Source organism: Gavia stellata, chromosome 27 (assembly GCF_030936135.1).
Source record: "Gavia stellata isolate bGavSte3 chromosome 27, bGavSte3.hap2, whole genome shotgun sequence".
NCBI lineage: Eukaryota > Metazoa > Chordata > Aves > Gaviiformes > Gaviidae > Gavia > Gavia stellata.
The window spans coordinates 8,340,086-8,601,035 of NC_082620.1; the positions used below are offsets into that span (position 1 = coordinate 8,340,086).

Genomic DNA, 260,950 nt, shown 5'->3' on the forward strand with positions numbered 1-260,950 from the left:
CTTGTGGGGTTGGTTTTTCGAACCGTTGTAGATAGATGCACTCTTACAGAAACGGTCAGGGAGCTTTGATCGAGTCCTTTTTGCCTGCATTGGCCACAATTTTTATACTCTCGCCAAGCTGCCCAGTGAAGGACCATTTGGAAATCCTGGTACTAAGTAGAAAACGAATGTCAAAACCCTGCTTTAAGGCCTTATTTGTTTTATCAAATACGTATGGGAAATCTTCAAGCAACTTCACCATTCTAAAGTCATGTATGTGAAGAAAAATACCACTTGACCTGCCAGAGATCTTTAACATTTTCCAAGTTATCATATATTTGGCTATCTAGGAAGCAGAAAGATGGAGAAGGAAAACATAGGGAAGCTTTAAAATAAACAAACAAATAGAAGACCTCGGTGTTATGCTGGAATGAATGTAAAGTGACCAGGTTGACTTTGCAGACCGGGGCACAGCAGCAATCCTGCAGCTTTTTTGTGTGTGTGTGTGTGCTGTAGGAAAGGCTGTTTTGCATGCTGCATTTCTTCTGTTCTCCGCAAAGATGCTCTGACAGAGACCATCTTGGGGAACCCAAGGAGAAATATTTCTACTACTTAAAAATGCATTGCTTTTTACAACAAGGTGTAGATACTATCTTCGGAGAAGTGAAGGCTTTGTATACTTTTGGGCTATGTTTCCCTTAATGAACTTTTTTCCCTGCCTGAATTTAATTTTAATGTAAACATGGTTGCTGCATCTAGGAAAATGATCTCAAAAGAAGAACCACAAGAAAGCAGAATGCCATTTTTGTGATTTTAATCCACTTTATGTGGATACAATTTTATGGGTAGCAAAGTTTAGAAACATGTTTAAATCGCTGAACAGTAACAAAAACTTCCTGCATTAGGGATTATTAATTGTCTGTAATTCAGGATGGAGATGCTGTCTTTCAGACTAAACACTAGGCAAAGTCTTGATTGGTTTTGACTGTTAAAGATCCCATTAGGCAGTAGTATATTGGGTAACGGTGTATTGTCCAAGTTTCATGTTTTTCTTCGAGGTGAAGTGTTTTTCCCTTATGCTCTCAACTGTGTGCAGTGCTTCTGCGTGGTGGTAAATGAGAAATTTGATTCCAAACATGACCAGTTTAGAGATGTCAAAAAAAAAAATATTGGAACACCTGGTTTTTAATTGACACATTGCATTAGAGACCGTGGGGATTGTATAAATGCAGAAGAGCGAACAACATCTTGCTGCAGCTTCTGCTTTCAAAGTGTATTTTATTGGTGTACTTGAACACTGGGTTTGGCATATATCTCACAGGAAAATCTACCCTATTTGTCAACGAGAGAGACAGAATAAATTAAAACGTGATTAAGCAATCCCAAATCTGGGTTAAGCGTTACTGTGTTTAAAAACAAATTCTTTGTGGTACGTAAGAAACAAAGAGCCTGTCTTTTGAAAAGGCTATAAATTTAAACTTAGTAACTTACGTAAAAGTCCACTGGTACTTACATAAAACAATACGGTATTAAATAAAATACACATTGTTTTGGCCTTGTCTAGGACACTGTAGATCCATTCATATTTTTAATAACATATCTGTGAGCTTATAGACAGATATCTGGCGCTAGGAAATTAGGCCAAGAACCATGTGTATTCAATTGTAAAAAGTTTTCTGATGGGGCTGGACAATATGTGTTGAATAAATCTTAATTGCTGTGTGGGAGTTTATCAGTATTATTTAACTTCCAACAAGAAAGGGAATTTTTTTAATAAGGCTAAAATGTTGGTTGTTCCATGAAGTTATGCTGAAATATCTTGAAGTGATTTGGCAGTGTTGAACTGAAATGTTTTGGAGCATGTTATTAAAAAAAAATAGATCTGAACTTATACCTTTCTTCCAATGAAATAAAATTTCAAAGCTGTATCATTTTTTATGTGATTGCTGTGAGGAGTTTTGAAAGAATAATATTTCTCCAAGCACTTCTGTATGGGTTCCTTGTTCTGTAGGTACTGATGCAGGAGGGAGAAGCCCTAGCTGCACAGCAAAATTTCACTGGTTCATCTACATATGAACATTTAAGTCATATAAGTGAAGCTTTGGATCCCATTTCCAAACTCTGTTTCATAGAGGTTGGCTGCCTCACCTGGTACGAAGGCTCATTGCTTTAGTTACCTCGTACTGCTATAACTCAGTATTCTGTATTGCTACAGTTTGTTGCTTCTGTTGGTGTCCTGTGAGGTCCAGGAAGGTCCCTGATCAGGGCTCACGGCATTGGTTTACGGCTTATTTCCAGAAGAGGAGCCTGGAAGTGTAACGTCACTCGGGAAAAGGCTTCAGTTTTCTTAAAGCTAATGCTGTTATGGTAGATCTCCCTAAAAGAACCAGTCTAGCAAAAGAATGGTGAAGCTGTCAAGACTCAGGTTTCTTTTCTCTGTTGTCTTGTGGTTTTTTGGTTTTAATTGTAATTTTAATCATGCCTTTTACTTGAGGGAGCCCTGTTCTCTTTACTTAGGATTGTGGGCCTCTGGCAGCCAAAGTCTGCTTATCCAATGTATTTGAGCCCATTAGCTATCTGCACCACGGTTTTTTTCTTTTCTTTTTTTTTGCTTTCTCTTTTCTTTCGTATATTTTTGTTAGCCTGGACTTTTTATCTGAAGAGAACAATTTTTTTTTTTTTTTTTTTTTTTTTTTTTTTTTTTTTTTTTTTTTTTTTAAGAAAAAAGGCATCCATACTGTCTTTTAACTTACATGAAGCCGTTGCAATGCATATCTCTGAGAGAATTGTTTTCAGTGTGGAACTGGAGCTTCCACAATGCCACATCTAAATTCTTGTATGCTTCATTATGTGTTTTTTCCATTTACATTATATTCTTATATACTCTTCTGCAATTATCCTTGAAAAGTGTTTTTTAAATTACATGAATGAGATTGAAAGTTGTCAGCTGGGCAGAAGATATGAATTTTCAAATTTATAGTAAATGAATAAAGGGCTGAATATACCTCTTTCAGAGATGGCTGAATTTGCTTCAAATAGAAAATAACATTAGCCAGAGCTTCTCCTTCCTGTCTTGCTCTCAATCGCTGCAGTCTCCTCTGCCATAGCAGATTGACCAGTCCTGACATGCATCTCTTTAACGTGGTACTGTGACTGTTAAAATCCAGGAGTTGAAGAGTTAAGGCACAAATAAAATCTCAAGTTCAGACTGTCAGCTTAGATAGTGCTTAGCAAGGGTCGAGGAAAAAAAGCCAGTTGTGATTTAGAAGAAAAACAGTGAGATTTGACCAATTCCATGGAATACCTTTCGTAGCCCCAGGGCAAGTGGAAGTGGTATATTAACCAAGGAATAGAGCAGAGGAGGAAAAAGGCCAAATCACATTTCTTTGAAACAAAGAGGCTTTTTACCAGGAACAAGCCTTGATAAAAATTACAGTGGCATCGCAAGTCATTTCACCCGCTCTGCCTCAGGCTATATTAAAGCAGTGAGGAAATAGGGGATGCAGCAGCCCTGAAATACAAATACAGTAGTCCCGGGAGCGTTTTTAGTATAAATAATCCTTTTTAGAATAATGTAGTGGCTTTAAATAGGGCCAGGTGGTGGGTGCAACACCCAAGATTGCTTTGGAAAAGAGTGGAGGGAAGTAGGATAGCATACCTCTGTCTGGGTGTGGGTATGTGCCCTGCAAACGCCCCATCTTCCTCATGCTTCCACCTCTTCCCATATTCTGACTTAAAACAGAATCAAATGAAATCAGCTTAAAAGTAATGTTAATGGATCTGTCAAGCTAAGCCATAAGAATACTGTGGTGTGATTGTGAATTGGATGGGTCTAAAACTGCCACAGAGTTCCCTGGCGTCGGGTGTATTTCCATTGGAGATCATGAGATTTGTACGAAAGTATCCGCTGTTGCTTGACATTTATTCACAGCTCCTTGGGCGAGTCCCGTAACGCATCCGCAAAATGCTCAGGAAACCTGTTTAACAGTATTTGTTCACAAAGTGTTAGGGAAGGATTATATGTAGTGTTATGTCCCACCGTCATTTGTTGAACTTGCTGTTATTCCTGTCCCACATTTTGCAGAAAATGTCTAGGAGCACTTTCTCAGTCAGAAGTGACTTGTAAATAGAGTTCAGTGGAAAAAAGCACTAGGACTAAACATACGCTTAGTTCTTTGTCAGGTACTTTTGTTTTTCTTATAGAGGGGAAAGTCTGTCTTTAAAGAGCACTTGAGTGATCAGGAAGAAATGCCCCGAACAGTAGTCTCTGCAGAGGTGCTCCCAATGCAAACATTTGTCGAAACTAGGATATGAAACGTTTTGAGGAGAAGTAGAGATGTCTGCAGAGAACGGGATTTAAAAAAACAGTTGTGTTTCTTACTGTCATCTCTTGCCCCATTAAAATTCCATTTTTTCGTATTAGTTAAACATTTCTGTAATCCATCAGAACAGTGGTAGCTGGAGGAAAGGTGCTTGGCCCAGGGAAAGAGTTCAATTTTGTTCCCGTAATATCAGTAACTTGACTCCTCAGCCTGATGGTGGGAAATATTTGGTAGACCTCTTAGTCGTTGCTGAATTTTCCTTACTTGCATGTTCAAGATCGACAGGTTAAATGTGAGCTGGAAGTTGGCTGAATGGATTTAGTTAGAGGTGCGTCTCAGCCACGAAGGTCAGATGTGAATTTGAAGTTCAGTTGCCGTCGTAGTGCTTGATTGTTGTAACATTTTTCCCTCCGTAAATCTGCATCATCAATTTACGGGCATTTACAGTTAAGAAAAACCGGTTGGTAATTCCTGCTTTTAACGGTTGTGAAAAGAGGACTGTCAGTATGATCACAAGGCTCTCTGTATTCCCAGAAGATGCCCAGGACATGGAGAAGACACAATTACTTGTGACTCCCGTTGTGGTTTCAAGGCCACCGTTAGGCTTGGTGGGCTCGGGGCAAGTTACGGATGTGTGGGAGCACTGAAATAAAACTCAAAGCCAGTCAGGGGCTGCCTGTAAAACCCTACAGCATTCCGTGCGCTTCAGAAGCGAATCCGTAGAAAGCAGGAAAGCCATTTCCAGTTGATTTTTGAACAGAAGCCTCAGCTCCCAGCCCCTGTCTGATCCGAGAAGCTTCTCTCTGTGGTTAACGCCTCCCTAGGAGGGAACTCTTCACAGTCTGAGCAGAGATCCCGCGCTGCAGAGCCCTGTCTATTCTTAATCGTAGGCTTGGGACAGTGACATGGGACTGTGGCCAAACCACGCTTTCTAACGAAGGAAAGTTGAGGGTTGTGAGGAGAAACTCGGGAGCAGCAGCCAAAGCCAGGGTACTTTCCAGTAACAGGTAAAGAGGAAGCCTGTGCCCCCCAGACCCAGGAATTAGCTGGCTGGAACGTATGCATTCGGAGTCAGGAGCAGTCAGATCTACTGCTAACCCCAGGCAAGCAGGCGGCACGTCAGGGAGGAACGCGCCAGCCCCAGGTCCTGCCCTCGGAGTCAGGCCCTGCCCGCACGGCACGGGGCAGCCCAGAGGCATTCGCACCGGTGGCGGTGCAGCGCTGTGTCCTCGTCTCTCCTCCCTTCTGGCGATCATAAGGTTTGCTGTCATCTGTGCACAGAGCGCCTGTTCTTTCAGACTGCTGGGTAATGCGGTTGTATAAAATCTCCAGAGATAAAAGCTTCAGCTTAATGTTTGACAACCCTTGGTGTATCCTCTTTGGGGAGGAACAGCCTCTTCTGTGTAAAGAGGAGTTTTCGCACAGATCTTCCCTTGACTTTCAGGTCTGGAAAAGACATGATTCTTGGGTCAAATGGAAGTTTGAGGCTGCTGCAAAAACATGTCCTTGAATTTTGTGAATAAAAACGCCGTCAGTCGTACGCAGCCCTAGGAGGACTTGGCTCAGGGACCAAGTGGAGTTTATGTTCTAAGAGGTCTTGAGGTGGAACGGTTTGATTTGGTTTAACCAACACAGACATGGCGGGGTGGATAATTTGGGAACCTCTTTAGCACTAGGACTGTGCATTCTACTTCTGCTCAAAATTAAGAAGTATGTGAGATAAAGACTTTCAAAGACTGAATTTTAAAAAATTGACTGGGCTAATCCATTAGAAAAAATGCGACAAGTTTTACAGAGGTTTTTTGCTTTAAAATAGAAGTGGTGGGTGGTAGAAAATAGCCTGAATACGAGGCAGGCTTTGAAATACAAAGCTAGAAATCTGGTAAATTTGTGCATATCTGAATTTAAAAAAAATCTCTTACGAGTGTTGAGGAAAATATGGTTTGCAGAGTACAGCGTTACTCAGGATGGTAAAAATAGTATGAAGCAATTTTTCACTGTTTTTGCAGAGCTCTGCTGTTTATTATGCGATATAAAATTGGTGAGCTTCACTGGAATTTTTTTGGCCGGGGATGGAAAATCCAACTTATATTGTGGCGTTAGAATGTGTGCCTCTGTGCCTCTGAAAATAGAGCTCTGCTTTTGACACCCACCTCACGGCTCAGTCCTCCGTCCTGCATTGATTCACTGATTCCCTTTTATTCTGCAGAGTCTGTTGACACTGTCCCTTTCCTTGCTCTGCCCTCCCTCCTCTCCTCCATGCCTGGGGTATGTTTGTCTGGCTCACGTTAGGAAATATAAATTGTTATCGATTAATATTAATATTTAGCATGTTTGTGAAAATGTCTTTTCCCACTGCTATTAATCTGCTATGTTAATAATGCCAGGACTCCTGTTCTGGACCCTGGGGAACCCACAGTGAGTTGAATGACAATGAGACGGTGACAACAGCCGAAAAGCTTTCACTTGGCAAAGATGTGAATTCCAATTGCAAGGTCTCCTTTTGGAGACTTACAAATGCTTTATTCTTGTTCTACGGTTTGACGTCCAGGACTGAGAGAAATATCCAGCATCATTTGTTAGTTTTTGGAGAGCTCGGCTAACTGCATTTATTTATTTATTCCAAATAGGTAACATTTCACTTAGCGGAGAATTTATCTTGCAGTCATTTTTAAAGTTCCACTTTACTGCATTTCCAGCAAAGAAATTTCTGTAGAATTGGAGCATTTCTGTAGTTTTATAGATTTTTAGAGGGGAGGTATTTTGTAGCAAAAATAAGCAAACCACTGAAAAGCAACTATGATTGTTCTTCACAAAGTGGAGCGTTTTCTTTAGGTTTTCATCTCTTCCTTTGCAGATTTTCTTTCTGTTGTATTATTTCTACAGGTTCTTCACAAATGTTTATTACGACTGTATGTGTAAGACACTGTACATTTCTTGTGATGCTTCATTGGAGCTATTATGTTGTAAATAGTTTAGAGACAGAAATCCCAAAGGCTAATATTTTTTCCAGTGGCTTTAATAATAAGATAGTAGAGCTTTTTTTCCCTAAAAGAACCTACTTTATCTACTGCTTCCAAATATGCACTGAATTAATTTTTTAACATAGCACAATTTGTAGAAATGTCGTATTGAATTCAAATATAAAACAAAATACTGAACACAGACAGATCAGGTGAAGTGCAGTTATGGACAACAACGTTCTCTGAAGAGTTTGATTCTGAAAGGATCTTCTGTGGAAATATTTTTGATGCCTGGCTGAACTAGACTTTTACTGGAAATATAATACTGGCATTTAGTGGAGAGTAATTTGGACACTTTCCCTGCTGGTTTTACTAGAGGAAAATGCGTATTAAGGAACACATTGAAATACTGTTTCAAGCTTTATTCTTCATTTCTGCCAGCAGAAATCCCTTAATAAAAGAAAACACTTAATTTTTTACTTAAAACCAAAGGCACTTTAAATCCTTAATACCTGTCTTCTTACAGCCAAGTTCTGAAGCAACTGTTTTTTTTAGAATGTTTCTCGAAAAATACATCTGATTAACTCTTCTGCTCTGTACTCGGTCATTATCTGTTCTTACAGCTCACTTCTGATGTAAGGTGTTTGCGGTTTCTTTTTAGTAAAAGGACTTGAATCTGCTTTGAGTGGCATAATGACAATCAGGACAAAACAGACCATAAATGTGAAACCTGAAAAATAAATATACAAATTAATCATGGAAAAGGTGTTATGTTTGCAAATGTTTAGTTTTTGTCATAGTCCTCTTCCTTTCCGTTCTCCTGTCTCCTTCTCCTGCCTCATCCCTCACTGTCTCTGTCTCTGAATAACTCTGCAGTTCTTAGTATTCTCCAGGACTAAATGCTTTTTTAATGTATTCTACAGCAGTTCTGCACTAGGCAGAGGTTCAGGGAAGTTTCATGTATTATGTCCTTAAACACCAATTGCAAAGACGGGGTGATTTGCGTGATAGACTGGGACACTCAAATACCGCAGGAACTGTGAAAGTTTCCCGTTGTGAGAGAAGCGCGCACAGCTTGCTCTTTTCTGAAATTTTACACAGGAGATGTGATAAAACTTGCGTCTCCTTTGGGCTTAATTTCAATGACGTGTGTAAATAAAAATGTCGGTGAGTAGTCCTGCAAAAGCGGGTGTTGCGGGATGGCATCGTTTGGATGGGCTTGGCAGAACAGGTGTTAATCGCCACAACGCGATGCCACTGAGCTACGGGGAGCTTGGCAATCAGATTTCTGAAGAGCTGGGTCTGTCAGGACTCTGTTACCTGACCACTGATTTCCAGGATCCCTTTTACAAAATCAGCATCTTCCTGCTTCTTGAGCATTCCCGAAATACTATGCTTCGTAGTGTGTAAGTAAAATATAATTACAGTTTTAAGCGAAAATACAGACCAACAAGCTAAGAGAGCTGGAGTTTGGGTGTATGCTAGATCTGGGTGGGAAGGGTTTATTACGGTTTATTATTAGGGTTTATCAGCTGAGATCTGACTGTGTGTTCAAATTGATGTGAGGTTAGCAGAATCTGAATCAGAATTTTATATGCACACCTACTCAGTGGAATTTAGCTGGTGGGTTTGTCAGTTGGAGCACAGCCAGTAACTTGTGACTTAGCCTATCGCAACTGTGTGACCGCTACGTCTTGAGCAGGGAATATGCAATACCAGATCTTCACCTAGAACCATTTTGATTGTCCCCAGTTCCTTTTAATTGTAGCATTTTGGAGATTTTCAGATAATGAAGTCAGGGAGCCTGTGAAAACCTATGGATATGTTCTAAAGAAGAAACAGGTTTACTTCACTGAGAAATATTTCTAATGTACTTTATGTATTAGTGTCATCTGTTATTCAAGGCCCAGGATTGGGGGGGGTGGAATCAGAGATAATCGAAGGGAAGAAAAATGTTATTTCAAGCTGGATATTTCTAGATATGTTCAGCATCTATGGAGGAAAAAACAGTCAAAATCACAGCAACTTATAGCAGAAGTGCCCATTAAACGAAAAAATTAAATAGTGGATTGTATTAGCAGTTTAATTTCTCAAAGGCAGGAACGGATCGTGTGGCACTCCTTTGGCACAGTGGCATGTTGGCAAAACCACTTCTCATTTGTGACCGCTTCCCTCCCTCTACATTTATTTCCCAAGTCTATTTTTCAACTGTAAAACTTGTGAAGATGAAGGGGTTTCATGAATGAATGAAAGAGAAAAAAGCCACTTCTAAATGTGCGTTTAAAGCAGAATTTACTTTTCCTCCTGCGGCAGCTAGAGCTGTATGGAGACCTTTCAGAGCGCTGCTCCGTGGTCTGAGCGCTGTGCAGGCCACTGGCCCACGTGCGCACAGGAGGTCGCTCCTTGGCGGTTTCGGGTTTGGTTGCTGGGTGTGTTGCTTTCTGCCCAGCATCCACTACCAATGCTGTAGCTCCTTACCAGTACAGCTTAGGTGGAGGAGAAGGATTCTTGCAATGAATGGAAGGAAGAAATTGTGTGACAGGCTCAAGAATCTTAAGTAACTTACTCTTTATTGTCCTTTCTTTACAGCCATTAAAATTAAATGAATATTGCCTGTGGATGGAGGAAGAGCCATTTTTGTATGGCCATGAAGCATTTAATGCTTCAGTCCGTCCTTAATGAAAGAGGAATAATTCTCATCACCACAGTTTTGGCACTGATTTGTGTCCTCTCTGGCAGAAGGAAACGCAGGTATTTTAGACTAGCTTCCAGAGATGGTCTTGCACGGAATTTTAGATCTTTGGCTTATGTATGCAAACTCTTTGAAGTGTTGCTAATACCAGCCGCTCTTTTCTTTAGTCTGAAGACTCCCTGTGTGTTGAGGAAAATGTGCCTTTGTAGGTGAACCGTCTTGCCAATAGTTGGGAGTTGGTTACCTTCACTGGGAAACCATTGCTGGATGAACTGAATAATGGAGTCTTACTGAGGATTGTGTTGGACACCTTGACTTTTTTATTTTGATGCTGCAAAAGCGTGCAAAGCATGCTGCAGAAGACCTGTGTCCTAAAGAACGTGAGCCTGTGTGAGACGGGATGCCGGTTCCTGGCACTGCAGAGTGCTTGAAATTTGTGGGAATCACAAATGTAACAAGGGCCAGACAGATTCAGTCCAAGTAGGGACTAGGTTTCTGATTTTCTATTGTATTTCAGCTGTGGCCATCAGGTGGCAATCTGATCACTAAGATCATTCCCTGTTCTGAAGTCACTGTTTGGGTGGGTGCTGTTTGGTGCTTTCGAGTGTCCTTTGTGATTTATAGATGTGTCTTCTAAGTTTTGGTCTGCGCCTGGCTGTCAGCTTTCTGCCCTGTTCAGGATGAAGTGAGAGCAGGGAGCGAGGTTCATGCAGAATTCTGAATGGAGTAAGGCAGGGTATAGGATATGTACTTGTTATAATTTACCTGAAGTAAATTATAGATGGGCAGCACAATATTCAGAGGTAATGAACCCTGTCAGTTGTTGGCAGTAGTTAAGCACATACTTGCTTCATGTAAGTATTTACACTCTTGGCTGAATTAGGCTGTATTGTTGATGATTCGTTCCAGCTCTGCTGGCCTACAAATTGGTCATAAAAATGACTATTTTTGCTGATGAAACATACTGAGTGTACAGCAAATGGAGACAGAATCCTGTCACCCCGGAGTTAATAATGTAGGCGGTCTTGTTTTCTGGAGGTGTGAAATATTCTCTGCCTTCTTTCTAACATAGCACTGTAGCTGGAATATTTTTGTTGGATTGTTTTGTTTTCTTACCCGGGGAATGTTTCTAAAGGAAAATCCATACAGTGCAGGAACCTCGGTACGTTCCGTGGAGTTGTAGAGGTGGTGGCGACGTCCCTTTTTGGGTTGGAAAAGATGGTTGAGGTCACCCACTGCCTTTCCTCTAGAGTCAGAACCCCAGGGAAGTCCTGGCCTAGTGGGTGTTTTTCTGATGATACCTTTTATATTTTAATAGCCCCAAACCAAACAGTTCTAGACAATACTATGGTTTTGATACCTGTATGCGTTTCTAAACTTACAGCTAGGAATGAGTTGCGAAGTTTGAGTAATTAAGTAAAAACACCTTTCAACAATCAGTTAATCCCTAAGGAAAAGGAGTGTGTCATTCTGTCACTGTGTTGTTTCAGTCATAGGTATGAAGTCATGATTCTGCGTGCATATTTGTATTTTCTACTCAAATTTTTTTCTTGGGCCTGAGATTCCAGGTTAGCTTCTGAGGCAAAGTAGAAGGTCAGTGGATGCCTGTAATTCTTCACCTTGTTGTTTAGAAAATGTAAATACCTGTTTTTGTACGCATACGTTGTATTAATACAGACCAATTTGCAAGAGCATCCTCTGACCTGGCAGCATTGTGGACTTCAACCTGTTGTTGTTTTATGCACAAGTAAAAATGAGCTGTTTTCTGTGAACATCCCGTTCTGGAGCTGTCTGCCAAATTAGAGCTTGGAAAGTCACCCGGTGTCAGCCAGCAGCACAATGCCATGGAGTATGACCAAAGTGTTATGGGCTCAGTCCTGTGTTCTCTTTCCTCTTGATATTCCCATTGCTCTCAATGGGAGTTCTGAGGACAGAAGAATTGTAGGATCGGGCCCAGTTTTATATTTATTTCAAGGTCAGTGAAATTCAAGGCAGATTATGCTTACTGATCAGACACTGGTTGCCCGATATCAACTCATTGTTGGTGTGTTCTCTGAGTGTCCCTAGCAAAGGAGTCGGAGATGTTCTTTGCAATGTCTGTGAATGTAGAAGATGCTTAGCCATTGCAGATAAGTAGATATTTCCTTGGCAGAATTTTATATAATAATATTAATAAATGTATTAAAAAACAAATACAAAACCTACAAAAAACCCCACCCAAAATCTAAAGCATTGTTTCTTCTACCACCATTTCCTTTAACATCAGACTTTCTTTTTCTTTCATTACAGCTGCTAAATAGATTATTCATGAGGTCTCTACCAATACTAAAGCATCACTCTCATTGTTGCAAGAACCTCATTGGTGTCACACAGATTTTAAGCCTATGCCCATATCTGATTATCTGTGGAAACAGCCTTTCAATGGCTCTTTTTATTGAGTAATTTTGCTAGTGAGCTTTGAAGGACTAATTTTAGTTTCATGACAATAACAATAAGGTCAAGTTGTATTTCTGTGCTGCTTTTCACATAACCAGACATTCCAGAGCATTGAAATACTTGCCGTTAGAAGAGGGGCAGATGTAGGACAGCATGGTTGTCATCAGTGAATGGCCACATCCCACATACAGCTCTCGAGTAGCAGCCAGCTAATTTGTGATGAAACTCAGTAGAACTGAAGATTGTTCCTAAACAGCAAGATGTTATCTGCTTTTTTTTTTTAACCAGTTGTGTTACGTCTAGGGTAATGGTGGGAGGAGCACTGAGGTCAGTAAACGGTACAATATGCAGTGAGGGCAATCTAGAAGATTCTGCAGTGCAGTGATTATAGGCCTATCAGCAATGCAATAACCAGAAATTAAGGAGGCTTAATCGAATCTGAAGAAGCAGTGCAGGCAGATGGACTTGTCGCAGATGCTTCAACTCTAATCAACACTAAACCCCAGCTGCTGAATTTGCCTAAAATCCCTGGAATAAACATGACCTGTGGAGAAGATCTGCTAGCACATCTGTGTGTTTTAGTCAAATCTGCCTAGTATCTCTGGAAGCTCTTCCACAGCAGGGCTTACCACTTTAGAACTAGACTCAGACGGCACGCTGCCTGGAGTTTTGCCCAGGTGATGTGCTGGCCAAGGCAGGTACAGCTGATGGGAAGGGGAGACACGGAGCCGTGCTGTGCGAACGCCCGCTGCCTCCTGCGGATCCGGGGCAGATGCAGACTGGGTGCCCGGTTCTGTCCGAACAGCTCTGCTTGGCGGTGCGCAGGAGGAACGACAGGTACAGGAACGGCTCTGACTTTCTCTGACAGCCCTGCCTGTTCATAAATACTATGTAAAAGCTATCGATCCAAATATTTGATTGTGGTGACAAACCCAACGTGCATACACATACCTATTTGGTGATTCTGCTCACACAGATGCCATATGTTATGTCTTGTATGAGAACTATTGTGACCTGAAAATGTTCTGTTTCATTGTCATTCCATGCCTGTTGCCAGTCCCTGATAACTGATTTTAGCAACTGAAAAGGCAGAAGGAAAAGATTACCTGTGTTTCTTGATTTCTCTTGAAATATGAGGTCAGTCAGATGTGGATTCAACCTCAGAGTAAATTAAAATTTAACCAGAACTGGCCTGATTGTCCCACAGAAGAAATTGAATTAACAGTGTTCAGTAGCGAGGTGTCTTTATACTTGTATCATTTGAAAATTTTCACAGGTCGTGCTCCAATAAACCTAGTTTTGCTTTTCAACTCAGTTGGAATTCCTGTTTCTTAAGTGCAAAAGAGGCTAATCATAGAGTAGAAAATAATTTGACTTGCTAATACTAGGAGAGAAAACATTTACAGCAACCACAAGTATTTTCAGGATTATGGAGTATATCATACTTATGAAAGCTTGTTTCTGGCGACATGTTTGAGTAAGGAGGGTTGCACTTTTTAGCAGAGGAAACATTTGTAAGCTGTAGCAGGCAGTTCTCTGTATTTCTCAAAAGCTGGAGCAAAAAAATGTTGGCAAAGGAATCAAAATCTTCTTCTTTAGTAAAGTCTGCCACCAGGATTCTTAGGCATGAACTCAGGAAAATCTTTATTAGGCATAAAAAAAAAATAGAGGAGGAGATGTGTCTTTCACACAGAAGGTGTATTCTGAGGATATAGAAGAGATGTAGTATGTATACCTTAAGTCGAGCCTTGCTTTTTCAGCCATTCTTCCCTGATGGTTTCTATTTGGCAGCAAGAACTGTCTTCCATGCTGCAGTGAAAACTGTAATTTTTGTTGGGTGCTGTTTCCCCCCCGATTACATCAGAGGTCAGTCATTAATATGCACTGTGGGAGTCCCTCTCATTTCTGCGTGGTCCACAATGAGGCGGTTGTTGGACTTGTTATCATAGTGGAAACTACTGTGCAATGAAAGCACGGTCATGCTGCCTCATGTTTAATTGAGAGATGGCAAATCTGTTCCCAAAATACTTCAACTACTTGTATTGTATGACAAATGTGTTTTTCTTTTTCCCTTCATCTGTTTCCCTCCCCCCCTTTTTTCCTTTTTCGATGAAAAAAAGCTCCGTTTTCGTTACATATGAATGTTGTAGCTTAGCAATTGACTCCTCTCGGAAAAATCGCCAAACATTATTACTCTTTGACTCTACCGCTTTCACTCTTAAGCTTCCTATCTCTTATGTATTCCAGGCTCCCTGGGACTTGGTGGGGGTCGGTTTTTTTTTTTTCTCCTTTAGCATGTTCAGAACTGGTTGTGTAACTTGCTTCTCAAGCTTATATCCTGTTCATACCGACGTCCGGCATCATCATTGGTGCGTTCTTGTAGGACCTGGTCAGCAGGGATGCCTTTACGCCTCTAGAGGGTGAGACAGGCCACATCCAGAGAACAGCCCTTCAATGCTCTATACTTCCGTGAATAACTGTACTCTGTATCTATAAGGCCTGGTTCTCAGCTTATTTGCCCTGAATCTTTCTTTTCTTGCCATAGCTCTGTTGACTCTTCGTAGTAAGAGTTCATGTTATGAAATGCTGGGGCCTACTGGAAGATGCTCCCAGATCATCACCACTTGTCTGATGGGAGTGCTTGAGAATTACTTTGGGTATTGCTCATTTTTTTGATCAGGAGTAGTTCTTCAGTCTATACGTAGTTTTCTGATGGATGAAAATTATTTAACATTAAATCAATAAACTAGGCCATCTCTATACCAGTTTTATTCCTATCAGGTAGAATTTCCAGAATCAGAACTGGAAAGCTCAGCTGTTTTTTTGTCACTGCTGGTCACCTCCTCAAAGCTTGCCTTTTTCCAAGTCGATTTATTCATCCATCTCGGTTGCTTGCCACTTGTTTTGCACCGTTCCCTTGATTAAATCTGATTCTGCACTTCAGTACGCCTCTTTTAGAGGTTCTGCTCTGAGACTTCCCGGTTAGAATAATATTTTGGTGCATATGTAAGCACTGTTTGCAATTCCTTGAGATGCTTTCCCTTTCAACAGAAAGGGTATCTTTTGTTTAGTGTTGAAAAAGCAGGGTACTAACCAACATCCCTTTTTGCTCTGTGAACTACAGAACTGGAAGGAAATAATAATCCACGTGGGGCTTCAATTAATGGCTGAAATTGTGTGCTATAAAGCTGATGCACTAGCTGATGGGAATACTTGCGTTTATGTTAATTCAGGATTAATTTGTGATTAATAACTATGGATTTATTATGGTGTAGCTACAACTAACTTGAAGTGTAATTTCATGTGAACTGTTTTTGCTTTATACAATGAATCATAATTTTCTTACTGACTGGTATTTTGGAATATAACATTTTCCCCAACTTTCTGTTAAAACTACAGTTTTCTTGCCAGCTTAAACCCCCTGTATTTGGAAGTAACATCAATTCTGCTTCAATTTGATATGAGGCATGTGAATATCAGTTCATCACATTCAATTCAAATAGGGTATTCTAATATGCTAATGAGCACTCCAATTAATGTGGTAAAAACTTTGACGATACACAGTATTTACTTTTTTGATTCCTAGTAGCTTTCAGGGAAGATTTCTGAAATTTACTTCCTCCTTAATCTCAAACCATTAGAGTGAAAATGCTCTTTTTTAGTTAGAGGGAAATTTCATTAATGGGCTTTGTGCCCTGGGAAGTTGGAACTAAATATACATGTATATCATGTTTTGGGTATAGGAAATATGAGATATAAGAGCCCAGTTCTGGTAACTCTATGTTTAAATGGTTTATGATGCCTGAATAACTGGTCATTTAAGTACAGCCTATGATGTTAAAAGTATTATACTTTGTGTGATAAAGATCGTAAAATCTGTAAAAGGCCCTGTTGAGCACTAACAATCTGCAGAGGTAAACACATCCCAAAGATTAATCTGTTGTCTTCAGTGGAGGTCCTTTGGAAAATTTCTCTGGATTTAGCACTCACTTGGATGATCCTGGAATCCTCTAGGCAGTTCTAATACAGATAGTTCAAAAAAGTTGTTGAAAAACCACAGATGGTGTAGTCAGGAGTCTTTAAAGGGTTGAAAACACACATTTCAGTGAAAGATATTCTATCCTATGTAGCTCATTCAAGAGGTTAAGAGGTGACATCCTCAAAAATTGAAAAGGGAGAGATGTTGAATGCAGAAGGTAAAAAGGAGGCAGACGGCTTGCCAGGGAGAGAGGAGACAAAGGGGCTTGTAATTCCCCATTAGCACTTGCTGTCGAACTGAGTGCTTTGGGGGGGGGTGTTGTACAAGCCCTTTTCCCTTCACAGTAAGCACTACTGGGCAAAGCGTAGTGGTGCAGTGTGCCGGTGGAGCAGTGTACTGGGGCTTCTTGGCCGTTGCTGGAAAATCTTAAAGTAGGGTTTTTTTCAGCCTAAAATATAAGCTATGTACCACCTTTTGATCGTGAAGATGGAAATAATTCAGAGAAGCCCTGTGGTCTGAGTAATGCAGGAGGTCATATGGAATTAACACAAATCCTCTTTTCTGTCCTTAAAATCTATCAATGACATATCTATTTGCAGATCTGTTGGTTTGTTCACGATACACCTCTGCATCGCTGCGTAGGAGCTCTCTAGTGCAGCAGACCAGCTTGGCTCAGGAAATCAGTCGTCAAGGTTTTCTAGTCAGAATGCAGATGCTGCAGTGGATAAGAGAAACTAGTGACGTGGGGTTTGTTTTTGTTTAAGACAGCAGCTTGCATGTTTTTTTCTGTTCACCTCTGAATTGCTTCTTTTGGCTGCCCAAAGAATGCTTCGCCTGTACATCAAACCTTAAAAAACCAAAGAATTTAAAGATTTCATAAATGTAAACAAGGTACTATTGTGTAGCATGTTTTTGTTGTCTCAAAAGGAACTCAAGGTCTTGGCTTTCCAGCACACTAGGAGTGACTGGAACCACTTCTGTCATAACTGAGGTCTGGTTAGCAGTGACTGTAGGCCTGCATTTGGATTGCAAACTGTGGCGATGCTCCTACAAATTACCCTGCTCTGGGTTTGTCCACTGACTGGGGAAAAAGAAATCGCCTCCATTCATAGTTATTATAGGTGTTGTGAGGTTAGAGGTTCTGGTGAAGGTACGTTTTTCAGACAGGAACTGTGATGGCAGTCTTGCGGACAAAAGTCTCTTTCCTTTCTGTCCTACCTTTGGAGGAGGAGGAGGAGGATGCTTTCCTCATGAAGGTGATCGGTTAAGACCTGGGGTTCATTTTCCAGCTCTGTTAGCAACCTGTTTATTCTTTCTATGGCTATGTGTCTCACCTGTAAGACTCTATAAGCCATTTCCCCTTCTATGTCTTTGTAAATTCTGTGAAGAAGGAGCTCTCTTCTAAGCAGGGCTGGTTAATCAGGCTGAATAGGAGCTTTCAGCACTAGTATCACAGTAATAATAATAATAATAATAATGATAATAATAATAATAACTGCATTTCATAAGAATAAGCGTATTCCAAACACAAGTACGTCAGAATGTGGTTTGACTGTGGGAATTTCACTGTATACAAGTCCAAGGGAAAGTTGGTCAAAACCCAGAGTTTTCTGTCTTTGGGGAACTTTGTAAAAAGTAATAAGAAATTTTTAAAAAAATCACTAATTTTGTAATCAAAAGACTTAAATTTCAAATTTTTATATGGTCAGGAAAGCAAAGGAGGAAAGGGGACAATTAATTTTGAAATGATTGGTGTGTTTGGTTCTGAAAATAGAAAAACAAAACGTATTCTTGGGTTCTGAGATCTGACATCCGCTCAGCTATGATCCCCCGCGTTTCCTGGCCCTGTGACAGAGGGGGAAGAGTTGGAGTGGAGCTCCAGCTGTGTTGTCCAGGCTCCTGATGTGGAAATGTGGCCAAGTCTCTGTTAGAACTACAGGTCCGGGGGACTTGTAGAATCCCGTCTGTATAGCAGGGAAGAGCTGGAGGAAGCCCTAAGAGTCCTTATGGCAAGGCTACCTTGGAAGATCAGCCTCTTTGATTGATTCATAAATGAATTTGGAGGAAATGTGGCGGTTTCTTAGCAGAACTGCACCCAGCAAGCAGAATTCTGCCGTGAAATCACTGAAATGCGTGTCTGAATTGAAGCATTTTGGATTCAGCAGACTATCATTTTCCGGTTAAAAGTATTTTTCTGAAAACTTCTTAGTCAACTCCTGTGCTCACAGACTTTTTTCTTATTTAGTTTTCTTTCAGTGCATTCTGGTAAACATGTCTCAGATTATTTGGTTTTGGCAAGTGATGGAAGAGGAAGGGATGTTTGAAGAATATTTTTAGCTTGTACAAGCCAATATCAAACCAGAAAATGGATGCATGTTGTTACAGGTTTAATAACGGAATTGACTTGTAGTTCTCTGAAGTGTGATAATTTGTTGCTGGAAAATGAAGCTTAAAAATCCTTGCGGGATTTAAGGGTATTTACTTTGTGTGTGTGTGTTTTCCCCAAACACACGCTCCCTTCCTATCCTCCGGACTAATTTGCTTCCCAGTCTTTTGTAGGCACTGAGCTGAACAGTGCTGTAATTACACTGAAGATGCTAAACATGAAAGATTTGACATGGTATTTCTAACTGGATGCAGTTATCAATTCTGGCTAGTAATGTCAACTCCTCCTACTTAAAATTTTGCCTTTATTCTATATACATCCCATTCAAATCTTCTTATGCGTGTGGTGTTTTTTTTCTTTTCCTACTACCTTAAACAACTGAAGAAGTTGAGGCATGGGAAAAAAGCTGCACACAAATCATTATTTTAAAAAAGGAAGAAAGAAATAGTGACTCGCCTCCGAAATTCTTACATCCTGAATAGTATGGAATTAAATAAGCATTTTAAGCCTGTGTTTTTAAGTGCTTGGGTTTCTTTTTAAAGAATAAAGTTATAATACTACTTGGGTTAATCTGTTTCTGTCTCGTTTATGAGATGTTGCATGGAATAGAATAAAGTTGTACAGCTTTTCCCTACCTTTCTCTTTGACTGTTGTAGCAGTATTGCAATCCAGATCCCCGTCCTGTGGAGTTCAGTGAAACAATATCTGCACTGTGGTTGAGAGTGTAGCTTAAAATGCTCACTGTTGAAGCATGTAGGACGCATTAGTCTTAAAGTAGTATTACAAACTAGTAATGCTTTTGTTACACCTGAAAAGGTACATTGCTGAGATGTAGCTGGAAGGTCACGTCAGCCACGGCTTCTGTTGTGTGACTCATTGAACCCAAGAAACCCAAACAGTTCTTGGCAAACTTAAGTTGCGTTTTACCTTAATTTCTCTTTTATTTCCTCTACAAAATATACTGAGACAGGTAAAACAATAAATGGTTACAGGGAACCTCAGACACCTCTTCTGTGCTTTCTTCCCTCTTGCCGTTACTGAAAGACAACCGCTACAGTAACCCTGATCCAGTACAACGTGACAGGCCTGCAGTTAGCTTCCATCTCATCCTTCGACAGCACTGAATATTGTGCAGCCAGGTTGAATATTCTTACCTCAGTTCTACCTGAGTTCTGTAGGTGAGGGTTATCTTTGTTCTGCTGCTACTTCTATCTGTAAAGCATGTGAACTAGGCTTTATGAAACTTTGTCCCAAGAAGAGATTAACTAATGTTCACGTGAGTATTTCAGTGTGTTTTGTTCTGCTGTTTCCCCTTTTAGGTGACAGCGAGATTGTAAATAATATGTACGAGACCGACCCTGATCTCCTTGCTGGCGAAAGTGCAGAGGAGGAAACAGAGGACAGTATTATGTCCCCCATTCCTGTCGGACCTCCATCACCCTTTCCCACCAGTGAGGACTTCACTCCCAAGGAGGGCTCACCTTATGAAGCTCCCGTCTACATTCCTGATGACATTCCAATCCCACCAGATTTTGAACTCAGAGAATCTTCGATTCCAGGGGCAGGGCTAGGGATTTGGGCCAAAAAGAAGATTGAAGTTGGGGAAAGATTTGGACCCTATATGACAGTACAGAGGAGCACATTAAAGGAAACAAACTTTGGATGGGAGGTAAGCGTGTTGAATGTGATAATCACATTCATTTGTCTTCTGTGCAAACTGTTCATACAGCTAGACTGAGTCCTGACTGGCCTGGGGACAGAAGTAGTGACTTTGCTAATGCCGTATTTCCCTGCGTTATTTTGCATCCCCGATTACATGCGGTATTTAAAAAGCAGCAGAAGTCCTTTTTAAGATAGCTTATTGGGTTACAAATACTGCTCTAGCACCATTTTAGAAGGTTGTTTTTAAATGATGTTGGGTCACTTCTTAAAGTGCTTGTCATTTTCAAATTGTGTTCAGAACTTGTCACAATGGAAGAAATATGATTAGTCGCATCATGTTTTGTAGTTGGGTGTGTTACCTTTGACTTCCAGTCCATGTTAGCTGTGCAGGCGTTATTAACTGGTCATAGAAAAATAGCATGTACCCATTAACACCCTAGATGTTCTTGAGTTCTTGTTCAGCAGCAAATATAAAGAAATGTGAAAGTCATTTTTCCCTAAGAGCTAAACAAAAACCAATCTTCAGTAGGAAAAACACCACTATCCCAGAACTCCTATCTTTCTCCCTGCCTTTCTGGGATTGTCCCAGAAATCATCTTAGTCTCTTCTGGTCCTATGTTCTTGATTTGAAAATATCCATACCGCTAAGATTATCATAAATTATAGTAGATTCTGTGAACCGTGAAACGTAGCCTAGGATTTATGCTCTGTGTCCACAGTCCTATCCCAGTGCATCCAGTGTCCATTATAAAATACATAATTGCTTCTCTAGTGTAGCCCTAATGTCCACCCCAACACTACAATACCCTGCTGTGCGTCGATCGGATCTGCTGTCTTTTGTCTTGAGGAAGAGGCTGCATCTGGGGCAGCTGGTTCAGAGAGCTTTGGCTGGCTAGGACTCACATGCCATTTGATAGGCTAGCCCTGTCCCTCAAAATACGTGGAAGCTGAGTTTTACCTGCCTTTTCTCTGGGTGAAGCAGTAACTTGGCCTGTTTTCTCCATCAGCCACTAACTGACGTGAAGCCATGGTTTAAAAGCTGTTGGACTGCAGAGGTGGGAAGCAACTAAGGGATAAAACATTAAGACTTGCCAAGTGGGCAAGCCAACAGTGCAACCACAGAAGCCCTGTTTTCTTAGAAAACGAGGTCAAAAAGGCCAAACTTAAGTGTTAACATTTTAAATTTGATATTTACACTCTTGATTGTGAAGTCTGAAAAATCAGTGAACAGTTAGATTCTGTATGTCCAGATGGTTTTGTTTAATTTTTAATGTGTGGGAAGTGCAGGAAAAAGCAAAAAACACTTGCTATAAAACCAAAAATCAGTCATGTTTTGTCGTTCTGCAGTAGGAAATGTCTGAAGAGCTAAAATCAGAATGAGTCGAGAGTTTTGTTTTCTCTCTTTCGTAATGCAGGGAAAGAATGGAAATTCGTCTGAGAGTTTTGATTCCCTTTCCCCCCCGCAGATGGCATTCCTCAGAAGTTCATCTTTGAGTTAGCTGCTTTCCTTGTGAATATCATTACAGAATAGTTGATTAGTACTGCTGTATTAGCTTCAAAACATGGGGTATTTTGGGGGGGACACCCCCCCCCCCCCGTTAATATACTGGAAATACTTGTCTGTTTCAGGGAGGCTGTAGGTATGAGGCAGCTTCAGATTACCTAATGTACCAGTCACGTTAAGGTCTCTCTGAAATGAAGCACAGTTTTCCTCTAGGAATATGCAATATTGGTTATTTGAAGGCTGCAGTGTGGAAGTGGCTCCTGCTGAATTCTCTTTTTCTGAACCTAGTATTTATAGGTGGCATTTGGTTTTGGGGTTTTTTTTCCCAAGACAATGATTTTTTTGGAACAAAGTGCTATCCTCCTTGGCTGCTAGAAGTCAGACTAAATTTGAGTAATGCAAATCTTTTTTTTCTATGACCTTGGCAAAACTTTGTCCTTGTGTTTTCCATTTCTGATGAAAGTTTGTATTTACATTCACGTTTTTAAGAAACATTCCCTATATCCATTCTGCACTGAATGCCGGGCCTGATAGAAGCCATATCTGTTAACTTTGGTCTACGTTGACTTTGCGATACTATTTATTTTTGTAGTAATTGAACAAACTTTCTTTCTCGGTGGTATGTCTCACATTTCAACGGCCTCTTTTGTTCTCTGATTTGGCAGGTATGTTTCATACCTGAAAGGAAGGACTCTCTGTCCTCCATCAGATGTCCTCGAACACTATTAGACCCACCCTGCCACTATCTCTTTTGACCTTGCTCGTCCTTGCAGATACCTCTTGAAGTTTTCCACTTCCCACTATGCTTAAAGAAATTTCAGAAATCTGGTTTTAGTCACTCAGTACCTTCATCATTTCACTTGAGAACAACATCCGCAAATACCTTCATGTGCTAAACAGGAATTCGTGGAATAAATACTATTTCTGCCTGTGTGTTGTTTTCTGAGCTGTTTTCTTTGAGTGTGAAGTTGGAAGAGCCTTGAAGAGATGTTCTAGGCAGCTTTACATGATGTCGCTTGTGCTAGAAAATTGTAACGTGGGGTAGGTTTCCACCCTTTGTTAATAAAACTGAGTGGGCAGAAAATTGGCAGCAAGAGAGGACAAGAAAAGGGGAGAAGTTTTTTTGTCACCCTGTAACTTGTTGACTAGACTTTTGCCTCTGTATATTGTTTCTTACAATAGTGATGAATCTAACAAATCTAGTTTTTGTAGTGCACCATGAGAAGTGTTCCTTCTGCAGTTTGACATTATTTTTTGACAATACTTCTGTAACTTGTAGCTTTGACTTGCAGTGACTTGAAAGTCAAATGCTGTTGTAAGACTTCTTACGCATAACTCCTTAGTGCTTGCTAATTGAGATACTACTATTCTGCTTGAATTGCCTCTTCTATTCAGTTAGTATTTTTACTTCAGGAAAGATATCTGTTCTTCACACCCAACCTTCTTCTTTCTTCTCATTTCTCAGTTCATTTCCTATAGTTTGTACTCTTGATAATGCCACTTCTGTGGACACCCCCTCTCCCCCAAATCTTGAAAACCTGGTCTTTTTTTGTTTGTTTTTAGTAGTCATCGGTTCCTTAATTTTAATAGTCTTTCTGCCTTTTGCACAAAAAGTTCTTACCCCTCATCACAGGAAATTTGTTGTCAGACTTTGACTGAACTAAGAGTGCCACTAGAAGTGGTATTGTCTAAGAATGCTTTACATCACATTTAGAAGTGGGCAGTCGTTAGCAACATCTCTGTTTTGCTAGAAACTGTTGTTTATGTTGTTGCATAGGATGCATCTTTGTGCTTAAAAATGCGTATCTGGCTTCTGAACATGGTCAGTATGCAAGTTTCTTAGTATGTTTGGACCTGTGCCCATCTGTAATGGGCCCCAGTCTGCTGTAGACAGCATAAAGGATGAAGCAGTGCTGGAGGACGTTGAAGTAGACTCTTTATGTGTAGGTGTGTAGGATGGCATGTGGATTTTTTTAGTTAAAGCTTAAGCATGCTACTTCAGCATATCCAAATACAATACAAATTTAAAAATGCTTCAGTTTGTACTTCACAATTAAGATCTGTTTCTTCTGATTTCTGTAATTAAAATCCATTTGGGGGGGCCTGGAAAATGTGCAATTAAGGACTTTGATTTGAAAATGAATCTCTCTCCTCTATCCAAGGTTTTAACACTGCAGAAATAGCTTTCTCTTTTCAAACTTCAGTAGGAACATGTTTGTGAAAATTAAAATGAAACAAAACAGTTAACTGTGTTTCTTCGAAGTCCTCAAGAAACACAGGCTCCTGTTTGGAGGTAGGGGCCAGCTCTTTTTTCATCTAAGCTGTTTGAGCCAGACCTGGCTCTGATGTAAAGCATCTAGCTCCGGGAGGTAAAGGAAGAATGCTATTTGCTGAAACTTCCAGCTTTACTCATTATTTCCCCTAGTAGCCTAAACCATCATGGGGAATACAGAATGCCGTGTCTTACTTGCCATATCTTGGAAAAAAGATACGTAATTTTTTTTTATTACAGATGTTTTTCCTTTTAACCAGACAGGAGGGACTGGGTTAAGACTGGGTGAATACATGTCCTTCTTTATCTGCAGCACGTCTTTACTATCTTGTTTCTTTATATTTTTTTCCTCCAACATTTGCTTTGTGGCATATGTTTTAAAAAATACTATTTAAATTAAACCACACCTATTATTCAAGGGCTTTTTTAACATGTGATGGCAGTGAGTGATTCATGCTCATTTCATAAAAATAAATGAGATGTGTCGGTCTTCCGGCCCCCACCCCCTCATAGAGATGATTCAGTAAGTGCTTGTATAGGATGGTGTGCCGTGTGTTTTCCCTCTGTGCCTCATTCCCTGACACTACTGTGCTGATCATGTTTATCTACCTTTTTTTCCTTGAAAGACACCACCCAAACTAAAAGCCTTGTGATTATTTAGTGTGACGTGATTGCATTTCTGCTCTGCTCTCCTGATCCTATTACTTCCTTGCCTGCTGACACAGAACATACCATTCAGAGTACCCCAAATAAATCACCGCGTGTTTTCACTTTATTGCCTCTGGGACCTAAAAAAAAAAATTAAAAAATCGCTTAATGATTTTGATCACTTTGTTGAGTAAATAATGATATTTATCATAGCACTGTTTATTTTGCTAATTGAGAGAAGAATGGGAATCACATCCTGGAGGGAAATTTAGCAACTGAATTCTGGGGAATTTGGAAGCAATCAGATACGCTTTTAGCTCAGTTTGCTTCACAGGGTGAATACCGTTAATAAAATACAGTTATTAGTTCCTTTGTTTTAATTTCTATTTTAAGAGAGGTTGTTTACTGAAATACAAGAGACTTCTCTTACGCTGTGTAAGAGGCAGGCTGCTTCTTTATATACGAAAAATAAGTGCTTTCATTCAATACTTTAGGGTGAAGATAGAAGCTGTCCCATGAAAGACAAATAACTGTGGAAAAAATAAGAGCCGGCAGCTAAGGATGCAGGAGGCATTCTTGCCTTCACATCTGTGCCAGTGGAAAACTCGGCTGTTTTTTGAACATGCTTTATAGTGTCAGTGATTCATAGCAGTTCAACCTCCCTGCTCCCACAAAATAGAATATTTAAATTTTGGTGTGGGGGTCTTTTTTGTTTATCTTGTTTGTTTGTTTTTTAGAAATACTCGTAAGGGCCAAGGAAAATCTACTTCACATGACTGGCCTTGATTGCTGAGAGGAGAATTATATTGTATTTCCTTGAGTCTCAACAATATTAAAATAGGAAGGAGACTCTAAGCATTCTTTCAACTGTGATGGTTTTGTCATGCTTCCCAGTTAAAAGAACATACAGCCCAAATTCCCTCATTTCACTTTAAAAGCTGATACAGTTTGTTAAAGAAGCATGTTCTCGTCTGTCCTGTTTCTTAACAAAAGATGCTAAAAGAAGTATGAGTCCTTTAAGTGAGCAAAGAAATCCCAAAACCTGTTTGCGCTCATCTCTTGCTAACGTTCTTTCAACTTTTAGACTGAAAGGATGTGATGACATTTCCTTGTAGTTTTTCTTTGTGTGTCTTCTGATTCATTCATTTTCTCTGGCCTCTGCCTTTCCCTTTGGCTTGAGAATAATGTTACTGTAGCAGCTTCTATCACTCAGGAAAAAAGAGCTTATGAATTGCCGTTTTCAAAACCGCATCCAGTGTTCTTTGCAGGGAATGAGCAGTCTTGGAAATTGCTGAGGAATGATGTGCGTGGCCATTCCCTAGATGGAGCGTGTTACCTATGCAGAAAACCTTTCCCATGCAAGGTTACTTCACGATTTTGCAAGGTTTCGTTTGTCTAGAATAATTCTGAAAAAGGAAGAATATATGGGTTCATAAGGTAAACAGCAAGTAAGGGCACTCTGGGACATCCCAGATATGCCCTTAGCCACTGGTAGTTGCTAACAGGCATCCGTAGTCAGAATGTATATAGACATGCATTATCAAACTGCAGATAAACTTTTGTTTGAGACTGAAACCTGGCACTTAAGTGAAAAATTTTAATCTCAAGGAGGAAAAAGAACTTACTGAGCTCTAAATACTGTGTGATTTGGGGCCAATAAAGTTGCTCAACTTTGTACGTGCTAGATACTGTCCCCTTTCCAGAGAACAACTGTGGTGAGAACATCAACACTTTAATTTTCTTCACAGTATATGGCCTTTGTTCTGGTGTTAGGAGACCATCATGAGGAAGGGGAAGAGTCAGTTTCCAGGTCCTGTCAATTGTTAGACCGTTTCCTACGCCTGGCATTAAAAACATGCCAGTAGGCACATGCTACTGGCTTTTGATTCAGAAAAAGAAGTGACAAAAAGCAGGGAGGGGTGTAAGGGAACTGCTTATTCAGTCAAAGGCAAAATCCCATTCTCTACAACTAAATCGGTTGGGGGGGAGTTAATTTATTAATTCCAACCCTGGATAAAAATGAAAAATGCACCTTATGACATCCAAGTGAAATGACTGAAATTTGTATCATTTTTTGGTGTTTCACCAAATGCTTCAATGTCAGGGTTAAAAGAGTAAGTCTTTTTTAGGCCCAAGAATGCCAAGATATCTTGCTCTATCTTAGGCACTTCTCTAAAACATGGGTATATAAGGAATTAAGAAAAAAAAGAAGAGACAGGGGAAGGGAATGACTAAGAATACCTCCTGATATTTCTCCTTTATTTCCATAAGGGGTAATAACTCATGAGCAATCCGGCAGAGGGCACTTTCTTTAAATAGAACATTCTGATTCACAAGCAGAAAAAGGAAATAAATATTTTCTTTTCGTCTTTGAGAGACATCCATGAATACCAGCTTCTGAAACAGTATTTTATCATCCACACTTAAAAAAAAAAAAAAAAAAAAAAAAAAAGGAGGAAAAGAAAATCCCACGAAAAGCTCAGTGGTGACCACAGGGTTTGAAAAATAGCTCTTTTCGTTGTCAAAAGCCTTGCAGAATACAGGGCACCACTTCTTCCTTTGGAATGTTAGCCTACATAGAAATCCAACCTTTATTTCGTCCGTTCCCAGGAAAGCCTGGCTGATGGAGCATTGGAACACAGTAGGCTTTTGTAAAGGAAATTGATCAATAAGCTAGAGTTAAACCATAAATATACATGGGACTTTAAAGGAGGCATCACTCTGTGGACTGTTTCAGTTGCAATCTCAGAAGGTGGAAGCAATGTGAAATCACTTGCTTTGCAGTTCTTAGGCTACTTCTACATGGTAATCACGGCTGTGTTTGCTGTTTGAGAAGACAGTCCTTGCGCTACTTACTAGCAGGTAATGTACGTGTGATAGTATGGCATCAGGGACTCCAGGATAGGCTAGCAATACAGGAACGTACCCATGTTCTCTAGTGAACTTGGGAACTGTCTGCCGAGGTCTGAGCTCTGCACCTTTCCTACTTGCAGGTAGGCTACCCACACCTCACTCATACTGGCCCCTGCTGTGTGAGGGACCCCGACCGGTTGAATGTTTTAGGCCTTCACCCAGTTATTTTCTGGGGTCCATTTTCTGTGTAGCTTTTCCCTAGCCCCGGAGATCCAGTAACCTTGTGCTAAGACATTAGAGAAAGTTATGGCTCAACTTTGAGTCAAGGCTTAAATACTTAGAGCTGTGTTTAGACTCAGAAGGTTTGTGACATGAGCAAATCTTTCAGTGAACCTCATTTGAGTTCCTGGTTAATCATGAAGCCTGAAGGTTTTAAATTAAATTTCTTTACCTCAATCTGTACAATGCAAGATGTAACAACAGTGAATTTCCAGAGTAAAATGTTATGTTGATCACTTTTAGAGAAAGGGGAAATCACATTCTCTGCATAATTTGGCACTGTCCTCCTCTTCCCATAGCAAATACGGAGCAGCACGGCAGATTTGGAGAACTGCTAAATGTAGCAACTCTTACTTTGTGGGATTTAGCACTTCACACGTTTTGGCACTTCGGTTGCTTCTTATTTGGCTCTGGAAAGGCAAGGGAGTTATGTTGTTGTATAGAGAGGTGAAAATGAAAAGTTGGGTCTACTGCTCTTTCTGAAGTAGTGGGACGTAGGTGGGTCTTTGTTTTTCACTTGTTAACATCTCATTTAATTATTCATCCTTGCCTCTTCCTGTGTATTTCATCACAGCAAAGTACTGGGACCTGTACAAAATGAGGCGGTCCTTGTACTGAAAGTTTACAACTTTGAAAAACATGGGCTGTTTATCCAAGGAAGGTGTGAAGTTAAGTTTGAGTCACATTTAGAAACATTAACGGAAGAAGCCTGTCTGCAGGAGGAGGTCTAGTGGTCAGACGAGGTGGCAAATTGGCCAGTCAGAGTGGAAGGAGCATTTCCATAGGTAGAGGGATGTCTTTGGAAATTTTATTACTAATCATGTGCTTTGTTTCTCAAGTTGTGACTAAGGCCAGCTGCTTTGCGAAGCGTCCCTGTAAAATATCCACCTTGACTCATTTGTGCATCTCTCTTCATTTCCTGGCTCTCTCTGTCCTCTCTGAAAGCAAACAGATAACAAGATCATCTGAGGCACAGGCCTAAGTGGAAGCTGGTTAGCGTAATCGGGTTCCAGACTGGTAACGGTATGCTGTGACCATTCAATGTGTTTGCATTGATCAGAGACATGCACATTCAAGTGGGATGTGTAAATAAAGGAGAGGCATCTCCCTCACAAGGAAAGTCAATCTGTGTACACATCGGGAAGCACAGACTAGAGAGTGGTTCGTCAGAACTTGCCATCACTTACTCTCTTTGCCCCAGAAATGCACAAAATGTGCTTAAAAAAATGAGCTTTTCACTGAAGAGTATTCTCACCCAGATGTCCTGCTCGTGCACGCTCTTCAGTGGGGCTTATTTAGGCAGCTCTTGGCAACATGTTGCTGGTGAAGTGACTCTCCAGTGTGTCCTGGAAGCAATGTAATGGCTAGCAAATGGTGCAGTAGTTCAGAAGCCCTGATCTTTAAGAATCACCTTTGTGTTTAATGTATTTCATAACCTTTCTGGTGTAGAAACTGCAGCATTCAGCCCGTCGTGCCTGCGTTTGTACTGAGGCGGTTTGTTCGGCACACAGAAGTGGGTATTTTCTTCCTTTTGATCTGATTAGCGAGCAGTATGTTTCTTCACTTTCAGATAATGCCCGGGCAAGTCATTGCTTTAATTGTACATCTTATTGTGTCATCCCTGTTCAATCATGTTCAAAAATACCTACATTTCACCCTTGTCCCCCACCTCCCTTTTCCCATTTAGATCTCACTGAAGTCCATTCTACCTTATCAGCACAGTAATTTCATGAGCAGAGCTAGGATTTCTGCCGTTTAGGCCCCAGCCATTGTCTGTCGCAGCTGCAGTCAAGATAAACCCTCACCCAGAACAAAGTTGGAATGACCTTTTACAAGCAGAATCTGCCTTGTTTCCCTCCAGACTAATTTATCAGCCTTCATTTCAGCCTAGTCTCTCAGCAGAGGCCTGAAAGAACATTACAGAGAGCATGAATGAACAGGGGGATTAAGATGCTTGGCTAGTCCCTCTTTTTCATCAGACACCTTCTGGATTTACTGAGATGTAAGCTGTAAATGACCGTAAGTGGTGAACTGCCTTAAACTTGGAGTAAGGGAAAGGGAAGGGGCGGGGGGGAAATCGCCAAAGCCAAATGTTCGGAAAAGAGGAGTGATGTGGGGAACTGGATAAACCTCCTGTCTTGAAGTCAGAAAGTGGTTGGTCTGAGCAGTAACCGAGTTCCCCCGGCTCTGCTGGCGGTTGGCCGGAGGGCTCCGTGCGGGTGGCTGCTCTGTCCCCGAGAGGGGCAGGGAGGGGGTACAGGCTGTGCAGAAGACTGCCTCACAGCGAGACGGGCTCCAGCTTTCTCAGAACTGTTAACCAGGGGTTCTTGCAAATTTAGATCCCTTTCATTGATTTAAAGCAAATTTTAAAAACTGTTATTACATATGTATGTACTAAAAGTATTTTTGTGCAGCAGACCAGCAAAAATTTTATTGGGAGCATGATTTTAATGCTGCAAGAGCTGAAATTTTTTAAAAATGAATTTGACAAGTGTCAAAGAGCCCGATATGAAATAAAAGATCCACTTTTAGCTGACAACAGCCATAGTCCAAAGGACTTGCTGTGAGGAGGGGAATAAATAAATATGTGTCTCTTGAAGGAGGGGAGAGTTGTCAACTGTAGTTTGGGTGAACATCCCGTCTGCATAACATACGCAGCTGTTGTTGGCTTTAGTGGAATTGGATGATTCCACCCCTAATACCATAAGACATCAGATATCTTTTTAGTGCTTACACCTTTTAGCTTTCTTCATCTTTTGTGTAATGAAAGAAAGGGTTGTTTAACAACTTTGAAACATTACTGTTAAATCACAAGCTACTCAGTTGAGGGGGGGTGGAAATCCTTGTCTGTAAAACTTGAATCATTGTGGTGGATTACTTTAATTGAGTTGACTTGAAAGCTTTTGCAAGGGAAGAATTAAATACAGCTCCAGTGACTTAGCCTTTGATATTGGTAGTGGTGGTTATTACTAGTGCTGTATTATTGCATGTGAACCTTCCACCGTCAGTCGAGGAACACGGCTGAAGCACAGAGGCAGGCTGGGAACCTCCTGACGGCACTTCCTTCTGACCTGCCCGGGCAGTAACGCTGACGTGCGTGTGGCGTGGGACTGCTGGGTCAGCCAACTAGCAGAAATGGCTACAGATAAAAAATAAACGCAGGCAGATTTTACACCTTTGGTAGACTCTTTGAAGTTTTGGTGTATTTGAACATTTTGGAATATTTTGACTTTTGGTAAAAAAGAAGGAAGAGGCAAAGGATGGAATCGCAGGTGTGGGGGGAGTGTGGAAGCAGTCAAGTGAGCAGCAGGGCAAAAACATACTGGAGGAGCAGCTTGTGAAATTCATATTGCGGTGTCAAGCGATGGCGAGCATCAGCCACAAGATGTTTAGAAACTGGATGCAGATGAAAGACCCATTTTTTGAAACTATTTTAAGGTTATGAGGAGTTTAGCCTATTCACTGGACAAGCCTGGCATTTTGGCTACGAGACTTTCGTATCTTCCTGTGACCGCACATACCAATAAACCCTACTGCGATAATTGATACTTTCCTTTCTGAGCAATAAAAGCCCTCGAAATGCAGTGGCTCGTGATTATAACGGAAACAACTAGACTTTTCTAAACCTTTGGAAGACTTCTGATTTAATTTAGGTATTTGGGTGAAAGTTCAGGCTGTGATGTCTTCGTGTCTTCTGTGTTGCTAACCCATATTTGTGCCTTTGCAGTCTTTTCGCTGGTAATATGGAAGGCGTAGGATTTTTAGAGTTGATGCGATCTTCTTTGCTCTCAGCAGTGGTTGTGTTTAATCTCTTATTGGGAGAGCTTAATAATGCAAAAGTACTGCACTGTTACGAAGCTTGCACCTTGTATATTTACTTGCATTCAAAGAAAAGGTGTGTGCATCTCATCTCTTAAATACTAACTAAACTATTGCTCTAAGTACTGATTTACAGACACTTCCACTCTCAGAAGTTTAAGTATCTTTTGCTGTTCACAAGTGCTTATATCATCTCCAAAATGAATTTCAGCAGTGTGGAAGGCAGAAAAAAAGGGCTGCCTTTCTGGCTAGTTGTTGAGGCAAAATGCAGATACTTACTTTAAACAGGATAGATTATTTTTGGCTCTTGTCCAGTTTCCTGGGAAATGGACAGAAAGAAGCTTAATTTCTTATAGTCCACTGCAGCTGTGCTTAGGTTTTAATAAGCACACAAGCTTGATTAAAAAAGAAAAAAGCCAGGAAGTTCAGATTCTTGTTGAGTTGTCTATGTTCTTTGGAGCAGAAATTGGGTTTTACTGCTAAGTGGACTAGCAGTACTTGACAGACATAAGTTAAGCATCAAGGATGGCGCTGACCGAAGTGTCAGTAACCCTGCAAAACTTAGTGAATGGGCAAAAACGGTCACAGGTTAACTTCCATTTAGATAAATGTAAGGTCACGTCATTTAGTGTATCCAGGGAAGAATAATCTAAGCTGTGTCTGTGCAATGCCGAACTGAAAACTGGCAGACAGAACGCAGGGAAGAGAGCTTGCAGTCTCTGCTGACAGATCTCTCAAATCATTGGCTCAGTGTGCAGTGGCAGCCAAAAAAAGTCAGCAGTACACTGGGCTTACCAGGAAGGGTGTTGAGAAGAAGACAGAGGACATCATTATGCTGCTATATAGACCTTGGTGTGCCTCTGTCTTGCAGCTCTGGCGTGAGGGGAGGTAGAGAAGAGCTGGGGAGGGAACAGGGGAGGGCAACTAAAATTTCCAAGAGGACTGAGCAACGGTTCTAGGAGGAAGAACTAGAAAATCTGGATTTGCTGACTTTGGAGAGGAGAAGGTGTAGAGTAGAGTAGATACTGTTGAAGGTTACAGAATCCTGAAAGCAGTGGATAAAGGGAATTTGGAATTGCTATCTAAGAAATAATGTAGTAGGAGTATTTGATGAAACTAGTAGAAAAAGTGTTTAAATTAAATACAAGCAAGTACTACTTTATGTATGAAAAGTGAATTCTGGAACATGCTACCTGTGGAGATAGGTAGATCAGAAGGTTCAGAGAGGACTGCGACGGTGTGAATCCAGTCCATAAATAGATACATCAGCAGGCGTAGGCAGGGATATTCTCTCTAATATCTCTTTTACAATGGCTCTGGATACTGAAGGGCTATGAGGCGAATGCAGTGGAAATTGGCCAGGCCCATGTGTGCTCCCTAAATACTGTCTCCAGCTTTCATTGTCATCACTGATGTTGACGTAAGGTCAGGCAAAGACCAACCCTAAAAGCGTCCTTGAGGGTGTCCTCTGGGAGAAAGGGGCATTAAGGGAAAAAAAAAAAAAAAACCACAACCCAGGGAGAAATTAAATGTTTTTGGGTGATAACAAATGACATAAAGGGGGGAGCTGTGGGGTCAAGGGACTAAACCAGGGAACACACCAAATAGCGTCCCCAGATTAGAGGGGGGGACGCTGCCCTGCCAAGGCTTCTGGGCTGGGCAGACTGTTGGTCTACTCAGGGCATTTCTTATGACCTTACAAAGATGTAAGTCTTCCATTCCATTCCCTGCTCACTGGCAGTGCTGCCCGTGGGTTAGTGGTGTACTTCTATTGCAAATCTAATTTTTAACTCTTTATTATTTTTGTGGATTTTAGATCCAAGCCAACATTCACGGTGTAAATTCTCATCTTGCCTGCAGTTTATTACAAGATTTTGTAGTAATCTGCTGGAAATTTCAGATTTAGAAATTTGAGCCAAAGTGACTTCTTTTCCTGTCTTTTCCTGTTTTTCAAAGTTGCTTCATTTTGTAAAGGGCTTGTGTGCGTGTGGTATATATCAGTAAATGCATGTGTAAATTTATTGCTTACTATAAACTGTAATTGGCAAGAGTAGGAATATAGTAAATTCAGAATGTGAATGATAAAATACTGATACTGTATCCTTTAATTTATTACCTGTATTATCCACACTCTACGTTTTCCACTCTGTTCTCTCTCCTTCATGAGTTGTGTTTTCACTAGACTGGCATTTTCCTACTCTGATGAATTAACTGTCAATTGAAGTTAGTGAGATAAATCAAAACAAATGGACACACTGCTCCATATTGACTTTCTCACTGCTTGATTCTGAAAACCACTTTCTGAGCACTGTGCTGCTATTATTCTCACTTGGTTCTAAGCAAATGTACAAGAAAGAAGGAATTGGGGGAGGTAGGTGTTTAATAGCCATCAATTACATGTTCACTATCTTCGTTTTATCTAGGATCTTGTCAACAATGAGATCTGTGCGATTTACCTAGAAAGAAGACACTTGGCATTGTGTCAGAAAAGGAAATGTTAAATGGCTCCCAGGAAGCATACACTGAGGTTTAGGTCTTTTAAAATGTGGTCTTAATCTATACTAGAAAAGAGGTTTTGGAATAACCGCAACAGTTTGAGTAAAAAGGAGGACACTTCTTTATCGGCACAGGCCATGTGCAGGCACTCACCGTAACAGAGGAGAGACAAGTCTCTAGTCTGAATCAAGTGAGGTTTATTGACATTTGCTGTGGGAATTTTCTGTATATAATTACATCGTCGTTGGATAGGGGACTTCAAGATGTTGAAGCCTTGGCTTTTATCCCAAAGTAGCAGAACTGTTTCTAGCCTGGTTTATTCTATTTGTGCAAGTAGATGAGTGATGACCAGGCACCCAATAACTAGGATCATCTGTGTCCCTGATTAGATAAATCAGTATGCTAAAGTAATCGGTAGAATAGGACTGAAATACGGACATGTTTAAGACTCTTATCTCTTGCAGACATGGTAAAACTTTCACAGTGAAGAACACGTGGTTGCATGGGTACAGGCATCCCTTTTAATGTCATCAAAGTTTTAATTGTATGATAGGAAAGTGATTGATTGTTTTTAAATAATGAGAACAGAAAATCCATCTCCGTGTCTTAAGCAGTGCTACTGCAGGGCTGCGTGGATCAAATACCAGCCATACCTCTGGCTGACCTCAGTTACTCTGCATGGTTTCAGTAATAAGAACAAGCATATGCCTGTCATATAGCAAGTGTTGAAATTCTTTTGTTATTTGTTTACTTGTATCTCAAACATCTGCGCCTTAATACTTGGCTTTGAAATGCATTCTAGATCAACCAGATTATTTTGTCATAGCTATTGCCTGATGATTGTGTGGTATGTCTTCCTGTGTTACCAGCACTACATTTAGCAAATAAATTTAACACCTTCTCACCTGGAAGAGATCTTATAAACTTTAATTCAAGAAGTAAAAGGTTAAAAAAATGTATGTGCAGAGGAATGGATGGTGGAAAGGGGTAAAGCCTCTCAGCAGTAGGTTAATTGGAGAGTGGAATACCAGTATAGATGGGAGCACATAGTTTCCTTGGACAATGTGCTAAAGAACAGGGAGCTGGGAAGGACCAGCTGGGATTGTTAGTGAATTAGCTGAAGTCAGAAACTGCTGAATGGAGCAAAGAAGTAAAGGGGAAATGAAGGTTAGGGTATAATTCAGTCTAAATTAGGTGGGCCATTCACAATGCATAAAAGGGCTCTGAGCTTCCTTTCTTGGGGAAAATGGGGAGGAAAGCTCACTTTTATTTGGATGCGTGTTGAGTGGTTGATTTTAAGAATGTGCATACCTAGAGCCTACTTTTTGGAAGTGCATTATCCCACATGAGTTTGGAGGAAGCATTGAAAATGCCATGAGCCTGAAAGACAACAGATTTAGTAAGAAAGACACAACTGTTATGCTGCAAAAGCACGTAATTCTAATCCCTTATGAACTGAAACAAATTCTCTTCATTTATTCTGTCTTTGCTTGCTTGTTGTTAGTGATGAAAACTCTGTATCTGATCACCTCGGAATCCTGGGTGCTTGAAATCCACTCCGGCTTTGGCCCATCTCTACTTGTTATTTTTGAAGAGATTTATTATAGCATTTGTGTACTTTTATTAATTTCTAAGTTTTGTTTCTAAATGGTTATAGCATTGAAAGTGATGTGGCAGACAGCAAATGGTCTTGGAGACTGTATTTGTTCTACCTTAAATTACAAAACAATGGGGAAGCCCCTCTCTTGCGTGAAGGTAATATACTAATAGTTAATTTCAAATGGTACCTCCACCAAGCATAAGGCATTGAACATGCAAGGGGAACCGTTAGGTGGTTTGGAAAAGCTCTGTAAGATGTCATCAACTTAGGCAAAACTACAAACAAAGGCAATAAACATTTATTTATTTGCTGTTAGGAAATGCCAAGTCTGAAAGCCTCCGTGATATTTATTGATATAAATCTGTAGAGGTTAACTTGTGGCCTCACCACAGCCAGAAAAGTCTGTGATGAGCAGGAGCAGCCAGACTCAAACAGTTGGCTGGCAGTGCCGTTGCTACCTTCACAGCCATTCGCAATCAATGTACCCATTTCAGCGTCCGTTTTCTTCACGGAAATCCTGAAGGAAGGAATGGATTTGCAGCATCCTTGGAGATCAACAAATGTTGACTATTTCATATAAAGTGGATGAAAACATTTCAAAGCTGAGGGTTTCTCAGAGCAGCCTGCTAGAAGAACCTTCTTCTCCCTGTCGGAGCTGACCCATGCCTCTGTGGACCAGAAGTGTATAATAATCAGGTACACTCAATCACTTGAGTCACCTCTGATGGCTTCAGTTAATTCATCTATTGAACAGTACTTCTGGAGTAGGGGTGAATACAAACAGCATGCTAAAAAGTTTCTGCAGGGTGCACACTTAGTACAGGATCATAGAGGTAAATGCAAAGGAGGTTTGTGGTTACAGATGTCTTTTCTTTTTCATGTTAAAAAAGATATCTTCCAATGATACTCGTCTGTGGTGCATTGCTTTCTAATTTGATGGGAAGAGTTTTTCTGCATCCCTTCTGGTCTTGTGGCATTAGGTTTCTATGTAGACCTTCAAACTCATTTGCCCTCAATTTGCTTGGAATCCCCCAGAAGTACATCATCCATTTGATGACAAAAATTTACCATTTTTCAACTTCGTAGATATTTGTCTGTGAGTGCAAAGTGATGGTAACTTCTGTTTAAGTAATGTGGTCTTTGTGGCTGTGCAGAGCATACCAGAGTCACAGACCCTTTAGCTCCACAGACAGATAATAGCAAGTTTCTGTTCTAGAAACCTGGGTGATGCTAGACGCTCTGTGTATTATGAACCTACCTGCAGAGACGTTGTGCTGGATCATTAAGAAGATAAAGCCTGTCTGACTGTTGGCTTTGTGGTTTTATCAGACATAAAATGCTTAATAAGGAATATGTTACTTGGCTGATTTTATCAGCATGCAGTTCCAGAAGTGCTGTGGCTGGAGGTGGAACTTTTTCCCCTCTTGCCGTACTTGATGCAGCCCGGACTCGTTTCTGTGTTCACTCTAAAGGCTTATGTCAAGCCCAGTCAATTTAAATGAGATTCAGAACTGGAACAGCAATAAGTGTTCAATCAAAGTATTTGATAAATCACTTAAACAATCTTGCAGATTGCAAATTCTGTAAATGCAAGTTCTGTACTTATTCAAAACTAGTGAATGTGACAAGACTAAGAGACAGCAAAGTCAAAACAGCAGGAAGAAAAACTCAGATTCTTTGATGAGATTAAAATACCAGCAATTTAAGTGGCAAGCAGGTAGGACTATGCTGCTCGTGTAGCTTTCTAACCAATACTTGAGCATTTACAAGGAGAATATACAGATGGGATAAAGAAGAGAAGGCTGATTTGATGATTGCAGCATAATTTTACCTTTACTTTGGGGTATGTGTGTTTTCCTTAATATCTTGAATGGCATAATTTAGATGGTCAGGAAAGTTTTCTCTCTTATTAAATGGAATGACAAGTGACTGTAAAAATAGGAGAAGGGAAATCTCAACAAACCCCAGATTGCTTTGAATGCTAAACAATTTTTCTTTGGTTAGTCAGATTGTAGCATGAGCTTCCTTGGGGGGAATTTATTCTGATAAGTGTCTCCACATAAAAGGTGAAAATAAAGTGTTGAAACACTTGACTTTAAACTTGACTTTAAACTGGTTTGTTACCCATTGCAGCCATGAATATGTCCAACTAGTATTTAATGATTTTTTTTTGCTACAATTTTTATTATCTTGAAGAAATTAAAGCAATTTTTTTTAATAGCTTTCAAATGAAATCTGGCATTTTCTCCTTTGACCTTTTTCCTTCTTATTAATGAAAGAAGTTTACCAAATTACGATGGGAGAGGAATACACTTATCGTCAGTATCAACACAAAGGCAAGAAGCAAGATTTGAAATAACAGTTTTCATGGTTACCAGAAGGAAGGTGAAAAATTGCATCATTTTAGACTGTAGCTAGTGTTGATGTTCAGCATTTTAGTCTAAAAAAGCGCTGTTGGTTCTGTGTGTGACTAGTTCAGTGTTCTCTCATCATCTCTGTCCTTACTCGTAATGCTAGGGGCATTTTTATTAGGATCCTGGTGCCAAACTTTTGTTTACAGTGTGTCTTGCTTGCTTGCTTCCACCATTAACGTATTTCTAATCCTCAGAAACCAGGAGTTTGGTCACTTTTTGTTAAGATTACAGTAGGAGCCAGTTGACCTGAAATTTGTGCTGGTCTCCTCCCAGGCATTTATTTCCAAGGACATTAGCAAGTGACTGATCTCTTTGTCTCCTTTTCCCCACCTGTTTTACCGCAGATGTGAAATGTCTTAATTGGTGCTTAAAACATGCATTCTGAAAACATATACGTCTATTTTCAGACAGCATGAGGCCTGATTCATGAAAGTTTTTAAGGACTTTGAGATTCTCGAATGAAAACTACTGTAGTAATCACAGTGTATTACAAATTACACGGCATAACATTTTGTCCAACTGTGCAGTTGGACAGATTTGCATTATGCTGGACTTAAATACATACATACACACACATATATATGTATATACATACGCACATACTTAAACCCCCAAACAAAAAATGCTAAGTGGTTCCTAGAGGTCTTTTGCATCACTTCTGTGATAGGCTTGGTGTGACCTCCTGGTCTCTGAGAATGTTTCAGGCAATACTCTCTTAGTTAAGCTAGTTTTCCAAAAGCTACCCAAATACAAATGATTTTAATAACTTAGTAAAGATTTGCATTCTAGACCAGTAGCTACTGAAATGCCCTGTTCTATTAAAAAAATAATAATTTTGAAACTGCACTAAAATCTGCTTCACACATGTGGATATACTTGTTAAAAAAAATTTCCCCCTTAACTTGAAACCAATTTTTTGCTCTTTTAAAAAAAAAGTAATTTTTAAGACTTGCTAGCAGTCATTATTCTTTCTCCCATAAAATATGTATGTTTAGTACATTGAGCACATATTAGTTAATGGAAATCGGCAGCTCTAAGGATTTGTATAAAACTATACAGTATGTACAAGGTTGAATTATTTTTAAAACTTGATTTGCTTGCATGATGCCAGTGCCTTTATTTTCTGGTATGTCTACGTCTCTGGCTAGCAGATTTGGAGAGGTTAAGCTCTGTGTGTGCGTGCAAGCGTGTGTGTGCGTGCGTCTGTTGTTTCTTTCTTCTTGAAATGCTTCACCACAGTAGGCAAAATGGATGAAACATAGAAAAAGAGAGACAATAAATAGTTTCCTAACCTGGCTTGGATAATAGAGAAAGTTCGTTAGATTTATTAATCCTCATTTTCCTTTGGACTGTCAGGCTTAGAGTGACAGTAAAAAAGCTTGTGACGACTTCGGCTAATTTGCACTCCATTCACTTTCTCATGAAAACCCATCAGGATGACTGAAGAACTGCTCTGCAATTGACCTTATTCAATGGCAGAGTGATATACTGGGAAACAGGCCAGTTTTTACAATGCCGAAAAGAGCAAATTGGACGGAATCTTTGTTCCTCTCTTTTTTTCTCTTTCCTTTTTATGCCAGTCTTGCTCTAGTTAAGCTCTCTCATTTGTTCCAGCAGTAGCTCTAGGGCTCAGGTCACCCTCTGTGGCTGCCATTGCAGGTGATCACTGGACTGCTTGTCTTGGATGCAGAGAGGAGAGAGAGAAAGGGAAACGCTGGAAGACTCTGCCGCAGTGAAAGAGTCTGAGACGTTGTGCTCAGCCAGATGTTCAGGGACAGGAGGCTGTTTTTGTCTTTGCACGCAGAAATCACTGGTGCTCAACAGGTTGTGTACGGCCAGGAGGCCACTGACGGCCACATGTAGTACTTTTGTGTTACTCTCTGGGTGCGGCATTAAAGCTGGTGGCTGGCTGGTGGTGGTCACGGCAGATGAGAGACAGGGAGGAGATTCGGTACTCATCTGTGAAACTTTTCCGCGTTCCTTTTGTATACACGCCGGCAAAACCAGGATCTTGCGCTCTCCCCCACGCGAAGGGAAAATGGGACGCAATTCGAGTGGCCGGCGGGCTGGTAGTGAGAGCTCTCGCACAGGGTGTAGGGACAACTGTCCCCTTAAATGAACATTTAATGCTTTATGCAAAAGAGAACAGCCATGAATGAGAGTCTGAGTCAGATTAGCACATGAACAGTCGGTAGTCTGGCAGATATCGAATTTATCTGGGGCGGTGGAGAAAGGCAAAACAATTTGAATTTGAGTCTGAGAACTGGGCTGTTGCTGTTTTGGGGTGGATTCTCTCTCTCTGACTGAAATTACTCAAACTGCAGCTTTCTTTCCACGTTTCATCAAGAGTGGTTTCTGAAATCATTTCTGACTACTGCTATTGATGTTTTTAATAGTAGTAATTCCAAGACGTACCATAGGTCCTGTCTGTCTTTACTGCTGTACAATATGTGCTGTATTTCACTCCTAAAGCAGCAGGTTTTCACGTGATGGCTACAGTGTTCTTGATACATCACTTTGTTTGATGAAGCCCTTTCGCGGAAGCTAACTGAACGTCACGCAGATCAGTGTAAAGCTTTCAGATGGCTTTTGAGCACTTTGGTGACTGTTTCAGTTCTGTCTGAGGCAGCAGGCTGGATCTTTCTTTGCAGAGGGCAGGATCCAACAAGACAGGCGTAAGAGTTACTAGTTTGAATGAATGCTATTCAGTTGCACCTTGAAACAGCAGAATAAGCAAACACTTAATCTATCTTCCACATACTAGAAAGAGACGTGTGACAGCTGTCTGCTTTATCTTACGCTGTGTTGATGCACTCATCTTGTTTATCTTAATCATCCAAAGCCTCACCACATGCAGTTCCCGGATCAGTGGTGTGCAGCTCAGCACACTGGCAACCTGGGAGCAGGAAAGACCCGCAGTCAGTCCTGGAGCGGGGTGGGGAAGAGTCATGTCTGTCGACCCTTCTGCCGCAGGCTCCTTGGCCGGCCTCTGTGGGGACGGTGCTTCTGAGCAGCAGCAAGTTCTTTTGCAGAGAAATGACTGTGGGCCAACTGGAATGCCACCTCGGGGCTTACGCGTCTTCGCCGTCTATCTGTAATCCTAGGCCAGATGGCGTGCCCAGCATTTATTATTTGCCGCCTTATAATTTGTATCGGGTTATTTAACGCGGTAAGGAATTCCTTGATCTTACTTAGGATATTATTTCCAATTCATCTACAATTGCGATTCCACAAAACGGATTCCCAGCCCGTTCCTCTAGGCAATACTATGCCTCGTGTGGGGTACCGCCCCCCCCCCAGTCTGAAGTGCTAAATAGAGGTGTAAAATTTGTTCTCCAACTGGTACACTCATTTGTCATACCTAAGGAAAACAGTTGTTTTGCATTCTTGTATTTTGAGACTAAATGAGAACACTTCCATGTGGTCAAACCGGTCTTTTCACATCTCCCTCCCTCTAGAAATGTTACACATAACTTACAGAACTATTACATCCAATACATTTTAGATGTAACATTTTTGTTACTTAGACTTAAGCTTTTTGTTAGTAGTGGAGAACATATATGATAAGAACAAGTATACTGCCACCTCCGTGAAAAAACAGATAAGAATGCTATTAAGTTTGAAGCAGCAAATCTCAAATTCTGTTTAATCATATTTAAGTGCTTTTGTCTGCTACAGTATCAAAATAAATCTGAAAATTTCTGTATGAAAAAAAATTTACAGGATCTTAAGGGATTGCAGTCATTTTTCATTGTTTGTTCTGCTTTTTGAATTTTTCTATTATACAATTAATTTTTTTCCAATTTAGTACAACTAAAGGAAACCTGGTGACTGTATGCTTCAGGCTTCATTAAACCTGAACCACCCAGCAAGACTCAAGAAACATGTTGTTCTTCTCCCACAACTTCACTGACTGATTAAGCACGTTGTAGGCCTATGCTTCTGAAGGGGGAAGGTGGGTTTCTAAAAAAAAAAAAAAAAAAAAAAAAAAAAAAATTAAAAAAAAGCCACATCACATCCCCCAAATATTCAGCCAACCAAAAACATCTCTGGCTTTTCAGTGTATGAACGTTACTCTTTTCTGAGCAGCATCAGTACTTCTGATTTATTCACATGAGAAAATAAGACATCCTACTGAAATAATAGGATTTGGAAAACTCTTCTCTCTCCAAAGTGGTACCAACCTAACCCTCCCCTAACGTCCAGAAAGCCAGAAAGTTCTGAACATTCTTTTTAAGGACAGTCGTACGTGTTATAGACTTCTGCAGAAGAGGTTACAAACCTCAGTGTATTTAGGTTTTGAAAGTAAACCAAGAGGGTGGAGGCTGAGGTATGTGTGAAAGAATAGAGGAAGCAACAAAGCTCTTCCTACAGATTTTTTTTGGGGGCAAATGTTCACACGAAGGAAAGGGTTATGTTGACACAACGAGTCTTGACGTGCAGAATAAACCTAGAGAGGTGTGATACTCTCTGAAACGCCCCGCTGCCACTCTTAGGTCTTCCTCGTGGTACTGGAAGCCTCTCCAGCTATGTGGGATCTCTCACGGTGCACGGCCCTGAGTGGTGTGACTTCCGCCGCTCGCTGATTCCACATGCTGCGCGGAGTCACTGGCATCGTTCTGGTCTTCTCTCTGTCATCTCCTTGCCCTCCTCCTTCTGGTGCCCTCAGGTCCTCCAATTTCCCCTTCTCTCTCTATCAAATTCTGCCCATGTCCGCACCCTCATTAATCAATGTCAAGTCACAGAGTGTACAACAAGGGCTGTATTCTTCAACTGCCCCCTCAGCCCTCATACATCCCATTGTTCCAAAAAACTGATTCAGATGGCAAGAAAACAGCCGATGCAGCACATAAAAGAGATGAGACAGAAATGAAAAGAATCAAGGAGGGGAAAAAAAAGAGGAGGCATTTTTTTCCCCTGAAACACTCGAATAAATACTCGGCAATGATAATTTAAATTATTCATACATTTATGAAAACATCCATTGAAAAGTGAAGTGTATGATGCTCTTTGTCTACTTTACTTGTCTCTTGTTTGTGATTAACCTTTACTGTAACTTGGGCTGGCAGTGCCACGATCACAAAGACCAGACTTTTCCTTCCATGGGAAAAAATGTTTCATCGTATCCAAATGAAAAATTAAGTGGAGGTATTTAGTGCTGATGTGGCAATTTGTTGCAAAGCATTAAAGATGCAGTATTATCCATGTCTGTAGTCCAAACACTGCCTATTAAAAAAAAAAAGTAAAAAATAGACAAAGCCAGCTTTTAACAGCGTGTTCCCTTACAGCGTGGTTTGACATATATTCTACTTCCAGTACCATGACGTCCTTCAGGAGCCAGAGAGTTTGACACCACGCAGCGCACAGGATTTGCTGTGCTCAAATAAGGAGAATCTCTATCTATATGAACACGTACAAACACAGTCTCAAAAAATGGAAATGAAGAAAAAAGCAACTTGATTATTTTAATTCCAGCGCCTAAGATGTGCAAACTATGTAAGACTTATTCGTAGAGTAGTGTTAATAATTTCATCAGAAAATGCGAGGCATTTGAGACCTGACAGTCTGTGAAAGTCCAGATGACTATTTCTTCTGCCTTTTAGGTAGACTTTTTTGCTCAAACATTGTGGTCACTGCCATACTTTAGAAAACCTCAGTTTGTGGCAAGATGAGTACTAGAATATTAAATGCCAATAGTGATAAACAATGTAATATCAGGAATAACGATAATAACTTGAGAGGTTTTGGGAAACTCTGATCTGTGGGGATTGTGTTCTTTTGCTGTATCTCTGCAATTCTTACTTCTTTGCAGAGACTGAGAGAAATAGTCAAAGCAAAGCTTCTCTTATGACATTTGTGCCTTGCTTGTAATTCATCAAATTTCTATCCAACTTCCAAACCAGAGAGCTCTGGATAATGTCACGTAATTTATAGATAATCATCCAAACATTTTTATTCTCAAGTGAACGTATTTAGTCCTGCAAATACGCATTTATGCCTTTCCATAACTAGTTGATTACGTGGGAGGGGGAGCCATTGTCTAGCAGTCAAAGCCAAGGGATCTTAAGCAAAGATCTAGTTACTCTTCTGTTGACTCTGCAGTTGACTCTGTGTGTGACCTTGGACATGTCACTTATACTCTGAATGCTTCACTTCCTTCTGTAAATGGATATAACAGTTTTGAGTACATGCAGAAAAGTGTGTCTGGAACTTAGTAAAGCATTTGGAGATCTCCCTCATAATAGGTGCTATTGGGTCTTGGCAATTGAAACTAATAGCACTCCTCAGTAGTGGGTTTTTGTTAAGCATTATTATTGTGGCACTCATCTCGGGAATTTTGCAGATTTTCTTTCATGCCTTTTTCAGCCACTTTCCACTGCTGCATTTTGTCTTCTAGTTTTTCAGTTTTTCTACCTAACAGTTTCTGTACAAAACGACTCTAGAAGTTTTTCTTTGCATCTATCTTGTCTAGGATTTACTGGGTTTGTGTTTTAATACTGTCTCTGGATTTGTCTTTTGCTGAGGTGAAGCATGTGCCCTTGTTTCAACAGAAAACATTTTTAGTAAATCCACTGACGGATAAATCTACTAAAAGAGGCTGTCAGCCATAGGATACAGTATTTATATAGAAAGTGTGGTGGAAAACTGTATATTAAAAGAGGAAAGGAGCTGGAGCAAAAGTCCTAAATCAAACTCCTGGCAATATGCTGTCTTGGTGTGTATTTCTCGCTAGGCTGTGATTCCTTTTTCTTGGAAAGTATCCAGAACTTCCTGGCTCAGCGATCCGGGATACTTTTCAATATACTGGATATATGGAGCAGTGGGCAAACTTCAAACGGTTCTGGGATTTTTTGGGGTATGGAGAGACATCCAAAATATTGGTTCCTTTTTGCAACCGATTTGCATAAATCCTCCTTCACTGCTTCCAAGCCTTTCTGCAGTTTCTGGGCAAGAAACAGGCATCAGATCCCTCCCTCCCATTCACACAGCAAACCAAATTGTCTTTGGGGTCCGTCAGCCAGGTGCAGAGCCCGCTGGTCCTACAGCAGAAAGCTTTGCACCTCACTCTACTCACTCCTTCGTTAGTGGGTGGGCAAAGATACGGCCATGCGCAAACGGCCTCGGTTGTACTGGCTGGTAATAGGAGCTGCGGGAAGGATAATCTCCTGCGCATTCACACCCGCAAAAGCACCCCCAAGCTTCTCAGTTTTAAGTTTTGGCTGAAGATGGCTTAACTGGGTCTGGTTACTCCACGCACAAAGCTGCCCTGTGACTTGATTGTCAGTGCCTGTGATTTATAGGTAACTGTTGCACCTCTTTTTTCTGCTAGGCCTTTCTAGGTGGCGGAATTAAAAATATTTTCTTCGGTTCCTCGCATTAGGGTGGGTTAGAGATAACTCCCCTATAACGCGTTCCCTCCCTGGCTGTTTCAGGGCCCGTCGCAGTCCCGCCAGCGCGGTCGGCCCTGGCTCCGGCTCCCCCGGCAGCCCCCAGCACGCTTTGCCCATAGAAGGTCTGGAGATGCCTTGTTGTGCAGCGCTCCCTCCTCCCGCCCGGCCACCAATACTGGGGTCTGGGAAGGTAGCCAAATGCCACTGAGGACACTGGAGCAATAAATCATCCTCCTTCCAACATCTGCAGGCCCCAAAGGCTAGCCCCTTGCCGATGATGATCTCGCCTCCCACCCCCTGCTTTTTATCCTGTCCCTCTCTGACAAAACACCTATTGTCACAGCCTGAGTGAAGAAGAGTCCTTTTTCCTTCACAAAGGCCCTCTGAAGCCAAGTTGTGAGCTGCCAGAGAAGATGCCTATGTCGCGGCGGGGAGTCTATATCTCACTCTTTTTCTCTGTAGTTCATACTTTTTCTCTCTCACGGGGGTCACCCAAAGCCTTTCACTCTGGCTTCATATTCACATAAAGACATCAAGAAAAAGAAAAACCACACCAGAAAGAATTATTAGGCATGGCTGTCAAATGCTTTATGGGGGGGGTGCAGGGGGAAGGAACAGTAACTCTTTATGTGCTGGCATTGTTATGAGAGCTAATGTACTACTGCTTGAGTGCAGTTTGCAGGAAGACATTACATGCCTTAAGAATTACAGAGACACATTCAAATAAATATTGTATTTCAGCAAAAGGGCATTTTGTTTCCAGTTCTAGTTTTTTTAGCAGGTTTCTCTAGATTATAGGAGGCTCTTTCCCAATCCCATTTTCTTGAGGAACTTTTTTTATATGAAGACGTCTTTATTGACTGCCATTTACATGCCATTTCTTAACTGCAGAGTGATTTTTAGGATCCAATAGATTAAACTGTCCCCAGTCCACTTCTGCATGCGAAAGGAGTTTAAAAATCCAGACACTATCACCACCAAACCTGTCCAAAGTATTAATATTTCCTCATTGAATGGGCAAAGCTGAACAAATGGAAGAGGAGAGCCTCCTTGCCCCTCTTCCTTAGCAGCAGAGAGACGTGAGCGGTAGTTATGCTTTGTGTTTGTTCAGTGTGCAACTACTGCCCTAACATGTGGATTCAGAATTATGAAATTGCCCGTTTGTGGCAGGTTAGCGCTGCAAAGCATTGCTGAATCTGCTACCCATCTCTCTCCACCATGCTCATAGGGGACTTTGGAGAGCTGTGAGCTGAAGGCTTCGCAAACAAATCGCCTGCCCAAGGTTCATCCAGATGCCACGTAGCCATGTATGTTTTTAACCCTTTGAAGCTGTGTTCCTTTTCTTTGCTTACTGAGAAGTGGGCAAGCTGTGCTAGGCACTGCTTTAAGAAGACCCCGCTGCCTTGGAGAGGAAGATAAATTAAAAACTTCATTTAATCCTTTGGAAGGCTGAGACTGTAAAGTTAACAGTCGAGTAACCTATTAAAATTTACAGTGCAAGGCATCAAAACAGAAGAAAAGTGCACATGTATAAAGTTTAAAGCATCCTTATAAAAAGCCGGAAACCTAACACTGCATTCCTACAAATTATTCCCTTAGCAAACATTTTTATTTCCAATTAGTAAAAGAAAAATTGCTAATTTGCTGCAGTTGGACAGGCCTGACGTCTCAATCTGCAAAGTGTCAGTGCTGTGAAAGGAAATGTTTCACACTGTGCTGGAGAGAGAGAGCAGCTCTAAAGAGGGTCAGGGCATTGGGCCCAGAAACCAGATTGACTGGCCATAGTGCTAAATTACTCACACAAGACATACATTGTCTGCAGTGCCAGCTACAGAGTACTCACTTTCTCATTCTTTCCCTTTTTTAGTTGGTGCTTGGGGGGGAGGCGAGGGGATGGCAGGGTCCAGCAGAAGGGGGGCACGGGAGAGGAAAGGGAGGAGGGCTGTGTTCAGCAGCAGCGAAGTGTAGGGTCTCCTCCTCTGCTTCTGTCTGAGAGAGACCCCAGGCAGCTGTAGTGAGGGGGAGTACCGCTCTGATCCGTCTATAGCCGATGGATAAACCCCGGCACCCCTTTGCTGCAGCACAGACATTCGAGGGACCGAGGCTAATATTGTGCTGGAGATAAAGGCCCAGGCTGTTGGTGAACAGCCCCTCCACAGCCTTAACAAAACAAAGTGTCACCCTGCAGCAGTAGCGGTTGTTTTTAAAGATGGTGGTAGTAGTACTCCTGCGTATTGCTTGTGCAAGAGGAACAGATTTGTATGGTACGTCTTACCACGTGAAGAGCGTAATCCTTGAGAACTGCTGGAGGATGCCAACAAGACGACAAAGGGGCGGGAGAGAGAAGGGAGTGGGGAGAGAACAGTGCAAGTCTGCAGGGGTATGGAAGGCAAATAAGAGACCTGTCTGTGGAGTTTTTCAGCACTGTTGTGGTTCTCTGTTTAAAATACCGATGTTGTATTTATTTCATTTTTCTCATCAAGAGCCCTTGAATTGAAACACTATTTTGAGTGTATTGTAATACCTTAACCAGGATGTAGGTCTGGATTTGATGAAACTCTTTAGTGATCTGAGTCGTCTGCACTGACCTTTGAGAGATTCAGAAGACGCCAGCTTTGATTTCTATGGCTTCACTGTGATATTTTCCTGTTATACAGCTGCATTGAGCAAAGCTGAGACTAACAGGTTGACATGGCTCATTTTTAAGTTGCACAGGCTGGTGTTTGAATTTAAATAATAATTATAATTGTTTTATTAATTATGTAACAACAAAAAAACCCCCAAGACAAGGATCAAGTTCACAAATAATTACTGCTTTCTAAATGGTAATCTTCTTATCTGCCTGTGAAAAACTTTCTTAGACTTTTGGTTCCTGTTTCCCCCTTGCTGCTCTCACCCCACCTTTTTTGCTCTAATTCTGTATATTGTGAGGACTAATTAGCTGAGGATGGAACAGTGATGTGGAAGGTGTGAAGTGCTTGAGTGTAAGACGTGTATTTGATTCATCATGATGGGCAGTGCTTTGCAGCACTTGGATGTATAACAGGGATGAACTTTGTACGCTTCTTAATAAGCCGCTTGAAAGTAACATTTTGTTTTGCTAAGATGCTGGTGCCTCTTGTAGAGCAACTGCAGCGTGCTAGGCAGACGTCTTAATTTCTCTTTCTTTTCTACAAGGAATCAACATGAGGCAAGCACCGATTTATTTGTGCTAAAAATCTTACATGTGGCCACAGAATTCCAGTTAATTTGGTGGAGGAGACTGATTTCCAGAGGTAGCTTTTAGCTTTGCCTGGAAGGAAGTTTTTGCACCTTGACATAACAATCTCCACAGCCCCTTTCCCAACTAGACAGGTTCTGGGTTTCTTTCTACTGATAATCCCATCAGGACCTTTGTTTTCTGATAAAGCTAGATTCCGCTGGAGAAACCTAAACACATTAGAGGCTCCATTACATCCTCTGCATACTTCTTAAAACCTGCCCTGTGCTTCCTGTGCGTTAAACAGAGCAGATGCCTACTCAGTTCCTCTGTGGCATAGTCCAGTCCAGCCATCACCGTTATTCCTGATAGCTGTGTACAGCTGCCACGATAAGACAGTAACATTTTCAATGTGTCCCTATTTAAAAAAAAAAAAGGACCTTGCCTTTAGTCAGATAACTCTGAAGTACAAATGCGATGGCTCCTTTTTGTCAGGAATGAAGATGCTATTCTTAAGAGTCAGTTTACAGCTGCTCCATTCGTGTGAATCTCAGCAGGCGGTTATTTATGATCTGACATGAAGACAGTACTACTTACTTGGTATGAAGAAAAGGAGAGAGAAAAAGCAGTTTATTTTGGGTTCCAGGTTTGAATGTTGCAGAATGGAAGGCCAAATCTGTGTTTCCTTTTTGAGGCAGGCCTTTCACAATGCTTACTGCCAGAACAGGGAGCTCCAGCACTTTTTGCATGAAACCAAGCCCATCAGTGAATCCAAGAATTAGTTTCCTCTGCAGAGGCACTTTCTAGCATCTAGTACAGGAAGGAAAGGAAAGGAGAGAGTGATTCAAACTTCTGGGAGGATTTAGGAAGTTTTTATTGGGGCTGGGTGGAAAGATCTGTGAGCCACAGTCTGTACTTCAATGAGTAAGTAACCGCAGTTGCCTCCATTTCAGTTTTCATTTTCTTTGCCTTTTCTGGGGCAGAACTTTGCCCCATACAATTTGAAAAATAATTTTAAGAAGAAACTTGTGTGGGAAGCAGCAATAAATGCTCAGAAAGTTCTCTTTTTTTTTTTTTAATCATTGTCCTGCTACCCAAAGAATGCAGAGTGAGTAGTGGTGGACTGAGTTCCTCAGGCTGCTTGGCTGGCTTGCCGCGACCTCGTGTGTGCGTTGCTTCAGTGAGGAAAGCATTTGTGGACAATCAGTGCTGAAGGGAGTGGTACTCATGGTTCAAAAATTTTTCAGGATGAAGGAATTTGGTTGTTTCTCAAGTCAAATGAAATAAAAACCACCAAGTCCCCTTGAGTCACTTGGTCATGTTTTGTTTCTTTGTCAGCCAGTGAAAAGAGAGTGCTCAAAGCACGAGCCAAGAGTGATACGGGGTGTGCTTTCTCACTGCGTGCGCAGACATGGACATACGCCCCATGCCAGAAGCCAGGCACGCCGGCAGAATGAGCCTGAACACGGTGTTCCTCCTGCGCCCTGGTGCACGCGCTTTTTTCTCTGTTCTGTAGGACTGGAAGCAGTCCAGGCACTTTACATATGCAAACACCTTCACCTCCGAGCTGCTGCTCCCATCACAACGGGCGCATTCTGGCAATCAGTCCACGTACGTGGAGCAAGGCAGTAACCCTCACCACAGAGGGTTACTTTGAATTTGTTTCCATGCATCTGGGAGCTTGTGATGTGTGTTAAGGAGGGAAGTCGGTGCCTTCCATCATATGGGGTTTCCTGCCTTTTTTTTTTGTCGTCGTCTTTTTCTTTCTTCCAGGCCTTTAGTGTCATCCTTCAAGCCAAAAAAATGCATTCATGTTCTCTACAAACTGTTGCTATAATTACAACTGTGCACGGCCGCACAGAGATCCTTTGGAAACCTCCTGTCACATTTTCTAACCTCTGCTGCAGGGTAGTGGCTGGCCACCTAGACTTCGCAGTACCTGTATTTATCTTTTTGTGAAAATAGCCTTGATGTTCAGAAACAGCTAAGCAAATTGGCCTTGATCTGTAGATTTAAAGAGGATTTGTCCTATTTCCCTGTTCTTGCGGTCTTTCTCATACTCTCTTTTCTCAGCGAGCTTCACAGCTCAATAAACCAGCACTTGGCTACCCCTGATGCATGGCTGGTAGCCGTGGGGACCCACAGGTCCAGCGCTGGAAAACATGTTCCAGCAGCAGGAAAGTCCAAGTGACTTTTCTGAAGCCTCACCTTTGGCAGCCAGGGCAGGTGCTGCTGCCGTACCAGTGCGGAGTACTTTCCTTTCCTGCTCTTACAGGTCAACCAGGGGTGGGTCTAATCCTCTGAAGGGGGACATTTAACAAAATCCCAGGGGGATGCAGGGATCGTGCCACTTGTTCTTCTGAGTTGATGCCCCAGAACGATGTTCTGATGAACCCAAGCTATTAGAGAGCTGACTTTTCAAATAGGGGTATGTCAGAAACTCGTAACTGGTATTCAGCCTGGTTTGATGACCAGATTTCAGCCTGGATTATTACATTCTGCATTCTCAAGTGCAGCCAATGCTATCAAATGGAAATGCTACTTTAATATTTGCCTTTACCTCTTCTGCAGGTTTGCTTTGGGTTGTTAGGTACTTGCTGCGGTTCCTCTCTGAAGTTGGTCACGTTTCAGTTAGTGTTTTATAGATTCCTAATACATGCAGAAACTATAAAGCACTTTGGGCTTTGCCAGGATGGAGGCAGAACACAGCAAATGTAAAATAGTTAATTCTGACCTGAACTGTAGGGATTTTGTTTTTCTTTTTCCTTCCCTGATTGTTTTGTACTCAGATAGCTCTGTTAGTTATAGCGGAGGGGACAGTTACACTACTGAGAGATAAGCCAGGCTTCAAAGTCTGAATTGATGTGTGTATAATTCTGAGCTTACTGGGGTCAAAGGTGTTTGCATCTGAGGAGGAGTGACAGCCTTATTGTTAAGGTTAGGTCTAAGGAGCTTGAAACTCAATTTCTAAATGCCAGAGACTGTGTGATTTGGGCACACCACCTCGTTTCTTGTCTTGGTCTTGTCTGTAAAATTGGGATAGTAATCCTTCTCTTTTTCTGTTCTCACTGTTTATCGGTTGCGTTTACTTATTTCTCAAGGGCTTTTAGGCAGACTCATCTTTGCATTTTATGTATCAGCTAGCACAGTTGGGCTTCAGTCTTTTGTCCTGGGTGCTCCTGGTAGTAAATGGTGGGAATCTTGGTCAGGCATAGTGTTGCACCAGGAAGTTCAGTCACAAGGATGTCTGATATGGTGCTTCCCCATTACTTTCAAATACCAGGTGTGGCGAACCATGGAGGAAAATTTGTCCCTGTCACAAACTTAAAGTCAATGGCTTATCAGCACTGAATTTTTTTCCCCCTGAAACTGGTGAGGTTTGTTACTGAGATTCTCTAAGTTTACCTGCTTGAAGATAAGTTTTACGTATTTTTCTTCATAGCTAGCAAGAATAGCACATTAAGAGAATTATGATTTTTCTCATGCTGATTTTCTGCATTTCACAAAATGTGCATAGCTTGCTGAGTAGACTATACGTGGTTTTAAGCCAAATTTGCTTTTTGAAACAGACTAAAACAAACTGTACTGTGCTTTGGAGAAGCAACAGCAGTGGAAGCTGGTACTAGGTTGTCCAGCTGCATAAGGTATTTCTTCAAGTAAATTATCAGATAAAGGTCAACTTGTGTCACCTTAACCATGACGCAGCTAACAAAAACGTTGTTTGTGAAGCAGCTGCTGATTATCATTGGTGAGCAAATGTCTTTGAATTTTACAGCTCCCGTTATCTGAAACTAATAAAAACACAATGCCAGTGACAAGTCGAAGGTCATCTCATCTCTCTGTTGAGGTGTGTAGTACTCAACAAAGCTCAAGATTACACACAATTTTTGTCTAATATAGTCTGTAAATAAAAGTTTTTGAATGAGGGATGTAAGCGAAAGATGTATTTTGTCCTTCCATTAATACTTAAACGAAAGTTTTCATTTTCTGTTTTCACATATTGCTTTCTAACCGCCGTGCTCCAGAAGATAACAGAAAACAGGTAGTGTATTTCAGACTCAGTCAGGTGCCATTTCAGTTAACCAAGCACTGGGTTGGTTGTGAGCCACTTTTGAAAAATCAGATTTAATAGAAAATCTATTGAAACAATCAAAATGCACACCTTTCAGGGAAGCCATTGTGCCAAGCGCAACGTAAAGAGACAGCAATAAATCACCATGCTATGCACCTCAAATAGATAATCAATTTAATTGAAAGCATCAATAATCATAGTTTGACATTTATTACCCTGTGGATGTTTTATCTTTTAGGCTAGGGGACAGCGGGGCAATGATGAATACTAGTTCTGCCATGGAACACAATTATATGGTGCAGGGAAAAGGGTTTTATATTCTGCAAAAAAAGCAGTCAAATTCATAATTGAACCAGATTGCACGAAATCTGTGATAAATAAATGCATATAACTCAAATGCATAGAACTTAAATTCTAGTGTTATGGCTCATGAGACAATGCTGCTTTGTGTATTCTTTTTAATTGACTTAGGACAGCAGTACTACAGGGCCAAATCTCCCTCTACAGAATATCATCCTTTTTCATACATGCACAAGAGAAAACCAAAAGTAAGGCTCTATTGTTCCTTCTTTGCTGTATTTTATAGTTTGTGCTCACCTGGTCATTTCATTGTGCATCCTCGAAGGTGAAAAATAGCATAAAAGTTGCATCGGTTGTATAGACAGAAGGCTCTGAGAGCAAAAGAGGGATCAAACTGTTCTCTCGTGCTTATTTTCCAAGAAAGGAGGAATGTTCCTTTTCACCTGAAGAATTGTTTCCAGGTGGAGTGCCTGCAGAACACCATCCAGTGTACCGTCTGAATAAGAGTGGGGTAGATCTCTGTGTTGAGCTCCTTGGGAAGCCCCCCGCCTGCCAGGGCTGCGTTGCGTTCAGCTGTTCCTGACACATCCCGGAAGGCTTTCAAGAATGTGAAAACCCCAAACTTTTAAAACTTTGACTTGCGGAATAAGTAACTCCAAAAAACTAAATTGTTTATATTAGTTTGAATCATGCGCTGCTTATACGTCAGTCGAAGCAGGTATTTTACCTTTTTTTTGGTTTTGAGGACTCTTGCTTAAATAGCTTTTACTTTCAGAAGAGTGACTCAAACTCAGTACTTTCACCAACTAGTCCAGCCTGGATACGTTGTTGTCAAGTTCTCCTTTCACTTTTTATTATTCGAACCAAAGCACGGTTTAGAAACCGTGTAGACTGGCAGATAATGCTCCTGTCATTACACTCCTGGCAAAAGTGAGAGCACAGAAGTAAGTCTTTTGAAGGTGAGGGATTAATCAAGTTGAGCTCCTGTCCCAGCTAAATGTCAGCCAGATTATTGCTTTTGGATATAATTTTAATGTTCTTCTAACCAACAGGCTGAATGCCTGAATTAGGGAAGGAGGATACACAATTGTAAATTACAAATTTACAGTCAAATGGACAGCCTTGGCTGTAGCAAAATAGGTAATTGTATAATGTCATATTTTTTTTTCTTGCTTCTCTGCTTTATTCCATTGCTTATCCTAATACCAGATATCATTATTTTATTGTTTCAAACAAAAAAAAGTTAAAAGCATATCTTAAATACAGTGGTGATATTTAGGAAGCCTGGAACGGAAGGATGTGGTGAGGAAGTGTCTTTTGAGAAATCGAAGACACCACAAACTCATCCCAAGCCTCAAAGTCCTTTACGGAGCTGTCTAAATGTTTGCACAATCTGCAGGAGGAAGCTGAATATTCAAAGCAGTAAAACAGCCTTCAACAATAAACGTATGAACGTTCAATTGAGAATGATCATGTTTTGTGTAAAAGCCGCAATACTCGTTTTAGAGCTGTTGATCTCTTTGTGCTGGGAGGAAGAGCAGCCGGGGCCATCCGGCTTGCCAGGTTTTGGTCCATTTCCAACTTGGTCCGAACAGGTGCCATGGGCGAACGGGGAGAAATCACTGCAGCCTTTCGCTAATGAGTTCCCCCTTCCCTTCCTGAAGTCCAAACAGGACCAACTGACCCTGGTCACCCAGCAGTACAGGCTGACAAGCTCTGGGGAGTTTTGTTGCTTTTGCAGTGCTTGCTTTACACTTTCCCAGTCCCGAGAGGTTTAGGGTGTTGAGGAAGACAAGAGCAAGTTTATGAGAATGTTAAGCTGCTGTTATGTTATTCCCACAAAGCAGCAGTTTCCCTGATGGCACATTCAGATTATTTGGTGAGTAAGATAGGATCTCTTAACTATACTCAAATCAGTGATTATTTACTTTGGGCTGGCAGTTAAAAAAATGCTTTACTTCATTAAACCCTCTTCAACGACTTAAATACATTTTGTTTCCAGCATCTGGATACATTATGGACATTTCTTTGTCTATGATCTATTGGTGGTAGTTTTTAAGACGTAAACAGAAATGCTATTTGGCAAGGTCGTGTATGGAGCCACCTTTTAACCTCAATGTTCCTTTTGGCACAAGATTAAAAAACTCCTTGTAATCAATACCCAGAGCTGGATCTCCCAGGATTTTCTTCAGAACTTTACTTGGAGTGTTTAACAACAATGAGGGCTGTGTGTGCTTTTCAAAACTTTTAATGAAAAAAAAGTAGGGTTTTTTTTTTTCCCCCGGTACTGTTCTGGAAGAAGCTCCAAATGTAGAATCCATTTTAAGTCTGAGAGCAAACAACTGGAGTTGGTAAGGATAACATATGGAATTTAAAAAAAAAAATCTCTTAGCCGTTTTGCCTTACTTCAGAGGCAGTCTTCTGCAGAGATTTCAGAATTTTCTGAGTAAAGGCTCTGACAGCTAGGACCATGGCTTGAAGCTTGTGGTCAAAGTGGGGGGAAGTGTTTTGTCAGGTGTCTTTTTGAAGTGGCTGGCTGTGAGGTCTTTTACTGAGAAGATGTCTAATCAAGAAACCACAAGCCGACAGATAATGGTCAAGTTCTCCAACCTCAAGAAATGAAGTGCTCGCTGTATTTATAAGCTCATTTCTCTAGTTATTCATTGGCTCTTTTAATCAGTGTTCTGTCTAGATTAGGGCTTGCCGCTCTCTTGGGGAATAAAAGCCCGTTTCTGTCTTGGAGGCCAGAAGCAGTCCTGGTGGAGAGTGTAGGCACTTCTGGCGTTCTTAAAGAATGAGCAGACCTCGTTTGCTCCAGCACGCAGACGCCTGTACCGGACAGATGGATCCCAGTTGTGTGCCAGGTGACCACTGTATACCAGTGCAGCAGGATCTCCTGGTTTAGTTGCAGAAACAGATCTTAACTTTCCGGATCCTATCACTTGCCATCACCCCAAATCCAGAATTCATGTAGGAAGTGATAGTTGGGTACTTAAGGGAGAGGTCACATTTTAAAACCCTCTACGTTTCCTGGAGGCTCAGCACATAGTAGGCTTTCTCTAGCAATGCAGCCTGTTGTAACTGGTGGTGTTACCAGTAATCGGTCATCACACTTGATTCTCTGTTGCGTTGGCACTGTGCTCTTGCTGTTTAGGGTATGTTGCCCTCAAACCTTGGGCAGCTCATCTGGAAAAGCTGATAAAAAGAATGCAGCAAAGAAAATTAAAGAATTGTAGCCTCACGCTCAGTAGGAGCTTTTTGATATTCAGAGGTGCATCAAAGCACTGTAGAAAACAGAATGTATAGTGGCTTTTGTGGTTTGTGTGACTTTGAAGTGGTGGTGTGTTGTATTGCTGTCCACCTCAGTTTTCTCATATCCCATCGCTTTATTATTGTATGTACTCTTAAAGTAAAACAGCCCCCCACAATGCCCAAAACTCTCTGCTGTGAGTTCAGCAGCTGTGTGGAAAAGCAGATACAATGTGAGAACGTGTAAAGAACGCATTCTTTCAAGTCACATTGAAAAGAGAACTGTTACATAAACAGATGGGAGATGCCATTGCCCCGGAAAACTGTCTTGAGTGGTGCCCCAAATTATGGTTTGGCAGAAGGAGGTTCAAGGGCAGAGCAGAAGAATGAGTTATGCTGTGGAAAGACCCTCTGGAAAAGACTAAGCGTGGAACTGTTCAGTTTGGAGAAAAGAAAAATGTATGTTGGGGAACATAGACAATGAAGATGCCTGGTTGCCATTTACTGTAAGACCAGAGCACAAAGCATTCGGCACAGTTTGGCGCTGAATCTCTTCTCACTCGCTGTGGCACTTGCACCGACAGTCAGTTGCCGGTTCTAGTCCTCAGCCCTCCTTTCTTCACTTGGATTCTCTGGGAGAGGCAAAGGTAGGTGCCAAGCTATACCTGGTGCTGTATCTGAAACAAAGGGAAGGGAAAGAAAAAGGTCCTCAGTGATTTTCCTGTGGGATTCAGTGTGGGAACAGAAGGTTAAGCAAAAGTTTCTGTATCTTACTCGTAATGCCACGCCTCAGGATGGCTTGTCCAGGGCCAGAATTTGTCTCCTGTACGGTGTGTGGTACAGAGGGGTATTGAGCTACATCTAGCATCAGTTGAGGAAGATTTTCAGCTGTGGTTAGTCTTTCTCTGATGCTGTATTAGAAGAAGAAAGCCGGAGATTTGAGCTTCCGAGATGGATGTCTCCCCCCTTGCGCGGAGAGTGCAGAGGCTTGTCTGGCCAGAGTGCACTGCCTGGAACTCGGCGGAAGAGGTGCTCCTGGCATCCGTAGTGTAAGGGATCCTAATGAGCTCAAATCTTCACATTCCTTCATCTCTGAAGTTCTGGAGAGGCTCAGTGCATCCTTCCACCTCTAACCAGGAGGTTTTAGTCTTCTCTCCCAGGAATTACTTAAAAAGCCTTAGAGAGGCTTTTGAGGGATTTACTCTTAAGGTTCCATCCTTTCTAGAAGCTTACTTAGGACAAATGCCAAATATCTACATAGATAAAAGTTCTCTCTCTCACTCTTGAATTCTTTTTACTACTTTTGTTTTAGGAAGTTTTGGAAATGGGACCAAAGCAGCAAACAGCCTTGTAGCCGTAAAGTATTATGTCTCAGTAACCGCTTTGTATACTTGAGAAAATGAAAACTGCATGCTTCCTGCTAAGCTCATGGTACACAGCATAGCATATGATATGCTGTCATAGATTTATTTTGAGAAGTGATTCATATTTATTATTTACACAGATGCTCTAAAGATTAAAGATTACCTTAGGTTTAATTTTTTTTTTTTAGCTTGCAGTTTTAATTCTCTGATTTGTCAATTCCTGAAATGTAGCTGGTTTACAAACAGATGTAAAGTGAAGCTGCATACACTCAAGATGGCATTCCCTCCGCAGAAGTGCTGGAGCTATACCCAGCCCTATTATATCATGCCCTTGAACACTCTAAACACAAATTCCTACCTGCGGAAGACATCAGCAGCCCAAGAGAAAAACAGAAACTTATTTTCGTTTGGACTCCCTGAATTCCTGTCTCAAGAAAATGCGTTGAAATTGCCACCCACTCTCTGTCTGGCTGATTAAATAAAATATTGACCTTTTCCAAACACAATATTATCATTCCAAGCATAATATTATCCAGTTCTGTCTGAGATTGTTTCTACAGCTCTTAAAAGGGAACTCACCTGGCACCCCCTATCAATTCAGATAAAACAACACTGTATGCTTTTTAAATAAGAAACTGATTGTGCCAATGTCTGAAGTTACTCCACAGAATAATTCCGTATTAACTTTTCTTTACAGAAAGTATCATTTGCTTAATACTGCTTCCGAAGAAAGGAAGACAAAGTGCCCTTTTCTGTCCCTCTGTTGTTCTCTTTTCTTGCACAGAACATTACTACAGGGAATTCCTCTCCAAGTTAGCTTACCAGCTCAGAATAAGTACTTATTCCCTATTTGAGTGGCAGTGCGTCTTGAGGATGAGTGGCAAAAGAATGGCATATACAACAGCAGAAACTGTTCCTTGTGGTTAACACAGGTCATACCACGAAAGAAACACGCTAGTACAGAAAATTCCCCTCCTGTATAGAGCTCGTGCAGGGCTCTTCAGAGCTTCAGTTGATCAAAGGCTTACTTTGGTACATTAAATGAGAGTTAAGTGATGTAAACTTCCTTGAAGCTCTCTGTGGCAGGCACCTGTGGCGGCTACGCTAGTCACCATCTTCTTGTTTTCTTCTCAGAAAAGATCGTCCCTGCAAAGGAGCACTGAACATCCGCATCTTCCACTAAGATAAATAGGACTCCCAACATCTCATAATCGGCCTTATGTTTCTCTTCAGTTCTTCTCAGGCTTTAATGGGCCATTTTTCTTACTGCGTCACACTGACTGACTATGACCTTGTCATGTTAAAGTGACAGTTAGCTTATCCTGCTGATGGGTATCAAATTGACATACCCCATCCTTTCTGTCTGAGTGCCAGGCAGGGATACATTCCCAGACAGCCTACACTCCCCCTGGACGGTACCAGCTATTAGGAAGGCTGCTGTTTTCACTCGTTCCTTTCACAGTGTAGGCAGGAAAACTAAGCTGCTAAATGAGACAGTGCATTTCCCACTTTAGACTTTTGAAATTGGTGGGAACGTTGCGTATTGGCTTTATTTTCCTTCAAGTGTGATTAATGATCAAAAATCTGCACGTCACAGTTTAGCTATTCAGCCTTGGTGCACTACTATGGTTACGTTGAAGGCCATTATTTTGATGGAACTGAGGATAAGCTCTAGATATAGATGCAGTTTACTGAGCTGGATTTTTGGCGAATTCTGTATGCAGCGAATTGCAAGTTGGCTTTTGTGTTTGTGCTTGTGATTTGACATGCTCCCATGTGGGGAACTAGAATGCTTTCAGTGAGCTCAGTAAAGTTGTGTGTTATTTGGGCAGAGGAACGACTTGGCCTTTGAACCAAGACAGGCAAGCATGCCTATGAAAAAATCTATTTATTATATACTCTTTAAATGTGGTAAAACAATTCATAATTCTCATCAGTGTCTCTTTAGGCTGTGAGGAAGAGCGTGAAAGGTCATTTTTCTCTGTTCTTTCTCAAATTCTTAATTGTATAATCATTACATTTAAATAAGGATGGAGGCTATGTCATTCAGCATGGGCGATGGCAGAAGCAAAGCCAGCTGGCCCTGCTCTGTATCTTGAGACCTGAAGAAGAAAATCTGTTACCTTGGTGGATCTGACCCTAGTCCTTCTCTCTGGCAACGGTACTTGTGGAGAGATTGAAGTGCGGAGACTTTCCTGTTTCCTACAGTATTGGTGCCAATCAGTTTCAGCATCAATGGCAAGACTTGGTCTATGATGAAGGGGATTCTGTAAGAAAAAAGACACAGTGTTGATGTTGCCATATAGGTTTGAAGGTGGTTAACCTCTGTCACTGAAGGGAGAGGGATAGGGAGTTTCTGAAAGTCTTGCCGACGGAATTGGAAATGAATGCCACCCCAGTGATACTAAAGATGACGCAAGTCAGTCGATTAGCTGTATATGAACCTCACCCAAAGGGAAGCATAAATGACTGGTGTTTGAATAACGAATTGTTCTAGGGAATAGATGGTATATTTGTTGAATCCATTTCAATACGCTTCTTCCCTTTGAGGGTATTTTCTAAGATATCCTAGTCATAACGGGTATGATTAGATACTAAGATTTGAGTGCATTGCCTCATATAGATTTATATGTCACTGTGTGTCCTGGATAGAAAGGCTGCAATTTAATATGAAGTATGAGCTCTTCAGCTGAAGCCCAGAGGTCCCCATACGTCAGATCAAGTGCATGTCAGCATTGCCATTACCAGAAGATGTATGATCTCTCTTTATTTACTTATGATTATTACTGATCATCTTAACAAACAGGTTATCAATATATGAAGTACAGAGGAAGTTCATTTATATTATTCTGTCAATATCAAGGTCATTTTTATAACTAAAAAGGGTCGAGAGCAAAAGATAGATGGATCATATATGACTAAAGCTAACCATCCAATTCATTTACATTGCTGCGAACAGCAGAGCTTTATCTGGTAACCAAAACATGACACTTCACTCTTCAAGATGGTTTTTTGCTCAGATCATAAATAGCTCTAGATACATTAAGTGATTGTGTTATGTAGTTCTGCGGCAGACAGAATTTAGAGTTGATGACCCTAAGCTTCCGTTCCACTACTATCTTCTCTAGGGTTAGAGTGAAGATGTAACTCATTTGCAGTTCAGAAGCACGTTGTGTCAGAGAATCTCATATTTTATTTAGCATAAAAGTCTGGTAGACATGTTCCCAGGTTTGAAGGTGAACAAACTGAGTCAATACAGGTACAATTCAATACTTAGAACTTCTGTTTTAATCCTTAGACTGTACACACTGCTCAGCGCTAGGCATAGAGAGAAGGGTCCCTTTTGTCTTTTCAGAATTCAGTTTTATAATGGAATTTCTCTTCAGGGAAAAGGGAGTTCTAGATAATCTTTGTAAGGGTGTTTTAAAAAGAAAATTGTAATTAATTTAAACGTCTTTTTTCTCATGTGTACTGTTACATATTTCTTTTCTGGGAGGTGTTTCAAGAAGTGAGCAAAATACTAGACAAAAGACTTACAGGCTTACATTATTAATTGGGACTTACTCTTCTTTCAAGAATCGCTGTATGTTGCAAAAGGGGGATGCAGTGGGTGTGCACTTACTATGTAAACGTTTCATCTCTGCTCCAGGGTCCTTAAAGAGCTCATTCGCTGTAGTTGGTAAAACCTATTTTTTTCGACTAGTAATAGTATATAGGTGGTTGCTAAAGGTGATGTTGGATTGCTGAAAAGGAGAAAAAGAATAGAGGGAGGTTAGATGTGGTGCCATATGAAAGGGAAATGCATCTCTAACGTGGATCCAAGGAACGCATGTAATGAATGAAACACGTTTTCTTTTAGCAAAACTGCCAAACTATCAAGTGCATTTCTCATGCTCATTAACACTGGACTTTAAGAACCTGATAAGAATGCAATATAAAATCAAAGAGCCCCTAAAGACTGTGAGATTATGTTTAATACTCTCCTATCACCAGTCCCTGAGTGCTTGGCAAGAGAAACAGTGACATTTACTAATCAGTACCCTCTCTTATTTGTCTTGGCTGAAAGTCTCAAGTCCTCAGCTTATTGAAGTTATTACAAATGCTCTCCATTAGATTCTGTTTAACTTCCTGCTATTTGCAGTTGAACTTGATCACAATGTCACGGAGGAGTTAGTTCTTAAAAAAGTGATACAGAAGTTGCGATTCCATGTATGTAAATTGCATGTTTATTTTCTTTCTTGCAGTCTTTGCTCTTAAACACGTTCTTAATGTCTGGCGTTCATCCTTCTTACCATTAACTACCCCTGACATTTTCCTGCACCTTTCTGGATGCATAGAAGTTTGTTTCGCATGATAAGAAGGTGCTATTTCTTACTAAAAGATGACTTAGGATGTTCCTTTCTTTTGACCACCCTTTAGAATAACTTGTAGTGATTCACCTCTGTAAACTGCATTTCGTTCCCCTGGAAGGTGGCAAACGGGATAAATTCCTCTGTAAAGCCATACAGGACATAAGTGCTAAGGTGTTCCTGTGGCAGATTACCAGAAATTCGGGGCCACGGATCCCTCCTGATTTTGAACATTTTTCATGCAGCACTGTACCACCTTTTTGTTCAGACTTTCAACTGAAAAATAAATGGTTATAAAATGGTCTGTGGAGTGCACACCACGGCTTTGCAGGCTGTTACTGGTGCACAACCCACAGTTTGGCTGCTCTACAGTGTTCCCAATTGTGCTGGGGTTGCCCTTAGCAGTGAATGGTTGGTTTATTCTTTATACTCTTTTCAGCCCTTGGCTTGTTTCTTGCCAGTCAGAGTAGTGCTCTTCATCCTCCTTCACTCACCAGCCAGGAAAGGAAATTCTTCCTCTCAGACAAGAGCTTTCCTCCCTTTCCTCTTAATTCCAGGCACATTCATTTCAAATTCCCAAGGCAGGATATTGAAAATTTCCTTAAGTTAATAGGGCTTCACAAATTTACTTACTGTAGAAAACGTAAAATTTTGGTAACTTGTAGGCCAGAAAGTGCTATAAAATCCCTGTATTTTAAAAATACAGCTAGTAGAAAAAATCCTTAAGTGCTGAAATGGTTTTCTGTGGGTTCCTTCTGCCTCTGGCTTTACTATGAAAGAACATCATCTCTGTTACTTAGCTATTGTAGGGCTGTTAGCCGATGTGTTTTAAAGGACTGATCCAGCTCCTGAATGCAACGTTGAGCAACGTGCTTACAGCCATCACCAGGGTGAGCCCATGCCATGCTGTCTGCAGCTTTCAAAAGCTTGTCTTGCTCATCCTTCTTGCTCCGAGCTGCAGAGGAGGTTGAAGGGTTCGAAAAGACTTATTCTTTAGCAGTTTATGCAGTGATGGGACAGCTGCCTGGTGGAAAACCCAATGACAGTAACGAAGCACAGTGTAAACCTGGCAACCCCAGATTAGGTTTCTGTGTGTTTTATGTGTGTTTTCTTTAATACCGTGCTCATACGGTTCTTCTGTCCTCATGAACCCACATTCCTTTGAGGTCTGTTACCAACAGAGTTAATCTTGTATGCACGAATAGCATTATAGTGCTTTTTAATCAACTTGTTCGGCCTACACCAGCAGATATAATTTCTGACCTTTTCCATAGCTCCACCTTGGGGGGGGTCTTGGGATGATTGTGTTTTAAAGCCATTCCTGGGCAAGGCTTCCCTAGCTGAGTGATGTTGTATTTATAAAGACAAAAGCATCATGTATCAAAAATAGGCATTAATCATGACAGTGTTTAAGGGACTTCAGGAAGCTCAGATGACGAGTGATTCTCTGTGCTGGAAGGTAAAAACAGATACTCAAGCTACAGGTGAAAATGTTTACACAGAAGGCATCTGGATTAAAATTAATATTAAGCCAGCTTATTCCCTGCCGATACTCAAATAACAACACGAACCGGATTAACACCCTTAGTGCGTTTTGCACGAGCTGTTGTAGCTCATGAAGCACTGTTTGGCAATCTGTATAACATTCATGCAGAGAAGAGAACTGATAGTTCCATTTGTATTTCAGGACTTGATAGCCTTGGTGAGAATAGATCAGGTTATTAATTATTCCAGTTTATTCAATTGGGCAACTCCAAGGTCTGTTAGCGAGGGCAAAAGGTTGAGAATTTTGCCACTGATTTACTATGTAACTTCAGGCAACTCAGTCTTTGGACCTCAATTTATAGGCTTTTCAAGGAGGTATTTTTCTTCTGCAGAGAGTTCAGAGCTTACTAAATTTGCTGTTTAATTTTTTAGATTTATGTAATGATTGTTTGCAAATTAGTTCAATGGATTTTGTATTGGTTCTGTGTGCCGTTTTGAAGTTCTATGCTACCCAGCATGATGTTCGTATTTGGGTACTGATGCATCTAGAGTATGTGATAGAAGGAGTTGCTGCAAAGCAGCAGTGAGTTTTTGATAACCTGGCTACGTACTGTAGCAGACTTTTATCTGGAATGCCAAACTTCATGGAGGAACTAGAAGAGCAACAGCTGTTGGTGAGAGTGTTACATTTTGCACAAATCAGCTTTTTGGTTTCACTTCAAAATTGGCAAATTGTTAATAAATAAACCAACCCTTTCCTGCTTGTGCGTTTGCTGTTTGCAATCTACGGAGCTGTTAATGGCAGAGTTGATTAGCTCTTTACTGCTGCAGCAACAGCATTTGTCAATATAATGAGTAATGGCTTTTCATGTCTCAGGCAAATAGCAACAATGAAAAATACTTCACATGCTTTTTTTCTTTTTGTAAAATTGTCCTTGGGCACCAGGGAGTGAGAATGTTATTGTGATATTTGCTGAAGCCAGACAGAGACAGGCATAAAGTTGTAAAGAATCTCTGTACGCGTTGGAGCCAAGTGAGCCAACACGTACTAGCAGCCAGCGGAAAAAAAGATTCATTTTCTCGTACCAAAACCCCCACAGCCCACGTCGAACCTGTGCTGGACCCGCTGCAAGGGGAGCGTCCTGAACACCGTCAGTGCTCCTGCGGAGACCGAGGTGCTGCAGCACAGCGCACGGCCTCCGGAGGTGGGGACGGCTGCGGTACTTGAGAGGAGTTGCGATGCTCCGTGCTGGAGGGCTGTACCCCAGAAGGTGCTTTGTGCTCCTGGCCTCCCTCCAGAAAAACGCTTCTCTGTGTGAGCATTTCTGTTACTGATACTACTCGCTTAAATACCCGGCTGGGTCAGGGCCAGCACTCTGAGGACTTTGCAGGATAAAACCTTTAAAGGAGTAATTAATGGAAATGGTGAAGAACAAGATTTGTAGCTTAATAACAGTGTTCTCTTCTGAGCCGAGTTGGAATAGAGGTGCAGAAAGTAGGTGAAGCGTGTGGATACTTGAGCCGCTGTCCGTGTGTTGGACAGGAGAGGTAGCTCCATGGAAATACGCAGTTATGTTTTACCCGGTGCGCATCGCAGCTGGTCAAACGGTTTTCCCTGCTTAGAGACCATGTCCTGGAGGTGGCAGATACCGATCAGGATTAGGATGCACAGTATCAGGTTGGGATGATTGCTGGGCTGGTATGAATGTTTCTCAGTAGCACAACTGAGACGTTTTTAAAGCCCGTAACAAGCTGGCTGGAAGAGAATGTTTGCTCTGCATGTCATATTGTGCACATCTGCACCGGGTGACCGTGCAGACAGTGCAGTTATCGCATCTCAGTCAGGCAGGGTAACTTACCTATGAACAACAGCGCCTTAGGCACAGTAGGGGCATAGCCCCTGGTTTCATCTGAAGTATCAACGTGAACTTGCGCGCAAGTAAGAATCGGAGTCCCTCAGCTAATTTAAGGCAAAACAAGTGTTTTCAAGATAGTTTTTTTTCTGATCTGGATGCATGGTGTTCCCTGAAGAAGAGGCAGGTCTGAGACACTGCGGGTGGCACGACCTGGGTTCCAGAGTTGGAAGTGGTGTCCCTGCAGTGCAGACCTGGGCTGACCGGGGATGGAGGGTGCAAGGGGCTCTGCAGGGTGGGCATAGAGCAGGATAGCTTGGGAAGTGCGGGCTTCAAGGGTGGATACCTGGGCACTGATTGAAACATTGACGTGCTTGCTTAGCTTTAAGTTTTGCTGACTTCAGCGGTGATGTACTGAGGTCTTACTAAAGAATCAGATGATAATGAAGAACAAGTTATTGAAAAAAGTGCTGTTATCTGCATACCAACTTCTCTGGAATTATTGGGCATTCTCTTCTGTTTCCAACTTGGAGCAGACGTGGAAATACTTCTTAAAAATCAAGATTCACAGTGGTACAACAGGGGCAGATTCTAGTCTGTCATCTTCTTTGCCGTTAGAGTTTGCTGAATGCATCACGCCATGCCTATTTAAGTTTTTTGGTTTTTTTGTTTTGTTTTTTTTTTTAAATGACGGTTTATCTGAGCTCACGGAATGAATGGATAACGTTACTATTTATATAAGCTCATTGTGATCTGTCTGGGTAATGTAATCAAATTAGGGTTAACTGCAGCTGGAGAATGCCAGCTTGTAAACTGTTTTTCAAAAAGAATCACATGGTGTTACTTGACATGTTTAGTATACATTCAGGAGGCTTTGCAAAAATTGTAGCACATCCCTAACTAATGTAACTAAGTCGGGGTTCTGTTGCCACCAGTTCCCCGAAGCCAGGAAATGAAACGCAGTGAAATTCAGCAACGGTCGGAGGAGATACACCTCCAACCAGATTCCTAAAACACAAGTTTTTCTGACGTGGCTGCTGCTGACATGTTGTCTTTCTTTTGGCTAAAATCAACATATCAGTTGATAGAAAAAGCATATGGTGTAAATTTTGAGTACATTCAAGAACATCTGTGTTAACTGCAAAAGTGCAGGCCACTGTACACGTCAAGCACTATATTTAGTCTTACGGCATTCGCATAAGATGAAGTCCAGCCTGAGCTAAAATTACCCAATGAGTAGATTTTCAAAGTATCTTTTGTTATTCTTTATTAATAAACATCACATCTGGTACTTACTTTCCCTCTTTCTCCCCTTCTCATTTAATTAGGAGGTACTATTTACATCACAGCATTGCAGTCATCAAGGTCTCCTGTTGCTGCAGAGAGCGCTCTCGCAGGGCAGCCGTTGCCCCTCAGAGCTTACAGTACGCCAGCATACCTGGTCTGCCTGTTGAATTTCCATCGTCTGGGAAGGTGTTGTCAGACAGTTTGCATTCCAAACTGGGAATGCAGCAGAAGAATTTTGAAATTCCCTCCGCGGCCCGGGAAGGTTTCTGAAGGCTCTGTCGGAGCCCTGGCAGGGGTTCGGCAGCAGGAGGGTTTGGGTTCTGTCCTCTGCCCCTGCGCGCACACACCACACCCCGCCAAATACCAAACCGACTTCAACGTCAAACAGTCAGCCTGTTCTAGCGACATGGGCAAATAGGAAATAGGCACAGTCAGGTTACGGGCCGTGTCCAAGCTACTGCGGGAAGCCTGTGGCAGAACTTAGTCCCATACTGTTGCGTTTTGGACATAATCATCTTGCTTTTTTAAGGTCTGGTGTAAAGGAGGCATGGAAAATACCATCTAAAAAGAGTTCCTAATCTCCCAGTACTGCTAAAATACCTTTTCCCACATGTGAATGTTCTGATAGTTTGAGTGTGGAGGTGGTTCCATCGAAATCAAAATTCTTCAGGAAATCAGGGTTTGTTTCCCCAGAAGTTCTGTAATAGAAGGAAACTGAAAAAATATTTCACCTTGTCAAAAATCAACCATTTTGAAATATTCTGAATGAACAGTTAGAAAAACAGCCCCTGATGCTTTTCTGTAGAAGTACCACTTCTGAATATGTATGAAATACTTTTTACAGAAATTCTGTTCTCTAAGAATTTTGAAATTCGGGATCTGCTATGAATTGAAGGGGAAAAAAAAATAAATATGATTTGAGAACAGAACTTGCCCCTCGTGCGCAGATCTATCCAAACCAACAAAAAGAAGCTTGTGTTGGCATTTAGATTCAGACTCAGGAATTCCTGACTCTTAAGGCTGTTTATACAGGACTATACCACAGCCCAATTTGCACTTCATTTTGATTTTTTTTTCCCCTCTACGTTTATGGTCATGTTGAACGGGTGGATTATGCACTCTGAATGCACATACTTAACCAATTGTATTTAAAGATTTTTTGCATATAATAATTATAGTTAAGTGTCTTCATTTGAAAGCACCAGTGTTCCATGAAGGCTTTTAAGTAATTTAGCATAGGCATATTTATATTACAGCTCTGAAGTTTCATGGCCTAATTCTCAAAAGGCTTCTGGGGGTCGCTAGTTCCCAGTGCGAGTAACGGGAGCGCTCTGCGCTCGGGAACAGCCAGCAGTTCCCCAGCAGCTTGGTGACACGTGCTTCTACCTGTGCATGATAGCGAGTTAACTTCCAGTACTTCAGGGTGAGATTTCAGCATGTGTATGTGCACACACAAGTGCAGGAACACACAGATTTTTATTGCTCTGGTATTCACCTCTTGGTCCTATTTGCTTTCAGCTACTTTCTAAACCGCAATTTCAGTATCTATTAGAGCTGTTGTAAAATACAGAATGGTTTAGGATTCTTACTATTTAAAACATGACACGTTGTTATTACAGCTGAGCTCGGAGATATTTGCCAACGTTTCTGAAATTTGTAAATTGGTTGGTCTCACCTGGGCATGGTCAAAGGGGTCCAAGAACTTTGTGCCAAATCCTCAGCTGCTGAAATGCAACAGAGCCTCCTTGGCCCTTCCTTATTTCTTTTTTAATTTTTCTTTTTTGTTTTTAAGTAAGGGCCCTTTGCAATGTACAACCATTCTCATTTTATCTTGGCTTTCCTTGCATTTTGATCTCTGTTCCTTAGAGCTTTTTTCCGCTCTTCTTTTGTTAGCCAAAATACATTGCCTGGGTCTGGAAGTCCTGGGTACCTTGACCCCACCCTAGCACTTGAGTATCTGTTTAACCTTAGACATCCGAGATCCTCACTGAGGGCGGTGAAACTACTTACTTCCTTGGAGTCCGGCTGCTCGGTCAAGTCCTTGTAGAGCATGTTTATCCTGACGGGGCTATCCAGTGTGATATAAAGTTTAGGTACTTGACCTCCCTGAAAGCCTGCTGACCTAGATCTAATCTGAGGTAGAACACAGCCGCGTTTTAATGACTTGTATCACCACAGCGGTTCTTGCCTGAGCACCTGCCTCAGGTGGGGAGAGCATTCGTGTTTGTGAGGTGGAAGATGCCTCCAGCGTCACACGGGGAGGCTGACCCTGTCCCCGTTCGTGAGCTGGCCTGCCGGCAGCGCGAGCCGGGCACTGGCAGCTGGCTTTGGTCGCCTGCTCCGGAGGGACTCGCTCTCGGAGAGCCCCCAGGTCTCCAGCCTTGTAGTGCCCATATTCCACATCACCTGCCATGTGGGAAAGAAACACATGTTCTCGTCAGCTGCATCTAAAGAAATTATTTATAGAAACTGCAGAAAACGTTACAATGTGTGGGAGAATATAATAGTAGTTCTGGTGTAAGCCTTCCATCTAACTTCCAAAATGTCTGTGTGGCTCTGTTGCAGTTGAGAGTTTTGGCTTTTAATAATAATAACAACAATAATAACAATAATAATCTTTATCATTTTTTAACATTCTTAGTTGCAACTCAACTTAATTTTTTTTCTATTTTGTTTTTCCTTAGCAAATACTGACTGATCCCGAGGTGACCTCCCAAGAGGGCACTATAAAAAAGGTAGGACATGGATCAATCTTATGCAAGTTATTTTACTGTCTGGCTTCGAAATACACCTAGACACTTCTTTCTCTTCTTACTTTTGAACAAAGGTGTGTATCACAATAGCGTCGTAAAAATCTTCCAATGTTTGCTGTTGCTTTCTTGGATTAAGTATTGTGGTTCTGTTGGCATAATTTTCTGTCTTTCTGTGATTCCAGTATTTATGAAAAAGAAAATAGTAGTTTGAAGTGTTCCTTGATTCAGCTACAGTATAAACAGCTACCAGTCCAAATCGAAAAACCTCATTTACCTTTTTTCCAGTAAAAGAAAATGTTGGTCCTTTGTTAAAAGTGCTAAATTTTTAGAGGTCATTTCACCATGTAAATGTGGCTTACGTGAAGTCCAAGGGAGAAGGAATAGATATACGAAAGGATAAAATTTAACTCATATGATGTATTACCGGTGCTTTTCATCACATTGCGATACTTAAACTATAATACTGACCAGAGAAAAATGTGTTCCAAATACAGCCCAGCTGTACAAATTTCTTCATAGTAGCTGTGAGGCAGCCTCAACACTACATATTTCAGTAGCCAGTCTACTATTTTGGTTGGGGTTATTCTCAGCAACACTAAAATGACATTCTTTCCATGGCTATCTTTTGGTTAACGGCTTTACTAAAGTAAAGTGTTACAAGTCATACTTGATTATATCCTCTCTGGATGCCTAGTGGTTGTGTGTCCCTGTTGAAATAATGAGCTAGCTGTAATTCTTTTCATATGCAATTGTCTTATAATGGGTATTCACAGTCCTATTCATAAAATGGGAGTTTTTGAAAGTGGAAAATATTTTAAATTGGAACTTGCAACAACTGCCATTTTTATTCATGCCTTTCGGTGAGCTTCAATACCGTTTCTTAATGCTGAAAACTAAAAGGAAACACTTGTTTCACTCTGCCAAACAAAGTGAAATATAATACTTGTCAGGCTCCAGAGTTAGTTTGGGAAAAGATACTCAGACACATGTCCGGTATGGACCATTCTATTCTTACCATGTCGAGAAAAATAAGCTTTTATTTTAGAAAGCCAGGCTACCAATATGAAACGTCCTTTGACCATCCAATGACCTTGCAAAGGACCTATCGCAATACTGCTGAACTTTTTACCTTGTTCATCTCCATAACTCATTTGGTGTTTGTCTCTGCCTCTGTGGGATCCTTTTGTCTGAACAGACATGGTGACAAGGTGGCAGGTTCTTATTATCACAACGCACTTATCACAAGGATGGAGTAAATTCTCCATGGCTTAGGACTGCTCAGCTATTTCTTTCTCAGTCTTTAATTACAACATCACAAATAAATTCTACATCCTTACCTCGCAGAACCTGCGTTACCCTAAAGAGAGCAGGCTTTGTATGAAACAATGGTAGAAGGAAATGTGAGACTGGCAGCTTTATATGTTCAATACACGGGTTCGTATTTAAACTTCATTACTTTTATTTCAAAGGAGAATGTTGCAAAAACTACATGTCTTTGAAAAATGCTGTGTCCTTAAATATTTTCCTGTACAGCAGGTATAAAACTGGACAATTATGATACTTGACAAGGGGGGAAGGACTGGCCTTCCACTTCTGTCTTTTAAATGCATTGTAGAGAAGCACTAGTGGGAGTTTATGAGGTGATAAATTTATTGAAGGATGGGCAGTAGGGTTTTACAGCTAGGGTAAAAAAGGTCAAAGCAGTAAGGTAAAGAGTTCAAGTCTAAACTTTATGGCTTGTGAAAATACTACTGCTAGACAGCTTTTCAGTCAGGAGAAAATGAAAAATAAAGAATGAAAAATCATTCTGCACAATTTTTGTAGCATCTGAAAATTGTTTGTAAGTAGTACTCCAGCGTCTTGCTCCAGTGGTACAAAACCTTGGGAGAAGATTTCCTTTTCCAACCCCTCTAAATCATTCAGTTGTCATATCCCTGAAGACACAATAGTTGAGATCTGACTTCTATTTATTCCTATTCCTTCAGAGATAAGTTGGTGGTGGGAAGGTGACTGGAGACAAATGTAACTGTAGTGGGTGGGCTGATTTAAACCAGGAGAAAAGGACGTCAGAGCCGGACAGAGGGACCATGATTTTCAGTGGCTCATTTGACTCACTGCTGTATCACAGGTTCAGAATTGGGTAGTAACAAGGACTAGAAAGAAAAAAAAACACTGGAATGCAGAGAAAAATCTGTAAAAACAGTAAAAAAAAATAGGGCAGGGAAGGGAAGCGTGATAGCAGTGAGAGGTGTAGGAAGATTCACAGGAAGCAATTGCTGCTTAAAAATTGACCCCAGTGTTATTTCTGCTGTTAAGCTGCCAGAAAAAAAAATGCTTTCTTACGTAACTTTGGATAAACTGAAAGGCAGTGAAAAGTCTTGGACTTGATGATCTTACAGGTCTTTTCCAACCTTTGTGACTCTGTGAAGTCTGAAGATGTAGCATAGCAGACACTATTATATTGTATAATAAAGCAGGCGCTTTTTTGGCTTGGAGCAAAATAAGAAGTATTTTCCCACTATGTCCAGTATTTTTCAGTTTGTATTACTGTTATTTCTGCTGGGACCACTAACACCAGAAAGCTGATTTGTTTGTTAGTGGCTGTCTCACAAGAATTAAGATTTCTAGCAATATTATTAAAGGACCTGTATCTAGGATCATTTTTTCCATATCTGGAAACGTGCTGTGCCATAGACTAAAACGTGGTGTACTCCTAACAAGTTTTCCTCTTATCTGTTTTCCTTGCTGGTATTTAGTTTAACTTGCACAAATATACATCAGCTTCTCATCCTGTTCGTTTAAATTTAAATAATTGATTGTGAAAGTAATGCTGAAATAGGAGATTCCCTTTTTTTTGGTGAACTGAATGCATACATTCAGAGATGTGCACAAATGTGTAAGTTATACCTGTGGGTATATTGTCCTGTATTCCCAAACGTCTTTTTTTCCAAGCCATCTTCCTGCAGTCTGTTTATTTTGCTTAGAGAGCAGCTCACATGTTTTCTTGCTCTGAGTTTTGTAAGCTTCTCCGCTGCATTTAATACATTGAAAAAATGGCTCGTTATCATTATCTTCATTGTCATTTTGATTGAACTTTGAGAGGGAGATGAAAGATTTAGACTTCCTCCGGCAGGAAACAAGGCCGGTGTCCATTACGAGACACCTTTTTTTCCAAGGAGCTATGCTAGGTGTATTTATCTCTCCTCGAAAAGTCACTTTGGATGATGGTTTGAGAATCCTGCTGAAGGAGGCTCTGCGCGTAGAGCCAGCCTCCTCTGGACGGGCTGTTTTTCTGACTGTGGTGACAAGAGACCTCAGGGACTTCTCTCTTCAGTAGACTCTCTATTTAGTTTCTGTTTACTTAGAGGGAATAGCCTGAGGGGCTACTGGAGAGAAAACATCTGTGGGAGATAATCTATAGAGTTATCTATCTATCACTCTTGTCGACCCTGTCTCCCTTGAGAGCAAGCTGAGAGACTTGTAATAAAAAGGCATCGCTGAAGAGGCTTTAGGGACAAATAAAGAGACATGTTAAGGGCCAGCTGAAAAAGGATAGAAGACATTATTAAAGCTCAATAGCCGTCTTATCAAAATCCAATAGGATAGGCATTTGGCAAAAGGCTTTAAATTTATTCTTTGACTTTCTCGAGAGCTTGAATTTATCCATTAACAAGAATGTACTGCACAGGGAGCGGGAGATGCTATCAGCTTCAAAAGAGTTGGATTCAATCTGGTATTGTACAAAACACACCAACAAAAACTGAAGACAAAACCAATTTTTTCCCTTACTTCGTCTGTCTTCATACCTACATTGCAAAATACTAGAAGCTGGTAATACAATGCTGATGCCACTATAAACTAAAATTTATGCAGCACAGTAATTTATTCTCTACTCCCAAATCACATAGATTTTTTTAAAAATAAACTGTGTGAGATCAGGAATCTTGATCTCTTAGAAAGCATCAAGTAGTAAACAAGAAACCTAGGTAGATGGAAAGCTTTTATTCCTGAAACAAAAGTAAAAACCAACTAATGTTTTGTTACTGCAGATGCAAAGTGGGATAGGGCCATAAATCTCTCAAGGTTTATTATTATATACAAAATGCTACAGGTCACAGGAACCATCTGATACTTCAGAAACACATTGTTCACACAAGATGATTGATTGATAATTATGATAATTTGCAAAATGATTATTTGGGTATTATAACCATAGTTTGTCCCACTGGATTGCTGTGAAGACATTTTCTATATCATGGGCCGTCAGAAATGGCCTCTGGCAACACGGGATATGGCAAGGTCTGGTCGGTCTCTCCCCGTGGGATCTGTAGGACTGATGAATGATGACCCAGAGGAGTAAGAAATCAGACTTCAATAAGCAGTCAGGAAGGTAGTTAGAGAAGAGCAAGGGAACTGTTAACTGTCTTTTGTGGAGCAATTACTAGCTGGGCCATACACCCTCAGGCCTCAGCACAGTCTGTCATAATATTACACATGCAGAGAGGGATTGGCTTAGAGATTTTAACTTGAGCTGTTTAAAGTTACTGGATTTGCAGCACTTTGCACAAAACCCATTTGCGTCTCTGCGTTTAATACGTATTATGAATATATTCATTATCTATGTCTAATAAAAGGTGTTCTGAAACGGTTAGTAAAGACTTAAAAATCCAAATTTCAGGGATATTTCTCCATCTTTCAGTTCTGTATATTGAAGAATCAAATCCCCAGTTTTAGTGGTTTTAAAACAGTCTTCATACTTAGGGAGAATTTACACTATTAACCAGACTGCATTATTTTAAAAATACCGCCTGCTTTTGTGTGCTTAAATTAAGCTTAAAAAAGGAGAGCACGTCCTTATAAAATGTACCAGACTCTGGAGAGCTCTTGGGCAGCACTGCACAGTGACCAGAACTGGAGGTTAATGATGCTTCACAAAACCCTGCGAGATTGTGTAACAATACCACAGTTAAAGTCCAGTTTAAACGTGCTCATTGCCTTACAGTTACAATTTCAGAAAGAGCTTTAATTTGCTTGTTTTACAGGTTGTATCTTTATGAAATAAAGGTATGTTTAGCTGCCACAAACAGAGGCAGCTTTGAGTTGATTTTTGTAATCTTTTCTTGAATAGACTTGCGTCATTCCAATAAGCCCTGGACAAAAGAGTGGACAGTTGTCTGAGAGTCTTTTTTATAACATTTCTCTCTTTCCATTGTTAGAGAGCTGCTAATAAAAGAACCAGGAGTCCATTAATTCAGTGAATGAACATATAGTAAAGTCAGTTCCCTCTTGAGAACAATAATGTTGCGGTCAGCTTAGGTTTCCATGGAAACTAAGTACTTCTAAGAAGTTTGCATCCTTGATTTTGCTGAAATGAAGCATGTAAAGTAAAAAAAAAGGTGTAGGGCTGGCACAGAAAAGTCGGTGAAGAAAGTGATGGTTAAATTATTTTGCAGGAATAACATTGTACGTTTAATTTCTGTGATACAGATGTTTGGGCTTGATTGTATAGCATGTGTGTGTGTATGACAAATGATTCCATAAAGAGGTCTCGGGGGGTTCTGAACCCATAAATCAGGCCAAGTTAAGAAGACTAGCAGTGGTTAAGTTTGCTCTTTCCATATCTCCAGTACGTTTGAGTCAACTGTAACCACATGCGTCACAACAAGGTGTCAACAGCGTGCCTCGGCACAGGTCTCGATTTCCAGTAGTTTCAGTAGGATGGGTGATGAGGGTGGTTAATGGCCATTTACCGTGTTCTCTGTTGGCAAGTTAGTGCAAAGTACGGATACGATGTGAATGCCTCATGCAATTTTAAATAAGACCTTTTTGTAGATTAAGTTGGTTCTTGGGGACGAATGGCTGGAAAGCTGCCTGGCAGAAAAGGACCTGGGGGTGTTGATTGACAGCCGACTGAGTATGAGCCAGCAATGTGCCCAGGTGGCCAAGAAGACCAACGCCATCCTGGCCTGTATCAGAAGCAGTGTGGGCAGCAGGAGTAGGGAGGTGATCGTGCCCCTGTACTCGGCGCTGGTGAGGCCGCACCTCGAATCCTGTGTTCAGTTTTGGGCCCCTCACTACAAGAAGGACATTGAGGTGCTGGAGAGTGTCCAGAGAAGGGCGACAAAGCTGGTGAGGGGTCTGGAGCACAAGTCTTATGAGGAGCGGCTGAGGGACCTGGGGTTGTTCCATCTGGAGAAGAGGAGGCTGAGGGGAGACCTCATCACTCTCTACAACTGCCTGAAAGGGGGTTGTGGGGAGGGGGGTGTTGGTCCCTTCTCCCAAGTGACAAGTGACAGGACAAGAGGAAATGGCCTCAAGTTGCGCCAGGGGAGGTTCAGGCTGGGTATTAGGAAAAATGTCTTTCCTGAGAGAGCGGTGAAGCACTGGAAGAGGCTGCCCAGGGAGGTGGTGGAGTCACCATCTCTGGAGGTGTTCAAAAAACATGTGGCCGTGGCACTGCGTGACATGGTTTAGTGGGCATGGTGGGGTTGGGGTGGTGGTTGGACTTGATGGATCTTACAGGTCTTTTCCAACCTTGGTGATTCTGTGATTCTCCTCCCTTCCGCTCTAGGCAAGTTCATAGTTAAATCACTACAGCCACTGGTGTGAACCAAAGAGCAATGACATTTATTTGTTCTTTTAGCACTAATTTATAACCTGCTGTCTTATTTTCTTGAATAAGTGAATTGCTGTAGCTGAGGGGAAAGTGTCCGAAATGTATTGCTGAGCTATTTATACACATTGTTCCAAATGACATGCATCTCTGTTGAACAGTATCTCTTAAGATAAAAGTGTCCGTTTAACTTCAGGCATAGACAGCTATGAGAGGTCACCTTGTCTTTGTATAATGCATCTCGAACGTAAACACACAGACTTTATGGTGGCCTCAAGTTATTAACAAAACCAGCTACACTTTTTTGGAAGTGAGAGGCAGGAGGCTGTTCCCTTGACAAAACAAACCAACCCACTCACGTCGGTTTGAATCGGTCATCTGCTGCATCTCTGAGTAGGAAGTGTGAGTAGCAGAGTCAAGTCCAAATTGCTGTCGTCTTTAACCCCTGTGCCCGACTAGTGGTCTGCTTGAGGGGGAAAAAAGCCAAACACACTCCACTAGTAATTTATAATAAGTGTCAGAGTCCTATTTCAGCATCAGTGCAACCTCATCTCATTAGGCAGAAATGGTAATTCATTAGCTAGCTGGTCAACTAATTCATTCCATTCCTGTTTTTGTAAGTGGTTCAAAATATCTTACATTCTGTTGATGAGTATTCGTAGAGTAGCACGGTCAACCATCTTGCAGCCTCACCTTATTCACCTTTCTGGGCCGTGCCGTGCGGTTGGCTAACTCACCTGGAGAGCTGCGTTTTCCGAAGCCCTGAGCTTGGCCGGCAAGCTCAGGCAGTTCTGCAGAACAATGCGAGTAGAGGAGACTTAAGACATTTCGCCTGAGTAATTGGTTATGCTAAAGATGTATGCAAATTCAAGGTTTATAAACTCTTTTGTAGCTAAGAGCTTCCTAAATAGTGTGAAACCCACACGTCCTGGTGAGTGAGCTCTCTTTACTTTGTGTTTGTGAAAACATTCACAAGCACACATTAACAGTTTTAACAGTTTTCTCACAGTGCTGCTTCTCTCTCAGTGTATGTATAATTAATTTCAGTGATTCCTTGTTGAAAAAACACAGGTAATATCATAGGTGAAATTAAAAATACTCTATGTATGTGTTTATTCATTTGAATCAAGATACATTTTTAATTGTTTGCACACCTTTGAGCACATACTCTTTTTTCTGCAACGAAATGAACTGCAAGCTGAAAGGCTGGCATTTACGTACCGCCTGTAAGACGATTACTAGTGAAATAATATTCCGGATGATTAGGAGGTCTTACAGCCTCTACTCAGTTTAAAAATGCCAGAATGCCCCAGAGATCCCCATGAATCTGCTGCCAGCCGGCCCCTGTCAGAGCTGAAGGCAGCACTGTCTGGAGCCCAAAATCAACTGCAGGAAGGTCATGTGAAAGAAAATCCTCAGTCATCAGGAAGCCCTTGGCCTCGTGGCCTCTCTGACATTTTCTGACAAACCTTAAATCACCAGAGTAGACAAAACATCACAAATTTTGGAATGATAGCCTCTGGGATTTCAAAACTGTATGTTAACTTCCAAGGTAACCCCCACCTCGGTCCGCTCAGCAGTTCCTCCTCGGATGCAGAGGGTGAGCGTGCCAGGAGGTATTCCTGGAATTAGGTCTGGATTCAGAACCACACGCGGGACGGACTGGGAGCGGGAGAAGGCTGTAACCGATACTGCAGGGAAGGAGGGAGCTGCAGGCACGCGTGCGTGTGTGTGTTGCCACCAGTTATTTACACAGGACGGGGAATATACATCAGTGTTGTGAGAACAGTTTGCACTGAGTAGGACAGGTTTCTGTTCCAGAGTGAAATTTGGAATCGGGATTTATTGTATACATTACATACATTATAGAAGCCAGATGGTTCTATTAATATAATCTGTGATCCTGAGGTGTGTGCAGTATTCGGTTAATCACGTTGTGCAGCTATTAAAGAGAATATATATCAGGTAGGAGGCCTATTAGAGCTCACTAGCTAAAAAGAAAAACCTGGACAGTAATTGGGAAGGAAAGGAAAGGGGGGGTGAATAGAGGGAGAGTGACTTGAAGTTGGCTCCTAGCACCTATGGTGCTGCTTTAAAAAGAAAAGCCAAAAAGAAGGAAACTGGATGCCAGTGACCTAGAATTAAATATATATATCATAGCAAAACCAAAAAATGCTTTTGTTCTTTCTTTTTTTTTTTTGGTATTTTGCTCTAGAAATATATCAAGCGTTTACAAAGCAGTAAAGATATGACTCTTGTCCCATGCACGTTCCAGGAGTGCAGTATATTTTGATGATGCCAGTTAGATGGGGTTTTAGATTAGATGAGGTTTTTATGAGATTATAAAGTATGTGTTCGGAAGAAAAGCCCAAATTTATTTTTCATAGGGCAGTTTTGAGAGAAAAATAATTACCAGAAGTCAACTTTTCAGTGATGTTCAGTAGTAGCTTCTAGCTTTACCTATGGAAATTTCAGCATGCAATAGCAGCACTGCATAAGCAAATGAAGTTCATTCCCTTTGCTCTTTGTCGTAGATAAGTAGTTGCAGGAGTGAGTGCTGTATGCTGAAACCTGCAAGATAAAACCAGACTTATTTGAGGGTAATGAGAAAATTTTGGCTCCATGTCTTAATGATTGTTCTCAATTTTTTTTTTACTCAGTATGGATGTTGCTTTTCACAACATTATGAGTTTTCAAAACTTTATTTCATTTTGAGTTGGGCCAAAAATACTTCACTTAAACCTAACTGAGTTATACTTTCAGATTATTTCCTTTAACTTCTGATATATTTTAATGCCTGTGAATACTTTGATTTAATCAAATTGTAACTTTTCAACAAAGTCATTTTGGGTTGGGAAATGTACAATCAATTCTACTCTCAGCTTTAATTTATATCTACAATAGCAGTGAGCATTTGTGTGGTATTTAAACTGACGAGGACTTGCCAAGTTCAGGGTCCAAAATCCCCTGCATGCTCATTCAGAGACACAAGAGCGTGCAGGGCTGATTTCGTCCTTCCCAAGGAGGAGATAAAGCAGCAGTTGAGGAGATTGCAATATGTCCAAGATTCTGCGCTGGCATCATTCATTTTCAGACCTACCAGTTCGGTCAGTGTTAGTCCTGGCTTGCTGGCGTAGTAATCAGTTCTGCCCTGGGCTGGGAGCTGCAGCTGACAACCTAGATTGCGTAGCATCCGGGAAAATAGGACGTAGCCTCTACTTGCACAGATCGACTTCTGATTTTACGTTCAGCAGGTTCAGTGTAAGACTCAAGGGACTCACGGCTTTGGTCCTGCTAAAATTGGCAGATCTGAGTATTCTTTCATGTGTGTGAGTATTTCTCAGAGTAATAGTGAGAAGAGGTACAAAGTCTGAAAGGAACTAATGCTATTTATAATTACCTCAAAGTTGTTCAAGATGACCTATGAGTTATTTATTTGATTGCAACCTGGAAGTCAGATACGTATTCTATTTTTCTTCTCCCCACTAGCTGATCAGCAGTTTCTAAATTAGCAGCTCATAACAGCATTTGCAACCGGTGAGAAAGGAGCGCGCCTGACGCGAGACCCTGCGCGGAGGCCGAGAGCTTGCAGCTGGTGATGACCGCGCAGGTCCTCGAGAACCTCGTGCAGTCCCGCAGGGCTTTTCTCCCAGGCGGACAAGGGCTGCGCCGTCGTCGGCAGTGCTTTGCAGCCTCGCACACTGTCCTTTTGATTGTCAGCACTGCTCCGCCGCTTATAATTCTCTGTCTTGTTGCCTTTGCTTTTACCTTTATTGGATTAGCAGCAACTTCTTTCTGACAGACACACAACCCATAAGATAATGGAAAAAATAGCGTGAAATGTGAACTTCATCCTTCCATCTTCAGTTATGACTTGAGTGACTTTCACTGAATTTCCAGCTTTAGTTTGATGTTAAGTGTTGAGAATCCCCTGATTAAATTCCTGAGCTGAGAAGAATGAACGTTCTCTCTCTCTTAACGCTGCAGAGGGGTTTTTTGCAATGGTTGATGTCCAGTTGGGCAGCTGTAGCGATTTGAATTCTGGTTGCTTTTCTTTGAAATTTACAGTTCTGCATCTACTATTTGACCAGCTGTTAATGCACACAGAAAGGAGGCACATAAAATAAATAAATAAATATAGTAGTAGTAGAAGTGGAGGAACCTAAATTAAGTGCTTAAATCCTCACTTGGCTACCCAAGTGATTGACTTTTTTCCCTTCTTTTTTTTTTTCCCCTCCTTATTTTAAAATGTAATACAGAGGTATAGAAAAGAAGTATAAAAAGCTGTGGAATAGATTATAAACTAGTTTATAAACTTTAGAGTAAGTTTTCCTCATGCATCTATTTAGGCTTCAAGTGTCCTAAAAGTAACTGAAATTAAGAAATCTTCTGTCATATCGAGGCATCCTATCTCCTAATCTTCATGAGTTAGCTGATTACGTTAGGGGTTTGTTGCAATGAATGCTGGCCTCAGAGAAGAGAGACTTTAGCTTGCTACTGAGCATTTTTCCAGATCATTAATAATTTCTGTAGAGATAGTTATGCATATCTGCTGTCAGAACATTTTAGATGCTGGTTGGTGCAGTAATTCCTTCTGTTCCAGAAGAATAAATCACAAGTCCTAAAGGAATTGTTTCTCTTAATTTCCCTGGAATTTCAGTCTTAAGCTTCAGCTTGCGTCACCCAGAAGACGACTAGTTCTTCCTTATATGCAGTCTGGTGGAAACTCTGGAAGTTTACATAAATGCTATTGCATCAAGGTAGTTTTTATGATAGTGCTAAAGAGGTATAATTCTTCTTTCCTTAAGAATTAAATTTAAAAATGAATCAAGAGGAATTTTCATTTTTCATATTTCCTCCTGCAGTTACATATATTTATATATAAAACCAGAAAAGTATCAACTTCCCTTGTTCATTCACTTCCCTTAATATCTGATTAAGTTTTTTCTCTTTCTGTAGTTATGCCCAGAAATAGCGTGGGGCTACCTACTGAGTTATACTGGTAAATTCAAGCAGTCTCTTACTCAGCTACCGCTTTCTTGAAATGGAGATTAATAATTTTCTTTGTCATGGGGATCTTAAAAAAGGTGGATCCTGAAAAACTTGTGGAAAGAGTTCAGATATGATGGGACCCAGGTTGCCAGGTAGATCTATACACTAAGAAAAACACTGTCAGTCTTCTGAGACGCTCGGCTCTGCTTCAGTCTGTCTCGAGTTATAATGGTCATTGTTCTGACATAATTCCTTTTCTGTTAGCTCATATGCTTAATATGGGTGGTTGTTTCTTTTTCACCTTAATTCCTGCTAGGAACAGAGGTCTGGAACAATCCTGTCGGGTTCTTTTGTCCAATTTCCTACAGTTGCATGCAGTAAGGGTGTACAGTCTTTCACAAGCAGATCGTGCCCCCCCTTAAGTAAGATAATTTCTTTCAGGCTTTTTGTCTTCTGATGGCTAGAACATGTCTTCTAAGTTCCAACGTAAATTTATTCCTGGCAGTTTATATTTTCTGGTCCTTTTGCCAATAAAAACTTCTAATTTGAATGGTATCCCATCTCCCATTCCAGTTCTGATGTTCACCATATGCTTATTCGTTCTTTGCTTTGATAGGCTTACTGCAGACAGCATCGTATCTCCTGCTCAGCAAAGCTGAGTTCATCTGTACCACCCTTGGTAAAACCTGGGCAAGCCTGGTGTACGGAAACGTCAGGCTTTAAGTTCATGCTCATTTTTCCAAGGCATTGCTATATAGATGTCTAATGTCTACAGTAGCCTCATCCAGTAAAAACCCATCCTCATCCTGAAGCTGGGATGACTTTAGGCAAAGGACTTCACTTCTTTGTGCCGAGATTGCTGTTCACACATTTGTGTGATGAATTTTGGTTTTTAAAGTTATTTAAATCCAAGAAAAGAAGTCATAATATCAAGAAGTAGACATTTTTATTATTATTATCCAGATAACAAGATTTTCTCAGAGTAATGAAGTCAGAAAAACAAGGTTTATTATTTAATGCTGGTATATGTCTATGTTATTTCTGAACCTAGACCAAGGCTTTAGCCATTTGCTATATGTATGTTTGTGTTCTTCTGACTTAAAAGTGTTACAGAGGCGGAGGCTAGTAAAATGACCATGACCGTGAAAGCAGATTATTCTGAGATGATTTTAAATGGCCCTTTTTGCAGTATGATAGGAAGGTTGGCAAACAAGTCCCTGATGTGAATGTCAGAGTTTGCAGTCTGTTTGGTTTGGAAACTTGCTCAGAAGTTGGGATGCATCTCTGAAATTCATCAGAACCCCTTTGGTCTGAAAAACATTGATGAAAACCTTGCACATGACTTTTTTTTAAATTAATTTCTTCTAATTCCTCACACTAACTGGGCTGGAAATACCCAAGAAATAGATTTCCTTGTTGTATTTTCTCTGTTCTGTTTGCAATGCCAGCCAAAGCCTTAAAGTGTTAGAAGGTTACGTACATAAATAATGAGAAAAGAAGCTAATGGATTTTTTCTTTTTCTCTAAAAGTTCCCAAATGCTTTAGAGCTGGACAAGGCTTTGAGTGTGTGTTTTCCTTCTTGCAGAGGTTTAGTAGAATTAAAGAGCAAGGACTTTTTCTTTTAGTACATCTAAATGGATTATTCCGTAACAAAGGGGAACCGCAAACGTAGCTGTGGTTGGCATAACGAGCAGATTTTAGAAGAGGACTAGATAGTAAGTGAAGGGTAAATATTATGAATAACACACTCACGTGCCAGCGATTTATTCCAAAAAGGGAGGGATAACCAAAAAAATGCCTGATTGCACCCCTTGTGGATTTGGCCCCCGCCTCAAACTGCCTTCAGGTGGATGCAGTCCTGCACAGATCTATTTAAATGACTGGAAACAATCACTTTTACTGTGATAGCATTATGCCAGAGGAAAACCCCTCACAATTTTAGGCTTTGAAGAGGGAGAATATGTTTTCCAGATATGTGGTTGAATTAATATTTAGTGTCAATTGGAAAACATGCTGGACTCTCTTTGAGTAGGGAAAAAAATTCTGTTGGTCTCATTCGTCGTATCATCCTGTTTCTCTGCTTGTTCTGTTAGTCCTGTGCCTTTTGAACTCTTTTTCTATGATGCTTAAATGATGTCAAAGACTGAATTATAATAGCTGTGTGTTTGGTTACGATCTTTCCCACTGGTGAATAACCATACCCCTCTCTCTGTATTTACACAGCCATGATTTACCTTTGTGAGTAACCCTCCTTCCCCCAGTTTGTCTTCACTCACATAAAACAGTTCACCTGCATTTACTGTGCTTACACAGTGCTCCCCCTTTTCATGCTAACACAGCACATCAAATATTTGTTTGATTTTTCTTTAAATATCTACCTAAATTAATAACCATTTCCTTTTTAAAAAAAGGAGAAAAAACCTGCTGAGCATCTTAATTCACAGGTCACAACTGCAAAGCTAATACGGTGGCAGAGGGAAACCCTCTTTAAAAGAAATAGAAATACTTTAAATAAATTCATTCTGATCGTGCTTCCACTGGAAAATTTCTTTAAGAGAAGCAGATGTCATTCTGTAAAATAAACAGCTGAAGCTAAAATTCATATTCCACATTAACCTAAAGGGTGATGATCTATATCACACATCCATCAGAATAAGATGAGAAGCCGCCAGCCTTGTAGCAAGAAAGATTTGGGTTAGGTGTTAAGAAAAATGAAATACCAGAATAGTTTAGTACCTGAGTAGACTCTCCAGGGAGGAGATAAAATACCTGCCACTGAAGGCTCTTAAGAGGTTTAGACAAATACCTGCCAGGCTGGACTAGATCTACACAATCCTGCATTAGAGTAAGGGATAGCCTGGATGACTTCCTGAGATCCTTTCTAGCCTCACCGTTTTTTATGGTGCTTATAAGTTTATCTTGTTAATCAGTGTGAAAGCAAGCCGCGGAGCGAGTGAGGCAGGGAGGCTGAACCTGTCCTTTCATTCTCGAGGCAGGGTGCACGTGCAGGCTGAAGCATACTGAAAAATGTGAGATGGGGGCAGCGAATGCTTTTTCTTCTTATTTTAGACTTTCTTGCTTTTCTTTAATGGTGCCTGGTAAGTGTTGTGCTCTTTGGTTTCAGTATTCCTTATCAGCCAAACCTTTTTCTCCATTTTAAAGTGGATTTGGTGCTCAGGAGAGCTGGCAGGTTAAGAGAAAGTTGATCTGAAGGGCTTAAAGTTACCTCCTGAACTTCTATGTAGTTGAGTTTCCTAGTATGGAAACTAGTTGATCCAGATTCTAAAACTTGTATTTATACACATCTGAATAAGAGAAAACCAGAGAAAAAGGAAAGAAAGAAGAAAAAAACAAAACAAAAAAGCTCCAGTATTTGCAACTGTAAGCCAGAGTTCTGAATTAAAATAATAAGGAAAAACAAGGGTGATGGACTATGGAATAACTGATGCAATAAAGGCTAGCAAATTAATGCTGAAATGCATTATGCTTTTTATAAAGACGATTTAAGGTGTCAAAATGTTTTCCTGTTTCAACATGGAAGTTATTTGTCCTTGTGGCTGACATTGCTTCGTTTCTATGTATCGTTGCAATGGGTGGAAACATCCTTTAACTGCCAGACAGCACTTACCGATAAGCCAGCCAATTAATAATGTTGATTTGAAAAGCCCAAGAATAGGTGAGAAAGCAAAGTCCTTTGGTAAGTCATATTTGCACAGTATTAAGAGTCCCCTTTTACCTGATCTAGTAAACATGGTATTAGGAACTCTGGGCTATTGAAAAGTTGAGAGACTATAATGATACGTGTAACTGATAATTGCCACTCCTAACTATTCAGCACCCACTTATCATGCCTTTTGTACATACATACCTTTGAAATAGACAGCTTATGGCATATGTATTTCTCTCTCCTAAATACTGGTGGGGTGATTTTTTTTTCTGATACATTGACCTGTTTTATCAAAGAAGTAAATGTAGACGAGGAATCAGCATTTCCTTCAAAGCTGGTGGCCCTCAAGTTGTAGACTTTACGTTAGGTCTGGATATGCAAACAACAACCCTCTGTTTGCTCAGCTGATGCCATAGTCGTCTCTTACTGCATTGTTGTATGCACTCAAAAGACAAGACGAGTACGGTTTCTGATGAAAACAAAAACTGATCTAAATCTATAAGCAAATGCAAAAGCAACTCACTGAGGTAATTGTAACTAATTCCACACAGCCGCCGAGTGTTACTTTTGGTCTTTGACCCCAATCTCCTGAGTCTCAAGCAGTAGAAATACTGAAGATGTAAGATAGTGACACGCAGAGCTAGTCTTAATCATGAGGGAGGCTTGAGTAGAGCAGAAGTTGTCGACTGGCAACAGAATGTGCTCCATCATCTGTATCTTTGTATGTTCCTGTACTCTTAAAAAGGCATAGAAATGGAATTAATTAGAAGTAGATGAAGCTGTTTGATTAAAGGGCTTATTTGTTGCCTAGACGTATGTATGGGTATAGAAATGCAATTAGTTTGAGAGTGCCATTAGCAGTGTCAGAGACCAGAAGTAATAGAGCTTAACCCTCACAAGAGCTGCACTGTAGAGCTGTGTATAGTTTTGATCCCTTAGTGCAGGACGTGCGTTGTACCAGAACAACCGTTTCTACCTCTTAACTCTTTCCGTGGGGTAGTTTCCAGCAAGAGTCTGCCTGTTCTGGGAAAGTACACACAGTGCCAGCTCTTTCCTTCCTGCAATAGACAGGGTTGAAAACAAGAAGTACGTCAAAGGCTTTCCTTAAAATACGCAAAATACATAAATTCGTCAGCTTTCAAAAATCCCTTACAAGTGCGGCTCTGAGGATCGCACAGGGAAAGGACCTACTGAAGTGTCTGTTCAGGTATCATTGCCCTGGAGCTCTTCGGTGTGAGTGTGAGAGTCTGATTATAATACATACGGGATGAAAAAGAAGTCTTTCAAAAGCGAGGGTATTTGGGCGCTGTACAGTGCTGCTGCCTTCAGCAGTTTCACTTTATCAGTTGCTGCCTAAGTTCACATAGATGGTATTAGAACTTATCTGCATTTCTGGTCAGAGAGTGGACTTTGAATGCTCCTGTGATCTGTTCTAATGAGTGTCGTGTAGTCTTTGTGGTACTACTCTGCTGTCTTCCTAGAGCTGCAGAGAATGAAGAGGGGAACATTGACTGAATGTAACCACTGCCAGCGTTTCACTTGTCCTGGTTGAGTGACTTTTGAGGTTTCAGTATTTCTGCCCAGGACATTGCGTGTTGCTGCTCTTTAATGAAAACACTATTGACTAAAGTGCTGTAGCGTAAGTACATAACCACGCGGTTTCACCACGGCCAACTTACTAATAGGTTGTGACGGTCCACAGTCGTGAAATACTTGAACGCTTTCTGGAGAGAAATACCTATGTATGTGGTACCCATCATGTGAGCAAATGTTCACCAGCATCAGTCAAGGGTGGAACAAACCCACCCTTAATCATCATAAATGTATATTATATATCTGTTCTTTCCCTTGAGAAAGTGCCTTACTTTAGATGAAAAGGAATGCACTTCATATTTCAGCTGATAATGAGAAGTTAATAAAATTGGGATTTTGTGCAATGCAGGACCTCTGACATCTTAATCTTTATTAAAGAGACTTAAACTACCAGGAACTGCTGGTGCTGACTGGCACAGCCAGACTCGAGAAACACCAGGAGAGACTGGTCAAATGAACTGTTAAACAACTCTTCCTAATCCATCAGGAAGAAACAATAAGTGCTGGAAACATCTATTTACCATGCATCAATCACGCTTACCTAAGCAATTTCTAAGTAATTATACTTCTGTTATATAGCTCCTGAGATGACTAGTCTGAATGAGACATTTGCTTTATTAAAACAAAAAAATTGACTTTAGTTGACATATCAAACGTTGTTTCACATTCTGACAAAGGAGTAATTTTTCTGGACATAACCTCTACTAATTGTTGTGTTAAAATCCTATCTGGAATTCAAATAGCTACTTTTCCCTTTTAAAAGCTTGACAAAGGGAGGGTTTTAAAATTTTTAAGTGGTGGAGATTTTGTCTGTTGAATTTTGCTAAGTCAGTAAAAAAAGTATTTGGACCAGCTTGCCGAGATATGACCTATGGGTTGGCAATATTATGGGGGTGGGGAAATAATAATTGATCTTTGCTGCAGTAAAAGTTTATTACCTTTTTCCTTCTTTCTTTTTTTCTTTCTTTTTTTTTTCCCCTGCTTGTTTTTATCCAAAGGCATCCATGTAGCTGCAGGGAGAGATGTGCTTCTGTAGGAGACTCTGATGGTCTCCAGAACAGAACAAGTTGTATACATCTAGCTGTCCTTGTTCCTGAAGGTTTAAAAGTTTTGCTTATATTTTTCCTGACCAGTGTAACATTCTAGATTAATAGATAAATTAATGAAGAGCAATTTGTGTCTTCATTTTATATAGCTATACAAATGCAATATCTTGTGTCTTGTTGACCTTTGATGTTTGAACATTGTGGAGTTATAAAAACATAGATATGTGTTTTACAAACCCATCGTTGTGTGGGGCTTTGAAATGTCGTTTTCTAATCCACTCAGAGAAAGGGGAGGGATAGAGTCTTTGTCAGTATCCAAGCAATTAGGATAATTAAAAAAGAAAGCTTATTGGGTAAACATGCTCTTAGATTGTGACCTCTTAATTAATGGACTACAGGGAGAAATTACAGCAGTGGCAAGATAATTAACACATGCATTTAAAAAGAACTGCTAGACAAGGGTATTATAGGATAGTAAGACACAGATTTGAATCACCGAAGGACTATGGAGGTGAACAAACACAGTTGAACAAGACAAGATTTGCATGTATGAGCGCCCCAGGACACAAGAGGGAACAGATTAGGTTAACTTTGTTATCACACGAGGGCGGCTCTTTTAGTAGTCCATTCCCTTCGGTGAAGTATTTTAAATGTCCATGCTCATTTTTGTACAGTCTCCACGGAGAAGAATCCTGCCACAGAACGTGTTGCCATTTCTAATAATTCTGAACATTGCTAGTAGAGTGTTGGAAATCTTGCTCTCCTTGATGTGAATGTTGACAGCCACCCATCAGCAGCAGGGATGCCGTACCTCATGGAATGATAAGGGCTGGGGAGTGTCACACGACGTACTTGAGCAAGGCTGTTTTGTGGCATCTTGCACACATCCCTCTGGTTTTGTTGCTCTTACTAATTCTAACAATTCCAGTAAATGTTTTGGAAACTGTATCAGTCATTAAAAAAAAAAAAAAGTTTAGGAACCAGATTGTTAGAATGTTCTGTATTTCCAGGAGACAAAGAGGAAATCTTTTGTCACCTCAAGCTTTCGATGCTTTAAGAGATCTTCAACTTTGTAACTTCACAGACACATGGATATTTTTTTCTCCCTTCATCTCCATGTTGAGGCATCTATCTAAATTGAAACTTCTGATACATTTCTGAAGAAAATAGAGTAGATTTTTAAAAAATCCTTCTATGTTTTTTCACATGCAGCTGTGTAGGTGCATACCATTTATTTGTATATGGCCCGAGAATGGTGCCGTAGGAGCCAGGCTGCCACAGAGCTCCTCGGTGCCGTCCCTGGGGCACACGGGAGGAGGGACTCTGCTCACATCCAGAGTGTGGGAATTTCACAGGTTTTTGGTACACCCAAATACCCCACAGCTGGTCACTGAAAAGAAGCCAATTATGATAGTCTGGGCTGTAGTAAGCACTTAGGAAAGTGTGGAAGATTGTGAGGATAAAAGTCAGCATATTGCTAGTGAACCTGATAAAAGAGTATTGTGAAGAAGCAGTCTGCTAGGAAGGGGATTTTGGGAGACCTTCCTTAAAATTATAGCCTTGTACTGGAGGGAAATTTGATACATTTCCCTGCCCTAGGTAAAATCAGTCCATTACTGGGTTCTGCTAAATCATCACTGCTGAAAGTAACGCGAAGCCATGTTTTTCAAATGTCCCAAGCTGAACGTGGTCCCACCTTATCAATATAGGTAGTGGATCTGGTTGACCCTTATCTCTGCCGCAGTTACCCAAAGTAGGGCCTCTGCGGTGGTCGGTCTGAGGTCTCTAGTGGAGAGGGAATTTGGCTGTGCAAGATACCCACTAATTTGCATCCCCCAGAGAAGCCATGAGTGTAAGGAACAGAGCATGAGTTGATCCATAGCTGTCATCCCGTGTGATTTCTGGGATACCTCAGTCATCGGCAGTTAAAGCTGACCGCTCGGAAAGACAGATGAGCAATAAGCAATCTGGTTTCCTTCCGCAGCTTCGGGTAGTTCGAGGAGGTCCGTATTTGCCTGCTTGCACAGTGATTGCAACCAAAGCTCAGGGATTTGCAAACTTCTTGTGAAAAAGCGAAGTGTGATTTGTAGAGTTTGGGTCATGTGCGTGCTGTTGGGTCCCAGCAGCTAATTACAAAGTAAGTCATCACCCCCAGTGTGGAACTAGCTCAGCCCAAATACGCTGAAATACCCAAGCCAGGCATTGTCGGATTGATTTGCCAATTTCTGCCACTAAAACGGTCTCATTCTTCGGAATTACAAAGCGGGGCCGTGCAGGCTATCGAGTGGGATTTCTCAGGCCTATGTCTTTATGCATGAGCAAGTAATTTGCACCCAAAATGGTGGGAACAGCTTAGATATGTGATAGTTATCAGTAATGGTTATCAATAATTCAATAATTGTAGTTTTTAGGAAACGCTCTTATCACCAAATGTGCCCAGCTAGTGAGGAGCTGAGCAAGAGGAGCATACATCTTTCTCACCTGTGATTATTTTTTCCTCCCTTTGGACTTACGTCCGTTTTTTCACAAAGAAGGGCACAATTACATGTACAGATCAAGCTGCCTGTGGTCATCCAAACTACCTCTCGCCTATGCTTTCTGTCTCTACAGCGTGTTTCTGGAGTGGCTGTCAGGATGTTTGCATCTAAACAGTATAGGGAAGAAAAGCGCCACCCCATCAGAGCTAAGGTCTATCTGGTGGAGCATCGTGTGTTTCACGGTGGCTGGTAGCCAATGTCTCAGGAGGAGTATAAAACCTTAACAAATATGTGATGACAGCACACAGAATTGTCTATGAATCAAGCTAAAGCTTGCCCAAACTGCAGCCAGCCTGCAAACAAGGGCTGAACTTTGGGTGGGGTATAGAGGTGGTTCATCTGTGTAGAATGTCTCTCATACACTATGTATACATGACAAAGCAGTTGTCTGCACTCTCTAATCATTAAATCTCCTAAACTCTAATTTATAAAAAGAACAAACTGCAGAAAAGTCTAAAACTAAAATGACTTGTGTTAGGAGATCAAACCTCACGTTATAAATGTACACACAAGCCAAAGCCGAATGATTGTGTACAGTTTAAGAACATGTGATTTGCATAAGTCCCCACTCCTCACAGTATCACGGGGAACAAAGAGATGCTCTGCCAAGCCAACATTTCACATATCCAACTGTGCACTTATCCCAAATCCCACCCACTTCTTGGTAAGTCTCAGTATTGCCTCTTTTGTCTGTATATAAATGTCCCTGTTCAGTACAGTGTTCATCCTACCTGGATCATTAAAGATGCATGTAGACAAAAAAATAATAAAAAAAGCTTTATGAATGTTTGATTAGTGACTTGGGCCCCAAATTTTTAACTAATTGAGTACATTAAATAGTATGTCTCTGAAAGACTAATACAAGACACTTTTCAAAGCTTCTTTAATAAAAATTCTATTTGGGATTTGACCATAATGGCTATCCTTGCTTGCCAAAACATGACTTCTTAGCAGGTGACTTTCATCAAGTACATCTGAAATAGTACCTAAATGAATTAGCAATAAAATGGACTTAGGCCTAGCAGTAGGAGCCTCCATTAATCTTGGGTTAATCACTAAAGAGATGCCATTCACTTTTCTTAAGAAGTCACATTTTTCTCCCCTTGCTGGCGACCAGATTTCATAAAGTAACATATTTCTAATGAAAGGGCTCTGCTTGAATTAAAACCCTGAAGGTTTATGCAGATTTTAGTTTTGATTACTGCTGGCATGGGCTCTTAGCAGACTCCGGAAGGTAGGTCCGCAGTGAAAGAGTCCCAGCATGCAGTTCATAATATTCTTTGAAATAAAATAGTGCACTTGTACTTAGTGGCTTTAATCAGCTCTGACTTTTGATAGTCAAACAATAGCTAATTACAGTAACACCTGCCTTCTAAGTCATGTCATGTAGGTTATTGCCAACAAGAGACCTTGTATCTTAGCTGCATGATTATTATAGAGTCTAAAACCTATCTGTTAAAAAAAGGGGGGGGAGAAGAGCTGAGTTTGGTAGCCATTATACGTATTTTGATTGTCTGATGCATTTCTGGCTTTTCTGTTTGCAGTTTTCTGTGTGTGAAAGGCAAAGAGTTGGTGTTTATGGCCAGATTAGAGATCTGAGTTTTAAGGAAAAGGACACATTTTTGCAGCGCTCACTTCTCTGTGAAGTAACCATAGATAATGCTGAATGTATACATTTCTAAACGTATTTGAATGTCTCTCAATTTTCAATGTAACACAAAATTTAAAATGTGTTGTGAGTTGTTCATATCGTCTAATCTCTGGCGTATAGCCGTAGAGTAGAATTTTATTTCATTAAATGCAGTGGTACAGTGAGGGGGACAAAGGCCCATTTATTTCAACCTTCATCAAATTTGGAAGGATTTCATAAAATAAAATACCTGGCTAAGAACCTGATTTTGAAATAACAGACAATGTTTCTGAAAACAAGAAACACACCTTTTTTCCCTATTATTTGCCTTTACTGTGAAGAATACTGTCAGATGGATTTCACTGTACGAGCTAGCTGCTGCGGAAGCTGTAAATTATTGTCCCATTGAAGACTCTCTTCTCGTTAATTTTGCTAGCAAATAAGGCTTCATTCTCACAAACTCAGTCGAGTGAATAATATCAGATGTTCGCCAGAGGCTCAACAGCCACTGTAACAACACTCCAACTTCTGTCTTCCCTGGCACCTGAGCACCTGTCTTAATACAGATTTTGCCATTTTATTTAGTGGTTTATGTAGAACTTTGATGTAAAGCTGTACATTGGCCACTTGTCACATTTTGGACAACTGAACGGCAGTCTCGCTGGGTGCACTGGCTGCCACATGCGACAGAAAATGAGTCGTGAAACAATGCATTACCTGCATGGTGAACCATCATGTCTGAGTACTGAAGATGTGCATAGGTGGCTTAGATTTCTCTTTGCATTCAGACTGTATGTTTAAAAAAAACATTCCTTCTGGATTATACAAGGAGTTTGCAAGGGAATGCATTCAGGGTTACCTTAATGAACAGGGAATATGAGTGCATGTTAAAAGGAATTGTTGTTAACTCTGCTTCCCAAAGCTACTTTCAAGTTCAGCGTTTAATGGGCTGGGTTTTTCGCCTGTAAGTTATTCTTTCTCGCTCTGTCATTTGTCATGTTAACCTCAAACTGTGTGGTAAGAAATCTTCTTTATATCAGTTACCATGTTTGCCATATCTGATCAGTTTGATTGATCATTGCCTCAGCCACAGGTTGGTAATAAGCTGTTTTGAGAGAGACACACATTTCCCATAGGACAAAATTGGCATGACAGCATTATAAACTGGCCATTTATCAACCTTCTCCCTGGTGGTCACTGTCTGAACGCTGTTAGGCAGGCAGGCAAGCCAGGCTTCTGCGGCACTGCGGGGGGGATAGAGTCGGAGCCAGCGGGCACTGTGGTGCGGCTAATACAAGAGACAGTAATAAATGACACTGTATTTGAATCAAAATTGTTGGTGCAAATGTCACGCTTAAAGACTACCAACTTTCTTGTCTAAAAGCTGCTCCTTCAGATGCATGTCAGCCTGGGCTGTTTCCTCAGCTGAATGGTCCTGCTCCAAATGGGAGCAGGTCAGAACTATCAGCACGAGGAAAGAACTGCTTCACAGGAAATTGAGATGCTTTCCCTGTACCACGAGGTGATGATGCTCTCCATGCTCTCCAGAACACAGACTAGAACAAACTCATCTTAGTCAAAGCTTTGCATGCCTCAGGATTTAGAGACTGGGTTTGTGTGTGTGTGTGTGTGGAGGAAAAAAAAAAAAAAAAAAGACATACCACCTTAAAACTGTTACGCAGATATTCTTCACTTACATTTTTGTTTACTTAAAATCCAGGGATGGAAGGAGGTGGTGCAGGGCCTCCAATGCACTATAGGACGGTCACGTATCTCCTCCTTGCACTGTTGCTTAGAAAGTAGCAGCAGATCCCACCCTCAGGAAGAGCAGCAGGCCTCCGTTTCATAGCTGGGCATTGGGAGAGCTGGGATTTTTGCACTCATACATCTTACACCTTTACACTTCTGCTGTGCTAGCTGTCGGTCCCAAGGATCTTGAGGGTTGTAATAACTCTTGGAGCTGTTACTGCAGGTACTGTGAAGACTCAGTAACCAGCCTTGATTAACTTCAGGCAGAGGCTTGAAAAAACAATGGCAACAGCTGAAATGACGACTTTTTCCATTCTTTTTTTTAGTAAGTTTCAAAGTATCTTTTTACCAATCCATGATTTGGGCAGTTCTTTCTTAAATGAAGAACTATTAGGAAAATCACCCATCCTACTCTCAGCAAGAAGCTTAGAAAGGGAGTGGGAAAAAGAACAAGAATTCAATTCCATGATTTCAAGGCACGGGTCCTGAGCTGCAAGCCTGTATTGCCTGTATTTTAATTAGGCCTTGATTAAATTTGATGCAGAAGTTGAAGAATCCCTTTAGTTAGAACTTCAGAACGAAACCTGACCGGAGAAACCCACAGGCCTCTTTAGTGGCTGCTCCTCCACCTGCCCTGTTAAGTCTAAAAGCCCCATCCTGTTTCCCTGCTCCATTCCTTAGCTGAAGGGGTTACATTACGTATGTCCTACAGACGCCACATTTCCCAGATGAGCCATGGGACTACGCCGTAGTAGTGCATCCTATATTTACTTCTGTGCACAAAGGAAAAAGAATGAGTAGAAGCTCTTCCCCTGTGGTGCAACTGTAGAAGTTCAGTGGCTGGGTCCCGCAATTCCTGCCCAGTTCTCGTTTGTTCCTTGTTAAATGGAAATGGAGCTAGAATAAGCTAGAAATAAAGTATATCAAAGTAGCACCCTCAGTATAAATCTTTGGAAAAAAGTTTTTCTAGTATCCACTCAGTACAGTCTGTTAAGCACGCTTGACTTAACGAGATTGCAGCAGGCCTTGCTGCAATCTTGAATAATATTTTTTTAATTGCAGAAAATTTGGATATATTAAGATATTGCAGATTCCTAATTCATTGCCTTACTCTGCAATACACAGACCAAATGATGTTCCTAATTAACTAGAAATTCTTGTATCTTGAAAGAGAATGTCTGCATTGCAGGAATAAAAACAGTGGGAAGCTGACTTGGCACTAAAATGCGTATTTTATGAGATCTTTCTTGATCTAGAAAGGTGTTTAATCACATGCTTAATTTGACTCCAGTGTGGAATGCTTACATGCTTAGAGGTAACACAGATGTAAGTTCTCTGCTGGTTCAGAACCTGAGTTTTCATCGTGTTGTACGCCACGCTTGCTTTAGTGGTGCTTGTATCCCAGAACCCTCCAGTGCCTGGGGTTTCCGAGTGCTTTAAGAAAGTCTTTCCATGTATCTTGCTTTTCTTTGGCTTGACAGTATGCGTGATGCATATTAGAGGAAGAAATCCATCTTCTGAGCAGAACTGAGTAAGGCATTACAAAACTTTTCTTCTTCTAACCTGTTCTGTGTGTTGTGGTTTTTTTCCCACAGAATTTTGGTAAAGTGACTTTTATTTTACAGCTTGAGTGTGAAGTTATTCCCAGACTGCACAAACTGCAATTTTTAATCTCAACGATAGATTTAGTGACCACTGAAGTGTAAAATAAACTACTGTGGCCTAATCAATCAAATCTGCATAGTTCAGAGAAAGTACCTGTATGAGGCTTTTATATCAGAATGTCTGTAATGGTAATAGATGTTTATTAGCAACCATAAAGCTGTTTGAATTTAATATCTCTCTAAATAACACCAACAGCATTAAAACAAATCTCTAAAGCAAGTGCAACTGCACCATAAACAGCCCACAATGTAAGGTTTAAAAGCCATTATAAGAATCCTGCGAGATTCATGGTTTGTTCTGTGGCTTTGGACACTCGACTGTGAGTGAAAAACCCTGCAGTTATTTTAAAGAGCCCCTAGAATAAAGCATTGCCCAGATGTTAATGAATTGATAGAGTTTGTATTTTAGCACAAAATGTATACAGCTATCTTGTTAAATGGAGCAGACAGCAGAGGCTTCCGACAAGGCAGCATTCACAATTCAGCTACATCTGAAATGTCTTCAAAAATCAGGTTGTAAATCGTACCACATCAGCTTTTAACCAAGAACCTGCTCCTGTAAAGTGCAGAGGACTCTGAGGTTGTTCTGAAACACCAAAGAGGCTGCAAGCACTGCAGACTGGTTACATTACTAATCCTTCCTAGTTAGAAGTGAACAAGAAGTACCTCATGACCGGTTTTTTAGGTTTTCTTGGCTCTTTTATATCTGTAGAAAACATATATGGTTATAAGAAAATAGCATAAAAGTAAAACCGTCAATAAACCATTAAGCCCATGTTAATGCACTTTTGAGGATTTAAAAAATATTCAGGTTTTTGAGAATTAAAAGTTAGGTCAGTTTTTCTTCTTTTTAATCAAGAGTTCTTCTTTGGTCCCTTGTTTTACTGGAAGTTTAAAAACATCCTTGGAGATGGCTATAAGCTGGAAAATTCTCAGACAAACCTCTTTTAAATACTGGTCTGCTTCTGCTTGCTTTTTGGGTTTGGCCTTGTATAGCAAAATCTACAGCAGGGTGCTAGATCTCTGTGTCATTACCTTAGCTCCTGAGGCAGAAGGTGATGGAGTACAAGTTCTTGTTTATGTTCGTGCCTTCGCAACAGATCAATATTCTAAATTTCATCTGGGCCCATTTTTAAAAACTTACCAAAATGCAACTTTTTTTTTCCTGAAAATACAGCTTTGACTGAGTGAGGCTACTTGTGGACTAGGCTCTGAAGTGTTTCAAAAACAAATAAGCTACCCCGGGAATTTTGTGCGTGGCTCCTTTGTTAAAGGTTCAAGGGTAGCAGGGAAGCTTTCCGCAGAGATGCATGGACAGTGGCTGGCTGAACCGGGTCGATGGTGATCTTAGTTAGGTGCGTAAAGCTCTTCTGCTTGAACGGTGAAGACAGCTGCTGATCTCTCGTACGGTTATAGGATATGGAAGCGAATAAAATGTTGTTTTGTGATACTGACGCAGTCTGAGGTCGGGGCCCCCAAGAAGCAGTTGTTTTTTTGGGTAAATGTGGTCAGATCAAAGTGTTCGAAAAGAACAAGACATTCAGATGACAGGAGGTCATGGACACATTGGAGAATAAGGGGTGATACTGTTCAGCCCACAGCTGTGGTTAGCTGCCGGCGGCTCTGAAGGTAGCTCCCGCCGGCGGGTAATGAGCCCTGCCTGCGAGCGAGGGGAGCCGCGCCGGCCCTCACAGCGAGCGGGAAACATTGAGGCGCTCTGTGCTTTCAGCACAGGCCATGCTGAGCCAGCATGCAGGCTGCCCAGCTCCATCCTCTTCTGGAGGATGCCTGCTCCCAGGATGGCGTTCGTGGGGTGAGCTGTCCAAAAGAAGCGAGGCCCAAGGCGGGATTTTTCCCAGCACAGAGGAGGAGAAAAGCAAAGCAAAGCAGCAGCCTTTTACTGGGAGGCAGCAGTGACAGGGCACCTGATGCTTAAGGAGCGTGGCTGAAATCTTGTGTCTTCCTGGGAGGGACTGCAGTAGGAAGAGACTCTTTTGCAAACAGGGAAATGAAATTCTGGGACAAATTTTTTTGGTATTAAAAAACCGAGTCAGCCTCCGTAGTGCTTTCAGCTGGCGCATACGCTGCCTGGTGGCCTGCCTGTCGTAGCTGTCACTTCCAAACGCTGAACCTGGTCTATAAGGAGTCTGGCAGACATCTGTGTGTAATACCTGATTGTGGTAACCGTTGTGGTGAGCGCTTGGAACACACTAGCTTCACGTTTGTGCTCTACGGTGTGTAAAGGCACCAATGCACCGAACAGAAAAACACCCTGGTCCCGCTCCCAGGGATGGTGCAGAATAGCTGCAGGCAGTTTGGGGAGGAGGTGAGAGACTGTGAGAGAAGCCTGTCACGTATGAACTCCCCAAACAACTGTGTATAATCAAAATGAGTGTTACTTATAATTTATAGGAAGTTAAGGATTGATATGTGGCATATGGAAGGCATTAAGGAAAAAAAGCTGTATGGTTAGACCTGCTGTCCGTCTTCTCCTGCATATGAGCAGGTGAACAGCTTTTCCTCGGCTTTTTAAATGCAGCTAAGTAAGAACTCTGCGTAATAACCGAATGGTTTCTGTTATAAGAAATCATTCTTATTTTGCTATAAATTACAAAACACCACCACCACCCCCCAAAAAAACCCCACCAACCTGACTTGAGCAAAAACAATTCCAGGAGACAGCTAACAGTGCTGCCTCAGTGTGATAACAAGCCATGATCTCAGCGAGGGAAGCTGAGGGGGAGACAGTCCACCAGTACCGGAGATTTTCTTTTCCACCAGAGAGAAAAATTTAAACAGAAGGCAAAGGAGGATGAGATTGGATAGTAGAAGCTGTAAAGCATAGACAGCGCCAGTAATTGTTTCAGGGAATTAAAATAATGGAATCGGTACTCGGACAAATACTTTCTTTGTTTTGTGGGGAAACCCACCAATAACAGGAGCAAGTATTTTGTGTGTGTTTCCTGTATCCGTCTGTTCGCTAGGGGCAGGTTTAAGCTTTGCCCATCGTTTCAAACTGCTGTTAGTTTTGTGCCGCATTCGTCCTTGTACCTATTGGCATTTATTCTGATCAGCTATTAAGTCTGTGAGTTTTCCTTGATCCCCGGGAATCCACCGAGTGCGATTGTCTGTCATGAAACCATACGTGATGCGCTCAGGAACGAAACAGCAAACCCACAATGACCTGGAATGGCTGATTCATCTCTTCCCTCCTTGCTCTCTTCCCTGTTTCTTTGTTGCGTCTACCTTTTACGTCTTGCTTCACTCTTGACTTACTAATTCCTTGAAATAGGACCTGTTTTCTTTGTCACTTGACTCCTTGGCATTTACTACAAGGTGCCAATCCTTGACTGAGTTTCCTAGGTGCTGTGACAGTATACTGAGGAATGCTGAAGGAGCTTCTCACTGGAAATACAGTTATTTTTTGTGAGGCAAGCGTGAAGTGCTGAAGACAGAAACAAGATGTTCTGGGTCTGTTAAGTGGTTACACTGCTTATTGTATAAGCACTTACAGTTGTGCGAATAGCTGGGTGCAAAGCTGGCATTGTGCCTCCTGGTTTTCATACTCTCTGCAGGATGATAAATGTGTGAACTGAGCTCAGCAGGTAGCAGACTTATCTTGCAGTGAGTGCATCAGGACGAGGGAAATTAAGTAAGGAAGAAATGGAGAAACTAGTGTCCAGCCTTCGCTTAGGTGTAGAAAGATAATTCAGTCCTGTTTCCTTTATCCCTGCCTTCTGAACTCACCTTTTAAAACAATTTACCATCTTGTACATCTTGTCCAGAAACATAACCCTTACTACATCAAAACACGCACCATTTTACGAAGTTCCAGTATTAAATTACAGAGCAGACTAACAGTTTAGAACACTAGTATCCAATCTTGAGCCAGGTACCTTAGCGTGTTACTCGATGACAAGAATACTCATTCTACCTAATAAAAAAGTTATTGCTGGTGCTTCAGAAAGGGGAGAGCATCTTAAGGTTGGGTAGTTAGCGCATGAGAGGAGGGTGGCCTGTAGTCTAAGGCTAGGGATTTGGGTCTGTGTCTAGATCAGCTATGGCTGCTTGAGCAAGTGCTTCATCAGCTCAGTTCCCCAGTTCTCAAAACAGGGGAAAGCCAGACTTTGTCTTCAGGAGGTGGAGAACTGGAAGCTTCCTCCGCAACGCGGTGGTATAGCACCGTGTGTAAAGAGCCTGGTGCTCTGAGAGTTTGGTTGCAATACAAAAGTAATGATTATCCCCTGAAGTTCCTGAGTTATGCATTTGGGAACAAGGTTATGGTAAAGAAGTTCGAGTATGCCGCAGAATGCCTGCTTTAGTCTAGAGATCACCAGCACGATGCACTATGGATTTGTGATGAAGTGGTAGTGTCCCTGCAATGCAGTTACAGCTATATAACTGTAATCTAAAAGACTTTATATGAGTTTTGTGAAAAAATAAATGTACTGTCCAACCACAGCACTCATTTTTCCAAATGAAATAATTTGTCTTCAAAATGCATTTTTTTTCTTCTACTTCAAGTAGAGCCAAAGGCCTTAGTCTGCCTTCAGGATTAGCAGCCAGTACAATTTCAATTTATAAATGAAGCCCTTTCTGATTTGCAAATAAAAAGCATCTGAAACCACTAACCAACTTGGCTTTCATTGTTATGCCTGTAAAAATGTCTGAACCATTTGTTTTTTAAATTTTCTGACTGTAAAATATGCTCCTATAAGCAATATATCCAAGTTTCGATTGGAAGAGAACTCTCTTTTTTGATGAGAGGAGTTAAAAAATCCCCACATTTGCAAGGAAAGGCAGAGCAATTGGTCCACTAGAAGTAGGCTAACAAAGAACTTCATTTTAAAAGAACCACCCTTACCCTGTGCTGCACCTGTGTTAGTGACACAAAGGGCTAAAGGGCTAGTTGTACTTGGATCCAAAAATTCAGGTGCAAAATTGTGGCCCAAGCAATGCAAGGAGGCGTTTTCACATGGATTTCAGTGGGATTGGGATTTTGGTACGGTTAGCTAACCCAGCATGTCTGGAAGGCCTGCGCTTCTGTCTCGAGAGGAAGCATTTTCACAAGAGCCTTTGCACCCAGTGTTACGCCAACAAGAATACCACAGGACTGGGTTTTCTCACCACGTTTCTTTGGCTGTGTTTGCCTGTGGAGCCATTGAATAACACTAGAAATACTCATTTGCAGCAAAGTAGTTGCAGTTTGGTTGCAACTCTACCAGCAAAGCGTTGTACTGGTGTAGCGCAGCTGACCATCAGCAAGTCACGCGCGCCGGGCAGGTAAGCGCTCTTGGCTAGAAAGGCTGTGTCTACGTAAGAATTTTTGGTGGCGCAGGTGTGTCAGTCCTGCTTCATCCTTTTCTCTGCCCTGATCTGTGCAGGTATTTTAGGAATATTTTTGTGGCCTTGGTTTCGTATCAGAACAGGAAAATAAAAGGTGCAAAAATCAAATCAAAACACAAGATGGTGACTTCTTTTAAAATGTTAACAGGTTGATTTGGGCTAGGGCTGTGGGAGAAATTCAGGATGACTCATTTCTGGTTTTTGTTTTTCTTTGTTTGAGTCAGAAAGATTTAAGTAGTTACCCCTTTTCTCAGGTCCAAGTTCATAATTTCTTAACCCCAGTTTAAAAGTGGTTTCTGCTGATGAAAGATGAATGCTGCTGTGCCAGGTGAGACACCTGAAACAGCTGAAAGCCATTCTCTGCTAGAGCAGACCTGAGGCAGAAAAAATGACAGGTTGCAAGACAGTGCAGTCTGTGTTTGTTTCTACTTGTTAGTTTACAAACAAATTTAAAAGGAAAAAAAAAACAGTCTGTAAGCAAACAAGCAGTCTTCACTTCCAGTCTGTTTGTGCGTTTCCAGTCTCAGGCCTTATCGTCACCCTCTCCGCAGCTGGTCCATCGCTTGCGCGTGTTGCTTGGGCGCATCCCGGGCAGTGTTACCGCAGAGCCGGAGCGAAGGAGCTGGAGGGCTCCGGAGCGCCTGCCATCCCTCCAGGCCATCGCACCTCGCTGCTTCTGGCACCGTTTCGGTTTCGCCGTCTCTTGGCTGCCTTTTAAAGTGGTTTTGGCGGGCCTGCGCTGCCCCTCCGAGAGATCCCCTCCTCAGCCCCCGGGGCGGGGCGGCCGCCTCCCGCCTCCCCGCCGGGCGCGGGCCTCGGCGCGGCCCCGCCGCCGCCCCGTCCCACCTGGAGGAGCTCCTCGGGCGGGAAGGCCCTGCGGAACGCCTCCCCGGGCTCGGCCCTTCGCCCCGGCGGCCTGGGGTGGGGACTGGGCCGGGCTTTGGCGTTTTGGGGTGATTCGTCCCGTCACGGTAGCTTCGGCCTAGGGCTCGGCTGAACTGTTCTTAAAAGGCACCGCTGCGGACCTCGCTGAAGTTACACGCTACATATAAACGCAATTTCAGCGCGGTGCGTGAGACGGAGAATTGAAGCCGCCGCGGACGGCACTTCCACAGCGCCCAGCCAGAGCCGCGCTCCGCGCCCGGGCTCCCCTCAGGACCGCCCCGCGGCGGCGGGGCCCTGCGGCGGCCTCAGCAGCTGCGCAGATCCCGGCGGCGCCCGGCCCGCGGGCTGCCGGCCGGGGAGGGGCCGCTCGCCTCGCCCCCCTCGTCCCCTTCCCCGCTCCCGTCGCTTCAGCGCGGGCTCGGGGGAAGCGTGCTGCGCTCGCCCGCGAGCTGCGGCCGGGGAGGGCGAGCCCCCCCCCCGCCCCGCCGCCGGGCCCCCCCGCCGCGCCCCGCCGCACGGCCTGGGCGAGGGCGCCCCCTCTCGGCGGGAGGCGGGCGCTGCCGCGGCCAGGGCGAGCGGGGCTTTGGCCGCGGCCGTGAGTTGCTTTGGCGCTTCAAACAAAACGTCCTTTTCCTCCCGAAGGGCTCGGCCCCGCCGCTGCCGGCGTTCCTTGCGCCCCGGAACCGGAGCGGAGCGGACGTGCTCCGGCCGGGGGTGAACCCCAGCGCGCCTGGGCCGGTGGAGCGGGGCGTGCTCGGCGCGGTCGCGGGCCCGGGGCCGCCGCTCCCTCAGCGCCGGGCCCGCTGATGCGCCGCTGACCGGGCGGAGCGGCGGCCGGTGTGGCTGGGGCGGCTCTGGGGGCTCCTGGGGCGCACGCCACCCCTCCTTCCCGTCGCACCCCGAGCCAGGCAGCGCTGCGCGGCCGCCCCGAGCTCTGCTCCGTGGTAGAAAGGCACCCTCCGGGGCTCCTTCCCGGCTCCGGTGAAGCCGGCACAGAGACGCCCGCTGCCTTGGAGGGCGTTGGCGCTTCTCCCCGTCGGTATGTCCCGGGGGTGCCGCTGCTTTCCTCTCCTCCGTGCCGGGCCCCAGGGAGGCTGAGGCAGGTCCTCGGCGCTGGCCGCGGGCACGGGCCTCGCTGGGCACAGCCCCGGGCGTGTTTTTGAAGGGGACAGAGGGAGAGCGTGGAAGGGGACCGAGCCTCGCTTCAAAGCCGGTCTCCTGTCAGGCAAAATACACTTTGTTCCAGATGTGAACTTCGAGGTAGCTTTTTTTTTTTTAAGCTGCCTGCCTTTGGCTTTAAGCAAAACCAGAATGAAAGGTAGCCGGCGCCTCTCGACAAATGCAAATGTTAAAGTTCCCAAGGTTATGGTCAGCGTGCCTTTATTTCAAAGCTGTCCTTTGGAAAAGGGAAAGTCCCATGTTTTTTACTTACTTTTGCAGGTCTGGTCAGAGGCGCTGTTATTAAAGGATGATGTGGCTAAATTCACATCTTGATTGTGCAGCGTTTCTTTTATTGGAAGAGTTGTCCCCTTCTACATTGGTCTGAGTGGGAGAAGAATTTGCTCGAACAAATGCGCTCTTTTGTTTCAAAGTGTCAGCTTCTAGGAGGGTTTGGTTTCAAAGGAGCCATGTAGTAGTTTATGTCTCTATCAAGTCCTTAAGGATTGTGGTTCTGTTCCTAATAGTGGATCTGTGAACACTACATCAAAAATGACAGCACTTTCTGGATATTATTATTCCAATAAACTAAACTGTTGCTGGATACATGACTTCCAGGGCCTGGAGAGCAGAGCTGTGTGGGAAGATTTGTTAGAAACGAGATACAGCTTAGAAGTTCGTTTATCCACATTTAAAAACAAACGCTGAAACAAACGTGCAAAGAAAACCCCAAAAAGCCCTGTGATGCTTTTAGTACTAAAACGCTTTAGTTTTGTGCCAGAATGGCGATTTTCAATTTTGCCAAAACAGCAAAAGATTTAACTAGAAGTTTTCTCTGGAAGTAGCTAAATGTTGCCTTGTAAGTCAGTTTATTAAATTATTCCAAACACTGTTGAAAAAATACCACTTTTTGCATACCAACGCGAAGAATTTGGCAGCCTCGCTAACACGGAATTTTTTGCTTTGTTGTATGTTGCTTCTTGTATTTGGGGGTGTCTCCCGAGAGGAGGGATGGTACCGTGACGTCAGTCTGCCCCACTATGGGGGCCAGGCTGGAGGATGCCAGCCCCCTGCTCCGTCCACCCGGCGTGGAGCGGGAATGCGGAGGGAAAAGGCTGCGGTACAGATATCAAGCAGTTTTGGTAGTAACAAAACTCTGCTGAAATTCTAGATTGATTTCTCGAGATATTAGAGCCTGCAGTATTTTGGGAAAAGTTCCAGGTTTTGAGAATGTTGAACTGTTGTTAGACATGTTCTGAATTTGTGGTTAGCTTGGAGCTGCCTGAACCTTGTTTTAATACTGCGTGGATCCCTTTAACCCCTGAACCGTAGCAGAATAAGGCCCTAAGCTAACAAAATAACTGTGAGTACCCTGTTCCAAATTGTTCAGATTTATAATGGCACTGGAAATATTTCTATGGCATGTGTGTGAGACATTTGCTAAAATTTTATTAGACCTACACTTGAAAATTAATTCACAAAGGGCAGAAGCAGGAAAATCTTGATGAACCGTTAACCAGCCCCTTCTTAACAGCGAAACCAGCCACATGTTTCTATAACAAGTTGAATGTATTCAGTGACAATTTTCTTTATCTGGAAGAGCTCTTTCTGTTTCAGAGTGATGGTGAATGCAATTCACTTATTACTGCTACTTAGGAAAATATGTTTGCTTAGTCTTTTATTTTTTATAACTCTTACTGTCTGGAAATACTCGAAAGGCTTTATCTCCTGTCGTAAAAGATAATACTTCTTTATACACGCATACACGTCTGTAGGCAAATGCATAGGTACGTGTACGTGTTTATACTACTTCCAAGTCATCAGTCAGGGAGCTCGGCCTCTCTCCTAACGTTCATCATCTCCTATTTTCATGAACCAAAACTGGTCTTGTTTAACGTGAGGGACCTTTCAGCTTTTACAAGTTGTGGGTGTAGGGAAAGCTGCAAGTCTGTGGATCCATTTGAACCCCACTGCAAGCTTCTGGGCAGAAGTCCGAGCACTGTCCACCTTCTGCACTTCGCTCTTCTGGCCCCAGTTCACCAAACTGGAAGAGCAATCGGTACGTTTGCACAACAGGCAAGCGGCCACAGATGAATCAGGCCCCGGATCTGCTGAAGCAGAAGACAGCAGATCACGAAGTGGCAATTTTCTGCGGCTGCTGACAGTTAGCCCTTTAGTCTGCACATTGATGCGACTGATTTAAAAATTGTTAATGGCTAACGTATATTACCAGTACGTATTCCTAAACCGGTGATTCGTGACTCGGTGACATCATAGACCCTGGGATGGTTCAGCGCAGGGGTGTGCATCATCGCTTGTGTGAGTGTGAAGGGGTTCTGAGTGTGCCCAGGACACCTTGGCTATGAACCCCCTTAGTTACTGTACGTTGTGCGCGAGAGAGCCACTTCTGTTTTAATCTCAGTAGCTTGAATGGTTCATTATGGGCCAACATGGGCTGAGGAATTGTAAAATTTTGGGCTTTATCCAAGTTTGTTCCCAACTAAAAGTCCCTCCTCAAATGTTATATATAAATTTGTTCTGGTTTGGGTTTCTTTGATTGTTCTAAGCACCATTTTGCGTACACCACACTTTACAGACGGTTACAGATAACAGGCTTCCACCGTGAGAGATTGCACCGAGTTCAATGTGAGTACAACACAGTGTATAGCAATACAGCACAACAGGAGGAGTATATTCTCATTTTCTTGCATTTTCAGCCTGCTTGCCATTAATTTACGAGACATTCTTAGGCTATTTTTATTTTAATACACTTGTAACAGTTGGTTTGAGAGGTGACAAACCTCTGGTTGCAGATGCCTGATTTATCTGAGTGTATTCAGTTTAGAACTGCACCCAAAATTTGCTGAGTAGGGGCTGGCCCCTGGAGGTTTCTGCTGCGACCATTTTACCTGCAGATGAAAAGCACAATCCAAACATCTCTTTTAGTGTGACTTTCCCACTTCGGTTAGGCCTGAAGAAAAGGCTCAGAAATTAATTTGAACCTGGCAGTGTTTATTTTCTGATCCTCTTACTTTGTCTGAACCAGTTTGATAAAATTTTGAAAAAATCATGCTTTATGGAAGTGAATGTAATTGGAAATAAGCAGGGAAAATGGGAGGTAAAGAATGTCAGCTGTCTCAAGGCAGATTTCAAGCAGTTTTTCTCAGTGAAATTGGCAGCGTTTGTAAAGACAATTTCAGGTCACGTAATCATCAAAGGGTTAATTCTAATTTTGAACTTCCCAAATGTCAGTGCTCTTCTATCCAAAAATACAGCAACTGGCTTTATCAACATACGCTTTTCATTACCTACAAGACTTACAATATTTTTGGTGTCTGTATCAACTTGATTCAATTACTGGTACCACGGCGAGGGAACATTACCTCCAGGGAAAAGGGGGTGAATGCATCAGTGCCCATGGATACAGTGTACAGAGCAGATTAATATAACAGATTTACATCAAGACTGCTGACTCCATTACTTTAAAACTCCTGTAATTGACTTTTTTAAAAATGACATTAGCATTTAAATGGTACTATCGTTACAAGGGTGAAGGTTCAGCAGAATATGATCAATTTATTGAGCTCTTCAAATGTTCTTTTGATATTTATTTTTTGTTGTCATGCTGGAGGGGTTTTTCAGTGTTTTGTCAGACACAAGAAAAAGTCTATACCGTTGAGATCGCGGTCTATGCAGCTACTGAGTAGAAATGCATGAAAAGCTCACCTGAACCAGTGTGTGACCTAGGCAGAGTTATCTTGCTCACCTGCATCCCCCACACCCCACAGCTTTTTCTGATATGTAAAATTCCAGTGTGACAGAAAGAAATAATTTACAGAAGCTGTCTTTGGTCTGTGAGAAAAGACTGGTGTTCGTGCTTCTTGTACAGCAAACAGCCAGGGCGATTATCCACATTAAGTCCCTTTTTAGCATTACATGTCAAAATTATTTCAAAACACATACAGCTACCAGTTCAGCCAGTACAGCTACCACGTTGAGGCCGGAATTTTGCCGGAAATGTCACATTGGCTTGGGAGAATGGTATGCTCTGTATCCCATTGCCTTTTGGTCAGAGTTGGTTGCCTAATGCACTGCGTACCTTTTCCGAATCTCCACACAGTGCAAATTTTCTTCTGGGACAGTTGTTCTGTAGAAGGTCCATCACAGTCTCGTCTGCCGGCTCTCCCTCAGGCTTGTGAAGTACCTTTCTGCAGGGGAGAAGCTCCGTGTTCACTGAACAGACAAAACCCTGACTTCTACTGCGCTAACAGAAATTTGGAGTAGTTTCGTTAGAGCAAATGACTTAAAAATGGTAGTAAATGCTCAAGAGGGTAAGCTTACAACACCTACCACTTTGCAGCTGTAGCTCATTAAAGACTGAATTATTATAAAGAAATGTTGTTTGGGATGCCTAACAATTCGAGGGCATGGCTGCAAAGTATGCTGTGAGAAATCCCTCTGATACAAACATAGCAGGACAGAGCCTGTTCTCGTTGGATTTCTAACCCAGAAGGCTGCGATGGCCAACAACCGATGCAAGATTAATCCCCAGTAGTCAGCACCGATGTACGGATGTTCCTAGATATATATGGATCTATGCCCAAGTGCAAGTGTATATGCATATATATCTACAAAATCAGTTCATTCTAGTCTAATATTCTGATGTCATCTGTGAAGTCAAGTTTTGGAAATCTTTGAAGACAGATCAAGGACTACCCACAAGACTGAAATGGCCTAAGGAGGCCATCTTTTTCAAGCCTGCAGACTAGGCAAACGGTGGACATTGAAGAGTAGATTTGTGGTATCTTACTTGAACATATCCGTTTGTGGACAAATAGGCTTCAGGTCTTTTCCTCCTGAGCCATCTAATGCCACAAAACCAAGCACGAAAACATAACAGTCCACGGGGCTTTGGTGAGTCCATTTTTATTTCTCCAATTTTAAAAAGCAAAATCTAAAAGAAGAAGAGAAGAATAACTGCATTGATTTTTTTGTAGTTTTAATCGGTGGCTCTTTCGCTGCTGCTGGTACAATTGATGGATCCCAGTCCCATTCCGTGTGGAAAAGCAGGTCTGGGACACAGAGCCGGAGCTCATACTGCAGTGGCAGTAGGTAACTCAGTATTCCTCCCGCTTGCCTCACCATAAAAATGCTTGGTAATGACCCAGTTCGACCCTGCCAGTTCTCTCTGACCTCCTCCTTTTCAGGATGCTGCTTAATTTGCACTAATTACATTCCTTTCTGACAGGAACTTGGACATTGTCTCAAGCTTTCAGGTATTTTCACTGCCATATTCCAATACAGAGTACTCTTGAGGCTGAGTACGAAAATGGCAATAAGTGATAATAATTAATAAATAAGAAAATACACTTTGTTTAACATAATACAGAAGAGGTTTGCATGTAGTTTAATCTACATGCATAAATACCCCTTCAGGTTTGACTTCGTGCTTTAATCTTGAGTTCTTACTAGGATTCAGGAGGGTTGGTTAAACCCTGCAGTAGCAGTTTTGAATAATTAATACCTTTGTCAGCTTTGGGGTGTTTTTTTTTTTAGTTTGCCTCCAGAATCCCAGGTTAAATTCCTGATAGTAATTCTGGGGTTGATGACCACTATGGAAAATTCTGCTTCAGAGAGGTCACTAGCATAGGAAAGATCTTCTGCAAAAAGGAAAACTTATGGTACACCTTCAGCTTTGCTTCTCCTAAAATCCAAGTTGAGCGAGGGTGTACATATGTATATGAATAGATGGATGGAGAAAAATTCATTTTAATGTTTTTTTGTTTTACAATAGAACAAATGAGAAGCCTGTCCAACAAGTTGTTCCCAAAATTTAATTCTGTCAAAATGTCTGCTTTGGCCTAATTATAACCTTTTTATTGAGGAGGGATCGGGGGGCCTGGCACGAGTATGGGTGTGTGAAAGAAGATGGGACTTCTCTCTCTTGCTTTGTGTTAGCACAGATTTTCTGTTCCCTGCTTCGCTGATTTGCATGGAGTTTGTCATCCCAGATCCCTCTGCATCGCGAAGAAAAATTCTGTTAACAAAAAGTTCCAGATGCTTTCCTCCTTGTTTGGGCATGTGCATGATACGGGGGACAGCTCGAAACCCGTGTGTGCTCTTGGGTGCCCCTTTCAGAATCAACAGGCCACAAGTTCCTTTTGCAAAGAGTAAGTGGAAACCGTTGGGTGTTTTTAGCAGCGTGACAATTGAACGCAGCCCTGCCATACCGGCGGTGCGTCAACGACCGAGACCGCCGCTCTTGGGGCGGTGGGAGTGTGTGTTCAGGGCTGGGAGGAAGGGCCCGCTCTCATATGGAAGCGGATCTCCATAGGAAGTCTCAAAGCGACGGATAAAAAAGTACCAAGCGCATGCCAACGCTTTGTATTACTTTCAAAAGAATAAGATACGAGCCATTGTTGGAGCTGCACTAAGGCTTTTAGGCACAGACAGTATCAGTGAAGTAGCTGCATGTTTCAAAATATTGTATCATTTTAAAGTGCAGCGCACATTAGATCAGTGAAACGGGATACGCCAATTTGAACCGTGCCATATAATGCAGCTCTGTGTTTGGAGAGACAGAGGCACCCCGGACCCAAAATCCCTGGAGCTGTCTTTCAAAGAGTGATAGTTACGGAAATTAGCAGTGCAGAAATCCATACTAATCATTCATCGGGAGTCTTATTAACTGTCTTACCAGTGTTATTAGGAGAGGGCCCGGCCCCCGAGCGGGGCAGCGGGGCAGAAGGCCGCCTCTCCCGAACCGGCACCGCCAGCTTCCCTCCCGCATCTCGGCCTCTTGCTCAATGGGAATCGTTTTGTAAACGGCTGTGGCGTGAGGGAAAAGTCATCTCATCTGCACGTAAACTTAAGGGACGCCTTGCTGTGCCAGGGACTCTGGCGCAGAGCGAAGGAGGCGAGACTTAATCCTGAGGACGAGATCCTTCTGGTCTGCCGTGAGCGCCTCGGGGCCCGTCCTTCCGTCCCAAGAGGGTTGGCGCGGGACTAACTTAAAGGGTGAGAACTTTGAGAGGACTCTGGTTCATCGCAGCGGCCAGCTGAAGCCGTTTTAGTGCCTGGTGCCTGTAGCTATGCGAGGCTGGAGCTTGCTTTGAGTAGTGGTGGCTGTAAATGAGCAGATGCCCTGAACTCACAGGCTGTGTCTGTAAATATTGTACCTAATAACACTGGGAGTTATCATAACGTCTCTTTACTTGTTGACAAACTTTACCTAACTAGGAAAAAACCAATAATACTTGGCCCAGCCGAGCTTCCCATAGGGAATTTTGCATTAAGCTTTGCCCTTAGTTTTATCAAACATTTTTTTGAGTATCAACTTGAGACCTATTTCTTAGGGAAAGAACACCTTAGTGTTTCAGAAGGGTGAGTTTCAAGTTTGACCCTTGGTATTCCCATCTGATGTTGGTTTCAAATGAAAGAAAATTAAATTACGCTCTTGGGTTCAAGGATTTAAGTCCGCGAATCTTACTCTTGCTGGTATCTCCACCATAAGGGAAACAAAGAACACAGAGGAGATAAATAATACTTGAAAAAGACAGAATCTTTTTTGTCTGCTTCTTTATCTGTAGTTTGACTGTGTTCCTTAAGTGTTGAAAGGGGCACTTTCTTGGCAAGTATGACACAAATAACCTTCACCCTTGACTGCACTGTCTGAGACAGTTATAAATTTGAGGATAAAGGACATGAACAAGAGTTACTTTATATGACATTTTCTCATGATAAGAGGGGATGGAGAAATGAATGAGTATTCCCCTCGCACTTGTCCTGAGATTGTTTTGTCAAACAGTTGAATTTATAGCCTGGCTCTTTTGCTGTGTCGTAGCAAGTTGCCTCTATCGGTTTTAGTTTCTGTGCTGCATGGAGCCTCTGCAAGCTGGGTGGACAGCTTGTTGCTGAGTTTTCTCATGTTAGGTGCGTACGTGCCCGTCGCTGATTTTCCTCCGAAGAGGGCTGCGCTGTGGCGGGGGGCAGCTCCGGCCCTTTGTGAAGCAGAAGCGAAGCATCTGCGGGAAGGAATTCCAGATCTGATGGCACGATGGTGTTGAGTAGTAAATACTCCGAAGTGTTTGCGTAACTGAAGTAGTTCTGGGTATGAACGTGGGTTTCATTGCAGTAGTCCCACGAAGGTTGTGTTTGTGCAGTCCTCTGTATGGAACTCAGGTGGAGATTTCAGATTGCTTGCGAAGGAATTGTGTGCCCGGTCAAGGGGCGAGCTGGTGGGAAACATGTGCCTAATTCCTCTGGAGCCATTTGGAAATCTCAGCCTCAGTATTTAAATAATCTGATCGTGTAATCTTGTGCCCTCCGCTGGGGGAGAGGTTTCTTGTCATGAGACAGCTTAAAAGAATCATTTTTTCAAATAAAGTGTTCATAATTTTTAAAATTAAGCCTTCTCTGTGGAGGGTAAACGTATAATCTAGAATTTCAGTGACCCACTTAAGAAAGATACTACACACTAGTATACTGAAATAGTTTTAAACGAACACAAATGGTTGAAAGATAGTAATTAAATTTATCAGTGATATATTCTTAGAAACAATTTCATAATCCTTTTAGATACATTCAAAAGCATTTCTCAAGATTTGTCACTGTTCTAAACATTTGCATTTAAATTACAGCAATCCACAGCACATGGTTGTGTTTATGCTCTGAATAAGCTTAGTGTATTTTCTTTCTATGTATTCCTATTGCAGAGCTTTTTGGGGAATTTTTCAGACTCTTATAAATGCATTTTTAAGATTTTTTAAAATGTCTTTCTGAAGGATGGTATTTAGAGAATTGCAAAAACGTGTGTTAAAAAACCCGCCAATAACATCACGTGCTTGACAGAATCTTCAAGCAAGAAGCACTGATGTGATCGGGGAGCTCCCGAGTACAATTTGTGGGTTCATTTCTCCGCCTGTCTCAGTACCGGAGTTCGCGCAGTGAGTGCCCACAGCCGGAGCTCAGTTGCGGGGCAGGCACAGCCCGGCCCTGGGCAGAGCCCCGGGTCTCTGCGAATAATGTCATCCCTATTACAACAGTTACAGCTGAAAACATTCAGGGAGCTTACATATGATAATCAGTGTAAACATTTGCATCTCGGCCCCACACCTACATACGGCATTATAATGAAACCTTCTAGACTCGCCATGGACACTGGTTTTGATAATAGTATCTGGCTAAAACTGTATTGATATCTGTGCAGTGATTCATCCGTCTATGACCCAGGAAAAGGCATTAATAAGAGGCGTAGTATTGCCAGGGGCAAAGTTAGAGTGCAAACTTGTCAAAGGCGCTGAACTTTGATTCTGTGCTTTAAACGTAATTCCATTATTACTTCATAAATGAAGACATTAAGGTATGTAGGCCATGAGCTGGTGATTATACGGGAATGCAGTTTAGGTAAATTCATGAATAGTATTTGGTTTGGGAAACTGTTTGTCTCAAGTGATATTATGGACTTGTTTTCAAAGAGTTTGTTGAATAGGTTTTTGAACAGTTCGGTGCATACGGAGCTTGGCAACACAGAGTACCAATTGCTTTAGATTCTCCAGCCATCTTTCTCACCTATTTCCTTTCCTTTAAGAGGTGTGATTATTTCTCATGGGCCTTTTTTTACTGTGAACTCTTAACTATTAACCCAAACTAAAACCCAGCCAAAGGCAATCCCATCTTCAGCTGTGGTTTCTAACTTGCGGTTACTCGAATAATAAAATCTTTTCCCACAATGAAGAGAATTCCCCACACATTTACTCCTTAGCTATTTGCTCTGCTCAAACGTGTGTGTTGCTTATCCATGATAGGCACAAGCACTTGTGAAACCATACACAGATATGTTTTCTCTCAAGGTAGCTTCCTGGCTAACCACTCAATCAGCAGAGAACTTTGCCAGACATGTAAATATATCTGTGCTGTATCAACTTTGCTCGGATGTATTTTCTTTAAGGGATATTAGGTCAGTATCACTGTGCCGAGAGGCGGAAAGGAGTGTTTTAATCTCCTCTGCTCCATTTGTTATGTTCCTAGGTGATTGTTTTTCAGTATTTTGTCCTCTCTAGTTTTATAAGACAAGAAATCCAGTCCTCTTCCATTTCCGTCACAGGTTCTATTGTCTGATAGTTTCACCTGACAGTAAATTTAGTTCCCCACTTACTCTTAATGCCTTTTGGGTATTTGTAAACTGACATTGCTGGACGTGCAAAGAAGTGCAAGAAAATAACAAGCGTGGCTGTGGAGCTAGCGATTTTGCATCAAGTTTATGGTTGGACTTGATGATCTAAGGGTTTTTTCCAACCTAAACAATTCTATGAGTCTAAGAAAGGGGAGAGGGAGAAAATAAACTAAAAAGGTATTAGGCATCTTTAAAGCAAAACTCAGCTCATTTTGAAATGGGATCTTTCCCACCAGGAAAAAATCGGAAGGTAGTTAAGACAACGGTGAAATAAATAATCCTGATTTACGTAGGGGCTGCTGGGTTGCCCGAAACCCCAGTGAGAGGAGGCGAGGCACTGGGTCTCCCGAGGCTGGTGAGACAGAGTTGCATGGGGATCTAGTTGTATGTCCTTCACAGCCCCATCTCTCAGGGGGGCAGTGGGACCCTTGGGATTAATTCTTAATCTCACACCTGGGAATGACTCCTGGAGTTGCCCTCCTGTCAGCTGTCCGAAATGGCACCATGTGGCTTTCGGTACACGGCTCTTCAATAGTGCAGCTTGTTGGCCAGGGAGCTTCGCCATCCCACGCCTTTCCGCTTTATCAACAGCCCGCTGCTCAGATCAGAGTGCCTTCCTCTGCACTGCTTTGCAAACAGGCATTCCCTGCAAATATTCCCACTGCTGGGAGGGACAGTCAGTGAGCTCCCAGTTGCTGTTGAGCAGGTTTTCCATTTACCATATTCCTGTGGGATCCCAGTACAAGGTGTGCAGCTAATAGATTCTTTAATATTTCTGGAAAGATTATATGCATACATGCATTAGAGCAAAACACAACATATGCTCCAAACGTATTTTCCGGAGTGTTTGGATCTTTATTTTCACAGGGAAAAGGTTGCCCTAAAACGGGAGGAACTGTGTAGCCTTTCCTTCCAGCAAATACGATTGTCCTGCTTCCTAGAGAAATGTGCTAGGACTTTCTCCCTCTTCCTTTTGTTTCGTCTGGACTGTGTTTGGTTTCTAGGCTTTCTTTTTCCTCTCGAGCTCTGTAGGCAGAAGACAGCATGCGAGGAGCCAACAGTGACTCAGTAAGTCCCTCCCGTGGCAAGGGTCCCGTTTCTCCTCAGGGCAGGTCGTCACTGGCTGCACTGGGCAGCCTGCTGCGTCACCTGAAGGGGCTGTCCCATCTTTGAAGCACAACCTCCATGTTCACCAAGAATCGACTTGCAAGCAGGTGTTGATATATCTCTTAAAGCATTTCACGTACAATAATTTAACATGAAACTCCCCCTACACATTATGTTTTTCAGGAACCCCTCAGAAATGTGGCTCTTTTCCCAAAGTGCAGCAGGACAAAGTCCTGAAATGTTTCTGTCTGTTGCAAGGACTGTGCAAAATAAGTCTATTTTGTGTGTAGGCTTTTATGTAAACATTTAGTTAAAATATATATTCCTTTTCATACCATAACACTCCAGTCTCAGGATTGCAAATGACAGCTTCATTTTAAGCATGTCTGTGCATATGTGTCTCTGCAGAATGGGGAGCAACGTAGAACTCGGCTCCAGAGTACTCAGCAAGCTCTTCCCTAGTTGTGCTTCATAGCTCTCCGTAGGAGGGTGTCTCAGATTGGAACCGGCCTGGGATGCTTAAACAACTTAGGCTGTTTTGTTGGGAATTTGTTAAAATAAATTCCTGGGGGAGATGATATGAATGAATTTCTCACTTTGCAAGTGTTTTTAAGGTTGTAGAATCGATGCATTTACATTTACCCTATTCATAATGAAAAAATATATTCTGCTTTAAAATGTATTTTTGTTGCAAAATGTAAGCCAATGTTTTAATACAAATATTAATCTTACTTCATATCATCTCCAGCTCAAGTCAGTGGAAATCTATAAAGCATGCTTCGACTGTTCAATACAAGTAGGAATTTCTTACTGTGCATAACAGAGCACTGTTTTCTAGGGCTTTGAGCCCTATAACAAAATGAAGAAGGGAGGGAATATTAGAGGGCTTCACGGGTCAAGCAGAGATGTTGTCCAAGTTCAGTTCTGCTGCTTGAATTTGACTGGCCACGTTCAGGCCTCATCCATTAGATTGCTTTCCTACCGTGGGATTATTTTAATACACTGCAATTTTAATAATATTATAGCTACTGCTTAAGTTTGCTCTGTTGCTGGCAAAAATGTAGCAAACTTTAGAAATAACTGTGGTAACTTAAAGCTGGCAATGTATTAAAACATTGAATAGGAAAGGAATGCCTCATTACATGGTCTTCTAATACATGTTGCAGTCTGCTTAACCTTCCAAGCTGGGCGATGAAGGAGGTCCTCTGTTTGTTCCTGATGAACTTCATTTTTTGTAGGATTATCCATAATTAGTGAGGCCCAAAATTTCTGAAGACTCAAATTAGGCAGTTAGAGCAAAGTATCGTAGGTCAAGACTGTTCAGTTTCCTGACGCTGATCGGCTGCGGTCCTCCTCTGCACCTCGGTTCACTATCTGCAAAATGGGGATGGTGGCTTTCTGTCTGTCTTTCAGCAACATAATTGTATTTAATTCATACTTCTAAGCATTTGATTCCGTTTAAGCATCGAGCATTCACGTTCCTCTCCTAGGATTTCTTCTGGTCTTTATTAGCTGCTGTTGGGAAGCATGATTTGCCGTTGGTGGGACAGTGTGGGCCAGAGCATCGTGATGTCCTCTCCATGTAGGTGTCTGGGTGTCAGGGGGGCTCGGTCACTGGTCCCGGGTCCTTTTCTTTCCCGGGCAGAATCAGTCCGCTCTCGTTCCTCTTTTTCGACTGAAAAAGGTACTTTGCACGCCTGCTTCAGGGAAACCGTGGCTTTAATATGCACGAGGATGTTTATCGTCTTCCCTAAGTGTAAAAAAAGAAAGCCCACTTCATCTTTGATGGGTGTAATCTTTTTTGTTTTACTCCACGCTTCCACACACTTGAATGTTAGAGCAATATACCGTTGTTTTGTTTTTTAATAAAATTCCCCTTTTTTTTCCTGATTAATTAAAGCTGTATTTTGATCTGTATATAGAATTGTATATATGGCTGTATATAGAACTGTATTTTGATAAAAAATAGATACTGCAGTTGAAATTGCAGTAGGAAAAGAGAAAAACAACAGGCATTGCAGAGATTGTAGCGCTGATTAGGAGTGCAAATTAGATTTAGATTTCCTGAATATCTAACAGCAGCTAAGCATTTTTTTGTCCTTTGTGTATGAACATTTCCATTAAAATTTACAAAGGGTTTGAACTGGATTAGACTCCCACAGTCACTTTGAAATAACAAAATACAACTTGGCTGACAGGGGCTGTTTAGAAACCTTTTGCAAAAATTATCTTCAGAAACGTTAGCACTTAGCAGTTACAAAATGTCTACTTTTGTCTTGCCCCCTCTGCCAAGTTCCCTTTTTGTCTTGCCATGAGGAGGATAAATTATCCGGCTTGCAGAGATAAACCGCAGAGAGGTGAGATTACTGAAGCTGAATACTGGGAACTCCCAGCACTCTGTCCTCCTCTACAGTTTGAATTTAAAACCCTGTTTCTGGCTGTGTCAGTCAGTCACTTAATGAATACATTACTAAATGTAGTTGTTTTTTCCTTTCTAGAAGATGCAATTAATGTTTTGGCTTAAGACACCTAGTTTATAATAAATGTATGGAGTGCAGCAAAAGATCTTTGAAGTAATTCAAGGAATTATCTGAACAGAAAGAAGGCATACAATACATGGCTTTGAAGAGTCTGAAATGTGTTGGCATAGGGCAAAGAGGGGGAAATGCTACCTTAGACGTACTACCATGCATACTTTACGACCTGACATACTGTGGTTATGCTAAGCATGAGCTGGGGATTGGGCTAAGGGCAAGGACACAAATGAAAGCCTCTTTTGCTGTTACGGTCTTGGTCCTCTTTTGTGGCGTACGTCTACAAGAATGTGTTCAGTATAAAGGGGAGGGGGGGAGGTCTAAGAGTTTTCCCTCCACTAAAAGGAAGAGCAGGATTTTCCTTCCAAGACAACTTCTTCACAGAACCAGTGAAATGCAGACCGGCTGAAGCAGGAGAGCAGAAAACAATTTGATCAATAGGTGGTGATGGTTTCTTTTAACCTTCTTTAAGTTCTGCATGTATTAGTTTAGTGGCTGACTAACAGTATCTTTGGATTTATCTAACCAAGAAGCCTTTTTAAAAAATTATTTATTTATTTATTAAGATTTGTGCTCTGAGGACGCGATGGTGGTGACGTTAGAGGGGTCAGAGGCTGGGGGGGATTCCTCTGTTCTTCATGGACAGGAATAGAATTCAGGGCAATGCAACAGGTCAAATCTATTCAGAGCAGGTTAAAGATTAGTGGAGGAGGTTGTTGAACTGGGTGAGATTGTCATTTTATATCTAAAATCTCGTCTGTGAGTGGTTCCGTGAATGATGTCCTCCCAGTTCAGGGTGCTGGGGTTGGCAGGGGAGATGGTGTGTTGAGACAAGAGGAGAGGCTGGGAAATCTCGTTTCAAGCAAAGGTTTTATCCTAGTGTGTTCTGCTTAGCGTTCCCATCCCACGTAATCTGGAGGTGAATCAAACCTAATAAATAAAGCTTGGACATTATGTACATGTTGTGTCTAATTCTGATATTTAGGGCCAGACACTGACTGCAGTTTTCTCTTGGGTCTCTCATATTATGCACATAAAGTCTGTAGTATCAGATCAGTCTGTCATTGATAATCTTACCCTCTTGCCTTACTTGCTCCATGTGTCTCACCCGCATTTTTTCTTGTCTTGAAAATACTTGAGCGTTGCAGTGGGATGCTGTGTGGGTGCACAATGAATTTACTGCAGAATAAGGGGCCTTGACGATAAATTCCTCTTGGCAGAGACTGTCCTTGCTTGTGTCTGTGAAGAGCACCCAGCACAATGGAACTCACTCTGGCTCAGAGCTGTCCGAGCACAGTGATGAGACAGATGATAAGCCGTAAGAATTAACTCCGAGATCGACACCGCAGCTTTCGCTAGTGCCCTGCAGCAGCTTGCGAACTTTTTGGCCGATTTGTGCTGGATGCAAGATCTGCAAAGGAAGTGAAACCATGAGTTTCGTGTTTCAAAACACAAACTTTGCACGGGTCTGTTTGGGAGGCTGTGGTGTGAACAGTGCTGTATGAAGTTAGGATATTATTTATAAAACTACCACGAGTAAAGTTTTAGGGCCTTGTGACCAGCCGCAGGTGACCTGGTTTGCTTACATTGCCCTGAAATCTGAAAAACGTACAAAAACGCTGCCACATATAACCGCATTCATTGGGGCTGATTACTGCAAAATGGATGCGTTTTGAAAAAACCTTAGGTTGAAAGTGTGCTGGTACCCAATTACCATTTTTTAATGAGGCTGTATACCCCCTTCAGGGCCTGATGTGTACGACACCTCTTTGGCCTACTCGGTATGAAGTTTGCAGGCCTTGCTGTGTGGTCCCTGGGCCGACTTGCTTTTAACGCGTTAAAAACAGCGGCGGAATACTTCGGCCCACGTCTTGCAAAGGGACTCCGAGTGTGCCTAAAAAGATCTTTCTGCCTTTGAAGGCCAAGACCTCTGTGTGTTGTTCGGTCAGTGCCGCTCGCGGCAGAGTGTGCGGGGCCCGAGCCGCAGGCCACAACGCAGCGGCTGGTGGTCCCGCGGCCCCCGGAGCCATCCCTCGTGGGGAGAGGGCTGGTGGTCCCGCGGCCCCCGGAGCCGTCCCTCGTGGGGAGAGGGCTGGTGGTCCCGCGGCCCCTGGAGCCGTCCCTCGTGGGGAGAGGGCTGGTGGTCCCGCGGCCCCCGGAGCCGTCCCTCGTGGGGAGAGGGCTGGTGGTCCCACGGTCCCTCGAGCCGTCCCTCGTGGGGAGAGGGCTGGTGGTCCCGCGGTCCCCCGCGCCGTCCCTCGTGGGGAGAGGGCTGGTGGTCCCGCGGTCCCCCGCGCCGTCCCTCGTGGGGAGAGGGCTGGTGGTCCCGCGGTCCCTCGAGCCGTCCCTCGTGGGGAGAGGGCTGGTGGTCCTGCGACCCCCCGCGCCGTCCCTCGTGGGGAGAGGGCTGGTGGTCCCGCGGCCCCTGGAGCCGTCCCTCGTGGGGAGAGGGCTGGTGGTCCTGCGACCCCCCGCGCTGTCCCTCGTGGGGAGAGGGCTGGTGGTCCCGCGGTCCCTCGAGCCGTCCCTCGTGGGGAGAGGGCTGGTGGTCCCGCGGCCCCTGGAGCCGTCCCTCGCGGGGAGAGGGCTGGTGGTCCAGCAGCCCCCCGCGCCGTCCCTCGTGGGGAGAGGGCTGCCTGAGCAGCCGCCGCCATCCAGGAGGCCTGACGTCTTCAGCCTTTAGACTCGAACAGTGCCAACGTGCCCGTCTCCCACTGGAGAATCAATGCGGGGAAATAGAGTTTACTAATATGAAGGTCTGCAAATATCGGGCCAAACTCTCTTCAGTGATTGATGTATAGGTATGGTAATACCTTAAAAAACTGAACTATACTTCTAAACATCTTTTGCTGACTGCATTTATACCCATTCATTATCCCATTTTAATTCATAAATAATGTAAATGATGGTATTGATGAATTAACACACAAATAGAGAAAATTTCAATACTTGTATTGTTGTCTTGTGAAAATTTAGTGGAGACACTCATTTTTAGCTAGTCAGATATGGGAGTTGTTATCAATGTAAGGAATAAGAACTAAATTTGAGATGAACTGCTTGCAAAGCATCTGTAAATCGGGAAGTTTTTGCAAACATGCACAAAGCCAGTAACTGAGTAGCTGAATACGTTACGAAGTTTGACAGTTAATTCATAGAAACTTGTGAATAAAAAAGAAGTGAAATTAATCCAGTAATTCATTACCATTGTGTGACTGTGGGATTTTATTATATCTGGAGAATGTGAAGCTTGGACCGAATACAGAATAACAGTTTACTGGTGAAATTAGTATATGCTAACATACTAATATGCTGGTATGAAATTAGTAAATACATAATTTATATCAGTGTATTAAAATAGACGTTAGCAATTCAGAACTTTTCACTGCTGGCTGTGAGTTGGTATCTCCCTAATAATTAGTTCATTACTATGTGAGGTTTCCTGGGGCGTGAGGGTGGCGCAGAGGAGGACATCCCTTCTCTCCTCTCCTGGCAGGAGGTGGTCTGTGGCTGTGACGGTTCTGAGCCGGCTTGTGAATCCCTTCGTGGCGGCTTTCGCAAGCGCCACTTCACCCGGAGGGCCGCCTGGTCATGCAAAAGACAACCTGGTCTTAGTATGCACGCAACTTTAGCCAATTTATAGCTGGGAATACACACACACACACACACACACACACACATATGGATGGATTTCTTTTCTTTTTGTGTAACACAGTCTCTTCAGCCCATAATCAATTTCTAAATTCCTTCCACCTTGAGACCAAAGACAAAAGCTTCCCTAGCCACGCAGCCTGGCTACGAATGTTACCTGGAGTAATTTTACGCTGTTCTGCGTAGACTTCAGGGCCTGACGTAAGCTCGTTCCCGCTGTGCGCGCGGTGCCGGGAGTGGGCAGGAGGTGGATGGCAGGCTCCCTGCTCCTCAATTAAAGGGTTAACTGCCAACGCAGAACACAAACAAGAGATGCAAGCAAACAGTCCCCAGCAGAAATTGGACCCATCACTTCCCGCTAATGAAAACCAGATTCACTCCTACAACAATCATTCCACTGTTCCTAGATACCGTTCCTAGCTTGAGAGAAGCATTATTGTTGTTTCTATTAAAAAAACCCCCGAACCCATACATTGTATTTCTAGACTTGATCTATTTTATCATCTGGTTTTCTTTCTGGAAAAGGAAAAAATAAAGTAAAAAGGTTTGCCAGGTCTGAGTGCTGAGTCTCAAAGCAAAAGGGAGGGAGTTTGCAGTGCCGTTGGTCCAGATCCTAGTATAAATTAGTTCAGACAAAATAACTGCAATTACGCTAGCTAGAGTCTTTAATATGGGTCTCGCAGCCCTTTTTTTTTTTTTGGGGGGGGGGGGGGGGAACATATACAAGGGCTGTACAGAGGGAGTGTAGTTCACTTTGTTAAGCAAACGTTATTCTCCTGCTATCTGCCCCGTTCCTTCCTGTCTATGAGCTTCACTTACATACCAGACTACGCACCAAAAGGGAGACTTGACTTAAGAAATACTTAACTTTATAGTGCACAGTCGGACTGTCAGATTCAGGATGAAAGACTGGAGTTTTTCTGGACTGGATCTCATTGGCCCTTGCACAGACCAAAACACTTGTTTCTGATCTCATTAGGCAGATGTAAAGTGACCACAACTGTGACAGAGATTTTTTTTTTCCCCCTTAGGAAAAAAACAAGTGTAAACCCAGCCTAGTTTTAGTGGAACCTTGAAAATAGAGTTTTCTCACACACTTTTGCTTGAATTGTGAATATTTTTGCACATCCATGTTGGGATCTAACATCTCCTGTGCCTGTGTTTCTTGGATGACACGTGAAAGCTTTTGTGTGCTTTCAGCTGGCTGACCTAGTGAGCAACATAAACTTGGTCTTTAGCAACCTGGTCGAAATATGCAGTGCTGAGGCTTTTTTTTAGCCGTTGGTTTAGATTTCATGCTTTGTAACTGATTTGGTAGAGGATAGAATGGGATTCTGATTTGACTGCAAAAGAATCAGAATTCAGACTTTTATCTTACTGAGCATTTCCTTTAAATAGACAAATCAACTATGAGGTCTTTATAAATTTATCCTGCTCCTTGATATCTCTCAACAGTCAAGCTGTTCTTCTGTGAAGGCTAGTATTTCAAACTTACACAAATATTCCAATGCTTTTTAAACATGTTCCAAATAGACATTTATTTTGGCTGCAACAATATTTTCCTTTTATTGCTGTTATGAGATTCAACATTTCCAGAAATAACTTCTGAAAGCTGCTTGAGGGTCTTGGATATAGGTGTTGTCAGATACAGTGGAGAAGTATTTTACAATGCACAATGTATACTAACATGTATTTTGAAAAGTCAGGAGTACATGTGGGAAACTGAAATAGTTTTTTCAAGACATTTCTTGTGAGTCATTATGAAGCAATGTCCTTTCCTGCACCCCACAGGCTTGTTATTCCATAAATTCACTATGTTAGAGTTTGCTTGGTGCATCTGATGATCACTAACGGACGCTCAGAGTTTCTTCTGAATATACTTGGTGGTGTATATGCGATGATTAGGATGCCATCTGTGAAGCTTTCTTTTGGGGTTAGATTTAAGGTATTGTGTGCTATTTAATTGGCTTGCAATATAGGAATCAACAAATTCTTTTCTGTCCTCAACCTAACGGCATATTTGGCTCTTTCTGTTTTCAAGGGACTGTGTAGACATCAGTGAATTCCCATGTTACCCATATCACAAACCCACATATTAGCATCGCTTCTTATAGGTAGTAAACTGTAACTCCGAGAGAGCCAGTGACTGGCTGAAGGCCAGAGTGGGAAGTCAGTGGTAAAACGCCGCGTTGTGTCGTTCGGAGGTGCTCCTGGGTTGCGGTCTCCTCTTCAGCCTGTTAGGTAATCCTGCTTCTCCCATTTACTGAGTAATGCTCGTCTACAACGGTTACTGCCGATGAACTTCAGCAGTTGCACGTGAACACGCAGCAAGCTACTAAAGCATTCGGCCATTTCTTTACAGTGTCTTGCGTTCTCCTGGACCCTTCTTGTGCGATCTGGAACACAGTAAAACCACCACTAACTTCACCAAATGCCAGACTCCGGCTCTGTTCTCTGAAAACCGAAGCTATACTTCTTACTTTGCTCTTGGTTACCAAGGGATTCCTTTCCCCTTGCCTTCCCCCCCAGTCACCCAGCGTTTGGGGGTTTCTCTAACTGGGCTTGCCTGGAGCTGGGTAGTTTGGGCTCAGGAAAAATGAAATTCCAGTCTATGCCCATTTGAAATTCATACTTGGGTCTGCTGCAAACGTTTCTTGAATGCTACCCAGTTGTGATTTTTGTGAACGGCTTGGTTAGTTTTTGCAGAAGTATATTATTTAGTGTCATATGGTGGTACTTCTATAGGACTGAAAGAAAATTCGTAATGCTGGATTTCTGTACATTAATTTTAGGGGTTTTTTTGCACAGCATTACATAGGTGTGCAGATGTGTACACCTATATATCTGAGCGTATAACGTAATGAACATGTGTTTATGAAGAGCTCTCACTGTTAGAGCCTAATGTTTGAGGAGGACTGCATCACTTCCCATTCATTTCTGTAACACTCCGAAATCTGCTGACCCAAGCCAAAACCTCCCCGCTCTCTTTTGCTCTTGGGGAGGAGTTAGGGATTTGTGAATGTGTGAAAGTATTAGCTGCCAGTTATAACTGGAATCAAGCCTAGAGGAACCCAAATCCTTCAGCGGGAAAGTTTGTAATACATTATCTCTGGAACTGGCCCAGCTTTCAAAACCAGGAAGTATTAATAGGAATAAATGTGAGCACCATTAGCACTTCCAGAGGCATGATTTATTATCCATCTTGGTTGCAAAATATTGTTTAGTTGCATAATCTCGTTCATTTAAATAGGAAATATCATTAATGGATTAGTTTATTAACCACACGGACCTGAAAGCGAGGGAATTCCCTTTAACATAGAGCCTGAGCTGGCAGGCACTTTGCGCTGTCTTTGCAGCGCTGGCGTTTACAGCCATACTGTACCTGCGTTCAGAGGGAGAAAGCATTAATTTTTCTGCTGAGAAGAAACTCCCGAGCTTTTTAATAGGAATGAAAGTAGAAGAGAGCTTGGACTGAAGGTGGTAGGAGCAGAGTCCTCCGGCCGTGCCACGTGGGGATGCTGTCCGTGTGCGTCGTCAGAGCGGCCTCGGAGGGACCCGGCACCGCAGGAGCTGCGGCTCTGGGTGGGAGGCAGGGAGGACTGAAAGGAGTGTGCCACGTTCAGCGTCGGCTCTTCTCAGCTCAAATTCTGGTTTGTGCATCTGTGCACATTGCTGGTGAAACTGGATATCTCATTCTTTCCCTGGCTCCAAATAACACACGGCAGAGAGCAAGGCTGCTCGGGAGTAAGTCACTGATAAGGCTGGGTTCAGACGGTGTTGTTTTAGGGTCGATGCTGTGACAGCTGCCTAGGGTGTCCTAGCTAATTGTCGGTCTCTCAAATCTTGTGTGCGCTTAAGATTCTGAGAATTGCGAAGCTTCTGGTCTTGCTGCAGTTTTGGTTTTTTCCCAGTAAATGAAAAGCAAGTTTTCCAGCCTTTGTACGTGACTGGCTATTGTGACTTACAGAGAAAATTTACTTCAATAAAACCTGAACATGTTCTGCTTTAGTAGGAATAAGAGGTTGGCCAGTCATCATTGTATTTAGTTATCTGCTAAGTTTTACTTGGTATCCGACTGACTGATGGAGGCAATGCTAATTATCCTGGCTTTTTTCTATTCCAAGATATTTTTTCCCCTGATGTTTTGCCCCCATGGTCAGCCTGTTCCTATAAAACCCTCTCCCTTCCTCTCCTCCTTTGATCTGCTGGTTAGGGTTCACCTCCTTCATTTCTTGCAATTACCAGTCTGGAGTGAGGATGCCCCTGACCTTTTACCAGCGGTCTGGCAGACACATGGGACAGGAAGCTTGGGTTTTATTTCAGGCTGTTCTACTCTTCATCTTGGGTGGATTACAACAGCAGCAGCTCCAACTGTCTTGGAGCCCTTTTTGCGATAAAGCGAAGGTAACCCCTCAGACAGAAATGCGCAGGCCGGCGCGCTCTGCTTTGGGATGGGCTGAATGAGCGCGCATCTTTGGCGGGTAATCAGATGGAATAGCCCCTCCTGTGCTATATGTTGCTATACTGGGAAGAATTCCTTTTATGTCAAGTTCAGCAGCAGTTACCCTAGAGCTCAGCCTGTTCTGGAGAAGAATCTATGTGGATGTCAATACAGCAAATGAGTCATTCGCTCCAAAAAAAAGGACTTGCTTCTGTTCCGCTGCTGCTTTGCTGCAGTCTCTTGCTTTCAAAGTTTTGAATCTACAGCAGCAGTGGAACAGGCAAAATAAATCAAACTGCCAGAAATACTTTGCAAAAGATTAGGGTAGAGCTTGGGATTTATGTTTGAATTTCAAGAAGATGGGTAAGTTTGTCATAAAGGAGTGCTGTTTCTGCCAACCTTAAGTATTGACTGAATTGTATTTTTCCCACCTTGCAGAAGTAATCGGGAAAGCTGACGCTCTGTAGCTTACATCAGTGCATCTTGGCAATGAAAAGTGGCAGTAACTCTTACTTTCCCTTCTTTGTTTATATAGCTTAAAAATAACAAAGAAATCAGTTTTTCATAGCTAGTTTTAGTAGACAGGTGATTAAGAAGCTCTGTGTGTGTGAGCTTGCTTTTCTGTTTTATCGTTTCGCAGCAAAACATACAAAACCAGACAGGCATCTCCAAAGAAAGAAAATGTGATAATTCCTTTAGAGGTGCTGTGATTTATAACAACAAGAAAAAGTGAAGACAGGCTCATATGCGAGAGGAAGGGGTGGGGAGCCGGAGAGATGAGCCTGTGGAATGACATTATAGCTTTACCTGCTTGCTGAATGTATCTGTGGATTTAAATGACATCTCAGGGGACAGTATCAAACTTCTAAATTCCAGTCATCCATCAGATGGGAGAACAAGACCTGGCTTTCAGTCGGGCGGGAGCTGGCGATTTCTCCTGGAGTAAATGAGCTCAGACCACACAGATAAAGAACGTCTTCTGTTCCGTTTTAAAACATTTCAGGGGAGAATCATCTGTCACTCAGCTCCGGGCTGGAGGCCTTTCAGCTCCGACTGAGGTGCAGAGTCCGGCGCAACAGTGACGCTTTTCAAACTCTTTCCAGTCCTTCATTCCATTTCAACTCCCAGAATTTGCTTCACAGCTTCTCGTAGTTTAAACCAAACAGCCCGGCATTCGAACGCTGCGGGTAATGTCAGTGCACGCAGGCATTCCCCTGGGACAGGGTAGGCTGGGTCATGCCTAGCAGGGATGTGCTCCCAAGCCTCTTCCAGAGCTGCTGTTTTATGAATTTTGTGTGGGTTCCCTTTTTGCCCTCCAGCAAGTACCTTTCCCTCCTAGCCAAAACCAAAAAGGAAATAAACCAAACAACAAATGAAGTAGTAGATTTTGTATGGGGAGTTAGTTTTCCTGGGTAGATCCTCAACTCGTCGGTGTTGTCTCGAGTTTTATCTAGATTCAAATGTAATTCATACTGTTAGAATAAATGCATTAGAGTGAATCTGCCAGTTAATACAAATCCAGCGCAGGCAGCGACCCATGCTCTTAATGTAGAATAATGCCTAGGGAAGAACTGGAGCTTCATATGTTACCCTAACTAAGAGTGTCTGTGATATGATTTTGGAAAGTTGTACATTTTGTTATACCACTTGTGCTCATCTAGTCCAGACAGACCTGCTGGTACTCCAGACTATGACAACTTTTTTTTAACGTTAAAAACCGTTTATTCGCCAGGAAGTTCAGTTTCAGGAGGCTGAAACTAATCACAGATTTGGTCAATTTTAATGGATATTTTTAACTGAAGGAAAGATGAATTTAAAAATGTCAGAAATCCACAAATGATTTCAGAGAAGGGTCTTGAACATGATTCACCCCATATACTTCTTCCCAGCGGCTTTAAGACACTCCCACTTGGGGCTTCCTCAGACTCCCTTGTTTAATATCTCAGTCTGTCTAAATAATGACGTTTTTATTTGGCTGAAGGGAGGGTAACAGCTTAGACATAGCAGAATGGAAATGCCTGCCCATGTGTGGAGGAGAAGGGGATAAAGGCGGCATGCATAGGAAGGAGGAGACGCTAGTGGCCTTTTGCCCCCCGCACCTTATAACTTGCACCTCGAGGGGCAGGCGTGGTGGAGACTGGCGTTCAGATGGCCCTTTTCCTCGAGAAGAATCCTCTGACCCGCGCCCCGGTAGATGGCACGTCTCAAGGGTGGGTCAGGTGGGCACCTCGGCGCCGCGGTCCTGCGGGGCGGGTGCTCCCGCTCAGCGGGTCCCACGGCAACCCGACCTGCTGCTGCATCTGCTGCATCTGCTGCATCTGCTGCGTGGGGGCACAGGCTGGGAAAGTCTGTCCTGCCGGTGCATGACGTGGGTGTTTCAGAAGGGGGCAAATGCACAAGGGCTGGTGTGGGCTTTGTAGCTCATTTCATTGCCCTGAAAAGAAAAAGTGAGTATAGAGGCGGAAGAGAAGAAGTTCTTCCAAGACAAACAAAAGTACACAAAGATCAAACCTGGTCTCTCTGGCTTCATCTTTAAAGAGAAGCAAAACCACCAAGGTGTAATGAAATGCCCTCATAGTCCCAACCTGTCAAAACCAAGGATCGCTGGAAAACTCAATGTCTGTTTTTTTGTTAAATATTTCATCTTGATTTCCAGAACAAATGAGTTTGGGTAAACTGGAGATAAGGATCTGAAATGTGAATCACTGGCTCATTTCATTGAAAGCTGCCATGGAAACATATCCCCAGTTAACTTTACTATCTACAAAGGCTCAATCAGTACATATGATCCTAATGATTTCCACCCAATTCACAGCTATCTGGGTCAGACGTGAGTTATGTAGTATCACAAAAGAATGTGTGCCTCATGTATTTATAGTATGTTTTTCCACGCAGAATGAGAAAAACACACTGTGGGGAAAGAAAGGGGGGACGTTTAAAGCAAAATTTCATTTTAATTAAAATAAAAAGCAACTTTTCAAATATGAAATGTCAGGCTGGTTAACCTTGCATCCTGAGTCTGGAAAGATACATTTTCATCTTTGCAGTGCCTTAGTTAGTGGTTCCTGGCACATTACATTAACTAATTTGAGATCGAATTATCAAATTTGCTCATTGCTGCTAGCACTAATTTGAAACCTTACAATAAAGAACAGTTTGAGAGGCAGATGAAAGGTTGCCACCCACAGAGGCTCCAAGACCTGTCCCTGGTGTATCACAGCAAGGTTCGGAAAGATTTGGGGTAATTGCAGTCATGAGCTGGAGTTGATTGAAGAAAATTATACCCCGGTTTTTTACTACAAGCTTTTTTTTCCCTTTTTCTTCCTTTTATTGTGTGTGTGGCTTTTCTTAAATTATGCTGTGAAATACTATTGCAAGGAAGACAAAGTATTACATTTTTAATAACTTTATTAAAACTTCGCTTACAACTCCTTCAGCTTTACTACTGAAGTTTCTGAAGAATTCTTTATTTAAATGTTACCTGTCTTTTCCAAGAGTTTTTAAGTTTTATTGTATCTGAGGTTTTTGTCTTTGCTTAACTATTAAACTTTTAGCCAAAAATATGCTACTGGATTTCAAAATGATGTAAAAACTTCTACATTCTTACTAGCAAAGATCAACTGGCCCTTCTGCGTCTTCCAGTTTTACGAGGCAACTTTCTGGGTTGCTAGGTTTAGGAATGGCGATTGTGAGCTGAAAGCAGTTTTCTAAACATCAGCATTTCCTAACTGTTACAGAAGAGATGCATCACCTTCTTAGCGGGCTTGGTTGAATTACCATCCTCAAAGAACCTGCATTTTAACAAGTTATACGGGCTGCAGCGGTAGGGGTCCTGAGAGAGGCATTTTCTTTCTGACCTTCCTGAGATAAATAATTAAGACGGAGTCTAGATAAAGATCACTGTCAAAGGTGAGGGGTCAACCTGCCTAGCTGACCCAAGAGGTAAAATTGCCCTGCTTGCTCTAGCAGCGACTGGAAGGCAGCTGCGTGCCAGCAGGAAACAAAAGTTTTTTGCTCTGTTGAATAGGCAGAGCATTGAAAAAGAAGAGATGGGGGAGTAAAGGTCTTCCTTTAAGTGTATATCCATCAAATGGTGTTTATAAAAAAAAATTTCCTTCTCTGGTCAAGGTTAAGGGAGCAGATTAGGGGATGGTAACAAGGCTTGAAATTTGAAGAGTGCAAAGGTTAAAATGTTCTTCTAATTTGGAGCCTGTAGGCATACCTGGGTTTAGAGCGGGCTTCTCAGCCGTTCAGATTTTGTTCTGTGAAATAAGTCATTATCAAACACATGCTTCTGTATTAAACCCTCCCCCAGGGTCTTTGTTGTAGTCAGCCTGCTTAGACACCCCGTGCCTCCTAGGAATCGAGCTGAGCAAGCTTCAGCTCAGGGGCGGCCGAAGCTTGCTGTGGGAACTACTTGCAATGGGTACCCGCCTCGTGCCCACGCTTCTCACTTCTCAAGACCCTTGAAGTCACGTTTTCACCTGAGAAGCGTCCCAAGGAAATCACGGCAGGCCCTTGGGGGGGGAATCACCTCTCTGAATCACGCCATCGCTTCTTGGAAGGGAACGTGCCCTGGAAGGAAGGGTACACGTCTACAGGCGGGTACAGGGGAGCCACGCGTCGGCTAACCACCGGAGAACAGACGGAGCTGTCCCTCCCGTGCCCCTGCTGCCTTCTGCCCAACGAGTGCGGTGGCACTTGGGGCCTGTGCTGAGCTGGTCCCTGTGGCGGAAGGTCATTTACTGACTCATAGACAAAAAGAAATTTTATCCAACTCAAGGTGCCTTGGAAGGAAAATCATCCCTCTTTGCCCCGCTTCTAAAGTTGTGTTGCTGTTCAGTAGACATCAGTTCGTGGGCTGCTGGTCACTGAGCAGCAATTAAACTATGCTGAAGGTTTAGGAGCACTTTGGAAATTGTTTATGATGAACTAATCCATTATCATTAGAGAACCAGAACGTGAGAGGGAAAATCAGGGGGAAGGAAATCCACCTCCCCTCTCCAGACCCCCCCCGCCCCTCTGTTCCTGAGCTCATTCCGGTTTGCAGCACTCTGCTTTGGGAAACGTTCTCATCAGACAGCTCAAAACGTTGGGGTTTACCCCTCTAATAGTTGCAAATCCGCGGGCCTTTGTTCCCAAGATGGAGCAAACCTGCACGTGCCATCTCTCCGCAGGCAGACGCCAAGCTTGCAAGTGCAAGAAGTAGCTGGAAGTCCCTGATTCCGGGGGGGAGGCACGGCCTGCCTTGGGCTGCGCTCCCCGCGTAGAGCCGCAGGTCGGGCGCTGGCCCCCACCTCCAGCCCCTGCAACAAAGGAAAAAGGAGCTGCGCCTTTAACTGTCCCTGCAAGATGTCTGCCGTCTGGGCTGCCTCTTGTTTTGAAGAGGGAGTGCTTGGGGGCTAGTTCCAGAGCTCAGTGACAGAGAGGAAACAGGGCCAGGAATAAATGGCCTGTTGATTTACTCAAGTTACATCATTTTCTTCCCCTCAAGAGCCTATAAATCTCACGCTCCTTGTAAAAACAGAATTTAAAAACAATTGAGAGCTTCTGAGACGACCCCATAGCTTCCAGCCGCTGTGGCCTCTGAATATAGAGCTGCCTTTCACAGGCTGGACCACTTGTTTCATATTAGATACTAGGGGAGCCCTGCTTCCAGCTAAGCAGCAGAAGCTGTTAAGATATTTTATGGTCGGCCTCGTGGTTTAGATAACACTCTCCCCATACGTATCACGGGGCTTTAGCTAAATAGCAGGCTTCCTGACTTGGCCGTGAAGCTCGGAGAGTCATTAATTCACACGTTCAGGCTTCCCCTCTCTTCGATAATATTTCTGATCAAAGACACCCAGGCTGGCAGAGGTGCCTCTGTTAAAAGGTGGATTCTTCCGACTATTGTACAATTTATGGCCTCTTTGCTCTAAGGGTTTGCATTTGAAGAAAAATGCTCAACTGTTGAGCTTGCTGCAGTGCGCATTAGTTTTGCCTTCAGTCTCACATCGGAAGAGATTTTTTAATTCAACAGGCATTTGCATTTTATTAGTTTTGCCTTGCTAATGGGATACGATGGGCTGCAGCTCTTCCCACAGCTGGGTTAATCTTTTGGATGGTTATCAGTGTTCTGGAGGGTGAAAATAGGGCTTAAATGGAACAGTGCGTATTTTAATGTCGCGGTGTCCCAGATGAGTGGCGGTTTGCCACTTCTCACCTATGAGCTAGGTGCTAACCAAGAAGAGCTGGCATTTAATCTGTCTTGGCGTTAGAAGCCACGTCTCGATGATAATTTTTGTAATTGTTATATGGGGACGTGGAGTTCATGGAGAAAGGGCTGGAGTTGCTAAAGCTGAGCGGGTCCTCATTCCTTAATCGGCGGCAGTAAAAGCTCTGGTTCAGAAGTCTCTAGGAACCTTGAAGAAACATAAGGGGCTTTTCTCAGTCTATTTGCAGCCTTTTGCCACCGTAGGTAACAACGTGATATCTTATGTAATGATGTCAAAGAGGCATTTCTTAGCCTGATCCAAGCTTTCTAATGGCTAACATCCAAGTCTTAACACCAAAGCCCTGAAGTTCTGCTCTCTTTTTTTGTAGCTGATAAGCTCTAAAGTGGCTTCTCTGCTATTAGGTATGCAAACAAATAAAAATCTGTAATTTAAAATACTTTCTTAGACATACACTGTGAGCGAAGATTGTTCTTTTCACTCAGTAAAGGGGAGAGTAATGGTTACTACACTTGGCCATGCTGTTACCGGCTAAACTTATAGATGGAAGAGTTTGTATTTTACTTATCAAGGGATGCTTTGATAATGATATTGTGGTTAAGTGCAGGAAAAGCAGAACTAAATAATGAAACCAGCAATTCCTTCTAGACTGATTTTTTTTCCCCAAGAAAAGAAATAAACATACAAGTTGACATAATTCAAAAATGCTAGTATTTGCTCGTTTCTGGCTTGCTGCCATCCCAGAGTTAGCACAGGGGTGAGGAAGAAGGAATCCCTGCAGGCACAATTCATATAAACTAAGTGGATTTAGTTATCATTTATGAAAACAAAAAGAAGGTATCTGATTAATCACTTTGTGGATTGAGGTCTACATCGGGATGGTTTAAGCAGCAGTTTATTGTGTGCTGTGTCCCCACGACACTCTGATTTCAATTTGCACTTTCTTTTTAGAGGTTTCCAAATGACTCAATGGCTGGCTTAGAACATCTGGTGGATGCTTTCCTCCCCAAACCTTTTAGCCTAATGAAACTCTGTTAATGAAAAAGGATGCCTGTAGACCTTAAGACATACACGCTTATACAGACATAAGTTTAAGGTAAAAATGTATGTATATATGCACACACGCACATACACACATGCATGCATATATATATATATGTATTTACAGGGATATATGTGTATAGGTTGTGGAAGTCGCTGCCACTGGAGAACGCAATACAGGGCCCCTAGTAGTAGAAAATGTGCCAAACCAGGTGGAAAGTGTGAGGAGGAGTATGAGCAAAGAAATGTGGCTTGGTAGACAAGCTCTCTCTGTGTAATTTCACTCTGTCCTCCATCGAGATTGTGTCATGGAGACAGAACAATTATTAAGAAGTTATCTGAAGGTATGTAGCATGCTTCATCTCGGAGTAAAAATCTCATTTGTATTCCTAAAAATATTATGGACATAATACTACCCAAAGATTCCTTAACCCTGGAAACCTAGTCATTTCTCTGGGTAAAAGATGGTGAGGTTGTGGCTTATTGCTCCTCAGCAAGAATCTCAGCTTCCCGTCGTTAGGGAGCCTAATTTCAGTGAAAGGCATCTGAGGCTTCAGAGTTTTCAGTTTATGTAGTGTGCTGCCTCTACCTTGTAATGAAATAAAAAGAGGAAAAACTTGCATTTTCGTGTGTTATCAAAAAATACGTATGTGGAAGACAAGTTGCTTCAGGTACTTCAGGGCGTGTAGCGAGGTGTAGGTGCAGGATGGAGCAGCACCAGGGGACGGGTCAGTGTTTCTTACATGCAAATAAGCTGCTAATTACGGGGGGTCTCAGACTGACAGTGTCGCGTAAGGGTACTGTTCTGGGGGTGGGTGTCTAATGCCAGAGAACACAAGACTTGACATCGCTTGTTGGAGTGACAGGACTATAGTCCCTTGGCTGCAGAACAGATTTTCCTAGGTCAGAGTTGCAGCTGAATTTGGAAGTGAAGTGCATGCCGTAGAAAGATGTGCACAGAGTAGCGTGCCCAAATGCCAGTCCTCCTGCGGGCGCTGCACCAGGGGCCGTGCGTGTTGCCGCCTCCGGGAACGCGGCGGCTGAGGAGCACGCGGAGCGGGAGGGAGTCAGCCAGCGCGCCGCTGGAGCGGGGCCAGCCGCTGCTGCGTCCAGCGCTCAGCCGCTTGGCTCCAGCCTCGTGCTCGTCCGTGAGGCTCGTGACCGGTCAGTTCAGGGGTTAGAAGACTGTCGGCCGTAACGCAATTTAAGACTTCATGTGGCGTTAATTGCTTCTCAAGTCCTCGCTGTATTTCAGTGTAACGTCACAGGAATGTTTCATTTTCTATAGTGAAGACTGCATTGTGCTTGGGACTGTAACGGCACTTGAAATGCCTGTCTGACACCTAAATATTTAACTAATGTTTTGTCAAAGGTCTCACTCAGAAAATATCCACAAGGATGCATCAGGCTGACTGGGAATAGCCAAGTCATTTTGTAATACGTTGAGTTAAGCCCTAAAAGAGTGGTAGGGATTACTGCAGATATTACTCTTGATTTGTGTGTCTTTCTTCCATATTGTACCTGTACATCAACCATTTAAAATAAATTATAGTTTAATCAAGGAGTACTCTTTGATGTAATGGATGCACAATCTACCCCAGAGAACACATAATATAAAACTGATTTTTCTGTAAACCTTTTTTAAGGAAATACTTGCCTGCTGCAGTTTGGTGCTCTGGAATTTGGCATAGACATACCTTTCTCATTTGTGCAGTGGTAGGGTATCCACACAAGGTAACGTGAAAGGCAGTGCCACCCAGACTGGGGGACACTCTTTCTAGGACAGTGGCGGTCACAGAGTGAGATGCTTCGTGAGCTTGTAGCAAGAGCTTCATGAGAAGCTGAGGACAATACATTCCCAGTGGAGAATAAAAAGTTAGAGTAAACTTCCAGGGGTAATTTGAGAACCCGGAGTCTGTGCAAATCCCCCCATTCTGAAAAAAAGACTGTCTTTCATAAGTAAGATGAGTACTCCTAACACTGGCGAGCTCCCTCTCATAAGCTGCATAAGAAAGCCTGCCAAAAGCTTTTGGGAGCAAGAAAGGGCTTTTTGGAGCAAAAAAGGCTTTTGGGAGCAAAAACTCTCTGCCAACTAATAATTTTGAACTTGACTTTGCATTACCCTAATGGCATTGATTTCGCGTAGAGATTTGTAGGAGGGTGACATAATCAAATCTGGACTGATCCACCTTGCTCTTACATTCTGTAGTTTAAGGGACTGGACGTTACAGTCCTTTTCTTACGTTGATGGCATTTGCTTTCTCTTCATTCTCAAATACCATATTAAAAATGAGGAGCATTCTCCATATATTTTATGTAACTTAATTAGCTTCATACTTTCAGTGCTGTGAAAAGGAGTTTAACTTTTTTTTTATTGGAATGGGGGTGGTTTTTTGCTTGTTTTCTATTGCCTACTGTTGCTGACATACTTGTTTGTGCAGTGTAGTCTTTTATGTCTTCCAAAGTAATTGAAATGCAGAGGGTTTGTTAGACGTGGAATTGAATAAACACCTTGACTGACCAGCTGTAATCTCTGAAGCAGAGAGACGTGGATCACATAAGGGTGCTTAGCTCCTGACGGCAATTGAAGATACTTCTGGAGCCCCCGCTAATAAACCGCTGCCCCAGAAGGTGCTATTGGGTAGAATAACATGGGGATTGGTTCCTTACAGCTGTGGCTTTCAGCTTATGCCAGGGAGGAAGACATGAGTTTACCTGTTTCTAGTGTATAACTACAACTAGTAGTGTACTGTTTTCTTTTGTTCATCCATGCCGTTTTTGGTCTTTTTTAAAACGCTTCTATAATTTTTGTATATGCTTCACTTGCAGTTTTTATTCTGAAGTCAGTGCAAACTGCTTTGCGTATGGTTTTGCCTGTAACTACAGCGGCAAAAGCCTTTGGTCACGAACGCAACTTCTCAGCAATGCGGAGTGTTGTTCCTGTGACTCTGGTACATATTCTTAGTTCTCTTTGGGTCTGTTTTTCTGTCCCGATGAGCCCAGCGCTGTAAACCAGGTTGAAAATCTAGTTCGCATTCACGCCGTAGGCTGCAGAATCTGCCTATTTTCCCTCCCCTTTCAAGAAGAACAATGCCCATTTCCACATCTCCAGGAACCACCCGGTTGACCAGCTCCCGGGGCGTTTGGTGCGTAGAAGCAGGTTCTGAATCCCGCTGCTGCATACAGTATTTTCTTTCACCAGGGTATTAAAAAGCAACTAAGAAAGAGACCTCACAGATGCCAAGAACTGTTGAGCATTGAGTTGTAGCCTCCATGGTGCTTCAGTTCCTCCGCCCGGTAGATAGGCAGCGGTTTTCATGCTGTTTGACAGTTATCTCCTCAGCAGCATTACTGGGCTTATACATCTCCTTTCAGCAGCTCCAGATAGAGCTGACAGCAGGGGGATTCTGTTTTGTCTCAGCGAAGGAAAAAAAAAAGGTGGTCTTTTGGCAGTAGCCAAGGCCACACTCAAGCACCAAGGGGCACAATGTCTCCTCTGTCTCGGAGAGAAAATAGCTTCTGACAGGAATCAGCTTTCAGTCAACTGCCAGGCATCTCTCATTATGGGAGGCCCGACCTGCAGGCTGCTATGTAGATAACCTGTTATCGTAGAAGATTGAATGCGGAGTTAAATTGCCTCGCGCTGCTCTTTCTGCAGGTTCCGGGGAAAAAACGTAAAATATTATCCTTAGGAAAATTTGTCAAAGTTGAAAAAATGGAAGTTGAAGGAAGGCAGTGCCCCTCAGCGGGTGTACAGACCGTCAGCGCCTGCGTGTGCCTCTACGTGTTTTAATATGCCATCCTGATGTGTTTAAGACAGAAAAGCTGATCGTGTCCTTATTCAGTGTATTGTAACAGGCAACGCTGCGTTGGAATGAGCTTGTACGGAGTACGAGGCTGACATTTGGACTTTGAATTTTTTCTGATTATAACACGAGAAGTCTCACTGACTCAGTGTTCTCTAAAAACCAGTGAGCTAGCCCTTGCAGCGCTCTTCTGGAATGAGTATGGCTACTTGGGTAAGCAGAGGTGGGGAGAAGGGAAGGACACCCTTCCAGGGTATCTTAACTCTGGTGTGTCCCAGTTGCTTCGCTGTGCGCTGAAGTTCTGTGTTCCTGCGGCATTGCACAGGGGCATCTCCTCCACGTTTCTTAGGTGTGGGGCACGCAGCCCCACTGATAACCACAGCCTTTCCTGTTTCGTCTCAGGCATCCAGAATATCCAGGCACTCTGAAAAAAAACCAAAAACAAAACACAGAAAGCAAAACTTATTGTGGCTTCTGCAAGATCAGTGGCGAATGCAGCAATGCCTTATGATTGGTAGCTTTAGGCCAGCTTTTCGTAAGTTCGCACTGGTCTCAAGCCAAGCATTTTCTTTAATCCATGTGTCTTTGCATCCGGTATGAAAGGAATCAGCGGCTGCACCCGTGCTTTGAGCCCTTACCCACACACCCTTTTGTGCACTGGGAATCATTTGGCACTGAGGCCGTATACAATTAGGGCCAACAAAGTTAGATGGGCCTATTATAGTAATTCTGTTTATGCTGACAATACGTTATTTGACCTCCAGGCTGATCATGTTTCTGATGATGCGGAATGTATCAGCTCACTGACTTACCTGCTGATAATGTGAAATCCGTTGCACCGACACCTGGGATGCTGCAGTTGGACTGTGTTTAGAGGCAGAGAAGGAGCATCCAGGAAGAATATCTCACCTTAAAAAAGCTTTTACATCCTCTAGTAAAAATGTCTTGAAATTAGGACATTTTTCTTTCTCCTGGCTGAGGAGAAAGGTCTTCTGAATAATTCATTCCAGATTAACCATAGTAGCTGTTTGTTCAGGCTGCCTGGAAAGGTGATAAACCAATTAAGAGGGGATGAAAGCGAAGCTGAAAGCTTCTGCTAATCACCTGTAGTGGCAGCGGAACATTCATAAGTCGAACTGGGATGCTTTAATTACAGCAGCATTTTGAAAAATGTGTGCCGTATTAATCTCACCGGAAACGTCCTTCCAAACTCTTCCTTCAAAGGCTCTGATTCTTCCCAAATGTTTAATGTAAAAGGGATGTCCACTCGCAACTCATGTACGTGTACTTCAGTGAGCCTTTGAAAGGAGGAGTCGGGTTTTTGCAGGGAGTGCAAGGAGGTTTTGTCAGTATAACGAGTGATGCTTCACGAATGGAAACACAATTTCCTGCTGAGGAGATGGCCTCTGGCTGGCGGTCGGGACATCAGCTTTAAGTTCCTCGCTCTCTCTTCTATTCTGTGATTCGAAGCGAGTCGCTTCTCTTTATTCTCTGTTGATGTGTACAAATTGCTACAGGATTTTCAGGGACGGGCAGGTATTTTTGAGACAGTATTTATGTTTTTCTGTCTTGATACCGAAGTAAAGGAAATAGCTGTTCTGGCAAAGAAGTTCCTGTCTTCACCGTACATCCAAAAGGACCTGTCTTTGGTCATCCTTGTGTCATGGGATCATACTTGTATCAGTTGCAGTAGCAAATGTCTGTTCATCTCTCTTGCCCCTCAGACCAAGCGTCTGTTGCTCCTTGCAGCCCTGTCTTGATCTGCCTCGGGGTCTGGAGCAGTTACAAAAATAAAGAGGAGAAAGCACACAAAGCTCATCACGAGTTCAAAGGACCACAGACACTTTGTTAAATGCAGGCTCTTTGTGCTATCTTGTACATGACATAGTTTGCTGAACAATTTGGTGACTACTGTACACTGTCAGCCATCACTGTCCCGCCACGGGACACGGGGGAGCTCTGAATGCAGTGAAGAGAAATGCTTTCGTGTCACTTTTATCTGACACTAGACGCCTGAGACAAGTTTACAGAGGTAGCACTGAATTCTTTCTAATAAATAGTTGTGGGATCCTGCACGGCTTTCCTTGGGTGCGTATGTACTGTCCTGTTTCTCCAGGTCACTCATCCGAGCAAGGACCGCACCATCCTGTAGGATCATCCAGCCTGGGGGCTGACTCCCTCGAGGAGCTACCCGGGTGACCCTGGATAAGACAGGACGGGGAACTTGCTGTATGGCTCTTAGTCACTGGCTGCAGCAGATACTCTCTGCTTTTCTGCGGCAGCACAGGTATCAGGGGTCAGCTTTTCTCTCCCGGAATTGCCGGAGGAACGGTTATCTCCGCGAGGCGTTCCTTCCGTTAGGGATCTAAGCTGCACGTGCCAGCTGCGAAAGCAAAGGTGGCTGCAGCCATCACAAGAGCAAAAGAACGATGGCAGGCGGTAGTCCCGCTCGGCTGCTGCATCCCCTCTCAGGCAGCGGGGCCGTACCGCTGTGCCCGCCTGTGCGCAAGTCCCGCGGGCGCTCCCAGCGCGGCTGGTGGAGGGCGCCGGGGCTGCTGCCTGCGGCGAGCGGGAGCGTCGGCAGCCACGGGCAGGGCAGTGGAGGCGCAGAGGCGGGGACGGGAGCTCGGCGTGGGGAGGTCTGTCCCAGTAGCTGCCGAGGACTCTTCATTGCCAGGCTGGCTACCTGCACGTGGCCCAGACGGCCTCCCTGCTCCCACTGGGAGTGTCAGCTCTGCGGATGGTTCAGGCATCTCCTGCGTGACCCTTCTCCTGCGCCGTTTGCTGGCGGCCGCGGGCAGCCTCCCTCTTACCTGGCCTCCTCCGCCAGTGCCGGCTTGCGTCCCTGGTTCGCTTTAACAGTGAGATATATTGTAGAAGAAACTGTAGCACAAGTTTTAGTAGCCGTAAATATGAGAAGCAGTTTTACTATTAGGTTTGGAGTTTTTGCATGGTTTTGATTTGCAAAATGTCAAGTTGAGCTGCAGGCTGAACTATGAAAGTCCGCTCACACGTAAGGACAGTGCACTGTCACTGAGCAGGGATTGAGGGCAGAGCGTAAGCCCATAGGGGTAACACATTCTTTAAATACGGGTTTGTAAAAGCAAACAAAGAAGCAAACAAAAATCCTTAGGCTTCTGAAGGCTAATAGCAAATTTTAAAGGGAAGAAGTTGTCTCACAAGTAAATGGTTTTTCTCCCGAAACGTTGACATAACACATCTGTTTCTGCCACTGTAAATTTTCATGGGCACTCATGCTGTAGTTACCTTAGTTGTCTCGTGTCCTTTCCCCACCGAAGCTTCTCAGCTCAAGTGGTATGGCTGTGAGACTTGATAAACCTCTTTCAAAGGCAGGCGAAGTATGAAAGTAAGTTATGATAAGGGCTGTTACGTAGTGCGTCTTCAGAGAAGAAGCTAGTCTGACAGTCGCTTTGAATTTTGGGCTTCAGCAAAAGAGAAAATTACTGAAACCAACCATTTTAGTTGCTAAAAATACTCAGAATTTGAGGTGGTTCTGATTTTAATGCAAACGTCCTCCTAATTTCAAAGATCTGTTTATAAAGGGTAGATTGTTTCAGAGGGGCTTTGCAGGTTGCGATTTACCATATTCAACACAACAAAAATATATTGGAAGATGGTGTTTCTTTTATTCTTTAAAGCCACAGAGCCGAAGGACTTTGTCACCTGTTAGCTGCCCGGCAGAAATAAAACCCTGTGCTTGCAGCCATGATTCAGGGTCGGGAGGTAAGGAGATAAGGCCCCTCTTTTGTGAATGGGAGCTTGACTTTCAGAGAGCAGGAAGTGGGAATGAATGCGGGGAGAATGGCAGGAGTCAGGATGGTGAAACTCCAGCCTGCTCTCATCTGATAAGAAAGAGACACTAAACTTAACACTGACAGGGAGACTCTGCTCGGAGGCGGAAGGCAGCCACTGGCCGGCCGGAGTCTGGTTTGTGCATTTACAAGCAAAGCAATAATACCATTTAGCGTTCGTCAACAGGAATAATGCTGACCCCCGCTCCTCTTGCCCCCGCGCCGCTTGCTCTCCCTCCTGCTGACCGCTGCCTTGCTGCAGAAGCCTTGCGTGATGGAAGGGTCCTCCCGAGCGCCTGCGGGCAGCCCGTGCCGGGGTCCCTGGCTCCGGAATGCCCAATCGTTATCACAGGCCACCAGCTCGGTGCGATAGCACTGTAAATTCCCGAGTCTCCCTCTCTCCACCTTACGCCTTTTCTCCCTTTCTAGTAATGTGTTGAGTCCGAAGGAAGACAAAACTTCTGGTACCATAGGCAGAAGTTTGAGAGGGAGGTTTCAGAAATCAGTCCGTAAGTTATCCCTGCGGAATAAGCGGTGAACGTCAGTGTGCCTCAGGGAGAGCCATTTCTATTGTTCCGAGTATCAAACCCATCCTGCCTTGGGGAAGGCAGTAATGGGCTGAGCGGAAGCTCCCGGCCCTCGGGGACTGCAGGTAGCGGAGGGCGCAGTGCTGGGCGTCCCGGAGCCACCCGCGTGTCCAAACTGGCTCTGCGGATGCCTGCCACGCTGGGGTGGGTCCCTGGGGAGAGCCCACCGAGGGGGGCTGTGGTCCGCTCGTCACTGCCTGGTGGGTAAGGAGAAGCGGTGCTGGGGCAGCTTGCCTTCCCCTCCTCTGGTTGCAAACTTGTGCTTAAACGGAAACTGGTCTAAGGAAAATAACACGACGTTACTTCAAAATCTATAACGTGATTTCAGTTTTTTCCTAGACTGTGTAAATGTAATTAGAATTTGCCCGCATCAAGCAGCAGTTCCCCAGAAAATCATCAATTAATTGATTGCAATTACTCGTAATTGTTTCTCATACATTTCAATTAGTCTGCTGTGTTGTTACCAGCAGTACTAGTCAATTATACAAGTCACCAACATGCCTTTAATAAATGTCATGAAAAGAAGTTTTGAAAAAGAGTTTAGGGAGGAAGGACAGCATTCTGTATGTCAAAAAAGTGCCTATTACACTGATTTATCGTTCAGCTGCAGTGATTTCTAGACAGAGAAAATAACTGAACTGTGCAAGTCAGATGTTACTAGTAGGCAAAAGGCCCTGAGCTAAGGGAAGGCACCGCCACGTCCCTGTATCCCACAAGCGATGGAGGTGGTTAAGGCTGAAAACCAAACTGGCTTAATAGTAATTAACATAATTAACATAAAATACATTCTCTCATCACCTGTGAAGAACGTTTATATTTATTTTATTAAAAAGGAACTCAAGTTTGCAAGAGGAGCATAGGGGCCAGCGTTTCGAACGTGTCTGAAAGTGTTGTTTCCCCCTCTACTGTGGCCGATCATACAAGTGGCAATGATCTATCGGAGATGTAAAAATAAGCGAATGCCAGGTTTGCAGACCTCCCAGTCAGTTAAAAAGTTAAACCATAAACCTATTTGAATGGAAAATATTTCTAAAAACATTTTTATCCAACAGCTTTTAGCATGGTCTGTCCCTTCCAGTTTTCTGTTGTAAATGGATTCAGTGCGTTCGCACAGAAATTCACCTGCTCACCACAAACCAGTTCGTGTCATTCCTGTTCTGCATAAAATATTGCAGTCCATGAACAAAACAGCTGCCGCTGGGTACAACTGGACAAAAGTCTCAGTATTTTGTACAGCTGTCCCAGGCTCTGCGTCTCAGAAGGATGCTGCTGCCTGATGTGTGCGTGAGACTCCATAAGCTGCAAGGTTTCTTTTTACAGGCATTTTAACGCTGGCCTGCCTGGTGACGCTGGCAGTCAGCAAAACGGGATTTATTGTGCAGCTTCTCTCACGAAACGGTCCGCGGCCACTGCAGGACTCACGGCGGGAGGACGCGTTCCCTGCCGCTGAGCACACCGAGTCCGAGCGCTCGTGTCACCCGGCGAGGTAACCGGAGAGGGTAGGAAATACTGTTGCTGAACTCTCCTAATAATGAGGCAGTAGCACTTGCTACCGGTACTTTTCCATCTGTGGGGCCCTATGGAAATCGGGAAAACACTTCCCGGAATAGTGTCGTGCCAATCGAAAATGTGGTTTCTCCTTCGAGTGGCATCAGCTTGCCATAAAATCCTGTAATCTTTTTGCTGGACACCTCAGTGGCGTTAGAGGCATGGCAGCCCACAGGCTGCGGCGTTTGAGGGGTGGTCTCGAATACAGCATCCCCTGCGCAGCGGAGGCCCTTCCCTGCGCTGCTGCGGGCACCAGCCCCGGGGCGCCCGGACGAGCAGTAGCAAGCTGGAGCTCGAAAAGCTCAGCGTCCTCTCAAGGACCGGCGCTGGCCCTGCCTGGTCCCCTCAGCAGTGGAGAACGCGTCTGAAGATTGTATTAACTTTCTTACCTTAAATTATTCTTATGTTTGTGCCAAGTCCTTTGAATACGTGAAGCGATCCTTTAGCCTTGGTGAGAGCTGGTCTATGGGAAGGGTGGTTCCTCAGTCACACCACCACTCATGAGCAGATCACTTAAAAATTATTCAACAACAAAACCAAATAAATGCTGTTTCACAGGAGCCAAGCAGCTCTGCAGACCTGTGGCATTTAACCTTTAAGTTTTGACTTTAGGAATCTGTGGACATGTTAATCTAAAAGGAAATTCCGGTGGAAAACCGTGCACATTGCTGAATGTGTCGTGTAGTTATTTCACTGCTTATTTACGTGTGTTGTGTTAGGTTATTTCACTGCTTATTTACAGTAGGTGCTCTTAGAAAAGGGAAATGCACGTCAGTTTTAAAGATTAAAAGAAATGTTAATATTCTTAATCATCTGCCTCAGCAACCTGTAAATTAGGCTCTAATCTCACTCCATATCTTTTGCAATGTAACTCAATTTATTAGACTCTAGTCCTTCCAGGTTGTACATAAGCACAATAAGGCACCCTGCCTAGACGGTTCCTTGCCCCCAGATGGCAAACACCTTGCAGCTTTGCCCCTGCCTCTCATCCGTACAGAAATCCGAAGGACCGAACATCCAGAGATTTATCAAACCAATAAAGCTAATGAAATAATTCACAAGAGAAGTATCGAAATGATTGTAGTAGATATTTTCACATTGATTAGTGATGTGGTTTTATTATGAATATTTAAAAATCGACTCTCAATTACAGTAGCAGCTTCTAGTTTCAAACGTTCCTAGAGAGCTGCCAGAGCGTAGGTCCCCGTGTGCGCAGAGCGTTCCTGCCCACGGGCATTGCTGCCTTAGGAGAAGAGAGTGGCATCGCCCGCGTGGGCAGCTGGTGCAGAGGGGGTGTTGTGGCTTCGGTAACTAGCAATGCTCAAACGGCTGCAGAGGGGAAACGTTTGAGGTTTCTTCCAAGCCAGGTGATTTCCGTGTTGGGCATGTGTTTGAGAAATGGCAAACTCAGACTGGGTTCACTCACAAGTTGGTTAGACCTTAGAAATTCTGCAGTGCCGAAAAATTGGTTTTCACTGGTTTTGCTTTTAGAGTGGAGGTAGGAAAGGAAGCTACATTTCTTTATTATTGTTGTTGTTGTCGTTGTTATTATTTACCCATCTGCAGATGTTTTCTCTCTCCAAGCCTCTGTCATTGTCTGAAAGAAGGAGATGGAGTTGGCTGGCGTTGGCCAGTCCTCTTATGAATAATGACATCATTTCCCATTGCAGTCATCAGTGGAAAGCAAGCCAGATCGCTCTCGCTGTTGTGACAGCTAGACTTGGCTGTGAAGTTTTAGAAGAAAATGTCTACATTCTGAATATACTCTCTAGATTTGGACAGCACTGAAAAATAAAAAAGGAGGTATTCGTACATCGTGCTTTAAAAAATTCCCTTGTAAAGGTATTCTCCCTTAGCTATAGTAGCTTACGCGTGCCACAAATGGCTCTTGCAGGTATCCGTCTAATTCTGATATAATGCTTAAAAAAGTCACTCAGGAATAAACCAGGATCCCCAGCTTCTGTTCTGGATTCTGTACTGCCTTGCAGCGCCGGTCCGAGTCGCTTACCTCGACGGATACCCTGTTTTGTCGTCTGTAACAGAGTTTTAGTACGTGTCAGGATTGAATGTTTATGGTATGCTGAGGTATCCCTGAAAAACAAAGTGACACAGATACCGGGTAATACTGTTACTCCCATTATATGCACTTACAAACCCCACATTCTGTTACTTTGAGTCTCTTGTGCCAGACATGGCTGGAATATCCATGTTGCCGGAATATGTCACCTTGCCAGAATATCCATTTTGCAGGCAGGCTGCTGGTATTTACGTATTTATTAGTTAGGTTAACTATTTTTTCCATTAGAAAAAGAATCATGGAGAATCTACATGTATGTCTGTAGAGCATTGTGCTGTGTATAGAGATTTTTAGCAGGTTTCTGACTGTCATAGCGTAATAAGCACTAATTCAAATAGGTTGTGGGTAAGATGAAAGAAAGTATTGGAAATCTAATATTTTGAATGTTGTCAGTAGAAAAGCGTTGCTGAGGCTACTCAGTGTGGCTTGAAAAAGCCCATTGTTCAGTAAAGTGATAACAGTATCTGTGATTTAATTAATATTGGTGATTTTTTGATGTGTATGGACTCCATTCTCAACAGAGTAAAGATGTAGCACTAAACAAAGCCTGGGGTCCTTAGGTCAGGGACTGTCACTATGGAGCTCATATCAGTTACAGAGCAGACAGGAACAGATTTCGTTTATCTGACACTGAGCATTGTGTTGGAAAAGTTGGCAGTGCTAATAATTAGAGATGTGAGTGCTCGCTAAAGAAACCCTGCTTAGCATGTAATCAATCTTTTCCAAAAAAAAGAAAAAGAGAAAAAATGAATCAACCCACACCTGCAAGGTTACAGGGAACTTAAAAGGGCCGGAGAAAGTAAGATCCCATCTTATGCAAACACTAGACGCTTTCTGAACATTCGAACCGCAGCTCTGAATACGCGAGAGAAAACAATCCAATTCAGGTTTTCAGATCCATTTCCTGCGCTGCTCTTTGTTGTCATTACTGGAGGGCGCTTTTTGGTGAGTCTTACTCCCTTAAGCAGCACCGTACAGCAAGGTTGCTCCCTTCGGTAGTACGGCACTTCCAGGATTCAGAAACAGCATCACGGCGAGATCTAAAGGTTGTCACGTTTTATGCTAGGGAAGTAAGGGGGAAAGGTGTCTGATCTTCGGGGGGGGTGTTTGTGTTGCTAGAATTCGTTAGCTTCTCTTTGGGGGGTAGCTTAGCCATGCACCCCTTAGCAGCCCCGGTGCTCCCCGGGCGAGTGCCGCGGGGCCGAACTCGCCTGTCTGCTGAAGACTCCTTTTCACCTGTGTTTTTGTCGGGATACCTTCTCCTGCTTTGGGCGGTTGACTAAATCTGCGTTCCTTGCTTGGTACTGAAAGACACTCGGTGCGAAGGGGGCATCTTCTTGTTGCAAAGTTTAGTGCTTGCAAGCGGACATAGCAGACAAAGTACTTCGAATTTTTCTGAAAGAGAGGAGAGGTTCTGGAGCTCTCTGCCTCCACCAGCAGTACGTTCATTAACTGATTTTTTCATCTTCTACCTTCCAGCCACGTCCTTTTCATACAGATAATATAAAAATTAAAAGTAGGCTACTGAAGCATAGATATTTATTTGCAAAATCTCTTAAATTGCTAAGAAAACACCAACACAGGCAAAAGTCTTTGCACTTCCCAAGCTTCAGCTTTAAGAGGTCGGTGTATCAGAGAGCGTCTTGAACATTCCCTGAGAGAATAATTATTTTTGGCAAACTTGCATCGATCCAGTCTAACTTTTCAGCAGTGTGCTCTGCACAGCAGGTATCCTTTGCACTCTCTTCCATGTCTTCAGGAAATACAACTGACAGAAAACTCAATAAACCAACTGTTTTCCCATTGATCATATTTTGATTCAGAAAATTCAGCAGGCAGCACGGTGCTAAATTATTAACTAAACATCATCATTCACAGGGGACGTGTTCTTTTGGATGGTCTTTAGAAAAACAAAGCGAAACTTTACATTTAATAGACAAAGGAATAGCATCAGCTAACGAAAAGAACTCCTACCATGAAAACAAATTGGAACGTGTATTTGAATTCCAGATCGTTGCGCGGAAAAGGAAGAGACTGTGTGGACAAAACCGTGCACAGTCTGTGAGCGCTTCTTGCGCTGTTTCTGCCTGCGGACTGTGCAGAGGGGTTCGGCAGGCCTCCTTGTGACACCGCACCTCCACGTTTAAACATCTCCACGCTCGAGGCTGATGTCAAGTGACGTGTGTTGACGTACGCACACGCGGGTTGAAAGGGCGGGCGTACGTACGCGCAGTCGGGCTTGTTCTTGTGGTCCCAGATCAAAAGCGGCTAACGTCCCTGCGCATCAGATTCTGGATGAGAGCAAAGCCGCGTGGTACGACCAGTGGAGAAATTGCTGAGCTGTCCTGTTGCTCTGACTCATAACACTACGCTTGGCTATCAGGTAATTATGTATGTATTTTGACTTCTAATAAAGGCTATATTAGGCCCTGGAGACATTTGACATCATTCGAAAAATATGACATAAAAATATTCCCAACTGTTCTAACGCCAGAAAGCCCACGTACCTTCAGTAGTAACGTAGGTGACAAGAAAAAGAAGAAATACTTCCACATTGAGGTAATACTTCCATAATACTTTAAATTCTGTGGCCATGCAAAAATAACGACCAGATACTCTTTTTTTGGTCTTTTTGGTTTTCTTTCTGGGAAGAAAAGTTTAAAGAAGAAGAAATTGGAACAAAACATAGTGTTTGTTATGAAGTGAAACGTCATTTGGGGATTGGGTTTTCATAATGGAGACGTGGCCAAAAAAGAGCGTTGCATTTCATACTGACTTCTCCTCGGAAGAGTCGCTGTCAAAGGTGGGACAGGTCTGGGGTGACTTGGTCTGACAACAGATAAATTCACGGAGCTGTTGTGGCTCAGCGTGACAAACGTGTCGCATCAACATGTCCTGGAGCGTGTCCCGTCAGGGGCGCGTTGGAGAGCTCTCCGAGACGTTGGTGTGCGTCGGTATCATCACTTCGAGGTTCCAAAGCACTTCCTGAATATGAGCAATTAATGCTGACACCATCCAAAGGCGGTGGACGATGATTAATGAATTAATGCTGACGCCATCCGACGGTGATGGACGATGATTAGTGGCCACGTTCAAACACCGCAGGAAGCCGAACCGCGGAAGGGCTGAGCGAACGGCCCGGGGACGCTGGGGAAGCTGGGTCGCTGCTCCTTGCCGCGGCGTTCAGTCCGTTGGACAATGCTGCCTCCAGAGTACACAAAGGTGCGTCGGCTGCCGGCGGATTTTCAACAATATGGGCTTTGTGATACACTTAGCGCTTTCTGCTGAAGTGGAACCTTCTTCGAGCAGCCTGATTTTATTTGATTTTTCAATAGCGGCTTTTCCTGGCACGTTGGGTATGGAAAATGTTTATCAGGTTTTGCTTCTGTTTATATCATTTGAGAAAAGTCATTATGATGTTCCTGGTCAGTTTAATCCATGCAAAATATGTCGGCCCGATGTGTTTATGTTTTCTGTTCTGTGCATTTAGTCAGCCTCTTTTACAGCTTTCAGCAGGACACGGAGTTTTTCTGGCAGCTCATGTTCTGACATGGTGTTACCCAGCAGGGGAGAAATAAAGGGAGGATGTTTAGGTTAATGTGGTTTAATAAAAGATCTGGTTTTAAGTCTGGAAAAGGCATAGAGACGAGTCTTTATCCCAGCGTTGATTGTAAGGAATCTTTTCGTCTCCAGACTCAATAACAGGTTTTGGATACAAGAAAATAATATGGAAGATCAAGTGATTTTTCATAGTTTGGTGCTGTTGGGAACCAAATTGTCAGACTTGGGAATTTTACAGCCGTTAGATCCCACAAGTTGATTTTTCCTAGTTACGCTGTTGGATCACGTACAAAAGAAAAAAATGTTGCTGAGAACAAGATGCTCTTTTAAAAAACAGAGAATAAAAGATGATTAGAAAAAAGAGAACATGTGACTTGGTATGCAGACTACATTTTAAGACTCCACAGATCTTACAGTGGTGAGAAAAGCACCCCTAATCATTTAAAATAAATCCTATTTTACCGGGAGCGCCACAGACAGAGGACGCTCCCAAGGTGGATGAACTATTTAGCTCACCTCCAGTGCGGGACAGAAAACAGGCAGATGTTTTGCAATGTGATGCCAGATCTCAGGAGGGTGGTTTTGCTTCTTTGTTTTTAATTCTAGGCGGTGAACGCATTTAGCAAAATTTGGCGTTCGTCTGGTGCGGTGTGATTATGTGGTCTGGGGCTTGCATTGACTGTAGTTGTCCTGGGTGTGTGATGAGAGATTATGCAATCGTTACGCACTGTAACTGTATTTTCCGTTTTCAATCTGTAGCATGGGAATTTCAGGTTTTACCCACCTCCTGTAATTATTCCAGAATGACTGCTTCTAACGGCTAGAGGTCTGAATCAAGTCAGAGAAAGGCTTATTAACACAATTTTATAGATGAAGCATTAAGAAAAAAATCTCAAAACTTTCTCAAAGTTGCACAGAGCGTCAGTGACACACCAGGGCACGTGCCCGAGCTTTTTGTCATCCCAGTCCAATGCCTTGAGCAGCAGATCATCTTTCCTATTCATTGCTCCAAACTGAGTGGGCTTGCCAGCTGCAGGCCCAGATAGCGAAGAACGCAGGGTATTGTCCCCGTCTAGGTTTGACGGGATGCGCGATCTTTGCTGTGGCTGTTGCCTATTTCGGTCTGCGAAGCGCTCCCGATATAGTCAGTAGTGACCAACGTGCTCACAGTGCGTATTGTGTTATGTTTACTTCCATTTAAATCGGAGGAATTTTTCCATGCCGTCCGGGTTTGTTGATTTTTTATTTGAAATACCATTTAACAGGCCCATTTGAGTTACTGGAAAATATGCGTGCCCACTGTATTTTGTTTTAACAAGAACAGCAAAGGGTGTCGAGGGTCCCCTGTCACTCTCTATGTATGAAAGCGTGTGTGCCGGTGACTTGAAACCAGCCCGTCCCTGCGCCTCGCTCCCTGCCATGCTGAGTACTCCTTGTACATCAAGAGGAGAACGCACCGCTTCTGCCACTTAAATGTGCCATTGTCCTAGCAAAATACACCTTTTAAAAACCATCTTTAGAAGAGTAATACTAGGTAAAACAAGGTAAGACGTTCTGGCATCATTGTAACCTCCACTCCAGCTGGTTGGGAGCTGCTGTATTTTGGGTGTGCTGCTTTTTCTCCCAGTATCCAATTTGTGAGGCGCAGAAGAAGGGGTTTTATGTGAAGAAATTAGGAGAAAATACTGTTGCCGTTGCCAGATATGGGAAGAGAATTCCACCGTCCAGCCACCAGGAATAAGCCTGTGTTTTTTGTAAATGAAAGATCCTGGACCTTGCTCGTGTAGCGGCGACGATAGGAGAGTAAAGCAGCTGCATTCTGGATGCAGAGTGATGGAAGTGTCCCAGTAGCTTTGGTCAGAAATTACAGTAATAATTCTTAAATTATAGCAGTCAGAAGTTAATGTATTTCTGCTCAGTATTGTCAGTGGCAAACCAAAGCCCATTAATTTCCCACTCGGTGTTTGTTTGAGAAATCATCCCCTGTCAGCTGCTGCTGGTGAACTTGTCTCCCAGCTGCATTCCTAGACGTGCTCTCTGTCTCCCAGCGAGGGTCCTATCCCTGCAGGAGATAAGATACAACCGGTATTCGCTATGAGGTGTCAACGGGCCGCTTTATGACACATGATGAGTGATAAAGGCTGTGGAGAGGTGCTGATGTGGCCACATTAGTTAATGAGGTCATAGCTGAAGTTGCTGCCCCACTGATAACCTGCAAATCCAAATAATGTGAAGATATCAGCAGGGTGTTTAGAAGTCCTGTCCCCGTATTCTCTTGCTGTCCATCACATTCAAGCACCCAATCGAAAAAAACGACGATGCCTCCGGAAGGGTGACACTCATTCTTTTTGCGGCTCCCAGAGCTGGTCCAGGCTGTGGGAAATCAGGGGGATACAAGAAATTTCTGCACAGGCTCGGAGGAGTGCTCTTGGAGAGAGCCCTGCATTCTTTTCACGTCTAAGAAGAGAATTGTTACATTGGATTAATAGTTCTGAATATGGTTGGAAAAGCGGGGCTTCAGTTAGCTTTGTGTGTGGGTTGTGGAGGGTGGTTCGTTCGGTTTAAACGTACTAAGGCTTAGTGAAATCCTTTTCGCCACTGAACGCGTATCAAAAGAGTTACTATCCTCAGACAATGACCTTTTTCATTGATGATTCTAAATATGTGAAGGGAACATTCCTCGTGTCTCACAAACAAGCGCTGGATCTCACTAACAATATTTTTAGTAAGGGGTGGACGGAGTCTCCCTGCGGTTCCGGGCGGAGGCTGGGAAGGACTGGGCACGGAGGCTCCTGGGCCAGCGGCGATGGTGGCGGAGCAGCAGCCTCGGAGGTGCTCCGGCAGCATCGGGGGCAGCGGGAGAGCCTTCGGCGGGCTTGGGAGATGCCCGGAGTGCGGAGGGAGGGAGAAAAGCAGCTTTTCAGGACACGTCGAAATGAGAGCTCCGTCGCGATTTTGGTCGCTCGTCTCTCCTCCGCATGGAGGATACGTGGCTGGTCCCTTTTCCCTCCGCAGTAACGGCTGTTGCTTGGCAGCTGTCGGAGCCCTGTAAGAGGGCATTGTATTTGCTTTACTCAAAAATCACACGTGAGCTCATAGATTTGAAAATCGTATTGTCACTTAATAATGAAAAATGCCTGGAGTTTGGAAATCTGTTAAAATGTGCTGGTTTCTCCCCTTTTTCTCTTCGTAAACAAGTCAAGACCTGGCAACGTCTTGTCATGCTGGTAGTGAACTTTCTGTCCTTCCCTTCTTAGCAGCTCAGGTCTAATTTATTTAATCATTGCAGCAAACTTTCAAAGTGTTCCATGCCTCCTCTTTTGTTTCTAAGGTTCAGATGTATTTTTAGTGCTTGTTACTGAACTGGGTCTGTGCATTGGAGAAGAATTAATTATTGTTTTGGGTTTGTTGTTATTCAGATGTTCAAAAAAAGGGGGATTTACAGACTTTGAACACCTCAGGGGCTTTGTTATATGCCATTTGTATGTTGTTGGGCTTTTAATGATGATTTGGGTTTTAATATAAATTCGGCACTGTTGGAAGGTGACAGCCCTACCAAAGAAAGCCCTCGGTTACCCACAGAAGAGTTTTAACCTCGGCAGCAGCGCAGTCTTCCCCGGGAGGCCCCAGCGATCTGCCTGAGGGCTGGTGCTTGAGGACCAGCTCGGACCCTGGGAGGAGTACGCCCTCTCCATTAGGAGGAAAGCAGCTTGGGTTAAGAACTATACTTTCACCAAACACTACAAACGTAGCTGAAGTTCCCCTTCTTAATAAACAAAAGTTAGCGATTCCATCAAGCTGTTTTCACATGTTGGTAGCCTCCAGCGTTCCTAGAGTGTTTGCCAGTTGATCAACATGCTATCGATTTCTTTTATCAAATCTTCTGATACTACTTTTGTCAGATATTCTGAACCGTATGGATTCATGAAGGCAATTGATAAGACATTTGTGTGATCTCAGCTGTGTTCTTTTGATAAGAAATTCAATTTTTTTGTTCCACAATGAGGTAACAACCTCAATCAGTGTAGTATTTATTCCAGCAAATACAGAACTTCTTGCTGCGGTTCGTTCTTTTAAACTCTCTCAAAGATCAGTTCGGTAGTGAGCATGTTGTTAAGCCTTTGGTTTTTTATTGGTCACTTTCTTGCAATCCGTGGCTTGTGTTAGCGGCAGGAATACTTACAAAGGATGAAGTCTTGGTCTTGTTTATTACTTTTATTTAAATTTTGTACGTATGGAAGAAAATAAATAGGTGTAATCTGACAGTTCACTGCCAAAATCATAAAATGCAAGATGTAAGAGCACTCGCAGTATCTTGCTGGTACTTTGTTTCCAAACAGAGGAAATGTGCTGGGGTGCTGGATGATCCTCTGGCTCTTTACGCCCGGTACCCCTGTCCGCAGGGCACGTCGTCTTGGGCTGCTGCAGCTGCCGCTGCTCCCAATAGGGATATTTTGGCTCTGCAGATTTAGGAGAGCATAAAGCTTTACTGCCTGTAAGAGTAGCTCAAAAACTCACATCCTGGACGTTTACCGTGTGGCCCCGAGTCTACACAACCCGTGAAGAGCCATGTTTTTAAAAGGCTTCGTTTTCAAAAGTGCTAAGTACGGAACATTTGCCTTTGCCTTCGGTGGGAGCTGCTAAGTGCTCACCACTGCTGAAAACAAGCCAGTTTAGTGCGGAGTCTTAATAGTTTTAGGAACAGAACTTCAGCTGCCCCTGTTTGTGGATTTTAGCCATTTTCTTCAAAGAAGGAGGAATCCCTACTCCGTTTGGCATTGAGCAGCATTTTGCTGGCATTGCACCCTTCTTACTAGCATGCTTTGTACTTTATAGCAGACCAGGTGAGTAACGTGTAACATTTTAATGGCCCAACTGGTCCCATAAAAGGTGTCACAATCCATTAATCTGTTTCCCTTGTATAGCTGGTCTCAAGGAGTGACAGCATCGAACCTTTCTATTTAGCGTGTAGGTATTTTATAGCTTTTCTTCACAGTACACAAGCTAGGTTTCCCACGGCACTCTCGTGATTATGAAGCCAGGCCTGAAACGTGAGCCCGGGCTCGGAGCTGGCTGCTGCCGCTCCGCCAGCTACTGCCCCTCTCGTCCGTCTGACTTCTCTTCGTCGGGGGGCACGGAGCGCTGCAGCGGCAGGCGAGGTGCTCCGCGGCCGCGGGGCAGGTGCCAGGGTCAGAAATGCCGCGGCCGCCCTGCACGGACAGTTCTGAGAGGTGGGGAGCGCGTGCTGGGGTTGCTGTCGGGGTTAGGCTGTATGGAACGTCCTGGGATTTTAATTGGTGGCGATGGCTTTTTGTCCGAAACTTTGTGTTTCTCATGAGACAGACATGTAATCTGCTACTTAATGGTCAATAAGACTGTTTTCTGGGTAATGGAATAAATACCCAGCCCTTGCTGAAGTTCCAGACTCTTCAGTAAGATGAACTTAGCATCTCCATGTGGTTGGCTTGGTTTTTCTCCTGTGGTGGAGAGTAAGTTCTTCTGTAGTCCCCAGCCCTGCACAGAACCATAGGGAGAACTGGGAAAGCGGTGGCTAGGGTAACGTTTCAAGGGTTGCTAATACCTGAAACCTCTGAACACCAAAGGAAGGGGTGAGAGGAAAACAATTAGCGAGTGGAGCACCTGGAGTCAGATAGGCTCCAGCGCTGTGTGAAATACTATTGACCAGCCTTTAGTGCTTCCTCCCCTTCTGGAGAGCGCCGTTTGAACAAAACGAGCTCTCAGCTCTGTGTGTGAGTTAAGCTAGGCAGCTGCTCCGGCCGTTTCCCCTTCTCCTTGCCCACGGCACGGAGCGCACACCTTCCTACAGGTGAGCTGCTGGGCTCCCCTCGGTGTCTCCGCGGTTTCCTCTGTGCTCTTATTCCAAGAGAGAAGTGGTGAAAAATACCCGCTCTCTGTGCTAAGCGCATTGTCCTGAGTTCACTAGCGACTTCCAAGCTCAACATCCTCGTGTAACCCCCCCAGATTAGTTCAAATGGAGGATGCTGAATATTTAATTACACGGATTATGATACTAGCCTCGGCTGGGAGATCATCTACAGTTCTTTACCGTGAGTCATTGATCGTACATATAAGAAAGTTGCTGTCCTGCTGTGCCAGGGGTCAGGAGGCTACACGGGATTCAGCCTTGAAGCTCTCGACATTCCTGCTGAGCTCCTGGGGACCGCGGTTGGGCCTGTGTTTTGTAATGAGGTTTCCAGCCACCCAGAGATGACTCTGATGCTATGAATTAATAGCAAGGCACCAAACAACGGTAATTACTAACTATGCCTTTCTCCGGGTGGCTTATTTTCTCCGATTCTCTCCTAAAAAGTGTTTTGACACATTTTTCCAGGGCCTACTGCCATATCGAGCGCTAGTGTTACCTGTTCTGCTTTTGGTCTTGTTTTGCCTTTCTAAAATTTCTGCTATTAGACCGCAAGCAGTTCTCACCTTCAGCTCTTTGTTACCGCCTCGTACGGTCTTCTAACCTTACCTCCTTTGGCTTTGAAAAGAGATTTTACCTTTCAATCATTTTTGGACACAGATTTTAAAAAAGAAAACCTCACCTGGTTTCATCGCTGGTTTGAGCGCGAGATAAACGGTGCTCTCGTGTACCTCTGGTCTATCACTCTATTAATTCTCTCCTTTTTTTGTATCTCGCTCTTCCTCCCTCCATGGGCCCAGCCTCTGTGATTAAGTCTGCAGCTCTCCTGCTGTTTTTAATAGGCCTGTAGACCTGACCATCTGATGAGAACCAAACTGCACAGCGTGCTCCTGAATACTTTCACTGGAATCTCCTAATGCAGGGTATTAATCATTACTGTCAAACCATTCAGGCCCTAAATATGTCCACCCAGTATAAAATTATACTAAACAGGGGGGGAGAAAGGACTTGGCCCATATTAAAAACAGACATTAGACGGTCCCTGACTTCTCAGGCATGATGGCCGAGGGCACTGTCCGGTTTAACAAACAATAGCTTATTCAGAATAGTCCGTTCGTGATTGACGCTCATGAAAGTTTCAGAAAAGAAGCGTAGTGAGTTAAAGGAAATACAGAAAGGCGTGGCTTCCCCTTTCATTTACTAACAAATTCCTGGGAAATGGTTTGTTTGTGTACGCAGTTCAGATGCATCTACCTTGGTGATCCTAATCAGTATTTTGTGCAGTTGGGTCTTCTTTTGCTGCAATTAGAAAGCAATAATTGCTAAATCAGTTGGTGTCATACTGAGTTATTGTATATACAGAGCTCGGGGATTTCTTGCTTCAGTGTATCACTTGAGGTTGATCCTGGGAAGTGCAGAGCACAGCGTGTTAGTAAGGCATGGGGTTACTTGACAAGTCTCGAGAAAGGTAAGGCTGTTTCTCTGTTAGCCGTGAATTAGACATGTATATTTTAAACTGTATTTGTTCTTGATATTTCTAAGCTGCCAGGGAGTGCAGCCCCTAATATTAGAATGTGTCTTTTTTTTTTTTTCCCCCCGAAAGGCTGTTTCTAATTCTCTACAGTAAGAATGCCTTTATTCTTTGGAGTTGGTAATAAAAGTTAATCGGGTGTAAAATAAAAGTTACATAAGGTGAGTGGTAAAATTTTATTATTACTGATGTTGGATTTATTGATGACTCCATTCGGTGTTATGAGCTATGGCATGCCACCAACCCCCACGCGCTTTCCTGCCAGCCCGTTAAAGAGCTTGCGCTCCGCAGACGCCCGTCAGCGGTGCTCCACGCGGAGCACGGATTCGTTGTTCCCCGCTGAAACTCTCGGATGTGCCTGGCACGGCCGCAGGAATTTGTAGGGAAAGCTCTCCAACTACCAGTTGCAGTATTCTTAGGTAAATGCAGGAGATTTTACTGGCAATGGAGAGGAGCCACTATTTATTCCAGGAAGGCCACTGCTCCGTGGCTGTTTTGACTGACAGCGTTAGTGAGAGGAGGCTGCTAACGATGACCCTGCCAGCTACTCCCCGTACAGGCTAGTGTGAGTAGGCAGCTGCCATTGTCAGTGGTTTCTCCCCCCTCCACACAGCCTTTTTCCTAGCCCACCTACATAAATAACTAGCCCGTGGCGTACTGATCAAGAGTCCTTTGGCACAAGCTAGGAGGGAGGGATGAGGTGGTGAGAGTACCCAGTCCTGCTTCAGCACTTCGGCAACAGGCAAAAGGTTCCCACTTCGCAGCATAGGTTTTTCTACTTGCTTTTCACACAGTATGTTTAGGTCTTCACTGATCTTTCCCTTGTTTTACTCTGTGCCTATCAGAAGAATATATAAACCCGGTAAAAATAAAATAAAACATCTGTATATATTGCTGTGTACAAACTGAGGAAGTTAGCTTCCTTTTACGTCTGTCATTCGCTGTATTAATTTGTTTGAGTGGCTAATACGATAATGTGATTGTTAGTGGTTTCATTTATACGTTTAGTTCAGTATACTACTGATTTAACGTTCTTTTTTCCATTCGGTTGCGTCTTTGATAACTATGGCTTAAAATGTCAGGGTATTTGGCACTTCTGAAAATCTTGCTAAGTTTTTCTTTCTTTAATAGCTTTTACATTTGTTCCTCTAAAAGCCGATTGAAGCAACAATGACAAATAAATAAGCCAGCTGATACTGGAAAGAACAGTAACAATGCAGCATTTCCTACCCTGACTTGCATTTCATATTTACCATGCTGTGAAAAAACCCCAAATCCTCCTAGAATTGTGGTGCAGTATGTTAGTTGTCATTGATCTCAGCAAGAATGCGTAAACCTGCCAACTGTGTTACATGCTTGAAGTCTAGACGAAGATGTAGCAACCAAGTTTCAGCTGGATTTTGCTTTTGAAATTAAGTAGAGGCTCCAGAAACTGGGGTGGAGGTCAGTGCTTAGAAACAAGAACTCCACAACTCTCCCTAAGAAGATCCGGATTGTTTACTTATCGGAGAGGGTCCAGCTGCCAAAATAGTGAGTTTACGGTGGAAATACGGGAAGAGTCTTCTCTCCCTTCCTCCGTCATCTCCGAGCGATACCAGGGAGCGCTGGAGGAAGGAGGGAGCTATTTATACTGTCCCAGCGACGTCAGCCGAGATCTCGGGGCTCAGGAGGTGCCGGGCAGGTTGAGCAGTCCCTGCTCGCTGGTGACGAGATCTTCGGAGAGGGGCGGTTTCCAGAGAAGTCGCTCCAGGTTTCAGCTCAGGTAAAGCAGTGTAGGACTGTGGGATTTCAGTGACCGTTGGTACAATTCAAATATATCTACGAGTAATGACAGTCATCTTTCAGTTCCCCACGTGTGGGTGCTGGAATACAGCGGGATGCAACGAAGCAGGAACTCCAGGTAAACTCAGGAGCGCGCAGGTAGATTTCCGTGTGGGGCCATGCTTAGCCAGCACCTGAAGTGTAGGTAGGTGTAGGAATGCGCACAGAAATTTTGGAGCAGGTCAGGAAAGATTACCTGCCCAAGTTCACTGGCTCTAAAGCACTGGGAGCCAGAGATGTCGAATGTCAGCATATCAGAGTGTTCTTCCCTGGCTGGTTCTTGCATGCTTTTTTGCTAAAATTTGCCAAAGGAAAAATAGCACGAAGAAGGGATCAGTGTTGTCAAATAAGTTCCAGGGGCTGCAGTTTGATTAAGTGAGGAGGAATTAAAAATTCACGTGAGGAGAAGATTGCTAGGGTGAAGCACTTCCACCCCACACTCGCAGTCAGTGAGTGTGTTTCACTGATCCCGGCACCTCCGTTTTTTATGGACAGTACTCTCCCCACGTGCGCTACCACCATGGCTACCGTCTCTCGGGCTCCTCTCCCATTACCTTTTTCCAGCCTGTATTTTGTTTTCACCCATCAGTGCTGGGGCTCATTAGTTTGATGTTGGTGCTCTGCCCCACTCCAGTGTCCCGGGTGCTGACACGTGGGCACGTCTGCTCGGGAGGCGTCTGGGCTGCGAGTCTGAGCCACCCGAGCGGAGCCTTTCTGCTAACCCAGCTGCGTCGCGATAAACGCGCGCTTACTGCCCCACGCACCTCTCTGACTCTCGAATACGTTTCTGCCCTCCAACGCAGCAGCTGTGCTTTGCTTTTATCCCTTTCCAAACCTTCCTGAAGGTCTGCGTTGCTCCCTGGCGGAAGCGCGGTCGCGTCGTATGGGGCTGCTCGCAGGAGCGCTTGGCAGAGGCTTTGCACGCGTGCAGGCTCCAGCGGAGACAGCCCGGGCCCGCTGGCTCTTCTTCAGTGGCCGTGCTGCAGGGGGTAAGGACGGGAAGGGTTCGGCTGCGCTCAGGACCGTGCTTTCCCCTCCGCGGTTCAGATGAAGCCGTATCCGTTAAGGATGGGCTGTTTCTGCCCCGTCTCTCGGACGGGCTCGCCGTCGCCACCCAGCCGGGGCAGGGCAGCGTCTCGCCTCGGGCGAGCCGGCTGCCGGGGCAGGAGGCAGCTCCCGATGCCCCCAGCCCTCCGAACCGGGCGGCAGGCGGGTGGCCGCTCCGTCCCTTCTCCCCAGCCCTTCTCAACCACCGTTTCAAACGATCGCCAGCGTTTTAAGAGGAGCAAACAATGCTTTTAACGAAGGGAACCAGGCTGGCTTCATGTGAAACAAACCTTGCCGTACTTAATTGTACAAGTAGTTAGTGGAGATAATTTGACCTTACAAAAGGGAATTACATACGATTTTTACCTTATTGCTTTCCTCTACAAACGCTCTACAGCATGTGCGATGATTCCTATCAAGAGAGCGGCGAGGATCTCGCGCAATTCAAACCGTTTTGAAGGAAATGGACTCTCACTGCCCTGAATAAAGTAGAAAATTGTTAATAGCTGACAAATGGCAAAATGTTCCCTTCTGAAAAGTCGTTATGAAACAATTATAACCACTACTGCTAATATTGTCGGCATATGCTTTCTTCTAGCAAAGGTGGAGGGGGGAAAAAACCCCATTTGCCAAATGCGGTCTTTAGAAAATAGGGAATTATTATTCTCCAAGTTCGAAAGATCCGTGGCACAAATTAAACACATGCCAAGACTGAACATTTCCATCATGCACACACCCACGTGCACACACACGTACAGGCGCATATGTGAAGCGAGATACATTTATAACTGTGCCTGTATATAAGGACTTCCTTGATTTTACCTGTTTAAAATGCGCATTGTTGCTGGGTCCAGCTGTGTGTCTCTTTATGAACATTTTACTGATCCTGTCTTGCTCTCTTACGAGGACAACTGATGTGTGTTAAAGGCCATTTATTCCTTAGGTGTCTGTACTAGTGTAGCATGTTTCCATAACTGTATTATTAGTTTTGTCCAGCCTACAGGAAAAAGTGATACTGTAGCTGGCATCCCAGTGTTAGGTCATATTAAAACCATCTGTAACAAATCTTTATTTGCAGTTACTTTGGAGTTCAAATTTCAGCTTCTACTCCACCTGTCATCAGTGTTTATCCTCATAAACTTTCACAGCTTCTTTTATTCTGTTTCTTCTTTTTTTTTCTTCTGTGAGACCTTTTCAGGATTTTTGGCAATCTTGCGCTTCCTTTGCCTAGCAACATTTCACTCTCCTTGATTTAGAAAAGACGCAGGTTTAAAACCCCTACAATATCTTTAGGAGAATAGAAGAATTTTTTAGTGTGATTTCCAGGAAAAAATAGCACTGCTGCTGGTTATGATTTCTGCGGCATAGGAAACTAAAATCTTCAGGGGATTTGTCTGCAAACTGTTACAGCAGAGGCATGCTTTGGTTTTGCTGTGGGTAAATAATTCTGCTCACACTCTGACTAGCTGTGTAAGGAGGATTCTAACAAATTTTAAAGGTGGGTTCGTTCAGGTCTGTTTGGTTTGCTGATTAAGATTATAGCCAGTTGTTTTTAATATTCTCTAACAGAAGGTAATGGCAAATCTAATTGAGAGCATTATCAGTTAAGTATGCAGCAAGTATTTCAGAGTGCTATTAAAAAAATCTTTACTTGGCATCATCTAGGATACATTATTATAGGAATAGCCTTACAAAAAATGGTGTTTGCATTTTGAACCTCCTAGAAAGCACTTTGTTTGCTAAGACCACTTTGGTTTGTATCTTACATAAGGGCAGACAACACTGTTGCTGGAGGCGATCATCAAATACGTATAGCTGTAGGTGCCTAACTTGGGTCATCCTAAAAGACTCATGTTCTTAAAAAAAACCCTCCTTCATCTTCCATGTCATTTGACTTTGAAAACGAAAACATTCTCATATATTTCCTTGAAACAGCTATTACCATCTCTGCTTCTTGTATCGAGTAAGTTAGCAGTCTCGCATCCCTTTACAGTTAGAGGAGGGCTGAGCTTGAAAGCCCAGTTCAGCAAAAATGTGAATTTGAGGAAAATATGCTGTGATGTCTGTCTCTTAACAATCTGAAGTAGAAACTTGGATTTCTAATTCATCTTTGCCCTCTGTAGTGGGCATTGACGGGTGTCCTGGAGGACCCAGCCACTTGGAACAGGCAGGGATGCGTGCGCTCCCAGGAGCCGTGTCCGTCTCCCCAGGACACCCATCCCGACCTGTGTCCGGGCGGGCGGGTGGCACTTGCTGGTCACCAGCTTGGGGAGGGTGCGCGGGAAGCAGCCGGTCGCACAGGGAGGCACGCAGGGTGCCTGGGGCTCGGTGCGGACGGAGGGCTCTGCAGCACCCTTCAGCGCGCACGAAGCAGGCGTGCTGCCCTGCGAACGGGGAAGGGCCACAGCCCTCGCAAGGATGTGGGAGGGAGGTGGCTGCTCTGGAACGGTTGCAGAGCCTGTCTGAAATTCCATTAAGCTTTTGGTTTTCCAGCAAAACCGTTTATTTTTGATTCTGTAAAGACACTTCGCTGACGATCGGCGTAGTGTCTGCTAGACTGCACGCCACCGAGAAGCACCACCGGCCCCTCTGCAGCGAGGTGTGGCCGCAAGCCCGACGCTGCACAGCCGTGCTCTGCCGTGAATGGCGGGCACCACACAGCCACCGTGTGTGTGCCTGCCTTTGAAACGTGGGCTGGTTTTAACGCATTCAGACTTCCATTTATTCCTGTGTCAGTATCCGTATTGATTCAGGAGTCCTGCCTGTTCATTGATGCTATTGACTGGGTTTGAGTTTGGGTTAATTTGCGGTAAGATGATCTTACAGAAGGTTGTATCTGGCTATGTGTCCTGTAAGCCATAGTAGTCTCGGAGGTGTTGTCTTCCTGGAGAATATTGAAGACACGTTTAAAAGTCAGCAGTGCCTCTGGTGCTTTGATTTTAGTGTCTTGCTTGAGGAAGGGGAGGCTGCTTGTCGCTTCCTTTGATGTGTCTTCTGCCGGGCTGTACGCTCTGCCTGCACCTTGCAGGCTGACGTGTGCTTTGTCAGGTATGCCACATCAAGCACGGGCAGAGCACTGAAACAGCAAACATATAAACTCACTGGCGTTAGCAACTTTAAAATTTTGTTAATTAGGAGGTCTGTTCTCGTAACCGCTCGGTATATATAAACTTTTGTGGATTGGGCTCATACACTGTAAGAGAAGGCTTTTAAAACCTTTTTTTCTAATTGATGGTTTTTAATCAAGCTCCTTGGTCTTCCAAGCAGAACTATTTTTAAATGTTGATCATTTCTGACTGTAGTTTATGCTGTCAGGTTGTTGTGGTGAGCAAAGATGGGCGTGCCAAAGAAAACAGACATTCTACTGTATTGGAAGAGTTGTGGTTTCAATAATTCTCTATAAAGTGTGTTTTCCACTGTGATATCTGCTGTTGTTCTTTCAAGTGGGGTCTAGGGAACAGTTAATACGCACATGTTTTCTCTCAGAGTTTCCAGAGCTGCCCAGCGAAGTAAAGCCAGTAACTAGCATTCCTGTATCGAAGTATGGTACAGCCTTGAAGGAAATAGGACACTCTTACAACCGTTGGGGGGTTTACCATGTTCTCCATAGTATCGTAAACACACCGTGAATCAAGTGATTGATTTGAGGATCATATAAGATCGTATTAAATGAACGAACCCTTGGAAAGAAAGCAAAACAAAAGTCACTTATTCTAGAGAAAATTGCATGTGAAATAGCTGATGGTCACAGTCATTGAGATTATGATGATACACGCTTGTGTAAATCATTTGTCACGTTGACAAGTTGCAGCCAAAGGAGGAGGACCCTGCTCCGGCTCCTTATAACTTGGGTCTGCCCAGTGTCTGGAGCTAGTGTCCTCTTCCTGGTCGTTTCCTCCTTCATCTCTTGCTACTGCGATGCAGAGAACATGTGAATCTCGAGGTGATACGCAAGTGTTTCAGGATTTCACCCATCCTGTCGTAGAAGCAGTGAGTTTTCCACCTTGAGACATATTTTATTTTCTCATGCATTGCTACGTTTGATCTTTTCATTATTTTTTGTGACGCTTTCTGCTTCTTATCCCACAAAGCAAGTTTCTAAGCACTCAGAATGTCTGAATTCAGCTGATCCTGAATCTCCTCATCTTTTTAGATGGTTGCCATAGCAGTACCTCATCCTCAGGCCAAATAGAAACATGTTTTTGTTGGACTTGCTATTTAATACAAGCAGAACGAAGCAGAAGACCACGTTGTTCAAGAAGTCACTGGGTAAATAGCACATAGCTGAGCTCAACAGTGTGTGCAGAGCTATTTGTAGAGATAAGAGCTTTCCAAAACTTTGACATGAGAGCAGTGGAGTTCAAAACACGGAGCAGACAGGTTGCTCCCACGATGTTCAGTGCACTGTGGTTTCACAACAGAAGCACCATCTGCTTCATTAGAAACACTGTACGGGTATCCTTCGTCTCAGGCTGCGCTTCTACGTACTGGACACAGAGAGAAGACTAAACATGGGATGGAAAGTGAGACTAGTTAATGCATGCTTACGTATTTAAAAAAATAGGAACGTGTGAGCAATTCTGGATGATGGTTAACGTGCCTACCTTTGGTGACGCAGACTTTGATCGCTTCATTAGCTTCAGCCCCATAATGCCCGATACGGTTTTTTTCGTCTCCCATGGGAGACATATGCATCTGACTGACAAGACAAATAAATGACACAAAATGCTGTTTAAAAGGTAGATGAAACAATCTGTATTTAAACGGACTTAAAAGTGAAGTATGTTAAAGTCTATCAGGTTTCAAAGTAGTTTCGTTCATCTGTGCCTTTCCTGGTACCAACCAGAAGGGAAGGGAAGGGAAGGGAAGGCGGGGTGTCCTTCTCTAAAACAGCAGAATCTTGCTGCTTGCCAGCAAAGGTGTCAGCTCGCAAGCCTGAAGTTTCCAGCTTGGTTTTTAGTCAAGCAAAGTACAAAGAGCCGTAATTTGGATGTTTAAGCAGAGCTCTAGAGCTTCTTCTGTCACCACTCCACCTGTCTTGGCTTTCTTTTGATATGTAAGTAAATATGTACATATATATATATAAAAAAAATAATTGCTGTTGTCTGTCTTTTGCAGTTTGTTTTCTTGTTTAATGATCCTGTTTGGGTGAGAGCAGGGAGGCGGGGGAGCTGGCTGCAGCCATAAAGCGGACAGAAAACAAGCTTCATCTTTGTAACTCAGAAGAGTGCATTATGGATGTTTTTAATCTCTTTGACCTTGTGGCAGAGAAAGAGGGAAGTGAAGAAATTGTGACAAACACCAGCTCTTTAATGCCAGGTTTGTTACTGCTTGGAGTGCCCTAAGGGTTAATGTAACAGTTTTAAGTCCTTCAATCACACCCACCCCCAACTACAGAACACTTCCAAATAATCCCTTTATAATAGACCCTTTTCCACAGATTGTATCTAACCCGTGCATTAATGGGGCCCATTGGTGTCAAGCATTTCAACAAATACGGGCCAGCCGACTGCTCTGGGAGCCCCTCTTTCTAGCTGCAGACGTTAATGATCTTTTGCCCCTCTGACTTAGCTCCCCTGCTGCAGGGACAAAATTAAACTACTGCGGATGGCAAAATAGTTATTTGCTGCCCAGGCAATTACATACTTCCAAAACTCTCCATCGCGGAAGGCCAGATGGACTTTATAGAAACCAGACCCAGGCCACAGTTTTAATTATCATAGTCCTGTCAGAAATGAGTGAAATTCTGAATGACCGCATGAAACGAACCAAAAGCCTTACACATGGATTTTTTCCTCAATAAAATTTTATGGCTTCTTAAAGAAACAGCATTCATATATTTTATGAGGCCTAATCATTCACTAATGCCTGTATTAGTGCACCTGTGGCACTCGGCCCCATGGAAATTACAGCACCGGTCTCAGCTATGTTCTTGTGCATGTTATTACAAACCCCTTGTCAAAAATGCAGCACATGTTCCAGGGATAAGCTGCGTTCATTTTCGTTAGCTAGCAGTCATTGTAATAACGTAAAGAGATTTATGGACCTTTATCTGCTGAAATTTTTGTTTCGTTGTGTGGATAAGACCTGTATAAATAAAATGACCCTTCATAATACAGGTATTTGTAAAATTTATCACAGGGCAGTATACTTATTTGAAGGGGTTGGATGTGTTGTGTTCCTGTGCTAATTCAATGAGAGAAAGAATTTCCATTGAACGCTTTCCCCCTCAAATAGTGGCACTTGCTGAGTAAGTGCTTGGCAGCACACAGCCACCGCAGAGATGGCCGGGTGACAGCTTTCTGTTATTCATCTGCTCAGCGCTAATCGCACAACCTCGATTTCCAGATCGAGTCGTCCTGATGGGCAGCACTGCACTGCTCTGCGAGCTGCTGGGCGAGCTCGCCTTTGCCGCTGGGGTGGCCCTGGGGTGCAGAGGGGTGCTGGGTCCGGTGGCTGGGGTGGCCCTGGGGTGCAGAGGGGTGCCAGGTTTGGCAGCTGGGGTGGCCCTGGGGTGCAGAGGGGTGCCAGGTTTGGCAGCTGGGGTGGCCCTGGGGTGCAGAGGGGTGCTGGGTCCGGCAGCCAAGCCTCCGGAGCAGAGATTCAGCGTGGGGGAGGCAGGCTCCCACCTTCTCTCTCCTTTCTGGCTCTGGGCTGTAGGTGCGGGCTGACATCTCTCTCCTGGTGTCCTGTTCAGCTCTGGTCCTGAAAGGACCCAATAGGTGTGCAACAAGTTTAATTGCTTAAGATTTTCCCTCATTGATAATGATTCTACTTTCTAGGAAAGCCCTAGTTTAATCAGTTCATGTTTATTCAAAGCAGGTGGCCCAATCATTTAATTTTACTCCAACATGTTTAATCATACAGAGGCTGTAGAAGCCGCCTCGTCCCGCTCCCTGACCAACACGGATCTGCAGGGCCTTGGGGCAGATATTTGTCTAAGCTGTTCTTTACAGACAGAGGCTCCACAATCCCTTCGGGTGCTCGTCCTTTTCTGCATCGCTCTCTTGACTGTCAGGCAGCGTCCTGATGTCTGAACTGAGGATTGTCGTTACATCCCACCACTCAGTCTCCTCAAGGCTGCACAACTCCAGCTCTTCCCAGCTTCCCTCGCAGTGGTGTTTCCAGACCTCGGCTCACCAGCGGCCGTACCAACGTAGGATAAAAGTCTGCTTCATGTCTCCTGAGGGGTGTGGTCCCTTTGTATACCCCAATATGTCGTTACTCCACAGAGGATTTTTAATTCTAACCAACAGATGCAGCGTTTTGTTTGTACTGGGGGGGCTGGGTTGTGGTGGACCTAACCGGGCACAGCATTTTGTGCACCAGGCCACCGGTGTCCGGAGCTGCGTCCCCCAGCTGCCGTGCAGTCATGCGCTTCAGGTGAGCCGATTGTGTCCTGCCTTTTCACTCCTCTTCCGCCTCCCTGGCAGACTCCGAGCCTGATGTGATCAGCATCACCAGCTGCAGGTCACGTTTGGGGGCAGCGGGGAAACAGCGCTTTGGTATGAACTTCACAGCTGCGTTCGAGCTGTCTGAGCCGAGTGAAGGATGAGCAGGTTAGACCTAGCTCGCAGCAGAAGGAAGGTGGCACCACGGACTGCATCTCCCCTGGTTGTTAAAGTCAAATTTGCTAATGAGGTCCACTTCGGCGATGTGCTGACAGCCACAGAACATACTGGGTGTGTTAGCTCCAGCGCTGCTGGAATGAAGTCAGCTTTCTCTCCCTATGCTTTCTCATTACTTCATGCATTTGGCAGCTGCTAACAGACTGGACAAGCTTAGCCAAAATAAGAACTGATGTAGAAACATGGAAAAGACTATTTAGCATTTCCAAACATTCTTCCTGGGGAGATGGCAGGAGGGGGAGGAGGAACCGCTCTATGTGTGTATTTGCTTGCTGCGGCGCTATCAGATGTGAGCAGCTCTTTGTCGGGGAGGGCAGGCGTCTCCGCCGGGCACGTGCTCGGTTCCCTCCAGCCAGGCGGCTTCGGCCCCAGCGCCGGCCTGAGCCCCGGCACCGGCGAGCTGCCCCGGCGAGCTGCCCCGCGCTGCTCTGTGGCGTGGTGCTGGAGATACAAAGTGCGCTTGTCCTGAATATGTCCGTTCCAAAAGGGGCTAGTAGTAAACTGAGAATATTTGTATAAACCTGCCGGCCCTCAGGACTAGAAAAGGACTTTTGTTCATGCAAAGAAAAAGACTGTTACATTACCATAGGATGACTGGATCCAGTCCAGTAAAAACTGAACTTGAAGTATAAAAAATGATTAGGAGTGTCAAACGAAGGATCTTTTACTTGAGGTCAGATATTTATTTTTATTTATTAGAATGCGAGATCTACATCTGTGGCCTAGCTTTGGTCTGAAGCAACGTCTCTCTTAGGAATATTGTCCGTCGACAAAGAGAGCGTTGTGCCGAGGAGGGGGCGGCAGGTGGGGGCTGCGCTCGGGGCCGTCCTCCGCACCCACCGGTCCCTCCACGCGCCTGTGCTTTCCCCAGCTTGTTTATTTTCCGGCTACCTGACTTCAAGTGACAGGGACGGTGACCCAGAGGGAAACGCTTCAGTTCAGCACCATTTACTGTATCGGCCGTCGAACCTCGGAGCGAGGCCGGGGTAGCGCGCCCGCCCCAGAGCTGCAGCGCAGGTGTGTAGCAGGGTGTTCAGCTCAGTCCAGCCTTGTTTCCCAAACGTTCCCTCCATCCCCAAACATTTATGTGGTTGTTTACGGACAGACTCTTCCTTTTTGCTCTTGGAAACAGACAGGAGGGCAGAGCCCCTGCTGCCAGTTAACTCTTTCCCCAGTCCACCAGTAACCGGTGCTGGTGCGCGCTGGCGACGACGGGGCGGAGCGGGACAGGGTGTGCCGTCGTCCTCTCTTGGCTTGTTTTCGGAAGTTAACGATGACACAACAGGGAACGGGATGCGGGGGGTAGCAGTTTCGGACAGAAGAGGTGGATTTGTTGATCAAAGCAGAGGGAAAAGAGAGCGGGTGGCTGAAGGCGCGTGAAGTCACCCCCGGAGGTGCAGCCAGCAGATTACTGAGTCCGTGTGCCTGCTTAGGTCTTGTCTTAATGATATGCTGCAGTAGAAAATGTAAAAGACGTATTTGGTGCAAATGTTTTCCCTAAGATTTATTTTTATCTAATCACTTATTAAAGTTTTACTGACTTTAAAGAACAGATTTGCTAACTGCCTATAAACCACATTTTTCTCCTTTAATTAAACCGGTTTTGTCCGTGAGGTTTTGTTCGCACACTGACAACATCGATATAAATATATCTCTGCCAGAGTAATTAATAAAAGCAGGCAGCTCAAGGGAGAAGGCATATGTGTCGTATCATCATTGTAGGCTTCACTATGGTATAGTTCTTCCAAAAAAAGTTAAGAATTGCCTCAATTAAAATGTTATGTGGCTTATGTATGTCCAGATTTAATTTGGTATAATTGAATTTATGTTCATCCGTAGAGAACTCGTGGGGCTGCCAGATACAGACAGGAATCATTTATACCATGGAATACTATGCTATTAGATTCTTTTAAAGGCTGTAGGATTAGGTCTCAATAAACTGTTTCAACAGCATTTCAAGGCTTGTAAAGTTGCTTCAACTTGCTGTGTGGGTATTTGCAGAGGGAATGAAGACAATGTTGTTTTCACCGCATGTTTCAATTATTTTGCATGCTGATGCTGAAGCGCTGCTAGAAATGTGAGACGGTGCTTCCGACTTAGCATTGAATTAATACTTTTCATTATGGTTGGAAGGAATTTGTGAAGTCCTGTGTTCTATAACCTATGATTTTTAACTTCAAAACAAGTTAAGAAGAAAGCTGTCGCAAAGAAGTGTCGCCACCTGTTAATGAACAAGAGTTTCAGATTATTGTCAGGTGGACCTTCTAAATACCTGAAGTCTTTGAATTTTTTTCCAAGAGTATTTCAGTGGTGGAAAAGTGTTCAGTTTGAAGAGACAGAACCATCCTCACAGTTGGTGCGACTGAGAGCTGACTTGATAAAATAATACTGTTCTCTGTGCTGCTCACATACCTAAAAAATCCTCAAACCTCTTTTTCTGGGCATTTTGCTTTGTGTCCTGTCTTGCGTTTGACTGACACGAGTGGGGTTTTCGCAGCCGTCCTGGGGGAAGGTGCGCGTGTTCCAGCAGATGCTCGCTTGCTGCAATAACAGTTGTGATGCTGAAATCCCAAGAACAAGCGAACTCTGTACAAGGAGCAGCATCTTCCCTGTTTAACGCGCAGGAAAAGAGCGGCCCAGATGGGATGTGGGTTCCCTTTTCCTGACCTGCCAATCCTGGTGTGCTGCCCTTTATTTTAACAGCTGAGGCATGTTCCCATGCTGTAGTGGGGCCATTTTGGAAAGCAAGTATTTGTCGTCCTTAGCTCTGTCTTCTGGATCGAAGCCTGGCTTTCTGATAGTTGAGAAAACTACTATAAAAGGCAGATGCGATTCTTTATTTTTCCTTCCATTTGGCTTCAAAACAGCTCATCTTCAAAAGAGCAGAAGTCGTTTTCGGTTGGATTAGAAGGTGGATCAAAATGCAAAATGTTGGCTTTAGTTGCTCGGTGGGGTCTCTGAGACAAGTGTCCACAGAAGATAAGAAATTCTGTGTGGAGGTTATCAGAATCCCCTTAACTCAAACCTGACTTGCTCAGGCATCGCAAGATATATGGTATGTCAGATTATGTATTGTTTTGAGACCCGCTGTCAGAGAACCAGATGTGTTGGAATTGCCTAAGTAAAATAACCTGAGCAGAGGCATCTGTGTACCTTTCATTTGACACTTTGCTGTGGCTTTCCGTCGGAGCAGTTCCCGTAACAACATCATTCTGCTGAACTGTCTTTTGACCCAGAGATGGTATAAGATCTGAGCTGGAGATTTTGAAATGTTGTTTCTCAGCGTATTCAAAGGGCACATTTATCATCAGAATCAATTCCCTGGAAGATATAATTTCATAAGTAGATGAATTGGCTTGGGGTAAAGTTCATCCAGGCGGCACTTGGGACTATGCAATTTACCCTCGTACTTCCTTATAACTAAGATTTCGGTTTGTGATGTCAGACAAGATACTTGGTTACCCTCCCTGGAGGTATTCAAGGAGCGTGTGGACGTGGCATTGTGGGACGTGGCTTGATGGGCATGGTGGTGTGTGGTGTGTTTTTGTTGGTGCGGTGTGGTGTGGGGTTTTTTTGCGTTTTTTTTCTTGTGTGTTTTTTTGTTTGTTTGTTTTGGTTTTTTTTTAATGGTCGGACTTGGTGATCTTAGAGGTCTTTTCCAACCTTAGTGATTCTGTGATTCTGTTAGTTTCAGCTGCAGATGGTCAGATCACCACACTCCAGAAGGAGATAATTGAATCAGTCCTTCATTGGTCATAATTTTGAAAAGAGCAGCAAGTTTTCACTTGACAAATTCTAGAGCTTGTTTTTTAAAAAAAAGGGATTTCCACATATCTGAGTGAGAGAGGGTAATAGTCAAATTTCTTTGGAGGATGTAAATGCCAGAAAAGGACGGTAGTTGTTCTAGGATGGTGTATGGAAGTGAGAAGTCTGTAGATAAGATGCTCCAAGAGCCGTGCATGTCACTTCTCCTTCTAGCAAACAGCCTAACAAGACACCGTCTTGTACCGGGCTCCCCGTGACTGGTGCAGGAAGTAACAAGCAGGAGCAGTGGGATAAAACTGGGCAGTGGAACCGGGCTGTGGTTCCTTTGCTTCCCCTGGAGCGGTGGAGCCTCCCGGGCTGGAGCCATTTAAAAGGCTATTGGAAAAAGGGCTGGCGAATGTACTGCAGAGAATAATCCTCTTCTGGCAGGGGGACGGGCCAGATGATCCAGCATATCTCAGTATTATGGTTCTATAGCAACACTCAGAGCGCTTTAGAAATAGAAACACGACCGGCTCAGGGGTGGCACGGTGTCTCAAACGTATTAGAGATGCCGGAGCGTGTGGGGGGCTCTAGCCCAGCCTCCTGGCTCGCACACCTTCATTTTTAGGGCCCTCTCCCTTCAGGACGTGTCGCAGGCAGTGTGCTGCTGCGCAGGGCTGGCAGAGAGTTTGTGGGTCGCCTGGCATTGACCCCGACACCTTTCACCTTCAGGTGTAATGTACTTGAAGTGTGTCTGAACAGGTTTGTGAACCTCTTCTGGATGGCAGATTGTTTAACTAGCAGGGGTGTTACTGGGTCTGAGATTTTGGTGAAAAATGAGCACCCCAGAATTCCTTTACAGTTTGAGTAATTGTTTTAGAGGGCAAGTGTGCTATATTCAGTGCATAAAGTGGAAGGAAAACGACTTTGCTCATTTTGTTCATGTGCATCTGTTGAGTGAGAATGACGCTAACTTGCAGGTAGCTGTCGGGGGGTGGCTCCCCTTCTGAAAAACACTTTTATATCTTCAGATAGGAAGGGGCTCCAAAAGCTTTTTTCCTGGTGCAGAAAAAACCCACTCGTGGCAAAGCTGTCCAGCCCTGCTGTCCCCAGTTCTCATTTTAGCGGCACTTGGATTGAAGACGAACCGTGCGTAAGAATTACAAATTGAAGAAGTTCTCCTTCAAGATGTAGAGCACATGAGCAACCTCCATCTCCCTCGGGAGGCAAACTAGCCCGGGAGCAGATTCTCTAGAAGCTGGAAGTGCTCTGAGGATCTGCTTCCCTTACCTTGCTCTCGTTATCCAGCAAATATCCCTGTGCTGCAAGGCAAAGGGACGGAATAACCCGGATGCTTCACTGCTCGCTTCTCGAAGCCCAGAGCAGAGGGGAGGCTGTAACGGAGGAGCTGCCGCCCCAGCCCCCGGTCTCCCAAAGCGGATAGCTGTCCTCCTCGTCCCTCTAGCAGCCCAAGGCAGGGTGAGCAACGGATCGTTGATTCTCCCTCCCAGCCCGTCTGAGCCCCCGCGGGTCTGTGCCGATGGGCAGTACGTCGCGCTGTGGCCGGTTGGCTCTGCCGTCACTGCCCCTGGCACCTGCCTCTGTCCTGCCCGCGCCACCTCAGCATCCCCGCGGGAGCGAGTCCAGTACCGCACCTCTCAGAAATAACCGCTTCTGCCTTTGGGCTGGGAAAGTCTCTTGCGATCTCGTTTGTATATGTTTTTAAAATAAATCAATAGGCAGCTTTTGTGCAGGATGTAGCTCAGCAGGGTGGGAGCCTCCGGTGCTGGTGTGGAACGGGTGCACAGGCTTCATCGCCTCATTTTTGCACCTTCTTTTGGTAATGTTTTCGGTAAATATTGACTATAAAGAAATCACACATTTCAGCTTTATGAGAGGTGAGCAGTACATTGTTACTACATCAAGAGAAAATTTCTCTTTGGCTTGGTGTGAGATGGCTGCTTTGTTTTCAAAGCTCTTTAAACAGGGGTCTGCTGTTCCTGTTTTTGATCAGGAGGAAAACCTATAATATCCTTTCATTCTTTTTCTCAGTGCCAACGCAGTTCACAAACTCATCTATTTCACACCTTCTAAAGAGCACGAGAATAGTCTGCAAAGCAGCTGCCTTACTCATTTCTGGTAAGAGAGGTTACAAGGACTGCGCTTCCGTGTACGATTGTGGCGCCTTTGGGGGGGTTTCCTGTGCAAAGGGAGCCTTGGGGCAGCCGTGCTCACGGTGCTGTCCGCTCTGGGGGAGGGCACTGCCTTGCTTTGCTTGAGGGCTTCTTTTTCTGTTGTTTTCTTTTTTTAAATCTCTGTTCCGAAAGTGTAAGGTCACGGCTAAAGCTAAGGTAATACGCACCCTTTTGGCCTGTAAATTCAAGGCATTTAAAGCTAATGTGTGGAAAAGTATACACTGCCAGGTGAATATTCCTAGACTGCTTGGCTGCTGTTATATATGCTGACACGAGAAGTAAGGAGGGATAATAATCCTCTGTATTAGGCGTATAGTTGCTGGTAAATTTAGTGCTAGAGGAGCGTGATACCTGTCTCACTGCGGGCTTGCCTTCTCTTGCTTGTTTGCCGCTCTGAGCCGCACCTCCGGCAGCTTTTCTGATGGCGGTGCCCTTCTTTCCACAGTTGGATGTATCTATCATGTGGTGGTACGGGGCAGTCGTGACCGACCTGAGCCTCCTTTAGGTTATACCTAAGGCAGGGTGCTCGTGCACGGATGCTTCTGCACGTCAGACAGAAGCTATGGGTGAAGGCAGAAGCGAGACTAACACGGTGTTTGTTGTTGCATGGGTGAAACCGGCACCAGCCACGTACAGAGTAAAACCTCATGTTCTTTCCTGCCTCTCAAGACACTCTCCAGCTCGGTCTTGTTGCGTTGCTTAAAGCCTACCCTGCCAGTAATTTTGATTCCCTGTGCTTTTGATTCCCAGTAATTTTAATTCCCTGACAGGAGGTTTGATTTGTGGCATGCTGAGGTGTTCAAAACGTGGCCCAACCACTGAAACCAGGTGGGCGGATAACTCCAGATACTGGGCTTTAAGAATAATTCTCTTCGCGGTTTTAGGGAGTGAGACACACAGGAGTTGTATCCATCAAACATACCACAGGACATGGGCTTAATTATCTGGACATCAGTTATCTGCACCTTTCTTTTGTTACTTGAACTCGAGCCATATATCCCCAAATCTATTAATTAAATGGAAAATATGTGCTATTTCAAGAACCTCAGCTCTGGGAATTCATTCACCTTTCCCTGGAGTACCTGGATAATTGATGTTATAATTTGTTTCATATATTATTAATGATCAAGTATAATCTGAGGGCAAGGGGTTTGCAGGGGAAAGGAGGGGAGCTGCCAGGACTGCCAGATGACAGTCCGAGTTCTTCCCGAGGAAGAAGCTCGTAAGGAGCCATAAGACAACGTTATTCCATGTGGAGCTTTTCGTGCTACATCCTTCAGAGGACTTTGCTAACGCTGTGAAAAGGCTGGTATTTTGTAATTGATATTAGCAGTATGAATGGGCATTTGACGTCTCAGCTACTTTTTTGGCCAGAGTGTAAAATGTGGCAAATGGTTTTGGCACTCGGTGCTTTCAATAAATCACTCTGAAGAGGTCTACATGCTAGTGGTGTTCCACAACTCCATTCCCAAAACATTATTAAAATAAAGTTGTAGTAATAAGAAATGATTTAAAACAAGCGGCAGTAACCTCCCTACATACTAATCTGGCGAAACACCCAAAACACACCTAAGGAAGCTGATCAGAATTTATTTTTAAGGTTGGCCGTGTTTTTGTTAGAGCAGTAGCACCTTTTGAGTATGAATAAGGGGAAGGAGCCAATTTCTTTGGTTTCATTATAACGGATGATGCATGTCTTTCCATTTTTAATGTTCAGTGTAAAGCCCCAGCTCCTGGAAACACGCGATTAGTACAGGACCTCAGGTTTCTTAATTGCTGGGCGCAGGGGAACCCCAAGGTCAATCGATTACAGACAACAGATGCAGAAATCAAAAAGAAAGCAGAAAGAATCCATCAGCATTTTTTGTCATCTCATGAATTTTAAGACAGCCAGGTGATTTTGGACCCTAATTTGCAGGATTTGCAAAAAGCAACTGTTTTGTACCGCGTACATTGCCCTGTGCTTCAGGATGTTGGGGCGTTCGCTTTAGCTCAGTCAGAAGTGGCTCATGGTAACTTCTGCAGAGAATCGTTCATTTTCGGTCCTCAGCAGCACACACGTGAATATTTCTAACAAAAGACCCGCGAGGAACTGGCATCTCCACCGCGCCGCACGACTCAGCCTGCCGAGGGACCACCAATACTGGGCAGGCAATAAGGAAAAGCGATCAGAGAGAGCGGTCGGACTTCCTTGGGCAGCGTCCTATTTCTTTGGCACTTTTTCAGCAGGAATCGGGTGTTGGTAGGACAACATCTGCCGTTTCCAAAAGGCATGCATGGCTGCTAAAAGTGGCAAACCTCCCCAAGGCTGAGCATTGTCGAGATGCATGTAACAAGCTTGTAGAGCGATGAGGCTAAGACTCGAAATCTTACAAATCTCTTCCAAGTAACGGTGAGCCAGATGTTTTGCTTAGTGAGCGCTGGAGTCATCGACCTCCACGCTGCACCGGGGGGGGGGCTGCTGGGATTTTTGTCCTGTACAACAGACCCGTGTACTGTTTAGGGAAATTTAGGAGGAAGTCTTATGTGTCCGGCGTTGCAGTGCCTTCAGCTGGATTATGGGGATTGTTCACTTTTGAAAACCAGCAAAGCTCATTTAGCTGGAGCGCTGGGGAAAAAAGGCTGAGGAGAGCTGTTTGGGGAGCTGGGTCTCAAGGGGTAAGAGGGCTCTTGGAGAAATTACTATCAGAAAATGTTCTCGTCCTAATACAGTAAGGTTCTGTTTGACTTCTGCGCCTGCGTTTGCTCCCTTTTGCCAGGAGTGCTGCCCTGGCCACTTTAGCACCACATCTTCCTTTTGAAATAGTGCCAGGCTAATCAGACCCTAAAGCATTTTGTATCGCCACAGAAGCTGTAAGACACTAGCGAGTCGTGACTGTTTTCATCCCTTGGAAGAGCACTGGAAGTTCAGCGCTGCTGTACTTCTTGCTTCTGCTCCCTCTTCCTAATTAAGTGAAATGAAACGTCCCGAAACTCTAAATCCTCACCTGCCTGCAAGCAGTCTCTGTCTTCTGTTTATCGGATGAAGACTTCTCTCAAGTTCCCATTTATTTTTCACGTATTAAGCTTTTAGAACTTTACTAATTACTCTTTTTTAAAATGGGGCAAAATGAAGTAGAATACAAAAGTGTGATGTCTTGAACTCGAAATTTCAGGGGGGAGGAAAACTTCAAGGTTTGTGTGTGTGTATAGTACAAAGAACTGGAAATCCCTTTCTTGACTTGTGTGTACAATATCTGAGGCAACGCTGTGATTTGATTCAAGCATAATTTTTTACGGTTTACTGTTTAATTTAAATCAGTGTGGTATGAATTACGTTACTAGTGAAAAATGAGCTTTTGTTGAGATAAATGCCTGCCATCATCTTGAAAGTCGTCTTCTGTTTTGACATTTTTACTTTATGTTTTTCTGTGTGGTGATTAGATGTTGCTGTGCAAGCTTAGCTGATTGCCCTCAAAGAGGATGAGGGTGGGAGAGAAATTCAAGGGGGTGGAATTGGTTTCATGCATCAACAAGAGCTGGCGTTGGTAGCACCTTTGACATCCTGTGTTATTCGGGATTGTCTTCTGGGTAGCAAAACGACACCCCCGAAGCAAGAATAGGAGGAGTGGTACGTACAGGAGAGGGAAAGCAGAGCTGGTGCTGAGTTCTCTCAAGAGTTCTCGGGTTCTTCTCTTTACCCCTTGCACAGAAGTTGCTCTGCCGTGTAATCAGTACGGCGTCTGAAACACTGTGGTGCCTGTTGCATCAAGCTGCTTTGTAGAGCAGGAGATGCTTTCGTGGAGATCATATTTAACGAGCTCTGTAAATGGTGTGCTATGTAATTATTGCTGCTGTTGGTTTCTCCTGCGAGGCTTTGTATTGACGGTCAGGTCTGATGTACGTTCAGCTGGAATGAATCCGCTGTGCTTGAAAGACACAGCGATGACAGTGCAATTTTTTATCCTCATGCAAAGCTAGCTGATGCATAGGAAATACTCGCTGGCTGTTTTGTGCTGGTACATAGAGAATAGCATTTAATAATGGGCAGACCTTCAAAAGGCTCAGTTGGATTGAAATACACTCAAGAAATTCAGCCTTGCTTACAAAGCTTGTGTGAGCTATCCAGACTCCTCGGCTTTGGAAATGGAACAGGACATTTTGGTAGAAAACACTCTTGTTTCATGTGATTTCTCATGTTCTTTAGATGTGGTGGAAAAAAGAATGAGAAGGTTATTTTTCCGTGACAAAAGTATGTCTCAGTAACAGCCTTCCCTGCAGCTTGCTGATATTTTTCCTTCAGATCCTTCACGAAACCAGATAACACGGTAGCACATCAGCAGACTCAGAAATGCATACACCAGTGGAAAACTTCCACTCCAGACATGTGGCTTGAGTGGGAGTGAAAGTTCAAAAACATTCATTCTTTTAAAAACCTGAATTGGTCTCTCTCCCGTTGGCTGCAGCGGCACAGCTGCCTCCCACGAGCCGGCAGCGGCACCGGGCTCGGCAGCGGCACCGGGCTCGGCAGCGGTCGCTCCTGCCTCTGCCCGGCATCGCAGGTCCCGCCGGCCCCGGTGCAATCCAGCTGGGTTGCCTCACGTCCATGATTCTCCCAGCTCTGGCTCAGTTCTGGCGAGGCAAGAACATGCTTGTTTGACAGGAGGAGATCCGTAAAGGTTTCTTTTCCTCTCCTGTGAGCTTTCCCAATGTTTGGATACGCTGGGCTTTTGTTGCAGAGCCCGTGGTTTCTGTGCACCCGGCCGTTCTGCTGAAAATCTGAAAGTCTGCTTGCAAACAGGAGCGAACGTGGATGCTGAGGACACCCCTGAGGATGGCCGCACAGCCCGTCCATGGAGCCGGACAGTCAGTCGCGGATGAATGAAGTTCTCTGATCCTGCAGTCATTTAATAGCCCTTAGAACTGGGACGTGGAGTCCCCTGGACCACATGCGTACACGCGTCCCGTGGGCGTGCACGAGTGTTTTGAAGACGAGGACCCGAGCAGCTCGCTCCGGGTGATGGCCAGAGGTCTACTGCACACACGTAAGTTCAAGCACAGGCAGAGGCTTTCAGGAATAGCATTTTCTCTCCTTATCATCTGGCCTTTCTGGGGATGGGGAGCCGGCTCCAGGCCGTGCTGGAGGACCTTACGTTTGGACAAGAAATTTACCCGAGAAAAGTAGTTCTTGCTGAATATACTTAGAGCTGTTCCTGTGGCCCTAAGCTGGGGGCAGCAAACAAGTTGGGTTTGGTTCAGCTGCTCTTCCATCGGTTTTCAGTGCTATGACCTGTTTTTGTCTGACACGTTTCTCATTAACTCTTTGTCAAATCACCAGGAAGCCTGCTTAATTGCAGGCAGAGTGCTGAATTTATGAGTTCATCTAGGCTTCATGTCTACACATTGACAGAGGTGTTTCTCTGGATGAAGTCTTTTTCTCTTCATTTTGTGGCAAGAATGGACTTTCTGTTTCAGTTACTTCTGAAAGTCATAAATTGTAGCAGTCCCTCCCTCCCCTTTATTTAAAAGAAACACAACAAAACTTCATGGCAACAGTTTATTGCTCTAAATCAGCTTGTGGGTCATTAAAGCAAAAAGGAAAAAAAAAGGAAAAAATCTCCCTCGAACTCCTGCCAAATAAAATGCGTACATCAGCCAAACTGTCAAAGGCAGATCCTGCAACTATGGGATGAGAAGGTTTATTACACTTTTGGCTTCTGGGGAGGGATGTTATAGCAACAGGACGCTGGGTCACTGATGGCAAACTCATGGTTGCTTCGTTTCTTCATGCACACTAGGAATCCATTAAGCTAACTGACGACAGATCCCTAGGCATTCCAGTCCTACAGCACACCTCTGCGGAGGCCAAATGTTGGACGCTGCCCATTAAAACGTGAAAGAAACAACCCAACAGAGAGCCCACAAATTAGAGAAGCAGGAAACCTCAAATGATGTGCAAAAAAAATTGTAAACGTTCAAGAGAATTTTTCCATAACTTTTGCTTCATAACTCAGCATTTCTGATGTTAATAAATTATGAAACAGAGCCTTTGCAGGATCAATGAGCCTTTTGGATTCAAATCCTGAATGCTGTTCAGCAGACAGCAGATGAAGCTGCAAAGTGAGTCCTGGAACATGACAACAATTTCCTTTTGGCTGGATAGAGATGAGTCTGAACCACAACCACAGCCAGCGTTCTGGGTCTGGATCCCCAGCCCGTGTCTCTGCGATGGGCCAGGTTAAACCCCTGTAATCCAGATGAACGTGAAGGTGCATTTGTTTTAACCGGAGAGACTGAAGAGGAGGATGGGGACTTCGGAAGGGGAAAAGGATAGCATTCCGGGGAACGATAGCAAACGTCGCAGCGAGACAAAATCATGGCACTGTTACCGGCAAGGAAGGGGGGTGGAGTTGAGAATACTTGGATGAACTGCTGGATTTGAAGACAAAAGTGATGGGAGGTGCCTTGGCTTAATAAATAAGAGTATATACTGAACTCCCCATCTGCAGCAGAGGGAAAAAAAGATGAACTTAGTTTTTGGCATGTATAGTTAAAAAAAAAGCAATGAGAAATCCATGATTGGGTGGGTGGGATGAAATGGAAGGCTGATCAGAGGGAGATGAGGCAAAGGAAGTGCTCCCACAATAATTAACTTTATGAGAATGCCCACAGGCTGCAATCCAGATGAAAGCTCACTTTCCCAACAGATCTGCAAGTGCACATGTCTGTCCCAGACCGCCTGTAGTTTTACTTGAGGAAAAGGTAAGACGGACAAAATGTGTTCTTGCACTGAACACGGCTTTGTGGGGCAGTGCTGCTGTAGTTCAGATCTTAGGTAACCAAGAAGGTAAAGTGCGCTGCCCTGAAACTGGCTGGCATATCAGCACGGAATGGTTTTAGACCATGTTACCAATTACTAATTATAAACTTTTCTCTTTTCCTCTCCTCCCTTATCTTCCCCCTTTTTTCCCCTTCTCCTTTTCCTCTGGTAACTTCTTTTAATGTCTAAGCCAAATTATCCATCAGAGACCCCTCTCTACTACCTCACTGATTTCAGAGCTAGCCTGAGCACAAAGAGCAAGCAGAAGTACAACTATTAAATTTCAACTCCACCAAGTCAGATTCCTGCTAATCACACGAGATTTTCTGTTTTTTCTTCCCGTGGCATCTTTTTTTTCTGTTGATGCTAAATATCTGATCTCAGCCTTCACCTGTTCAGGAAAACAGGGATATCTATGGATGAATGGTCTTATGACTAAAGCAACTGATTAGTCCTTGATAGAGATGAACTTAGTTCTGGTCTTAACTACGAATAACCAGTTGCTTTAATAGAGCTAGATACAACTATTTTAATGAGTGCATCCCCAATCGGGCTGTGGTGAGTTGAGCCTTCCAGCAGTCCGCTGTGGGATGAATCCCTCTGTGCTTCCATTTGCTATCTTTAATTTACCCATAGGTAATACTATTTGTCTCCCTCTTCTTTCTCCATTTGGTCGTCTTCAGAGCATCAGTTATCTCTGGTCATGTTTCTTCTAAAAAACATACAAAAATGAATGATGTAGGTGCATTCCAAAAGCAAGCCTTCAAACAGAAAATCTTTTTTGTTACTGACAGTGACTTGTAAACAGTTGGTTTAAAGAATTTTGGCAGAGGAAATTTCTGATTTCCTTCTGGTCTAAACTGGAAGAAGATGTGGTAAAAGGTTTCAGTTTGTTTTTCTGGAGTTTTTCAAGGTGGGGGAAAGAGGGACTTGGAATATTATTCTGTGTGGGCATGTTTGACAGAGGAAAAAATATGTACTGCAGATAGTAATTTGTGATTACTGTTGGATTTCTCAGTGTTTTTGAAACTGTGATAGAACTTTCATGTAGAACATCAGAAAAGAGCGTGAGTGTGCAAACTTGATCTTTAGTTAGAGGTGTCAACCACAAAGAGCTGGATTCGCTCAAGAATGCCCCTGCTCTGTAACTGGTCCTGCAGCACTTTGTATGCTCACTTGATTATATGTACTGTATCCCACCGGGTCTGAGAAAAGTCATCCTTTCCAGACAGTTTGACACTTTGTTAGGCAAATATTGAAGCATCCTACTAAATTAACAGTTAAGGTATTTGCCAACCTTGGCGATATCACCTGTATTTCCTACTTCAGCTGTAGGGGAAAGGCATATACTATGTGTTTGCAAATACTGATATTTTTATGGAACAATTGTCATTTAAAGGCAGGATTTATAAGACTAGCCTGTGTTCTTGTAGATAGTATCTTGCTTTTCTTTGTGTACCTGCAATAAATTGCAAGTATCTAATGAACACCTAACTGCCAGGGACTAAATAACTAGTAGTTTAGCCTATACTTACCTTTGTTTGCTCCTGGATCGTGGGCACACGGGAAAAAAATGCTATTATTAATCAGGCCGATAATGTTCCTTGAAAATTAGAAAGCGAGATAAATCTTGACTTACAAGGGTTTACACCAAGTAAAACTGTAGACCAGCCATTCTAAACAAGTTTGCTAATAATCTGTTCCACATCATTACATCCTATTGTGATTGATTTTTACTCAGTCCTGATGAATGTTTCTTCCTCAGAATTAGTGAGTGAGTGAAACTGCAGCCCATGGAAGACGTGAAAGTCAGAGTCAGGTCTCTCTGGTGTCTGTAAAAGGTAGCACACCTAAAATGGTACAGTTTTGAATGAGTTTCTGCTCCTACATCTGCCCCACGGGTGGCCGTGGAAGCCCAGCTCTCTGCCCCGCGGTGGCAGGGGCAGTCTGAACGCAGAGGAAGGGACGTCATTCAAGGAAGACGCTTGCAGAGGTGGAGAACCTGATCCCGCGTGTCTTGACTCCCTCTTCAGTGCCTTAGTTACAGGCTCAGTATTTGCTGCCTTTATGTGCTGCTGGATAGGGATGCTTCCGTGGTTCGGGGCCGTGACGCCTGTGTGGCACTCCTCCTTTTCTGGTGTGTTTCAGTTGCTCATACATTTTGCAGTTCTTCCCAGAATCGGCCAGCTCCACGTGCGGATATTCCACTGCACGCTAAGCTGCCACGATTTCCACCTTGGGGTCTGTCCCTCTGCTCAAATGCAATTCTGTCGTTTCAGCTTGAACTGTAGCCTCGCGTCACTGGACTGCCCGCACGCTTCAGCCCATTGCAACTGCAAAGGAAAAATGTGTTAGCAAACATCCTAGGAAATTCCCTAGTTAAAAATAATGCCTTTTACTAATATGTGTAATGGGGTAGGAGAACTTGCGTAATTGCTTCACTGTGGTTCGGCTGGCAAGTGATAACCTATTGCTGTTTAACAACGGTATTGCTGGTAATACTCTGTCCACTCTCTTCTACCTCCGTAACATTTATTTTGTTTTCCAGCTGTTCGGATTCCAAAGGTTCCTTATTGATAACAACAGAAGCATACCATTCGAAAAGGGACAGTAACACACAAAATACCGTTCAGTGATGCTGCTGGGCCGTGGTCTGTGATGCCTTGTTCTATTTATGGAGTAGAGTGAGTGTGTGTGAAAAACAGGGGTTTAAGTTCTCAGGGTTTCATACAACTTTTTTTCTCATTTTGATCTGTGAGATTTCACACCCCCTGTTTGGGTTTTAAAGCTCCACTCAGATGAAACCACAGTTTCAGGTGATTTCTAGCTAAGACAGGACCTCATTCTGAAGCAGAGCTGTCGAGCCTTCTGCAGGGGCCCTGCACAACAGCTGGTGAATTTGAGCTGAATTCTGGGTTTTCCCAGAGCTATCTGAGTGTCTTCAACCAAACGATTCTTGAATATGAAAGAGGGTATCTGCAAGATACCACCGTGAAATTAAATAGACTATTTGTGTAGTCCTGGAGTTTGCCGTATTGTATTCCCAGGGCGACTTAATTTCACTGATTGCTGCCGTATAAATTAATGGTACTGGGAGGTTAGTGGGCTGCTGCTTATTCAGACCATTAAAAACTGTATGCTATACACTCAAAGTGGCTTCAAATCAACAGCTGAGCATTGACGATTCATCTCGGTTGCGTTTTCCAGACGATTTCTGTGGGAGCTGATACCACTTTCTGTCTAGGCGTGTCCCCCCTCCTGCCCCTCAAGGTGCTGGCTCGGCTATTCTGCTTCGGCAGCTAATTTGGGGTCAGCAAGGCCAAGACACGTACTTTAATCTCAACAACAGTCAACAGCTTTAGTCAGCCTCCATGTTCGTAGGGGTTCCCTGAGATAAAACAGAAGTTATTGTTATTTTAGCTTGAGTAAACTCAGTAGAGTGTTTCAACCCACATTAAGAACACTTTTTTTTGCTTTTTTTTCTTGCAAAGTCCAAACTACCTTAAATTGGCTTCCTGTGACATTACTGCTATGTATCAGGTCTTTGCTGTTATGAGTCGAGCTCAAGGGGAGGTAAACAAGGGCACCTAGAAAGTACCAGCTATTGAGAAAGAGTCTAGTTAGGGAAGAGCAGGGGCTTTGGTGGGGTCTCATGTCCCCTCCGGGTCGCTGAAGAGTAAATTCAGCACCTCCAGGTGGTTCTCTTAAAAACTTCAGGCCCCTGAATAAATGCAGCCAGTGCTGAGGGGAGCATCTACAGTAAAAAAACCCAATCAAACACACCCCCCAAATCCCTTTGCATGCGATATGTCTTAGATGTGATTCATATGTGCAGTTAACATTTGACATAAATTGGGGATTCCTGACGGGGTTTTCACATCGTCCTTTGCTCTGCACGAGACCGACCCTTGGCAGTCCCGGTGCGTTCTGGAGGATGGAGGGTTAATTGCAAGTGCAGAGTGTTACGCGTTCACTGTGCAAACAGAGCTTACGGCTGGACCCAGGTCTCTAGGTGTTCCTCCCGGCTGCAGCCCTGACCGCAGGAGTTGACGCCTCGGCAGGCTCAGGGCCGGCGCGGGGCAGGGGAGGGGCTCCAGCGCGCGACGGCCACGGCGAACCTGCAGCCAGTGCAAAGCACAGCAGCTCGGCTTTTAAATGTGGGGAGCTGGAAACCCCAGTGCTCCTTGCTGTGAAATGGCTAGCTCATGCTGTTGGGTTCAGCTCTTGGCTACGTTCAGTAACATGTTTTAATGATCGGAGACTCATTTGCCTAAGGAAATTCCTCTATTCCCTTTCTTTTTCCCCTTAGAAGAGGGAACTGTGTTTATTGTGGGAGAAGAAATCAGGAGAGGCCCTGGTTATGGCCGAGAAGGCAACTGGGAGATGAAGAGGAAAGCCAGGGGAGGGCTGGGGTGGAGTTGCTTAACGGGTGAGTGACGAGAAGTGATGGGATTGAGTGCGACTGACTCGGCGGGGCTGTGGGGACTGGAGGGTGAGTGGGGAGCGGGCCAGGGCTTTGCGAGCGAGGAGAGCCGGTGCCAGCTACAGCGGAGGTGGGAAGGAGGGAGGAGAGAGGCTGCACGCGAGGAGCGGGGACCAAGGCTTATCCTGGCAAGGGGACAGGCACTGAGGATATAAAAGGAGAGGTTTGCAAGCTCGGGAATATGTATCGAGGCAAGACAGGGAAAAGATGCTAGGGTTGATGGGCAAGGAACCTGGGATTTGGAGAAAAAAATCCGAGTCCTGAAAGTTAGGGCTGCCTGGCAAAATGCCTGGGACCAGGGTTCAGAGGCAGGGCTGGATAACTTGGGATTAACTAGGTGGCGTGGGGTGAAATTCGTGGAAATGGGCAAAAGACTTGTGTTTACTGCCCGGCAGTGCTCCTGAGTGCCTGATTGTACGTCATTTACCCTCTCCCCCACCGCAGAGTCTCTGAGGCTCGAGGGCTGAGAGCTGCCGAGGGGATGGGGACTCGCTGCTGCCGTTGCGCCTGCACGGCTGCCGGCTTTGCTGGGGTGCATCATGAAACCACCTGCAGTGGTGAGCCACGTGCACGACGTGTGAAAACACAAGGAGGCATTGCTGCTATTAGGGGTTGCTTTAAAAGCAAAATGAACAGGATGAAAATGAACCAAATGACTGAGAATTAGCTCACCTAAACCAGAATTTGCTAATACAATTTTAACAAGATCACCAGCAGAAAACGTCTTGCAATGCAGTTTTGACTTGTGCATTACATACGGGTTTGGACGGGGAGCTCTCTTTCAGTTACCGAACCTGAGTAGATAGCTCTGCTCTAGAAATTAATGGGGGCAGCGTGGCAAAGGACATTGCCTGTGCAACTCCTGTTTTAGTTACTCAGGAAGCTGGAATGCGAGGCATGAACAAGGCAGGGGTTTTCTCCAAGAGGAGGGATGATGTTTCGCGGCCGAGACAGTTGAATTGAAAACTGAACTCTGTCACTGCTTCTGCTACTGTGTTCCGAGGCAGTCATTGAAGCCAAACTTGCATGAAGTGGCCACTAATTGCATCTTTCTCATTATCCTTGTCTGAATGCCCAACTTGAGACCTGGGAGTCTAATCCGCAGAGCTGCTGCCGGCGTCAGGTGGGGCTCTGCTCCGGGTACTGCGCGTCAGCGGTAACCTGAAAGCGTAGGAACATGCCAGCATACTCCAGGTGTTCAGTGTCCATCTCTCCGTCTTATTTCTTGAGCTTTAAAGTGAGTTTATTAGGAATCCCTCACAAGTGTGTTATAAAACGAAAGGACAATTTGGGTGCATGGTGTTGCCACGCGTAGTTTTTGTTTAAAATACTTTTGTGCGTTATTCTAATGCAGCTCGTTGACCTTCTGCGCTTTACTGTTGTTAGAGACAGAGCCTATCCATCTAGCTAAATCTGCTGAAGCCTCATCGGTAAGCAACTGCCAGAGCGCTCCCAAGCAAGGGATTGATGAAACTGAAGGCAGGGAGGGTTGTTTCTCTCACCGGTGCTGTCCCAAGCAAACGCATGTTCTGGGAGAAAACGCAGTATTCCGGTGAAGCTCCAGTGCCGTACTGTGACTAGGAAGGAAGAAGCCAAATACTAACGGCATGATTTCCCCTTCATCCACTTTACTACACGTAGCTTGACAAAAAAGGGTTGGTGCTGGAGGTGAGAGGCCGGGGTACGTCTGCTGGGAGCGGTGCAGAGGGAGAGCTTTCTGGGTGGTGCTGCGCGCTGCCTGGCCGGCCGGCCGGGGCCGGGGCGTCGCAGAGCCGGTGCTGGCATGGTCCTGACGCTCCGCCGGCGTTTGGAGCTGTGGAGGCAGAGTCTCAGCTGACAACGTCGCTCCGAGATTTCTCAGCCTGACCTTACACTTGGTTTGTTGCTGTCATCGTGTGTTTTAATTTTTCCTTTCCTTTGTTCCTACCTTTTCTTTTTTCTCCATCTTGAAATAGATGGGAAGGTATTATCGTATCCCATGAGATTTTGAGAGCATTAATTGCTAGTAAGAGCATGTTAAGAGCTTTTGATGACTGAAGTAATTTGCAATGACACAGGGTCTGGTAGGGGTAGAGGGAAACCTAAGTCTAGGGAAAAAAGGAGTTTCTGTAATAAGGAGGCCCACTTATGAGCAGAATATAGTCTCACCATACTTACGGCTGAAAGGGCTTTTCCTCATTTTGTTGGTGTCCTGTGTAATTTTTAAAATGTGCTTTTTTGAGTGAGTTGCGAAATGGATCGTCACGAGTGTGGCCATGGAATGCTGAGCGTCTTTGCTGTTTCTATGTCATCGAACTTACTTTGCTGTCTTAAGAAAGAAAAAGCACTAAGTCTCTTCCTGGTAAAACAGTGGTTTTCTTTAGACCACAACGCTTTAATTAACCCTTTTTTCCCACACCTGGACTTTTAAGCATTTGAGGGTTTTTATTTGGAAGGATTCCTCTCTTGCACATTAGCCAAATTTTATCTCACCTTCAACCACACAGACCCTCTAGTGTCAGCGAATTTCTAGCATTGTAGTTATTTATATAAATGGAAGCATTGTTTGTTATAGTATTTTTTAAAATATAATTTCACAGCACTGTGGAAAGTGACCTGTTTTGAAAGTTTACTAAAAAAAGGAATGTATTTTTTTATTTATAATAAAAAGGAACCTGTATGAAAGGACAAAGTAGATGATGTGAAAATGGAGCAGTTTAAGGGCCTTGTCATTAAAGTCAGTACAGTTTGGCGAAGTTACCTGCTTTGATTGCTTAAGCTGGTGTGGCTACTAGACCCGTGTGTTTGTCTCCATAACAATTGTAATCCTGAGCCTGTTCCTCACGGACAACTCCGATGTATGTCCTTGGAGGTTCTGCTAACCAGGAACTTCAGATTATTCCCAAGAGCTGATTTTAGTCTTGTCATATGTCTCTTTATTAATTATCTATACCATCCAGCTTTCTCCTTTCTATTTCTTGTTTGGAATCCTGCATTGCAAATAATTCTCCTTCCTTTCTTCTTTCTGTAGCTATCATTTGATATTAAATGACCCAGGTATTTCTTCTTCTCCTGTTCTCCAGATTGCCGATGACCTGGGAAATGAGAAATTCTGTATTGATGCTAGCCAGAGTGGAGCTGGGAACTGGCTGAAGTACATCCGCGTGGCCTGTTCCTGTGATGAACAGAATCTAGCCGTGTGTCACGTTAACGACCAGGTAATGACTTTGGCAATTACTAGGTTGCTGTGCTCACCTCACCACTTCAGCGGATGCTGGGGTGGGTTGGCCAGAGGACGGCGTGTAGCGGCAGCACTGAATGGGGGCGGCCGAGGGATTCATCCGTTCAGCAGCTCTGCTGCGGTGTCCCTGAAATGGTCTAAAACCCCTGGACTGGTGCAATCTTCCAGTCCCTGACTCCTTATGTGGTGGGGAAGATGGTGCGAAACGTTAACACCTGGTGTGAAACATAGGTTATGTTAACAAAACACAATGAGACAAACGGAAACCAGCGCTGGTATTTTGTTGCCATCAAAACTGCGGAGAGTTTATGTTACCAGTTGACAGTGGTAGGGAGCGCGATTCCAAGCTGTGAACTCGGTTGTCGTCTGTATTTAAGGGGGGAGTGAGGGTAGGAGATGGTTTGGGAGTCTGCTGAGGAGGAAGAACAGTAAAGACCTAATGGGCATATGACACACATGCTGGTGGAGCAGTCTCTAGGTGGGCGTGTGGGCGAGGGATATTACATGGAATTAATAGGATTTTGATAATGTTAGCAAATGTTTGTAAAGTTCTTTGAAGCTTAAACCCAAAAATGGATTCAAGATGAGCAATCCCAGTTGGGAGTTTCACAAATGTCAAATTGAGTACAATTCAAAGTTACAACTTAAATGAGAAACGCAGTCTTAATGTTATTACCGTTTAGCAAACAGGAGGCATATTTGGATGCACACAAAAAATGAGCTGAGGATGGAGAAGTACACTTCTAACAAAAACATTTAAAAATCTGTAGCTGACGGGGAAGCTAGATGAATCTGGAGTAAGCCAGCTCATGTAAAATGAGAATAGCTCGGGGTGCGCCAGAATGTCAGCCCACTTTCTGAACTTAGTTCCTGTTTTAAAATGCTTTTGAATAACTCAACTTTGGATACAGAAAAAAAACCCCACAAAAACATCACAAATCTTCATGATTTAAGCAATCTAGAAGAGATTGAGGCACAAAGCTCCAAATTTCAGCCTGCTTAGTTAAAATGAGCTGCTGATTGCTTCAGTGCCCACTCACCACTACTCACAGGCGCTCTTACAAGGAGCCTTCTAACCAAGAGCCAACATTTATCATCAACTCCTTGTCTTACGCCGTGAGCTGCTCGGTGCTTTCTGTGACGCACGCGGGGCTGCTCCCGTGTCTCAGTTCCCCAGGATGACAGGATAAATATCTTGGGGGCCATGACATTTTCCCTCACCCGTTACTTAGGTCTTTTGCCGTCCTTCATTTGGCACAGAAGGTACTGGTTTGCGAGAGTCTGCGACTGACCCGGCTTCCTTGCTGTGCATCCTACAGCTTATCTGAGCACAAACTATGAGGCTGGGGGATGCCTTTTTGGACTCCCAGCAGATTCAACAGGACCAACGCAACTGCGTACGCCATCTAATGCTTCCCAGCGCTTTGCAAGTAGCTGTAGCGTTAGCCAGGGAGGTGTGTTCCCTTCGGAACAGTACGGTTTTGCCCAGCGGTCTCTGCAGGTGACTTTTTCCTAGCGTTCATCCTTGCAAAAGGGTGGCGAAGCTGTTACCCAGAGTTTTTAGCAGCAGCAGCAGAAAAGCACGAATACTAAAGGAAGAGAAAAGACATCTCTTTTGAACTTGGGTTTCTTAAAAGAAGTTAGACTGAGGAAAGAAACTGAGCTCATACAGGTTTTTATACATGAATACACATTTCTTCTTTTTAAAATGTTAGCTTGTATGCTGCTGGTTTTTCCCAGGTTCTTATAAATGCTTAGAGTAAGGACTATGTATACATACAAAATTTGCCAGAATCCTGAAGGCTGTATCACATTTTATTCTAAGCGCAGTCGGCCCACTGCACGTCCTTCTGTCCTTGTCCCTCAGCTGGAGATTTTTGGTTGTGCGTATTTTCAGTGCGTGCAGCAATCTGCTTGGGAAGAGCAGCTGTTCATCATACACACTCACCTTCTTTTCTTTGTTTTTTTCTCTGTAATGGCCACTCTTTTACAACTTCTTAATAAATAAATTTACTAAAAGTCACATAAAAGGGGGTGGGTAGCAAGCAAATGCTTCTTCAGGAGGAAGAAAATAAAACAGTGCAGCATATAACGAAACAGTAGCAAAGCAAAAGGTTCTCTCCCCCTCAGCCTTCTTTCCCGAAAGATTGAAGAGTCTGAGGTCAGGCCAGCTGGTGGGAATGAAAAAATCCAGTCTAAAAAGCAGCAGATGATGGTGATTGATAACTAGAGGCACTGGGTGCTTTGGGGGGGAGGAGTAAAGTCAGAGTAAGGATATACTATTTCCTCCGCTATTGATTATGACAGCCTGTGGACTCATTTGAATGGCGGCAGTGTTCAGAGCAATCAGCAGCACATGAAAATCTTTCTGGATTTTTGTATTGCGATTTACGGAGGAGACAATTTGACCGTGTTTGTTCTGGAATTTCCTATTCATTCCAAGTTTTCTCTCACACCCCGCTGCTACACAAAACCACGTCTCACTACTTTCTCTCCTGGAAAGATTCTGGTGTTAGTCGGTGGCTACTTCTTTTATTGAAACTGATAATAATAATTCTGGACTGTGAAGCTTCAAAGGCTAAAGATGGCTGTGAGTGTATTCGGTTGTCACGAAAACTAAGAGAGTAAAAAGCAAATATAAATAGAAGAGTGTCAAACAGTCCGTAAGCGTGTGTGTCTGCGAGCTGATGGGTGCTTTCATCAAACTCAGTGAATTCGTAATTCACAAGTAGCCGAGGTGCGTGTTACAGGTCGTCTTCCTGCAGATACCTCTGAGTGGGAGCAATTTTGTTCGTGATTGCTTCACTGAATTGAGGGGCATTGAGCTGGACGCCTCACAGAAGGGTATGTTTGTAGCCAGGGCCGTTGTATGCTTTAAAAATGAATCCCCTCCATTTCCCTGTGGGATATATTTAGAAAACTAAATCTGTGTCGACCTCAAACTTCCCTGTGCACAAAACCCCCGTGCACAGATGGTTCAAGGGGAGATTCTGCTGGGTGCTGGTGCTCTGAGCGTCCCGCGAGTGAGAAGGGAGAGATCTCGGGAAGGAGAGATCTCGGGAAGGAGAGATCTCGGGAAGGAGAGATCTCGGGAAGGAGAGAGCTCAGGCCCTTACGAGAGTGACTCCTAAAGCCGGAAACACGTTATAAATTTTCAGAGTGACTAAGCATCGCTGATTTCTACCTAGTGCTATCTCTTAACGCTGCTGCTTGTAACTTTATTTAATTTCATGTTGCTAGCAGGGTACATTTTTTTCTGTAACAGGGACTCAAAAAACGGGGAGAAAGGCTTTATCGTTCCCGTGCAGTAGGCATGCAAAGATTTGGGGTTTGTTTGTAAATACATAAAGAAAAGAAAAGCTTTTGCAATAAAAGATTACCCACAAAATAACTAAGCAGCATTGTGTTTGTAAGAGCCAGGACAAGCTTTTAATCAAAACCGTTTGCTTTTCAGGAAAAAAATAAACATGTTTACATGGGGAGATGGTCCTTTGTGCCTCCCCCCCCCGCCCTCCCCAGACCACATTCTGGTCTTCTTTACACTCCTGTAACTGGGGAACATTCCCAGGAACGTAGAGAGAATTTTCCTGGATTTTTAGTGAAGTAATTGGCAGCAGAATCTGGACCTCTGAATGTTGGTTTTTTTCCCAATTTGCAGATTAAGATGCTGCTATTTAGAAAGAGATTCCTTGAGACATTTCATTAACTATTTTTCAATTGTGAAACCAATTTTCAAATGTAAAATACTGTTAGCCAGTTTTCTTTATGTTTATTCTTACTTGATAGGTATTTAAAAAGAATAGAAGAATCCTTGATTGACTGAGATAATTGTGTTTCTAAAGGAGGACTGGAAAAGAATGGTAGAAAAATTATATGATTTGCTGAGCGTGTCTGGAAAATGATACATGACTTCTGTTTTATTTTTTCATGTTGCTACTGCTGCCTTTGTGGGGCAAATACTTCAGCAGTTTGGCTGTTCTTGTTCAGGAGATGAATATTAAACAGAGTATATGTAATAAATATAATAGCCATGAGCTTGCTTTCAGGATGATAGCTGCTGCTTTTGTTTGTGCTACATATATTGGAAAAAAGGAGGACTAACAGGAGCTACAGTGATGGAAAAAAATCGGGCCTCTGTTTAATAAGCCAATCTTCTCTGTGTGTGTATAATAGAGATATTTTATGTGTATTTTACATACGTATTTGGCGACTCTGTTGAGGATTCCTAGGTATGTAATACAGTGCCTTAAAAAGAGGAAATAAAAAGCAGTGTGCCTTAGCTGAAACAAAGGGACGGCTACTCCAAAGGAGGAAAACAGCGGAACAAAAGCAAAATGTGCAGCCCCGTTCTGGCCAGAAACACGAGGCCAAAATTCTGCATGTTCCCTCCTCCGTGAGCCAGCCAGACGCATGCCCAGGTCTGATGGTTGTCTTAGGCAAACAGTAGGTAGAAATACTTGCCGCGTTGTTCCACTGGATTGCCAGTACAGTTAACTCTTTGCAAGGCAGGAACGTGAAGCGGCCGCGTCTTGGCTCCTTCTGCACTCTCTCTGCCCGTCACTTCTGCTGCGCGCTGCTGCAGTGAGTGGGTGTGGGTTTGAGCTTTGGGTAAACACTGCAGCTGGTTCCCCAGTTCTCTATTGCTCCTTTTTTCCTAAAGTACAAACGCCTTGCCGCAATGAAGCAAAGATAAATAGCAGACATAACTCATACAGCAGGTAAACAGTGCTGTTTCTTAAGAAAGATACCTAAATAATGAGGTAATACTCGGACGTACTTTTCTCACTCGACGTGTTTCATCTCCGTCTATTGCCTTGATACTGGGAGCGCTCACACAATTACCGCGTTGTTTCTGGGCTGTGCCTGTCTCGAGAACACTTTTTCGCAGAGAAAAGATGTACAGCTTTGATTACTTTGTGCTCCGCTCTGAGCGAGATCGGCCTCAGAGTGTGATTGTGTGTTGCGGTTCTGCATTATCGATACTTGCAGTAATTGGACCAAATTGCTTGGCTATGTGCTGCAAACCGTTACAGCCGGAGCCAGCTTTCTATGACACCGAGTTTATATCCACAGAAGCAGTTACGGAGCAGATCCGTATATCAAGCCCAGACTGGAAAAGGATTCCTCTGGGTTTTTTTACTTTCCTTTTTTTCTTCTTTCTTTAGTGCCCTGTGCCTAGAATAATCCTGATAAAAATCAAGAAGTGTAGCATTTTCAATTGCCTGGGAGAGCACTACCCAAACGCTAGTATATTGTTAACTATTCGCTGTTAAACAAAACTGACTGGTAATTAGGAGAGGTGCCCCTTTTGTTGTGAGAAATAAGAACGGATAATGTGTGGAATTTTTATATAAATGACAAACATAAATGATTTATGAATGTAAATGTTCTGATGGATTAGTAAATCTGATCTTTTTCGGTGCACAACAAATAAAAAAGGAAAGGAAACACAGCAGTGGTTTTAATTAATTCAGACCATCAGGAGCATGATTGCAAGATGAAGTTAATTATTATAATGAAATGTTTGATGAAATTAATGTGACTCCAGCAGAATCCAACTCTTCCCTCATCATTAATGAAGCTTGTACTATATTTCTCGAAGGACTGTAACAGACATGTTTTCATGTACAAGAAGCTACTTTGTTCTGAGAACAAACCGGCGGGGTAAAGGAGTTGAAGGTGGTGATACAGTGGCAATGTTAGCTCTTTAGCATTACAGCTCTGAAGGATTTTTCTGATGTAAAATTTGTGACTGTATCAGTGGACTAGGTGTACCTTTTAGATTGTGGTTTGTATTTTAGTGCTCATTTGGTTTTGGGTTACTAGCTGAAAGCAATGTCCGTTAATAGCTATTTTGAGGGCTTTCCTTTTTCCTCTTAGCTAGCTGCAAGTGATGGCACATTACAAGTTCTGTTTTACCGAGTCAAGCCCTAAGCTCTGTGCTTATTCCTAGTCTTTCTTTTGTTTTTCAGGCATTAAACTCAGTGTGGTTTGGTCCCGGGAAAGGCTTTTCTTGTTGAACAAGCAGGCAGGAAAGAGAGTTGAAGTGCAAGTGAAAAAAATAATGAGAGAAAGGAGAATTTTATACCACTTGTCGTTTGCAGTGGAATCCACAGAAATTAACTGTCTGGTCTGCATGAAACAGTCAAGTGCACTCTCTCAGAAATGCGTTCACCTCCTTACATCTATCTGTAAGCGTGTATCTTGCTGTCTGTTTTGCACGGCTCAGGATTTTTCAGCTGAGGATCTCGAAGCACCGCACAACGAGACGCTCGGATCCTTCCAGCTGCACAAGTTCACTTTTTCCGACGGTGTATCGGCTAGACGCCGTGTGGGATGAGGAGGGGTGTATCTTCAGCGGCGGAGCTGGTCGCAAACCAGCGGAGAGTTGTGATGAAAATCATGCTAAGGATTCTGGCAAGTGCAAGGATGGGTTTGTGGGCGGTTTGGGACGTACCGTACATCACAGGCAGTTAGATTTCATTTCTCTCCTTAAACGTCTGGTTTTGTGGCCGGGTCACTGCTGCCGGACCGACAGTCCGAGGAGGAGACCGACGGCCGGTTCTGGCGGGCGGCACTCGGCCGCGGGCACAGCGCTGCGGGTGTCCAGTGAGTTGGCAGATGACACTCCGGGAGGTCCAGGGCGCGCTTCGGGCGGCTGAACGGAGGCAACTGGCGGCGGCAGCCAGCGGCGCTGGCCTCGCTGCGCCGCGAGGATGCTCTGCGGGCCGCCCGCAGTACGGAGGGGCTGCGCGGGCCCGGGCCGGCCACGGCGGTGACCGCCCGCCCAAGCCCTGCCCCGCTGCCGCCGAGCCCCCGGCCCGGCCCGCGCCTCCCCTTCCTCCGAGCGGCCCGCCCGCCCGCCCCGCGCCGGGCGAGGGGCTCCGGCCGCCGGGGGGGGCGTCCGCCGCCGGAGCGGCCCGCGGGACGGCGGCCCGCGCCCCGGAGGTGCCGCGCCGCGCCCGGAGCGATCAGGTCAGGCGTCCCCGCCCGGCCCCGGGCTGCCCGCCGCGCCCCGGCCCGCTGCCTCCGTGCCGGCCCGCGCCCCCGGCGTGCCCGGCGCGGCCCGCTCCGCAGCGGCGGGCGCTGCCCCGGGCGGCCCCGCGGGCGTCAGGCTGCCGCGGCCGGGCCGGGCCGGCGGGGACCCGGCGGGCGCGGCGGGCGCGGGGCCGTCGGCGGGCGGAGCCTGCCCCCTGCTGGGGCGGGCGGGGGCCGCGCCGCGCTCCCGGGGCCGGGCCGGGCTCCCGCCGCGGCGGCCCCGCTCCCGGCCCCGGCCCCGGCCCCGCTCCCGCCGCGGGCCGCGGGAGCCCCGCCGCCTTCTCCGCCGCTGCCCGGGCCGCCTGCGAGTGGCGTCGCGCCGGCAGCTGCGGGAGTGCGCGCCGCGGGCAAGTTTTGCTCGGTGAGCGGCGGGAGTCCCGGTGCGTGCGGCGGGCGCTGCCGGGGCTGTGCGCCTTCGGAAGAGCCCTCGCCCTTCCCCGCCGGAGCGGGGCCGGGCGGGGGCACCGGGCAGCGCCCGCCCGCAGCCGGGGAGAGCGCGGGCGAGGCGTCGGGGGCGTCGTGCCGGAGCGGCGCACGGGCCTGAGGGGGCACGTGGGTCGGCAGTGCCCTTTACGGGCGTGTGGTACAGCGCCGCTTCGGGTTTGGTGGTAAGGCGGTTTTTAATCTGTTGGGAGTGTCCTGGACTCGGTCTGGAGGAAGAGTTCGGAGCAGTGACCGGATTCTTCTGTGGCCGCCGAACGGAGCGAGGGGGCTCTGGGGAGCCACGCCGCATCGCTGGGCAAGCGTTGGCAGCGTCGGCTCTTGGGACGGGGCGGGCGAGTCAGGCGGGAGCCCGGGCACCTGCTGCTCCCGCCGGGGCCGCGTCCGCCAAGGAAGGAAGGAAGGAGGCTCCGGGAGGAAAAGTGCATCGTAGTGGCACTGTTAACGCAGCCCACACGGGCGTTTGAGAGTCTTGTGCCTTCGTTCCCTGTAAATGGCAGATTGGCAGAGACTGAGTGGCAGCCAATTTCGGGAATTGTTCTGGGTAAATTGTACCTGATATCCTGAAAAAGAATGTCATGCATTGCTGTTAAAGGCAGTGCTAACAAAACTTTGCAGTTACTAACTATTATCCATTGAATTCTCACGACGTTATTGTTAGAAGAGGACAAGGTCCAGCATATGCTAAAAATTTGGAAAACACATGGAAGACACCGAGTCTGTTGGATTTCATGTAGTTCTGATTCTTTGTCGGTCACGCAAACTCCCATCCCGACGTTGATTTCCTTCTGCTGCTGTTTTTCGCGGTTTTCCTTGCGGAGGTCTTGGTGAAATGCCCTCCCCATTGAAGTTACTGAGCTCGCTCTCCACGCCCAGAACTGCCCAGGCACCATGTTGCGTGGTCCCCGTGAGCAGCGTGCGCCGGTGGGTGCGATTTAGTTACCAGTCGTTACGGGCACCCAGCAAGCTCTCTGCCTGCTGGCACCAATAAGCTGCTATCAGCACACTCTTCCTCCCCACGATCTCCACCGTTTTGTCAGCGGGAATGAGGCCATCGGGGTCAACCCAGTTGTCACTGGACATACTGCTGTGGTTCCTGTTTGCTTTGGGGGTAAATTGGTAAAGATGAGCGTGTGATGTGCACGGAAACACACGCTAACATGTTGATGCCTTGCAACGTTACACTTCGTTGCATCTTGGATAAAGGGGGTTTCTTTCTCATTGTGCTATTTTCTAAGAAACACATCCTTGGAGTGCAAGAATTCATTTTGGTTCAGGGAAGCTGGGTAAGGCCTCGGTATCCTTTAAACCAGGTTCTGCACGCTTTAAATGGCACTGTGAGTGGGGCATTCAGCGGGCGTGCGCTCTCTGCCCTTGTGTGAAGGCCGTTTCGATGTCTGGGCTTGCCCTCCGGTGTGGTGACAAAGGTACGGCAGGCGAGCAGTGCTGTGCTCGCTACGTCTCGGAAGGTCCAGGTTCTGTGGTTAGCCAGGAGCTCCGGATGGGGATAGACTGCTCACCTGGAGTGGTTCAGATCTGGTCTTCAGGGGTCAGGTCCTCAGGCTCTAGGTGAGAGTAATGTGCAAAATAATTCCGTGAAGATATGCTAATTCAGCTCGCTAATCATCAGGCCAATTTCGGCTTAGAGAAGCAGAAACTTAAATGCGTCAATTCCATCAGTTTAATCTTCCCTTCGCTGTAACAAATACACTTATAGGAGGTAGGGAAAACAATGGGAAGATTTTGTGTAATTTGAAGGAGAGAGGCTGTTACTGTAAATACTACTTTATTGTCTAAGCCGCGTGAAACGCTGACACACATAGAGTAAAATAAAGGCAGAAAAAAAGAGCTCTCAGTAGCAATTATCACACAAATCAAGTGACAGCCTCCCCTATTAGCTGGAATCATTTGAGTTATTGGTTAAAATGTAAAATGCAAGTCTTTGCATATTTAACATGTCTCTCAATTTTTGTTTCTGATTCCCAGATCTATTATAAAGTTATTAAAGAAATTGAGCCAGGAGAAGAGCTCTTGGTGTATTTGAAGGAAGGTGGTTATTCACTTGGGAACATGGCGCCCAGCATGGAAGGTAAGGCCTCCTTTTGCTAGACAGGACCTTTTTGCATCCTCACCAGCAAACCCAGGCGTGTTCAGAACCTCAGTTAGTGCTGAACTGGGACAAAACCTGATCCGTTACCTGCCCCTTCTGTAACTGTTAATATTTTATGCTTATTTCCACTCTGTCTCTGGTGAGGGTAGCTGTCTTAGTCAATAATAGCAAGCAAGTTTTTATTAACCTCAAGGCATGCAACAGATTAATTTGCTGCTTCTCTTTGAGGAACGTTGTGGTTTTGAATATGATTGGAGGTGCCGTTTTAATTCCCAGGGTCACCGTTTTTCTTTGGGTGTAATAAAAATGGGCCAAACCGTTCCAAGGCTCGCAGAACACTGTTCATTAGAGCTTTAGATTACACGGAAAAGGGGCATCCAGGCAGAGGATGGAAGGGTCGTCGCTCGAATTATTATTGCTAGAATATGGATACCTCTGAAACCCTGAAATGATGCAGTGAAGGCCAAAAGAATGATTATTTTTAAAAGAAAGGTCACCTTTTTATCACTGCAATATCTCTCTCCTGCCGGGCAGTGAGCTGCTATTGCAGGACAAGGTGCGTAGCTCAAATAGGTTCACAGAGGGAGAAGTTTCCTTAACTGCGTATTGCGTGCGGAGCAACCTGAAAGACTAAGCCTTATTCACGTCTTCATATATTAGCATAACCGTTTTCCTCTAAATATCCTGCAGCTAATTGCTGAAGTTCAGCCATCACACAGGCTATCTAAAAGGCCACGATGCTTCCCAGGTTAAGTCAGCGTTTTCTAGCAAGCTAGGGCAAGGAGCAGTGCGCTGAGATCTTCCGATTCTCCTGCTACACCGGACCGGTGCTGTGTGAAATTCAAGAGGACATGTAGAGAGGGATGGGAAAAGAGAAAGAAAAGAGAAGGCTTTGAGTCCTTCCTCCTTTTTCACGGTGCACAAAGATGGCTAGAAACCACTTACCTTTTAACAGCAAGAAGCATGCAGCTTTCTGCTTGTCATTCCGTTAGGCTGCTGAAAGCTTTGGATTCAATTTTAGTTTCCCAAAGATCCAGAAACATTTGGTACTGCAGAGTAAGAATAGCCAGAATTCCTACAGTAAGATGAGAAACCGGATTCAGGGGTTTGGGAAGGGAGCGCAGAGGGAGCTGAGTGACTGCAGGGGCTGTTGAGGGCGTTCAGGAGGCGTCATTCTGGGGACAGGCTGCTGCTCACCTGCTCTTCGCAGGGTCCTTGCCTGCTTCTCTGCGGTAGCTGTTGCTGGCTCTTGTCAGCGACAGGAGGGCAGGTTAGCAGGACACATGGCCTGAAATATTCTGGCAATCTGAGAGTGTCGCCGGGACTTTTTTTTTCTTTGTTGGAGTGCTTTTCTCAACGTTCATCGGAGACTCTGACTAATGTTTGGTATCCCACTCCTTTCACTGCCAGTGGCAGAGCCTGTCGGTAGAAACACTCGGTGCAGTGGAGGTGATCTCTTAGGAAAACTAGGAAAGATGTGCTCCACCATTCCCAAAAATATTACAGAAACAAGGCAACAGCACAGACATACCTAGAATAATCAAAAAGTGTACAATTCTTACTTTAGAACGGTTGTTTGCAAGTCCACATCTTTCCCTGAGATGAGTGCAAACCCCTGACATAGCAGAGCATTGCAGAAGCCTCACGTGAAGTTCATCGCGATGCTGAAATGAGATGAAAATCGGTCTGGACTCGCAAAGTTCTGCTCTGGTTTATAGGGTTCTTAGTTCCCTTGACATTTGGTGACAGTGCAAGTTAGAGAACAGCGTAAAAGGTACATGAATTTTCCCAAGTGAAGAGATTATTAGGGCATATTACTTATGTCTTTTTCTGTTCGTTTGTTGAACGGAGAGCCTGTCGCAGGTTTTACGTTATTATTTGATGACTAATGTCTATAAATATATTCTCATCTACCAGTCTTTTTTAAACTATTAGTTGGAAATACTTTCTGTGTGATTAATGGCTGAAATTTGAGTTGTCTCACCTGGACATTATACAATACTTTTTTTTCTTTCACCGCTATTGGAATATAATTTTCAGATTCAAATTTGCAGTGAAACTCTTTAAGAGTACACATATGATACACGCGGTTAGTTTGAAATACTTCTGAAAAATGGATAGTTTGAGGATTAGTGCTGCTGAAAGCTCTTTTGCTGAAGGTCCGTGGGTGACGTGAATGAACAGGCGGTGCGGTAGCTGCTCTCTCACTGAGATGTCAGGATTTCAGTGTAATCCCCCCCCAAAAGTTAATAGTTTTCTTGAGACCAACACACAGAGATGAGTGATTTCTGTATTCACAGTGATGGAGTAACACATACCTTTTTTGATGTCAGGAAGACATCAGAAAGAAAACTCACCACTGTTTTGCATTTCTGTTTCTCACAGGCTTTTATTTGAACAAGCAAAAAGTGCTCCTTGTTTTTGTCATTATGTAACATTTATCTGTGTCTTCCAGGTAATGTCTAGTGCTTTTGCCGCATAATTGCTTTCAAATTATAATAGGCCAACATTAAATATTTGACTTCCTAATAGTTTTTACTTTCAGTAATGCTGTCTTCCTGCTGCCTCGCACCCCCATTTCGATTCTGAATTAACAAGAAGGAAAATGCAAAATTGTTCCACACAAAGACAATTATCATAAAAATCTTTTATCCAAACCCCAGCCAAACACAGCAGACCCCTTATCACTGCAGGAATTTTGAGTAGGGCACTTGAACTCCTTTGAGATTCGAGTCTGGTAGATTAGCATGTAGATGCCACATAATTGTGTTCCCCTTGGTTTCTCTGAAAGCTATTAGGCCCTGATTTATTTTTCTGTTACATTCCTGCTTTGTCCTGAGTGTTACTGATGGAACTTAAGATAGACACATATAACCATAGATTTGACAAACCAGACAGAGAGAACAGGCAGCAATTTTTTTGTAACTGGAGTTTTCTTTTCTTTTTATCCCCTTCTCCCTGTAAGACACTGAAGTAGTAACCTTTTTTGAAGGGCAGTATTTTCGTTTGCAGTGCTTAAAGAAAGAAGAAAACTTTAATGAGGACTTGTTTTGAAGGGCAGCATTTCTATTTTTGGTGCTTAAAGAAGGAAAACCCAGAAACTTTAATGCACCTGAAGTCTACATGCTGGTTGCCTGATACAAAGACGGAAAATAGATACCAGGTCTTCTTAGTTCGGTCCTGAGCCTCCTTTGTTACTTAGGTTTCATTTTTGCAGGGTGATGGTCTGGCCCTTAGTCTACAGGTCAGTTCCTTTCCCTGCAGCGGTGTTTACGGAGAAGTCTGATCTCTGATCTTCTGAAGTGCAGAAACGGGAATGCCGGAGGAATGGGTGCTGGGTATTGATGCGATACAATCAGCTACTCTACCAGCCAGTCAGTTCTTCCTCTGTTTAACCTGTCTGAGCGTTGGAATAATATTTGCAACCAGTGGCAACGTCTATAACATGTGACTATGAGGCTTTTAATCATGTATTTGTCAGTTCTCTAATTCTTCTTTTCAATAAAAATCTCTTTTTCCAAACCCAAATATTCTGATTTTATTCTGATATTATTTCTACTCGTGAAAAAGCGGTTGTGTTTGATGATAGTAGAGGAGTGGTGTTGTTGCTGCAGCACGAGCCTGTGCGACACAGACAGGCTTTTCTTCGCTTTAGTGACGTGCAAGGGCTGGATCTGTAAAATCGGTGTTGCTCTGAAAGCATGCAAATGCAAAAGCAGAAAATGCATGTCTCAGCTGAGCTGGCTTGTTTCTTAATGGAAGTCTGATGGGGCAGCTCCTCAGCTGGTGTAAACGTAGCAACGCCAGCTTCCAGCGACTGAGGGTCATGTTGTGTTGTGTGTGATTTGTGGGAGATCTGGAGTTCTGCTGACCGAGGACAAGGAGAACTAGAAGCAAAATCTCTTCCCTAACAGTTATTACTGAGGCTGTTAATGTATTTCATCTGTCTGTCTGTCTATCTACCTACTCTGTAACCTCATAGAAAGGACAGAAATGATGTTTTTCCCGTTGATAGAGCAGGTAGTGCTGTATCAGGCTGTATACTGTGGGAGGGGGTGCTTGCCAATTGCCCATCTTTAGCCAGTATATAAAAATTTTTCTCCATGGCTAGTTTTCCAAACTCGAAGTGGATTTCTGGTTCCTAGAGGATAGTTTGGGTGAAATAAGATACAATTAACCATGTAAATCTCAGACTGAAGTAGGAAGAATTTAGGACGGATTTGCAGAAGGTATTTTAATGCATTTTCTTTGAAGTTGAAAAAAAAGAAAAAAAAAAAATCTGTTTCCTACATTCCAAGTTTTCAGGTCTGGGGAATTGCCATTTTGAGCTTGAGAAATGCTGGGAGTTTCGTGGGAGCTTCTTAGGAGGTGAAGCTCTCTGGGAGTTCCCAAAGCGGAGGGCTTTCAGTCGCTTCTGCAAAAAAGCCTTCTCGCGTTGAGCCATCGCTGTATTTACAAAAGAGCGAGGAGGGGAACATTTGTGTTGCGGGCTGGATTCTCAGGCAGATGAACGTTATCTGGAGTGACTGAGGGATTTATCCTGTTACTCCACAGTTCAGTGGGCTGCATGAGTCAAATGAACTTCTGTCCCACGTACGTCTCAAAGAGTCAGAAACAGAACAAAGTAAGGTCGTGTTTATTAGTGCCAGTGACACTTCTGAGTACAGCTTGACGTCTGAGACTATGAAACTGAACGTTGTAGCAGATAAACACTCGTTTCAGTGTGCATGAGAGCTAATGGGAGCTCACTAATAACGAGGAGAGACGGCATGACGAGATTATTGCCTCAGCCCACGCAGTGCCTGACTTTGGGACGCTTGATGCTGTCAGCCCTGTCTCTTCTCACCCGAGTTATGGATGTGTGGAGAGTGACAAGGTACAACACACCTAAACCTGCTGCTTTCACGCTAAGAATGTTTTCTGTCCGTAAACATGTGTAGATGAAATCTTAAATTCTGCAAGGTAACAGTGTATGCTTCATGCTGTTGTTACAAGTAAAATGCAATAGCAAGACATGTCATGATACTACAATTACACCCCCCGCCCCCGCCTAAAAAGTAGTTTGGATTATTTTAATGGTAGGTTATACATGGTCTCTCCATACTGCTAGGTAGTCTTTTATATCCCGATTTCCACGTTTCCTTCCCCAGGGACATAAAACGCGTGAGATACATATTGGTACTGTTCCGCAAAATGCTGGTAAACAGAATTCCTCTAAGGAGCAGAGCAGGGCCTGATCCGCTTCATTGTGAGGCTGCTGATAGCAATTGCAGAGTATACGATGCCTCAAAACCAGTTGGAACGGGAAAGATCTCGGTATTTTCTTCCCTTAGGTCTCCTTTTTTAGTCAAAATCCTCTTCCCCCCCCCCCCCCCCCCCCAAGGAAAATGTTGACCTGCTGGATTTTGTTTCTTTTCACATCCCTCTCTTCTGCAGCTCAGGAAATCCTATAGCATCTCTGTATTTTATTCATTCCTCGTGCAAACGGGGTATAGTGCCACTAGACAAGCTGCTTGGATAAATAGCAAGGCTTCGCTGATTGTGTCTTAGTGGTATTTTCTTTTTTAGCTGTGTTTGACTTTTTCCAGTTTGTGGGCATGTCGATACTTTCCGTGTAGGTGTGGACTGCTTTGGGTTTCATCTGCCTACATAGCTTGCTGTAGCAGCTTACGGGATCTTGTCTTTCTTAGTCACCGCAGAAGCAAGTCACAAACTCCCCGGCGTGCAGGGGCACGGGTTGAAAACCACAGCCTGAGTTTAAATAGGCTGTATTGAGAGAAACGGCGAAAGGAGATTATTGCCCGAGTGCAAGCGGGGAGGAGGCGGTCCCTGGGTGTGACAGTGCCTGTGTTTATACTCGTGTCATGCTTTTAAGAAAATTAACCCTGATTTCTATAAAACACAATTTCAGTCCCTAAAGCACAGCCTAAGTGGTTGTAATTGTGCAAAACCTTGGGCAGACAAGCACACGGGGTACTGTAAACCAAGGCTTTGCTGACAGGTTGCAGATTTTGAAAACGGCTCCAGGCAGAGAAGCGGCCACGAAGACGCGCGTGCCGCCCGCGTCTTACCCCGTCGTCCCCTTTCCCACGGAGCAGCAGCGATCGGGGATGGATCAGCTCCGTCACAGCGCGGGCTTTGGGCTGCATCTCTTAGAAAGAATATTTCCGCTCTTCCCCCTGAGCTAACACGTTTTACCCCAAGCTTTCCTTTTGAAAGTAAAGTTATCAGAAAAAGAGAATAAAACTTAATGCGAAACAGAGCCCCGGAGTCCAGAGGAAGAGGGCAGAGGAGGACAGGGAAACGCGGCACCAGTGGCTGAGTGGTGGCTGGAAAGCTGCTGTTCCGAGCTGGCTGCTGGGTGGAGAAACCCGGAGCTGTCCCGACTCCCTCACAGAGGTCGTTCTCCTGGAAAATTTACAGCTCTGAGCTGATTGTTTGGCTTGGCACTATGGTCAGGATGCTGCCTTGTAAACTTAATAATAGCTGCCCTCTTTTTAATTTGTTTGACCTTGACTACAATAATTTATTATGTGCATTAGATTTTTTTTTTTAAATTAAAAAAACAAAACAGCACAACAACAAGGAATTTGGCTCCCTTTTCTTTCTTCCATGGTACTCTGGTTTTGAACTCCTCGGGTTTGATGGTGTGCTGTGCTTCTGCGGTTGTGCAGGACGAGTTAAGAGGATAACATTAGAAAGACATTTTCATAGAAAGGAGCTTCTCCAGGTTTGTGCTGTGGCGATTTGCTTTTCCCAGTGTGTCTGTCTTTGAGTGTGGTTTGTTCCTTTTTTCCCTGGCAGCCCCTTTTGAGGAAGAGCTCATTCGTATTTTCAAGAAACCTCACTGCAAACAAACGAAATACTCCAGAATAGCCCCAGTATTTTGTGTATCTGCTGATTCTTGTGGGTCTCTATGTCTCAGCAGAGGCCAGGACACAAAGAAAACAAGATCTTTCCTGGTCGTGTGATTTATAATTTTTTTTTCTTACTGCTTAAAGTGAAAGCAATCTGCTGGCACAGCCTACCTTGGTTTCTCTCTCCTGTCACTTGCAAATTTCCTCTTTGGTTGGTTGTTTGATAGATCCTCACAGAATAGCACATTTTCTCTACAAGGCCAGCGCTGGGTAAAATAATTAGACTTGCTTGAACGTCCTGATCCACAAGTCAAAATCATCTTCTCTCTCTGTTGTAGAAGAGCACACGTTCCGCTGCGAGGACTGCGATGAACTTTTCCAGTCAAAGCTCGACCTGCGGCGACACAAGAAGTACGCCTGCAACGCTGTCAGCTCCCTGTACGAGACCCTGAATGACGAGATCAAGCAAGAAGGTCTCGGAGATGGACAGGTCTATGAGTGCAAAGACTGTGAGAGGATGTTCCCCAATAAATACAGGTACCGGCACACTGCCAGACCCCGCTCTGGCCTGCCCCTCTCCGTTACTCCTGCGCAGTCCTGTCTGATGGTGGGAAACAGGGGACCAAGGTGGGAGCTGGGCGGCTCGGGACGGCTGCGGGAGTATCCCTTTCCTCTCTCCACAGGCCTCAGGAAAGTCGTTTTTAGGATCCTTCGATGGCATTAGCTATTGGACAGCATTTTATTTCACCTTGATTTCATAGGCTGTGATGCTTTTCATTACCCATTGGTAGAAGCACCCGCAGATTATTGGCAATATAAAGTTTAAACAGTCGTTTTCTGAATTCCCTGTGACTTTTTCAGGGCTGTGACAGACAGGTTGATCGACCTGGTTAGTATCTCTGCAGCAGCTGCTCCCACACGATCTGGTGCTGAGGGAAAACAGTGGTACTACGTTCTGCCAATATTTGCACGAAGACTTTTTTTATATGTAACTCTTGGTCATTTGAGATCAGTGGGTATAAAGAGGCATTGTTATACTAAGAACTCTTAACACGGTCATGAGCTCCTATTTGATCTTGTGGAAGCAATTGAAAAAATTCTATTCCAATCAAATTTTTGGTTTGAATTTTTTTTTTTAAAGAAAATGTTCATGAAAAAATTTTGTGTTCACCAAGCATTTTTGTAATAGAAATGTGAAAAGGAAAAAAAAGAAGATAGAATACTTTCCATCTCATATTTTTACTTGCAATAATTACTCTATTAATAATATTATTATAAGGCAACTCTAAACAAGAATTAAACCTTTTTTTTAAAGGAAAAATTCTTTGTCCCATTAAGTTTTAACTGAAAATTTCCATCTTTCAAGCGTAATGTGGTAGTAATCAAATGCAACTTTAAAGCAGAGATCTTTGAGATTTCTGATTCATTTGCAATGTGAGACTCAAACGGTTAAATATTAGGAGCCAGTTTAAAAAAGTTGAGGGTCTTTTTTAATCATTTTAGGGTTGAGTTTGTTTGCATCCTGAGCCTTTAGCTCCTGGGCGGTATTGTCAAGGGTTTCTCCCCAGCGTAAGGACTAGGGGTTTACCTGTTTACCGGAGGCTGAAGTTCTCACATACTCATTTCAGTTGACTTCTTAGATGAACAAACACTATGCACAGCAAGATTTAGGATAAAATTATGAGAACTGGCAATCCTCTGTCATGTACTATATAAGTAGAGCAAAAACGCTGAGCTTAAAGCCAATGTAAGGCCTGTTTCATTTCAGTTAAAAATTTAAAAAGATGATGTTCGCCAGCATTAGTCATTTTGAGCTTAATTATATTGTTACTTTCAGATCTTTTATCTAGGTGAATAAGTGAAGAAAAGTCTATTTTAAAAAACGTAGAGAAAGGTGAAATGCAAAGAACAATCGGCTAGTTTATCTGTATTGCAAAGAGCTTTGCTCTCGGCTGTGTTGTGGGCGTTTTAAAAGGTGCTAATAGATACTGTCTGCCAGCCGTATCTGTATGGTGGTTCTGTTAGCACAGTGTGATGTCTTTATGCCTCACCTTGTGTTTCTACGTTGGCTACTTTTGATTAGGTACTAGGAGGCTGCAGTACAAGAAAAGGAGAACTTCCTTTAAATGTTTTAAATATTTATGATTTTTCGTAGACATTCCAGTTCTTTTATCTCTCTAGCAGCGCTAGAAACTTTCTGCTCTTTAGCTTCCAGGAGTCTGTATGTTTTATGTTAATTTAGGAAATAACCTTTTGAAATGTGTCTGCTCTTTGTAACATCTGTGTATTCCCTGGCTCCCCTTGGGAGCCTGGAGCGGCACTGTGTCCGTTTTGCAGGGGTTAAGAGAAGCAGAAAGATTTTAAGTCCCTTCTTCCCTTTAGCGATTACGTATCCCTGTGGGTAAGGTGTGCAGCGTCGTCTGGTGAAGCTAATTCTGGGTGTTCAAATGATGTGGCTGAGTTAAGGTCCCAGTTTCCCTTGATTTTTTGGGAGAAGCAGGTAAGACAGACCTTGACTCAGCATCTGACTTGACTCACCTTGGGGCACGTCTCCATTGCAAGCGTTGCTGGCAGCAGAGCAGAGGGCTCCCGGCGCCAGCACTGCTTTTAAGCGTGGGTAGGTAAAAGGGGCGAACAAATGGCTTGTTCAGAGTCAGACCAAAAACCTTTGGAAGGGCCAAGGACAGAACACCAGTTTTACGAGCCCTGTCCTGGTTTATTTTCAGGACCTTCTCCTGTTTCGATTCTTCAAAATCATCACTCCTAGTCGTGACTTTACAGACCTTGTAATTAAGAAGGAAACGTGGCGGAACATTTACCTGCCACCAGTGTGCTCAACACAAATATCTCGAGCTTGAGGCAAAAGCCCATGTGTGTGCTAGCAGGGATTTCCAATTTCTGAGCACCCCTAGGTGACGGAGAGGCCCTTTCAAGGTATTTCCAGCTGAACTTAGATGGAGATACTCCAAGTCACTAGCCACAGACCTATATACGCTTGGGAAATGTTTGGAGTTGCGACAGGGGCTCCTGGGCTCAGTGGCCTTTTAGACCATTGATCCAAAGATTTGGGTTGGGGTTTTTATAAGCAAATACATGAAGTAATTTTTTTCAACAGGGGAAAGATAGAGTCAGTAACATCACCATTCAGTGTACTACACGCTGAGGGATTTAGTGGAGCTGGGAGAGAATGTCCCCATCTATCCCTCCCCCATCAGTCTGCTGCATTTTATGTACTGACAATGCCACTAAAACACAGAATACATCCAGCCAGCGTACCTAGATGGTCTTACAATTTTTCAGAAGTTAATACAGATCAAATCAAGAGTGCCACTGGGGAACTGAAATTGAGCATTTAGCAGCTGACTAAATAAATAAATGTTTTGCTAATCCCAGTAGGTACTTCCCTCTAAACAGCATATTAGTTTGTCCATATTTGCTCTAAATAAACTCATAAATCACAGTTAACAGGAACCTATTTTTGTATATGCATATGAAAGGTATATATTTCTTTGTACGTGTAAAAAATTCAGTAGTGTTAAGAACACCATTTCTTTAGCAAAATGAATACTGCTTCTTTAAAATCAGTGGATTGGCAGTTTATAAGGGGCACGTTCATGAATATTAACTGTCTGACTTGAAGGAAGAGGAGGTTCTTCAAGGGAGTAGCAGGCTGGTGGCTGCCTAGATTCCTATGAGAGTTGCAGTCCCATCAAGCCCACTGGTGATGAAGGCACCTTCTACAGGGCTGCCCTTGTTCCTGTGCCAGCAAATGCCCTCCGGGCACAAAGATTTCAGTGCAGGTCAGTTGTCAGTGCAATTAGCCTTTACACTGGGAATTTCAAAGGACCCACTGGGAATTTCAAAGGACCCCAGTGTCAGGTCCATTCCGCTCCACCGGGGTGCAGGCAGGTGCCTGCTGGTGCCGGGGTGCCTTTCGGCGTACGGTCCCACTGGGGACGCAGGTCCCCGTGGGCATCTGAAGAGAGTGAGAGCAGGATAGTCCTGAGGATGATGTCAAGGCTGAGTCGATTCCTAGGTTCCGAAAGCCCTCAGACTCCGTGCAAATGCCCAGGAGTTGTCTGCTGCGAAGTTGTCCTGTAGCGTGTAATGAAGACTGGCAGGATTTTCCAGTCGTGTTTAGTTTTAATGTTCCTATAAAAAATATAGCTGTGCTTTAAAGCTCCATAGGAATGGTTTAAAATCGATCTGCAGGGAATTTTAGGCAGTGGTAGATTTCACGTAAGTTTGTCCTTCGTCAGAGTTCGTGGTGAGGATTATCTGTAACTCCCATTAACCTACACGGACGGCAGCAAAGGATGCCAGTTTTCTTCCTTCCTTTCTGAGGACTGGCCTGAGAGGTGCAGGATTTCCAGCCTGCTTAGGACGTTTTACAGCACTTGTCTTCAGCAGGATGGTTTCCCGGGTGCCATACCTGCCCCGCTGCCACCGAGCGCGGCTTCCTTTGACTGTCCCGCCGGGTTCGGTGGCCCGGCACCACTGCACGGGGACAGCACCTTGGCATGGGGGACCCAGAGCACCCTCTGCGTTTCTCTGAAAAGCCATCCCTGCCGTGGCCCTGTTCCAGCAGCCACTTTGGTTTGCCATCATCCTCCTGGTTTGGGAGAAGCTGCCAGTTGGCAGAAGTTGAAATTGCCGAGTTAAGTAATAAAAGATGTCTGACATTTAGAAGTGAAATGTGTTTGCACCTTATCGTGTTTCTTCCCAATGTTAAGTTGCTGTGTTCTGGGAAGCTGTGGGCTCTCTGCCCGTGAAAACGGCAACGTGATAGTCTCAGCAGCACCAGCTAATATCTTGTCTTTCCCTGTGGGGATGCCATGGGAGTCTTGGTCACAAAGTGCTCATTTTTCCCTTCAGGAACCTGCAGGGTCAGGTCTGGTTTTACCTTCCTTTTCCCCCTTGTAAATGGACTCAGGTATTTTATAAGAAATATCATAAAACTCAGCGACATTTTGAGGTGGAATAGGGCACCTTCCATCTGTGAAATAAATGCCAACAAAAGAAACGGTGTTTGAGTCTCACTGCACCTCTCATGGTCGATGCGCCGCTCACCTCCTTTTCACGAAGGCTTTTGCGGTCGCGCTCCGCGGCAGCAGTTAGTTCTGGAAACCCCCCGGGCTTGCGGCCTGTTTCCCTATCGCCATCTCTAACCACCCCTCTCGGTTTCAAACCTCCTGGTGCGGGGCAGGAGTTCTGTAACACTATATGCCTTGACAGTAAGTGCCCGGTTCAGGTGGGCGCTCGGAGTTGGGCTCCGTTCGCTGCTGGCGAGGTCAGCCTGTCTCTCTTTCCCAGCCTGGAGCAGCACATGGTGATCCACACCGAGGAGAGGGAGTACAAGTGCGACCAGTGTCCCAAGGCTTTCAACTGGAAATCCAACCTGATTCGTCACCAAATGTCTCACGACAGTGGGAAGCGGTTTGAATGTGAAAACTGTGTTAAGGTACGGTGCGGGACATGGTAACCGTGGGCAGCTTTGCCTGGGAGGGGGCACTGGGACCTGGGGGACGGGGTCCAGAGGATGGGCGACCCATGCCGGCGCGGTTCGGTGGCCCGGCCGTGGTGTGGAGCGTGGCACCACGAGGAGAGCGGTGTGCTCAGCTGGCCCCAGCACGTCAGCTTGGCCGTGGAGCTCAGCCTTGCCCCGTGCAACTCGCCTTCGGCCTCTTCCCGGGCATTGGCGAGTCTGCCGGGGTGGCAGGCGAGCGTCGTGCAGGGCAGGGGTGGGTAAGCCAATGGCTGTTAAGCTGTGAGCCCCGCACGCTTCGGAGAGCGTGCCGGCAGCCTGGCAGGCCATGGCTCAGCCCTGCTCGGTTCCTTATCTGTTTGCAGCGGGAGGTGAATATCCTGCACTCCTAATGCCAGGAGCGGTGGTGACAAAAACCGGAAAAAATAGTCAAGCTTTTCACTTACGTGCTCTCTCCCTACTGCTTTGTTTCCCTCCCTCAAGGCATTTTCTCTTTCAGGTGTTTACCGACCCCAGCAACCTCCAGCGGCACATCCGTTCCCAGCACGTTGGCGCGCGGGCCCATGCCTGCCCGGACTGCGGCAAAACCTTCGCCACCTCGTCTGGCCTCAAACAACACAAGCACATTCACAGTACTGTCAAACCTTTCATATGTAAGTTGTCACGGCCATCACAGGGCTCTGGCTTTTGCTATAATTGCACGTATCCTGCGGGGGCCCCCCAGTACTAGCTGTCCCTCTGTGAGCCGCCGCTGTAATTTTATAGGTCAGAGCACAAGATGAAATTCCGCAGTGATTTTTTTTTTTTTTTTTTTTTTTTTTTGCATGCTCCCTGTTTTTTCAGTAAACATTCATGGCAGTCTTTGACTTTCTTGACAAGTTAAAAGCTGAGTCTCTCAGCAGTCCTAGCGATGTCATTTTCTCATATCTTTTATTTCACTCTTCTTTTTTTCGTTAATAATTTTTGAATGTTCCTGTTGGTGACATAAATAAATAGCTGACACAGCCTGATAGAAATGTTTTTCAGGGGTGCCTCAAATCCCGTAGCCGTTGTAAAGACTTTGGAATAGTCACAGAGATGAGAAGAAGGTGTTTTTAAAAAAGAGTTTTTTCCTTCTTTATTTACTGCATGTTTCATCTAGATAATACTTGGAAGCCAAATAAATAGCAGATTAACTGTGTCCTTAGTGCTCTCTTTAGTGGAATATTTCCAAAAGGGCATTTTCCCTTGAGAGCCATTCATCTCATCTCTTGTCATTCTCAGGGTTGTATATTTTTTTAATTGACACAGCACCTATTGGATTTTGATAACTGTGCAGAAAAGTGGATTGTGTCACAACAAAGCTATAGAAACCTTAGGGGCTACTTCCTGACACTCTTCAGAAAGCGTAGTTCCAGCACAGAACGGGATCTGTGTTTGATTCCAGGCTTTGATGTTACGGTAGGGAAGCCACTGAACCCACTTCTGCCTTTTTTTCCCTGTTGGTATAATGGGAACAGTATGCAAGAGTATCCTGGGAGACTCGTTTCATTAATGTGTTCTGAGATAATCAGATGGGTGTCAGCGGAGGAAGAAAAAATACTCTTATTGCTCGTTTTGATGCAATCTTTCATCTGATGACGGGCACATGAAAGAGATAATTTGAATCTCGTAGTATTGCTGCAGTGAGATGAATGATTTCTTCTCATAATCTCCTCACTCTCACCTCATAAGAATTAGGGAGTTGTCAGTCTAAATCAGTGTGTAAAACAGCCTGAGACTGATTCTGCCTGGTTCAGATGTGCCAGGTGGAGTCACAAGCCCGAATGTGGAATCCATTAGCAACTTCAGGGGAGCCACGAAGCAGGATTCGCTGGGAAGTTTTTCTTTCCTTTTCAGTGGATGAAAGGGGGGGGCGGGGGGGGACTGTTTGCTTGGTTGGTTTTTACAATACTATACCTGGTGTTAACATCCCCACAAAACTGTAACTTCATAACTGCAGAACACAGAATAGCAAGAGAGGACATGACATGCAGAGTTACTAAATCATTGTATAACTGGAGACTTAAACAAAACTTTTCCAGTTTTCCTTATTTTAGAATGATGATGTGAGCTCTCATAGCACTTTTCTTTAGGGAATTTTGTGCAGCATCATCTATATCTAGCAACTCTTTCTGGGGTGGAAAATGTAAAAAAGGAACATGACTCCCTTGGAAGACTTTGCTTTTGTTAGCCTTAGTCGTCTCATGAAGTTTTGCCTCATGGGAACAGTATAACTTCTTTTTTGTAAAATCGCGAATGCATACAATAAAAATAACACAAACAGCACAAGCAGTGTTGAGCCAGTGAAAGCTGGCAGCAAGTGCACTCAGTTGTGATACAATCTGCTTAAGCAGATTAGCCATTTATTATAAACTCGTATCTTCTAAACCACGATATAGCATCCCTTGGCAGCTGGCAAGGGAGGTGGTTAAAATTAGAAAGGGGTGGTTTTGTTCTGGAAAGAAAAATATACACACATCTTTTAAAGAAATCCGCTCAGACGTGACATTTCTTCAAATATTATTAGTAATTTCAGAGGGAGCTTACGGTGTCCTTGCACGTGGAAGTATTTGCACCTACCTGTTCGTTTGGACACGCACAGTCGCCCCCACAACCCTAAAGATGCTGGCTTCGTGCAGACAAGCAGGACAAGAAAAATACTCGCCCATTCCAAACCCAAGGGTCAGGCAGTTGAAGTAGCACCAGAACTCAGACAGGCAGCCGTGAACTGGCTGGCCGGACTTGAGCTTGGCAGCGCATGGGGGGCGGCACGTCGCCTCCCCCCGAGGCTGTCTGGTGGCCAGCGCATCTCTTGCAATAGCAGAGCACAGGAACAGCCCGGACAGACACAACTAGTTTGTGGGACTTGTGCGTTACGTGGATGCCGACATAGCCTTCTGCTCAAATTTCTATAGAAACAGAGATTGTTGCATCTAATAGACCATTAGCTCTGTGGAAAACATATGGAGAAGTGTTTCCTTCAGGTGTTTTTTAAGAAAACATTTTAAAATGAAGTAAAAAACTAAATAAACTCCTTCTTTGAAAGTTAAGGTAAATATAAATAATACAAGCAAGAGCCATAAAACTGTGTCTATACAATAATGGTAGTTCAGAAGAACTGACACAAGTTTTTAAGGTGTGATTGCCGAAAACTAGGGATGGCTTTAGCATACTGATTTGAAAAAGCTGTTACTCAAACACTGAAACTCTTCTGCTGACTTTCTAGTTCTCCTTCTGTTTGTGTGTCCTTTGCAGCGCCTTGCTGTATCTAAGCCCAAAGCAGAAATGCTGAAATACTCGGAGGAAAGACAGTTCCTATGAAATCTCCAGTGCAATCAGAAGCCAGACACAGCATACCCTTCAGTGACAGTCCACTGAACTTCAGGAGGCTCCTTTGAACTGAAATGTCAAATTTGTTAAATTTTAATAATCTTTGCTTTGAGTTCCCATAGAAAGGGCTTCCCCTTATATTTTCAGAGCTCCCAGTGAAATATTCTTCTGACAATCATTTGATATGCAAGCACTGATGTAAGTCCTAAAGATTTAGAAAGAAATACAGGGAAAGTCACGCTTGTATGTACCTGTCAGTAAAAGGTAGGAGGGAGGGAGGGAGGAAGGAAGGACCACTTCGTCACTGAGTTGGAGGATGGGGCGTCAGAAGAATTTGGATTTGGGTCTTGCCTGCCCAACTCCGAACAATATCCTTTCCCTCGCTTTGTCTCAGTTTCCATGTTAACAAAATGGTGATAACAGCAGTTCTCCTGCGAAAGAAGTGTGTTAATGCACTAAGAAGTAGAATTTATTCCTATGTTGAAAGAGGCATCAGATAATAAAAAGTTATGGTGTTTTGACATAGAGAAAAGTTTGGGTGGGATTTTTTTCTTACTTTGCCCTGTTCCTTCCATACCAGCAAAGTCTGGAGGTGAAAGAGGTCATAAAAATTCACATTTTGAAAGCTCGGTATTTACAGGTCATTAACGAAAACGCTGATGTAGCGTTAACTTAGCATTGCTAGGGTGTCTTACTAATTAAGGAATACAAGATCTCACCCCGCTTCTAGCTGAGCTGAGGCCTGGCTGGCAAAGTATTTATAGAACATCCCTATGGAGTGGTTACTCACTATTAATGGCACTAAGGAAAGAGTAGATTTGATTAAATGAGGCAAAGTTGTTCTCCCTCAGCCTTCAGTGCTTCTTGCCATGCCAGGACTACAGGGAAAGCAGACTAGCTAATATAAATAGATATTATCCTTAAACTGCATCATTATCTGCATTGAAAATTCCGAAAAAAATGTTTGGGCAGGAGCAGCACATCCCCTCTGGTTTCTGTAGAGAGTTGCTTGTTGAGAGGTTCTCTAGGAAGGAGGTGTATTGAAAGGGAAGCGTGTTGCTGTTTCTGGGGTGGTGGCCTCTGTGAGGCTGGCCGTGCCAGCTGGGCGGTGGCTGGCATTCAAAGGAAGCGTTGCTTTCTGTCAGCCCGCTCCCCCTCGCCTCTCTCCCAGCGTCCTCGGCCGGGGTTCCCAGGGCTGCCTCTTCCTTTCCTAAGCGTAGCTGAGATCACAGCCCGGTGAGGCTGAGTCCGTATAAACACGTAGAAAGGGAGATAGCTTTTCCCGCATGCTTGCAAACCGAAGAGACCAGATGGACTCCTTGGCTTGATTTTGTACGGGGAGAGCTGAAGCACAGAGAAACTCAACAGTGTGCCAAAAGTTGTGTAGGGAAGCCTTAGCAGGAGAAACGTGGAGCCGGGCTTCTAGAGATCCAGTCCAGCATATAGCTACGGCCTGATGCTTACCTCTCCTCTTCTGTCTTTAGGGAAAGGGGGTTTCAGGGGCGGGGTGGAAGGGCTGGGGCACGCGGATGAAGCTCCTCATGAATTCCCTGCCATTTCCTGTTAATTTCATATTGCTTTTGTTGTTGGTTTCTGTTGATGCTTTAGGTGAGGTCTGTCACAAATCCTACACGCAGTTCTCCAACCTCTGCCGTCACAAGCGGATGCATGCGGACTGTCGCACCCAGATCAAATGCAAGGACTGCGGCCAGATGTTCAGCACTACCTCCTCTCTCAACAAGCACCGGCGCTTCTGCGAGGGCAAGAACCATTACAACCCAGGGGGGATTTTTGCCCCTGGCCTGCCCCTAACGCCCACTTCCATGATGGACAAATCCAAGCCCTCTCCCAACCTCAATCATGCCAGCCTGGGATTTAATGATTATTTTCCGTCCCGCCCACACCCGGGGGGTCTTCCATTCTCACCTGCCCCCCCAGCATTTCCTGCCCTCACTCCAGGATTCCCAGGGATTTTCCCACCGTCTCTATACCCCAGGCCCCCCTTGTTACCACCCACACAACTGCTCAAAAGTCCCCTCAACCACACTCAAGACGCAAAGCTTCCAAGCCCCCTTGGGAACCCAGCACTTCCTCTGATCTCTGCAGTGAGCAACAGCAACCAGGCCGCTTCAGGAGAGGAGAAGTGTGAAAGCAGCCTGGAAAACTCCTACCTGGAGAAGCTAAAAGCCAGGAACAGTGACATGTCCGATGGCAGTGACTTTGAGGATGTCAATACAACCACAGGCACGGATCTGGACACCACTACTGGCACTGGTTCTGACCTGGACAGTGATGCAGAGAGTGACAGGGACAAAACGAAAGATAAGAGCAAGCAAATCGAGAGCAAGCCGGATTTTGTCAGCAGCTCTGTGTCTGCAAGTTCCACCAACAATACGAATGAGATCCCTCTCTTCTATTCTCAGCATTCCTTCTTTCCTCCCCCCGAAGAGCACCTGCTGCCTACCACGGGAGCAGCTAATGACTCTATTAAAGCTATCGCCTCCATCGCAGAGAAATATTTTGGGCCTGGCTTTATGGGGATGCAGGAGAAAAAGATGGGTTCACTCCCGTATCATTCCATGTTTCCTTTTCAGTTCCTCCCCAATTTCCCCCATTCACTCTATCCTTTCACAGAGCGCACCCTCAATCACAACTTGCTGGTCAAGGCAGAACCAAAGTCTCCCAGGGACCTCCACAAAGTAGGCAGCACCAGCTCAGAGTCACCCTTCGATCTCACCACAAAGCCAAAAGAGATTAAGCCAATCTTGCCGCCACCTAAGGTCCTGCCAGCCCCATCCTCAGGGGAAGAACAGCCGCTGGATCTGAGCATTGGCAACCGCATCCGAGCCAGTCAGAACGGAGGAAGAGAGCCACGGAAAAACCACATTTATGGGGAAAGGAAGCTAATGGCAAGTGAAGTCTTACCCAAGATTTCCCAGTCTCAACTGCCTCAGCAGCCATCCCTGCATTATGCTAAGCCATCACCCTTTTTCATGGACCCCATATACAGGTATTAACATACCCTGCCTTAAGCGTTTTCTCTAACGAGCTAGTTTTCTAGCTGCCGTCGCAACTCGAGGCAGATCGGGGTGTAGGTTGTTTAGAAGGAGCAGTGAAAGTCTGCTGCGGTTGATTGTACTTCTCTCTCCTTTGTCACAGCACGTTGAATTTTCTGAATCGAAAGGGCTGAATGATTGAAAGGAGTACTCGTAATCAATATGTATAAAGAACACATCCTTATTTTGATAAAGAAGAAACTTGACCTATTTAAGGACTCTCCCATGAGCCAACACTAAGATGGCACTTCTGCTGGGGAAATTCCAGAGGTTTGATTCGATAAGAATGCAGAGTTCAGATGCCTCCCAGCCCGGGCTCTCATGGCTTGGGAATGAGTCAGGAGCCCTGGGAGCCTGGAAATGCAGCTCTCCCACTGACTGACTTGATGGCCTTTTGTGAGCCACTTCACTTTTCTTCCTCCCACCCCCCTTTTTCTTTCTAATTCCTTTTTGTAGAGTTTTTCAGTTCATAGGAACTGCTTTTGGGGACCCAGCCTTTTGAAACGTTTTTAAGTCTGGGGTAACACGTACTATGTAAATACATGGTAGTGTGTTATTATCCGGATCTCCCCCAGATATGTTTCTTGCAGACTTACCTTTCTTGGGGTTTCGATTTTCACATGAACGGGTGGTTATTGAGGAAGGCCTGATTTGTTGTGTCCTGCCCAGAATAAGCTGAACATGGAAAGCACATGTAAAGCAGCCTGGATGAAGTTATCCAAATGCCAGTTAAACTTCCAGAAGGAATGCATTCAGAAGAAGGTGTAAAGGGAAGACTTGAGTGTTTTGTTGGTTTAGAGCTTTTTATAAAACCTGTTTCTAAAGGAAAATTATTTTAAGCTTTATGGTGAGGGTACCAGTAAGTTTGCCTATTACCCATCCGGGCACTGACACTGCCTTTGTTCGCTTCCTGCCATGGATGATGTCACGTAGCAAATACCCTTTGCTTGTTTTTAGCAAAGTCTGGTGAAAAGAGGTATCCTGAGCTAGTTTGATTTAGACATTAACATGGCAATTAATTCTCCCTTAGGATGGGATTTATAACACCCGTTTCGGTACGTGGGTTTGGCCCAGAGGGCTCCCGGGTTCGGTGTCTAATTGAACAGCCAGTCCTGGGAGTGAACGGTTCGTTCTTGCGTTCCCGGAGCGAGCCTGCATGGCGTGCCGCAGGGGTGCACAGTGAGCCTAGCTGTAGTCCAGCCTGCTGGCAAGTCAATGGGTGTGCTGCAAAAGCCGGTGCTTTCTTAGCGCTGGAAAGACTCATGGTCACGGCAGCACGATCATGTCAGCACTGGGATGTCCGCTTGAGCGTTCAAAGGGCTGCGAGCAGCAACGGGTGGCATGGCCCTCGCTGTGGCTGGACGGGCAGGCCGGGAGAACAGCACCTATGTCTCTGCCTTGCTGCTATTGTACGGCTGATAACTGTGGGAAAAAATGATGTCAATGTCTAGCCAGGCCAAAGAACTGTCAGCTGAGAGGAGGATTAGCAAGCCCTCGTTGCTTGCTGTTAAGAAAGCGTCTCTCGCTTTGCCAGCTCTCGCAGGGTTGATGCTGTGTTGCTTGCTTACATGCTTGCCATCTGTGATGGAAACGGCTACATCACAACCCGGGACACGTAATGTATTCTGTCTGCGACCCACCATGGTCATCTCCTCCTGGAAAAATTAGGAGTGATGTAAATAGTCCGACATTTATTTTTTTAAAAAGTACTCTGGAAAAAAATAAATTAGTGGGATGGAAAGGCAAAGGCTTCAAGTTAGCTTAGGATCCTGCCACCTCTGGGCATTCTCAGTAGGAATGTTAAAATAACATGGGTTGAAAAAGCCGTTGCCAATTAAAATAGCAGCCTCGGGAAAACCGTAAAGGTCCAGAAGACAGATGGAAGTGAAGGATGGGGGCATCGTTTGTTGCATTCCATGGGATGCATATTGTTTTAGTAATACATTAAAATAGAAAGTCAGTGGTGGAGTTGCTTGCGAATCAGACTTCTGATGTAATGAGCTAAACAGCAGAGCTTCCAAGTCCCAGCTTAAAAAATATGGAAATATTTTGTTTCTAAACTTCTCTTTATCAGACTCTCTCACATCATTTGGCTCCTTCATTTTTCTCCCAAAGGCCACTTAAATCCTTGACATTTTCTCCTGGTGATATAATTTAATGCAGCCAGACAGCCTGAAATCAGTGCAGTTTTTAGCTCAGCCTTGTTAAGGTAACGTTCTCAGGCACTGGGCTGAAAAGATCAGCTTAATCCGCTGGTCACCGCGAAATTCAGCTCAGACGGGGAAGTTGGTACGTTTGTGGTGTTCTCATTGCCCGACGCTGGGAGATGGCAAAGCTGCGTGAAACGCTGTCGCGTCACTAAGGCTTTAGGTTTGTGGGGCAGGTGGGGCTGTCTCTGGAGACGCCTGCTGCCGGGGTCCGGAGGGCATTCCCCTGGGCGTCGTAGCTGATGTCAGCGCGTCACGGGGAGTGACGCTGCGTTTACTGTTTTACCTTGTGTCGGGGAGAAACTTTTTACGCATTGCTTTACAGGTCGTTGTTTTTCTGAGAACTCATGCCTGTGCAAACACGTACCTTCCAAAGCACAGTAATTCTGACTGCCTTTCAAATCCAGCTCTTCTCTTTTCTTCTACCTAAGAAAAATTAAATGCAGATTAAGTACAGTTCGCTAAATAGCACTCTGCATGACTCTTCTTTTAAACTCTTTGGTAATTTGATCCACGCACAATCAGCTGAAATGCAGCAAAATAATTTGCTCTCATTTATGCTGGACTAATGTAGTTAAAATTACTCTTACTATTGGATTTCTGCTGGTTTAGCTGAGATGGACTCTAGTCCAGTAATTTAAAGATGCAGCTGCGTTTATTGGAGTTACTTTCATAACATTTTTTTCCCATAGAGGACATTGCAGTTTCTTTTTTTGGTGATTCCACAGCACGGTTTTCCTGCAAGTAGAATATTTTGCGAAAGCAAAGCCAGTATTTTCAAAAATAGGAGCCTAACTTTAGGATCGTTTTTGCATAGTAAGGTGCTTAAGCGTAGAATATTTGAATGGACTGCAGTGACGTCAGAAGAACTCGGGTTCCTAAGTCGCTTCAGAAACCTCCCACCAGTTCCTAACTTTTTGAATTGTTGTCTGCATATGCTTGCCAAAGAAACTCAATGCAAATTATATCTCAGCTGCAAGGGAGGAAATAAATATGAAACACCTAATGATTTCAGCACACTTGGGGCTGCAAAGTCTGGCCCAGTGTTAACTCTTAAGATAAAGACAAACTCTCAAAGACAATTTTTTTCCATGCAGTGGCTGCCTGCTGTGGACTCTAGAGCTTCTCCCACTTAAACATTGCTTTTGCTGTAAATGTAGGTGTTTTCAGGACATTTCGCAACAGCAGAGGCTTATAAACCACTATAGCAGAGGCATTAGTTCTCACATAGAAAGATCAAAATGTTTTCTTAGTCGTCAGTCTGATGGCTAAAAAAATACTGCCCAAAGGAGGGGCTCCGTTTTCATATGGTTTCCAGTGCCTTTTGCAGGGTAATGTGGGTCATAATTTGTAGTATCCAGTAGAAGGGGAAGAAAGAGATTTGTGCCAATAGGAGAATAGCCTCATATATGTAATTTAAACACCTCTGCAATGGTTTGGCTGTTTCTTTGCTGCCTGTAGCCCTGTGAGGTATGTAACCCTCTGTGTTGTTGTCCAGCAGGGTGGAGAAGCGGAAGGTGACAGACCCTGTGGGTGCCCTAAAGGAGAAGTACCTGCGACCCTCCCCGCTGCTTTTTCACCCCCAGGTAAAAGCAGTGACGTTATCATGAGTGTTGATTGAATGCCAAGAAGTTTGAGAAGGAGCCGGTACAAACAGGTCGCTTGGATCAGACTCGTTCTCATCCAAGGGCCCGACTGGAAACTCCACTGTTTTCCACCAGCGACTTTCAGATACTTTTAATGTCATACCTGGTTTGAGGATGATGGTAGTTAGGCCTTGCTGTTTCTTTCGCATTAACAGAAGAACAGGGATGAGGTCTGGACAGCTCATACGGTCTGCCAAACTCCCCTTTCACATGCCAGAATGCCTACATAATTTTTCCATTGGGAACAGCCGGTGCAGTCATTTACAGTAGTGCAAACTGGAGAAGGACCCTCCAGCATCCAAGCAGTAGCGTTTCATACCTGCCTGACATTCCCTTACATCATCTAGAAAGCGTGAAAGTGCAGGGCACTGGAGAATCAGGGTTCAGTTCTGCCTGCTCCAAAAGGTGATAGGTCGCTTGATGGAGAACTTGTATTCTCTCCTTCCTGCACAGCTGCTCTAGTCTCTGTTCTTCTGACAACTCACGGATATTTGCTCCCTCTGCATCTCCTTCAGGTCTGAGTCACTGCAGAGCAATGGGAAACGCTGCTGGACAGCTTTCCCATTTGACAGGGGACGGGAATGCCAGCCCATCAGCCCACAGCGCAGCAGGACCAGGCCTTTAACGCAGAGTATTTGAAAGGCACAACTAAGGCCAGTGCAACCAAGACTATTCATGAGACTCAACCCTGGTTTACAAAACCCCTTCTCTCTTCTAAGCGATAGCTAAACTCTCCAAGAAGCGATGTTACTCCTTGCCCTTAGGATTCCTTGCTGCATAATGACAATGCGGCGAGTTCTGCCACACGCTGCCCGACATCCTCTCCAGTGTGACGGTCGCCAGCTATCCTCCGTCTCTCCTGCCGTGAACACATGCTGGGAGCTGGGCTCTGTGGTCGTTATTGTACTCTCCTTTATATTCACATGCATTGTTCTCCTCTGATACTGTTTCCCACCTTAGATAAATAACTTGCAGGTTTGTGAAAGCTGGATCCTGGTTGCTTTCACAGCTAAACTTAGTTCCCTCATTGTTTCGCATCAGCCTCAGAGTTTGGTTAATAACTTCCCCCGATTTTTCCTTCATACAGGCTGGATAATGGTGACAGGCTGGCCAGGAACATCCTGTGTTTGTGTGAGTTAGAATAGTGGGGATATCTGCCTGTAAAGAATCTGATAGCAGGGAGGAGCTAATGTGGCAAAGCAACCCAACAAGACGATGAGAAACGTACAGACCCTGAGTAGGAGCAAGCATTGGGTGGAAGGTTATTAACATTGTTCCCGAAATCCTGACCACGTCCTCTTCCCATGGCAGTGAAAAGATGTGGAAGGTCTGGTTATCTCTAATAGCTTATCACACAGAATAGCCTAAAATTTACAATCAGTCAAGCCCGAAACTTCCTGATAACTAATTTTTAATAAGGCGGGTTGCTGTGTAAAGATCGCTTGATCTAGAGCATTGCTGTTCCCATGCTATGTAATCAATCAGGTATTTCAGATACTCACGGTGAACAAAGACAGGTCACTTGTTCCAAGAATACGTGAGATTTTTACTACCAGATCCCCATCCAATACTATCCTGGATCTTTTCCTAAGAACTCATATTTTCAGGGGCTCCTGCTTCTGTCTTCGTTAGTACCACCGTTCAGACACCGGGTCAATTAGAGGCACCTTCTATGTGTGTTTCTCTCACTCCGAACATGAGTCTGGTCTCAGCCTTTTCTTCTGTGAATAATTCCCCAGCTCTCATAGAGGGCCCTGGGTGGGATGTGATTAAGCCAAAAGATGTGATAAAGACTGAGCTAGCGTTCAGAAGATGCTTTCTCTCTCAAAATGAATTTCAGGCAACTTTTGTTTCTTAGCCAGTCGTTGACAGCAGTTTCTCTGCTCTGATGGGAGTTATTCTTACATTGTCTATTTTAAATGAAACTCTGGACAACATAAATAAATGGTGTAACTTTTTGATAACTTAATGGAAAACCTTTTCTCACCTGTTAAGTTTCTTTTCTTCTCCCCTTCTTTTTTATTATAACCAGGCAGTTGTTCCCTAAATAGCAAAGTGCCTTTACCACTGGAGAGGCTATGGCCGGTGTTTAGAATTTTAAAATGAGCCTACGGCTATCAAGCCAGCAAACATCTCTGACTAAGTGCCTAAAGAACAGGGCACAACAAAAGATATCTCCAGGTACTCCAGCAAAGGGCTGAGTGGCATAGCTCTGAAAGATCCGGATAGCATTTTAACGTGATGGTTTTGTTACATGACTGGCAGCTGGGGCAGAGCTTTTGCTGTAAATGATCAAGTAACCTTTTCAAGTGGCTGGCGCTAAGTATTACTTACTATTTGTCATGGGCTGGGAGCCTCCAACTAAGGGGCCGTGGATCTATTATCGGGAAATGGGTTTTACTACTCCTCTTTTTTACAGCTTATGAATGGTTGTCAGCCTTCCACAATGTATTCTTTGGTGATTAAGACAACTTTTTTTTATAGTCATACATTTTAAACAATATCTTGGCTCTCTTTCCCCCTCCCCGAGCCCAGTTTAATAAAGTGTAAACGTGCAAAAGGTCAGCCCTTCCTGTACAATAGAGCATCTAGGTTTGATATATGGCTTCCTACTGCCTTCCGCTTGCTGCTGTCCCCCAGCTCTCGGGCTGACTCTCCATTCAGTGCTCCCTTCTTCCCCGGTGATGTCATCTGCAGTGAGGAGGCAGCTTTATTGCTGCCTTGTTTGTTTTATCCGCGTTTTCTGCTCGGTATCTTGAAAGCGCTCTCAAGAGCGCATAAAATTGAACGTTGGCGATGTCAGCGTAGTCCTCCAAGTTGTGTTTCTCTCTTGGATTTGGATTTCCTGTTTTGCTCTAGTGAAAGGAAAAGTGGTTTTCTTTAGGTAGGATTTTTATGCAAGTCCTTTTTTTTACACACAGGCTGACTTTTTTCAGTTCTTTTTTGCTCTCCCCTTCTCCTGTATCTCCAGGTTTTTCCCTTTCTTCCTCTTTCTGGTGTGGTATTTAATCCAGCGCTGGTGTGAGAACATGGCCATTGCTGAGTCAAACAAACTAAAGCTGATAAAGGCACCCAGAAATGTTTTATTCGGCGTCACAGCTCTAGGCCTGTATTCCTGCCACTCCCACCCGAGCAGGCTTTCAATGTGTAGGTTGTGGTCCTCCTAACCATAACTCATCCAGCCGCAGCTCACAGAGTATTTTGGCTGGAATTCCCTTTCACTCCAGGAAGCTCAGCCATCTCCCACCCATCCTTCCATCACCTTTACTGGCTTCTGAACCTTTCTTACGTGTAGTTAAAATGTTGGCCTCTTCACTAGGCAAACTCTCTGTGGACCCACTCCATCCTGAGACTGATCTTAACTCCTCCTCTTCCCCAGCCACTCCCTCTTCACCCCTCCAGCCTCAGCCTCTCCTCTGTCTCAGCATCCCGATCAGCAGTCACGCATTCCCCGTCCTCCCCCCGCTCCGCTTTGGCCAGGATCCTTCTGCCTTCTGCCCAAAACGTCTCTGTCCTCTCTAACCTGGGGTCGTCTGCCTACCTGCCCGCCCGCGGCTCGCTGCCGCTGTCTCTCTGAGCCCGCACGAGGGTAACGGATGGTGTATGAGAAATCAAACCTCCTTGCTTTCCAAGACTTGGTTTTGAGTTTGAGAGGAGGGTTTGGGCGGTGAGTTCTACATCCAGCAGTTGACCGCAGTGTCTAATTTCAGTGTCATCCCTGGAAAAAGGGAAGCCAAGCGTATTCTGAGATAATTTTTAATCTGAAATGCTGAAAGTAAGCACGTGTGCATTGCAGAAGGTACACAAGTGCCAAATTTCTGAGATCTGGTGCTTACTGCATGGCTTTGCCAGCTGTACCTTTTCTGATTTCTCTGAGCCCGATACGCTATTTCTCTCTCCTGGCTGGCTTCAGTGGCTCCATTTCATGCTGTGCAGCTAGCTTCTGAGAGTACGAGCAAACATCAGCAACAGGCTTTGACCAACACACTAGTGCTAAAAGGCATGTTTTATGCATCAGTTACTGTTCTTCCTGTGGATTTCTATGACATGAGGTCTTGCCTTGTACTTGTAGATGTCAGCCATAGAAACAATGACAGAGAAACTGGAGAGTTTTGCAGCCATGAAGGCAGACACTGGCACTTCCCTGCAGCCCCTTCCACATCACCCGTTCAACTTCCGATCTCCACCACCCACGCTATCCGATCCCATCCTGCGCAAGGGCAAGGAGCGTTACACCTGCAGGTAAGGGCCTGGGCACCCCGCAGACGTGAGACCGTGCCCCCAGCTTGTTGAGGCAGCCCTGGGAGAATGCCAGCCTGGCTGGGAAGCTGCATCAGACACCAGCATGCAACAGAGCAACTTCACATGGACATCTTTACCGTCTTGGCAGGGGTGGGAGGAAAAACAAGAAGTGGCAGAATTAGAACAGAGCATTCTGATGACTAATTCACTCTGAAATAGCTTGTTTTGTCTGGTAGAAAATCAGCATCTTCTATTTTCTTTGTAATTTTTAATAACCTTGAGAGCAGATCTGGAGATTCTCAAGCAAACAGAATGCTCCAAGCCAAGCCTTTTGCCTGTGGTAGCAAATGCCACAGTTTCCAATGCAAGTACAATCTCAGCTATGTAAAATAATGCAATTTAAAAAATAGCATACAGTAAACCACTTTTTGAAACACAATTGTAGCCACAGAAATACTTATGTATCCATTGAAGCTCTAAAAACTCGTATCGGAGCAGATTACCAGAGGAATAAAAACCTGTATCTGCTTACGCAGTTTTACCTGCAGCTACTAGAGGTTCTTGTGGTGGCTCCCACTGCATTTTCCTTGGGTGCAGTAAGTGGGTATATATTTTGTTTGATGTATCTCTTACGTTCAGCTTTGCCACAAAAGCCATGGGCTCAAATTTCAGTTGAGTATTTAGAAATTGGAGGTTTCTACCTACAATAGGGACTAAACATATATTTAGATATACACTAGCAAGTCAACATTTGGATTTTCATTGTTGATGAACGCTCGCATTAACCATTCATCTTCAGGACATCTGAAGGTGCTGAATGTCTCTTAAATTAAGAAAGTCTACTCGTATGTTCCTTCCACAACATTAAGCCTCAGGTTTCATAGTCACAGAATGTAACCTTTCATCCTTAGTATTTTATTTCCCAATTAATGTTTTTATTTATACCTCCCTTCTTTTTGAGTTTACCATGAATCAGATTTATTGTGGAACACAGTTCCTTCTCTTATTTCATTTCCTATTGCTGCATTTCCTTATTCTAAGCAGACTGTCAGACTCACAGCAGTATATCCCGATAACACTAACGCAATGCTGCAGCATTTACCTAGAAAAAAAATTGTGTGGATTCCGAGAAGGATGATCAAGTAGATTCTGTATGATAAGCAACTAAACAGGGCTATAAAAGAGATCTATAAAAATCTCAAGCAACAAACAATATGAATAGGCAGAGATTAAACACTCTTTATCCTAATGCAGGGACGAGGTGGTATCGAATGCAGTTGCTGAGTGACAAGTTCAAACGTGCAGGAGGTTCTTTTACACAACACACAGTTCAGCAGAGGAACTCATTGCCGTAGGAGTTTGTGCATGTCAAAAGCTTACCTGCTTTCAAAAAGCTTTTGGAAAAATAGATGGAAGAAACTCAGCAGAAGGGTATTGAGCATAACTGTTCAACCTTAGGCTCAGGAGAATCTTCACCTTCGGATGGAAGCGGGGAGAATACAGCGGGGATGGCTCACGACATCCTTGCTGTGTTTTGCCCAGGCTTCCAAGATGAGCTACTAAGTCAGCCAGCATTTGGGTCCGAACTGGGTGTTCCGAGGGGGTTTTTTCTTTTTCCTGCCCTTCCCAATGATGCAGCATAGTCAACTGTTGTTCTGTGTCTCTGACGGAAATGGGTTACACTGGTATCTTGCCACCGTGAATCCTGTTATTCTGGGGTGGGCGTTGCTCTGGTAGTTCTCACCTCCACGTCTTCCTCCCTCAGTACGTAGGTGCCTGGAGTTATTAGTGCATAAAGGGGTTTTCCGATTTCGGGCGCGGTATCAAAATGGGCGAGGTCGATGGTAGCTGGTGCTACGGTGTTTGTGAATGATCTGGTGTGGCAGGACTTGCGTGCACTGACGTTACTTTGGCTTTCGCTGTCCAGGTACTGTGGTAAGATCTTCCCGCGCTCAGCCAATCTGACGAGGCATCTGCGGACGCACACTGGAGAGCAGCCCTACAGGTGATGTCCCCCAGATAAAACCCCTCTCCCAACACACTCCTCATTCACCACTGTGTTATTTTTTCTCCTCCTATAAAGCTGTGCCAACATAATACCGCAGTCCTGTAGCATTACATATAATGATTCATAGGATTGTATATTATGTGTACCAGCCAAAAATAATCAGGCTTGGCAGCTTGAAGATAGACACTTAACTTATATTTAGATGTATGCTGGCAAATGAGTGGTCTGATTTGCAGTGTTGTTTAACACTCACATTAACCATTCATCTCAAGGACAGCTGAAGGTGCTGAATGTCTCTGAAAATGGGGCTGTTGTGAAGGGCTTGCCAGTACGTTAACTGCTGGGCCTCGCTAGATTTTTTTTTCCTTTTCCTAATGCATATCAGAGGTGCCTGGAGTCATGGATCAAAAACCAAAAGAAAAGCAAAGCCCTGTAGCGTATCTGCTTTAAAATCTAAGTCAGGGAGTGTCCTACCTTAAATCCCAACATTTAAAAGGAGCGTTCAGAGCAGGGAGTTTCACACAGTTTCACGTGTTCAGCTGGGTGTCTAAGGCAGACGGCTGAACTACCGTTTTCGGCTAGTTGTGGACAATGCAATCAGATTTTTATACTTCAGTTTGCATTGTGTCTATGCAAAAGGGCACGCAGCAAAACTGCCCGTCTCTTCCTGTGGACAACTCCCTGCACGCAGGCACGGCGTTCCAGCCTGGGCACGCGCAGGGGCTGCTTCTCGTAAAGGGACGCCTGGTTCAGTGAGCGTTTTAAATTTGAATAAAACTCACAAGAAAACGTGTGCAAGTATGTGTGTGCGTAGATAGATCTATGAAGGAACATTTCTCATGGAAGACTCAAGTGAGAATTTTTCCCCCCAGTAGTTTCTCCTAGTGTTTTGCAGTCAGTTTCAAAACACTTTGGCAAAAAATATGCTTTGGGTGATTTCTTGTTAGAATAGGTACCTATATGAGCAAAACTGAATGAATGATGAATCAAGAGCTCACTGAAAATCAAGCATTGTGTTTTCCATAATGTGAGTAAGTGTTGCGCGTTGTCAAACAATAGTAACAATTCAAACAGTTTCATTTTTGGTAGCTAATAGTATGGTATTTCCATGCACAGTCGTAAGTTCACAACAAAGCTAATGTAATAGTTGTTATATAAAGAGAAACACAAACAAATCTATGAGCAGCAAAAGGCCATGTGGTCAAATACATCACATTTTATGCTTAGTTTAACTTCGGAAGCTACTCTCTCCCACATTGTGAGCCCTGGTACGTACGGAGTCAAATTTTTTTTCCATACAGAGCCATACAGAATTTTGAGTGTAGACATTAGGTAAATTAAAAATAAAAAACCCTTCTCCAAAGCAGACATATATTTTGGAACCATTCCCCGTTCTGATTTTTTCAGTTGCGTTATTTGATATGCCTTGAATGAATACTGTGTATTCACTATACACCCCTGTCTGACTAAAATGCTTGCTGCCGATTATTCAGAGGTTGTTAGTTCAGTTTTCTTCCAAAAAAGGAGACTTGCAACTTAACAAAGGTTAGGAAAATAAAGATTTATTTGATCTGGTCTTCTCCCAGAAAATGGCCTGGGTGTTTTTTCTGTAATAGAGGTTCGACTTCTGGACAATGTTGCATTATAATAGCACTCCTGAGAGTTAGTGCTACGTTTACAGAAGAGCTTAATTATCATTGATTTTCTTTTGCTCTCAGAGAACTGAGATTTCCAACTTTTGCAGCAACAATTGTTTTGAAAGCTTGTTTTTAAGTGCTGACTTTATGCAGGTGAAAGGAGGTTGCTGACTTTTCAGTGTTTTACTGATGTCTTTCTTATGACTTTTCTTTTGATTGTTTAAATGTTTTTTCTTTTGACTCTGTCAGTGTTTCATATTAATCCAAATATGAATTAAAATGTTCTTAAAGCTAACTTAAACTGACCAAATGTCCAAGTGTAGACCAAGAAACAGGCAGGCCAGAAAATGAGGTGCTTTGGTTTTGATTCCTGATTGTCATTGATAATGTTTGTGATGTGTTTTTTTACCAAGTCACTTAACTTCCTAGGTGTCTATTTAATTATGTATAAAGTAGGAACTAATAGCACATGAGCAATAAGGCGGCAAATGAATTCTTTTTGTAAAGGGAAAGAGCTGCGTGGTTTTTGGAGGGGGAGAAATACCTGGTGATGTACTTCCTAAGAATCCACTGATCTGAAAAGGCTGAAAGACAACATGCTATACAGTGAAATGCGACATGCTGCTTTGCACGCTTCCTTTTCACGCCAAATCTAAAATTCAGTAGTATGTATTTCAAAACCCAGTGGTCAAAAGGGCTATCAAACTTAACTGTTTCTTTCAGAGAAATGCAAAATAAGTTGGGCTTGTAAAATCCTGTCAGGGTTACCTGGAAACTCAGGTCATAAAAATAGGAGTGTGTTGTCGTTCTGAGCTTACAGAGCAGAACCCAGAAGAGGCAGTTTTTGGCGAAGCTCCTTATGCTTGGAGCACATGAACATCAGGGTGTATTGTAGTCGTGGGTTTGCTTCTTAGTTTTGTTTTCCTTCTCTGGAATCACAGAATCACCTAAGCTATGTAAAACCTGGACTGGGAACAACAAAAAGCTATTTGAATTCAGCAAGACTTTATTTTCTTCTTTCAAATGTCCATTCCCTCCAGGATGCCATCTAATTGATTCTTGAATTACACCCAGTCCTGAAGCATTGCCTGTAAGGCTGTGATTCCTCCTATAAAGATGTGCTTCCTGACGTCTGTTTTGAATTTGTTTTTCTTTAATTTCCTTTCAGGCCCCCGTGTCCTGTTATCTGCATTAAGCTGAAACTAACAACTAAAGCTGACATCTACCGTGTCATTTAAGATTGCACATAGTTCAATAAAAACCTCTTCTCTCTCGTTTTCTCTTTTTAAAATGTAGCCTAAATTCATCCCTGGTATAAATGTGCTTGAGATTAAGGAGTTACTCAGGGGAAGAGTAGCTGTCCGTGTGTTTTATGCTTTGTTACAGCAATTCTGTCTTTACAGCTCACACTGGTCATCAAACAAGTGTAAAATTTTGCAAGTGCTGTCATGCTGTTGAAACGTTACAAAGCATGTTATCAAATGCCTTACTGTCACATCTGAAGTGTTACCAAACTGTCCTAGTCGTATAGTGATTAGCTCAGTTACTGGTTCTTACGTTGCTGGGTTTTGCTGTCTGTTTTTCCCCTTCCAGGCGTGTTATACCAGGCGTCGGCGTTCCCTCGAGCTCTGGGGATCGCCTGCCATTCCTCAGAGCTCCCGAGTTCCAGCTTTGGCTTGTTCTTAGCTATCGTTCACTCCCACTTTGTATTTTTTTAGCCCGTTGGTGTGTTACTTTAAAGTGATAAGGAAGAAACTTTACTAGCATTTTGTCAGTGTGTTTATAAAGCGAATACGGCTTCTTTTGAGTTTTATTCTTCTCCTGCCTCTGTGTTCACCCCTTCCCTGAATTTTAGCTGGTTCCTCTGGCTGGGTCATTCGTTTAGATTAAAACCAGCAGCGATCCAAGTACCGACCCCTCTGGGACCACAAATAATACAGTACGTCTCCCTCATCCCTTTGCTTTCAGACATTAGCTATTGCTCCTTTCGAATGCCCCTCTGTTTTCTATTTTTTTAACAAGCTCTTTATCCTTTCTCCGTACCCTAACCTGGATTCACATAGCTCATCGTTAGAGCAAGGACCTGTCAAAGGAAACTTTTCAAAGACTTCCTGAACATCTAAATAAATTGACATACAGGAGGCCAGATCGTTCTTGCCTTACGCATGCGAGCGCTCCCTTTGAAGTCCCTGGAACTGCTCCTGTGAGTAATGCAGGCGAGACCCGGCGTGGGTAGCCGGGGCAGCCGTGAGCACGGCGGCACTCCGGAGCCCCGATGCCCCTCTTGTGCCGGGCATGAGGCCAGCGCAGATGAAGGCGCGTTTGGCTTAGAGGGGCATGGAGCTGGTGGGGACAGGCAGGGAGTGACAACTTTGGCCACCAGCGGAAACGAGGAGGGGGCTGCTGAGACAATGCCGGTAGAACTAAGCTGGGCAAAACTGCTTGTGAAAGTCCTGTGGAATAACAGGGATATTGGGGCATTGGCTGTTCGGACGTTGCAGTTTTCTGAAGAGCTGAACAGCGGAAGATGCCGAAGCCTGGCAGCTCCTGAAAGCAGATTCGTTGGTTGCTAGCAGATAGGAGGAGAATAAGAGCTGGAAATCTCTGCGTGTTTAACTCTCCGTATATAAACTGTGCTTGTTCTTGCTGACGTTCAAATAACATCTTGTTTTCTTTAGTTGTTCAATGCGTGTTTTTTGAAAAAAAAATGAAAAACTTTTGAAGTGTGAGAAAACTGTCGTTTAAAAAGAGATTTTGCTTTCTTCCCAGGTTAATCATAATAAAGGTTCATTATGTGAAATATCTTTATTCTTTTTGGTGATTTAACAGTAGGAAATTCGGAGGTGGACATGGAATCCATAAACATGCAGCGAGAGAGAGTGTTTCATAAATGTATCTCTGCTATTTCCAAAAATAATACCAAATTATTTTCAGAGACCAAACAAAAATCACAGCTGTAGCACATCTGGAAATTGTGTGTGTGTTTCACAGCATAGAGTTTTTACAATCGCACCTCCTTCCCACATTTGAACCTGTTGTGTTTGTAGGAAGCAGTACTATGTCCTTAGTGTCAAGGCAAATCCAGTTTCATACTTGAATGGCACGCGGTAAGTTCTGCGTGCCCTCTTCACGTCATGAACAAAGTGCATTCCTAACACATGCACAAACGCACCACCGTCTTCATGCCTTATCGGTCCGTAGCTCAGCTCAGTGGGACAAATTCTGCTCTCAGTTAGAGGAGCACAGAACAGTTCTGCTAAAGCAAGCAGGTTTGTTCTGGAATTACGAGGGCTTAGGAACAGTTTTTATTTTGTCCTGTAAGTGTACAGGATTTGCAGAGGTCTGTAGCGGAGAAAGGATTCTACTTCTCATGGGTTATGGAAGCAGAGCCATGAGGAAAGCAGCTTTGTTGAGGCACAAATGACGTGTTTAAAGGGAGATCTAATGAGGGATTCAGGCGGATTCAAAGAGGAATTAGATTTTCTACAGCTTTAGTACTGAAACTCTTCACTGTGGCTCGAAGCTGCCCTCTTCAGTACATGGGCTGCCGCCGCCTCCTGCGCTGGAGGAGAAGCAGAGGGCCGCGTTCCCAGAGCACCACGGTTTAGCAAAGCCTTGTTTTTATTTGGAGGGAATCTGAATCCAGAGAGGGGGGTAGCAACTTTGAACAGGCTTCCAGCACATCTACCGTGGGTCCTGCAGAGGTTTATTTCAAAGAGGGAACATTTCTTCACTCAGCAGTTTCCCTAAACATTCTGGCTTGGCTCCTTACATTCCACATTTTTTCATCATAAACCAGATACTCACTACATAGGAGTAAATCTTATCCTGTTTGGAAACTACGGTGTATTTCTTGGGAGCTATTGTACTATAATAATAACCATAATTACCTTTAAAGACATGCCGTACTGCCTGCATCTTGAGCACCACAAGGAATTTCACAAATAAATCTGGAGTTTTCTGTATGTCCAGATAACTGTGTCATGTAGGGATATGCTAGCTAGTAACTATGGTATACATTTAACCTCCCTTGTTTCTTCTCCTTCTGTCTTCTTTTTCCTCCCTCCGCAGCCATATTTCACTTACTTCCCCTACAAATTGAGAAGGGTGGAAGAAATAAATTCACCTTTCTTATTTTTACATTCATGTGTGGAAAAGTAATTATTTTGTGTTAAATTCTTATTTGTTTGGACGGCTCACTTCTTAATTAATCCTAATCCTTTCTTTGTGTTCCTTGAATAACAATAATATCAGATTTGTCTGGAATGATTAATGCCTTGTATTTCCCAGGTCCTCAGCTGAGTAGAGATTTATAGACCAACATTTTGTGGTTTTCTGATAGTCAGATTTTTCTTTTTCCTTTTTTTTCCTCACGTTGCACTCTTTGGCATTTGCTTCTATTTTTCAGGTGTAAATACTGTGACAGGTCATTCAGCATTTCCTCCAACCTCCAGCGGCACGTTCGAAACATCCATAACAAGGAGAAGCCATTCAAATGTCACCTGTGTAACCGATGCTTTGGGCAGCAGACCAACTTGGACCGACATCTTAAGAAGCACGAACATGAGAACGTTCCAGGTAGGAAAGGGCATGGCTGCGTGGTTCTGTTGGGGTGCTGGAGGGAGAAGACGCCCTGGTCTGGTCTCTCTGGTCACCTTGGGGAGCCTTTATGGAAAGCACTGTTTCTTAAGGCTGACTATCATTAGGTAGCAAAAACCAAACAGCAGCTCCTCATGCGGCCAGAGATGCATTTGTCAGCAGCGCATAATGGTAACACACACACATTCATGCACAGTACTCAGCTCTGCCAAGCTCTTGTCAGGCATTACTTAGACGTGCCCTTTTCCGATCCATAAAATAGCAATCGTGATACTAACTTCCTGGGGACTCTGTCCAGGGAGCGTAACCTCACATTGTGAGATCGCCTGGTACAACGCTGATGTGGACACGTCAACCTTTACCAAGGGTATTCGACCTGAAATGTGTTTGTAGGTATTTGTGAACTCCAAGAAGATAAACAGACTTTGTCTTAAGATAAAAACTAAAGGAAGAAAATCCTGTGCTGAAGCCAACTGAGTGATTTCCCAGCCTAGGAAAAAAAATGTATGGAAAAGTTACAGGCCAACAGCTGTGCAGTGGATAGTGGTTCTTAAACGGTATCTACCGTCCGTAAATGCTGAATATCACCTATGTTTCTCTCTGTAGTTCAAGTCTGGAAAACAGGAGCTTCCTTTGGCAGCTTTGGTCCATCAGATTTCTCTTAAATGTTAAATCATTAATCTATAGTGAGAGGATTGACAATGTCTGATTGTTTCTCCTCTCTTCTTGTTTCTCTCTCCCAGTGAGCCAGCACTCTGGAGTCATTACAAACCACCTTGGGACCAGTGCCTCTTCCCCAAACTCGGAATCAGACAACCATGCACTTTTAGATGAAAAAGAGGATTCGTATTTCTCTGAAATCAGAAATTTTATTGCAAATAGTGAGATGAATCAAGCATCAACTTTAGCAGATAAAAGGTAGACAAGCAAATAAAACTATCTGGTGACATGTATTGTTAACACGGTTGAGACACCAGTCAGCCTCTGTTCTGCAGTACTTGATTTAAAATGCTCAAAAGAGAGAAATGTAACAGTTTGGAAGGAAAATGCATTCAACTTCAAGCTCTAAGCCCAGTGTTAAGTCTTCCAGAAGGTGACTTAAGTTAGGAGGGCTGACACCCGAGAGCCACTAACGGTTGGAGATGTGGCTGCAACCGGTGGGAGCAACCAGTGGAGCAAATTTCAAGAGAAGTTGCACTAAGAGAAGGCAGGCAGGCTGAGTGCTGTGGTTGGCTCCAGCGCAGTAGTTGTGAGAAAACACAATTTCTCCTCTAGATAAAAATATGATTTTTGAACCGTTACCTTCTGCCTTGAAACCACGTGGCCTGTTCCATCACCGATCAGAGAGTACTGATTAAGGAAACCGGAGGCACCTGCTTTTCTAGTCTGTTAGTTTCTTTCAAATCTGTCCATATCACAAGCCTTATTCTGACTGAGTGATATTTCACCTGCTGCTATCCTGTTCTCACAAATAGCTTTTTAATGCCAATACTAAGGTTTAAGTCCAAAATGTAAGTATGAGAAATCCACATGTTGATGTGATCCACATAAAGAACAGTAAGAAGTGTGGAAGGTGCTGATGTAAAATTTCTGGTGAAGGTGTTAATCTTACTTTATGTCACTTGGTGGCATCCTGTTGGGTTCCAAGTCCACAGCACTGATGATCGCACTCTCGTTCTCTTAACGTAATGTAAAACTGCTAGTTTTGTGGAGTCCGCTAGGTCCATACGGGCATGAACAGCAAAAGTAATAGGTGAGAGAATTTAGGCTGGCTGTTAGATCACAGTGTGAGGAAGCTTCCTCCTTCTGGTTGCTCAAAGGGAGATTGTTAGAGTACAGTAGCGCAGAGAAGGAGGAAAGCCGCTTGTCCCACAGATGTTGTATTTTAAGAGGTGGAAAACCATAATTTAAATCCAGACTAGACAGAATTCTAGTTTGAAAAGCATTGGGGTTGGTATATACTTGAAATGCTTATTAGCCCTTAAGACACTGTGAAGGCTGATTTTTAAATGCCTGAAACATGTTGGTTTTCCTTTTCCTTGCAGTTTAAATAATACGTGTATGTACATAAATATGTCTCTGTGTTCATACATATGTATGAAATTATCAGTGTCTTGCATTACAGTGAAAATGCATGACTTAGGCATTTCGCATCTTTTAATTTTTTCTTTTCTTTCTTCTTCTCCCCTTTGACCAAATATTTCAGGCCAGAAATCCAGGATATTGATGGCAATTCTCAGTGTCATGGATTAGCAAATGAGAAAACGGAAGATGTGGATGATGAAGATGAAGAACTGGAAGAGGAAGATGATGACAGCCTGACAGGGAAGTCACAGGATGAAACGGTATCACCCACCGCAGAGCCCCGAGGAGCATTTGAGGATGAAGAAGATGAAGAGCCCACATCGCTCACCATGAGCTTTGACCACACCCGAAGGTGAGGTGGGCCATTCCCTTCAAGAAGTCAAATGGGGCTCAGACTTCTGCCCCTGTGTCAGTGGTAGACCGTGAGTGCTATTGTTTTGTTTTTCAAGCCATGTATCATACTTCCAGTTTGATTTAAGCATTCACTTGAGAGATTCCATTTTCACCATGGTGGGGGACACGAAACAAGTGGACTGCAAGGAGAATCTGTGATAAGGTGCATATCCGAGAGTTGAGAAGTTCTTATCAGGAGAACAGTTAGTCCGACACAGAAAACAGCATTTTCAGGGTACCACAGTTTAGCAGATAACATCTTTCTCTCTAAAACACTGGTCAGGGCAGAGGAAGAGGCATACGTATGCAATCCGTTCTGTGCTGTTCTACCCGTTTTAGTTGTAGCAAAGTGTTGTCGACTTCAAGTGAAGTTCTCAGAGCTCTGGGAAAAAGTGAAGCTTTTTTTCCCCGAGGTCAAGCCATATCTAGGCACCTTTAAAATGAAAGTTTGTTGCACACAGTATAGGCTTAGCTTTCTTTCTGCCTCAGTGTGCCTCAGTTTCCCAACTGGTGTTCGTAATGAATGCAAAGTAGTATCTTACCTGATTTCAGTGCATCACTATTTTCACTGCAACTCAAAGAACATGCAGCAATGTTCTTCAGACCTTGATCCAGTGTCAGACATTTCAAGGAGTGGACAGCAATTGGACATGTCCACACAGAAGACCAAAGTGAATTGTAGCCATGCTGAATCACAAATCCCTATAGCACTAATGCTTGTTTGTGCATAGTCATGCTCTCCACTTTTTCTTTGCTCCTTGCATTTTGTGTCATTTTCGTGTTTGTCTGTCTGTCAGTTCACGCATGTGGCTTGTGAGACCCCCATGGTATGTGCATGCCGGCACTGGGTTAGCAACACTCGCATTGGCTAGATGTGAACGGTGAGATGAGCTAACAACAGGTCAACCCCTTCCCCTGGTCATTGGTACAGGTGTATTGAGGAGGACGAAGCCGGCTTGTTAGATTTGGAGCAGATGCCGAATTTTGGGAAGGGGCTGGATCTTCGCAAAGCAGCCGAGGAAGCATTTGAAGTTAAAGATGTGTTTAATTCCACCTTAGACTCTGAGACAATAAAACAGACTCTGTACAGGCAGGCTAAAAACCAGGTAGGTATATGACAGAACATTTTATCTAGCTTGCCGCCAGCACGTACGCTAGGATTAGCAAGCAGCTGGCCTCTTTTAGCTAAGGTTTATTTTCCCCTTCCAGTGAGCAGGAATTCTGACTGCAATATGTGAACTGTGTCTTGCTGCAGCTATGCTGAAATAGAGGAGAAACGGAGTGGGCATCAGTTGTAGGTCACCAGATCAATTTATCATTTAGCCTGTGCTGTAAGGACTTGCTTATATAGAAAGATAGAGGCATCTGTCTGTTTTTATCTGTCTGTATAAATGTTTTTATTATTTATTTATACTTTGGGATGGGTCTTCAGTTGGTATATGCTAAGAAACTCGAGGTTTGGTCTGCAGAAACAGTAATAAAGTATCCTTGGGTTTGATTAGAAAAGGTGTAATAGACACTAGTATTTCCAGGACTTGCAATCCAGCAAGTCTAGAGGACTTCCTTGTTTATCTCCCTGATTTCTAAACGCAAACCATAAAGTGGAAATCTGCCCTGGGAGCTAGACCAGTTCAGACCCACCAAGAAACCTCAAAATGCCATCTCAGCACCTATTGGAGTTTTGAGAAAAATCTGGAGGTATGGGGCACCAGATCCATTTGTGCTTTCTGCTTTTTTGTTAAACCAAAATACTCAGTCTAGTTTTATGAAGATCATACTGTGATCCCTATAAAAGGTTTCTCACAAAAGAGGTATTCACTGAAGTTACACCACCGAACTGGGCTGGAGAGAGCGTACTCAGCCCTTCATGGGGGATGAGTACAGCTGTTGCCTTGGAGTCCCTTTCTAACCTTCAAGCAACAGAATTTGTCATGAAATCTATTTTAAATGTCCAGCAAAGCAGTAGCTTAATGCAGTTGCCAAGCAGAATATGATTTTTGATTTATCATCACCCAAAACTTGTGAAATTCTTGTCCTCCTTCATAGCAGGTGCTAGTACTGAAGCTGGGGAAGGTCTGCTTGAAGATAGGACACAGCTTTTTTCTGGGTGAAATTAATTTAAACACAAGCCACTTGCCTGACTCTTACATGTGTCCTGTTACTAATATGCCAAATGTACTAACTATTTAGGAACAGCTTGCTCTTTGAAAATTTGTACTGCGTTGTTAGGTCCAGCCTATGCTTGCATGGGGGGAGTTTTTGTTTTTGAAATCAAGTTTATAGTGTATGAGATGCTGGACTGGTTACACTTCAATCACAATAAGTAACTTAAATAATTCAAACCATCTCTCGTGCAGGAAGTGTAATAGTAAAACAATGTTTGTGTGAGCAGCACAGCACTCCTTCGTGGCTGTCTTTCTTTTAAGCAATTTTAGAAGCATGCATGTGCGTAACACTACAAAGCTGTACCACTTCCAGCACACACCTACAATACATGGATGTGTTGACTTGACAAGTAGATCTGACTCTCAGCTTTTAAGAGGAGAGGCTAAAGTTGGATGACTGGTTAGTATTGTCACCATTACAGTTGCGTTACTAAGGGTCCTACTGTACTGAGCGTTGTACTGATGTCCCAGATAACGTATGGTCTTTGCCTGTTGCCCTGCAAAGGATTGTGTGTGTGTGGGTGCAACCTCAGTGCGAAGGAGAGGGCTACACGGCCATGATTTCATTGCAAAGTAGGAGCATACATTACACCAGCTAACGTAGACCAGGGTGGGGGGGACCATGTCCTCCTCTGTTTCAGCTCATGGGGCGCAATTACATTGGCTTTCACCTCCAGTATGTGAGGTTATCGTCTACCTAAGTCTTCACAGCACTCGTGTGGGCTGTCAGAGGACACAGAGGTGTATGAGACAAGCAGTCTTGGAAGAGGGAGAGCGTCTAGGTTACAAAGAAGCAAGCAGATTGTTGTAGAGAAAACAGAAGCCTCGATGCATTTTTCTCAGCAGACGCTTTTAACCAGTTCACTGCAGCAATAGATCTGCCCCGACAAGAAGATAGGAACACACTGGTAATGCCAATGAGCATTTCCTGCCTATATTCCTCAGCACCTACGGGCAGGTTTCTACAGGCCCCAGTGGGCTCACACCAAGCGGTGAGTCAAGACGAGTAGCCTGCTGCCTGCCGCTGCCCATCGGCTTACAGCTAGCGTGGGCATTGCTACGCCATTTCTGGGGCGTGTGACCGGGCCCTAGCCTTGCTTAGCCACTTGCTTCCCTGTGGGTGTACTTTTTTTTTAGGACCAAAACACAGTAGTTGGCATTCTGCATGTAGCCGCTTTCCCCTGAGAGCAGAGCCTAGAATCAAGTGTGTGGGTTTGTGACCAAGTGCAGAGCTGGCACAGAATGGATTTGGTCCTGTAAAAGCCAATGGCAATGGTGGCCTCTCCTGACTAACCCTACAGCTGCCTATAACCTCTGTGGCAAATTTGAGTAGTTGGAGCGATGGGTGTCATCCTAGCCTGGGGGTGTAAATTCAGACTTGCTGGCGAGGTCCTTAGCCCAGGCCAAAGGATGCTGGCTGTCCTGCGTTTCCTGTACGGTTAGATGGTGCTGTGCTTCACACGGTTTATGACAGCCTGTCCTGCGTGTGTCTTCACACATGTCCTCTGCATTACTCTCTCCTCCTCCAGGCTTATGCAATGATGCTGTCCCTGTCTGAGAACGCTCCCCTCCACACGTCCTCCCAGAACTCTCTGGGTGCTTGGTTGGACATGGCAGGAGCAGCTTCAGAGTCGGGGACCTTTAACCCCATCAACCACCTCTGAGAGGTCAACAAGGCACTGGCCAGAGTCCAAGCGAGGAGGCGGTGGTGCTGCAATTACCCTAGCAAAACTCCTAGCAAGCAGAAGATGGATGAGAGGGCCTCAGGGAGTCGTCTGGACTTTTGGCTGAGAAGGAAACCTGTCGCATCCGACCTACAAGTCCTGCGTTTTTACCTATCCAGAGTTTTCATTTCTCATTTATCAGAATGAACCTCTCCAAAACTGGATAACCCTGATGCAGCCCTAGGATTTCACAGTCTGTAGGAATAGCATGAGCAAGACATGAATTGCAACAGTGCAATCAAATATTGGCCCCTCTGACATTACAAAAGAGTATCACTGAGCCAGTAGAGCCTGCGTGTAAATGAAAGCTTGAAACCATTCGGTAGCATATCCTTTCAATTCAGCTGAATAGTGAAGTAATAAGGAAAGAGAGCCAGGTGTGACCTATCCCTGGTGCAATTCTGACATAGTCACTGGAGTTATACCAGGGAAGGGTAAATTCAAACCATGTAATTGACCCCAAAAAGAATTTGAAATTCTGTGCTCCCACAGAAATACCGTCCTATCCTTTGTTCCCCACAGAACATATTGGCACAGCGCAAAGCTTCTCGAATGTGAGGCCACGTTGCCTGCAGTCATCATACACCATATGCTGTGTCCCGGTTGAGAAATCTTCAGCCTGGAGCATTGCTGAGGTTGGGGTTATCGATGTATCATGCAAATACGTGGTTCACCGTCATTGGCTGTGCCCTGAATGCCCTTCTGTCTGTGCCTATGCTGCAAGGTTACGAGTGCTTTCCATCTCCGCTAGTGCCTGTGAGCCCAAGCTGCTGCTTGGACTTGAAGCATCCAGAGTGTTTCAGGAAAAGCCATGCTCAGCAGGTCTGCTGGCGAGGGGGGCGGCGGCACCGAGCCCCGCGCTGGCCTGAGTGCCCCGCGACTGAGCTGCTGAAAGTGCTTGGACTTCCCCAGGCAGAGAGGTCCCGGGGTCAGCCCTTACCTGGCGAGGTGTAGCTGTGTGCGAGAAAGCAGGTATGGTGGGCCAGGCTCGCCTTACGAAGGGCAATTCAGACACATCTTCTAACGTATCTGCCAGGGTTTTTTTAGAGTGACATCCTTTCAGTGTTGATACTATCCAGGAACTGTGGCAGAAATTTCTGACTCATGCAGTTGTTTTGGTATGCTGGATGGTTGCTTATGCATCGCACGCTACTATTTGGCCTATAATTTCAGTAGAAAGATTAAAATTTCCTTGCTTCAGCAACCTCAGGGGTACAGCCCTCTATTCAAGCACATAACTAAGAATCAAATTGTCTCTCTGACTCTAAAATTGCTCGCAGATGTTTTATGAGTGGTTTTAAATCGCTTCAAAGTCTCATCTTCTTTACTGATACAAAGCAGCCTCCAGAAATACCGTGATGTTTATGCTGTTCTACATTGCAATTACAATCTGCTGTTGGAGCAGTGATCTTGCAGGTAAAGCTGAATTACAGAATAGTCAGGAAAGCAATTAGACCTTGCAAAGGGTACCACTGGCTACGCAGATAAAGTTTAGCATGTGTGTCCTGAGAATTTGCTAATTACAGCACCTAAAGATTAGAAATGCTGAGGACCAGACTTCTCCTGCCGCTGCGTGAAAACCCGTGCCTCTGCATCTCGCCCATTGCAGTTCTGCATCAGCAACCTGCCAGGAGTCTGGAGGTGCTCCGGCAGTCTGGCTCTGTAAAGATTGCATCCAACGCCGTGAAGTCGAGAGGAACTTTTCCCATTGATTTCAGCATATTTTAGTGCTGGGTGTGCTTCTAGTAAGTATTTTACCAGGTAATAACTGCTTGCAGAACTGGGTTAATGGCCGATTTCAGAGAAACAGCACGCAGTCGTCACTGTATCTGCCTGTAAATACTTGACACGCGTAGCCTCTCTGCCTGCTCGGTGTGGAAAGGAACAGACGGAGGCTTCTGTGCGTCCAGTGTGGAGAAACACAACGGGGAACCCACATTCCAGCATGCTAAAACAAAGGAAACAGCTACTCGAATAAAGCAGAGGTTCTGTTAGGAACGATACCTTTGCAATTCACTCTTTGCACCCAAGAGCACATGTGAGGCTGTTTTTAGATAGCCGGGAGCCTCAGACTGTCCACGGAGGAAAGCATCTAGGGTAGCTTTGGAACAGAAGGAACAAAAGGTAAATGAGCAGCATCAGCATATTTTCCAAGAAAATTTGCCCTTCCTTTTTGGTTTTCCACAACGCCCCGTGAAAGTGCCCAAGGCTCTGAGACCAACCGAACTGCTTCATCTCTTTGCACAAGGCTCTTGGGTAAATGGAGCCCGAGAGCCGACGCTGTCAAAAGAAACCAGGCTCTGCGAAGGAGAGGGGACGTTCCCGTCCCAGCACATCTGCCTCTGCTGCTGCTGCAGTACAGCCCTGCCCAGGCGCTTGGCCTTTAAATTATTCCCACAGGGGCCAACTGAAAATAATAAAAGAATTGTTTCTTTTCCTGATGGAATTTATTTTAAGCTGTATATAACTTGTAATTTTTTGCTAATTCTTTTCCGATTTTATTTCTTCCTTAACAGTATTTTTTGCATTAGATATCATTATTGTGAAGAAATAATGTTAATATAAGTACGTAGTGAAGGACCAAAATTGTGTAATTAAGGCTGTATGTTGTATGATTGATAACCAGGGAGTAGGAAGATGTTGTCCATGTGCCAAATGACCCTGATCAATCCTGCTAGTCTTGCTGCCGGTTCTCCAGACAATCATCTGTTTTGTTACGTTTGCCTTTAAGTGACCGCTGCATTAGGCGCAGGTTTCTATTTATTTCCCTGGCCGGTTGGAAAGCGAGCGCAGCCTCCCCCAGAAAGTGAGCAGCCTCTCCCCACGTGCCCGTCCACCGAGCGTGGCAAGCCGGGCTCCGCAGGGCGAGCAAAGTGCCAGCTAAAGGCCCGGGAGTCGTCGGGTGCGGCCGGCGGGGCCGGCAAGCGATGCCCCCGTGCCTTGTGTCCCACTGGCAGCCCCTGCCACCCACCGGGACTGAGGTGCAGACCCGGGAGCTGGGGTACGCGGTGCCTCTCCCGGGCGCTGCAGCGACTGCCGAGGGGACGCGTCACGGCAGAGCTGGCGGCAGCGCTGGGTCCTCAGCGGACTCGCTCTTCGCAGCAGCAAGGTGCACACCCGCGCCGTGCCCCGGAAAGCCTCCGCTTGCGAGCCCTGGCCTGCACAGCCAGCTGCCAGCTTCGCTCCCCCCCGCGCGCGCAGAGAGACTCGTCCAGCGAGCGCTGGTGGGGCCAGGGCCCCTCGCTGCCAGCACGGCCCGGAGAAGCCCTCGGCCCCGATGGGACTGTCCGGCGCTGCAGGTTCCCTGACCCTGTTCCAGGAAGGCACAGAAATGTAGCCCAGCCTTAAGCATCGGGATAGATTGGTCCCGTCCCGTTACAGCGTGAAAGGCTGAGCTGCAGCTCCGTGGCTCCTGGAGCATCCCTAGGTCAGAGCATCTTTCTGACAGGGACCACAGCACTGTCTGCCTTGTTGGAACAAGATCTCTGGGTAATCGTTAGTGTTTGCGTGCTCTGACCCAATGTTTTGTTCATCATTGAAGCAATCTTCGAAGAGGTCGGCATCACGCTCCTCAGCGTGAGGGTGTAACGGAGCAGCCGACGGAGCAGCAATGAGCCGGGCTCCAGAAGGTGGGCCAAGTACTGAGAAACGCCAGTGTTACTGTGGGGATTTACGTGGGGTCTATATGGTCTTCCCTTCGGTACCCCGGCCCTCCTGTCCCTCGTGTTGTTTCCTCGGAAGCGCGGTTTGTCAGCAGCTCCCACCTCGGCCTGAGCTCGCGCAGCGGCTCTCCGTGCCTGCTCCCGGGGCTCCTCCCGCGGCCTGGTGCTGGCCGGCGGTGCAGTTCAGCCGGGGACTAAGGACATTGAAAGCAGAGTTTTTAAAATCATGAAATGATTTTTTTCTTTTCATATTTCCTAATTCAGTTTTCTTCCCCTTTTCTGTAGCGAGTGTCTGTTTGTTGTAGGATCTCCCGACTCCTCTAATTTAGCACTGATGACAATTTTTCCACAGTTGAATAAACAGAAAGCCTCACTGAATCTCTATTTATCTTGTAGCTTTCATTCAATTGCACTTGAAACGTCTTGCAACTCATAGCAGATGTTTAGGTTTTGATTTGCTGTTGTGGACAAAAGCAATCCCTTATTTTGAAGGATGGTGCGTGTGTCGAGGAGGGTTCTGCCATGGGAGCGCAGCGTGCTCCCCGCGGTGGCGGCGGGACAGGTCTGGGTCCCCTGGCTTCGATGAGGCGCGGAGCTGCGGCGCTGGAGGCCAGCCGGCACCCCCAGGGCGTTGTGCTGGGGAGCCGCCGTCCCGGTGCCGTCCAGCGAGGCGTGGGTCGCGGTGGTTGGAATAGGGCCCGCTGTTCGTTTGAAAGCTGGGGCACCGCTCGAGGCGGGGTTTAAACCAAGAGTATTTGTGTAGGACCTGTTTATTAAAAGTATTTTCACGTCTCATAGCCATATTGCCGCACCAGCAAGGAGGAGAGAACGGGAGAAGCCCTGCGAGTATTTTGTCTAACCGGTAAGGTTGACAGCCGCTGGCTGTCCCCGGCTGTGCCGCGCTGCTGAAGCGAGGGTGCTCCGAGAAGGGTCCTTGCTTCTCCTGACCATGCCTTTGACCACAGACAGACCTTTCTGCCTCAGCCAGGCAGGGAGGAGAAAACTGGTCTGATGTATGGGCTTTCCCTTTCTCTCGCCCGCGCGGCGGCTGGCAGTCCGTGCTGGTGCGCATCGCTGTGGCTGTTGCAGAGACCTGAAGGTGCAGCACGACCGGCGCGGCGCCGGGCGTGCAGCTACACCGGGTTCTCCGGCGGGACGTGCCGAGCACATGCGGGTCGGCGGCGCCGGGTTTGCTGTTGGGTGCCCGCGGGTGTTCCTGCTGGGCAGCTGGCTGCTCCGGGTGCGCGCCTTCAGAACGCATCCCGTGCGGCTGGGTCCTGCGCCGCACCGGTGGCAGCGGGAAGTAGGTGTGCAGAGCTCCACAGGAGCGGCCGAGTGCCGGCAGCAAAGCCAAACCAAATGGGGTGGAACAGCAAAACACGGGCCGCGTTCGCTCAACTGTGTTCCAGGACGAAACACAAAGCTTGGTTTCTGTCTGGCCTCAAACAGGCTGGTGGGAGCCTTCGGTTTCTCCCTGATCAGCACTTAGACTTTCAATAGACGTTCTTGAAAACGGCTTCTTCTTTCTCACTTCGTGCGAAGCATTTCGAAAAGCACTTGCACAATGACATGAACGTGTTTGACTCTAAGCATCAAAGCACTGGATTGTGAGCCCCCTCCCCTCAGCCGATTTCAATCTACTGACTTACATTCGATTTTTACGTGCTGTATTGTGTGTGTGTGTGTGTGGCGGGGGACGGGGAGGGCAGCATGGTGTAGGAACCTGCCCGCGCCGGCCCGGTGGAAAACGGGCAGGGAGCGACGCAGTCCGCTCGAATCAGCGCTGGTAACATAAGGGCAAAACCCTCTGCTCCTCGACGATGGTCAGTAGTGTTTTCACAAAGCCATGAAACAACTTCTCTGTAGTGTTGAGTGATACTGTGATTAAAATGTTATTGAATGATTCCAAGATTATTTTTCTCTTTCTTCTGTCATTAATCCTTATTACCACTTTGGAAAAAGAATGAAAAAGAAAAAAAAGGCAGCTTTGATTTCCAAATGTGCAATTCACGTGTGAACAAAGTAATTCTGAAAGTCATTCTCGATGTATTTTACATTCTCGTTGCTCTCTTCGAAGCAAGAGATGTTTTGCCCTGATGTCATTTCCAGCCTGCAGAAGATGTAATTTAAAACATATATATATTGTGCTTGCAAGAATCATAAATCTGTGCATCCTATGTCATTCCTTTTCCCATTGTTACAATACGGATATGATTTAGGTTTTTTTTTTTCTCTTTAGAACTGTATAGTGTTTTTTTAAATCAATTGTAAATGTCTGGTTTTCATATAATGTTTAAAAAACATTGAGAAAGAGGATGGTGCTTGTTCCATATCATTCTTGATTGTATATTGCTTCTGTTATGTTTATAAGTAAACTGTGCATGACTTGTGTTTAGCAGTCATTATTGTGTCTGTTTGTGAAATTTTTATTAAGAAGAAAAAAATTCCGTAGATGCACTTATTGTATATGTGATTAGATTTTGCGTCCGAGGCTAGAAGCCTTGAACTGCCAAGGAAGAAAAAAAAAGTGTTGGCAGTTATTAATTACTATGAAGTCGCTTTGTTTGGAGCATAATGAAATGAAAGATATGAAGTGTAGAAAATAATTAAAAAAGCGATTTTACAAATTTCATTTTGATGCTTGTGATAAAAGACAAATGTACTTGTGTAGAGAAATTCCTTTAAAATAATGAATAGAAAAAGCTGATTTTGAGGTTAATGCTGTAGAATAGGAATGTATACCAAATGTAATCTTTCCAATGCTACAAGGAATTTATACATGAGATTGATATGCAATAAACCTGTGTGCTTTTATAAGCAGTGGTCCTGTGAGCTTTGTTTCTTGGGAGAACGGTGCAGACGCAGCATCACGCCCAGTCCCGGGGTGGTCGGATGGGTTCCGTTCTTCCTCTGCTGGAAGGTGAGCTGTAACGGCGTGGGGGGGACAAGCAGGCCCAGGAATTGAGGGGGGTGTAACAGAAGTTGGGACTTGTACAGGAGTGGTTTGAGGGCGTTTGGCGGGAAGAAACAGTCTGATGAAGAACTGGATTTCAGAACTTTTACAGTCAGCAAGAATAATGTCTGTTACTCCTCCTCTTCCCAAGCGGCTCTTTCGGGGGCAGAAGGCAGGCGCTCCTCCGCCATCCCCGCTGCTTGCAGGGCAGCGCAGCCTCCCGGAGAGCCGCGGGGCTCCGCAGCCCCTCCCGCCCTCCCTGACGCCCAGCGGGTTCCTCGGTGGGGGCTGATTTCCAGGGTGGCTGTGGGGGGGAGCAGGCAGCCCCGGTAGGCGCGACAGCGCATTCACCTTCTCATCTGAGGGCTGCACGGGACGGCCGCCTGCGCAGGGAGGTGCCTGGAGCCGGCAGAACATTTCCTTGTTGAATGACATGGCATAACGCTAATGAGCCCTCACCGCCTCTGCGGTGACTGTTATTTTATGTGCTTGGTTTGTAATCCTTCAAAAGAGCTTCAAAAAATCAAGTGACGGACGCCCCTCCTCGCTGCCGAGGTCCAGAGGACCAGGTAGAGCTACTGAGCCGTGCCTGCATCCCGCTGAAGGGATGCGTCCTTCCCGCTGGAAAGTTTGCACGGGGAAGAGTGAGAGTGTTCTGGGGCGGGGGAACGGGTGGACAAAGCATTAGGGAGCTATCCAAAACTGTCAAGAATATTTCCTTCCACAACTACGAGCTGGGAGTGAGCGAACTATCTAGTGATAGCGGTCAGATGTTTCAGCGGGGGCCCTGGGAGCAAAAATGACTTGAAAGCAGGTCTTTGAACTAACAACACGCATTACAAAACTGATGAATGGTCTCCGCTTCAAAAAGTCATTCATCCTGATCAAATGATGGTATCCTCCATACAGCATAATAGCCCTTCCCTGGCGTTTGCCGTGTAAGGGCTGCAGTCTTAGCTGAACTCTTGAGTAGAAACCCTCTGCCTCTCTGTGACGGCTGGCAACCTCTCTCCTTATTAGCCCCGGAGGGAAAGGAACGAAATCTATCGGGTAAGAAAGCTCTGATAATGGAGCGATTGTCAGGCAGGCCTTAGAGAGAAGAGAAGAGTCTTTTAAAAGAATATTGCTGACAAGTGGACTTTGTCATGCAGAAAGCACTTGAGATTCACCATAAACCAGCGAGAAAAAGGCTCCATTTTTAGGGGGGGAGGGAATCGGAGCGGGAGGCAAAAGAGAAGGTCAAGGAAAAGCCTGTTCCCAGTACATACACAGAGCACTGTTGAGCCTGGCCTCACTGGGCAGCTGAGTTAGTGGGCGGCTGTCGGCAGCCTGACCTTGGATCCTCTTTCCCCCGGTAGCTGCACCTCCGGGCAGAGAGCGTGTGGTACCAAAGCATCCGAAACCGGCGGTTTACGCGGCCGGAGGGGCTACGGCAAGTGTTATCCGTGCCGTTGGCAAGGAACAGTCCCTGGCCTGCTTGAAATAACGGGGTGTCTGTTGCTGGTCGGACCCTGAGGATAGTCGGAGGCGCGGTGGTTTGTGACCCGTTGGCAGGGTGGGGGGACGATGCCGACTACTCCTGTAACCTTCAGCGACCTTGGTGAGGAGGCTGCCGGGAACGGGGGATCCCGAGAGAGCCCGGGGCTGGGAGGGCGCTGCAGCGCAAACACCTTCCTGAGGAAACCTCAAGGAGCAGCAAAACCTGGTTTTTCCTTCGCTTCGGTGGGGTCTTCCTTCCTGCTGGTCCCGGGCCCCGCAGGGCGCGCAGGAGGTGAGCGGAGCGCTCCCCGCCGCCGAGGTGTCCGCGGCACCGGCTCCGCCACCGGGAGCGGGCCTGAGCGGCCCCGGCTCGGGGCAGCGGCAGGGGGCCGGAGCCGCCCGGACACCCGCCCCGCCCCGCCCCGGTCCCTCCCCGGGGCGGCCCCGCGCCCGCCCCCGCCGCCGCCGCGCTGGGCTCCGAGGGGCGCGGGTAGGTGCGGGCGGCGCGGGCCGGGCCGGGGGGGCTGCGGCGGGACCGGCCGCCCCCCGCGCGGGGGCCGCGGGGAGGGACCGGGCCGGGCCGGGGGCGGCGGCGGCCCCGGGCAGCAGCGCCGGGCGGGCGCGGGGCTCCGGAGCGAGCGGCTGCCGGGCGCCCTCCGCAGGAGGCGGCGGCGGAGCCCGGCAGAGCCCCGCGCGGGGACCGGCTCCTCCGCCGCCCCCTCCCCGAGCCGCGCTGCCCGCCCCGGCCGGGCCCGGAGGAGGCGGATCCCGGCGCGGGGCAGCGCCTCTTCCGCGGCGGGGGAGCGGCCGCGCGGGTGAGGAGCGGGGGGCTCTGCGCGCCCGCGGCCCGGCTGCAGCGGCCCTTCCCGGCGGGTCCCGGCGGGCGCCGGGCGCGCCCCGGGCGGGGCGGCGGCGGTGGCGGGCGGGGGTCCGAGGGCCCGTCCCACCGCGCCCGCGGGCCGAGCGGCCCTGGCCCGGCGGAGCGGGCCCCGGGACCGGGGTGGGAGGCGCTGGGAGCCGCAGCATCGCCTGCCCTGTGCCCGCGGGCTGCCGAGGCGGGGCAGGGCCCGGCGCGGCCCCCGGCCCTCCCGGGCGCAGGGCGAGCGGGGCGATGCCGCAGCACCCACTGCCTCCGAAGTCGGGTGGGCCCGTTTCTCGCTGCTGGGGCCCGTGCTTAGGATAGGCTTCATCTGCAGCCGAGGCGGGGTTAAGAGTAGAGTGCCGTGCTTTGCTCATCCGCAGGACGTTTGGCAGGCCTCTGGCCAAGAGGCACGTGCCCCTCATCCAAGGACAGGAAGATAAGCAGCATCTCGCTCAAATGAGCTCTTGTTGATGGGTCTGTTTTGTGCTTCTGCCAGTCATTGATGCAGGGAAAGAAGTTCAAGTCTTGGTTTCTGTTTCCTGGTCCCTGCCCTTTGAAAAGGAACAGCTCGGAGATGGCCAGGGCATACAATGAGATCTCAGTTGAGAGAAGATAAACCATAGTTTTTCCTCAAAGTATGTAACGGGGTAGGCAGCGGGCGTAAAACGCTCTGTCAGATGTTTGTTCTGTAGGTGCACGGTAGGTGGTGTGGCACAGAAGGAGGTGATTAAGCTTAACCCCGAACAAGGAGTGTTAGGGACTCGGGCAGGTGTTTTTGCACGCGGTGTGGAGCCGCTCCTCAGCGCGGTTTGGGACAGGTACAAGCTTTGAGGAGAGCAGGGCTCGCAGTGCGGCGCCCGCCGGGCTCTTCACAGCGCGTCAGCCTGGGGGAGGTGGAGGCCAGGGAGGTAAAGGCTGGCTCTGGTGGCTCAGGCCGGTGGCACCCCAAGTCCCCGGAGGGGATTAAGAGGGGACATGGAGATGCAGCAGAGGAGAAGCGGGGCTCGGCAGCGCTCCAGGCCTGCCCCGGCTGCCACTCAGGTGTGAGCCTGCCTGGTGCCTGCTGCACGGCCTGGCTGCTCCCCGGCGCCTGGCCGCGTCCTGCACTGCTCTGCCTGAAGCCAGACGTAGGCGTCCGGAGCCGCCAGCCCAGCCCCTGCGCACCAGGCGGCACCGAGAGAGGTGTGCGGGCAGTGAGAGCATCACGAGTGCATCCGTATGGGCTCTGCCCGCACACAGCACCCGGGGAAAGTGGAGGCTGGGTCCTGCACTACCCCAAGGGTCCCGGTGCAAAACCGTACGCTGGCCGTGGCTACGAGTAAATGCCCTCTGCCTTACTGGGGAAAGTCGTTCCATCTGTCTGTCTGCTGTCTGTCTTACACAGCTTTCTGGTTCCCTGTGCCGCCACCATGTCTCGGAGCCCCCCCAGCAGCTCTGTGGATGACAAGACCTTTCTCCTGGAGTACCGATGCCACCCCGTGCGGCCGGAGCCCCCCAGCCCGACCTCCCCCGCCGGGAAGCACAGCTCCGCCACGGTGCCCCATGCTGCCCTGCTCTCGGCAATGGGCTCTCCCACCTCGGCCGAGCCCCACCGCATCGTCCTCAGCACGGACAGCCCGGCCGCTCTGAAGGTGGGAACCCAGCAGCTGATCCCCAAAAGCTTGGCTGTCTCCACCAAGACCAAGAACAACCCCTCTCGGCACCAGAGCTTCGGGGCATCCGGGTCAAGCCGGGAGCTCCTGGGCCCTGACCCGAAGCGGGCGTCTGTCCCCAGCCTCTCCCTGGATGTGGAGGTGGAGGATGATGGGGGGGGGCCCCTCAAGCGCAACCTGAGGAACATGTCCTACCGCGCGGCCATGAAGGGCCTGGGCGCAGAGCCAGAGTCGGCGAACACCGTCCCCTCGCTGAAACCCGTGTCGGAGGAGGGCAGCGCCCTGCCTGCCCGCAGCCCCGGCAGGAACAAGGTGGGTTTTGCACCCGTTGTCACCCGATTGCTGTCGGGCAGGGATCGAGCCCCCGCTTTCCTGGTGATGAGCTGCTGCCGGGGGATCTGCAGAGCCTTTTTCCTGCAACTCCTGTCGGTTACAGCGCTGGGTGAGCCCCGCATGAGCTGGCTGGGCTTGCTGAGCCTGGTGACGTGACCCGTGCCTTGGGAAGCCTGCATGTCACCAGCAGATGCTGTAGGTCCCTGGAGAGCCCGGAAATAGCTGACATGGCTTTCGAGGGGAGTGTAACTGGCTGCTCCGGGGCGCCCGCTTGTCAGCAGGCGGCTGCAGGCGTGTTTGCAGGGTGGGGTTGGCCGGGTGTGTGGCTCCGAGGTGGCGGTTGGTTGTACACAAACATGGGTGAAGCAGGTCTGGGGAAAAGGAGACTCCAGTGCAGGCAAAGTCCAGGTGTGAGACAGATAGATGTGAAAGGCAGTGGTGTAACAACAAAATGGTTTAGATCGTGGCCCCGATAAAGCAAGGTGAAAGCTGAGTCACTTCAGTAAGGCAAACAAAAGCTCAGACAAAAATTGGGCTGAAAGAACAGGGTGATATTTGCTGACTGGCCGCACGGGTAACTTCTCCCCATTCCTGAAGGAGCTAGATGCTTCCCAGGGCCGCAGAAATACAGTAGCTGCAGCGCATTCTCCTCTTCTTCCTCTTGCAGAGAACCTTTGGGCGGAAGCGGGTGCAGAAGCGTGGTGGCTCGTTCAAAGACCGTGAGTGCTGCCTCCCATCTTCCCAAGAGTGCCGGCTCCGGCATCCCCTCTGCCTTGCAGGGCACCAGGGTGCTTCTCAGCGAAGCAAATCCCTAGAAGTCCCTTTGCCACGTGTGCTGCTGCTTGTCCCTGGCCTGGGGCAATTGCTTTTGCCTCCATTTCCCCACCTGCAAGAGGAGCATTGCAGCCCGGCTTTCCCACTCCCCGGGGCGTGATGACGCTCAGGCTGCTGCCATGCTCGCAGCTGGAGCGCTCCCAGCTTTGCTCGCTCTGGGCAAACAGGAGAGAGCTGTGTGCAGCGCGCTGCCTGCGGGAAGCTGTCGGGAGCAGGAGCTGCTGGTTAATTGGCGCTGTGCAAAGTCCGACCTCAGCGGGGAGGTGCTGGCCCCGGCTCGCCGGCGCTCGGGGCAGGGCTCTTGGCCAACGGGGTGAGGCGGTGGTGGGAAGGGAAGCCATGGGCCGCAGCTGGAAGAGGCTTCGGTGACCTCTTGCCTTTTCCTCTGCAGAGCCCCGGCTGTATCAGGAGATCCGTGAGAGAGGTCTGAACTCCGTCAGCCATGAGTCAGATGAGGATTTGCTGGAGGAATCCATCCCAGAAGAGCCGTCCCCTCCGGATGCCACTATCGTGGTGCGGAGCTATCGCCCGGCGCAGGTGACCTGGAGCCAGCTGCCGGAGGTAGGGGCAGCAGCCCAGCCCAGAGGGTCCGAAAGGCCCCGCTTGCCCTCGCCGTGGGCTGCTCCCATGCTCGTGCCATGTTGCAGCAGAGCTGCCTGTGTTTTAAAAGCTCTCTGAGCTGCCGAACAGCGAGTGGATAATTCTGCAGCGTTGGTCTTTGCAATGGGATGTTCTGGGGCCGTCCATCCCGGGCTGGGACACGTGGGTTCCCGTCCAGGCGCATCGGGATGCCGGTAGAGCCGCTGCGGTTGTGCTTGCGAGAGGTTCACCCACCGACGGGGGGAAGGCAGGTGCTCCTGCCGGGTGCCTGGGCCTTCCCTGCTTCCCTTGGCGAGAGTAACCGCTGCGGGCTGTGGAGCCGTGGGAGGCTGCGGTGGGAGACGCTGCCGTGGGGCGGCTGGCGGGTGGTGGGGCCCCAGGCACGGCCCCAGGCACGGCCCCAGGCCGCACTAGAGGGCGTGCGAGGACCGCGGTGGCCAGCTGCTCATCCCGGCCTCTCGCCCGCAGGTGCTGGAAGCGGGCGTCCTGCAAAAGATAACCCCCGAAGAGCGCAAGCGGCAGGAGGTGAGAGGAGCCTTAGACATGCCCGGGAACGCGACGTGGGCGCCGAAGGCAGCGGGGACACGCGTGGCTGTGTCCGAGCGCTCTCGCAGGGGTCGGCTCAGAGCTGGGCTGGGTTTGGGCTCGGTTTCAGCTCCTGCGTACAGGGTTTATGGTGCTGCTGGTTGTTTCCAGCAGCTCTGGGACTGGGCAGCGCTGGGAGGGCTCACCCGCGCGTCTTGGCGGGGAAGCAGGCAACTCCTTCAGATGCTGATGGGAAATAGCCACTGGAAGGGAAAATGTCTTAGTGGTGTGGCATATTAATGCCTGAGTGTACTAAAACATGCTGAAGTTATTGGTTTAGGCCAGGCAATGCAGGAGATGATACAGGGAATGCCGTACCATGGGAGCAAAGTCCTTTCCAGTGGCTTCGTGCCAAGCAAATGTAAATGAGATACAGGAAGTTTTAATTCACAGCCTTGTTTAGTCAGTAGTAGTCCAGTTTGTGTTGATACATCTTCGCTGCCCTGCTCTTCCAGGCAATGTTTGAGATCATCACTTCTGAGTACTCCTACATGCACAGCCTGAGCGTCCTGGTGTGCCACTTCATGAGGTCGGAGGAACTGAAGGAGACCATGACTCAGACGGAGCACCACCACCTCTTCTCCAACATCAGCGACATCCTGACGGTCAGCACCAGGCAAGTGGGGGCCATCGGCGTGGGGTTGGGCCCAGGAGGAGGGACTCCGGAGCTCTGTTTATTTGCCGTGTGAGAACAACCGTCCCTCGGATTGTTGAAGGTACTGAGACGTCCCACCTATTGCCCTTCTTCCCAGTGCCTTGTGTCATGGCATGCTCCCCTGCAGTGGCTTCCTGCTGTTACATGCTTGGGACCGGAATGTGTAGTTGAAGGGTCTGTTACCCCGACGACACCCAGTTTTTTAATGGTTATAGTGGTGGTGCTCTGTCTTGCGGCTGCAGCTGGGCACCAAAAGCTGGCTGAGCCCCCGTCCCCACGCCTGGGACACTCCCGTTTGCCTGGAAGCTCCTCCTTGGGTATCCTGGCGCTGCCGCAAAGGTGGTGCCTCCCTTTGCCTCTGGGCTGGTGAGAGGGGGCAGGTGGAGCCGGTAGCGCTGTGGCTCAGCCCCCCGGCTCCAGCCTGGCCGCGGCGTGGCCGAGAGCAGGGCACGGGGTGGCCAAGCCACCGCAGCGAGCGGCTGCTTGTTCCGAAGCACGGGTGGGGGATCGCCTGGGTGCCGAAACTGAAACTGCACCTTCAAAGAATTGGTGTAAGCGTGGCCTTTGCTCCCTGGGAGTGGGGGAACAAACGCCTTGGGAGCTGGTGCTCGGGGCGGCCGGCAAGCCCTGTCCGTGTGGGAAAGCATCAGGAGGAGAGTGCAGGCGGAGCTGCGGCAGGCCTGGGAACTGCCGCGGGGGCGTTGAGGGCTTGTGGCTTCCCGCAGCTGGGCAGGAGCGGCCCTGATGGGGCAGAAACAAATCCTCCTGGAGAGCTAAAGAGGAGGGAGGAGGGATCTCACGCGGGAACGGAGGAAGCCTATGCACCTGGGGGCTGGGGAGGTCGAGAGCTGCGTTCCTGTCTCCGCAGCGGAGCTGCTGGGAGCTGCGCTGGGGACGTGGGTGTCTCAGCTGTGCAGAGCTGACCCCGTGCAGAAGGGATCGAGGGCCTCGTCTCGTCTGGGAAAACTGGGGAAAAGTTGCAGTGGGAACATTGTTAAACGTATATCTGTTCAGTTTGTCCGGCCCTAACGAGTCATGCAGTGAAGCTATTTGAAATCCTCTCCTTAGCTTCTTTGAAGACTTAGAGAAGCGACACCAGGAAAACCTCCTAATTCCTGACATCAGTGACATAGTGGAAGAACACGCCTCCAACCACTTCAACCCTTACGTCAGCTACTGCTCCAATGAAGTCTACCAGCAGAGGACACTTCAGAGGCTGCTGTGAGTACTGCTGTGCGCTCAGGCCTTGGCCTTGCAGAGGAGTTGCCTAGGAGGGGTCTCTGGGCTACAGGGGTGCTAGCTGGCTGGAGATGGGACCCCGACTTGCCTGTGGCTCCCGCAGCCTGTGGTTGCATCCTTTTCCTTAAGGAAGGCTGTCTCCTTTCTGAGCAGAGTTCAGCTCCAAGACCTCAGTGTGTCTGTGTCGGGTGATTAGGACGTGACTTGTGTTGTGCTGCGAGGAGGGTGCAGGACGGGGATAAGTGGGGGTAATGCTACCACATACTGAAGTCAGATGGGTCTTGCCAAGGTCAGTAACACGTATGGGGTGTGTTAGGGACACGTATGGAGGCTGTTCCTCTCCAGATCATACTGGTGGTACAGGTCAAGTTTGTGTCCACTGTTGGTACATCTGCGGCTTTACCCGCCTTCTGGTGGACTCAACATCTCTAGGTGCTTTTCCATCACCTGCGAACGGATCAGGCCATTTTCCACCCCAGCTGTGCGCTCTGAGCTCAGCAGACTGCCGCTGAGCACCAGAGGCAGTGCTGTCGCTGCGCTGCATTTCTCGAGCACAGAAAGCTGCTGGAAAATCTTGATAACTGAAGAAGAGAGTTAATGGAGATTTCTTGTCCTGTTCCAGAACCACAAACCCCTTATTTAAAGAGACCTTGAAACAAATTGAAAGGAAACCAGAATGTGGAGGCCTGCCAATGATATCATTTCTCATTCTCCCTATGCAGAGAGTTACACGGCTTCCTCTGCTGTTAGATGTAAGTAAGTCACACGGTGGCATTGCTTGGCACCTCTGAAGAGGTGACTGTGTTATTCCCTTCTTCGATTTCCTGAGCCTGGGACAGCCTTCTGCTTGGACTTCCATCCCTCTGGGAGCCGAGGCTGGCATGCCCGAGCCTTTTTTCAGGATTTAGATCCAGAGCGATCTGCTTCTTGCGGGTGTCAGATGTGCAGCTTAAAGCTTTGCGAAGAACGCTTCACGTCTCGGTGCCATCCACCTGAGTGACACGAGGTTCTTCCATGCCCCGTGATGTGTCTGGATACCCAGGGTGGGGTGGCACGAGCGTCCCGTCTCATTCATGGTCAGGTGGCCCAGGAAGGGAAAGCAGGTCTTGCACAAGCTTCACTGAAATCAGCACTTCTGGACCCAGCTGCTCTAAAGAGCAAAGCTGCTGGACGTGGGATTTCTAGTAACTGCTCCCGGTCTGTAACAGGCTGCGGGGGTGAGGGCCAGGGGGATGCCCGGTGCACGGGCTGACAGTGATGCTCAGGCACGTGTCTGATGTGAAAGCCCCAGAAAAAAACAGATTTGTAGCTACCAGCACTGTTGAACCTTGCTCGGAACGCTGTCCCGCTGCCAGGCTGACCCTTTGGAACAGCTTGAGCATGTGTCACATCCTGAAATCCCAGATTGATGCACAGTTCTCTGTCTTGCAATATCACTAAAGCATCTTGTCTTGACATTCTAGACTGTCTGTCAAAAAACAAAAGCATGCACTGCAGCATATGGAGCTGCCACCAGAGCTCTGAAAGCCATCAGCAAGGTGAGGCCCGGCTGCCAGCTCTCCACCTTTCCTCCTTCCAGCGTGCCGTTCCGTCACTCTGGCCCCGAGCCTGCCGTTCTGGCCTCTGGTTTTTCCTTCTTACATCAGTTCACTTGAGATTTCTCTGCTCCAAATAGCTGTTGGATGTACACGTCTTCTCCCTTGCTCACCTTTTTCACCTGATCTTGTTTTTTCCTTTTTCTTGTAATCTTTTTTTTCTTTCCTCTTTGGCCCATCTTTTGTCCTCCCCTTCGGTGTCGTCTTCTCCGTCAATGCTCTCCCTTCTCAGAACCTCCCTCGAGGTGACGGCGAGCTGTGACGCTTGCTTGCCGTGGTTTTTGAAGATTTAGGCAAAGAGCGGTAAACAAACAAAGAGCAAAGGGTAGAGGAGCGAAGGAACAGCGGGAGCAGTGGCACTCGTGAGCCATGCGCTGTTCGTGCTCCCGTGTCTCTTCTCCATCTGCTTTCCCATCTGGTGGTCATTCACACAAGGCGATGCACCATGGAGATTACAGCCACCAAAGCGGCGGTGGTGGCTCTCCCTTTTGTCCCCCGAAAGACCGGCACTTGGCAACACGCTCCTGCCGCTCGCGGTCTGTCCCGCTCGCTCAGCCGGCGGGGGAGCAAAACGCGCGCCCTGGCCGGGCTGCGCTGGACCGCCCTTCCCGGGGCTGGCGGGGCGGCTGGCAGAGGTGCGTCCGCTCAGGAGCGGCACCGCGAGGGGCCGGGTGCCGCGTGGCTGCCCTCTCGGCAGCACGAAGCGTGGCGTTGCTTCGCCTGCCTGTGGAAGGGTTCTGTCCTCCCCTCTAACTGTTCCATCAATCGTCCTCCTGTCTTAACCTCCTCTCTTCAGATGATTAATTCTTCCTCTTCATATTGCTCCTCGGCGAAGCTCGGTTTTGGTGCGGTTTCACTTTGGTCCTTCTCCAGGCAGAGGAAAGGTGCTGTCTCTCTCCTGGAGATCTCTCGTGGCAGGAGAACCTCCAGCTGCCTCTCCCCAAATCTGGCGTGAATCCTGTGTCAGGACTCGGCTCTTTCTCCTGTTCGGGGAAGCGGGGCAGCCGCCCGACCCTTCGCCGGCAGCACTCGTGCTGGTGCAGAGCACAGGTGGGCTCAGCGTCTTGCCATTCTCCGCTTCTCTTCTTTTTCTAGCTGGTTAAGAAGTGCAATGAGGGAGCTCGTGCTATGGAGAGGACAGAGCAGATGTACACCCTGCAGAAACAGCTGGAATTTGGAAAGAAGAAGGTGAGGACTTGTGGCAGTCGGGGGAAAAATTCTTCTGGGGTGTGCTGTTAGAGTGGCCCATCCCAGGTGGAATCCTTCCAGGAAGCCTTGACCAGCTGGAGCATCACTGCTGCCACGAGCAGCGTCACTGCTTCATGCCTGGGGTGACCGTTGTTTCCTGCTGTTCTGACTTATATTTAAGTTTCTGGGCACTCCCCTGCCAGCTTGGAGGGTTCAGCAGAGTGGTCCTGGATAATCCACGCTCCCTCATGACCCCCCACTTTCTCCTCTGCCTCCCTCTGTGCTTTCATCTGGTGAAAGCTGGACTTGCCCCTGACAAGAGGAGGTTTTACCTGGGTGGATCAGCTGGCAGCGATGTCTGCCCTTGCTGTGTTGTTCCAGACAGACACGGGGCTTTGTCTCTCTGTAAGGACTGTCAGATGTGGGCAGTAAAGCCTTGACATTGTGCCCCACTGCTGCAGTTTGGGGGGCTGGAGCAGGGCGCACGGCTGCTCCGCTTCCCCACCTGCCTCCTGGAAAGTCTCCTGGAAAAGATGTTTCAAAGCGTGTGATGTGTCCATCCCAACTGACCCCAGGGTCCACTGCGAGGTCAAATACAACTTCTTGACTTGATTTTTGCCTGCCACTTGTGAGACAGGTAGTAAGTCAGACTTTTTCCCGATCCATTTCAGCCTTTTCCACTGATTTCTGCTTCCCGCTGGCTGCTGAAGCGGGGGGAGCTGTACCTGCTGCTGTCGGAAGAGGCAGGCATCTTCCGCCGAGGTGCCGGCAGGCTCTGCTACCTCTTCTTGTTCAACGACGTCCTGATCATAACCAAGAAAAAGAGGTAAGGCTGGGGGGACCCCTTCCTTTCCCTAGAAAAGGACTAGGGGGATTAAAATCTCCATTTCCCAAGCAGCATGTAGCCTAAGAAATTATTGATATTTCCCCGTTTTGACCTTTATTGAAGTGTCCCTTGTTAGCCAGAAAAGAAGCGTCCGGCTCCACAGCCCCTGGCCCTGCTTCTGTTTGTGGGTGGCCGGCAAGTCCGCAGAGCCGTGTCCCAGCCCTGGGTATCAGCGCATGTCCTCACCGTGACGGTTGAGGACCATGGGTGATGCCCGCTGAACTTCACCCGCTGGGGCTCTGAGCCGGCGCTGGGAGGCAGCTCGGTCCCCGCCAGCAGCATCCGCTCGCGGCTGTGCGTGGCTGAGGTGCCGATCCCGTTTTTGCCATAGTGAGGAGAGCTACACTGTCATGAACTACGCCACGCTGGACCAGATCACAGTGGAGAAGATCGAGAACGCAGACCCACCATCCCCACCTCCCGGCAAGACCGGGAGCGGTGGCACAGCCCGCGGCACAGCCGGCGGGCACCTGCTCCGGGTGGTGATGGAGAAGGACAGTGAGGGCAGGCGGGAGGAGATCGTGCTGTCAGCAGAGACACTGTGAGTGGCCTGGTGGGATTTCACAGGGTGCACATTCTTGCTTGTGGGATAAACTGGTGCCCTGGAAATCCCCCTGAGGCTTCCGTGAAGCACCCTTTCCCTCCCTGCTCCTCCTCCCAGAAAGGGAGATCTGCACAGCCTTCTCCCCTTGCTCTGTTTCGTGCTCTCTCTTAGATTTCCCTTATAATTCCCATATAATGCTTCCCCTGTCCAAATTTAAGCAAAGCGGCTGGGCAGTGTGCACTGCTTGTGAAGTATCTTTATGTTGAATGCTCTGAAACAATGCTTGTCTAGTCTGACTTCCCTGAAAGCCTTCAACTGGCTGGGAATTTCCCAGCTATTGCCGGCAGCACGGATGCTGTCTCTAAGGCTTTCTTTGTAATATGGGCTTTCCCTCTGCCAGGAGTGACCGGGCCCGGTGGATTGCTGCGCTGATGCACAGAGAAAAGGAAAAGCCTGACTCCACTCCTAAAGGAGGTACCAGCGTGCAGGGATTAGCGGTTGCACTAGAGCCTGAGCTTTTGCAGGTGCAGGTTTTCCCCCTGTTCTTACCTGCTCCTGCTGGAGAAGGGGCTGAGGACGTGTGTCGATGGAGGGGAGAGCTCAGGGTACCATAACTTGCTCGTTAGGAGTTGCCTCCCGTTAAGTCATCAGTCACAATAAACCTTAAATACATTTCCTAGGAGGCACAGTGAAATTCCAGGAATGCCTCGGGCTGTCAGTAAGAAGAGATTTGGCTTCCCCTTCCCGTGTGCTTGGAGGGGGCGGCAGGAGAGATGAGGGGCAGGGGCAGGAGGGGAACGCAGCACGACTTGCTGCAGAGCCCCGGAGGGGTGGGCAGCCAGGCCGGGCTGGAGCGGCTTGCCCAGCGCCGGGAGGGCACCGCCGAGCAGGGTGCCGGCCACCCCGAGCAGGGTGCTGGCCACCCCGAGCAGGGTGCCGGTCACGCGTGCCGGGCTGCGGCTCCCGGCCGCGCCGTCTGACTGGGTCCCTGCTGCCTGCTGTCCCCTGCAGATCTGAGCCAAGTGGAGATCACCCGCGCCTACCTGGCTAAACAGGCGGACGAGATTTCCCTGCAGCAGGCTGACGTTGTCCTGCTGTTGGGTGGAGAGGACGGTAAGTGTCGGCGAGCGGGGGGCTGCGGCTGGGGAAGGCTTACCCTAGGCAGAGCTATGGGGGGGCGGGAAGCTTCAGTCATCCCAGTGAACTGGGATTTTAGCAATTTTCAGAAGCCTCCAGGAAGCCCTCGCCACGGGCAGGGTCCGTGGCGCTGGCTGGTGCTGTGGCCCAGCAGATGACAGCGGGTCCCCGGAGGCTGGTGGAGGTGGCACTGCGTTACTCACCAGCCATGCTGTGCGCAGGCTGCGGGCGGCAGCCGGCAGCAGAGACCTCGGCAGTGAGAGCAACGACCCCAGAACAGGCCGTACATCAGAAGCCTCCTCCCCTGCGAAGCTGTCCCTGCATGACTCTAGTTGGCCGCTCCGTGGGAAGGGGAGCAGTGCAGCCCTCTCCTTCCACGCGCATCCCCAGGAGCAGTGGCCCTTCCTCCTTGTGTGACCAGCTCTGTTCTTCTCCTAGGCTGGTGCTGGGGTGAGAGGCTGAGGGATGGTGAAAGGGGCTGGTTTCCCCAGTCCTGCGCTCGGCAGATCACCAACCGCACGGCCGTGGAGTGCAACGTCCGCCGGATGGAGCGGCTGCGGATAGAGACCGACGTGTAGGCATACAGCCAAGGAAAGATGCCTCTGTCGTGACTTGCTTCAGGGGTCTTCAAACCTCTGCGGACTGAGCCCATAGCGAGAAGGGAGCGGGAGAGCCTTTCTTCTTGACTTCTGTTTGGCTTGAGCACTCACAGGCGGCAGATCTTATCATTCAGGACCAGTCTTTGTAGCAGCCATGACAGCAGCTAATTAATGTGCGACCTGGCATCCAGCGCTCCTGGCCAACACTAGTATTAATGGCCTGGAACAGGCTTCAAGAAGCAGCCAAGGTGTTGGCTGAAGTTGAAAAGGCTGCGGCTGCGTTCTGGGCTCCATGAAGTGGCTCATGCTGCCGTCTCTTTCCCTGCTGCCGTCTGGGCCATTGCTGGGTGGCAGCGGCTGCACATCTTGCATGGGAAGACCGGGGCGTGGGGAGAGCATACCTCAATCGAGAATTTTTAAGAACTTAAATCTGAATGCTAGGCTTATTCCTTGGCTCAGTTTTTCCCTCCCATTTCTTTTTTTATTCTTCCCCACCACCACACCCAGCCCCCCCAATTATTCCTGGTTCTTTTGACCACAGCTGTGACCTTGGCAGGGTGAGGCGATGCCCGCCGCCTTTCACTCACTTGCCAAAGTAGCAGATGCCAGAGGCTGGTGCGGTCGGAGCTGTTCTCATGGAGTCGGCTCTAGGGCCAGAAATGGGATGCTCCAGCCAGAGGGAAGCAATTTGCAGGTCCTACCAGACGAGCAAGCCGGGAGCAATGCTGCAGCTCCCGACTGCCTTTCCTGTCTCCCGAGGTGGGCAGACGGGTGTGCCCAGGCCGAAGGTGGGGGTTCAGCCCCCCTGGAGAGGGACGTAGTGATGGAGGTTCAAACGCCATCCTTCCCAAGGCAGTGCCGTCCCCTCTCCTCCCCTTCTCCCCCAGAATTAGCACCAACAAGTGATTAACGAAGAGGGCCAAGACAGGGTAGTTCTTTTGTCATAGCTGAGCAGTTTGCATCTGGGTTTTTCATGAGTCAAATGTTTAATGCCATAGGGCCTTCGGGGTGATGGCGGGAGCCGGAGCCGGTCTGTGATGCTCGGCCGGTCTGTGACGCTCAGCCTGTCACACCTCGTGGAGGGGAAACGGCAGTGATGATTTTGGGGTGAGGCAGCTCCCCGCGCAGTCTGGCTTTGGATTCAAAGGGGCAGCATTGTTGTAATGTGTCTGTTTTGATTAAACTGTTAAAGGATTAAGTGGATTACCAGTAAATTCATGGATCCCAATGAAACGCATGTTCTCCTTGCCCAAAGTGGAACAGCGTGCAATGTCAGCAGCACCGGTGGGTCCCTGTGTTCAACCTGTTAGTGGTGACGGGTGTCCCTGAGCACCGATGTCGGATCGATGCCAAGGAGCCAGGTTTCCCCACTGTGAGCTCTAAAAAGAAAGCTTCAGTCTGATGGCAGCATCCTTCTGGCCTCTGCTTGTTCTTGACATATGCACATCTCGGGAACAATCCTTCAGAATAGCTGACTGAAAGTCTGCTGTCAGCTGCAGCACATTTCAAGTGTAATTGACTGGGAGAGTCCAGATAAAGAGAAACCCAGTGAGGCTTTCTGTTTATTTCTCTTAACTGTGGGAGAATTTAAATTTTTCATCAGTGCTAAATTAGAGGCGAGAGGATCCAAAAAGAGAGACACTAGCTGCACGAAGACAGGAAGCAAACAAACTGTATTAAGAAATATGAACAGGAAAAAAAAATCATGATATAAAACATATAGGTACAGAGTTGCTGTGGTCTCATGCTCAGACATACGGTTTACTCCAAGCAGCTGCTGGGAGCCACAGAGCTGCAGCTCAGGCTTTCAGGCTGTAACGGGACGGGACCGATCTATCCCGATGCCGCAGGCTGGGCTAGGTTTCCGTGCTCTCCTGGAGCAGGGCCATCAGGGCAGAGCGCTTCTTTGCACCTCAGTCACCGGACACGTGGCATGGGGGCATCGCTTGCCGGCCCTGCCGGCCGCACCCGACGACTCCCGGGCCTTTAGCCGGCACTTTGCTCGCCCTGCGGAGCCCGGCTCGCCACGCTCGGTGGACGGGCACGTGGGGAGAGGCTGCTCACTGTCTGGGGGAGGCTGCGCTTGCTTTCCAACCGGCCAGGGAAATAAATAGAAACCTGCGCCTAATGCAGCGGTCACTTAAAGGCAAACGTAACAAAACAGATGATTGTCTGGAGAACCGGCAGCAAGACTAGCAGGATTGATCAGGGTCATTTGGCACATGGACAACATCTTCCTACTCCCTGGTTATCAATCATACAACATACAGCCTTAATTACACAATTTTGGTCCTTCACTACGTACTTATATTAACATTATTTCTTCACAATAATGATATCTAATGCAAAAAATACTGTTAAGGAAGAAATAAAATCGGAAAAGAATTAGCAAAAAATTACAAGTTATATACAGCTTAAAATAAATTCCATCAGGAAAAGAAACAATTCTTTTATTATTTTCAGTTGGCCCCTGTGGGAATAATTTAAAGGCCAAGCGCCTGGGCAGGGCTGTACTGCAGCAGCAGCAGAGGCAGATGTGCTGGGACGGGAACGTCCCCTCTCCTTCGCAGAGCCTGGTTTCTTTTGACAGCGTCAGCTCTCGGGCTCCATTCACCCAAAGGCGCTGTGCAAAGAGATGAAGGGCCCGGCTCAGGAGGGCTGTTGGTGCGGGAGCCCTGGGCCCTCGCCGGGGCCATGGCGTTCCCCGTTGCTGCAGGTGGCAGCCGAGGCTTTGCCGTGACTCCGCGCTCGCTGCCGAGCCAGAAGCCGACTGCAGCTGTGCAGCTTCCTGGCTGTTCCTCCTGCCTCCATCCCCTTCCCAGCTCCTGGGGTCAACTGGGATGGAAAAATAACGCAGGTCCAGGGCTGGGGCGAGAACACTGAAATAGGGGTTTGCATTTACCAGACCATGCAAGAGTTTTCTCTCTATCCACGCAGTATCGCTGAGTATTACACCTAATTTAGGCTTGCTTTTTGGTGGAGCGAACAACATGGGCAGCTCAAGTGGGCTGACATACTCCCGGTATGAAAAAAAAGGGCTCCTGACCCCCTGCACAGCTTGTCAAGAGCAGACCGCGCTGTCAGCAAGGAAATGTATTGCCTGTCGCTGGAAATGTAAACCAGGGCACTTGACACATGCTGACAGAGAGGGTCGGGCTGTGGGCACCGGCTCTGCAGAGGCACTACAGCCCAACGTCTTGCCCCCACGGCAAATGATAATTTACAGTAAAAGACCATTGCAAAGTCAAATTAAAAAAAAAAAAAAAAATTCAAGTGAGGTGGTACTTCTGCATGAGGCGTGAGCTCAGGAGAGCTGGGCACATTCAGCCATCAGTTCTGACAACACTGTTGTACAGCTTCCCATAAATATTGTTGCATAAATACCTATTTCGGACCATAATGTCAGCCCCCTCCCCAAGCCCAGCACCCAAAAGATGAAGGCCATCATTTTGCCACAAGCTATCGAAGTCTGCTGTCCGCTGACCAGAAGCAATTGCTTCTGAACTGTTCCTTCCGATGTCTGGCAAGGGCGTGCGCCAGTGTCGGCGTGCGTGCTCTCGCGGCGTGCCCGGAGGCCAGCCCATGCCGCCGTGGCGAACTGGTTACGCTCGGCGCTTCAGCCTCGCTCAGACAACTCCAAAAGCAGCAGCGTAGTCTGTCAGGCAATGAGAACCGCTCGTGTGGCTTGTAAACAAGTTTGTTAAATAGGTC

The 260,950-nt window shown here is 45.0% G+C and overlaps 2 protein-coding genes across 2 annotated transcripts; both read left to right on the forward strand.

Annotated features, from left to right (window-relative positions):
- The first annotated feature begins 16,572 nt into the window (after positions 1-16,572).
- On the forward strand, positions 16,573-236,393 carry PRDM16 (PR/SET domain 16). The gene is made up of 18 exons (XM_059829873.1): positions 16,573-16,588; positions 20,077-20,426; positions 69,538-69,588; positions 71,140-71,142; positions 185,235-185,369; positions 194,858-194,960; positions 202,177-202,375; positions 207,152-207,299; positions 207,823-207,976; positions 212,283-213,684; positions 217,439-217,523; positions 221,656-221,825; positions 223,753-223,830; positions 229,879-230,048; positions 230,813-230,987; positions 232,276-232,506; positions 233,479-233,653; positions 236,242-236,393. The coding sequence occupies exons 1-18, from the start codon at positions 16,573-16,575 to the stop codon at positions 236,374-236,376; spliced, it is 3,780 nt and encodes a 1,259-aa protein (XP_059685856.1). The 3' UTR covers positions 236,377-236,393.
- Positions 236,394-246,792: 10,399 nt separating this feature from the next.
- On the forward strand, positions 246,793-257,432 carry ARHGEF16 (Rho guanine nucleotide exchange factor 16). The gene is made up of 14 exons (XM_059829969.1): positions 246,793-247,356; positions 248,045-248,096; positions 248,603-248,772; positions 249,280-249,336; positions 249,852-250,012; positions 251,120-251,272; positions 251,913-252,042; positions 252,754-252,828; positions 253,981-254,073; positions 254,745-254,899; positions 255,291-255,500; positions 255,904-255,977; positions 256,515-256,616; positions 257,079-257,432. Exons 1-14 carry the CDS (start codon positions 246,802-246,804, stop codon positions 257,216-257,218), a joined length of 2,127 nt encoding a protein of 708 aa, XP_059685952.1. The 5' UTR covers positions 246,793-246,801; the 3' UTR covers positions 257,219-257,432.
- The last annotated feature ends 3,518 nt before the right edge of the window (positions 257,433-260,950 follow it).

What these genes read in the sequence shown, in the direction of transcription:
- ARHGEF16 (XM_059829969.1), top strand. Translation starts at nt 246,802, where the DNA reads ATGTCTCGGAGCCCCCCCAGCAGCTCTGTGGATGACAAGACCTTTCTC. An exon ending in GGCTTCCTCTGCTGTTAGAT is followed by an intron (nt 252,043 to 252,753) that starts GTAAGTAAGTCA and finishes TTGACATTCTAG; the next exon opens with ACTGTCTGTCAAAAAACAAA. An exon ending in TGACTCCACTCCTAAAGGAG is followed by an intron (nt 255,978 to 256,514) that starts GTACCAGCGTGC and finishes TGTCCCCTGCAG; the next exon opens with ATCTGAGCCAAGTGGAGATC.
- PRDM16 (XM_059829873.1), top strand. An exon ending in TGTGTCACGTTAACGACCAG is followed by an intron (nt 185,370 to 194,857) that starts GTAATGACTTTG and finishes TCTGATTCCCAG; the next exon opens with ATCTATTATAAAGTTATTAA. An exon ending in CATGGCGCCCAGCATGGAAG is followed by an intron (nt 194,961 to 202,176) that starts GTAAGGCCTCCT and finishes TCTCTGTTGTAG; the next exon opens with AAGAGCACACGTTCCGCTGC.